Genomic DNA, 255,541 nt, shown 5'->3' with positions numbered 1-255,541 from the left:
ACTATCTGGATACGCATTGCCAATCTCTTTAACTATTTTTCATGTGACACCGCCTGCAAGACTCTCACCAGTCTGGCTGCTCTATTCCTAGGACTATTTCCTGAAGCAGGAAATATTAGGCAGGATGGTTTAAACTAGTGGGAAAACTTGAGCACTGCTGGCACTTCACTCCTTTGAAACTGTGCCCTTGGTCAGGACCATTCCAAATACGTTCAGTAATGCTTGGGGTATCATGCATGCCAAATAAAGTGGAAGAAAGAGAGAGAGCTTCCTAGTTTGACTTCTCAGTACTTAGCTTTACATGTGAATGGATATCTTCCAACAAATCCTTTCCTAAATTCCTATCAATTATAAATTAAACCATTTCTCTCATAACAGAATGAAGAGAGGCAATTGCCTCTGGCCCAGCAAGTGTAACAATGTCCCTTTCTTACCCTAAAAAATGACTCATCTTTCTTTCTTTTTTTCAACAGTTGAGGCAGAGTCCAAGGAAGCTTTGGACACAGGAGGAAGCCCAATCATGAACAACCCCATGCTCCTCCAAGGCACACAGAGCAGTAATATGATCTACCCTCCAACCATTCAGTGTGCCAGAGCTGAGGCTTAAAGGACAGTAGGTCAACTCTTTCCATCTCAGCAAATGAAAAAGGCAGTGATCTCAACATTATTCAAACTCTGCAAAAGGGTTTTTGGCTCACTCAGGAAGGCACTGACATTATTATTGTGGGATGACGGATCGCCCTGGCCCGTCATGTCACCATCAAAAAGCTTAAGTCACTGAAAGGCCAAATGTCTTGTAATGCCCTAAACAGACTGTCAAGGGAGACTTATTGTGGCTAACAGAGGGAGCAATGAGATGGAAGCCTGTGCAGAGCCAGTATAATACATGTCAATAAAGGGAGAGGCACAGGGAACCACCAATGGCATGGATCAACTAAAAGGCTCCAGAAATCTTTCAATTTGTTTTAGAAATAGGTCCATTCTATTATGTTTGCTCATGAAAATAATAAATAAAATACAGTTTCCAGGATGGGTAGGGTTGTAACTAACAATCTTATGAATTTGGCCATGTAGAAAAAAGTATGGATAAAGCATACTGAATTAGGAACTTAAAGATGTTTTTGAATATTTGAGAAGAAATCTCAATAGCCAGAGAGAAATTCCACAAGAAAAATAAAGCATTGTACAAGAAAGCAAACAATCAAATGATAATACTTATATAAGTACTGAATTTAACCAAACATTGTGCCTTAATTACATTGAGTGTATGTGAGGAGAGTATGTAAAAGAAAAGGTAGTATAAAAAATCTAATCTGTCCTAATAGGAAATCAAAGAGAATATCCAAAAATTGATAAAGCCAAACAATAGTTAAATAAGCACAATAGTTAAATAAGTTCAAGATACTTGCCCCTGAAGGATATGACTAGAGACTGCTTTTTTTTATTGTAAATGTTACAGTAGTTTGACATATTTTACTATATTACTTTAATAAAAGTAAAAAAAATTAATAATAAATATAAAATATGGAATCTTCAAGGGACTGGAAGGAAACACAGAGCTAATTTATATAATAATGAGGTTAATGGCTTACTAAGCAGGATATCAGAGCATAAGTCAAACAGGACAAAACTAATAAATTTGATTATGTAACATTTAATGCTCGAGTATCAAATCAAAAAAGAACTCTAAATTAAATTAAAAGGTACATGAGAAAATGGAGAAAATATATGCAATACAGATAATATACAAAAGGTTAATACATTTACACATTTAAAGAGCTCTTACCAATCAACAAGGGAAAATTCCAGTAGAAAACTGGCTAGGGGCATAGACAAGGAAGAAAAGAAGGAGGAAGGAAGTCAACACCTTGTTTAAAAAAACAAGTCCAATTTCTCTAATTAAAGAAATATACAGAGAGGGACCTGAAAGATGATCACAAGTCAAAGAAGTAACAGTGGTAGATTCTGGGTTGGTAGGTTCATGGATGTTCTTGTGTCTTTTTTCACTTTCTGCTTATCTGTATTTTCTGGTTTTCTATTAATCTTAAATTCATAATTAAAGAATTTATTTACTGAAGAAAATTTTCTGGAATACATTAAAGTATACTCGAAAATAAATAAAAATCACCCAATATTCACCACCCTGAGCTAAACACTGCTGGCACATTTCCTTTCCATTTTTGCTTTTTATGTCTTTTCAACAAAATTGGATTCATATATTTCTCACTTAACATTACATGATAAACATTTTCTTATTACATTACAGATACTTCAAAAATAGAATATTATTTACTTCTTGATATTCCATTAAATACATGGATATATGACCAGATTCTAAATTGTAACAAATCACTACTAAGACATACCAGCTTTTCATAACATTCATTTCAAGCAAGATTAATTTAAACTTTTTCAGAGAAATGCAACCACCATGAATGGTTTAAAACCAAAATGGGGACACGTGGCTGCTGTAATCTGATGTTTTCAGATAAATGGAAGAATCAAAAGAAAATGAATCCTCCTCTGTTTAGTAATAACAAATAGCCAGCCTTTTTAAAAAAGTAGCATTACACTTATTTTCATGATTTTAATATCTAAAAATTACTTATGGTAGTTTTTTTTTTACTTTCTGTACTTGTTTATTATGTAAGAAATACTTGCCCTTGAGAGGGGAAAAAAATCAAATAATACAGAAGAATGTAAAAGTTTTTCAAGTCAAAATTACCCTCACCCGAAGAAAGATTTTTGTAGGTCTCACTTTTTTAGGGATATGCAAACTTTCTATCCTTTACCTCCCCAACACAAACACACACAAATGGCATGGTGCTTCGCAACTTGCTTTTTCACACTTAATGTATTTCAAAGATTTTTCTATACCACCACATACAGATACACTTCATGCTTTCAAATGATGGCATAATATTTCATTACATAGATGTAGCATTTTTTTAATCAGCTCACTTAGGTTGTATATGGAAGATTTGTTATTAAAAAACAATACACAAATTTAGTCAAAATTGATCATAGGCCTAAAATAGAAAATTAAAACTATAAAATTTCTATAAAATATGTGTGATTGTGGGCTAGCAAAGCTGTCTTAGATACAACATCAAAAGTATGATTCATAAAAGAAAACACTGATAAATTGGAATGCATCAAAATTTAAAACTTCCACTCTTCAAAAGACACAGTTGAAAAGGAGAACACAGGCCAAATATTGGGAGAAAATATTTGCAAAACACACAGCTGACAAAGAACTTATATCCAGAATATATAAAGAAGTATCAAGACTCAATAATAAAGATTTGAGCAGACTCATCACCAAAGATGTATGGATGGCAAACTAGCACCAGAAGATGTTCAACATCATTAGTCATTGGAGAAATTTAAAACCACAATGAGACACTGCTACACATTCAAATGTGAAAATTATTTTTTTAAAAAAACTAACAATACCAAGTGCTGACAAAGTTGGAGCAACTGGAACTTTCATATATTGCCGATGAGAATGCAAAATGGGACAGCCGTGTTGCAAAACTGCCTGGCACTTTCTTACAATGTAAACATACACTTACCATACGAGTCCACAATCTCACTCCTGGATATTCACCCAAGAAATGAACATTTATATTCACACAAAAACCTGTACATATAGCAGCTACATTAATAACTGCCAAAAACTGGGCACAATCCAAATGTCTCTCAATTAGACAATGGATAAGCAACTGTGGTACTTCTATACAATGGAATGTTACTCAGCAATATAAGGGAACAAATTACTGATACAAAACATAGACAAATCTCAACTGCATAATGCTAAGTTGAAAGAAGCCAGATTCAAAAGGCTCCATAGTATTTGTTTCCAATTATATGACTTCTAGAAGACAAAACTATAGAGACAGAAAACTGATGACTGTTACCAGGGCTGGGGGTAGGGCGGGGTTAACTACAAAAACAGTACTAGGGGATTTCAGGGGGAATGATGCAACTGTTCTGTATCCTGATTGTGATGGTAATTACATAACTGTATGCATGTGTCAAAGCTCATAGAACTGTAATATTAAAAGGGTAAATTTTACTGTATGTAAAGAATAACTCAATTTTAAGTTAACCTCTTTGTATAAGTCTTTGCTTAGTTATGTTTATATGCCCAGAAGATAAATTAGAATTTCTAAGTGAAAAAAAGAGAGTTGCCATATGATCCAGCAATCCCACTCCTGGGCACATACCCAGACAAAACTATAATTCAAAAAGATACATGCACCTCTATGTTCATAGCAGCACTATTTACAATAGCCAAGACATGGAAACAACCTAGATGAATGGATAAAGATGTGGTACATATATACAATGGAATACTACTCAGCCATTAAAAAGAATGAAATAATGCCATTTGCAGCAACATGGATGGACCCAGAAATTATCTTACTAAGCGAAGTCAGACAGAGAAAGACCATGTATCACCTACATGTGGAATCTAAAATACAACACAAAAGAACATATCTATGAAACAGAAAGAGACTCACAGACATAAAGAACAGACTTGTGGTTGCCAAATGGGAAGGGGAGATAGGGGAGGGAAGGAATGGGAGTTTGGCATTAACAGAGGCAAACTATTATACATAGGATGGATAAACAACAATGTCCTACTGTATAGCACAGAGAACTATATTCGATATCCTGTGACAAACCATAATGGAAAAGAATACAGAAAAGAATATATATACGTATAACTGAGTCACTTTGCCGTGCAGAAGAAATTAACACAACACTGTAAATCAACTATACTTCAATAAAAAAATTTTTTTAATTGCTGAGTCAAAGAACACTGTCTTTCCAATTTTGGTAGTCTACCAACTGTCCTCCAAAAAGGTTGTACCAAACTACATTACTAACAACAGGGTACGCTGACATGAAAGTGCCTGTTTCCCCATCTGGGCCAATCTGCTTATGTCAAAGCTTTTCATCTTTGTCAATCTGAGCAGTGTCAAAAGGTATCTGTGAGTGTGATCTACATTTCTTTAATTATGAGAGAAGTTGAGTCTCTAGTCAAATGTTTACTGCCCACCTTTCATTTTTTCTGTGAAATGCCTATTTGCATCCTTTGACACTTAAATGGCGGGCGATTAATTTGTAATACAAGTTCTAGATCTTAGGGGCTAGAAGGACAGTGAGAGTCCTTGGTACTTGGTCTTACGGTCAGGAACGTTTACCGCCGTGTCCAGGAAGTCCTGGCGACACACAGCCTGCAAGGAGACGGAAGCCTCTCCGGCGTCAGACCTGCGTCTCTCTCCCAGGCCTGGCCAGCCTCTGCTGAGCCCGCCGCCCTGCTTGGGCCCGCCGCCCTCTTATTGGCCCTGCCCACTCTCCGGGCCCAGCACCCTGACACGACTCCGCCCCGCCCTCTCATTGGCTTGTCGCGCGGCGATAGAGTTCGCTCCTTACCTGTGCGGTTCCTCACCTTCCGGGCGGAAACTGGGGGCTAGTGTCCAGTCGTCAGAGCATTGACACTCTCAGCGTCACCCACTGTCCCCCAAAGGGGAGGGGTCTTTCCCGACACCGCAGCTTCGCTGGAGGTGGAAGAAGCCGCGTGTCAGAAGCTCTCCGGCCTCCCGGAACGCCGTTCCCTTGACAACCAGAAGCACGATGCTGCGAGTCTCGCGATAGGGGAAAAGGGTTATACCATCCAGAAACGAGACGTGGGGGCCCAGGAGCGGCAGAGAACCCAGCCCTGTCGGAACCCAGAGACCTCGGGCATCCCTGCTGTCTCCTCCGTCTTACCGGCGGACGGTGGAGAGTGTGGAATGGTTTGTTCGTATTTAGGTTGAACTTGGAAAGAGGATGTCTGGATGCTTGTATGGCTCTGTCCTTCACTATTAATACGATGCCCTGCAAGTCCGCTAATCCTCTCTGAACTCAGTTTCCTCCTCCGTAAAATGGGGTGATAGCAATTGCTTCCTCACAACACTGTTGTGCAGGTCAAAAACATGTGAAGTTCTTAGTAAATGTTGAATGCCATGTAAATAAAAAATAGTAGTTTTGCCCAGATTGGCCTACAGTCCAAAAAAGGTAATAATTGCTATTTGCGCTTTCTTTCTTTTGTGGTTTTTGTAATTCTCAGCATGTGAAGACTATTTCCCTGGGTCCCTGAATTGATTTTCTTCATCCCAGTACCATCAAATGTCTGCTTCTTCCAGTTTGAACAGAACCTTACAGTTAAGGCATTTTCACGTACATGGACCCTGTAGCCTCATTGTTTTAGGTGCTAAGATGTGTATTCTTTAAGTGTTTTTCAGCAGAGCAAATAGACAAAGGTTAAGTGAGTTGCTCAAAGAACCACAGCTACAATCTCGGTCAGTGGTGGGTGTAAAAACCTAACTGTAAATGCCATCCATATACTGCTAAATCCTGCCTTTCTATCTCCAGCTCTGAGCTCCACGCTCTTTTATCGAACTGACTACGTGACATCTTCACTTAGACATCTCCACTTCAATGTAAGAAGCATCTTAAACGTAAGATGTAAAAAACCAAACTTCTCCACAGTCCCCCGCCTCCACCCCTCCTTCTTATCCATCTCAGTAAATGGTAACTGCATCCTGCCTGCTAGTCTCAGGCCAAAAACCTTGAAGTCATCCTCAATTCCTCTTCCTCTCACACTTTACAATCGGTTTATTATAAATCCTATCAGCTTTACATTCAAAATATATCCAGAATCCAACCACTTCTCACCACTATCCGTGCTTCCATTAAGGTCTGCACTGACATCATCTCTTGTCCAGGTTTTTGCAATAATCTCCTAACTGTTGACTTCCTTGGCCCTACTACTTTCGATCAGTAACCTGAATGATGCTTTCAAAACCTAAGTCAAACAATGCCACTCCTCTGCTCAGGACTCCCCATGACTTCCCATTTCATGAAGAATCCTTACAATGCCCACAGGTCCTCAATAAGCATACCCTCTGTTTTCTTCCAGACCTCCAGTCCTACCACCCTCTCCCTGGCAAACTTTGCCGCAGCCTCACTGTCCTCCTTGTAAGTGTTTCTACGCGGGAACTCTTCCCAGCATTTCTCAGGAAATGTACATGTTTTTCCAAATTTAGGAAAAAAAATCAGTTAAGAAATCAGGAAAATTGGAGAAAGTATTCTGATTCTCCTGTGAAAGTTAAACCATGGCAATCAACACAGAGATGTAACTGAAGAAGTCCACTGATGTCAAGATAAGTCGAGAGCAAGAGCAGGAAATGCTGACACTCTGAGTCAGAAGTTGAGATCAACATTCCAGAAACCAGGACAGGAGCACCTGGGAGAGAGGCAATCACAGTCTGATAGGTCAATCTTGCTTGGAGCTGGTGCCATGTTATAAGTGTGCATCCCCGCCACAGTCTGCTGCTAACAGTGTGTCATCCTTGCAAGTAAAATAAATATTAGTAAGTTGATACTCATTGTATACTTTACACAAATTCTATGAGTGATATTCCAAGGAACAAAAAGTTTTTATTCAGAATAAGCCCTTAAGTTGGCAATTTCCAACCCATGATTCTGTGAAGGGCTGTTAGCCTTGCTTGGAGATTTGTATGTTACATTATTCAACTGGTACCCAGTAATGTTCTCTGTGTTCTCCAGTATTTGAATATTTGCTATAGGCTACATGTCTGATAAATACTTCTAAATTTATTAGTCCTTATTTTTTAAACAAATGCTTCCGATAGCATGGTAATGAATAAAGAATATGAAGGAGGTTGGAAGTATTTTTAAAATAACAAGATTTGGAGAACTCCTGGCAGTTCTGATTTCTTGTTTCTGCATGCCAAAGATTAGTATCTGTTGGGAATTTGGAAACACTACTCCTTGTTCTTCTTCCAGTGTGAGTAAACACACATACACACACACACCCATACACACACACACACTGCCTGGAACACAGTTCCTCAGCAATCTACATGGCTTGTTTCCTCTCCTCCCTCAGGTGTCTGCTTCCTCAGGTGGGTCTTTCCTGACCACCCGATATTAAATAATAATTCCCATCTCTGCACTCCCTACCCTGTTCCCTTGACTCTATTTTTTTATAAGGAGGAGAGATGCCACTGTTTGGATTCTGATACGAAATAGCTGGGTGACCTTGGGCAAATCCATAAACTTTTGTGGGCCATAATATCCTCATTTGAAAAATGAAGGTTGACTAGTTTTGCAGTTCTTAAACTCTACTGTATTAGGATAACCTGAGGAGATTTCAAAAAATACTGATCCCAGACCTATATCTAAGTTTAAATAAACCTGAAACTCTTCTCAATTTTTAATGTGCAGATAATGTGCAGATAAATCACCAGAGGATCTTGTTAAAACGCTGATTCTGTGTCAGGTGGGACCCAAGACTCTAACAGGCTCCCAGGTGATGTCAAAGCTTCTGGTCCACAGACTACTCTTTGAGTAGCTAGAGACTAGATAATCTCCAAATGACTGCAATTCTAATATTCCATGAATAAAGGCCATTCTTTCCATTTTAATTTTTGGCAAAAACTGGTGCTCATTAAGAAAACACATTTCAGATTTCTTGGGGATGTGAGGGGAAAAAAATAACTAAGAAATCAGGGCTGTGACAGGTGCCCATGATTAACTGGTTCTCATTTTTTTTGAAACTTGCTTATACAACATAAGATACATATAAAGCAAGTGAAAAGAAAGTTCAGGTTCAATAGAAACTTAGTGTCTCTTTACTGTTTGTAACCTTTCCAGACTAAGTCCCTATTGATTACATTTCTCATGAAACTCACCTCATCTTGAATTATTTTCTGTCATTCTCATTTCATTTATTTACCTTCTGCTGCTTCCGTTTTGCAGACTGCTGAGAGGCTGTATGTGCCTTGAGGGCAAACTTTAATAAACTGTATTTGTTGTATGTTAGTACACAATAAATTGTGCCTTTGTTTTTAGTTCCCTAAATACTTCTACATCAGCTGTTTCAATTACACCCTCAAAGCAATTCATATTCAGATATGTTGGAGAGCACCATATTTTTCTCTGCTGTTTTCTGAACTGCTGTGTTCAAACCCCCCCAAAATATTCTAGAAAGTATTATGCCTTTCAAAATAATTCATAAAGATTTCATCTAGAGTCAAGATTTTTTTTTTTTTTTTTTTTTCGGTACGCGGGCCTCTCACTGTTGTGGCTCCGGACGCGCAGGCTCAGCGGCCACGGCTCAGGGGCCCAGCCGCTCCGCGGCATATGGGATCCTCCCAAACCAGGGCACGAACCCACGCCCCCAGCATCGGCAGGCGGACCCTCAACCACTGCGCCACCAGGGAAGCCCCTAGAGTCAAGATTTTTTTTTTTTTTTTTTTTTTTTTAAATTATGGTACGCGGGCGTCCCACTGTTGTGGCCCCTCCCGTTGCGGAGCACAGGCTCCGGACGCGCAGGCTCAGCGGCCATGGCTCACAGGCCCAGCCGCTCCGCGGTATGTGGGATCCTCCCAGACCGGGGCATGAACCCGTATCCCCTGCATCGGCAGGCGGACTCTCAACCACTGCGCCACTAGGGAAGCCCCGAGTCAAGATATTTTAAGCTAAAATTTCCCTGGTCTCATTCCAGGTTGGTGACATATGGCAGCATTGGTTTCAAAGTTGGTTTTTGTTTTTGTTTTCAATCTCTCTCTGCTCTTGACGTTCTCCTTCTGAGTGGAGTCAGATTTGAATGAATGAGAGAGCCCACGCTGTATGCCATCTGGGCTCCAACTATCACTCCAGCCTTGTTGCCCCAATTTCCCTTTTCTCACCATAAGCTTCAGCCAAATACAACAACGTACTAGGAGAGGAAGCTCACTAAGCCTTGCATCATAGATTCTACAAACTAGATTAAATAGCCATATCTTGGGCTTCCCTGGTGGCGCAGTGGTTGAGAGTCCGCCTGCCAATGCAGGGGACACGGGTTCGTGCCCTGGCCCGGGAAGATCCCACATGCCGCGGAGCGGCTGGGCCCGTGAGCCGTGGCCGCTGAGCCTGCGTGTCCGGAGCCTGTGCTCCACAACGGGAGAGGCCACAACAGTGAGAGGCCCGCGTACCAAAAATAATAAAAATAATAATAATAAATAGCCACTTCTGTTGAAGGGCAGTCAAAAGTGTGTGCTACTGGACAGTTCCCAGCTCATGTGAGTCTGTGGCTTAGAGTTATTAAAAAGTAACATTTACTGGGATTCCCTGGTGGCGCAGTGGTTGAGAGTCTGCCTGCCGATGCAGGGCACACGGGTTCGTGCCCCTGTCCGGGAAGATCCCACATGCAGCGGAGCGGCTGGGCCCGTGAGCCATGGCCGCTGAGCCTGCGCGTCCGGAGCCTGTGCTCCGCAGCGGGAGGGGCCACAACGGTGAGAGGCCCGCGTACCGCAAAAAAAAAAAGTAACATTTACTGAGTGTTTAGGACATGCCTTAGGCGGGTCATTCCACGTCACTTCCTAATATCCTATGAAGTGGCACTGTTATTATCCATTTGTAGTTGAGAAGCAGAGCATGGCAGGTTGAGTGATTTTTCCGAGTTCATTCAGAAACTAAATGGTACTGGGATTCCAACCCAGTTCCACAGCCTGTTTGTTCTCTTCACCTCCTCGCTGGACTAAATTCAGGAAAAGAGGTTATTTGTATCCACTAGATGGTGCTGATTGTCTTCTCTTCAAAACAAAACTATAAACCTGCTTTCAGAACCTCTCACTTTCCTTGGATTTTAGGTATAATCCGGGAAACCACTGAACAGAAATATCCTGTTTGTTTGAACTGTGCTTGGGTACATCTTTTTTTTTTTTTTTTTTGCGGTACGCGGGCCTCTCACTGTTGTGGCCTCTCCCGTTGCGGAGCACAGGCTCCGGACGCGCAGGCTCAGTGGCCATGGCTCACGGGCCCAGCCGCTCCGCGGCATGTGGGATCTTCCCGGACCGGGGCACGAACCCACGTCCCCTGCATCGGCAGGCGGACTCCCAACCACAATCCTACTTTTATTCACAGTAAAATGCACTTTAAGTTTAGTATGAGTTTAGTTCTTTTTTAGTACATTTTTTAGTACTTAAAAGCTATTAACTAAATCTGCTAAAAATGGGTTCTCAGATTTTGTCCTTCATAAGGATCATTTCAGATATTATTTATTTTAAATATTTTTAAATTTATTTATTTTATTTAGTTTTAGCTGCGTTGGGTCTTCATTGCAGCACATGGGCTTTCCCTAGTTGTGGCGAGTGGGGGCCACTCCTCGTTGCGGTGTGCGGGTCTCTCATTGCGGGGGCTTCTCCCGTGGCAAAGCACGGGCTCCAGGGGCACGGGCCCAGTAGTTCTGGCACACGGGCTCTAGAGCACAGGCTCCACAGTAGGTGGGATCTTCCTGGACCAAGGCTCGAACACCTGTCCCCTGCATTGGCAGGCGGATTCTCAACCACTGTACCACCAGGGAAGCCCCCCCTCAGGTGTTATTTTAAACGTTGATTTTAGTCCCTATTCCCTGATTTAGTAAGTCTGGGGTCCAGCCCAGGAATCTGCATTTTAACAAACACCCTGGTGATTTTGGTGCAGTATGACCATGAATGAGCATGCTTTGAAAAACACTGACTTCAAGTTTGCATTTGAAAGGGTAAATAGCACTGAATTCAATGCTCGGAGAGGCACCATGGAGACGCCTGGAGCTGTGCAACCCAGGAGCTCTGAACAGAGAAGTCCAGTACTTCCTTTGTAAATAGTAAGCTAGAAAACTGAAAAATGTTCTCCCTTCACACTTCCTTGATTCTGAACCCTTTCCTTCCTCTGCCTGTCTATTAGGGAGTGCTATAGATAATCAAGTGCTAGTCAGAGGATATCCCCATTTTAAAAATGGGTGGGGGGTGACGGGAAGCTTGCTATGTCACAATATCTGGTAGCCCAAACACATGATACCCTTTGAATTTTTAAGTGAAAGGAGGTAGCCCAGGCATTGTCATGTGACCGTGTTTAGCTTGTCCAAGTGATATGAGTGATAGCATGGGGGAAAAAACTGTGCCAGGATATTGTGGAGATTCCTAAAAATCAACGCACACACACTGTGCAGCTGTGCATTTATGGCCCAGAAAGCTAACAGAGACTTGTTTTTTAAAAGGTAGTAAAATAAATCAAAGAGGATAAAGATGCCTTCTGAAATACAGAATATTTTGGGGGGGGGAGGGGTGCATCTCAGTTCTGCCCTCAAGAAATCAGCTCTGCTAAGTGAGTCATTCTCACCAGAAAGGGAGAAATCGGTTTCTCTTCTTTTCTTGGAGAATTCCCTCACAGTAACAGACCGTTTTACTCTCCGGTTATACTGCTGGCTCCACACATTTGTCACCTGCGGCAATTCTTTTACCTGTAAAGAATTGTAGAGTCGCCAGAAGTTTCCAGAGGCTATCTGCATTCTCCTTTGCTGGATGCCAGCTGAGATTACACGGTTTTGCTCTTCGCATTTGGCCCCGGCCAGGAAAATGAACGAGACACTGCTTGTGGATTATGGCTAAAGAGAAGTTTAGGAATTTCATGGCAAGCAATTAATCCTGGGCAGAAACTCACGGTTTCAGAACACTGTCCATGCATTGAGTGTCATGCTTCACGCTTGTCTGATTCCAAACCATAACTTTTGAGTTGAGCTAGGTCTCTGATCCCATAGGGTATTTTGTTTGTTTCTTCATTTTTTGTTTTAAGTTGGGTCTCCTGATCTATATACTAAAATGCATTTTTAGAATAAAAATTATATAAATCTTTATTGTTATGGAAACCTTGCAATTTATTTTAACATAAAGGAAGTTGAAAGAAATTCGCATAGCATATTTGAAATGTATTCAGATCAAACTTTCAGGGTCTTAAGTAACAATGTAGAAGAATTATTTTTCTCTGAGTTAACATCTAAGAGATAAAGAAGAAATACATAAACAACCAAAGGGGGTATTTATTAGTCAGCTGTCAGGCTGCCATCCTGGCATTCTTAGCACTCCTTACATACATTTTTTCTTAGTTCAAATTCAAAATAATGTTTCTATCTGAACATACAATATGTTTATTAGACTAGAAGCTAGTCATCATTTTGATGACTGTAGGCTTTCTTGTGTAAATCTTTTTCTTATTTGATCATTCAATTCCTTATTTAACCAAGATTGGTTTATTTTCTCTTCATTTTATCATCACAGACAAATTGGAATTAATATACTAACTTGGCTCAAAATTTGTTATGTAACCCATACACTGACACACAAAACCATTTTAAATTACACATCCCTGGTTTCTCAACCAGCATCTGCAAAGAGCTGACCTGGGCCTGGTCTCTTAACTTCTCTCAATCTGTTTCTTCATCTAGTAAAATAAGGGGCAGGATAAAGATTTCTAAGCTTACTTTCAACTCTGAGACTCTGTGAATATCTGACTTAAGCAGACTTGGCCCTCTTTGGAAACCACTGCTCATGTGTTCCAGCCTGAACTGCGACAGTATTCACACCAGCATAAAAAACACGTGTTCAATAAGCAGGGCAGTAAGAATTGCCTATTTAGAAACACCTGGGCAGTGGTAACAGCCATCGGTCTTATCCTCTGCAATCCATAAAGAATTAAACAAAGCAAAACCACAATCAGTGCACCCTATTTTTACAGCACAGCGCAGTAGAGTGAATTGAAAAATGGTTTAGGTTTTGTGAGATTTGGGTTTACATCTCCCTCTGTTGTTGATTCTAGAAGGACAAGCCTCTTCATTTTTCCAGGCTTCAGTTTACCAGCCCATCTATTAAATAATGGAAAGTTAACTCCTGAATACTTTTCCTTACTTTGTAGAAATAGAGAAGTTAAAATGTTCTTGAGATTCTGTATTGAATGTTTCACTGCAACCGTAAATAAAATGAGTACTTTTACTTCACATAAAAGCAGCCTTCTAATCTATGCTGAAGAATGAAAAAAGGTGAATTATCCGGTTCAATTCACACCTGTCATCCATTAAATGCTCATTTATCTTGTATGTTTTGCTACAGATGACTTGGTATTTTTGTGAAAACTGCCAACTATTTTTTGTTATGAATCTAAAGATCATTACCTTGGTCCAAATTTATGGAAATTTTGTATTCAGGTGGCACACTTGCATTCATGCATCCGTTTGTCTACCTTTTGTTGGTCACTTTCGCTGAGTCAAATCCTCTAGTAAGCTATTGCTGAGCAAGTAAGCTTTTCAGCCTTTCTCTAATCATACCTAGTTGCTCAAAGATCCTGACAGAGGCAGGAGCTAGATGGTCATATTAATCCCCTCCAATTCCTCACCACCACTGAGTTTAGATAGCAAGTGTCAGGAGTAAGGGAGATTTCTGAGTGCCAATATGTAGTAGTTACCTAACTATTCGCGATAAGAGCAGGAAGAAAATGGAAGGCATTAGTCAGAGAAATATTTCCCCTTCTCAATGTCATGAAAAAGACATTTTAAAGTACTGGTTTCCCCTCCACACATTTTGCTTATGGATTAGGCATTTTTAAAAATCATGACTTCTGGGCTTCCCTAGTGGCCCAGTGGTTGAGAGTCCACCTGCCGATGTAGGGGACATGGGTTTGTGCCCCGGTCTGGGAAGATCCCACATGCCGCGGAGAGGCTGGGCCCGTGAGCCATGGCCGCTGAGCCTGCACGTCCGGAGCCTGTGCTCCGCAGCGGGAGAGGCCACAACAGTGAGAGGCCCAGGTACCGAAAAAAAAAAAAAATCATGACTTCTGGTCCGAGGTCTTGAAAAAAATCACTTAACCTCCTGGGCCTCCATTTCTTCTTATTAAATTATACAGGTGGTATATAACTAGGCTAAAATCTTCCAAATTCTAAGTGCTATGACTATATGAAGTAAATGGTAATTTTATGGAGGAAGAAACTTCTTGGATTTAAATAAAAATTTGCCATCCAACGAACAAAATCATTGAGGAAGATGCACACTCTCAATAAAGGATAATTTTCACTTTCCCTCAGCATTTCTTGTCAGCACGTGATCATTTATTGTTCTCTTTTCTCTTGTGGGGTTTTTTTCTTTTTTTCCTCCCTTAAGCTGTCCAGAGGGCAGGGACCATATCTCGAACACTTTATACTCCATTATAATAGTGTGTATTAAGTGCAATAATGCTTACTGTTATGAATGAATGAATCTTGTTAATATTTCGTATACCTGCATGGAAGAGTACTCGCTCCTTGGGGGAGTGTGGGCAATGGATGAGAGTGATGTGAGGGCAATGACTCTTAAATTAAACTAAGGGTCAACTCGATGCTGAATTAACAGGGAAGACCTGAGGCCGAAGATGACGCCTGTGAGTACTCTCAGCTGAGCAATCTCAATCTTGGCCTTCTGCTAAGAGTTTAACATTTACTCTGAACTGAATGCCTCTACCATGAAACAGGAAATCATGAAGCAGAAGGAACTTTAGGAAATAACATTGAGGAAAACAGCTGTCGGGCATGAAGGCTTTTAATACAGTCCCCAGTATAGTTTAATAACGTGTGGCAAGTGGGTATTCAAAAAATAGTCATAATGAGAGATGATAATGATCATCAGTACTCTGGAGGGTGCAGTGGAAGAATTGGTCCTTAATGCCTTCTGTACTGTTTTTAGCTCTGTCTCTAACTTGTTTCATCTCTTAGGGCCATCTGTGCCTCTAGTTTCCCCATCTGCAAAAGAGAGATCGTGTCATTTCCTGCAGAAGTCTGTGGACTGTGCTTTAATATCCTCCAGTAAATCGTACATAAATACAAAGCAGGCAAAGAGAAGCCAAGTGCTACCAAGAGAATAAACTTTAAGGCAGAGAGCATTATAAATTAAAATTAATTAAGACCTTCTAAGTATTCTAACGATTTGAAGTAGTTAATGCAAAGGTAGTTGTTAACATTCACTTTAGATTTTTTTTAAGTAAATGGGAACATTGATTATAAATAAATTCCAGGATAGTTTAATCTATTAAACTCTCTATTTTGTACATATTTATCTATAATATGATGAGGGTTTTAAATTAATTTTGGAAGCAAACTAGCATTATTTAAATTAAACTTACTCTTAAAAAGGAGCAATAGGGACTTCCCTGGTGGTGCAGTGGTTAAGACTCCGCGCTCCCCATGCAGGGGGCCCAGGTTCAATCCCTGGTCAGGTAACTAGATCCCACATGCATGCTGCAACTAAGAGTTCACATGCCACAACTAAGGAGCCAGCCTGCCACAACTAAGACCAGGCACAACCAATAAGTAAATAAAAATATTTTTTAAAAAGGAGCAGTAATTCTTAAAAGTGCTCTAATAAATACACCCCCACAAAAAAGAAATATTTCTTCTTGTTTATTGAGAATATATAGGGAAAAAATAAAATTCAGAACATCCTACAATTGCCTAGTTCATAAAGCCAAACTGAAGGAATTATCTGAGTAAATTGACACCCTTTGAGCATATCAGCAAAGAGCCGTTGGTCACTCTCACCCTGAAAGCCTAAATTGCCTTATTTTCTCAATTCCCTTTAATGATCCATGTGGTATCTTGTTTTTTTTTCTTTTGTTCAGTCAGGTGGTGCATTGCAAAATTCAGAAGCTTAATAGACCTTTGTAGGTCTCATTTTTTAAAGTCAATATGTATCTTTATCTATACACATGGATTATTCTTAAATATAGCAAAAAAGGCTCCTCTAATCATGATCTCCCCTGGAGCCGGGATGGGCTCGACACTATGAGGAAGAAGGAAGGAAGGTGGATGTTTAGGAGGTGAGTAACGGCATCTGCTCCAGCTTATGAGGTGTACATGTAAATCACTCTTGTATGTTCAGAATTGTCTTCACAGGGACAGAATGTATTAGCTTTTCTTTCTCAAAATCAACTTCCAGTAAACCACTGAAAAACTCAAACAAAATTTTAGGTACATTTTCCTTTTCAATGTGATTTCTATTTTCTTAGTTTCTCTAGATCTGCAGTCATTATTTCATCTATATTTAAAACTGGCCAGAGTTCTAGTATTATCTTTCAAGAGTTGGGTTTGGAAAGAGAAGTATCCCTTGTATCATTTGCCTTTTAAATAATAATGGATTTAATTAAATGTTTCTCTCAGAGAAACAAGCCAGAGACAGAAGGCCAGCATTTAATTCTGTGTGGACCTTTGAGTAGTAGTATATAAAATCTGTTTACACCAAATTTCCTCCATGAAAATTACAAAGAAGGAAATGCAAAAGGGAATGAGAATTTTGGCAGAGGGAAGCCAAAATAAACTAGAAAAGATTTTTATAAGCATGTATTCGTATGTAGAATAATAGACTATAGAAACATAAAATTTCAGAGTTGAAAAGAAACTTAAAGTCTCATTTTCCCTTCAAGGTTGAAATACAAATTAATTGCTTCAGTCTCAAAAAAGTGTGGAACAATACATAATTTTCTTTATTGTTTTGCTATAGCTTAATTTTCGTCGTGAGATCCTGGGATAATAGATATAATCTCACATTCAAGGCTTCCTTCCCTCTCACATGACACCATGGAGTGTGAAATGACATCTGTCCCCTCTGTCATTGCCTACATGGTCATCCCTTGCCCCATTTGATCTTGTGATCCATCCTTCCCAGCCACCTGCTCCTTTGGGCTTGAACCTCTCTCTTTCTTTCAAGACACTTATGTAAATATCTGAGTGAGGCCCTGGCTCCTGGACTCACTACAAAAACTCCAAAGGGATCCACGCCCTGGGGAGCAGGGCACACACTGGTTCCCTTTGCAATTGCCCAAATCTTTCTTTGTTTTGCTGTTTTGCTGTTTCTTTGTTTGCTTTCTTGGGGCTTTGCCTAGGAGGCAGCATTAGGCCCCTTATCCAGAAGGTACAGATGTCTGCATTATCACTTACCCCTGACTTCTCTTCTCTACTATCCACAAGTCCAGGGAAGCTTTTTCCACTGAGGGGGGATGGTTCCCCTTCCTCAAACCATCTCAAACCTTTGGCTAACCCAGTGTTTCTCAGTGCTTGGCTAACCCAAGATTTCTCAACATTGGCATTATTGATATTTTGGACCAGATATGTCTTTGTTATATGGGCTGTCCTGTGCATTATAGGGCGTTTAGCAGCATCCCTGGCCTTGACTCACTAGGTGCCAGTTGCATCCCCCAATTCTTGAAAATCATTACCAAATATCCAGTGGGCTCATCCCAAGAGTCCCCTCTGTTCTCCTAAAACCTAGGCTTTGATACACAAAAACTGGAAAGAGACTCACAGTCTATTTGCTTTCCTTTGAGGCAATGAACACCTTCCCCGCACCTTCCCAGAGGCAATACATGTGAATGTATCAAGCAAGGAAAAGGAGGGAAGAGAAAGTAGATGCATCAGGTAATATGGTTAATATTTCAAAAGCGTTATCCCATCTGTGCTGTACTTTTTCACCTGTTGCCTTAAAAGGTACACCACATGGGGCTTCCCTGGTGGCGCAGTGGTTGAGAGTCCGCCTGCCAATGTAGGGGACGTGGGTTTGTGCCCCGGTCCGGGAGGATCCCACGTGCCGCGGAGTGGCTAGGCCCGTGAGCCATGGCCACTGAGCCTGCATCCGGAGCCTGTGCTCCACAACGGGAGAGGCCACAACAGTGAAAGACCCGCATACAGAAAAAAAAAAAAAAAAAAAAGTACAGCACATGTCATTCTAGCACCTCCTTTGTGTGTGTATTACCTTTTGTATATGGACTGCAGTGAATATGCATATAGAAAGAAATTTAAGAGGGGGCAGAAACGATTTAACCGCTAAATTCTGATCAATACAGCTGACAAAAGGATTATTGTTCACGCCCAACACAAACGCCTAGAGCTGTGCTTCTCCGTATTGAACTTCCCTTCCAGATTTAGAACTTACACTCCCTCTAGTGAATTACAGAGAGGCTTAGGTGTTGAAGAGAGAAGTAGATCAAAGACCTTGCATTTGATGCCTTTAACCCTTGTATGAGTCATTCCAAGGAGATTGATGAGAACCAGCAATAACTCTCCTGACAGCAAATCTTACCCCAGCTCATGGCCAATAGAGATTTAGCCGTGCCTCCAGATGCCATATCTCTTATTTAGTCATTCATTTATCATTCACTCATTTAAGTTTGGAAATAAGTGGCTCCTAAGTCCCCAGGACATAAATAGCCATCAGAGGTTCACATAAAACAATGCTGGAGATTACAGTCTGAGTTCTAGGAAGGTCTCCAGGCCTTTATTCTGCCTATTAACTAACTTATCTCCTTGGCACAAATGGGGATAAACACTGGTTGAACCTGAGGCTAACAGGCAAGATATTTTAGCTTCTAAAACCTCATATATGGAGAATCTTAGATCATTTCAATTTATTTTAAAAGCCTTGCACTCACACAAAAAGGCTTTTGATGCTACCCTGGGCATTAGTATTGATTTCAATTCCTGTTTTATTCACATACTCTCAGGTCATTAACGATGATTCATTTTTCTTTTGACTACAGAACTCTAATATAGCAGCAATTGGTTGTGATATAAACCTGCTAAATGTTTACAACTATTTGGGGAAGTTAACCACTTTGCTATAAACTCATTTACATCATATATTGCTACATTGGTAGACTACAATATGAAAGCACTAATCCTTCCCCTCCACAGAAATTCAGCCTAAAATAAGCTCTTTTTCCCTGAGCATCTCAGATCTGGTATGCGGCAGCCGCTGTGAGCCACCCAACCCGGTCAGGGCTGCCAAGAGCACAGCAACGCCCAGAGCTGGCCTGGAGCTGAAGCTTTTCTCTCCAGCCCAATCAGACTTGTGCTTGAACTCCAATATTAGCTTAACACACCACGTGACTGCCTTATAGTTCCTTTTCGATGGCTGAGGCCACTTTGGGTTTGTCTATCTGCCCTTAGTTACCTACATATTCTGCTCTACTCTGCATCAGTAGAGTATATTATGCTCATTCTTTTTTTTTTTAACATCTTTATTGGAGTATAATTGCTTTACAACGGTGCATTAGTTTCTGCTGTATAACAAAGTGAATCAGCTCTACGTATACATATATCCCCATATCCCCTCCCTCTTGCGTCTCCCTCCCACCCTCCCTATCCCACCCCTCTAGGTGGTCACAAAGCACCGAGCTGATCTCCCTGTGCTATGCGGCTGCTTCCCACGATATGCTCATTCTTATTCAGGATCTGGCTTATAGATTTACAGCAAAGTCAAACATTCTTTCGACATCCCTTTTTTTTTTTTTTTTGAACCTGAGAATTGTTTGGTGAAGAACGATTCCAGCTTACACAGTTATCTTTGTCTTCAGGGATTCAAACAGTACTTTGGCACTGTGTACTGCCTCCAAGTATCATCATTGTGAATACTAATAATTGTTGGGGTAACTGGTGAAAACATCAATGTAATACTGTTTTCTGAATAACATTGCAAACATGCCTCAACCACTTTTTTTAATGTAGCATGTAAGCACTGATATTGATATAGTTTTACTGTGTGCCACACTTTGTGTTAAACAGACCATATGCCACTGAATCCTCACAACTGCCCCATGAGGAATACTATGGTCTCACTTGGATTCCCCTGAAAACAGAGCTTGAGACAAGGGCTTTGTGCAGTTGGTTTTGGGGAGGTGATCCTTGAGGCCATGAATGAGGGTAGAGAAAGCCAGACAGGGAAGGAGGAAGAAGAGTCAATAAAAGGATGCATTATTTGGACACCGTGGTGGGCAACAGGGACTCAGTTTGCTGGACTTCCTGAGAAGTGGAAAGATGCCTCCCACAATTGTCCAGCAGAAGGACAGGGGCATTTTTATCCACTGGTTCCCATGTCCCACTGATCAAGGGTTACCCCCCCAGAGCTAGGGAGCTCTCCCAGGGCAGACAGCAGAGAAACTAGGCCTTGATGGCTCTCAGGGAAGTGAGTAGATGCAGCCAACAATGGCCCACTGCAGACATGGCTAAAATCAGAGGTGAAATATGGGAGTCAGGGCAACAGAAGCCTCTGACACAGTTATTACCTCATTTTATAGAGAGGAAACCAAGATACATGGAGATTACCTCACATGCTCAAGGTCACAAGGTGGGTCAGTGGTAGAGTCAGGACTCAAACATGGGCCATCTGACCTCAAGGCCATGGCCCCAACCATAAGGGGTAATGACGGCTGCACTGCACTCTTCCCCGTGTAGCTCCACCTATACGTTTGAGCAAACCATCCACCAATTCCATTTGGAACCCAGGTTTGGGACATTTATTCAAACATTGCAGTTTCTTCTTTGGGAATTCATTTTTCAAGTTGCAACAACATAAGAAAATGCTACTAGAATGCTGCATCTGCATGTTGGGAGGAAAATAAACACCTTTCTTTTGAGATCACACAGGAAGAGAGAGGTTCAGATAGTATACACTTGAGAGGGGGAAAAAAAGAAAACAAACAAAAAATCACTCAGACAACCTTTTTTGAGTTCAGAAACTGCTTTTCAATTTTTTATTAAAACATAATTCTTCAAGGAGTATAGAAATACACCTAGCCATGACGTGTTAGAAGTCAACCAACTGCTTCAAACATACATAAGTAACATCTATCAAATTCCGGCTCACCAGAATTTATTAAGTTGTACATATATGTTACCAGAATGACACCAACGTGGCTACATTTGACAGATTCTTCTAAAGTGGACACAAGTTTCTGACAGGTTATGTTTCCCCTTGATGAACGCTGTAACAACTGTGACGGTTTGAAAGATAAGCTTGAAGGGCCACAACGGGAAGCATCAGGGCAAGGAGCTCCAGAGCGCACACAGGGGCCCCGGGAGAGGGGGTGGCGGGCCCCCGTTTCTGCTGTGAGCACACAATGCTTCAAAGAGACGAACACAAAGAGGAAGGCACTCCCTCCTCTGGACAAGGGTCTTTGGGTTCACATTCGGGAATCACAAGACAGCACACCCAGGAAAGGACAGGAAAAGGAAACTCCCTACACATAGTCTGACCTTCCTACGAGGGACAAGGGCCTGTGTGGTTCAAGGAGAAGATCCGTGAGGACCCCTGCCATTGGGATGTGTTCTTTGCCGCTGAGGATGCCCCCTCCCTTGAAGCTTGCTCAAGGCACTGGATTGGCTCCCTTCCATACTATGAACAGGAACAAAACGCCCTCCAGAGAAGAGCAGACCTGGTGCTTGATTTGCTCTCCTTAAGAGTGAAGTTTCCTTTGTGGTTTGAATTCAACCTGGTGAAGCCCACACCAAAGTAGACTCGAATTGCTGTGAGAGCCCTCAGGCGACTGATCAATGGAGGACACTGTCCTCCCTCTTCCATCCTGTCTGGCTCCTGCTACAACTTCACTGGGAAGGAGTAAGTGGAGAGCTCACCTGGGCTAGGTATTGCCTTGGCATTGTACAACGATGAATTCCTTCTCCATGTTCTGTTCCTCCTTTGCGCCCAAAATGAAGGGAGAACCACAGTCGTACAAACAGACTGAAAATGACACCGGCGACGCATGGGGTCTGCAGTCCTCCTTGGAAGGGAACCAACTTTTCCCACTCTTGGGCAGACTCACTTTTCCTAATCAAGTATTTTTAGCTTGACGCTTCCAGAGGACCCCGTTTATCCTAACTTTGCCTTTTTAAAGGACCTTTAATTCCAGAAGTTGGCACAAATCTTTTTCGATACAGTTTACCCCTGCTGATTGCTGCATAAAATCTTTCACATGAGACCATGTGGGAAGAGAAAACTCTACAGAGTGTGGATATTTCTCAGTCTTTCTTCTCCACTTCTAAGCTTCTCTTTTGTTGAAAAAAATACAACTTAAGGGGGAAAGACATGATAAAAGCTTGCAGTGTTTTCCAACCAACACTGCAAACTTCTCTTTCTGAGGCCTTAGTGATGCCAGGAGATGGTCAGGATAATCAAGGACAGAATATCTTCCTAATCCCTGGGCACATCTATTGCCATGTCTGTCAAATGGGGGTGCAATATTCATTCATCCCTCACCTACATCCCAGCGAAGGAGATGAAGGGCATCGGGAGAAACTGAGTCATGTGATCAGGCCGTCCAGGAAAAAGGTATCAAATGCCAAGGTTCTATCTTCCCTAAAGATACAGATCAATATAAACCATTTTGAATATTTGTCATTTTAAAGTCGATCAAATAGGCATTTTCTTGCGGCCACACGGCTCCATAATTATCTTGGGCTTCTCTTAGAGTGCCCCTGCTTCCTTTGAACACATAGACATTCTTCTCTCCGCGTATTCTCTGCAGGGCCCGGAACTGAGATATCCCCAGAAAATGCACACAGAGAACCCACCCAAGACCCATTTCCCACTACCCAGCTTTCGTCTCCACAGAGAGGAATGTGGACTTTACTGTGGATCACTGAGATAAATATATATATATGTGTATAAATATATATATACGCCCTCAATAAAGAGGACATTCGATTTTATATAGATTTCCCTCTCATTCAAAAGCATCTGGCCCATAGAGGAGGAATCAACCCATACTGGGTTGCAAGGAGATCAGACAAATCATAGGCCCAGTGAAGGGAGGGCAGGAATGTGGAAGGTCTGTTGCTTCCAGGGATTTACAAGACTTGCTAGGAATCCACCTTTGGGAAGATGCTCACTTTATTGTTTCTGCTCATCTTCCGCTCCACCCTGCCTACCTTGGGCATCTTTGTCTGGATCAGCTCTTCTGGGGTGTTGCCCAAGGGGGGAAGCAGCCTCTTCTTGCTATTTCGGGTCTCCGAGAGCCACTGTGGAGGCAACTCAAATGGCCCAAAGCCGAATTGCAGGGAATACCTGTCAGGGAATGTCTCAGGTTCCACAGGGACTGCTGGTGCCACCTGGGATATAGAGTCCACTGTGCCTGGGGGTGGTGCAGGGGTAGCAAACCGCAGCCCCTGCTCTACCTCCAGGCAGGTGGGAAGTAGCTCCCTGGCCTGGAGTTCAGCTGAGCCGGCATACTTGGCTTCACTCCCTTCCTCGTCATCTGTGGGCTTAAAGATCTGCTGCTGCCCAATGTGGAACATCTCCAGGAGCTGGCTGCCCGAGCGCATGCTGGGCTCCAGGCTGGCATCGGCCACCCCGCTCCCTGTGCCCACCACATTCCGGCGACTGTAGCGGTGGTGCAGTTGTACCAAGGTCCCTACCAAGCACTTGCGGATAGATTTGTTCACAGTAAGGAAGAGTACAGGGTTCGCCAGCAGAGAGACTTTGGGCAGCCAAATGGCGGTGAGCAACAAGAAGACAGAAGTGTTGGGGACATTGAGCACAGTCTGGTAGACGACCAGTGTGGCATAGGGCACGCTGCATAAGATGAAGACCATCACCATGGACAGCAGGGTGGCGTGCAGCTCGGCCTCCCGCTGGGAGGCGTAGGGGATAGAGATGGTGTTCTGCGGGGTCCGCAGCGCTGCTATGATGACCTTCTTCTTCTGGCTGGCACTCAGGGCCCGGCGGATCAGTATCAAGAAGAGGAATACCACAGCCACAGGCACGATGACCGTGGTGATGTTGTAGACCAGAACGTACACCAGGTGGCCCAACGAGTTGCTCCAGACTTCCGTGCAGGTGGACATGGCATAGATGTCAGCCACGTTGGTCACCGCAAACACAGGGACGCTGGCCACCACGGCATGGGCCCAGATGTATATCACTAGTTCTCGGGACTTTGCATCAGATATTTTTCTCTCCAGCGGATAGAGGACTGAGTAGTACCTGCCAAACGCACAAGCAAAATTCATTTCACAGAAGATACACTTTAATTAGGGGAATCTATATTACTAAAAGTAGGAAGGAGGAAAGAAAGGGTCAATTTCCTCTACTCTGCCTAAGACAGAGGAAACCACTGGGGGAATTAGGAAGCTAGACCTTAAGTTTTGAGGATTTTGCTGTACAATTCACAGTTAGCTTTATAATTATTGCCACCAGGACTAAATCCAAAACAGTGCCCTCGATATAAAGGATATCTCCCTCTGCTGGAAAGACACCTCTTTTTCAATTTAAGGGTAAAGGGTAATTTGTAAAAAAATTTTTTACCTGGGCTAGAGGAGCTTGAGGGCAATTTTCAAAGCCACTAAGAGAAAGAAAATGTATCTGCACACAAATCCAAAGGAGACTCGTGCCACAGTGGATATGCACAGTGGATATGCATCACTAGCATTTACAGCCACCTGGGGCAGAAGAAGCCAGTGTGAGGGAGGGACTCTGACAAAATCCTTCCACAAGATCAATTTGACTGAAAAAAATCATGCCTGCTCAATCGCCCTTGTTCCCATGATAATCACTCAGTACCCCTAAGAGCAATTAATAGACTTAAAATGCCTGCATGATTAGCTTTTTGTTAAAATCAGGGAAGACTTTTTTCCTTCAAGCTTTACTTGATTATTCTATAACCACCTAATCAGAATTCCAAAAGCACCTTGTTTCAATATCACCTATGACTGGGGGAAACCAAGTAATTTGTTAGACCCTAGAACCACATCTGTCATGAAAGGGCAGCCAGCAGCCCTCAGAGATATGGCGAGTTTCTTCACCTTAGCTCAGCCCACATCTGTGCAGTCAGCTAATGCTGGAGTCGACCTTCCAACCCTATTAACATGCATTCTCTCATGGGGCCAGCTGAGCAGGCATGCCTTCTGTCACAAGGATTTCTGAGCACCACCTATGTTCTAGGTATTGCCAGGCACTGGACTGCAAAGATGGAAGGACGCACGGGAATGTTTCTTAACTAAATGGGGAAAGGGGGCATGTAAACAAACAATTGTAACCGAGCAGATGATGGCTCTACTGGAGCGACGCACAAAGGAGGTGGGGAAAGGGAGCACCTGGGAAAATGTCAAGAGCAAGCGGCCCTGTGGTGGAGTCTGGCAGGGGACAAGCTGGGGGAGAGATGATGCAAACACAACACGATCACGGATGACCAGAGATGGATGGAGTGCAGTAAAATGTGTTCTAGATCACTTTCTGGGAAGGGAAAAAAAGAGAAAGAAATGTATAAGTTATACATGCTCTCAACCGTTTTTCTCTGAATACGGAGAAGCTTTTCTAACCACCGCTCAGTAAATCCAGTGTGATGGCCCCACGCCCACGCATGAATACACGCCCACTGTCTCTGATTCCCATTTGCTAAGTGACAGGTAACGAACCCAGGCTTCCCATCATTTTTTATTCCATTCTAGGTTGGGAAATAGACTGCAGCACAAGCACACAGGCTCACTATACATCATTCTGTTAGCGTGTGCGTCTCTAGAGGATGATGCAGGAGGTGTAGGTGGCCTCCCAATTCACTTGCTGACTTGGTGCCACGAAACAAATATCTGGGAAAGAAGTGAGAGAAAGAACTGTTTTCCCTTTGTCTTCGTGCACAACAAACCTATACTTTCCAGTAATCTGCATCTCTGAATAATGAAATAGGAATTTACCAAACTTGCTTTTCTACTAAAAGAACTTGCTTATCTTTTTAAAAAACTAGGAATTTTGGATTAATAGATATACACTACAATATATAAAATAGATAAACAACAAGGACCTACGGTGTAGCACAGGGAACTATATTCAATATCTTGTAATTATCTATAATGGAAAAGAATCTAAAATAGAATATATATATATACACACACACATATATATAATTGAATCACTTTGCTGTATACCTGAAACATTGTAAATCAACTATACTTCAATTAAAAAAAATAAAAATAAAAGACACACTGAAAAAAATGATGGCAAAAATACAGTAGATTTTCTGCTGGAAAGAAAATAAGGATTTCTTATTATTTGCATATTTTCTTGCCTAAAACCAAAGACTCAAAATAACCCACAGGGATTATTGCATTGCTTCCAGGTAGAATAGCAACCTGTCCAGAATAAAGTGTTCCCACTCTTGTTGAATCCTATTCTTAAAAAACCTTCAGGATTCATAGCAGCATTAGTTATAATAGCCAAAAAGTGGAAACAACCCAAATGTCCATCAACTAGTAAATGGATAAACAAAATGTGGTATATGCATACAATGGGAATATTATTCGGCAATAAAAAGGAATGAAGTAAGTTAAGAGAGTAGATCATGAGTTCTCATTACAAGGAAAATAAACATTTTTTGCTACCTATATGAGATGATGGATGTTAACTAAATTTATAGTGAATCATTTCACAATATGTGTAAGAGAAGTCATTATGCCATAGACCTTAAACTTGTACAGTGCTGTATGTCAACTATAACTCAATAAAGCTGGAAAGAGAAAAAAAGAAGTACTGATACCTGCTATAACATGGATGAACCTTGAAAACATTATGCTGAGTAAAAGAAGCCAGGCACAAAAGAACACATATTGTATGATTCCACTTATATGAAATGTCCCCCCATACAGAGGCAGAAAGTAGATTAGTGGTGGCCTAGGTCTGGGGGTGGGAATGGGGAATAACTGTAAATGAACACAAGGTTTCTTTTTAGGGTGATGGAAATATTCTAAAGTTCAATTGTGGTCATGGCTGCACAACTGTACATATATTAAAATTCATTGACTTGTACATTTTAAATGAATTTTATGATACGTAAATTATATCTCAAAAAAACTATTAAAAAAAAACCTTCAGGAAAGAAAAGCCCACCATGTGGACTGCAGACATAAGACCTCACCAAGCAGGTAGTAAGGGGCCGCCAGAAAGACACCTGCCATGAACACAGAATGGATCAACACAAAAAGCATTAGGGTGCCCACCGGGAAGTAAACAGACTTTTCACTCTAACTTTTCATGGTTTTATTCCAGTTCTATGCAATGGCACTTCCCAGGTGTTCACAGACCTCTGGTTGAGCATGGAAGAGACATGCAAGGTAACCAAAAAGTGGGTGTGGCAAATTGGCATCACCTGGTGCACATTCAGCTTGCTGAAGGGATTCCAGGGGCCCACATACTAAGTTTCTGAATGCAAATTAATTGCCAACATTTAAAAATGATAGAATTCTAGATTTCTGATTTCTCTTCTAAGAAATAGGAAGTCTGGCCCACTGAGTCGTGATACTCACAAAGCAACTATTAGCTGCATCTGCTGAGCGATGGCCCCTATGAACAGGAATGCAGACACACAACCCCAACCTGGCCTGTGTCACTTGGTTTTGTCACCTGCCTCGTCTGTCTCTGTGGATGGTGAGTTTCTAGGGAGAAACTGTCAAGGAGCTGGAGTGGTTCCCTGCAAGATCTGATGGTAAAATGATTGCAGACAATATATCTAAGGAAGAATGTGCCGACCAGAATGGAAGGCTAGAGAAAGAGAGATAAATATTGTGGCCAAACACAGGCCACAAATAATTCATTTAGTTCGTTTTACCCCTGAGGGAACTGAGACTTAGAGAGGTTAAGCCTTTGCCCAAAGCCACCAGCAAGAAAGCAGCATAGGTAGGACTTAAAGACAGACTTCTGGTTCCAGAGTCCTGTTTCTTAAGCACAAAGTCAATGACTTCTCCTAGTATGTAGGGGGCTTTGTGTGGCTCTGTGTCCTCTGCGCAGACAACACTGGGCAGCTAATGAAATCAGGGTTCCAAGCCAGAGAGGCTGAAGTGACTCCGTAGATGGATTCTGCAATCCATACCCTTATAGGTCATTAAGGTATTGAGTATGTTTTAAATGGACAAAGAGTTTTAAAATTCTAAATTCATCTAAAACGTAGTTAAATTTATCACAGGGTATAAAGTCAGAAGAGCCAGCACTTTCCCTTCAGCAACTTTTCCTCTCTGTAAATCTTGAAATCAAAAGTTCTTGTGGGGCTTCCCTGGTGGCGCAGTGGTTGAGAGTCCGCCTGCCGATGCAGGGGACATGGGTTCGTGCCCCGGTCAGGGAAGATCCCACATGCCATGGAGTGGCTGGGCCCGTGAGCTATGGCCGCTGAGCCTGAGCGTCCGGAGCCTGTGCTCCGCAACGGGAGAGGCCACAACAGTGAGAGACCCATGTACCGTTAAAAAAAAAAAAAAAAAAGGTTCTTGTGGACACAAAATATTTTTCAATTCTTCTTTGCTTATTTAATTCTATTCTCTAAAATGTATTATTATCTCAATTGTATTCATGAAGTGCTAGCAACAAAGAGAAAAGACAGGCAGCTGTTGATTACTGAGAACTTCACACTTCACTTTGATAAATTTGATCAAATTATGTATGACAACAGTAGCTAGGATGTAAGATTTATTTCCAAATGAACATCCTTTAAAAAAGGATGGGAAGAGAAAACAAACACCATCACAATATAAAACCTTGGAAGTAAATCCTCCAAAGGAATTCTGGTGCTATCTGGCCAGGTCCAACAGGACTGTCTAATCATTTGTTAAATAGCCACTGAATTGTTCTCTTGTTCTTCCAGAAATGTTTTCATCCTGCATCAAAAGGCCCTAATTGCACAGTTAGCAATCTGATGAGCAATCTACTGTAAATTGCAATGCAAATACCGCTAATTCCAACCAAGCTGAAACTATATCATGATCCAGCTCTGCCCCAGCATAGTCATGATGTAACCTCCCCAATGCCACATCTTTTCTCAATGGTCCCATTTTCTGGAGCTGCTGTCTTCTGTGAGGCATCTGTTTCAGCAATCGACTCTCTTTCTGTTGACAACAAGCAGACTAAAAAGCAGTATTTGGAACACTGACTATTCACTATTTGCTTCATGATGCTAATTTTTCAATACACTTAAAAAAAAAAAAGTTGCACCCCTGGCTACCTGATCTTACCTGTCCAAGGCAATGGCGGGGAAGCTGAGGATAGTCACAGAGCAGAAGACTTTGTGCAAAAACTTAACGACCTTGCAGAAGAGCATGGTGTAGATCCACCAGCAACAGTGAGGACTGGTGCTGAGGATGATGTCGAAGGGCACGCAGACCAGGCTGGCACAAATCCCCGAGCAGGCCAGGTTTTTAATGAACCTGTTGGTGACAGATTTGAACACGGTTGTGCGGCAAGTCGACCATAACACCATGAAGTTTCCTGGCCAGATAGGCAAAAATAAAAACAAAAAAAAAATGTTTAAATAAAAAGAAAGAAGACAAAAAAGAAAGAAAGAAAATACAGGTTAAAAAAAAGATTGAAAAACCATGTTTGAGAGTTCATTTCAAAGAATTTAAAGGCATATGATAGTCAATTTATGTGAAATTATTAAATCACTTTCATAAGTATCAAAAAGTCTAGCAGAATTTTTTAGTGGTGAGTTTTGCTATTTAATTTTAGGCATAATAGTATTATGATGATGATTCTGTCTCACCTGAGTATAAACAGTCGGCTAGGGATTACCTAACCTCAGCCAGTCTACTCTGACCAAGTTTGCAAATGACCTCGCCTTACCAAACTCTGTAACAGAAACAGGACGAAAGCCACACATGTGGCTTAAAATTTCCTAGTAGTGATATTTTTAAAAAGTAAAAAGAAGCAGGTGAAATTTTAATAGTGTATATTATTGAACCCAATCTATGCCAAACATTATCATTTCAACGTCATCATTACTTTAAAAAGTATTAAAGTAATATATTCATTCTTATTTTTGTGCTACATCTTTGAAATGTGGCATGCGTTTTTTCGTTTGTTTTGTTTTTTATTTATTTATTTATTTTTGGCTGCGTTGGGTCTTCATTGCTGCGCTCAGGCTTTCTCCAGTTGCAGCGAGTGGGGGCTACTCTTCGTTGTGGTGCACAGGCTTCTCATTGCAGTGGCTTCTCTTGTTGCGGACCACAGGCTCTAGAGCGCAGACTCAGTAGTTGTGGCACGCGGGCTTAGTTGCTCCGCAGCATGTGGGATCTTCCCGGACCAGGGATTGAACCCGTGTGCCCTGCATTGGCAGGCAGATTCTCAACCACTGCACCACCAGGGAAGCCCCTGGCGTGCATTTTTTAAATTGAAATATAATTAATATATAACACTGTATTCTTTTTAGGTGTGCATGCTGTATGTTTTATTTTACACTTACAACACATTTTCAGTTCACACTTGTCACATTTCAAGGGCTCCATAGCCACATGCAGCTGGCGGCCGCTGGACAGGCCTGCACTGTTCTAGACCTTTAGTGTCAATAACACACTTGCCTGTCCCTCTCTGAGCATCTTCCTCCTGTGGCTTCCACAGGCCTACAGCCTCCTGGTGTTCCTCCCACCTCTCCCAGGCCCTGGCTGCCCCCAGTCTTCTTCACCAGGCCCTTCCCCATCCTCTCTCTCCAGCTTCTCCCTAGTTTAAATCACCCATTCAGGTGGTTCTCCACTGAAATGCTTGTGACTCCCACATTCAAGGCCCAGACTAGGCCTCTCCTCTCAACTCCCGACTCCTGTCCCACTAAACATCTGATTCTCCACCCCTTCTCGGTCTGTTCTGCCCACCCATTGTCCTCCAGAGCCTACACGATCCAGGGCCAACCTGCCTAATCTCACGCCACGCTGCCCCTGGCTTGCTGGGCACCGGCTACGCTGCCCGTTTTTTCTGTTCTTGAAACACAACGAGGCTGATCCGGTCTCCACGCCTGTGCACAAGTTTTTTATACTGCCTAGCATGGTCCTCGTGTGTCTGATTCCTTTTAATCCAGGTCTCAGTATAATTGCTGCCTCCTCAAAGAGGCCTCTGCTAACCATATTTTTATTTTAAATACTCACTGCTCCTCCCTCCAGCATACTCTCTTATAATATCCTGTTGTGGCCTTCTCAGCTCTTATCATAATTATTAATTTGTTTACTCATTTTCCCTTCATTTCACGAGGATAAAAAAACATGTCAATCTTGTTCACTATCATAACTCCACTGCCTAGTTCAGTATCTGGCACGGAACAGGCATTCAGTAACTATTTAGATGAATGAATTTGAAAGAGAACAAACAGTAATCAAAAGTCCCTGCAGTAAGATAATCCGTTTCGTAGTAGGAATGTCATGAGAGGCTATTCTGAGTCAGTAGTTCCCAAATCTCACTATGCATCAGAAGTACTATACCAGACATCCTGAATCATAGTTATAGGTATAGAACTGGGAACCTGCCTTTGTAACAAGCACTTCAGATAGAGTTGGCCGCCAGACTGAAGTTTCAGAAATGCCACATCTAGACAGAGACTGTAGCCTTCATCCCCAGCGTCTCACAGGGCCCTAGTCGTCAGGTATGCGGGGCAGCCTACGTTACCAGGGGAGATTTTACCTGGTGAAAGATCCAGGTCCACATGGCTAGTCAGTCATGACCCAAGGACATTGCTCTCTCCTGGGCACAGGCACAGAGAATGCCCTCTAATGACTGAGGCAACAGCTCAGCCTCACGCGGAAGGACAGCATGGTGCCAGGGGAGGGGAGCACAGGGCTCAGGGCTGCAGCCGAAGTCGCCACCAGGAGCTGCCTCGCTGCCTCAGATGCTGACATAACTTACTGTCAAGAGTCTCTTTTCAGACACAGTAGTCTACAGCTACTTCTTATCTGCCAGAAAAAAAAAAGGGCACTGCATTTAGGTAAGTAGGCCAGCTGCTTCCAGGAAATTCTCTACCAAACTTTCCTTACATAAATATGCTGACTCAGTGAGATGAAATTCACAGTGTGAATATATACACACGTTTGTTCAATAGAAAAGCTGTTTATACTAATGTTACCACCTCAGGCACCCTCACGCTTTCCTGTCACCAAGGTTACAGACTGAGCAATAATGATGTATTTGAAGCTCCATCAATATGGGGATTTTTTTTTTTCCTGGCCTTTCCCACTGAAATGCAGATTAGGATCTGGCTGAAGCATCTTTCCTCACTTAAGTTTTACAGATAGGACTTAAAATCTGGTAACCATCTAATAATGAAATTGCCCACTTAAAGAAATCTGCTGTAGGACTTCCCTGGTGGTGCAGTAGTTAAGAATCCGCCTGCCAATGCAAGGGACACGGGTTCAAGCCCTGGCCCGGGAAGATCCCACAGGCCGTGGAGCAGCTAAGCCCATGCACCACAACTACTGAGCCTGCACTCTAGAGCCCACAAGCCACAACTACTGAGCCCACGTGCCACAACTACTGAAGCCTGAGCGCCTAGAGCCCGTGCTCCGCAACAAGAGAAGCCCCAACAATGAGAAGCCCGCGCACCGCAACAAAGAGTAGCCCCCGCTCACCACAACTAGAGAAAGCCCGCGCACAGCAACGAAGACCCAACACAGCCATAAATAAATAAATAAATTAATTAATTAATTTTTTTAAAAAAAGAAATCTGCCATGAGGAGACTGTCATGGTATCTTCAGTTGTTAATATCGGGGCTGCCTCCAGTCCACTAGGGGACTTCCTATAAAGACCATCCTTCTGCTTTATAAAACAAGACCCATAGGATTTTCTATTTCTCTATCACTGTTAATCTTTGTCGCTTGGTAGGTTACACTGAATAAAACATTTTGTATAACAAACAGGAAAATTTATTGCAAAGGAGAGAAAAGGCTGTGGGCAAAGGTCTCTCGTGCATACAGTAGATTTCTTTGAAACTAATCTCCATCATTACCCTCATACTCTAACTCTCTTATCTTTCTCTCTCCCTCCCAATTATGTCAGGCACACTTTTTTATTGTTTTTTTCTTAAATCACACATTTTATTAGTATGTCCATGCTTGCAAATGAGGAAACTTGTTTTCAATGAGTTATTATTGAAAAACCCGAGATGGCTATAATCACATTGTATCTCCACTTACTTATAAAACTCTACGAGGCATCTGAAGCCTAATCCCTTTTCCTAAAACCTGAAGCTAAACAAGCCTCTATGTTCTTTCCCTTCTTTAAACCACCTCTCTCTGTCTTCACTTAAAAACTGACTCATTTGGCTCTAAGAACCCAAATTAGAAAAAAGTATCAGGAGAGGAGAACCTACACTCAAAATCTGATTGGCCACACATTAAAAAGTGTGTGTGTGTACACATGAGAACACACATACACGTGCAAGCACACAAATATACACACAACAAAACAAAATAATTACATATTTTATCATTTAATCTCATGAGCACTTTAGATTCTTCTTAGCTTTACAAGGTACATCAAGGATAACTCAGCATATATTTTAAATAACACAGTGTTCAACCTTGAGATACTTTTTAGTTTAGACATCATGGTCTAAATCACCCAACCCCCTTTAGAAATGATTCAAGTTCTGTACCCATTCTTCCTCCCTACATATTCCCATTATATCTTCTAATGCTGGATTCCATGACAACATTCAGTGCCAGGGCTGTGGGCACAGCAACACAATTAGTACACACTCACAGCACACACAACCAAAAGGGGAATAAGAGGTAGAGCACGATGGCGCTGGTAATACAAACCTACTCTCCCTGGGACCGCTATTACTCTATCATTACTCCTCATCTAAAATACAAATCAAGATTTCTCTTTACACAGTATAATTTGATATCAGACAATGCATAAAAGGACAAAAAAGAAAGTAAAAATTATCCACCCAGTGATAACTAACTGTAAACTTTAAGTATTTATCCTTCCAAACTTCTTTTTATATATACGGACTTTTTGATTATGCCAGTGGGGTCAACTACTCACGCTGCTTTTCTAGACCTTTTTCCATAACAACCACCTTTCTATACAATAAATAAAAATAGATTTATATCATCATTTTAACAGCTTCCTAAAAGCAATAGTGCTTCTCTGGTTATACCCTAATGTATTTTGTCTATTGCACATTGATGGGTTTTTTTAAAGCTGTTTTCAATACATCTCTATTATACAATGTTGAGATCAACATCCTTATATATTTAAGTTTGGAGGAAGTGAACTGATTATTTACTGAAGGTAAATTTCTAGAAGCAGAATTTCCAGGTCAAAGAGCTTACACATTTTTTATGTATATTGCAGAATGACCCTCCACACAAGTCATAGGAGAGAGGCGGTTTCTCCATATGCTGTCTCACTAAAATATCTGGAATTTTGCATACTTCCTCAGTCCTACGATTCATATTTTCCTTATTTCCAGAAAATTTTCATCCATTGCCTCTGAATCTTGCCCTATCCTTTCTCCTTATTATCTTCTTCTGGAATTCTTATTAGATTTACATTAGACCTCATTCTAGTCTCTTAACCTCTCATTCATATTTTCCATTTTCCATCAATTTATTGTCTTCTGCAAACTGAATGCTATTTCTCATGTCTTCCTTCCATTTTATCAAGTCTCAATTCATCTGGAAGTAATCAAACCATCTTTCTTTCTTTCTTTCTTTCTTTTAGCTTCTTGGGTATTAAACTTTTTGAAATTTGTATTTGGGTCTACTTCAAACTGCTTACTCTTTATTCCTAGTGTCTAGTTATTTTACTATGGCTCTTTTCCTTCTTTAATCTGTAATCACGTTGTTTTTTTTTTGGCTGTGTTGGGTCTTTGTTGCTGCACGCGGCCTTCTCTAGTTGGTGGTGAGCGGGGGCTACTCTTTGTTGCGGTGCACGGGCTTCTTACTGCGGTGGCTTCTCTTGTTGCGGAGCATGGGCTCTAGGGTGCCCGGGCTTCAGTAGCTGTGGCTCATGGGCCCTAGAGCGCAGGCTCAGTAGTTGTGGCGCACGGGCTTAGCTGCTCCACGGCATGTGGGATCTTCCTGGACCAGGGCTAGAACTGGTGTCTCCTGCATTGGCAGGCGGATTCTTAACCACTGTGCCATCAGGGAAGCCCCTGTAATCATGTTTTTTAAATGCTTATACTTTCTTTTAGATTATTCTGTTTCTAGTTCTAGACATGTTAATTTTGCCATTTGTTGGTTCTCCTGGCCCTCCTTTTATGCTTTTCCTCATATGGTTTTTAATGTTCAGTTATGAGCTCATAGTATATGGGGGCTGTTTTTCTGTGGCAGGCTACAGACCCTGGTTGTGGAAATGTTTCAAGTGGCTAGCCAAGCACATATTAGTACTTTGTTGCACTTTCATGTGAAAATCAAAGACAATGCAGTTGAAAGACCATTCTGAGAAAGGTTTAGTGTGTGGGGAAATTTTTACCCTAGGGAGATGCAGGATATTTTAATGACTAAGAGCACAGACCCTGAAGCCTTACTCCCAGATTCAAGTCCCAGCTCTACCATTTACTAGCTGTGTGATCATGGGTGAATTAACTTCTCTGTGCCTCAGTTTCACCATCTGAAAAGTGGACATAATAACAATGCCTATGTCCCAGGGCCATTGTGAGGATTTAGTAAGCCCATACAAGTAATATAAGCACAGCACTTAGAACAGCTTCTTGTGCCTAATAAATGCTATGTAAGTAGATATGTCACTGTTATTATTAGTTGCAAAAGTTTCCAAAGGGCACCAAGGAAAGGTCTGACAGCGAGAGAAACAGTGAGAGGCTGGGCCAGAGGAAAAGAAACCTGGAGCTGTATATAGAGAAGATAGAAGAGGATAGGTCCCTAGAAGGACTTGGAAGCAATCAGGAAGAAGAGACAAGGTAGGACTGACTGGCCTGCAGGTTCCACATGGAACACTGGGGTCTGACAAGGAAGAAACTCCTAGGTTTACCCTGTGGAGGTCCCTTGGGTGGTGCTGGCAAACTCACAGAAGACTGTCCCGTGGGGTCATGATGGGTGCCTGGGACTATCATGTTTGAGTAGTTGTGACAACTTCAGAGCTCCACCCTCAGGCCTGTGGCACACACACAACTTGTCTCTCTCCCCCTCACTGTTGTCTGGATTCAGTGACTTCACTAAAGCCTTGTCTCCCTGGCAGGGGGGGCAGGGGCCGCTGCAAGATCTGCTCCCTCCTAGAATGTCCAGCCTCCATTTGAATCGCACATGACAGGTCTCAGACCAAAGACATCTCTTCTCTAGATGGAGTCCTGCTCCTAGAATCCATCAAGCCTATCATAAGACATTCCAAACACCTTACAGAAATCTTGCAGCAGCACACAAACATGATACATCTTAATAAAGCCCCAGAGTGAATGAAAAACCCAAAGGGTCAAAAAAAATCAAAAAAGGAATCAATGACCTTGACATGGTTTCATTAAGGAAAATGAAAAATCTCAAAGTGATGATGACTTCCTAATGTTTTCAATTCAATAATCTAAACAGCTTGAAACCATCAAGAGATTATTTGGGGCTTCCCTGGTGGCGCAGTGGTTGGGAGTCCGCTTGCCAATGCGGGGGACACGGGTTCGTGCCCCGGTCCGGGAGGATCCCACGTGCCGCGGAGCGGCTGGGCCCGTGGGCCATGGCCGCTGAGCCTGCGCGTCCGGAGCCTGTGCTCCGCAACGGGAGAGGCCACAACGGTGAGAGGCCCGCATACCGCAAAAGGAAAAAAAAAAAAAAAAAAAAAAAAAAAAAAAAAAAAAAAAAAAAAAAGAGATTATTTGTATCATTATGGGGAAAGTTTTAAAAATGATATCTGGCCAACGATAATGGTACAAGTAATAAAACAATGATTGTAACTATACTTCATTATTTGTTTAAAAAACTTTTTAAAACATTAATAATTACCCACCATCTTCCCAGTAGGTAGCCACTAAGCACTCTTGTGCATTTAGACACACAGGTTGAGCAATTAAGAATTTTAATCAGAATTCAAATTTTGAAAAAGTCTATTCAAAATTATTTGAAAAAAAATTCAATTGGCCCTTGAACAAAGCATGGGTTGATCTGCATATAACTTATAGTCAGCCCTCCACAGTTCCTCCACATCCATGGATTCAACCAACCATGGAATGTGTAGTACTATAGTAAATATTTACTATTGAAAAATATCTGCATATAAGTGGACCCACGCAGTTCAAACCCATGTTGTTCAAGGGTCAGCTGTATTCAGTTTCTTACCACCTTTCTAGAAAGTAAAGGTGTCCCTGAATATCTGAGGGCATTTCTCCATTTTATTTAGGTATGGTTCAGAGGTAGTTTCATTATGACACTGATTTTTGCAAAGAGTTAGTTTTGAAAGAATGCCAGGGCTTCTCTGGTGGCGCAGTGGTTAAGAATCCGCCTGCCAATGCAGGGGACATGGGTTTGAGCCCTGGTCCTGGAAGATCCCACATGCTGTGGAGCACCTAAACCTGTGCACCACAACTACTGAGCTCTAGAGCCCGCAAGCCACAACTACTGAGCCCGCATGCCACAACTACTGAAGCCCACATGCTGCAACTACTGAAGCCTGCGTGCCTAGAGCCTGTGCTCTGCAACAAGAGAAGTCACCGCAATGAGAAGCCCGCGCACCACAATGAAGAGTAGCCCCCACTCGCTGCAACTAGAGGAAGCCCGCGTGCAGCAACAAAGACCCAGGGCAGCCAAAAATAAATAAATTAAATAAATAAATTTATATTAAAAAAAAGAATGCCAGAGGGGGAAAAATGCGAGATTGACTAATTAAACCCATTTTGAAGAAGAGCAAAGGTACAACAGTAACTTGATTAATTTTACCAAAGCATTCAGTAGTTCCCTACTGCCACTAGGAAAAAAACAAATGCAAACTTCTCAACATCATATAATACCCTTTAAGACACGACCCCTGGCTGCTCCCAAGCTTACTACCCAAAGTTGCAGCATCATGATAGAATGAAATAACCTTGGAAATCTAAAGGGCAAATCCACATCTTTCTCTGAACCCTTAAACCTGCTGCCTAAGCAAAACCCTCAAAGGAAACTCCCTTTCATTAGCAAGAGAGAGAGAGAGAGAGAGAGAGAGAGAGAGAGCAAGCAAGGGAAAGAGAAAGCGAAGGTAAGACAAGATAGGAATAAAGAACTCCTCAGTGTAGAGAAGGCAAATGGTACCTGACAAGTTAAAAAAAAAAAAGACACTGTTAAGCTCTGTGAACCTGGGGACACAAATATTCAAACGGAGTTACAAAGTTCACACTTCCAAAGGAAAGCTTAAATAGTTCTAAAAATGATTCTATCTTATTCTGATTTAAAAAAAATCTTTCTCCCGTTAATCTATGTGGGTAAATTTCCCAGCTACCCAGAGAGTCAGCACTGGCAAGGTGATAAGTAGCTTTTTGCCACTGGTATTATTATGAATTATGGCCACAGCAAGAATATGGAGGAAAACAAGCTTGTAGCCAGAGCACTGTGCCTGGTGGTTTTCAATACAATTTGCTCTTCCTCTGAGTCTAAAAGTTTGAGCCTCACCCTCACTAATGAAGTGTCAATTTGCTGTAACTTGCGATTAAACTATCTACTATCTGTCCAACTCTTTTTAAACTGATCATTATTAGCGTGAGAAAACTGTTACTTTAGTTACAATTAATCTGATTCCAGAGGTTGTTCTGAAATGATACAGAAGGTTCCAATTAAGCAGGAATTGGATTAGCAGGAAGAAGCTATGTAGTAAGTTTATTAAAATTCATGGTGAATTTCAAATAATTGCTTTGAATGAAAAGCATCTTATGAAATACACATCCCCAATCTAACCTTGGATGGTTTCCCCTTAGAATACACGTTCCCAATGAATAATTCAGATAAAATATTAACAGGATTCAGTTTTGTAATACATAATATAGAAAGAGACTCCAACAATAGCCTCTTCCAATCAGCTCCTGTGAGGTTGCACAAAGAATTTTAGGTGAGTCTGCAACAAATGTGTATATGTTTTAGCAACAATGGTATCCCCAAAGGTAAGGCAGACTATATAACTCAATCAAGACAAAGAGATCCCAGTGACCATAGCCACTGGGGTTCTCTCATGGAAGTCGCAATGCCCCTGAAACTAGCTCAGTCCCTCACATCTCTCAACACACAGCAAGATACACACAGATCTAAAAGGTAAGAAGAAAGACTCACAAAATCTGAAGTTGATAACTGTCCCTTTCTTTTTTTTTTTTTTTTTTTTTTTTTTTTGCGGTACGTGGGCCTCTCACTGCTGTGGCCTCTCCCGTTGCGGAGCACAGGCTCCGGACGCACAGGCTCAGCGGCCATGGCTCACGGGCCCAGCCGCTCCGCGGCATGTGGGATCTTCCCGGACCACGGGCACGAACCCATGTCCCCTGCATCGGCAGGCGGACTCTCAACCACTGCGCCACCAGGGAAGCCCTGTCCCTTTCTTTGACTACTCAAATTTTTTCCATATAAACTAACCCGAAAATTTTCATAACTTCACAGGATTCCTTGCTCTCCGATCTCTCACATTAAATAGATTAACCTCCCTGAAAGGTATATTATTCCCTGAAAAAAAATATGGCAAGAGTCTCAGTATCATTGGCCCCATCTAACTGTGACAGCTTCGAGCCTTTAATAACCGCAAGCTCCATTTCCCCCTCAGTAGGTGTATAGAGAAAGCTTCCAGGGAAAAGGAGGAAACCAGTTATCAAACTCTCTCTCATTACACAAGCTCCCCTTGGATCTGCATGCTAACAAGATATTCCTGATTAAGTGGAGGTGAAGTAGTTCACTGCCTTAAATGTCTACTCCACAGGCCATCCTACTAAGAGGTTCTTGTCTATATTAAATTGCTTATGTAGTCTTTGAAGGCAGGGTCTGTATCTTCTGCACCATTCATATAGCATTAGCCTAGAGGGGTTATTTCTCCCATAAAATATTGTGAGATTACAAAGCCTGAGAAGAACCTTATCTGGAAATTCTGTTGACCCTCATGAGCACGAACCAAGGTTTTATATCTAGGAGTTGCTTCATAAATACCAAGATAAATGAATGAATAAAAGCTTGAAGTTCTGGGATTCCCTGGTGGCGCAGTGGTTGAGAGTCCGCCTGCCGATGCAGGGGACATGGGTTCGTGCCCCGGTCCAGGAAGATCCCACATGCCGCGGGGAGGCTGGGCCCATGAGCCATGGCTGCTGAGCCTGCGCGTCCGGAGCCTGTGCTCTGCAACGGGAGAGGCCACAACAGTGAGAGGCCCGCGTACCGCAAAAAAAAAAAAAAAAAAAAAAAAAGCTTGAAGTTCAATATGACTCTATCAGAATTATCAGAATTTTTTTTCTGTGTACTCAGTTTTGCAGGTACATCTATTGATGCCAACTGCCTTTGATCAACAAGATGAATGTTTACTATCTCCCCATTGCCAGCACGCAGTGTCAGAGCAGCTTAAGAGTGACGTATTCGACAATACATCACACTATACTATAATTAGTCTAGTGAACGTGCACAGAATACACGTGCATTCTATTTTCCTATGCCCTCAGTTCCAGTAACTACAATTATGCAGTCTGAAAGGGAAAATTATGTTGGAAATATTTCCAAAGAACACAAGGGTAAGATAATTAGAGGGCTAAGAAAGGAAAGTGAGCCCAATCCTGCTTCAGTCCACAGGGACCCAGCGTGGCTGATGTGAGGTGGAGGGATAAGATTTTGGAAATGAGCATCTCTTATTCCTTATGATCTGGCACAATCTGACAATGACATTAATTCAGAGTTGAAAACTCCATTGCTTCTTTTTTTTTTTTTTTTTTTTTTTTTAGCTGAGTTTGGAAGGAGAAGGGGAGAGGCTGGAGGGTGAGGGGCAAGAAATGGCAATTCTAAACCTTCTCCTAACAGATTTCGGGCCACTCCCTCACTAGTTGGGAGGTTCCGTCTTCTCTAGATTTTCCCATGTCTCCTTCACCACTTTCTCCAATTCCTGGAAGGAAAGAGGAGGCCAGCAGCAGAGGGGTGTTTGTAGAGTGAGGAGCCGGGACCAGGAGAGCCAGAGCAGCAGAGAGTATAAGAGCTGGAGGAAGCCAGATCCAGGCCAGGGCCAGAGACACATGGTCAAGGCAGGGAAGGCTCTGGAAGGAAGTGATGGATCTGAAAGTCAGAGCTTGGTGGGGAATAGAACACAAGAGACATTGAAAAGATAAGTTACAGCACACAGCCTATCAAGGCCCAACAACAACATAAGAAAATGAAATAAATGCTCAGATAAAATACTAGGAGCCTAGAGCTCTGTAAGAAGGGGGATTGGCACATGGGTAACAAGGAAGGAGCCTGATAATTGAGACAGCCTCAGTCTAGACTCTGAACTTGGATATGACTCTTTGTGAGGCAAGAACTGAACCAATAAGATGTATTTAGGCGCCTTGCAGGTGTAACACGATTTTGGAAATACCTGTAATGAAGGGCATGTGGATGGGCAGGAATAACACCTTTCAGAAAGCAGATTCTTAACATTTCTCTTTCTCTCTTTTCCCCTTTTTCTCCTTCAAGTAGTAGCAGAGGATGCAGAGAGAAGAGAAGATGACAAAAATTGAGAGCAAAATAATAGGGAGAATAATTTCAATTCCATTTATCTCCAAGCCAAGACCTATTTTGTACGTGCATTTCCCAATGACTATTTAAGGCAACCAAGGCCTTCTGTGCCTGAATATTCATTAGTCACATTGCTGAAAACTGGACAAAAGGTTTCTTTTCTTTGTATCACGTTCCAAGAATCCAGGATTCATGATTATGGTAACCACAGTGATACAGATAAACAGAGAAGGAGAATTCTCCTAATATTTTAGCATTTCATGAATAAGCAGCTTCCAATTCCTGTATTTTTCCTCTAATATTTGTTGATTTGAATAACACTGAGTCATTTACCATGCAATTTTCCTGCTGGTTCAAAATAAAATCAGCATGAAATACTATTAGCTTGTGTAAAGCACTAAGATCAATGAAGAGATGTGACCTCTTATTTCCCCATTATAAAACAAAAGGCCAGGGGAAGCTTTTTTTTTTTTTTTTTTTTGCGGTACACGGGCCTCTCACTGTTATGGCCTCTCCGTTGCGGAGCACAGGCTCCGGACGCGCAGGCTCAGCGGCCATGGCTCACGGGCCTAGTTGCTCCGCGGCATGTGGGATCCTCCTGGACCGGGGCATGAACCCGTGTCCCCTGCATCGGCAGGCAGACTCCCAACCACTGTGCCACCAGGGAAGCCCCAGGGGAAGCATTTTTTATCTTGTGAGATATGGATTCTCCTCTTTGTGTATTTATAAATTACTGGCTTTCAGAGTGTAGTCAATGTCACTGATTCAATGTGAATGAAGTAAATAAGATAAAATATAAAATCTGTTCACTTTCATTACGCTCCAGTTTCCATCAGTCTTGCCTCTGACATTATTCTTTTTTTTTAAAATAAATTTATTTATTTATTATTTTTGGCTGTGTTGGGTCTTCGTTGCTGCACGTGAGCTTTCTCTAGTTGCGGAAAGCGGGGGCTACTATTCGTTGCAGTGTGCAGGCTTCTCATTGCAGTGGCTTCTCTTGCAGAGCACAGGCTCTAGGCGTGCGGGCTTCAGTAGTTGTGGCTCGCAGGCTCTAGAGTGCAGGCTCAGTAGTTGTGGCGCACGGGCCTAGTTGCTCCGTGGCATGTGGGATCCTCCCGGACCAGGGCTCGAACCCGTGTCGCTTGCATTGGCAGGCAGATTCTTAACCACTGAGCCACCAGGGAAGCCCTGACATTATTCTTATAAAGGTTTAAGCATGCAAACACCATAGCCGAAGGCAGAACATTGGCTAACAAATATTAGCCAACAAATTTTAATATTACCCCAAGTAAGGAAATAAAAGTGAGCATATATACAATGGTCAAGGAAACAGTGACATGCTACAACATTTTAAATTGTCATTTTTCCAATTAGAAACTCTATAATGCTTTAATAGGAATAAGAAGGTAATCTACAACATTTCATTGACTTTATATACTCACATGAATGGAAGGAACCTGGAAGAGTCATCTATACCTCCTTGTTTCCACATAAGACTATGTAAATCTTGTGCAGAGAAAAGATATTTTTGCTAACTGTTAAGACTTCTGGGAAAAACAATACCTTCAGGCCCCCTATGGTAATCAGCTTCCAAGATGGCCAGTGATCCCTGCCTCCTGGTATTCATGTCCCCATGTAGACTTCTCCCACAACTGAATAGGTAAACAATGGGATGTAGCAAAACGACAGTGAGACTTCCAAGGTCATAAAAGTCATTGCCATAAAAGACATTGCCTTAATCTCTTGAATCACGTGCCTTGGGAAAAGCCAGAAGATTCTGGCTACTCATTACAACCTCTGCGTTTCCTTCCTCTACCTCTCAGCTTTTTCACAATGAAAATAGCTTTAGTTTCTTTTTTTTAAAGATTTATTTATTTTTTTAAATTTTACTTTATTTATCTTTGGCTGCAACCAGTCTTAGTTGCAGCACACAGGATCTTTGTTGAGGCATGCAGGATATTTTGTTGCAGCATGCAGGCTCTTCGTTGTGGTGCGTGGGCTTCTCGCTAGTTGTGGCGTGTGGGTTTTCTCTTCACTAGTTGTGGCATGCAAGCTCCAGAGTGCGTGGGCTCTGTAGTTTGCAGCACACAGGCTCTCCAGTTGAGGCGCATGAGCTCAGTAGATGTGGCACGCGGGCTTAGTTGCCCTGTGGCATGTGGGATCTTAGTTCCCTGACCAGGGATTGAACCCGCATCCCCTGCACTGCAAGGTGGATTCTTTACCGCTGGACCACCGGGGAAATCCCAGCTTTAGTTTATTTCTGAGTGTTTTTTTTTTAAACTAACACGTGTTCACTATTATAAATTCAAATGGTTCAGAAAAGTATAGGAAGAAAGAAAAATCACCTGGAATCCCACCACCTTAAGATAAACATGATTAATATTCTGGTCATCATCTTTTAATACATCTCTATATGTGTATAAATACAATTTTATGTAAACGGTATACCATTTGTACATACTGTTCTTCTTTGTGGACACTAGTGTGATTTTCTCACTATTTATTTGTAAATTTATACACTGTATTTAGACATATATGAATATATCACAGTTTATTATTCACCCTTTGTCCTCTAGATGGGCATTCACTTTGTTTATGAGTTTTTGCAATAAATTGCAATAAATAATATTGCAATAAATACTGTACATATATGCTTATTTTCTGGTGTTTATACTTCTGTGACATTGATTTCTCCTTTCCACCAGCAATGTGTACAGAACCTTTTCCTCCAAAATTTTTGCCTGTAGCAGGCACAATCACTTCTCATGGATTTTTGCTAATCAGTGGGTGAGCAGTTATATGAAGATCCAGAAGGGGGTAGTCCCTGTGCCCAGTGCCCTAGGCTTCATGGATGAGGCATCACTGGTAGGGCATATACTTTTCAGAACGGATTACTGTTAACATTTCTGGAAAGCACTTCAGCCCGTTTGGGGTTGAACACTGCTCTAGTCCACCGTAAGCTCAGTAACAGATCTACTTGGGTCAGGCAGACCTTCGTACGTCATGCTCTGTCTCCCAGGTCACATACACTGCCTCTGTGGGGGGCAAGCACCCACAAGAGTGTTAGCATGAATTGCGCTGGGGTGCCTTCACCAGCCAGATCAGGAGGACAGAGTGGCAGAAGAGGGAAAAAGAGAAAAACCTTAGGCCTCAGAGGAGAGCTGCAATCCACAACAAAGAAGTCCCCAGAATTGTGGTACAAACCTGATCCAAGAAACATCCAGTCTGAGCAAGCCAGAGCATAACAAGGAATGAGGAATTGAGGGTACCGGCTGAAAGTAGAAGTGGGAAGTCACTTCTAGAAAAACTTACTATTCAGCAAAGGACATTGAGAGGGAGTATACTTCTGGAAAAAGTGTCCATAGCTGGAGTAAAGACAGGACCCAGGGATGCTTGAAAACTAGAAAAACCTCAGGAAAGGGGGACCACACAGGAAGATGGACTTAGTTTAAGCAAGGAAGGTACAAGAAAGGCTCAGAAGCTGCTGGGCCCTAGGAGTCCTTAACTCTCCAGGAGCTCCTCTCTCTAAGCCCGACATGCTGGCCACTGGAAGGTCCTCCCCTTCTGCAGGGGGCTTCTACAGGTTCTGCAGAGAGCAGGGTAGAGCAAGGCAGCAGGCCCACAGCGTGACCACCGCAGAGCTGGGGCAAAGCCAGAACACCCACAGCATCTGTGCACACACATTGTTTCCTTCTTGTTCCTGTAACCTTTCCAAATGGCATTTACACGAAATCCATCTTTTCGATGGTTTTTAATTCATACGGTGCGGTGAGCTTCTATGATTAAAATCCATCATGCTCATTAAAGCTGCTTCTTCAGCTCTTGCCTGGAGAAAACTGAAGCCTGTGGAGGCCTGAAAGCAGCTGCAAATGTGCCAGCAGGGTCAGCCTCCAAGAAAGAACTCTGACCACTGACACAGGGTATCCTCAGAGAATGGCAAAAATACAAATTAAAATAAAAAGGAGAAAACATTTCCCACCACTAGTTAGTGAAAATAAAATTTATAAGATCAAGTATTAAAGGGTATGGGGATAGAAACATTTTATATGTTTTTGGTGGGTAAGTAGATCGCTATAGTGAATGAAAAGTAACCTGGCAGTATCTACTAAATGCATGTACCTTGACCAGTCCTACTTTTGTGAAACTATCCTACAAATAAAAGGATCAATATATAAGGCTGTACACTGAGCTATGTTTGCTGAAGGATTGCTGACCATGACCTCAAAATTGAAAACAACCTGAATGCCCATCATTAGGATAAACTGTGGCATGTCCCTATAGGAAGATAGAGAAATATATAGAAAGATACACCCCAGGCTGTCAACATTGATTACTTGAAGCAAAGTGGAATGGGCGGATGGCATAATACATGTGTGTAACTTAATTTGTTTCTAAACTAAATAAGTGAAAGGGAAAATATGTTTGCTCACACACACCTCTCTATGTCTATCCAGCCTGGTATGATGCTGAAAACGTCAGCATTAGGGGTTAATTTTTCTATTTCCCAAAGTCTATTGTTAAAATACAGATATTTCTGGGTTTTTTGGCCCTTACCACCTGGGGAAATGATGTTTTGCTTGCTTTGCGGCAGCGACTGCAGGCTGAGGGGAACTTCCTTTCCTAGGACAGGTAGGCACCTATGTGGGAAAGAGAGGGGCAAAGGCACTCCCTGGCTCCTAGCCTGACAGACATGCACGTTGCTGACACTGAGGGAGAGACAATGAGAGGAGAGGTGGATGGGGCCGGCATCTCCCACCTTTGCCTGAGGCCACTGTGACGTTGGATGCTGCTCAGGCTTCCTTCCTGGTTCACTGGGGGTGGAGTTGGCCCTCTGCCAGCTGAAAGGGCAGCGGATGGACTGGGACCTCGAGGGGGTCCAGGGAGGCACAGACTAAGCATCGACTGAGACAGTAACAGGGATCAAAGGTGCCAGACATGGTTTCTTGCAATCAATTCGGGGAACAGGACAAGTAATCATAAAAGTGTGATTTTCCTCAGCTCCAATAAAATGAAAATGCCTGCCTTTGTTGTGAAGAGCCAGGAGGCTCAAAAAGGAGTTAGAGGAGACATCGGCATGCCCCACGGGCAAACAAACCACTGCTTCCACCCTGATGCGAAACTGAGGGCAGAGACCTTTAGCCTGGACGAGAATATAGCAAAACTGCCCTCCCACCACATCGCCTGTGGGCCTGTTCGTCCAGGCTGGAGTAACTGGAGTGGAAGCAGAGGGTGCTGATGTTGGGAAGAATGACAGCTCACCAGCATTCAGCGAGCACTTCCTCCCTAAGGCTTTACATGCACCATGCGCACTTTATAAGAACCCCATGAGATAGGTTCTGTTTAATCCCACTTTACAGATAAAGAAACTAAGGCACTGAGCGGTTATGTCATTTGCCCAAGTTTATAGAAATAAGAAGTGGTGGAGCTGGAATTTAGTCCCAAGCAGTCAGACTCCAAAGTCTAGGATGAAACCACCACACCAAACTGCCTCCGTAGGAAGAGACAGCACCTGATACTGCTACCCTGGATGCTAAGAACAAGGACCGAAGATTCATTCCTGGAAATTATCTCACCTCTGGTGGAATGGATTTACGAAAAACCTTGGCTTAAAGAAGGGAGCTATGAGATGAGAAAAAAATGCCAAAATTCCAGGTGAGATGTGCGTGCAGGAAACAAGGAGTTCACAAGCATAACCAATGCTCTGGGATGGAATCTAGGAAGGTCCTATAGAGTGAGGTTGCAGCTGTCTGCAGGGAAAAGTAACTCACCCTGGGATGGCAGGGTGAGCTTAGGACACACCCAGAAGGGACTTGAAAGTATAAGTTGATTGAGAATAGCTGCTAGTAAGCCAAACCTATATGGTGGAATTTGTTTAGACTACTTTCCCTGTTATACTGCGTATTCACGTATTGCTTTGACTTTATTGGCACTGCCCTCACCTCACCTGAAAACTTGGCAACCTGGTTTTACAGCTCCAACACACAGACTTTAAACACCTCCCTCAAGGACAAAGTTGGCCCCTTTCTGAGTCCCCATCTCTTCTCTCTGAGCAGGAACCACTCTGCTGCCTACCACATCCAGCAACTCTACTCCTAAGCATATACCCAAGAGAAATGAAATCACAAGTCCACAGAAAAATTTGTACACCACTGTTCATAGCAGCACTATTCATAACAGCCCCGAAGTGGAAACAACCCAAATGTTCATCAACTGACGGACAAAGATAATGTGGTATATCCATACAAAGGAGTATTATTCAGCCATAAAAAGGAATAAAGTTCTGATACATGCTACAACATACATGAACTCAAAAACATATGCTAAGTGAAAAAGCCAGTCACAAAAGACCACATATTATATGAGTCCATCTGTATGATATGTCCGCAATAGGCAAGTTCATAGAGACAGAAAGTAGATTAGTGGTTGCCTAGGGCTAGGGGTTAAGGGGCAATGGGGAGCGACTGCTAATGAGTATGGGGTTTTTCGGGCTGAAGAAAATGTTCCAAAACTGACTGTGGTGATGGTTGCCCAACTCCGTGAATATGCTAAAAACCATTGACTTGTACATTCTAAAAAGGTGAATTGTCTGGTAAGTGAATTATGTCTCAATAAAGCTGTTATTGAAAAAAAAAAAAGACTCAGTCAGTGTGTGCCTGAAGGTGTGGGGCACAGAAATGAGGGAAGAATTTTTTTTTTGCGGTACGCGGGCCCCTCACTGTTGTGGCCTCTCCCGTTGCGGAGCACAGGCTCCGGACACGCAGGCTTAGCGGCCATGGCTCACGGGCCCAGCCACTCCGTGGCATGTGGGATCTTCCCGGACCGGGGCACGAACCCGCGTCCCCTGCATCGGCAGGTGGACTCTCAACCACTGCGCAAACAGGGAAGCCCGGAAGTCTTAATATATATTTAATTACATGTCCCTTAAAGGTTGCGTTTAGTGGCTGTTTTGCAGGGAATGTGGTCTCCTGAATCAGAATATAAAGACAGCTGGCACAGAAATGTGTCTGGCATCTCAGACATAGGCTCCAATTTCATGCACCCGAGGAATGTGACATTGCTCCCTCACTGGGTGAGCCTCCTGCTCCCCGGGAAGCCACAAAACAGGGCAGCAATTAAACATACGAAGTGTTTTGCTTTGAAGATATTCTCTCTCTCTCTCTCTCTCTCACTAACCTGCTCACACGCACACACAGGGAAAGCCCATTTTCTACTACTTCTCCCCAGATGTTATAGTAGAAGTACCCTCTCTCTGTCTCCTCCTTTCACAGTTCAGCAAACAACTTATTCATTTCATAAGAGCAAACTTGTTGCAACCCACTAATAACAAATCACAGGCATAATTAGAACCCCAAGCCTAGCATAGCTAATTCTCTTACTAAAAAAAGAGTCTGGTTATGAATATTTTTCATAAAATTAAAGGATAATTACTTAGAGTTCTAAATCCACTGATGGGCAAAAAGCTATAAAATTAAGGTGAAAACAAAAACCTTACATTCCACAAAGATTTATTATGAGGAAGAAGTCAACCAACTGTTCTCCATTTTCAGAGGCTTGAACAAGAGAAAACAGGAATCGATTGCATCAAAGATATTTTTTTAAAAATAAAAAGTAATATTTTGTCCTTAAGGATGCTTAAGCCCTTGAATAAACTTCATGGAAAGGCTACGAAATCTCCCTTCCTTTAGGGTTGTATCATTGTTATCACTTAAGGTTAGATTTGGCTAAACAAGAAATAGTAGCATAAGCAAGGCAAAAAAGTGTTTCTGTCTCATATAAAAATCCAGAGACTGTCCAGGGCTGCTTACAGAGGCTCTGCCCAACAAAATCTTCAACATCTTTCCAGTTCACCATTCCACCATCCCAAATAGGGGGGCCCCATTTCTCATAGTCCAAGGCAGCAACTAAAACTCTGTGAAACACATCAGTATTTCAGGCAGCAGAGTGGAAGAAGGGATGAAGCTGGGAAAGTGACAGCATGTGTCAACTGTCTTTAAGGAAAATTTCAGGAAGCTATCATGTGATGCTTTGCACTGGTTACAGGACCACACTGGTTGCCATGGAGCCTGTCTTTACTCTGAGCAGCCTGTGCCTATCTAAAAATCAGGGTTTCCATTGTTATGGAAAGAGCGGGAAAGGCTGCTAGAGAACAACGCACAGTCTCTGCCACTGTCTTCAACACTCATCTCTTTTACTTTGGGCAGTTACTTCAAAAGGCTTTTCTTTTTATAAAAAGTCTACAGAGACAGAGAGAGAAAGAAAGGAATTTTTCACACTTTGTATACTCAGAGACATTTAAGTACCTCCCTATTATCTACACTTTGGGATTAATTTTTACCTTTGTTCTTCTGCTTTAGGTTTGAGAAGGGATGCAATTATCCTAGCCCCAAAATAGCCAGAATATTATCAAGTAAGTACAGGATAAATAACCAATAAATAAAACTATAAAAATTAAATAAATAAGCAAAAAAATGAACAAACCAAAAACTCCTTATTGTCAAGACCTTACACTTAATGCACACCTGAGGCAGTCCACGTGTGACATCAAACAACCACTTAAATGGGCTACACTGCTGAATCTGGTAGGTTCCAGCTGAACTCCTTGGGCAGAACCAGCTCTTAGAGAGGATGTTTCTATTTGCAGTAACTCATGTAGGTCCAGACTATCAATCTCCAGGCCAGTGGAGAAAGTGGACTGTTCATGACCTCTGTCAGTTTTAGATGAGTAAACTTTGGTTTAAATTACGCTGTTTTGGGGCCTCCCTGGTGGCGCAGTGGTTGGGGGTCCGCCTGCCGATGCAGGGGATACGGGTTCGTGCCCCGGTCTGGGAGGATCCCATATGCCGTGGAGCGGCTGGGCCCGTGAGCCATGGCCGCTGGGCCTGCGCGTCCGGAGCCTGTGCTCCGCAGCGGGAGAGGCCACGACAGTGAGAGGCCCGCATACCGCAAAAAGAAAAAAAAAAAAAAAAAAAAAAATTACGCTGTTTTAAATAATGTATAAAGTGCTTTATATATACATATGTATATATATATAATTATAAATACAGATATATAATTATTGTCTCAACAAATAGATTTTATTTATTAATAATTAATAACAATAATAAGGATGTAATAAATACTTGGCCCTAGAGACATATACAGATTTTCTTTTTATAAAGTACACACTACTTTAAACAATGATATATCGTGATACCTAGGCAGTCATTGTGGAATTATTTTTATCTGAGATTATCATTTAGTTTATTACTAAAGTCAATTAAAGCAAATATCTGTGAAGTCATCCTAATTGCACAGGCTAATTATGACAATGCACACTCATCTGCCGTCCTGTGCTGGAAGGGCGATAATCAGAGCTGCCACATCCCCACCAGATCATAATACTTCCACAACACATTTTTACCTCTCCGTGTTATCTCTTCCTTTGCTATGTGTAAGTTCACACTCTTATCATCTGATTGAAATATGGTGTTCCTGACTCACCATATAATATAGGACCTTGGACCACTCTGTATCAGGAGGACTCTGGTCCCATAGCCCCTCCCTGACCCCCTTTGTTCAAGAAAGAAGAATTCGGAGACTTTATGAGAAACTTCAGCCAGTGCCTTGAACCCAAGGAGATGAAAAGAGACAAATTTCTGGGAATTTGGGGGAAGAAGGAGATAATCTCAAGACACTGTCAGATGTGGAATCAGAGTCTGATGGTTGAAATGGAAAAGGAAATAAGTGTGGCTCTCACATGGGCATCCAGACTTTGGAAAGCAAATGTGAAATGTCCCATTTGAATTTGAAGAGGGCTGGTGCCCTGCAAGTAGGGGACGAAAACCAGCACAAAATAGCCTCACTGGTATGTATTTAAAAGGTAATTTATAAACAAGAAAAATAAGAAAAAATATACTTCTAAATCATTACTTTTATTACCCTTAGTTTGGGCCATTGCTAGACTAACTAGGCATTCAATTTAATCCTGAATATTAAGAGGCCCTACTGTCCAGCCACTCCCACCACCATAACCACCACCACCACCATGAAAACTGCTGCCAACTGAAGCAGAGCTCCAGATCAGCCCCAGTGACAGTGAATCAAACCAGCACTCCCAGAATCACATTTTGCATGTTAGCCCACATCTGGAGTTTGAACTTACCAGCCGACTGACAGAGCACTAGCACTCTCTGCTTGTGCAAAAGATTATTATATAAGCGTAGCTCTGCCTGAGGTGGGAAAAAAGCCTAATTCCCAGCTAAGATGTCATCTGGATTTAAAATGCAATAAATCTCTTTCTAGAGTAGATATGATTTTTAAAATACCAGACATCCGATGGCAGCAGGTGCAGTTAACAGGAAAGAAAATGCTGACTTCAACAACAAAAAAATGGCTTAAAGATCTGGAAATTTAGCCCTGTTTCAGAATATAGGGTAGCAAGTACTCTCTTCTATGTGATTTTGACTCACTTCACTCATTTAATTTTCCCTTCAATCCTAGGGGAGGCCTGTAAAGCTGAGAGCAAAAGCTGTTAAGCTGCTATGAAGATATTATTCTGTCATTTTCCACTCAAGTTCTCTTTCCACTGCTGAAAGTAGAAAGAATAGCATCAGTAAAGTGTCAGGGGGATTGCTACTATTGCTCTTCTAAATTTTACCCAAACCTTAATGTCACACAATTAACAGAATGATAGTATATGATAAAGCCCTTCAAAGTCCCAAATATTTTTTTCACGGCCCTTCCAACTAGAAGTAAAATCAGATACAGATTTCCCCCGATATCCTCTGGACATCACCTAAATAGTATAGAACAAGTGAAAAGTGGTCCTCTAATGTCAGGATTCATGAATATGACACGGGGTGCTTGTAAAAATGTACTTTCCTGGTCCTCTCCCTGAATCTGCTGATTCATAGTCTATGGCGTTGGGCCTAGGAATCTGTATTTAATAAGCCCCCAAGTGATCTTGGGAAGGTAATTTCAGACCACACTTTGGGAAACCCTGCTATATAATGTGTATTTCACCTCAACCCACATTATATAGCTGTCAGTTTAGCTTTTCACCTACCCTAGTATCCAAATCACAACTAGACAGTGTTCATGGTTCTACCACTGACACAGGGTCAGACAAGGCGGGTGGGGGCAGGGAGCAATGAACAGAGATCAAGCAATCTTCTTTCAAACTGGTCCTAGTAACCCACTGGGAGCTCCTCCACCTCACCCACCCCTGACTGAAAAAAAAATAGATTGGGTGAGAATTTGGAGCAAGAACCAATAGGACACATAGATCCTGACCCAGGGAGTACCCATCCTTTTCCTTGGTTTGCTGCCTTAAGGACAACATACATTAGCAAGCCCTCAACTGTACAAGGCGTTGAAGAATTGAACTTGGACAGCCCAGCAATGATCTCAAACCACTCCGATGCCCTCTCAACCTCTTCCTCCCCCAGATCCAACCAGAAAACGTGCTGGGATAACTCTCAGACTCTTCTAGGGTGACCAACCATCCTCGTTTTCTCAGGACAGAGGGAATTTGCAGGATGCAGGACTTCCCCTGCAGAAACTAGGAAAATCCAGGGCAAACTGAGATGAGATATCTGACTTCAGTTGTAAACAGGGGTCACAACTTGTCACCAGTCATGCTGACCCGCCCCTACTTGACACAGATAATTTCTCCATCCTCACCTGGTTTGGAACTACTTTAAACATAACTCATTCTCTGGCCGGAAGCCAATTATTGGAAACAGAACTGGATCTCTATACCATTTCAGGGTGGTCCTCATGTAACAAATTCAATAAAGACATTAAAAATGGCCCACATCAAAAAATAATAAAATAATAAATCACAGCAAGATCCTTTTGGACCCACCTCCTAGAGAAATGGAAATAAAAACAAAGATAAACAAATGGGACCTAATGAAACTTCAAAGCTTTTGCACAGCAAAGGAAACCATAAACAAGACCAAAAGACAACCCTCAGAATGGGAGAAAATATTTGCAAATGAAGCAACTGACAAAGGATTAATCTCCAAAATTTATAAACAGCTCATGCAGCTCAATAGCAAAAAAACAAACAACCCAATCCAAAAATGGGCAGAAGACCTAAATAGGCATTTCTCCAAAGAAGATATACAGACTGCCAACAAACACATGAAAGAATGCTCAACATCATTAATCATCAGAGAAATGCAAATCAAAACTACAATGAGATATCATCTCACACCAGTCAGAATGGCCATCATCAAGAAATCTAGAAACAATAAATGCTGGAGAGGGTGTGGAGAAAAGGGAACACTCTTGCACTGCTGGTGGGAATGTGAATTGGTACAGCCACTATGGAGAACAGTATGGAGGTTCCTTAAAAAACTAAAAATAGAACTACCATATGACCCAGCAATCCCATTACTAGGCATATACCCTGAGAAAACCATAATTCAAAAAGAGACATGTACCAAAATGTTCATTGCAGCTCTATTCACAATAGCCCGGAGCTGGAAACAACCTAAGTGTCCATCATCGGATGAATGGATAAAGAAGATGTGGCACATATATACAATGGAATATTACTCAGCCATAAAAAGAAACGAAACTGAGCTATTTGTAATGAGGTGGATAGACCTAGAGTCTGTTATACAGAGTGAAGTAAGTCAGAAAGAGAAAGACAAATACCGTATGCTAACACACATATACGGAATTTAAAAAAAAAAAAAAATGTCATGAAGAACCTAGGGGTAAAACGGGAATAAAGACACAGACCTACTTGAGAATGGACTTGAGGATATGGGGAGGGGGAAGGGTAAGCTGTGACAAAGCGAAAGAGAGGCATGGACATATATACACTACCAAACGTGGGGTAGATAGATGGTGGGAAGCGGCCGCATGGCACAGGGAGATCAGCTCGGTGCTTTGTGACCGCCTGGAGGGGTGGGATGGGGAGGGTGGGAGGGAGGGAGATGCATGAGGGAAGGGATGTGGGAACAGATGTATGTGTATGACTGATTCACTTTGTTATAAAGCAGAAACTAATAAAAATAATAATAATAATAATAAAATAAAATAACATAAAATAGAAAATACCCAATCTGAAATAGGAGAGAAAGTAGATTGAAAAAAGTGATCCAAGGCTCAGGGATCTGTGTAACTATAATAAAAGATCTAACATTCATGTCATTGGAATTCTGGAAGCAGAGGCAAAAGATAGCGAGGCTGAAAAAGTACTTGAAGAAATAATGGCTAAAAATTTTCCATATTTTGCAAAAGACATAAATATACAGATTCCAGTAGAGTAAACCCAAAAGAAGATAATCTCAAGGAAGTCCACACCAACACACATCATTGTCAAATTTCTGAAAACTAAAGACAGGGACAAAAATCTTGGAAACAGTAAACAAGAGAAAAATGAAACCTTATTACCTATAGTGAAAAAACAATTAGAATAAAAGCGGATTTTTTCACGACAAATCATGGAGGCCAGAAACAAGTGGCACATCACTTTCCAGTGCTGAAAGAAAAGAACTGTCAAACCAGAATCATATATCTAGTGAAAATATCCTTTAAGAATAAACGGCAGGCAGACCTACTCTAAAAGGATGACTAAAGAAATTTCTCTTAAATAGAAAGGAAATGATAAAGGGTGGAATCTTGGATTTTCAAGAAGAAAGAAAAAAATGTAAACAGTATAATATAGGAAAATACATTTTTCTTCTCAAGATTTCAAAATTGTGTTTGATGGTTGAAATAAAAAATTGTAACACCAATCTGGTTCTAAATGTATACAGAGGAAATATTCACAAGGATTATACTATAAATGCAGAAGGGCAAAGGAGATAAAATTTCTATACCATGAACTGGTAAAATGATGGCACCAATAGACTGTGAGAAGTTGTATGTATGTAATATAATGCCTACAGCAACCACTAAAAAATCTATACAAAGGGATACATTCAAAAACACTATAGATAAATATAAATGGAATTCTAAAAAATGACCAAGAAATCAACAGGAAAGCAGGAAAATGAGAGAAACAAAAAACTGAGAGAACAAAAAGAAAACAAAAAAATAAAATGTCAGACTTAAGCCTTAACATATCAATAATTACATTAAATGCAAATGATCCAAATAAACCAATTAAAAGACAGAGACTGGCAAACAGAATAAAAAAATATGACCCAACTACACACTATCTTCAAGAAACTCATTTCAGGGCTTCCCTGGTGGGGCAGTGGTTGAGAGTCCACCTGCCGATGCAGGGGACGTGGGTTCGTGCCCCGGTCCAGGAGGATCCCACATGCTGCGGAGCGGCTGGGCCCGTGAGCCATGGCCGCTGAGCCTGCGCATCCGGAGCCTGTGCTCCGCAACAGGAGAGGCCACAACAGTGAGAGGCCCATGTACCGCAAAACAAACAAACAAACAAACAAAAAGAAACTCATTTCAAATATAATGATATACATGGGTTGAAAGTAAAAGGAAGGGAAAATACATATCATGCAAACATCAAAGAAAACAGGAGTGGCTATATTAATATCATATAAAGTAGACTTCAGAACTACAATAACAAAAATTACCAGAGACAGAGAGGAACACCATATAATGATGAAAGAGTAAATCCAGCAAGAAGACATAGTGATCTTAAATGAATATGCATCAAAGAACAAAATATGTGAATCAAAAACTTCCAGAGCTGAAAAGAGAAATAGACAAATCCACAGTTATAGTTGGAGACTTCAACACCTCTCTTTCAAGCAACTGATAGAACAACTAGACAGAAAAATCTGTGAGAATATAGAAGAATTCAATATACTATTGATCAACAGGATCTAATCAACATTTATAGAACACTCTGTCCAACAATAGCAGAATACACATTCTTTTCAAGTGCTAATGGAACATATATCAAGATAGACCATAGCCATAGCCATAAAAAAAAACCTTCAATAATTCTTTAAAAATTGAAATTATAGGGACTTCCCTGGTGGTCCAGTGGTTAAGAATCCACCTTCCAATGCAGGGGACACAGGTTCGATCCCTGGTTGGGGAGCCAGGATCCCACATGCTGCAGGGCAACTAAGCCCACGCACCACAACTATTGAGCCCACGTGCTCTGGAGCCCATGCACCACAACTAGAGAGAAGCCCACAGGCTGCAACGAAGAGCCCATGCACCACCATGAAAGATCCCGCATGCCACGACAAAGATCCCTGCGTGCTGCAACTAAGACCCAACACAACCAAATCAATTTAAAAACTAAATTAAAATTTTATTTTTAGGGCTTCCCTGGTGGCACAGTGGTTGAGAGTCTGCCTGCTGATGCAGGGGACATGGGTTCGTGCCCCGGTCCGGGAAGATCCCACATGCCGCGGAGCGGCTGGGCCCGTGAGCTATGGCCGCTGAGCCTGCGCGTCCGGAGCCTGTGCTCCGCAATGGGAGAGGCCACAACAGTGAGAGGCCTGTGTACTGCAAAAAAAAAAAAAAAAAAAAAAAATTATTTTTAAATTGTAGAGTGTATTCTCTGACCACAATGGAATCAAACTAGAAATTGATAAGAGAAATAAAACAAAAATCTCCAAACACTTGCAAACTAAATAATACATTTCTGAATAACCTCTGGGTCAAAGAGGGAGTCCCAAGGTAAATCAAAGGATATGCTGAACTAAATGAAAATGAAAACACAACATATTAAAAAAAATACAACATATCAAAAGTTGTAGGACACACCAAAACAGTGCTGAGACAGAAATTTATAGCACTAAGAGCTTACATTAGAAAAGACGAAAAGTCTCAGATTGGTAATCTTAGCTCCCAACTAAAGAACCTACAAAAAGAGGAGCAAAATAAACACAAAACAAGAAGAAGAAAGGAAATAAAGATGAGTAGCAATCAGTGACATTTAAAACAGAAAAACAACACAGAAAATCAATGAAATGAAGAGCTGGTTCTTTGAAAAGATCAATAAAATTGACAAACCTCTAACAAGAATAACAAAGGAGGGACTTCCCTGGTGGCGCAGTGGTTAAGAATCCGCCTGCCACCCAGCAATCCCACTACTGGGCATATACCCTGAGAAAACCATAATTCAAAAAGAGTAATGTACCACAATGTTCATTGCAGCTCTATTTACAATAGCCAGGACATGGAAGCAACCTAAGTGTCCATCAACAGATGAATGGATAAAGAAGATGTGGCACATATATACAATGGAATATTACTCAGCCATAAAAAGAAGTGAAATTGAGTTATTTGTAGTTAGGTGGATGGACCTAGAGACTGTCATACAGAGTAAAGTAAGTCAGAAGGAGAAAAACAAATACCATATGCTAACACATATATATGGAATCTAAAAAAAACCCACAAAAAACTGGTTCTAATGAACCTAGGGGGCAGGACAGGAATAAAGATGCAGACATAGAGAATGGACTTGAGGACATGGGGAGGGGGAAGGGTAAGCTGGCACAAAATGAGAGAGTGGCATGGACATATATACACAACCAAATGTAAAATAGATAGCTAGTGGGAAGCAGCTGCATAGCACAGGGAGATCAGCTCGGTGCTTTGTGTTTACCTAGAGGGGTGGGATAGAGAGGGTGGTAGGGAGATGCAAGAGGAAGGAGATATGGGGATGTATGTATACATATAGCTGAATCACTTTGTTTTACAGCAGAAACTAACACACCATTGTAAAGCAATTATACTCCAATAAAGATGTTAAAAAAAAAAAGACCCAAGGCAGCTAAAAATAAATTAAAAAAAAATTAAAAGAAAAAAAGAATAACAAAGGAAAAAGAGAAGACACACATTACCAATATCAGGAATGAAACAGGGGATATCAATAGACTGTGCAGACATCAAAAGCAGAGTAAGGAAATTTCTCCATACACATAAAACTGACAACTTAGATGGAACGGGCCAACTCCTCAAGAAACAAAAATTACGGGCTTCCCTGGTGGCGCAGTGGTTGGGAGTCTGCCTGCCGATGCAGGGGACACGGGTTCGAGCCCTCGTCTGGGAGGATCCCGCGTGCCGCGGAGCGACTGGGCCCGTGAGCCACAATTGCTGAGCCTGCGCGTCTGGAGCCTGTGCTCCGCAACGGGAGGGGCCGCGATAGTGAGAGGCCCGCGCACCGCGATGAAGAGTGGCCCCCGCTTGCCACAACTAGAGAAAGCCCTCGCACAGAAACGAAGACCCAACACAGCCATAAATTAATTAATTAATTAATTAATTTAAAAATAATAATAATAAAAAAAATAAAATAAAATAGCTGCCGATCTAGAGAGTAAGACTGGGGAGTAGAGCAGGTTTGGTTTAAAAAAAAAAAAAAAGAAAGAAACAAAAATTACAACAGTTTATACAATATGGAACAGATCATCTGAACAGTCTTATAACTAATAAGGAAATTTAACTTGTACTTTAAAAACTTCCCCAAAAAGACATCTCCAGGCCCAGTCAGTGTCACTGGAGAATTTTACCAAATGCTTAAAAGTTAACATCAATTCTACACAATCTCTTGTAGAATCTTCAATAGAAGAGGAAGGAACACTTCCCAATTCATTTTACGAAGCTAGTATTATCCTGATATCAAAAACCAAAGAATGTACAAAAAGAAAGAAAGGAAGGAAGGGTGAGAGGGAGGAAGGGAGGGGAAGAGAGACAGAGAGAGAATTACAGAGCAACATCCCTCATGAATATATACACAAAAATCCTTAACAAATATTAGCAAACAGAATTCAGCAATATATAAAAATAATTATGCGTCATTCCCAAGACTACTTCAACATTTGAAAATCAATGTAATCTCCTATATTAACACACTAAAGAAGAAAGATCATGATTATATCAGTCAGTGAAGAAAAGGCATGTAACAACTTTCAACACCCATTAAAGATAATAAGTCTCACAAAAATAGGAATAGAGAGGAACTTTCTCAACTTGATAAAGAACACTTACCAAAAATCTACAGCTTACATTACAGTTAATGGTGAAAGACTGAACGCTTTCCCCCTAAGATCAGAAGCAATTAAAGCATGTCCACTATTACCACTCTTCAAAATAATGCTAAAAGTTCTAGACATACATACTATATATCAATAGTATGATTCCATCTATACAACATCTTTGAAAAGACAAAAATTATGGAAATGAAGACTAGATTAGTTGTTGCTAGGGGCTAAGGTGAGGCCTGTGGTGGAAGGGAAGTAGTTCTCATTATAAAAGGCCTTGTAGGGGCTTCCCTGGTGGCGCAGTGGTTGGGAGTCCACCTACCAATGCAGGGGATGCGGGTTCGTGCCCCGGTCCGGGAGGATCCCACATGCCGCAGAGCGGCTGGGCCCGTGAGCCATGGCCGCTGAGCCTGCGCGTCCGGAGCCTGTGCTCCGCAACGGGAGAGGCCACAGCAGTGAGAGGCCCGTGTACGGCAAAAAAAAAAGTCCTTTTGGTGATGAAAATGTCCTGTATCTTGGTGTAGAGATGTCAATATCCTAGTTGTGATATTATACTAAAATCACGAAAGATCTGACTGACCATTTGGGAAAACTGGGTACGTGGGATCTCTGTATTATTTCTTAGAACTACATGTCAATCAACAGTTATCTCAAAATAAAATGTTTAATTTCAAATATGTATCTCATCCTGTCAGCTGCGAGGAGAATGAATGGTAAAAAGCAGGAGTAGCGAGAGTGAGCCCACTTAGGAGAACATGAAGTCATCCAGGCAGGAGATGACTGTCCTAAAACTACCATGGTGGGAGTTGAAACAGAAATGGGTAGATTTGGGATGTATTGTGGAGGTATAATCAATAGTATTTGCTGATGGGTTACCTGTGGAGCGTGAAAGAAAGAGAAAAGTGAAAAATGACTCCTGGATTTCCTACTTGAACAACTGACTAGATAATGGTGTCACAAACTGAGATGAGGAAGAGTCTGTTCACAGACATTTGGGATTTGAGACTATTGTTCACTTAGTTTATCCTCCTCTTGAACAACATTCACATTTTGGATGTAAATATTTGCCCCTATAAGAGCTTCCAAGGTTCAACACAGGTTATGTTGCTTTGAATGAAACCAATGAAGAAAATATAAGCCTGAAAAGACCAGAAACAAGAAAGCACTGCTGAGTCAGAAACCCTTGTTTCCACCATTTCTTCAAGAATTGGGATACCAGAGCAAGAGAGAGTAAGACAGTTTTCCTCACCCTGAAGTTGTAAATCAACTATTTCAGGTGAACTGTCTACTTAAAATTTTATTTTTTTCCACTCAAACTGATGTTCTAGTTGAGGTGTTTTCTTCCCGATGCTTCACCTAGTTAAAAATAATTGGAGGGCCTAACACAAAAGGCAGATGATCATGGAGCATCAGAGAACTTATTTCCTCCAAGGCACAAGATGAAGACCTGGCACTTAAACACATGCTGGGCTCACTCTTTCTCTAAGGCAGTGCTGGATTCTCATCCATAAACATCAACTCTTGTTTTCCTTAGGAACAGGGGTCAGTGGGCTGCAGCCCCTGGTTGTCATAGCAACTGCAATTTCACACACGGAAATGTTTTGCTCAGAACACAGACTCGGAGTAGCACTTTTTTTTTTTTTTTGAGCATGTATTTTAGCACAGGAAGGATTTGATGCCATTTCCAGTCATCTCTTCCATCTCGAACATGTTTCTCTTCTAAAATGTCACAGTGACTGAAGACCAAGACCAAAAAAGGATTTCCAGATTTCTCCCTTAATTAGACTTTTCATCATAATTGCTCCCTTGGCTGTATCTGCCCTTGAACAGTTTCCTTTTGGTATTGTGGTCCAAGGGTATCATAAGGCCACATAATCAGATTCAGCCTGCCAGGCAACCATAAACTACTGATATATTCTCAAGGAAAGGACCTACTTACTCCTTTATTTCATGCTGTTCTTATTCTTCTGGTCTAATATTTCCTGCCAGCCCAGAAAAGAAAAAAGAACGATGTGGTTGCTCAACTTTAATATTATGATAAATAGGGAAAAGAATCCTAAAGGCAATGGTTTCTTGTTCGAGAACAGTTTCCAATGGCCCTAGAGTACATATAAAGCACATATACTACCACTCCCCCACTCTCACCATAGTAAACATTGAAAATCTACCACAGCCCTCTTTGCCTCTGAGCCCAGTACAAGACCTCAGAATCCTTCTCAACACTGCATTCCAGGCAGCTGCTACCAATCAACTGGAAATGGTAAGAGCACTGACACCTACTTGCTATCTGGGGCTAGAATCTTAGCCAATGTTTCAAAAATGAAGTCCAGCACGCTGACTGTAGCAGTCAAAAAATAATCCTAAGATTTTGCAAAACAAGCTGAAAACTAGTCTGTTACTTGCTTGCAAAGTCACTCACTTGCAAAGTCAACCAGTCAGTTAAAAATCAAACATATTTTTTGATTTACCTTGAGACTCTATCTTTGCCCTATGGATTTTTTAGAAATGTGTTTGCTAATGCAAACAAGGTCATAGGGGAATACCAGAGAGCATGTTAGCTTTCTCCTCTTGCCCAAACAGGGATTATGTCCTTAACTCTAAATAGCTATGCTACAAGTATATACACAGGAGAGTTAGATGGCCTGTCTGAAACACACACAGGGTCAAATATTCCCAATGCGGTGTGTTTTCCTACAGATTTCACCCCTTTTGGGATCTGTAATTTTGGAATGTTCATTAGAAAATGACTTAATTTACCATCTTTTTCCAGGCATTGGCTACACCTCCTGTAGTTGGCTAAAGCTGGGCAATAAAGAAGAAAGGGATCTAAGAGATCAGAGGGCTCAGAACACAGGCAGGCCCCAGCATGGACAAGAGAAGCCAACTTCCACCGGCTTGCTGACAGGGATTTCAGGATGATGCCCCTCTGTGTCAGGAGAAGCCTGGCTGACTCTACTCTCCTGTATGTATTTACATTTCCCAATGCTAAAGCCCACCTGAAAATGAAACATAAATTCTGTTCTTAATTATTACAATGCTGAGCACTTTGGAATATCCAGAAACTGGTTCCATTTAGAAAGCAGGAACCAGGTGGACCAACTAAGGGAATTAGCACCAATTCATTACTCTGAAGAAGAGAAAGTCTCCTAAGGAGGTTCTGAGATAGTCCTGATTGTGAGCATTCTGTTCAACATGGCCCCAATAAATCCCTGACATGTCCCAGGATTTCAATGTTTTGGCAAACTGTGACAGAATGAAGTTAATAACCTCTAGATGGCAAGCCTCCAAACACCCTCCTTATCTAAGAAAAAAAAAATTTCACACAATCGTGATAGCTTGCAAAGCTTATCAACCATGATAAAATGTAGCCATGGCAGTAAATATTTTCAGGAATTATATAGTATAAGTTACTTTACCTGTAGTATGAAAAGTGTTTGAATAATTTAATTATAAAACTCTATTTTAGTATCAACATGACTAAGAAACTGTACCTTTACCAAGGCTTTGAAAAAGAAATCTTTTTTTAAAAAGACTGTGACAGGGACTTCCCTGGTGGCACAGTGGTTAAGAATCTGCCTGCCAATGCAGGGGACACGGGTTCGAGCCCTGGTCCGGGAAGATCCCACATGCTGCAGAGCAACTAAGCCCGTGTGCCACAACTACTGAGTCTGCGTGCCACAGCTACTGAAGCCTGCATGCCTAGAGCCCGTGCTCTGCAACAAAGAGAAGCCACCGTAATGAAAAGCCTGCGCACTGCAATGAAGAGTAGCCCCCACTCACAGCAACTAGAGAAAGCCTGCACCCAGCAACGAAGACCCAATGTAGCCAAAAATAAATAAATAAATAAATAAATAAATAAATTTATTTTAAAAAGATTGTGACAATCCCCATTTAACACTCTACACCCTTTATGAGTGAGATAAACAGTGCACCCAGCAGGAAACCTGACATCAGTTCACATCAGAGAGACATCAGTTAGCTGTCAACTGGAGAGCTTTTAGGATTTCAATTCAAAATTTTTTCATAAAAAATGTTAAAGTCATGCTTCACAAAAGAAGTGGTAACTTCATGTCACACCTTAACTAGACGACTGTTTCAGACCTTTAGATTGAATGTTGAACTATCAGCCCAAACCCTGTGCCTTTTAACATGTTTATTCTCCCTCTGTTCCATGCAATTATTTAGGACCCTTTTCTTCCTTGGGGGCCCTTTAGGAACTTCCATTCCAGTGGCAGTTCTACAGAATGAATGTTTGTGTCCCCCACTGAAATTCACATATTGAAACCTAATCCCTACTGTGATAGTAATTGGAGGTGGAGCCTTTGGGGTGATTAGGTTATGAGGATGGAGCCCTCATGAATGGGATTAGGGCCCTTATAGAAGAGACTCTGAGAGCTACCTGGGCCCTTCCATAGTGTGAGGATGCAGCAAGAAGATGCCTGTCTGTGAACAAGGAAGTGGGCTCTCACCAGACACCAAATCTGCCAGTATTTTGATCTTGGACTTCCCAGCCTCCAGACTGTAAGAAATAAATTTTTGTTGTTTAGAAGTCACGCAGTCTATGGTACTCTGTTATAGTGGCCTAAATAGACTAAAACAGGCTATCTGATTGACTGCTGACCCTCTTGGTTTAGTCCCCATTTCTGACCCTGCCTCCTCCCTTGGGGTGAGAATTTACTTCTCCTGGTTTGACTTTCAGTGTTTGCATTGTCCTTTTCCCCTGGCTTCAGCATGCATTGCCCCTAGTTCTTTGGGAAACACACCGCTGTTCTTAGAAATAGAGAAGTTAACCTACTCCAAACACACACACACACACACACAAAATCTGAAACTAAACTTACTTCCAAATTTCCATATTGTTTTTTGTGCTTGGTTGGGGGGTTTTGTTCCATATTGTTTGAACATAAATTTTGACTAGCACAATCTAAAACCAGAGCTCAAAAAACTAAAAATAAAAAACCCAGAATTGGTCAAAACATCATGTTTTACCAGTCATTTCAGTAAAATGTACAAAGCTTTCCTATGGAAATAAAAGGTAAGAAATTTTAAACATGATATCCTACCTGATGAAATAAGTGACAAGATTCTCCCTGTTAGGAAAAGCAGGCTCACTGATGGGTTGCTGGCCTGTGAGCTGGCTCATATAAATAAAAAACCACAGCATTGAAAATCATACAGATTCTAAGAATCCTTTCCAAAAGTCAATGGACCACTACAATTAGTTGCAAGTCACATATTTGCAACAATTCTATAAATAACCTATCTAATCCTCAAGTATATGTAGCAGCTCTTGTGGGAAAATCATTCACATTTGTTTACATTTATTCAGTGCAAATTAAGGCTCTGAAATCATTTAGTGATGATCAAATGAGAAATGATAAGTTTTGCCATATTTTAATAAGATTTCTGATATCTACATCTGCTCTTGAAATAATATCAACAGTCTCAACTGCCAAAATGTATTTTTAACCATTGGAAATGCTGCCACTCTGTTTAAACTTCCAAAGATCCCCCAAAATTTGAAACCAAAACTTTAGCAAATGAAGAGACACTGCTTGATTTTACCTAAGACTATTCAACATTATAAAGATATCAACTTTCTCAAGTTAACGTATAACTTTAATATGAATTCAATAATAAAACCAGCAAGTTTATTTTACTCTGGAATTTGATACATTGATTTTAAATTTCATATAAAAAATGATCAATCTAAAACAATTAGGAAAACCCTGAAAAAGAAGAGCAATGTGGAGGAAATAGCTCTATTGCTCTTAAAACAACCCACGATGCTTCTTTGATTAAAGCAGTGGTACTAAGCATGAACAGATGAAAAAAAATGGAACAGAATAGAAAAAATACACCAAGTACATCTTGAAATTTAGAATATGATAAAGATGGCATCACAACTCACTGGGCAAAAAAAAAGAGAGAGTTTATAATAATAAGGCTGGATCAACTAGATAACATTTAGAAAAGATCATTTTAGTTCCAAACTTCATAACATACACTAGAATAATTCTAACCATTTAGAATTATTCAGATTTAAATGTAAAAAATAAAAGCATACATGTACTAGAAGAAAAGATAGTGAGTTCTTTCATAATCTAGAAGTAGGAAACAGTTTTCTAACTATGACTTAAAATCCAGAAGCAATTAAAGATAAGACTGATAAATTTGACGACTTAAAATAATTTTTTTAAAGAAACATCTTTATGACAAAAAGAAAAACTGTAAGTAAAGTCAAAAGACTAATCACAAATTGGGAGAAAATATCTGCAATTTATACAAAAGACTAATCTCCCTAATGTATAAAGAGCTCTAAAACACTGAGAAGGAGAAAAACCAAAACCCAATAGAAAAAAATGCACTCTCCCTCTTCCCCCAGAAAGGGGCAGGCAGTTTATGGAATAAGAAAGGCAAATAGCCCTTAAAAATATGGGGAAAATGCTTACTCTCACAATAAGAAATTAAAACTACATTTGGGGACTTCCCTGGTGGCACAGTGGTTAAGAATCTGCCTGCCAATGCAGGGGACATGGGTTCGAGCCCTGGTCCAGGAAGATCCCACATGCCACAGAGCAACTAACCCTGCACGCCACAACTACTGAGCCTGTGCTCTAGAGCCCGCAAGCCACTACTACTGAGCCCGTGTGCCACAACTACTGAAGCCCACATGCCTAGAGGCCGTGCTCCGCAACAAGAGAAGCCACCGCAACAAGAAGCCTGTGCACCGCAACAAAGAGTAGCCCCCGCTCACCACAACTAGAGAAAAGCCCACATGCAGAAATGAAGACCCAATGCAGCAAAAAATAAATAAATAAATTTATAAAAACAAAAACAAAAACAAAAAACAACTACATTTGGATGCCATTTCTCAGCTATCATATTGACAACACATTGTGTTGGCAAGGCTTTGGAGAAATAGGTAATTTTGTACATTGCTGGTGGGAATGTAAAATGCTTTAAACGCTATGGAAGGAATATGTAACAAATTTCCATATGCATTGGCAACATCTAACAAAATTACATATGCTTTACCTTTTGACCCAGCAATTCCACTTCTATGAATCCATTTAGAAGATTCCCTTCCACTAATACAAAACAACATATAAAACAGTTATTCATTGCAGCATTATTTGTAAAAGACTGGAAACAAAACAAATGTCCACCAATAAGGGACCAACTGAATAAACTATGTCCATACCATGGAGTACTTGTAAATCATAAAAAGGACGAGAAAGATTTATATGATATGGAAGGACGTTTTCCAAGATATTTTGTTAAATGAAAATGCAAAGTGTAGAACAATATATAGGGTATGCTACCTTTTGTATAAGAAAGGGTGGGAAATAAGATATTTGCTTCTTTTTGCAAAAGCAATGCCATAAGGATAAACCTAAAGCTTATGAAAATGCATACTTATAAAGTGGAAGGGGATGATTGTAAAGGACAGGGCTGGGATTTTCTAGTTACCCCTTTCTATATGGTTCTCAATTTTGAACACGGTAAATGTTTTACATATTTAACAGATAATCTTAAAAGGGGAAAAGCAAATGCTATAATTGAACAAAACATAAATGACTGAACATAATTTTATCTCAAATTAATACCATAAACCACACAGAGCAAAGAATAATTTCAAGCAATGTTTGAACACACTACTCTGTACATCCTGGGCAGTATATAGTCTGAGGACAAAAAGAACCGCCAGAAAATCTTAAACTTCACTGGCATATTTATTGTCTGTGCCAAGTTTGAAGCTAATTTAAGTATATTCTAGAATGAAGAAAATAAGTAAACATATTAATGTCATAAGAGAAAGAGATAAAAATATAAAATAAAAATACAAAATTAGAACTTTGATTCTTATTCTGAAAAATGTGTTTTCTTTTTCTAAAATGTACTTTTTCAAGGATACCGTAAATGTGTCAAGAAACAAAACATGGAAACATTTGAGGAAGGTGGTTAGTCTGGAAATCAGACTGAAAGCAGCATGAGATGGGGGTGGGGTAGGGTGAGAGTAGAAAGAGTAGGATTACCCATATTCTAAAACTGAGGAAACAGAAGGAACAGCAGTATCAGGCAAAGGAGACAGGATGTGTTTTAGGACTGAAGGGAAGGAAAGAATGGAAACCTGAGAAAGACAGAAACAGAGAGGAGAGAGAGAACAAATATGAATATAAACAACCTATAGAACAGGGTCACAAAGAACCCAGAATCCAGGTACGTGATTAATTTTAGAAAGATGGCTCTCACTCTGAGAACGGAGAGCAAGGTGGCAGGTGATATCCTAAGGTAAAGATGGAAAGTACAGAACTTATCTGAAGGTGCTCGTGCCCGCTGACCCCAGTTAGTCCCATAATATAAGGGCTAGAAGCCTAGTGGGGCCAAAGCCACAGGAACCTGCCACCAGCATGCTGAGTGCGGCTCAGGGCTCTGCTGGAAGGTGCGATGGCACCACAGAACAGGGGCAGCAGACTCAAGCTGGGGGTCAGGCTCCAGATTTTGCGGATGAGAATGAGGCAGAGAAGGATGGGGAGAATTGACACCATGTGCCCAGACATGGAGGTCTGGAAATGCATGACTTGTTGGGAAACAGCTGTTCAGAGGGGCGGCAAGGGGTGGACCAGATGTGAAAGCAGCTTAGGAGTTTGAACTGCACCCTGAGGTTATGGAAGGCCACTGAAGGATTTCACACAGGTGAGTGAAATGAGCAGATACGGATTTTAGAACAATTGGAGGACAGTGAGACAGACCCATAGACAGCACAGAAACAGTTCTCAGTGGAGAGAGATAAAATTCTAAAGGAATAAGCATGAGGTCAGACTGACAGAGGGCTAAGATTCAGAGTGAGGATTGGAAGCAGGGCTAAGGCGGAGGGAGGAGCGTGGCGTTTCCTGACCACCCTTTACAATGAGTGATTAGAACTGCGGCATCCTTGCTCAAGTAGTTCTGGAATAAGAGACAATTTGGGTACCTGGGGGGCAAGATTTTATAGAAGCTTTGAGGTCTCTTCCAATCTGAATGTTAACTGGATTCTAGCTATTTGCTCAGGCTGACCCAACCAAACGTAGGTCATGATGCTCCCCTCAGAGTCAATAAATGACATATCGCTAGAGAAGTGGGTTGGGCTGTGAGGACCTTCCACCACCGCCTATAACTGCTAAGTAAGAAGGGAAGCAGAAGTGAATGAATTGAAGTTTATGCTGGTCCAAGGAGAAAGCAGGAGAGGGAAGATACAAACAGAAAGTAAGTCTAGGATCATGAACAACCACCCACCAATGGATTTCTTCAGACTCTTGGAGTCTTTATCATTTTTTTGACATATCTGGCTGTTGGTTAGGAGTAAGTGATCGATGAGGCGACCAGAACACAGGCTGTAGGAAAATACGGGTTTTTCTCAGCAAAACCAATCTGTACACCAGGCTAAGAACAAAGAGGCCCCAGTGCCAACTGTGGGTGTAGGGGAGCTTCTAAATGAAAGCAGTGGGGCAGGTAGGGTCAGAGGATTTTAGTAGAACATATGAGACACGAAATAGGAATTAACAACTTGGGCACTTCTTCACCAGGATGGGCACATTGCTAAGTACTGTTGACCGAATGTTTGTGTCCCCCCAAATTCATATGTTGAAGCCCTAACCCCAATGTGATGCTATTAAGAGGTGGGGCCTTTGGGAGGTAATTAGCTTTAGATCAGATCATGAGGGTGGAACCCTTGTGATGGAATTAGTGCCCTTATAAGAAGAGGAAGAGGGCTTCCCTGGTGGCGCAGTGGTTGAGAGTCCGCCTGCCGATGCAGGGGACACGGGTTCGTGCCCCGGTCCAGGAAGATCCCACATGCCACGGAGCAGCTGGGCCCGTGAGCCATGGCCGCCGAGCCTGCGCGTCCAGAGACTGCTCCGCAACGGGAGAGGCCACAGCAGTGAGAGGCCCGCGTACCGCAAAAAAAAAAAAAAAAAAAAGAAGAGGAAGAGAGAGAAGTCTCTTCCCATGTACACGCCCTGAGGAAAGGCCATGTGAGCACCCAGCAAGAAAGTGACTGTCTGCAAGCCAGGAAGAGGATTCTCACAAGGAATCGAATCTGCTGGCACCCTGATCTTGGATTTCTCAGCCTCCATAACTGTGAGAAATAAATATTTGTTGTTTTAGACACCCAGTACGTGGTCTTTTTGCTATAACCAAATAAGAGCTGACTAAATAGGCATCTTACATGGGGCAGTCAAGGAAGTCACCCCAAGACAGAATAATGCTTTATGCTTACAGCCAATTTTAAAAACTACTTTTCCAAAGGCTTGCTGTGCTTTTGTGGGCTCTCAAGACAGAGGCTTTATCTAGGACATATATCCTTAATTAGTGCTAATATAAGCACATTAACCCAGTGGTTACAATTAAATGTGGGACTACACCAAAACTTCAGTAACCAATCAGCTTGACAGTCTTCTGTGCAGCCCGTTAAATGCAGGGGCTGCCTGGACGGTGTTTGTGCCCACAGGAAGAAGCAAGAGAGGCCAGCCCAGGGTCTCTCCCTCTTCGGACACTTGACCTTCACCTGACTGACCTGTCTTCAGAAAGGTAGCAGGTTCAGCTTCATAAGAGGGCCTGACTACACTGGGAAAAGGAATAGGCTTGAGGAAATAAGTGTTCCTCAAGTCAGCACCTTAGCCCTACAGAAATTCCCTGAGACATCTAAGGTTCCAAAAACACTGTACATACACTCCCCTCTTCATTTCATTCAAGTGGCAGCACTGCCCTTCACTTCACACATCTGTTTGTTTTTGCAAGTTAAAAAAAAAAAAAATGTAGAGAACCCTTTGGTGAGCTTTCTGTTTTGCAATTTTACAGCCCATAATTTTACAGTAGAGTTCCTGTGTAGGGCTCTATTGTAGGTATTTTGAAAACTAATTAGGTTTGGTGAAATTAAAAGTTCTCAATACTTTTTCCTCCATAAAACTGATTAAAGGGAAAGTAGGGATCCTTAGATCTGGGGTTCCAGACGCCCAGCAGGTGAAGCCATGGGAAGCTGTGGCAAGCTGCTCCTGTGACATCCCCACTGAGCCCTGGAGAAGGAAGGGCTCTCCATGATGCTGACCTCGGGCAGGTCTCTTGGCTCCCAGAGGTCCAGTCTTGAGCCACCAGTCCTCCAGGTGGAGGCCACATGTCACAGCTATTTACAAAGCGAGTCTCTGCGGCCAAATTGTACTTCTCAGTCACTTCTTTCCTCTTTTCCCCTCATCTTCATCTCCTCTTTTTAATCTTTTTTTCTTTTTTCAATCCCTTCCTGCTTTCGTTTTCCTCTCGATCATCACGACCAATTCTTGTTCAAAGGCCTACTGCCCCCCTGCAATAGCACAATATTAATCCCTCACCCCAGTCACATTTGATTCTTAGAGCTATCCCCCATCTCTTCCAGCTGTGTCTCCAAATAGTCTCAGTGCATTGTGAAAAAAAAAAAAAAAAAGTAGACATCATAGCTGTCTCATTAACAAACGTGGGGTGATGCCGTATCTAGAATTTTGTGGAGTTATTATGGGGCATATTAGCCTCGTAGGACTGCTGTAACAAATGACCACAAATTTAGTGGCTTAAAACAATACAAATTTATTTTCTTACGGTTCTGGAGGTCAGAGGTCCAAAATCAGTTTCCCTGGGCTAAAGTTAAGGTGTTAGTAGGGATGGTTCCTTTAGAAACTTGAGGGGAGAATCTGTCTCCCTGCCTCTCTAGCTTCTGGAGGTTACCTACAGTCTACAGCTCATGACCCCTTCCCCTTCCGCTGATCACTCCAACCTCCTGCTTGTCACACCTCCTTCTGCAGTTAAATCTCCCTCTGGCTTCCTACATTGTTGATTACACTTAAATCCCACCCAGCTAATCCCAGAAAATCTCATCGTAAAATCCTAACTTAATCACATCTGCAAAATCCCTTTTGTCATATAAGGTAATAGTCATAGGCTCCAAGGATTAGGATGTGGATATCCTGAGAGGCCATTATTCAGCCTACCACAGGGGACTTAAGTAACTCCATCCATTTCTGTCTCTTTCAGGAGAGCCAGCGAAAGGGAGTGACATCATTAGGGATAACCATAATCTGCTCCTTTTAGGAGAAAATGGTAAATTCCAGTACTTTATTAATAACATATTATTTGTGACATCTCACAACTTAACAGTATGTCCTAATACCATAATTAGGAAAACTAATAAAGTGGAGAGTTGGTGTGGTAGGCAGAATTCTAAAATGACCCCAACATTCCCTACCCTGGTGTATGCGCACTGTATAATCTTCTGCCCTTGAGTGTGGGTGGGACCTGTGATTACGATGAAATGTCACTCTCTGGATTGCACTACATGATACGTGAGACTCCATCTTAGCTGACTAGACTGAGATTCTCCTGATGATCTTGAAGAAGCAAGCTGCTGTGTTATGAGAGGGCCATGTCACTACGACCTGAGGGTGGCCTCTAGGAGCTGAGAGTGCCTCCTAGTGATACCAGCAAGAAAATGGCTCTAAGCTCTGTCCTAGAACTGCAAGAAAATTAATTTTGCCAACAACCTGAATGAGTTTGGATGAGGACCCCCCCCAGCCTCAGATGAGATCACAGCTGCAGCTGACCTCTTGATTTCAGCCTGATGTGCCCAGACCCCTGACTCGCAAAAAACTGTGAGATAAAAAAAAAAAATTGTGCTGTTTTAAGCAACTAGGTTTGTGGTGATCTGTTATGCAGTCATAGAAAACTAATACAGTTGGCAAATATGGAATTTGAACAGGGACTTACATGGATAGACTTTGGGCGGGTCAATGAACTATCTGAAATTACATGAAAATCTTAGAGGGCCCATTCACAGGTGTACTTAGCTAAGGAATGGACCCATAACTTGCATCAGATTCTTAACAAGCTAGTGGCCCATACAAATGGAGAACACTAAATTAGGGGTCTAATGGAGCAGTCAAAAAATAATTTATTGAGATGTTTCATTTGAGGTCTCCATCTGGCACAATATCAGAGAGTAGAGAGATTATATAAAGAAAAAGTAGGGACTAATAAACCATTCTTTGTTAATATCCTTCCATCTCTTACCACACAGGGGAAGGTGGAGAGTGGAGATGTAGAAGTATATTTCATTGCAAAGTATTTCTGTAGAGAGAAATGCAGTACAACAACCTCCCTCCCCGAATGCAGGTCTCACAGCCTTTAACAGTACCAGTAAACAATAGGCAGTGCCCACCACATGCTGAAGTTACCTTCCTCAATTGTCACCCTGATCTCATGCCCCCTTCCCTAACATTCTACCGTGATTCTTCATGGCTATATGGATAAATGCTTCAAAACCCTTCCCCAAGCTTCCCTGAATGAACTCAAAGTCCTCTCCCTTCATCTCAAGAGTATCTCCACACTCTTTTCTACCCATTTAGATGTCCAGTGCCTGGTGGAGTGACACTTTTTTATTACATCATTTCCTAGCAACCAAAAATGTCAACCTACTGGGAATCTAACCTATAGTGCTTTGAATTCAAAGCACCTACATGTCAACACCATGCTAGGTACTGATCCTTACTAAGTGACCCAAAAGCTAAAATGGAAAGACACTCAAAAATAAACCCTGGAATAGTACTGTAAATGAGAGTACTGTTAAATAGACAAGGGCTAATGAAGCTATAATTATTTTATCCAATTCAGCATTTATTTCCTGAGCACTTGCAAATATGCAGTCCACTGAGTTAGGCTCTATGGAGAATTCAAAGATTCTTTTCTTTTTTTTTTTTATAAATTTATTTGTTTATTTATTTTTGGCTGCATTGGGTCTTCGTTGCTGCATGCAGGCTTCCTCTAGTTGTGGCGAGTGGGGGCTACTCTTTGTTGCAGTGCACGGGCTTCTCATTGCGGTGGCTTCTCTTGTTGTGGAGCACGGGCTCTAGGTGCATGGGCTTCAGTAGTTGTGGCACATGGGCTCAGTAGTTGTGGCTCACAGGCTCTAGAGCACAGGCTCAGTAGTTGTGGCGCACAGGCTTAGCTGCTCTGTGGCATGTGGGATCTCCCCAGACCAGGGCTCGAACCCATGTCCCCTGCATCAGCAGGCAGATTCTTAACCACTGTGCCACCAGGGAAGTCCCTCAAAGATTCTTAAAACAAGTTCCTTACATTCCCAAGGTTAGAATGTGATGGTGGCAGAGGCATGAAAACAACTCAGTAAACTCTTTTTAAGGCAGGAAGAAACGAGTTGTATAACAGAGGTACAAACAACATTGTGGGGAAAAGGAGAAAGTACAAAGTCTGACTTAGTGGGCCTTGAAGAATGAGTAGGTAAGGACAGATGGAAAGTGCCTTCCAGACTGAAAGAGGATGCAATAAAAGACAGAGAGAACGCTAAAAGTGCATGCTGTACACAGAGAGAGGGAGGGGTATGAGGAGGAGCATAGGCTGACAACTAGGCACAACAGGACATAAAGTTGGCAAGGCAGGAGGGAACTTGACTCTAAGAGGTCACAATAGACAAACTTCATAGAGGTAATGAAGTGCCAGGAAAGGACTCTTATTGTGTTGTTGTTGCTGCTCTTGTGAGTGTTAATGCTTTTGTGTGTGTGTGTGTTTAGCCATGAGGGTAATAGAATCCAAACAGTATTTTAAGAAAAGAACTCTGACAATAATAAAAATGGTTTGTAGGAGAAAAAGATCAGAGAAATGAAAACCCGTTAGGAATCCATTTGAATGATGCAGGTTCGGAGAGCTAACTCTGATCCAACACTAAGTACTATACTCGTGTTATCTCATTTAATCTTCGAGACAACCTCACAAACTTGATACTACTACTAATGCCATTTTCTGGGTGAGAAAGATGAGGCTTAGAGAAGTTAAGTAACTGCTCAAGTTCATAAAGCTGGTGGGTGCTGGTACCAGGTTCCCAAATCAGGTCTGACTCCTGAGCCCAAGTTTTTCCTCCCTTATATCTCAGATGACAAGATTTGGAATGGGGCAGTAGAAGGTGATATAGGAAATATTTCGGGTGTAGAATCAATTGGACTTGATGCCAGATTAGATTTTGGAATGGAGAAGAGAGAGAGAAATCAAATATGACTGAAAGATTTCCGGTCCGAGTATCTGCAGGAGAGGGTGTCACCACCATGGAGATGACAAAATAGGACTGAAAACTCCAACACTGGCTGAGAAAATGCAGAGCTACTGAATCTGTGAATGTTATGGGTAACCTTGGCTTTCACATTACAACCTCACTCTATGAGAAACTAACTAGTCATGCACTAAAGTTCTTCTCATTAATGGATATTTAATGGAAGGTCTACCTCTAAGTAGACCAACCAAGTGGAATGGAACATCTATTGGCACTTTGCACCTGCCCCACTACTACCAGCCAGCCAACCACCACAATTGCTATTCAGGTCATCAGATCACTTACTTTTCATCTTATTCTCTTCTTGGTCCTCCTTTTGGCCAATCTATTCATTAACCATGTCTTTATCACCATGTCTTTATTTGCAGAAATGTGCAAAGCCAGATGATGAAATTCAGACTAATACAGTTTAGCCCCATTAATTGTTCTGATTAAAGATTTTCCAGGCTAGATGTTAAAATTACTGGGTAAAATGAAATCTGTGAAATCAACTTGCCATGTTTTACCTAAAACCTAACAATATGAAGAACTCACGATGTATTATATAAAAGTTAGGTACCAAGAGGCTGGTTATAAGTCCAAGTGACTTGTTTAAGGTTGCAGTCTCTCTCTGTGTTTCCACCAAATGGGATAGGTAGGTGATACTTCAAAGTTTTGGTACCAGTCATCTTCCTCTTCTTTTCACTGATATTTCTTAGAATTGGGCATCTTTTTCTAAGACACACAGCTGTAGTGGTAGGTAAAAGGCCCTTCTTAATGACTCCCCAAGAGTTGACAATCCATCAGACACTCACCAATGACTCCTCATGTGGATGATTTGCTGACGAGAACAGTCCTAAAGTCTGTGAAACCATCAATTTTCACCAGACCAAGCCTTCTCCTCACTTTCTCCTAAATTAATATTAGGCTAATTGGTATCCATTTTTAATACTGATCCCTTCTTAAAGAATAAACCCCAAAGTTTTTCCACATCTTCAATCACTCTTCTTTCATTCTTGTTGTGTATTGTTAACTGCATAGGGATGGTGGTTTGCATGCATTACATGATTTGCAGTTCATCCTTCAGAAACTTCCTGGTGTTAAATGAGTCATCTTGCAAATTTGAAGAATTCAACACTATCTCTTCACCTTTGATCATCTTTACTTTCTTCAGAGCCAATAAGAATTAGAGTAATAAACGGAGCTGGAGGAATCAGCCTCCCAGACTTCGGACTATACAACAAAGCTACAGTAATCAAGACAGTATGGTACTGGCACAAAAACAGAAATATAGATCAATGGAACAGGGTAGAAAGCCCAGAGATAAACCCACGCACATATGGTCACCTTATTTTTGATAAAGGAGGCAAGAATATACAATGGAGAAAAGACAGCCTCTTCAATAAGTGGTGCTGGGAAAACTGGACAGCTACATGTAAAAGAATGAAATTAGAACACTCCCTAACACCATACACAAAAATAAACTCAAAATGCATTAATGACCTAGATGTAAGGCCAAACACAATAAAACTCTTAGAGGAAAACATAGGCAGAGTACTCTATGACATAAATCACAGCAAGATCCTTTTTGACCCACCTCCTAGAGAAATGGAAATAAAAACAAAAAATAAACAAATGGGACCTAATGAAACTTAAAAGCTTTTGCACAGCAAATGAAACCATAAACAAGATGAAAAGGCAGCTCTCAGAATAGGAGAAAATATTTGCAAATGAAGCAACTGACAAAGGATTAATCTCCAAAACATATAAGCAACTCATGCAGCTCAATATCAAAAAAACAAACAACCCAATCCATAAATGGGCAGAAGACCTAAACAGACATTTCTCCAAAGAAGATATACAAATTGCCAACAAACACATGAAAGGATGCTCAACATCACTAATCATTAGAGAAATGCAAATCAAAACTACAATAAGGTATCACCTCACACCAGTCAGAATGGGCATCATCAAAAAATCTACAAACAATAAATGCTGGAAGGGGTGTGGAGAAAAGAGAATCCTCTTGCACTGTTGGTGGGAATGTAAATTGATACAGCCACTATGGAGAACAGTATGGAGGTTCCTTAAAAAACTAAAAATAGAACTACCATACAACCCAGCAATCCCACTACTGGGCATATACCCTGAGAAAACCATAATTCAAAAAGAGATATGCACCCCAATGTTCATTGCAGCTCTATTTACAATAGCCAGGACATGGAAGCAACCTAAGTGTCCATTGACAGATGAATGGATAAAGAAGATGTGGCACATATATACAATGGAATATTACTCAGCCATAAAAAGAAACAAAATTGAGTTATTTGTAGTGAGGTGGATGGACCTAGAGTCTGTCATACAGAGTGAAGTAAGTCAGAAAGAGAAAAACAAATACCGTGTGCTAACACATATATATGGAATCTGAAAAAAAAAACAAAACATTGGTTCTGAAGAGCCTAGGGGCAGGACAGGAATAAAGATGCAGATGTAGAGAATGGACTTGAGCACACGGGGAGGGGGAAGGGTAAGCTGGGACAAAGTGAGAGAGTGGCATGGACATATATACATTACCAAATGTAAAACAGCTAGTGGGAAGCAGCCACATAGCACGGGGAGATCAGTCCGTTCTTTGTGACCACCTAGAGGGGTGGGATAGGGAGGGTGGGAGGCAAATGCAAGAGGGAGGAGATACGGGGATATATGTATATGTATAGCTGGTTCACTTTGTTATATGGCAGAAACTAACACACCATTGTAAATCAATTATACTCCAATAAAGATGTTTAAAAAAAAAAGAATTAGTGCAATAGAATGCTCCTTCTCATCACTTTCACAGACATTATATGAGGTTAATGATGTTCATGAAACCCCTCAAAATTAGGAGAAGGCCAGCAAACATGAGTCCAGCATAGACAAAGAGAAAAGGGAAGCCATTCCACAACCAATACCGCATCTGTTGCTGGCAGGCAGAGTTGATTCCCCTTTGTTAGGGAAGGTTGCTTTGTTTCTAACTATCCAAGTTGGGTTGTTTTTTTTTGTTTTTTTTTTGTTTTTTTTTGAATTCCTAAATATAGGAGGTGCTATCTTGTTTTCTGAGCATGGTAAAAGTACAAGCAACCATTTCTGAAAACATCTTAGATTATTATGACAATACGAACGTCAATGTCTATTGTTTATTTAACTACAAAGTTATCATAATTTGTTTGGTAAGATTTGTTTTCAGAGAAATATTTGTCTTTGCAGAATCTGCACTAGATGGACAAATATTTACATATCACTCTTAGAGCTGACATTTTAAAGGCATTCCTGGATAAACGCATATGTTCGTACACAAGCAAAGTTGACTCATTCATAAATATTGAGTTTTTCAATGCTATGTTTGTAGACAGTTTAAAGTATTAGGAAGACCACTAGATTGAGAGTCAACAGCCAGATTCTCATCCAATCTGCCACTCTAAGAGCTTGGTCAAATCTATGAGCTTGATTCTAGGAGGTTGATCAAATCCTCTCCATTTCTTCACATATAAAATGGGATTATAATGCCAATCCTCTTTATCTGTCAAAAAATGAAAAAATATATATGAAAATATTTTGAAAAGTACAAAGTATAATAAACATTTAAAACAGTCTCATTATCATTTTGCTTAACTCAGAGAAGTTTCTCACACATACACATATGCTCATCATCAACTTCAACTGATTTATCTGGTGTGTATTTTTTGCAGATATTTGAATCTATTCTATATTCCTCCCAAAGTTTACTATTTTTAAGAGAATATTTTTTAAAAAAGAAGAGTATTGGGCAGTAGAATTTTAAAAATTGCTTCAGCATTCATACACCCGTAACCCCTTTCAAGGTCCTAGTAACGTGCATTTAAAATTGATATTAAACAAATAAAACAAATAACAGATGCCACACTCCATTAAGTGGGAATTGCAGGAATCTCTTTTCCCTTTGCACTTAGGAAATCTCATTGCTAGCATCCTCTTGTACACAGGGAATTCAGGCCCAATAAGACTGGATTTCCCATACCTTCTCTCTCATCTTCTAGAATCCTAGATCAGTGTGGGCTGCCGTTCTCAAACTGGTGTCCTACCAGTTTTCATGTTCTAATGCAAGAGGTATGTTAAGAATGTTTATGCTTATATTAATGATTTTTATACGTTAATTTCTATTGCTGTTATTAGGGGATGGCCTATTCAATATCTCATGAAAACTAGCATTTTTCTTAGCTTATATTCTGGTGGGAAATTTTTGCAGTGGCCAGGTAGATGCTCTAAGAATATGTGGTCTACAATATCTTTTGTTCCTTCGAGGTGGTCTTAGAATCAGGGGGAAAAATGGTTACTTATTCAACTTACAAATAGAGTCATCTCTCCATTTCCAGAGCCTGGCTGCCTTATCTGTTTAATTTTATTTTATCCTATTTTTCTTAATAAATCAATTAAAAGCCTCACACAAAAACATCCAATTACTGAGTCTAGCAGCTCTGAAAACACCTAACAGAAATCCATGTTGATCCCCAGTGCTATTTATATTCTCTCCTCTTTCATTCTTTAGTTTCTTGCCTCTTTAGGCTTGGGGAGATCTCTTTTAACAAAGTTACTGTTGCCAGGAAACATAATAACAGATGGAGAACAAAAGCTAGGAGCACAATAGGTTTACCTTCTCCCCTCCCTATCCACACAAATATGTTCAAGTAGACATCCCTGAACAAACACTCATCTACAATCACGTTCACCCAGAGCCATCCACATCCAAATGTAAGCTGTGAACACAACAGATGCCCCCATCAAATTCGAGCAAATACTCTTCTAAATATCATTACCCTTTATACAATTAGCATCCACCTCTGAACTAGGTCACAAGTACATTAAACCCAGGCCTCCCGGTTCCCAACTCCATGCTCTTTCTACTACACATGCAATATTTCCTGATAGGAGTGTTCAAAAAAATGAGGCACGTGCATTTTCCTTCACTACAAATATTTCTTGCTTTTAGTTATGAAACTACTTTAAAGCCCTTTGGATAATAAAGCTCATCATTACACAAAAGAAGAAAATGAGACAAAAAGAAATGGCCAGAATGACAGTCAGGGAGGGCTGGCTGGCTGGCTGAAGGGCCATCCTTTGAAGTCAGGTGGGCAGAACACTCAAAAATCCCATGTGTTTAGGCTCTGAGGACACAGTCCTTCCTGAATGTCATAGGCGATAGGCCATACCTGATGCACGTGTGGGTGGCTTTACCTGAAAGGTGGTACATCCTGGTGGAGATTACAGTGAAAGGTTATTGAGTGCTGTAATGGTACCACAATGGTACCAAAAGCACCATATCTAGTGGAAGAAAACCAGAGAACAAATGGGATCAACCTACCATTTCAGAAACTATCTCTTTATCCTTCAATAAAATGAAGACAGTTAAGGTTTTAAAAGGGTAGGTGATTTGCCCAAGACCACAAAGGAAGTCAAAGGCAGAGCTAGGACTAAAACCCAATCTTTAACTCTCTGTCCAATGCTAAAATTTTGAACTATTATGGTGTTGCTTCATGGAAAAGCCCACCTAACCTCATTCTGTGATGCTGGAAGAATATGGTCACAGGAGCCACACATCCCTGACTGGAACCAGCCAGTGGTTATCAGTTGATTTTTTAGGTGCCTGTGGAACACCTAAAGCAACTTTATCCCAAAGATCTACTGAAATAGTGAGGCCAATGAATTTCACCACACTTCACATCCTTGTCATATACCCAAAATTGTACTCTCTTTTACATTCTAATTCCCACATTGCCCAGGGCTTCCTCTCCCTGCCCTTGCTTTCCTCTACTATCTTTCTTCTCTTACCACTCACGGTACCCTCTGGAACTTCTATTCCATGATTAAGACCAACACTTGACAATATCCTGCCTACTTCGCAGAGTATTCCCTGTAGCCTTGGGCCTTAACTAATCCAAGTATCCTGCTTCCCCACTGGGTACTACTATCACTCTCCTGCACACTCCACCTCGGGGCTGGGCATTGGGTCATCAGATTCCTCACTCCCTATTCCTACGTCGAGAACACTGTTTTTCCATATTCATGTAAACCATGAATGAGCTCCTGTAAAGCTCATGCCATCTGGCCATCCTTCTACTTCCTCTTTGTTTCTGTAACCTGCAAGCTTCCAGGTTACTCCTTATTTGATGAAGATTTTAGCCCCTGATTCACAGCCTTTGTCCTCCCCAGGCCTCACCTTTATCTAGGATAATTTCAAAGTCCCATGTAGGTGACCAGACCCACAATTCCTGTACCTGTCAACTCCAATGAACTTGACCTCTCTTCGCTTCACTCGGTCACACAGTGAATACCCTCAAACTTGTTATCTCTCAACTTCTGTGGCTAGGAAATCTAATAGTGACCACAGTGGCTTAAGGGAGAAACTCTCTCTCTACTTTTTCCCCTGCACTTACTTGTAGAACCACAGTAATCTGCCCCCACCACTGTTCTGAAACTATTCTGACACAAGGTCATCATGCATTCATGTTTGTCAATCCAAAGGACATTGTCTAGCTTTTCTCTGCTGGGTTTGATGCCATCGATCACTCTCTCCTGGAAACTCTCTGCTCCCTTTGTTTATGGAGCACTTCACTACCACAGTCCTCACCCCACCTCTGGGACCATCCCTTCACTGTCTCCTTCACAGGACTCCTCTTCTTTAACTTGTTTTTAAAATGCCCTTTCAACATCCTCTCATTAGGTGAACTCATCCACACTCTCATGGTTTAGTCATCTACTCTGCTGTCTTCTACATTTATACCCTCAAGCTTTGATTCTTATATCTAACTAGGTATTCCACAGGCACTCAAATTCAACTTGTACCAAACTTAAAACCTTTTGTCCTCACACCCTACTCTGTCCCCGTGAACTCAATCCCTCTCTTTATTGATGGTACCACCACAGATAGCCACTCTAGAAAACTAATCAACACACTCAACTCTGCCTTAACCCAACCTTCACCCCCATATCTGCTCAGTCACCAAGCCCTGATAATCTTAACTCCTTTATTTCTTGAATTTGTCACCAGCTCGTCACACTAATTGCCAAGCCCTGGTCTAAGCATTCATTATACCTTACCTCCTAATTGGTCTCCCTGCTTCTAAGCTTGTCTCCATCAAGTCCATCCTTCACACAACCAACAGAATGATCTTCCTAAAATATAAACCTGACCTTGTCCTGCCCTGTTTAAAACCACTCTGTGGATCCCTGAGGCTCAAAGGACAGATTCCAAGCTTCCTCACCAGCCATGTTCAGCCTTGTGGGATCTGGTTTCTGTCCACTCCTCCAGCCTCACCTTTCATCACTCTCTGCCTTATAATTTATGCTCCAGCCACTCTGAAGTGCTTATGATTTCCATGGACCATAGTGTGCTCTCACTGGGTATCTCCAGCACTGCACTTAGCACAATGAATTATAACTATTTGTTTATATTTCTGTCTTCTCCAGTAGACTGTGAGCTGATTCCCTAAGGGGAGGGATTGTATCTTGTTCATCTTTATATCTCCAGCATCTAACAAAGTGGTTGGCATGTGGTTAGTACTCAATGTTAAAGAATGAATCTTTAAAATCTTCCATTTAAAAAGCACAACATAACCTACGATGTCATTAAAGGACCTAATAGTATTGGGTTTTTGGGCAATCAATCAGTCAAGTGGTCCAGTGGTGCTTTGGCAGTTTGGGAGAAATAGTTTTATACCCATATACCTTACAAACTTGAAATGCAAAACCAATTTGGATTTTTTTACAACCATCCTATTATATTCTATTTTGTTGTTATTATTACTATTTTTATTATCATCATGATCATCATATGTTAAAAACAATTCACTGTTAGATTCAAACTGTTATGAACATTCAAAGGGACTTAATTAAATTTTCTAATTCAACTATATATCATTAACAACGGCAACTGGTCTAGTACAGACTATCATCTTAACTGTTTCCTATCCTGCACTATCGGTTTGGCTGTTAGGTTCTTAATAACTTAATAGTGCTATGTTCCACACTATTAAAGGCAGTACTTGGTGCAGCTGGTCCCTGCTAATGTATGTTAACACCTTTGTGTGTTGCTGTTTGTTAACAAAATTTACATTTTTCACTATTACTAATGTGTTGTTTTATCCCCAGTTCATACAAATGAATAGATGGTTCAAAAGTGCTCATTAAGAAGATGTGGAGAAAAGGGAACCCTCCTACACTGTTGGTGGGAATTTAAATTGGTGCAACCACTATTGAAAACACTATGGAGGTTCCTTAAAAAACTAAAAATAGAGTTACCACATGGTCCAGCAAGCCCACTCCTGGACATATATACAGAAAAGCCAAAAACTCTAATTAGAAAAGATACATGCACCCCAATGTACACAGCAGCACTATTCACAACTGCCAAAACATGCAAACAACCTAAATGTCCATCGACAGATGAATGGATAAAGAAGATGTGGTACATATATACAATTAAATACTACTCGGGCATTAAAAAGAATGAAATAATGCCATTTACAGCAACATGGATGGACCTAGAGATTATCATACTAAGTGAAGTAAGTCAGAAAGAGAAAGACAAATACCATATGATATCACTTATATGTGGAATTTAAAATGTGACACAAATGAACTTATCTACGAAACAGAAACAGACTCACAGACATAGAGAACAGGCTTCTGGCTGCCAAAGTGGGGGAGAGGGATGGATTGGGAGTTTGGGGATTAGCAGATGCAAACTATTATATATAGAATGGGTAAACAACAAGGTCCTACTGTACAGCACAGGGAACTATATTCAATATCCTGTAATAAACCATAATGGAAAAGGATATAAAAAAGATTGTGGGGCTTCCCTGGTGGTGCAGTGGTTGAGAATCTGCCTGCTAATGCAGGGGACACGGGTTTGAGCCCTGGTCTGGGAGGATCCCACATGCCACGGAGAAACTAGGTCCGTGAGCCACAACTACTGAGCCTGCGCGTCTGGAGCTTGTGCTCCGCAACAAGAGAGGCCGCAACAGTGAGAGGCCCGCGCGCTGCGATGAAGAGTGGCCCCCACTTGCCACAACTAGAGAACACCCTCGCACAGAAACGAAGACCCAACACAGCAAAAATAAATTAATTAATTAATAAACTCCTACCCCCAACATCTAAAAAAAAAAAAAAAAGAAAGATTGTATATATGTATAACTGAATCACTTTGCTGTACAGCAGAAATTAACACAACATTGTTAATTAACTATGCTTCATTAAAATGAATTTTTTTTAAATTTACTGTGTAACACAGGGAACATTTGTGTCCACCTAGAGGGGTGGGATCGGGAGGGTGGGAGGGGGATGCAAGAGGGAGGAGATACGGGGATATATGTATATGTATAGCTGATTCACTTTGTTATACAGCAGAAACTAACATACCATTGTAAAGCAATTATACTCCAATAAAGATGTTAAAAAAAAACACAGGGAACAATACTCAAGATCTTGTAATAACCTATAATGGAAAATAATCTGAACAAAAATTATCACTGTGCTGTACACCTGAAACTAACACAATACTGTAAATCAACTGTACTTCAACTGTTTAAAAAGTGCTCATTAAGTCATAAATGTGTAATGAAAACAGCAACAAAAATACTAGAATTCACAATAATATTTTAAATATAAACAGTGAACCTCATTCTACTATAGAAATACGAATATACAATGAGGATGATTTCACACAAGTGAAGGAGGTCCAGTCAACTGCCAAGGAATATCTAAGAATTAGATTATATTGGACAATTATTCCATTTCTAAGTGTGTTCCTGTCATAAACCCTTATCAAAGAGTGGCTTGAAGTAGTCAAAACTTTCACATCATTTCAAATTGAATTTCAAAAATTGCACAGCAACCTCCCTACCAAACATCCTAAATTTTTCCAAAACAAGTACAAAATAATGCTTTCCAGTATGAAATTGGCTCATTCTGTCACTAAGGACAGAAAATAGCCCAAAACTACAGAAGCATTACTCCAAGTTGCATTCCTCATACAAAACAAATGAAAATTACTCTATTTTCAAAAAACCCATAAACCAGCCACCAGCTTAATGACAAATAAAATTCTCAGAGGAAAATTGGACTATGCAAGTATTGGCAAATTTATTAATGCCTCTGTTGGGCATCACACATCAATGGCATGCAACATGGAAGAATAATTTTAATCACATGCACACTAGTATGTATTTTGTTTCACTGGTGAAATCAATGATGCACAGACTAGGCATATCAATTAGCACATGAGTAGAACATATTTGAGAAAGAAGTACTTAAAAACTCTTGGTTCTGTCTCTTACCAAAAACCCCATCAATAAAAGAGTTTTTCATTGAATTAACATTTATTTTTGCAAGCTGTTATGAACATTGGAAAAGGTGCCTTAGGATCAGTACTGATAGAATAAACAGCTATGTTTCCACTGAGGGACATAAATAAAAGTGCTACACAAATAAAAGAAGTTTTACCTTTATGCCAAAACACCCACAGCTTTATTCACTACAAAGGATGACACAAAACAATATGCCTCCTCATCTTAACCCAGGGTTGTAGGAAATATCAACAGTTTAAAATGTGAGTATAATCAAATGACAGTCACTGTGCATTTGTCTTCTCAGCATGTTCTGCAAAGAAATGGGCAGAGAACCCTAGACCAGTTGTTCCCCCCCAGAAGTACTCTGGCTGTCAAGGGCACTCACACCACCTTGTGAACTGAGGAACGAAACTAAAGCATTCCTGTTCCATGCAGATAACGTAAGCAAGGAGCAGCTCCATGGTTTCAAGCGGCAGCAGTGTAGTTAGTTACTTGATTTTCCTGATCCTCTCATTCAGTAACAAAACATGTTTATTTTGAATACTGAGAATAAACTTTAGAGATTCTTTGAGAAGACTGAAGGGCAAATTTGAGGAAAATGTCCTCGTAGACTTGTAGACTTAGCATCTGATGAAACACTGGCTCTATTCTTCAGGTGAAAAATCACACCATCAATTCTGGACATAGGTTCAATTTGAATCATCCAACTTTCTGAACTGACAGTTATCACACGCTTGCTGCCACTCCTGACAAACTCTAATTATGAAATATTTTCTATTTTAGTAAAATAAGGAGAAAGAACAAAAATCACTGGATATGAAACCAATCATCTTGCTAAATATTAGATATTAAATTGCAAATAATATCTTTCACTGATATAAGGAAAACATTTACTATTAATTTTTCAAGCTTTTTCGGTCAGCTTAACATACATTTATTACTTATCTGCTAAGAAGCATGGGATTTTTTTGTTGTTGTTCTTTAGGGATTTTTTTTTTTTTTTTTTTTTTTTTTTTCCGTATGCGGGCCTCTCACTGTTGTGGCCTCTCCTGTTGCGGAGCACAGGCTCCGGACGTGCAGGCTCAGCGGCCATGGCTCACAGGCCTAGCCGCTCCGCGGCATGTGGGATCTTCCCGGACCGGGGCACGAACCCGTGTCCCCTGCATCAGCAGGCGGACTCTCAACCACTGCGCCACCAGGGAAGCCCTTTGGGGATTAAGTGAAAAAAATTTTTTTTAATTGAAGTATAGTTGATGTACAATATTATATGAGTTACAGGTGTACAACATAGTGATTCACAATTTTAAAGATTATACTCCATTTATAGTTATTATAAAATATTGCCTATATTCCCTGTGTTGTACAATATATCCTCATAGCTTATTTATTTTATACATAATAGTCTGTACCTCATAATCCTCTACCCCTGCCTTGCCTCTCCTCCCTTCCCTCTCCCCACTGGTAACCACTAGCTTGTTCTCTGTACCTGTGAGTCTGTTTCTTTTTTGTTATATTCACTAGTTTGTTTTATTTTTTTAGAGTCCACATATAAGTGATATCATACAGTAATTATCTTTCTCTGACTTATTTCACTTAGCATAATAACTTGCAACTCCATCCACGTTGTTCCAAATGGCAATATTTCATTCTTTTCTATGGCAGAGTAATATTCCATATATATATATGTATATGGCCATCTTCTTTGTCCATTCATCTGTTGATGGACACTTAGGTTGCTTCCCTATCTTGGCAATCATAAATGATGCTGTTATGAACATTGGGGTGCATGTATCTTTTCAAATTAGTGTTTTCATTTTTTTCGGATATATACCCAGGAGTGGAATTGTTGGATCATATGGTAGCTCTATTTTTAGTTTTGTGAGGAACCTCCATACTGTTTCCCAAGTGGCTGCACCAGTTTATATTACCACCAACAGTGTAGGAGGGTTCCCTTTTCTCCACATCCTTGCCAACATTTGTTATTTGTGTTCTTTTTCATGAGAGCCTTTCTGACAGGTGTGAGGCAATATCTCATTGTGGTTTTAATTTACATTTCTCTGATGATTAATGATGTTGAGGCATATTTTCACGTGCCTTTTGGTCATCTGAATGTTCTCTTTGGGAAAATGTCTATTCAGGTCTTCTACCCTTTTTTTTTTTTTTTTTGGCTGTTCCCCGTGGCTTGTGGGATCTTAGTTCCCCGACCAGGGATCGAACCCAAGCCCTCAGCCGTGAAAGCATGGAGTCCTAACCACTGGACTGCCAGGGAATTCCCTTCTGCCCATTTTTTAATTGGGTTGTAATTTTTTTTTGACGTTGAGTTGTATATTTTGGATATTAACCCCTTATCTTTTGGTCATATAATTTGCAAATATTTTCTCCGATTCAGTAGGTTGTCTTTTTGTTTTGTTGATGGTTTCCCTTGCATGTCAAAAGCTTCTAAGTTTAATTAGGTCCCATTTGTTTGTTTTTGCTTTTATTTACTTTAGGAGACAGATCCAAAAAAATATTGCTATGATTTATGTCCAAGAGTGTTCTGCCAATGTTTTCCTCTAGGAATTTTATGGTTTCTGGTCTTGCATTTAGGCCTTTAATCCATTTTTAGTTTATTTTTGTATATGGTGTTAGAGAGTGTTCTAATTTCATTTATTTACATGTAGCTGTCCAGTTCTCCCAGCACTGCTTTGAAGAGACTGTCTTTTCTCCAATGTATATTCTTGCCTCCTTTGTTGTAGATTCATCGGTCACAAGTGCATGCGTTTATTTCTGGGGTCTCTAGCCTCTTCTATGGATCTATGTGTCTATTTTTGTGAAACAGTTTTTATTAAATTTTTTTGAACTTTTCAGTTTACCTCAAATTATGGTGCACTCATTCTCAAAGCACCCTCTACATGGTCTGTAGTTGCTAAAAGTTTGAGAAACATCACATTGGCATATAAATAAATACCATGGACAACATTTTTGTGATTCTTGGGAAATTTTCCTCTTCATAAGCCTAAAGGTCTTGAAACATTCACCATGTAATTATTTTTGAAATTAATTTATTAATTAATTTATTTATTTTTGGCTGCATTGGGTCTTTGTTGCTGCTCACAGGCTTTCTCTAGTTGTGGTGGGCAGGGACTACTCTTTGTTGTGGTGCATAGGCTTCTCATTGCGGTGGCTTGTCTTGTTGCAGAGCACAGGCTCTAGGTGTGTGGGCTTCAGTAGTTGTGGCACGTGGGCTCAGCAGTTGTGGCTCACGGGCTCTAGAGTGTAGGCTCAGTAGTTGTGGCGCACGGGCTTAGTTGCTCCATGGCATGTGGGATCTTCCCGGACCAGGGCTCGAACCCATGTCCCCTAGGTTGATAGGTGGATTCTTAACCACTGCGCCACCAGGGAAGTCCCTCACAATGTAATTATTTTCCTTTCTTGTCCTAAACAAATGGAATTAGCGATCTATAATTCTCATTTATTTTTCTTATGTAAATAAAAGTAAGATCCAGAAGATATATTATACAAATAATGACAAGAAAAGAGAATGTGTCATGGCTGCAAAGTTCCTATGATAAATCTTTGTTCACAAATATGGTTATTTGCTATTTAATGGGTCCATTAGAGACAACCTGCTCTTTGGAACTGCCTCAAATAAGGTATCAGATCTGTGCTCAAATACCCTCCTGGACCACCTTCTGAGCCCCAGAGTATGAAGTAAAAGAGGTCCAAATACCTCCCACTCTTGGAAGCAGTCACCAGGTCATGTGCACAGAGCTTACTCGAGGGTCATATGCAAACCCCTCATGGCCCACCCCCTTAAGACAAGGAAGTCACACTAAGTGTTGGTTCCTGACTGCTCTGACTTTGATGTAATCCTCCTTCAGCAAAGAGCTATAAACAGTGTGGATAACACCTGACTGTTGCTAGGCACTGCCTTAGGTAGAGCAACGTTTTGGTAAGTTTTTGTATCTTGGTGCCCTGCAACTTCCACCAAAGTAACCCTAGCAGAGATTGCAGTCTCTCCACATCTAAAATTTCCAACCCTACGTAATAAGGTGAACTGTCCATTAGCTTAGACCATAATTACAAATACCGTGTATAGTGGGAATTCCCCGGCGGTCCAGTGGTTAGGACTCCACGCTTCCATTGCAGGGGTCACAGGTTCGATCCCTGGTTGGGGGACTAAGATCCTGCAAGCCACATGGCATGGCCTAAATAAATAAATAAACACTGATTTCCTTGGCCCATCTGTAATTTTAAAATATATATATATATAAATACCGTGTATAAGGACCACCTAACCAGCAGTTTCCCAAAGTTTTACAGGACTTTATATAACAGAAATCCAACCACAACAGCTTAAACTAAGAAAGGGTTGTTCCTCCCATGTAACCCAAAGTCCAGAAGAGGATGGGGTGGCTGCTCAGAGAAGTCATCAAGGCAAGGGCCCAGCTTCTAACTTCCTACTCTGCCATTCTTAGCATGTGGCTTATGTCACCAGAGCTGTAAGATGATTATTCCCTTCCCAGGTGTGGGACTCATACTCTAGATAGAAAGGGAGAAAGGCCTAGGCCAAGGGCAAAGGCATGTCCCAGCTTAACCTGTCCCTTTTCACCAGAAAAAATAAAAATAAAAAATTCCCAGAGCTCCATCCAGTAAACATCCACTCGCTGGTCAGACCTGGGTTACCTGGGCACCCCTACCTGCAAGGGAATCTGGAAGGTATTTTTATCTGGGCACTCTGTTGCCCTAAACAAAATCGGGGTCTTTTAAGAAAGGAATAAATAATAAAAGCATAGATACTGAATAGGGAACAGGCAGTGGCTGCCACCTGATCAAGAACACTTTATGTTTTGCTCGTTTCACAGGTCAAAAGCCATTGACTCAAACCTCAAACTGACTATTAACTACAGACATTTTTCTCCTCCAAGAAACAGCTCTAAGTTCCTGATCCTTTACTATCAAATTTACTCTTCATGACTGATTTATGTTACCATGCTCCCCCAAAGAGATTGACCACACTCTAGAATACATCACATTAGTAACAATCACAAAGATTCACTGGCTTGGGGGCTTCCCTGGTGGCGCAGTGGTTGAGAGTCCGCCTGCCGATGCAGGGGACACGGGTTCGTGCCTCGGTCCGGGAGGATCCCACATGCCGCGGAGCAGCTGGGCCCGTGAGCCATGGCCGCTGAGCCTGCGCGTCCAGGGCCTGTGCTCTGCAATGGGAGAGGCCACAACAGTGAGAGGCCTGCGTACCACAAAAAAAAAAAAAAAAAAAAGATTCACTGGCTCATCAGCACCCTCTGAAGGAACTGAGCAAACCCTCTAGCTTTGCTCTGTTTGTTGTATGTTCTTTCTTGCTGATTCCACAGTAAGAATGGGTCTGTGCCCTTTTTTAAAGCCAGGATGTCTCCAAAGCAAATCAGGTAAAGAGGAGTAAGGAGGAGGAATGGGAATGCAAAAAGAAAAAAAATGGTCATGAAGAACCTAGGGGCAAGACGGGAATAAAGATGCAGACCTACTAGAGAATGGACTTGAGGATACGGGGAGGGGGAAGGGTAAGCTGTGACAAAGTGAGAGAGTGGCATGGACATATATACGCTACCAAACATAAAACAGATAGCTAGTGGGAAGCAGCCGCATAGCACAGGGAGATCAGCTTGGTGCTTTGTGACCACCTAGAGGTGTGGGATAGGGAGGGTGGAAGGGAGGGAGATGCAAGAGGGGAGAGATATGGGGACATATGTATATGTATAACTGATTCACTTTGTTATAAAGCAGAAACACACCATTGTAAAGCAATTATACTCCAATAAAGATGTTAAAAAAAAAAAAAGCAAAGCTGCCCCCACCTCCTTGCTCCAAGGCAGCTGCTCCTGCCCATTAATTGAATCACCTGTCGGCATACAAAGTAAATTAGAGACAAGGCTTCCAATTCATTAACTATGGCACAACTACCACAGGACTTCGTAATTACAACACACCTGCCCTCCCAGGCACTGAGGGCGGTCCCCTGGCCTACATTATCAGCCAAGCACTGTCCCTGCCTTCTAGGAAACGAGTGCTCAGTGATATAGAACAAGACGCTGAGAGGAAGACACAATTTCTCCAAGTCTCAGACTGAGTACATAATTCAACACAACGCCCCTGCTTTCACGGGGGAATGCTAAATAACGTGTCTTTAGAAATGGGAATCTTGTCTGCCAAGAACTGTGAGACAGCACAGAACTTGACAGGAACACTTCCCTCCTGCTGGGAAGCAGCCCAGTGAAGGAAAGAACACTCACCTAGAAGTGGCAAGACCTGGGGGCTTGCTGCAGCCCGACACGCCTGGATAAGTCACCTCATCTCCCCACATCTTGATTTTCACATCTATAAAATGATGGCATTGGACACAATTAAAGATATCTGTGTTGTTTTCCCTCAGCAGCGGGCCAAGGGTCAGAAACATCGAAGCATGGGGATGAATGATTTTTTAAATTTTTTAAAACTTAGTAAAGTTGAGAGAAGCCATACTCGGCACACAAACATTAGAATGACAGAGCATGGGTCAAGGGCACAAAATGTCTTTACTCACACTGATCTCCTTTTTGTCAACCATCATGCAAATGTCCATAACATAATGTTAGCAGAATTAAACTTTAGCAGCTGAAAACAAGATAATTATGTTCACCTTCAGCTGTAATGGCTAATTGACCTGGGCCTGCTAGTAGCAGCGTGTCACATAATGGTGATCCTTGGGAAGGGGCTTTGTCCCTATTGGCCTACCAAATGGTGTGGGTATCCTAATTTAAACAGAAAAATAAGGCACCAAACCTTTCCCAGGCTAACCTGCAGCTTTTGTTCCAATGGGATACAGGTTGGACCCCAGGGAAACTCCAAGGTTATTTCCTAACAGTCTCTGAGTCTAAACCAGTGGTTCTCAAACTTTAGTGTACCTATGAGTCACCTGAGAAACTTATTAAATATGAAAATTCCTAAGTCCCACTCCAGAGACTCTGGTTCAGTAGATTTGGGGCACATCATCACAGGAATGGGTATTTTAGAGAAGCACCAGAAGGCAACTGTGATATAGGTAATCCAAAATCCATAGTTGAAGACACGCTGGTCATTCCAAAATAGCTGGGAGGGGTCCTTGTACTAGAAAAGGGCCTGAGTTTCTTTTGTTTGGCTAAAAATCACACAGTCAAGAATTAAATTCCAAACCAGCATGAAGAATATGTAGGTCCTTGCTTCTAAGGAAGATGGACATGGCCTGGCCATGAACGGAACAATGCATATTCCAGACAAACACAGAGAGGTGACTGGTCCACAACCTACCTTTGCTGGAATGATGACGCTAAGACAGTAGCATCATTAGACACTGTGTGTGAGTGAATCATTCATTCAACAGGTGAAAAACAGCATGGGCAGAAGTCCTGGAGAGCCCTGCAGCCCAAGCAGGACTTACACAGCATCATACAGTTAATTTCCTAAAAAGTTTGTCTCTTTTCTTTCTGCTTTTGCTTATCTCAAGTTTTTGAGTTTCCCGAGGAGGTCCTACCTTCCTAGATAAAAATCTCACTCCCTCAAATCTCAGCGCCTATCAGTAAGCCTGGCTCAATGATTCTCAATAGGAAAGATTTGAGGTTCTTCACCAAGTATCCTAACTCCTTTTCCAAAGGAGCATGTATGTCATGCTTCTCTCTGAGCTCTGCCATCAGCAGCTTCTCCAATGCCTTTCTTACCCCTCTTGAGGATGTAGAGCTTTGCAATTCTTTGACAAGATTTCGGTTGTCAGAATCTTGTCCACTGTATAAGCTTCCAGCTCATTAACTTTTTTTTTTCCTTTGGCCACGCCATGCGGCATGTGGGATCTTAGTTCCCTGACCAGGGATCAAACCCATGCTCCCTGCACTGGAAGCGCAGAGTCCTAACCACTGGACCACCAGGGAAGTCCCCCGAGCTCATTAATTTTTAATGAGGGAGGTAATGGCTTGTAATTAAGTCACCTCCTCTGGATTAGTTAGGGAACTGGAACTCTAAGCAAGACCCTTATCTTCTCTGCCCTTTAATTCCCACCCCTTGTGGCACACTGCTAACGCTCCTGGCGTTGTGATGTTTAGGGTCTCCCACTCCAAGGAAGAGACGATTCAGAGAGCAATTCTATCTCCTTCACAATCCATGCCTTGCACCCAGGAAAAATAAAATGAGCCCATTCTATTTTCCTCATTTAATAAATAAGTGTTATGGGACCTTGACTCAAATTGTCCCCAAATATGAAAATGCTAGGGTCTCAAAAAGTTGAAATTGGAAACTTCTGAAAACATTTCACTGGGATATAAGTTCCATAAAGGCAGGGACTTCATTTGGTTCATTCTTACATTCCCAGTACCTAGAGCACCGCATGCCATACAGCAGGTGGACAAATAACACTCAAAAGAGCTGCCCTCAATATCTCCATAGACCTTCCATGGGCTGGGCCTAAGGCACATCCCCTCAGTCCTGCATTTACAGTGGCAAGCAGGAGCCTGCTCCCAGCTCAGGAGAGCTGAAAGTACACATTTCTTCCCAGTTCCACTTCAGTGAGGTTACATTGGTAGCTTGAAATTCACCGTGGTGGAAATATCTACATCATGAAAATTGGCAAATACAACAAATCAAGGCTTTTTTCCTAGAGAGAGCTGGTTGTTAAACATTTACCAGCATACCACTGCCCTTAAGACCTATAACATCTCTTGTCGGTGAATATAAAGGCCAGAAAAAATGAAGCTCAGTTTTTGGCAGCTCCAGTCTAGAAAATAAAGCAATATTTGTCAACTTATTTTGTAAAAGAATCAATTCACACCAGTCCCTGATTCGGGTTCCTTGCGGGTCTCTACAGAAGAGACTGCACTGAAAACTGAAGGGGCTCCTCTGTGAGGCCGTTTCCCATCTGCAGAAGGTTACAGTTAACGAGGGTTAATTGAGCAAAGAAAAATTCTGACAACAGGGGTGAAGGGAAGACAGGAGATGAGCCTCGGGCCCAGCCCACTGAGAACCTATGGAGACGCCGAACATAAAGCTCTTCTGAGCTGAGCAGTATGGAATCATACACACTGATTTTGACTCTAAATTATGCTTTCTATTATATTTTCAAACATGTTTATAGCATTTACTATGTGCCAGGCACTAGTCAGTTTGCTTAGCAAATGTTTACGCATGATTTTAGCTGCAAGTACCACACATAAGTGTTCACTAGACAAAAGAAACTCTTCTGATTCCCCCACCTTTAGCTCATGAAAAAGCAGAAACACACATCTACTCACCACCCACTTAATGGCTCTGGGCTTGCTCATGGTAAGAAACCTGGAGCTGAGGTCCACCTGACCATGGATGATTTGTGTTTGAATGGATTTCCTCAGGGGTCACAGATTAAATTTGGCACCGTGGTATATGTCCCTTCAATTTTACAACTGTGGAGTTTAGTGGAAAAAGGCAGAAGCCAAGGAGGAGGAAGCAGTCAGTGTTGCCGTAGGCCTTCTTTTTTTTTTTTTTTTTTTTGCGGTATGTGGGCCTCTCACTGTTGTGGCCTCTCCCGTTGCGGAGGACAGGCTCCAGATGCGCAGGCTCAGCGGCCATGGCTCACGGGCCCAGCCGCTCCACGGCATATGGGATCCTCCCGGACTGGGGCACAAACCCGCATCCCCTGCATTGGCAGGCGGACTCTCAACCACTGTGCCACCAGGGAGGCCCTAGGCCTTCTTTTTTGAACAGCTAGAAGACTATATTAGGAAGCCTCTTAAATCTTTTCCAGCTATGTAACAATGATGATAATAAAGATAAAACAAACTACAAGGACTTCCCTGGTGGCACAGTGGTTAAGAATCTGCCTGCCAATGCAGGGGACACGGGTTGGATCCCTGTTCCAGGAAGATCCCACATGCCGTGGAGCAACTAAGCCCGTGCGCCACAACTACTGAGCCTGTGCTCTAGAGCCCGTGAGCCACAACTACTGAAGCCCGTGTGCCACAACTGCTTAAGCCCGCACACCTAGAGCCTGTGCTCCTCAACAAGAGAAGCCACCGCAGTGAGAAGCCTGCGCACTGAAATGAAGAGTAGCCCCCACTCGCCACAACTAGAGAAAGCCCGTGCGCAGCAGTGAAGACCCGATGCAGCCAAAAATAAATAAAATAAATTTTTTAAAAAATTAAGAAAAAGAAAACATCTCAGGGACACTGGTGGACTGAGAAGTCCAGACTGGTGACAGGTGGGTGGAATTTCAAGGCCTTAATTATTGAGGTATCAAATAAGAAGTCCCAGAAAAAGGTGGAGCCCAGCATGAATGAAAGGGCTGAAAGCAAAAGAAGCCCAAAACACTAGGGATGGCATATGACACATCCCCATAAGATGGTACATACTGTCTAAATTTTTTATTTCATTTCAATCTCAAAGTTTTGTGATTTTTTTTTTAATTCTGCATAGTACAAATAGAAGGATGATTTAGTGTTTTCCAGTTTAGGTAACTTCAGACAGTTCTATCATATTTCTGACTGCCAACTATTCCAGCTGAACCTCCATATGGACATATTAGGTTAAGAGACAGAGAAGGAGCACCTAAAGATAAGGGGAAGTACTCACATAACCCCACCACTACTTTTTTTTTTTAATGGAATGGAAACAGACGGGGTTATTTATTTATTTATTTATTTATTTTTGCGGTACGCGGGCCTTTCACTGTTGTGGCCTCTCCCGTTGCGGAGCACAGGCTCCGGACGCGCAGGCTCAGTGGCCATGGCTCATGGGCCCAGCCGCTCCACGGCATGTGGGATCCTCCCGGACCGGGGCACGAACCCATGTCCCCTGCATCAGCAGGCAGACTCTCAACCACTGCGCCACCAGGGAAGCCCCCTCTTGGCTTTTTGAATAAAAAACTTAGTTATTACTTATAGGATATGGATTGAGATAGAGACGCAGGGGCAGAATTAGGAAACCAGACTATCTCATTCATAAAATTTTCAGGTAAGTTTATCTATGTCAGATTTGAGAAGAGGCCCTGCCTATTCATATCTAGAGTATCTATTTTTTCCACATTACCCTCAGACCTTAAACAACACTAGCTATTAAACGATGAATAGAACTGGTACCAATAACTCCAAAGTTAAATTCCTAATTCCTCCCCATCCCAACCACTCTCTTTGCAAGAATAAGTTGGCTGAAGGCAATGTTACTACTCCCCTAGGAGGAGAAAAACAAGTCTTCTAATGACCCGAGCACTGACTTTAAATAACCAGTCTTCCCCCTTCATCCTCCTAACATCTACTCTCATTGGTCAGCTCCCAGGGCTATAACCTGGGAGTTAACCTGCATGATGCCCTACTGTCATCCCCACAGACACTAAGAAGTTGGCTGGGCATCCCTTAGATGAATGTTAAAGTGTGAAGCACCTGCATCAAAATCATATAGAGCACTTTTTAAAAAGACAGACTCTAAGACCCCAGGCCAAACCCACTGAAACAGAATTTCTGATGGTGAAACTCAGGAACCTGCATTTTTAACAAGTGATTTTTATGCCTACTAGGTTTAAGAATCTCTGCCTCACAATGACAATCACAAAGAGAGGCAAAGTGATTTACCAAGTCAACCCATTGCTCAACAGCAGGGCCAGGCTAGAACCCACCCTTCCTGAGCACCTGGTGTGAGCCTCACCAACTAGAGCCCATTGACCAGTTACTAACAAGAAAAACGATTTGGCGCTCTACAGAGAAAGTCCCATGCAATCTTAACAATAACAGCATCCCACAGAGAAATAGCCCTCTAGTCCTTAATTCTGCCTTTCACGTGGCAGAGCCAGAAAGCTTCATTTTAGGGCTTCTAATAATTTGTAGAATCATCTCTGCTAAAGATTTGCAGCCTTGGGAGAAGGTCACAGAAACAACAGGACAAATACAAAAGGTGCTATTTTCATCAATCAGTGAGAGGGTCTGGAAACTGAAATTTGATTATTTTGTCTCTGCTTGAGTCTCTCTTGAACTCTGTGTTCCTGGAAATTACATTCACACTCAGGTTGACTTCAGAGAGTTATTCTTTCCTTTTCATTTATCAGGTTTCGGAAGTGTTTTTTGTCCTCAGACACTGCACAGGAAGCCCCCACAAAAAATAGCTGTAATTAAAGGTGTAAATGAGCACACACAGGGATGCTCAGGGAGCCAGGGAGTAAATATCAAAAACCCTCTAATACGGGGCAGAGGTGTCCTCAAGCATTCTCACTCAGAAAATACGAAGTCACTCGTAATACAAGGCACTTTCTCAATTACTTTATTTGGAACAAGTAAAACATTATTTTACTTGGACTTTCATAATGACCTGAAATTACCCCAGTCAATGTTACTTTAGGCTTCTTGTAAAGGTCATCTGATGAAATAATTTTTAAAGGAGACAACGGTATCATTCAACATTCCTGGGAGTGTGAACACACAACTGCAAGTTTCATAAGCTCTCATTAAAAAGCCACATATGTCGGGCTTCCCTGGTGGCGCAGTGGTTGAGAGTCCACCTGCCGATGCAGGGGACACGGGTTCGTGCCCCGGTCCGGGAGGATCCCACATGCCATGGAGCGGCTGGGCCCATGAGCCATGGCCGCTGAGCCTGCACGTCCGGAGCCTGTGCTCTGCAACGGGAGAGGCCACAACAGTGAGAGGCCCATGTACCGCAAAAAAAAAAAAAAGAAAAAAAGAAGCCACATATGTCTATGTCATGGAGTTTGTGAATGGCAACCAGACAAATAGGGAGAAAAAAATGCCCAAAAGAAATCAGAATGGGGCTTCCCTGGTGGCACAATGGTTAAGAATCCGCCTGCCAATGCAGGGGACATGGGTTCGAGTCCTGGTCCGGGAAGATCCCACATGCTGCAGAGCAACTAAGCCCGTGTGGCACAACTACTGAGCCTGTGTTCTAGAGCCCACAAGCCGCAACTACTGAGCCCGAGTGCCACAACTACTGAAGCCCACACACCTAGAGCCCGTGCTCCACAACAAGAGAAGCCACCACAATGAGAAGCCCGTGCACTGCGGTGAAGAGTGGCCCCCGCTCACTGCAACTAGAGAAAGCCTGCATGCAGCATTGAAGCCCCAACGCAGCCATAAATAAATAAATAAATAAATAAATAAGAATGGTTACTTGTGGCTTATGTTGAAATTTCAGTGCAAGCCAAAAAACAAAAACAAAAAAAAAACCAATGAGGCTGTGTCTCTCTTACACAGCTTGGAAGTGATGATGGGCCCTGAAAAACTGTATGAGGTGGCTCTAAAATGCTTCCCGCAAAAGCAGTTGCTGATATCAAAGAGGTATGTGGAGAATTTGAACAAAGTTGCTTCATGAATTTTAATTAGGAAAAACAGCATTTCTAAATTAACATACTATTTTCTCATTGGAATTGGAAAATTCTATCAAGACATCAAGATACAATAGATAGAGAATACCAAAGTAAGGTGTCAGATCAAGATGCAAATTTTTCAAAGTTATGGTCAAGTGGTTATAATACTTGAATCCTCACCCACCTGGAAGATATAAAAGAATAGACGGAGAGCTGTGGGTGGGCACTGAGTCCTATCCACCCAGGCGAGAAGGGGAGGGGTGACCATCTCTCCCCTCAACCCTAGTAAGGGGCTTCAACAAGCCCATGAAGACAGCTTGATGTGTGTCCCCTGCAACTGAGGTTCACAGAGAATTGTGACTGGCTCCTGTCTGAGAAACCTACAGGGCAAGAGATGGGCTGATGAGTTGCTCAAAGAAGAGGCTAGAGCAGGCAGCCGGCACTTCCAGAATTTGTTGGGGCCAAGAATCCATATGTGTTCCATTGGATCAGATGTGGGCCACAGTGTACGAGCAATGGCAAAGGGTCAGGTCATGGCTTGTCCAAGAGGGTCACCTGCAGGGGCAAACAGCCCTCAGCAAAAAGAAGCTGGAGGTCCAGCAGCATTCACAGGGGCTGAGGACAGAGTAACCTGCTAACCAAGAATATGGAAGGGCATCACAACCATCAAGGGACAGGTGACAGTCCAGAGAGCATGAAGCCACTTACAACAGGATTAGGCTTTCTGGCCTTTTCTGTCCCTGCTACATCTCCCCCCTCCACCTTTATACCACCAAGCCCCACCTCAGCTTCAGTCCTGGAAGGTCAAGAAACCTTGGCCCAGAAGCTCAAGATGGGGAAGGAAGCCAACCAGACTCCTTTACCCAACTTCAAGTTTCTCCCAGGCAACAGGCCTGGACTGGGGATCGTGGAGGGGGGGAGTTTTTCATTTTCAATCAAGTTTTGTGTTTTACCTCTTTCATCAGACTTTTGCACATTATGTGCTAAATTGAGAGTGTTTGGGGACTTAAGAATAACCAGAAACGTTGCAGAGTTGCCCATACTTTCATTTAAGAAGTCATATAAATGGAATTGAAATTAAAAGGAACAAACCATTGACACACACAATTTAGATGAGTCTTCAGGGGATTATATGGAGTGAAGAAACCAATCCCAAAGGGTTATACATTATATTATTGCATTTATATAATGCTCTTGAAATGACAAAATTATAGAAATTGAGATCAAATTAGTGGTTGCCGAGTAAGAAGGGGTGGGAGTGAGAGGAAAGTGGATGTAGTTACAAAAGGGCAACAAGAGGAATCCTTGCTGTGATGGAAATGTTCTGTATCTTGACTGTATTGACATCAACATCCCGGTTATGATATTGTACCCACCATACACACAGGCCACACAGGTACTATTGGGGGAAACTGGGTAACAGGTACCTAGCTTCTCTCTGTATTATTTCTTAAACTGCATGTGAATCTACAATTACCTCAAAATAAAAGGTTTAATTTTTAAAAAGGTGCTGAAAGCTGTGTGTACACCAGTTGAGGTGATGACCAGCCTTTATTACACTGATTCAATTCTGACAGCTGAAGATACTTGGTCTGACTCATTTATAAAACCCGCTGCTTTTAGTTGTGCAAAAATCAGGGTTTTCAACTTAATATTCGCTGGTTGCCTTAGTGTACTAGTTTACTATGGCTGCCAAAATAAAGTACCACAGACCAGGTGGTTTAAAACAACAGAAATTTATTGTCTCACAGTTATGGAAGCTAGAAGTCTGAAATCAAGGTGTTAGCTGGGCCATGCTCCCTCTGAAACCTGTAGGGGAATCCTTCCTTGCTTCTTCCTAGCTTCCGATGGCTTGCCAGCAACCTTTGGTGTTCCCTGGCTTACAGATGCATAACTCAATCTCTGCCTTCACCTCTTTCTCTGTTCCCCGTGTGTCTGTCTTCACTTAGCCTTCTTTTAAGGACACCAGTCATGTTGGATTAAAGGCCCACCCTACTCCAGTATGACCCCATTGAAAGTACTTACATCTGCAATGACCCTACTGCTACATAAGGTCATACCCTGAGGTACTGTGGGTCAGGACTCCTACATATCTTTTTGGGGGGATAGGGGTGCACAACCCATAACACTTGGCTAGAGTCAAAATATTCTGTTTGTTGTTTTCAGACCTTATTCACATCCCCATTCCCACCACGGAGCTTCCCAGATGGACAGGTGGAAGGATGGATGGTGGTTCCCTAACAGTTGATAGAAACTCCAGCGCACCACTCTGATCTCACACACCTAGGAGCCACCTGTCTCAGTACAGGCAGCCAAATGCCACCTGTAGCTCCCTGATGGCAACACTGCCTCTCAGCCACTCTCCCACAGGGAGCGTCATGTTCCCAGGCTGCTTCAGCAATCACTCTTTGTCTAGGATCCAAAAGCCTCTGAAAGCTATAGTGACATCCTCATACACATTATGCTGCCAGGTTCAAAAGGCTGCCTGTCCTATTTCACAGGCTCGCTCTAAATTAAATCAGGCTATAACTTATGTCCTTGTGGATTTCCTATCAAGAGACCTGCTGTCCCTCCAGATATCTGGCTTTTATGAGCACCGCTCCCAGCCACTGGATATAACTGTGTGTATCTGAGTCCTGGCTGCGGGCAAAATTCAAGGTCAGAAAGCTCCTAGGCATGTAAATCAAGATAGGAGCTATTTAATTAATTGTTCTGTTTAATTGTCCCCAAGCATCTCATTCAATAAACATTTACTGAGCACCAACTATATGCCAGGCACTCTTCTTGATGCTGGGGACATAGCAGTGCATTAAACAAACTCTCTATCCTCATGGCTCTGCATTCTAATGGAGAGAGATAGAACACTGAACAAACAAGACAATCTCTGGGGTTGTAACTGCTGTAAAGGAAATAAACAGGATGGTGTGACAGAAGTGGAGAGGGGACATCTGAGCTGCAATTTGAAGGATGAACACAAGCCAGCCACAAGATGTGTCTACGGAAGAACATTCCAGGGCAGAGAGAATAGCAAGGACAATGGCCTTTACAAGTATTGAACTTGACATGTTCAACTGAAAGGTGATTCAGAAACTATGTGGGACCTCTCTGCTTTGCTCCTTTCCACCTTCTGCCACTTGCTGCGTGCCTTCTGCCTTTGTATTGTCTTTTTTTTTTAATTTTTATTTTATATTGGATCATAGTTGATTAACAACATTGTGTTAGTTTCAGATGTACAGCAAAGTGATTCAGTTATACATATACATGTACCTATTCTTTTCCAAATTCTTTTCCCATTTAGGTTATTACAGAATATTGAGCAGAGTTCCCTGTGGTATACAGTAGGTCCTTGCTGGTTATCTATTTAAAATATAGTAGTGTTGGGGCTTCCCTGGTGGCGCAGTGGTTGAGAGTCTGCCTGCTGATGCAGGGGACATGGGTTTGTGTCCCAGTCCGGGAGGATCCTATATGCCGTGGAGCGGCTGGGCCCGTGAGCCATGGCTGCTGAGCCTGCGTATCTGGAGCCTGTGCTCCACACTGGAGAGGCCACAACAGTGAGAGGCCCGTATACCACCAAAAAAAAAAAAAATATATATATATATATATATATAGTAGTGTTTATATGTCAATCCCAAACTCCCAGCCTATCCCTCCCCCCCACCCTGTAACCATGAAAAGATGCTCAACATCACTAATTATTAGAGAAATGAAAATCAAAACTACAATGAGATATCACCTCACATCTGTCAAAATATCTACAAACAATAAATGCTGAAGAGGGTGTAGAGAAAAGGAAACCTTCCTTCACTGTTGGTGGGAATATAAATTTGTACAGCCACTATGGAGAACAGTATGGAGGTTCCTTTAAAAACTAAAAATAGAGCTACCATATGATCCAGCAATCCCACTCCTGGGCATATTTCTGGGGAAAAAACATGATTTGAAAGGATACATGCACCCCAATGTTCATTGCAGCGCTGTTTACAATAGCCAAGACATGGAAGCAACCTAAATGTCCATCAACAGATGAATGGATAAAGAAGATGTGGTACATACATACAATGGAATATTACTCAGCCATTAAAAAGAATGAAATAGGGCTTCCCTGGTGGTGCAGTGGTTGAGAATCTGCCTGCCAATGCAGGGGACACGGGTTCAAACCCTGGTCCAGGAGGGCCCTACATGCTGCAGAGCAGCTGAGCCCATGTGCCACAGCTGTTGAGACTGCACTGTGGATCCCACAAGCCACGGCTGCTGGGGCCCGCACGCCTGGAGCCCGTGCTACGCAGCGGGAGAGGTCGCCGCAGTGAGAGGCCCGCGCTCCACAACAAAGAGTAGTTCCCACTCACCACAACTAGAGAAAGCCCATGTGCAGCAACAAAGATGCAACACAGCCATAAATAAATAAATAAATAAATAAATTATTTATTTATTTATTTTTAAAAAAAGAATGAAATAATGCCATTTGCAATGACATGGATGGACCTGGAGATTATCATACCAAGTGAAGTAAGGCAGACAAAGACAAATATCATATGATATAACTTACATAGTCTAAAAAAATGATACTAATGAGCTTATTTACAAAACAGAAACAGACTCACAGACTTCGAGAAGGAACTTATGAATTGTTTGTTTAACTTGACAATGCCCACATGAGTCTGGCCCAGGTTCTTCCCTGCACTTGAATGCCTGGACTTTGTGCTGACAAATCTCCTGCTGTCCCACCCATGCCCTGGGCTTGGATCAACTGAGGATATGCATTTCACCCCTCACAGAAGTGATCTGCTTCCACCATCCTGAGAGCTGGACACTGGCCATGGTGAAATTCAAAGCAGAAAACGGGGAGCAGCTCATTTCCCCAACCATATACCTGCCAGGCGTCTGTGGACGTCATCCACACCCCACAACTGACTGTGATAAGGGTTGTGTTTCCCAGGACTCAGCCACAGCCTTGCCCGCTGACCTCCCCAGAAGCTCTATAAACACTCTGGACGCAGAAGCCAGCTTATGACCCAGAGCCTGGTGAGCTCATCATCTCCTGGGACGCTGCATCTAACAATGGCAGTTTTTCCCTTTTCTAACACAGCTAGATTTTTTTTTTCTGGTCCCTAAATTTTTATATTAATAAACTATTAACTATTTATGTGTAAGTAACTTGATTTTTTTAAAACAATGTTTAACTGAGAGAGAAAAAGCATCAGAAGCTCTGTGCTGATTCAGGACCGATGTCACTGATTTCCTGGTCCAGTAGAGTCTCCTCTGGGCTTCTGCCCCTGCACGTGCACATGCAGCTTCCAGCCTCCTCTACGTTCCTGGACGACTTTCCACTCCTGACCTCTTGCACTGCCAGACTTACAGTCACCCTCAGTGGCCATGAGCATCTCTCCAGCTGCCAGCCCATCCCTGGTTCCTGGTCAACTCAGGGCTCTGGGTTTCAGCCGCTCTTCTTTCCTGGGCATCAGACATTCACGGCATCAGGCCCTGCCTGGCTGTGGGAGTGTGCTCACGAGCAAGTCACTCTCCTTCTGAACCTGTTTACACAAATGCAGGATATGAATGGTGACAACAATAATATAGAAATCAGTCAGGATATTTCTGTTGTGCATGACAGGAAGCCAACTCACGAAAGTTTAAGCAAAAAGGGAGATGTTGGGTTTTTTTGCTTCATGTAATTGGAGAACACAGGTTCAGGACCTCGAGGGACTCACACAGTATCATCAGAATACTTTCTCTGTCTCCCTCCACCCTTCACCCTCCTCTCACCCTCACCTCTGCCCTCATTCTCTACTGATCAGATGGTTCTGGGCTTCCTTTATCCCTGCTTAGCAGCCCCTTTGGAAAAGAGGGCTTCTCTACCAGCATTTCTATGTCAAGGGCTTTGACCAAGCTTAGATTCCCACGACCCATCCCTGGACTAATCACTGAAGACAGGTACATAGGATCCTGGGACCAGCAAGGCCTGGGTCATGTGCCCACCGCTACCTCCCAGGGTAGGTGTGGGGATAAGCAGAGTATTGTGAGGGGCACTCATATAAGGAACCACACAAAGTAGAAAGCAGTAAATACTACAGTTTGGTTCACTAAATATTCATTCCATAATCTTCCAACCATCTGCTACCCTCTGCTACAAAGGCTAGAAAGCTAAAAATACTACTTCGCAGACTGTCTTGCAGTTAGAGCGCAGGCTTATATCCACATTCTGCCCAGCACATGTTCCCAAGAAAAGCAGACATGATTAATGTGAGGTGGTGGCTGGTGCAGTCATCAGGTTTTCTCGTAAGTACAGGAGGATTACAGATACCTTTTGTTCTTCGGGGCCAGAGATGTCATAGGGTTCTAGAGTCTAATCCCTACATCACTGGTGGTACATGACAACAGCTTCATTTCTGCTAGAACTAGTGTATGGCTGTGCATATTTCCTAACTGTGCCCCTAGCTCTGTAGCATCCAGGCTTGGTTCCCTGAATCCCATAAATTCTGTAAGCAACCTAATACCCTGAAAGAAATTTCTTTCTTCATCAACTGGCTAGTTTGGTGTAGAAGTAAAACTAACACCTTGCCCTGCTACATTATGCAAAAATGTGCACATTATGTTCCCTGGTCAGGAGAAAACAAACATACGCCTGCTCCCTGAGCCCCACCCCTCCCCCAAAATAAAAACAGTAAAAAGACCCAGGATCACACTATCTAGCTCTGGTCCCCAAAATAACTGAAATAGTGAACCTTTCCTGTAGCTTACTGACTCCTGATAGAAACAACTTTATTGTTTTGCAACTTTATTGACTTTTACAGTGCTGCCATCCAAAGACATGACACAATCTTTGAGGTTACAACACTCACATGAGGTAACTGCTTTTTTCCCCCACACTGAACATAAGAAATGTAAACGTGGTAATCTTGTGGTTGCTTTCTTTTAAAATAGCTGTTTGTTGTATATTTCATTTGTCAAGCCAGTCCTTCAAAACCCTGAACTCCCTTGCAATCCATCTTTGTAAATAAAATGTTTTCCTTTCCTGAATGCTTTTATAGCTGTGTCTTCTTTTGACAATAGGCTCTGTTGTTTGCAATTAAGAGCCCTGATAAATATTGGAAGGGAGGCTCCCCAGTGTATGAACATGAGTTGTTGAGGGAGGGCAGTGCTGTTAGAGGGAAAGGATGCGTTGAGAAAATAAAAACGCAAAAAAAATTGTGCCTACATTATTTCATAATTCATATTATGATCGACTGGAATAATGTGGTATTGTTATAAACTACAAAACCCAGTGTAAAGGTAAGGCTAAAGCAGTATTCTGATTGGTAGTTACCATTTGGCAGGTGAGTCAAGGGTACCTGCATTGCACAGGAAGCATCCATCTCCCATTAGCAAAAGTCTCCTTGTCTTTCCCTATTAAAGACCCTCTATGAAGGTCCTAAACTGCCCACATATAGTCTTCCTAGATAAGGTGACCATTACTTGGATATCAACAATGCACATGGAGTCATCTATCCCTGCCACAGGTGCCGACTAAGCATCAACTGGCAAAAACGTGATCACAGGCCAGCATCAGGCAGCACCACCAGGACACAGACAGGGAGGAAGTTTACACTGGATACCCACCCAATTCAGTGTAGCCATCAGCGCTGGAAGAGAAGGAGGCAACTGGACTAGGGAGAGGCACGAGTGGAGATTCAAATGTACCTATAAATTTTAATTTTATAAAATAAAAAATGTAAGAAACAAATATGACAAAATGTTGCCATTTGATATTTCTGAAGGTGCGCTGGTAATTTGTTAATATTTTTTCTGCATTTTTAAAACCTCTCAAAAAAACAAAAAAAAAGGAGAAAGAGAAGCCCAAAAGAGAAACCTTATAGGTTTCATGCTTTGCCTCTACCTCTATAATTTTGCCCCTCAGGAGAAACCTTTCATCAGAAATAATAGTAATTTTTTTTAAAAAAACTGAGTTCTAAAACTGATGTTAAACCATTACTAGAAATTTATTTTAAGTGCTAAGGTGCCTAGACATTAGTGTTTCAGATTAAACTGAAAGTTTTTCAGGTGTCTCAGATTTGGTGAAGCAAGTTTTCAACGTAGGCCCAAAAGAAGTTTCCCAGGATTCCTCAGAATCAAGTGTGGCCACCAATGAAAATATTGCTTGAGTCCATTTGAAGGCATTTCCCTGGAAGTTGCTTGTAAATGCAAAAGCAAAAGAAAACAACAAAATTCCTGAGCAGGAACATTCAAGAGTGTTTGGTTCTAGAGGTCTCCTGAAAGAAATCGTGTGTGTGTGTGTGTGTGTGTGTGTGTGTGTGTGTGTGTGTGTGTACATATTGGAGGGAGGGGGATGTTAATTAAGAGGGTTCAGGGCTACACCCTTGGCTTATTCAATCTTGTCCATGCCTTACAGTGTGTTAAAGGAAGCTTTATTTTGCTTATTTTCCCGTTGTCAGTAAACCTTTATAATGCCCTAGCCTCGTGGTAGAATTTTAGTAGAATTAAACTAACACAAATCAAAACTGCATAATTGGGCTTCCCTGGTGGCGCAGCGGTTGAGAGTCCGCCTGCCGATGCAGGGGACACGGGTTTTGTGCCCTGGTCCAGGAAGATGCCACATGCCGTGGAGCGGCTGGGCCCGTGAGCCATGGCCACTGAGCCTGCGCGTCCGGAGCCTGTGCTCCACAACGGGAGAGGCTGCAACAGTGAGAGGCCCGCGTACCGCAAAAAAAAAAACAAAAAAAAAACCCCTGCATAATTAATTAAGTCCTGCAATTACTAATTGGCCTAAGTCTAGGAAAAGGAGTCATCCAGGAGATAGTCAGTTACACAACAGGTATAGCACTAGTTCAAGTATAATGGTTAAAACTAGGTTTAAGACTATTTTGGTTAAAAATCCCAAGTGTGCCCCCAACCTCTATCCTATTAACCCTCAAAGTTGTGGGTTCTGCATTTGACCTAGGAGCTACATTCTCAGACACCCAGGAACTATGGGATTAAAAGGAAAGAGAAACAGTTTTAATGTTTTATGAGTGTAAAGTAACAAAAACACAAATTTTACTCACTCATCCATTCAATAAAAATTTACGGAAGTCCCACACTGTTTATCAGAAACAGGTATTTTAATATACATGGGTTTCAACACTCTTCTTTTGAAAACTCCCACTTAACTTTAGACTGCTCTACACTCCCCAGGTAACCCGCCCCCCACAAAACAGGGGTTCCATTCTTCATATCCAACTTGAATCTGTATATCATAAATATTCTATTCTAATATTTTGTAATCAGGTAGTTCTTCCATAAATAAATTTTTAAAAATATGCTACTATTAACCCTAATTTATGTTGACCCAAATGTTTGTTTTAAAAAAAACACCTCAGTTTGAACCATATGAAGTTGTAGTAAAAAAAAAAAAAGGTCAAATGTTTGAAATGGTCAAATATCAGCAATATATAAACAAATATACATATTCTTAATGTTCTTATTTTTTACATATATTATTTTATTTTTTATTATGAATATGAATATAGTACATGTTCAGTTACCCATAAAGCCCATCCACATTATTAATATTTTGTAATATTTTTCTCTAGTCTTTATCTTACTTGTATTTTTTTTGAATTTTTGAATTTTTTTTTTATACAGCAGGTTCTTATTAGTTATCTATTTTATACATATTAGTGTATATATGTCAATCCCAATCTCCCAATTCATCCCACCACTACCCTCCCCCCGCCACTTTCCCCCCTTGGTAGCCATAAGTTTGTTCTCTACATCTGTGTCTCTATTTCTGCCCTGCAAACTGGTTCATCTGTACTATTTTTCTAGGTTCCACATATATGCGTTAACATACGATATTTGTTTTTCTCTTTCTGACTTACTTCACTCTGTATGACAGTCTCTAGATCCATCCACATCTCTACAAATGACCCAATTTCGTTCCTTTTTATGGCTGACATACTCTTATGTTCTTTAGACTAGATTCCTAAACTTACTTGAGCTCTCTTCCCTCATCCACTTTCTAACTTATTTTCCTTAATCTTTCAAGGTATTCTTATTCTGACCTGATGCCACCACCCCATTTGATGGTGGCATATCTCCTAGAATCAAATCTAGCAATCATCCCACCTTCTGTTTTAATATGTTTTGCTTATTCGCCAACTTCCGATTCTGGCAACGTGGCAGAACTTAGAACACTGCTACAAACAACTAGAAGTGCTGGATAAAACAAAAGACATCTTTAAATTCACAGCTGAGTTTATAAGAAATAAAAGGAAATCCCCAGTTGCCTAAAAGAGAGACCAGAGAGCTTGCACTGAGGGGTGATTTTCAGACCAGGAACTAGGCCCTCACAGCTAACTTTGGGTTTCACCAGCCACACACAGACTGAATGAGCCTGGACCCCCCTGAAGCAGGTAGTTGGAATGGAAAGCCCTGCATAAATCCAGAATCCTCAAAGAGTGGCCATCTCAGTGAAAGAGAGAGTGAAAACTGTATCCTCTACCTCAGAGAGATGGCAAGGAAATATGCGTTTTCCTGTGGTTGAGATCTTGGGCTACTGACAACCCTATAACACCTGGCAGGAGCAAATATGAGACTGTTCTGGAGGCCACTTCTGCAGCCAAGACCTTACAGTACCTTGCAGAAAAAGGAAATGGACTCACAATCAAAAACTTACAAACATTCAAGGAAATGATCCACCATAAGAAAGAATCAGCACACACAATAAGCATCCCAAGATAACAATCTGAAATAATACATTTGAAATTATAAAAGAGGGAATTAAAACTATAAAAAAAAGAATAAGACACTAGTATCAACTGATACCCTCCTGCTCCTTTACATGCCAGGTGTATGCTTATACCCTCAACTTTTCTAAACGCCCTACATGCAATAACAGGCTTGCCTATATGATGATGTCACTAGAGGCTCCAAAAAGATCCACTCCACCCATTTCTCCTCAACATCTGTCAAATATATGAAATGCTCAACTTAGTCACCCTTTTTGCTTAAGATAGTAAACTTTTTTTTAAGTACCCTTAATGGTCAATGTATTAATGCAATAACATCTGTTAACATGTACATCTAAAGTGGTTTATTTATTTAGCATGCCACCATGAGGGAATGGAATTCAATTTCTGTTAAGTTGGGAAGAGAGAGGACAAGTAAGCAATTCAGGACAAGGTCACTGGGCACCCACAAGGACAAGAAGAAACCAAGAGGTATCTGAAAAGAGATGGAGTGAATACAAGAACATAAAAACTCTGAAAATGGGTGTTGATTCTCTGAAGATAGTTTTCTTACTTTTTAGTTTTGCCTAGGGTAAATCCTTACTTCTAAATTTCACCTAGAGTCACTCATGCTTTTCAGCCTGGCCAAAAATTCCTCTAAGTTTTTACACTTTATTACTGATAAAGATTTTCCGCCCAGCCAATCTGGAAGTTCCTCAACAACGGTTTTCACAAAAGCTTCCAGTCACAACCAATCTAAATGGTGTGTTCAGAAAAATGACATGTAGTGAAACTCTTTGGTAAACTCTGCAGAAGAGATAATTTCAGAGACTTGGACACCCCAGAGAAAAACAAAGCCACATCTGCTTGTTCCCATTTTGAGACAAATTTCCTCCCTTTCTAAAAAATTCCACCCAATAAAGTAAAAGGATATTTCTTGCAGAACCGTGAACATTTGGAGTTGAGACTTTAGGACCAAAAAGAAAAAAATTAATTAAAGATGAAAATTCCAGACAATAAATTAGTTGCTTTGTCTACCAGCATCAAAAATGTTCTACTATACCTTAACTGTCAACATATGCAGACATACCCCAGAGATACCATGGGTTCAGTTCTGGACCAATGCAATCAAGGGAATACTGCAGTAAAGCGAGTCACATGGATTTTTTGGTTTCCCAGTACATATAAAAGTTATGTCTATACTATACTGTAGACTATTAAGTGTGCAATAGCATGTCTAGAAAAACAATGTACATACCTTAATTTAAAAAATACTTTATTGCCATATTTCAAATTTTTTCAACGGGTACATTTTATTCCAAACTCTTTTTAAAAATATCTACAAACTTTATTGTTCATACTACTTTACTAATTATACCTAATGGTGTTTGTAAAATAGAGTGTCTAAAAGAGAAAATCTATTTAATAGGTGTTCAGATATATTTTAAAAAATACTTCATTGCTAAAAAATTCTAACCATCACCTGAGCCTTCAGCAAGCCATAATCTTTTTGCTGGTGAGGGTCTTGCCTCCATGTCGATGGCTGCTGACTGATCACGGTGGTGGTTGCTGAAGGCCGGGGGGCTGCAGCAATTTCTTACAACAAGACACAGTGAAGTTGGCCGCATAGATTGACTCTTCCTTTCATGAATGAGTTCTCTGTAGCATGTAATAATACCGTGTGATAGGATTTTACCCACAGAACTTCCTTCAAAACTGGAATCAATCCTCTCAAACCCTGCCACTGCTTTATCAACTAAGTTTGTGTGATATCCTAAATCCTTTGTTGTCATTTCAACAGTCTTCCTAGAATCTTCACCAGGAGTAACTTCCATCTCAGGTAACCACTTCCTTTGCTCATACATAAGAAGCAACTCTTCATTCATTAAAGTTTTATGATGAGATTGCAGCAATTCAATCACATCTTCAGGCTCCATTTCTAATTCTAGTTCTCTTGCTATTTCCACCACAAATGCAATCAGTTCCTCCACTGAAGTCTTGAACCCCTCAAAGCCATCCATGAGGCTTGGAATCAACTCCTTCAAAACTTCTGTTAATTGTTGTTATTTTGACTTCTCATTAATCACAAATGTTCTTAATGGCATCTAGAATGGTGAATCCTTTGCAGAAGGTTTCAATTTACTTTGCCCAGAACCATCAGAGGAATCACAATCCATGGCAGCTCTAACACTACAAAATGTATTTCTTAAATAAGACTTGAAAGTCTAAAGTACTTTTTTTTTTTTTTTTTTTGTGGTACGAGGGCCTCTCACTGTTGTGGCCTCTCCCGTTGCGGAGCACAGGCTCCGGACGCACAGGCTCAGCGGCCATGGCTCACGGGCCCAGCCGCTCTGCAGCATGTGGGATCTTCCCGGACCGGGGCACGAACCTGTGTCCCCTGCATCGGCAGGCTGACTCTCAACCACTGCGCCACCAGGGAAGCCCTAAAGTACTTCTTGATCCATGGGCTGCAGAATGGATGTTGTGTTTGCAGGCATGAAAACAACATGAATCTCATTGGGCGACTAGGAGCCCAAGAGCTCATTGTCAATGAGCAGTAATATTTTAAAAGAAATCTTTTCTTCTGAGCAGTAGACCTCAACAGTGGGCTTAAAATATTCAGTACACAACATTGTAAAGCAATTATACTCCAATAAAAATTTAAGAAATAAAATAAAAAATAAAAAGATAGCTCCCCCCCAAAAAAATATTCAGTAAACCATGTTGTAAATAGATGTGCTGTCATTCAGGATTTGTTGTTCCATTTACAGAGCACAGGTAGAATAGATTTGGCATAATTCCTAAGGGCTCTAGGATTTTCAGAATGGTAAATGAGTATTGGCTTCAACTTCAAGTCATCAGCTGTATTAACCCCTAACAAGACAGTCAGCCTGTTCTTTGAAGCCTGAAGCTAGGCATTGACTTCTCTCTAGCTGTGAAAGTCATAGATGGCATCTTCTTCCAACCGAAGGCTGTTTTTTCTACATTGAAAATCTGTAGTTTAGAGTAGCCACTTTCATTCATTATCTTAGCTAGATCTTCTGCATAACTTACTGCAGCTTCTACATCAGCACTTGCTGCTTCGCCTTGCACTTTTATGTTATAGAGATGGCTTCTTTCCTTAAATCTCATGAACCAACCTCTGCTAGCTTCAAACTTTTCTTTTGCAGCTACCTCACCTCTCTCAGCCTTCACAGAATTGAATAAAGGTAGGGTCTTGCTCTGGATTAGGCTTTGGCTTAAGAGAATGCTGTGGCTGGTAAGATCGTCTATCCAAACAAAACTTTCTCCATATCAGCAATAAGGCTGCTTCTCTTTCTTACCATTTGTGTGTTCACTGGAGTAGCACTTCTAATTTCCTTCAAAAACTTTTCCTTTGCATTTACAACTTGGCTAATTGTTTGGCACAAGAGCCTTTTTTTTTTTTTTTTTTTGGCCTATTTCAGCATTCGGCATGCCTTCCTCACTGAGCTTAATCATCTAGCTTTTGATTTAAAGTGAGAGACATGCAACTCTTCCTTTCACTGGAGCACTTAGAGGCCAATGCAGGATTATTAACTGGCTTAATTTCAGTATTGCTGTGTTTCAGGGAATAGGGAGGCCCGAGGAGATGGGGAGAGACAGGAATGGCCAGGCAGTATAGTGGTCAGGACACACACAACATTATGGATTAAGTTTGCAGACTTACATGGGCACATTCGTGGCATCCCCAAACAATTAAAACAGTAACATCAAAGATCACTGATCACCATAACAAATATTATAATAATAATGAAAAAGTCTGAAATGTTGCAAGAATTACCAAAATGTAACACACAGACATGAAGTGAACAAATGCTGTTGGAAAAATGGCACCAGAAGACTTGCTCAACACAGGGTTGCCACAACCTTCAGTTTGTAAAAAAAAAAAAAACTCTATTATCTTTGAAGCATAATAAAGTGAAGCACAATAAAACAAGGTATACATGTAAAAGAATATTATAACATGATATAAACACTGCTCTGATTGGGGAGGGTTACATTTCTAATCCTAAACAAAGGAGTTCTGTATTTCCTTAGCACATGACCACAGACTAAGGTCCAGAACAAAACAGGATCAGATAAAAGAAAAATAAAACAGTGGACCAAACTTTAAATACGGCTTTCTGCTCCAATGAGCTCACTGCTGTAGAAATCTTTGTAAAGGTGAAATTGTTGCAATTATTCCTGGAGTTAGCTGCTTTAGATGACAGCAGTTCCTGTTAGAAACAATGTTAATGCAGAAGAGTTATGATGTAGCCAGATCATTTATTAACATCCTAGCAGTTACAAATGACAGAGCCCTAACAGAGACAAGGCACATTAGCACACATGAAAAGGGGCCTAATTGCTAGACTAGGTAGAAGAATCCAGGTAACACAGAAAAAGCAATTAACTGATTATATTTAAGTATGTCTCTATTAATACACTGGATAGGTCATTCATATCCGTGCCTCTGGGAAAGTCTGTTTCTAGATTTTGGTTTTGTTTTGTTTTGTTTGGCCACGCTGCATGGCATGTGGGATCTCAGTTCCCTGAACAGGGATGGCACCCGTGCCCCCTGCATTGGAAGCACGGAGTCTTAACCACTGGACCGCCAGAGAAGTCTCTAGATCATGTTTTTTTTTTTTTTTTTTTTTTTTTTTGCGGTTCATGGGCCTCTCACTGTTGTGGCCTCTCCTGTTGTGGAGCACAGGCTCCGGACGCGCAGGCTCAGCGGCCATGGCTCACGGGCCCAGCCGCTCTGCGGCATGTGGGATCTTCCCGGACCGGGGCACGAACCCGTGTCCCCTGCATCGGCAGGCGGACTCTCAACCACTGCGCCACCAGGGAAGCCCTAGATCATGTTTTTAAAGCACATAAAGTAAATTGCCAGTGGGGGAAAAGATTTATTTTCCTCTTACTTATTCCTGTCAAAGGTTTATGAAAATCCTTCAGTGGGACAATGGTAACAAGTTTTCACAGGATCAACAAGAGTGCCAAGACAATTCGATGGGAAAAGAAGTGTCTTTTCAACAAATGGTGCTGGGACACCTAGTTCACAGTATGTACAAAAATTAATGTACATGGACCAAAGACCTAAATGTAAGAGCTAAAACTGTAAATCACTTAGAAGAAAGCGTAAGAGTAAATATTCATGACTTTTGATTAGGCAATGGTGTCTTAGAAATGACACCAAAAGCACAAGCAACAGCAAAAAATGTTAGATAAATTGGACTTCATCAGAATTTAAAACTTTTGTGCTTCAAAGGACACCAGTAAGAAAATGAAAAGACAACCCACAAAATGGGAGAAAATATTTGCAAATCATGTATCATTAAGGGTCTAGTACCCAGAATACACAGTTGACTCTTGAACAACACAGGTGTGAACTACGTGGGTCCACTTATATGCAGATTTTTTTTTACACTAAATACGTACTACAGTACTACATGATCCATGGTTGGTTAATTCCACGGATGCTGGAACCATGAGTATAGAGGGCTGACTAAAGTTATACTTGGATTTTTGACTGCCCAGAGGTCGACGGCCCTATCCCCCGCATTGCTGAAGGGTCAGCTGTAGAAGGAACTCTTACAACTCACTGACAGGAAGACAACCCAAGTTAAAAATGGGCAAAAGATCTAAACAAACATTTTTCCAAAGAAGATGTGCAAATGGCCAATAAGAGCATGAAAAGATGCTCAACATCATTAGTCACTAGGAAAATGCAAATCAAAACCACAATGAGACACTACTTAACACCCACTAAGATGGCTATAACCAAAAAGACAAATAATAACAAACATTGGCGAGGATGTGGAGAAATGAGAACCCTAATACAGTGTTGGGAGCAATAGAAAATGACAGTCACTTTGGAAAGCAGTCTGGCAGTTCCTAAAAAAAGATAAACTTAGAGTTACCATATGACCCAGAAGTTTCACTCTTGCTAAATACCCAAGATAATTGAAAGTATTATGTCCACACGAAAACTACACAAATGTTCAGAGCAGCATTACTAATAATAGCCAAAAAGTGGAAACAACCCAAATGTCCATCAATTGGTGAATGGATAAAGAAAAGGTGGTATATCCATACAATGGAATATTATTCAGCCACATAAAAGGAATGAAGTATCTGCTACAACATGAATGAACCTTGAAAACATTATGCTAAGTGAAAGAAGCCAATTACAAAGAACCACTGATTTTATGACTCCATACATAAGAAATGTCCAGTACAGGCAAATCCACTGAAACAGAAAGTAGATTAGTGGCTGGCTGGGGCTCAGGGTACTTAGGGAAAATGGGAAGCAACTACTAATGCGAATGTGATTTCTTTGGAGGGGGTGATAAAAATTTCCTGGGATTCCATAGTGGTGATTGTTATATAACTCTGTGAATATACTAAAAACCATTGACTTGTATACTATAATTGCCTGAAATGTGTAATATATGAATTTTAATCTCGATAAAGTTTTTTAAGTTTTCACAGAATTTAATTTCCAGAAGAATTGGAAAGTAGAAGCTGTCCATTGAAGGCCTAGAAAGGAGAAGCAAAGGGTTACCAAAAGTATTTCATTCAGATGGAGGCCAGACTGCTTTCCTGTGCTTAATGTATTACATTATAAAACAGTGGGGTGGCAGAATGCATACAGCATATGGAAGTCAATGGCAACATGAGGCAGTATATTAGGAGTTCATCTACCCAGGCTGATAACTACTGACCTCACCATTTCAAACTCCTTAGGTCAATTCAGGACACCTTATTCTTGATGTAGTCTACTACCTTTCTAGGCACACAGAAACAGAAAAAGCAGGTATAATAAGGCTGTTGATAGTTAATTATTGGCTATAATTATGGCTAACATATTATTTATATAATTATGAAAAATCATCCTCGTAATTATGAATTATGAATTATGAGCACAAACTGGTGGTAACATTGTTTCTATCAAACATTTAACTAAGGAACTCCAAGAATTATCCAGCTGTTATCTGGTTAATTTCAACTAGTATCAAAAGTACAAGTATATTTCTCTGTCAAACCAGTACCATGAACACTGTTGGTGCCCAATATAATTTAGTTGAAATATTATAGACCACCATGAGCAAAAATGGTGTTTCTGCATATCACCTGTGAAATCAATTCAGCAAGTAACCACCCCCCCCCCTTCTTTTGAAATGATTACTTCAATAACCACCTCAAGGAACCAGACAACAGACAACTTGGACCTTTACTTGGGGTCATCAACTTCCCAAAGGTTCACTACAGACTATTGCTAAGGAAAGGGGACACAGGTTAAACACAGGGACCATACATACAGTGGTTTGGCAAGAGGAAGGCAGGCTGATTTCTCTATTTTAAAATAAATTTCAGGGTAGGAGACATACTTCTTGGCTGTTGTCTACAGTGCTGATTTTCTTTAAATAAGAGCAAATGCATTTATAAAAATCTCCTAAATGCCTCCAATGATGATAACAACAGATAACAGGCAATTTGTCCAGAAGGAGCTTAGAGGTAACGGACTAGGTCACAACCACTGACCTTTTTCAAGTCAAAGCACCAGAGAGGGGTCCAGCTTTCCAGGCACTTGGATTGTGAATCCAAAGGCAGTGGGGAAAAAGAAAGAGAAAGATCAACTCTGAGGAGTTAAATGCAAAACATTTATTGGAAATGATGGTTCCAATTCTTTTTGAGTCCTTGATTTCACATCGTTCACTACTAAAAGTGGTGTGCGCCATATATTTATCAAAGGGCAATCGAAATTATCTGACTCTCTTTCAAAAGCCACGGTATATCTGAAGACATCCCAAGATTTTGCATAAAGAAGGAAGGCTGAGACGCTAACTCACACAAACCTTCAAAAGGCATTATTTGAACGATATTATACACAATTCTCGAGTTCCTTTTCAACACAGCAAATAACGTTCCCTACGGTTGGATATATTATGTTATTAAAAGTTGTTGGGGGGCTTCCCTGGTGGCGCAGTGGTTGAGAGTCCACCTGCCGATGCAGGGAAAACGGGTTTGTGCCCCGGTCTGGGAGGATCCCACATGCCGCGGAGCGGCTGGGCCCGTGAGCCGTGGCCACTGAGCCTGTGCGTCCGGAGCCAAGTTGTTGGGGATTTTCCCTCATACAGGGCACTAAAACACTTTTCAAAAAGAGCTGTAAGATGTCAACAGTACAAAGAAATTATTTTCACATAATAGTAGGCCTCTGGAAATCCCAATGAAAAATTCTATGTAGAGAATATGGGAAGTATGTTTGAATTTATGTAAAGGGAAAAAACTCATTTGTCCATGTTTGGGCACAGAGGAAACAAGTAGATTAAACCAGTGTCATATGCTATTCTAGACACTATTCCATCCTCCATTTACTTTTCAGCCTTCTAGATTCTTCCGGGATAATTTTTCTCTATTTTGGGGCTTCATGAAACTAGGCTTCCCAAGTTTATTTGCCTTGCAACTGACTTTGGAGCATGGCTTTGGAACTTAAGCTCTGAGCCTCAATTGGCATTACCAGGATTTGATGACATAGATATGTCTGTGTGGGTCAAATCCTCAGAAAACAATGAATCAAGAATACCAGAAACAAGTGCACAGTGCAATGTTACGTAGTTAAGCTTTTAAGAAAACCAGAAATGCCTTTCAATTTTGCACAAGTTCTCTGACTTTTGATTTCTAGAAATTTAACCATATTTATACTTTTTCTGAAAATAAAAAGGAGCAAATGGAAGTCTCTTAGGAGGGCCTAAGTCGTGGGTAAGGGGGAATCCTGGCTAGGCCAAGTCAAGCATAACCAAAGATCAAGGGCAAAAATCAGTCTCCTCTTTGAAGACATCCACAGAAGCAGTTTTTGCATGTCAATTAAAGTGCCGTGTGGAAAAAGAGTTGAATTAAGGGCAGATTTACCTTGAAGTTCCTGAATCCAATGCAAGTTACCAGAATTGAAAGTACATGAGAAGCAGAACATTTGTTAAATGTGCACTATTTACTCTGCCCTGTATACACATGCTGTTCTACTTCAATAGTACTCAAATTTTTAGAGTCAAACTGTGAGAAAATTTCTCCTGGCACCATCATTCTTCAGGGTTAAAGTTACCAATGGGAAAAACAAAACAAAACAACCAAACTCTCTCTCTCTCTCTCCCTCTCCCTCCCTCCCTCCCTCTCTCTCTCTCTCTCTCTCTCTCTCTCTCTCTCTCTCTCTCTCTCTCTATATATATATATATATATATATGCAGAATAAATGCAGCCACTTCTACTGCCTCCCCAATAATCTACTCTTTAAGTAAATGTGACAATACTAGAATTTAACTCTCAAAAATCTACGGTGCACTGTGCCTGGTACCCAATAGGTGTTCAGTGTTTGTTTGTTAAATGAATACTGAAAATATTTGGGACACAGGCTTTCGCTTTGTTAATGTGCATTTACATTCCACTCATAAAAACACATCATAACATACACACACAAATCTACACATAGCCCCACTGATGTCAACTCCTGGAAATGCCCTCATGACAAAAAATGGAAGATAAATATTATGCTAGAGTGGGACAGGATGATGACAATTAGAGAAGCTGCGAAAGGAAAACTCCAAACACAATTCTTCCATAGTCTTTTCTGTATTACATCGTGTTATTTATTCTTTTTCTCTTTCTTAAAATTGAAGTATAGTTGATGTTTCATAGTCTTTTTGATGTCAGTTATCTTCGTTTCCATGATAATTCACAGGTGTCTACAAAAAAGTAATCTATTCCTTCTATGAAACTTTAGGACTGCTCTTGGCCATAATATCACACATAATTACAAACAATCTTTTTACATCCTTATAAATGGCACATCAGAGAATTCATATATTAAAGAAAGCCACATATTTACAAGTAATATGCAACATGTTCAACAAATCTCAACAAAAATGAATATTCATTGTATCATTTATCATTTAAATAGTAGCTACCAGAAGTACAAGTAATTCTCACACTAGTGGACATTTTTACTAACCACTCATTTCAGTCCGTTGATCTTTTCTTTCCCTAACAAGTATTCCTAAATTTGCTGTGTGTGGCGTTTTGTGTTTTTTATCCTGTCTTTATGCTGTACTTCAGAAAAAAAAAAATAGGGAAAGAAGTAGATTGGGATTTGTTTTGTTTAGGGGTTTAAAAATATCTAAGGCAATATAGAGTTTAACTCCACAGGTTTGTTTACCAGGAGGTTGCTGTTCCGAAGAAGCCAGCCATTTAAAAAACGCGCAAAATAAGGCTCTCGCAAAAAAAAAAAAAAAATTATATACAGGGAATAGATGGGAGCGCAAAACACATCAGTCACCAGCAACAAAACAGAAGATTCGTTGCTCGCTATTTGTAAACAAGAGGTCGGGCCAGAGCTCCGCCCTGGCACCCGGGAGGTAAGGCATGTGATAGGAACAACCCCATGCCCATCCCGAAGCGTTCCGCAAGGGCCGCCTGGGGCCCAGGACCAGGCAACCCACCCTCCAGCCGGGACCAAGCCCTACCGGAATTCTGCTTCCAGCTTGGGGGCTGGAGTCGACCCTCCCTGCTTAACTTCCCTGCTGATACCCTGACATTCTTAAACCTCCTTCAACTATCTGCACTTTTGCCACGCACCCCGAAACCCACGGCGGCTCTGGCGACCCCCGATCCTGGCTCTCCGAGCCTGCGCCCTCGGGGAAGCCCACCCGGGAGGGGCCCCCGCGGGCGACTTACCGAGCAGCGAGCCTATGAAGATGACGACCTGCACGGTGGTGGTGAACTGACGGTACAGCTGCGCCTCGCCGAACTCCCCGAGCGCGCTGCGGTTGGCGCCCTCCGCCCCGGCGCCCGACGCGTTGCGCGGCTCGCTGGCGTTTCGGGAGATCCAGCTGCCGTTATGCCCCATGGCGAGGCTGGAGCTCCAGCTCCGTCTTAGCCCGCCCGTGCGCCCGCCTCGGACCTCCGCGCCACTCTCTCCTGCCTCGGGCGCAGAGGAACACGCGGGTGCCTGGTGGAGACCTGGTGAACCCGGAGCAGCCGCGGGTCCCCTCACGTCTTCACATCGCCAGCCCCGGCGCCCGGGAGGCGGGGAGCGGAGAGGGCGAGGCTTCGCCCCATGCCCGTTCCCTCCGGGGTCCCCGTCAGCAGCCACATGAAGGCGGCACGGTCAGAGCCCGCCGAGCGTCGTCCGTCCCTCCTCCCGCGTGGTCAGCGCGTCCAAGCCCACTCAGCAGAGAAACACAAGAGGCTTTTGATGGTCAAGGAGGGCGCTCTCCGCTCCCGCCGCCCTCTTCAACCTCTGCTTCTGGCCACCCCCGGGGCAGCCCTCTCGAGTCCCCTCCGGCGGACGGGCTCAGCCCCTCTCCTCAGAGGTTAGAGAATATTGGACTGCAGCCTTTTTTCAGTCCTGCTGGCTTCGAGGCTACGTGGTGATGGGAAACCCGGAAAATGCCCAAGTCAAATGCTCGGAGCCCCGAGGGTACCTGCTGGTCCCCACGCCGCCCATGGCCAGGGTGGAATGCCCCGAACCTCCCCAATAGCCTCGCCGTCAGCGCCCGACAGTCCCCCAAGACGCCCGCGAGGGCTTCTCCGGCCCAGCCCCTCGCTGAGGGTTCCGAACTCCTGCCTCGGCAGGGATGCAGGGACCTCGTTCCGCAGACTCTTTGCCTCTGCACGGCCCAGTGCCCCCTTTCCTGGCCCCGCTCCGGCCCTCGGCTGCAGGGAGAGAGCCTCCAGACTTTGCGGGGACACGAGAAGACACCCCTAGAAAGGAAGAGGCACTATCTGCGAGATCGCCAAACTGCCTGCGCGCGCTTGAAGTGGCTGGGGGCGCGCGGCCCGAGGGGCGATCACGTGACACGCGTGGCCCCGCCCCCACGCCCAGGCTGCCGTGGGCGGGGAGGGACGGCGCCATCTTGCCCCCCCCCCACGATCGTGATAGCCAAGGCGGGGAGCGTGGGAGGGGCGGAGGATTCACGTCTGGCTGGCGTGGAGAAGCTCGCGGCTCCTCCGGGGCTTCGCCTAGTTTACTGCTGTCATTACTGCTCCTTATCTCGTCAGCTGGGGCTGCCTGAGGCTGATAATTCCACGTCGTTGGCACCTGGGCAAGGAGCCCAGTCTCCTCCATCGGGCCTTGGGTGTAGCTGAAGCATTTAAGAAAGATGGGATTTAGAAATACAGTGCCCGGTTTCCTGGGCCTTTTCATTGATTCTCATTTCTAAAATGTACACAATACAACCCGGTCGGGTGGATTCTGGGAATGAAGAGCTGAGGGAGCAACTTCCTGCGGGCTGATGCGAACGGTTGGGAAGCTGGGATGAGCGAGTAAACAAGAAAAAATGGTAAAGAGAAGCCGAATGGGAAAAGGAACGGGTATGGATGGCATCCAGAGAGAGGATCAGGGGAAAAGAGAAAAGGAGAAATGAGAAGAAAAGACAACTAAAATTTTGCCTGGTTTGACCTTATGAGAACTGTCTCTTTTTAATGAGTGAAGGACACGGTAGAGGGCTTTGACAAATGGACTGGTAGGACTAGGTCCCACCACAATAACTCTTACGAATTGATTAAAATTACAGTTATTTCTTGGTTATCTCATGGCTGATCGTGCTACCATAGGGGTACTTCACTTTCCCTATTAACCCTTATTACTTATTCTTCTTGAAAGGGCGAAGGTCCATGTCTTGTACATCTTTGGATTCTCAAAATACCTGCACATAATTCTCTATGTAAGCAGGTATTTTGAACATTTCGGAGACAAAAAGGAAAAATAAAGAGAGAAATGGAAGGAAAATTAATGATAAACTGTATTTTCAAAAAAACAAGTAATTTCCAGCAGTTAAAATTTGTTCTGGGAGTCCAAACATACTTTTCAAGATGAAACCCCTTACACTGTAGTCATTACAAAACATAATTTATAATAATAATTCAGCAATATCCAGCACACTCCTTAGGAAAGTTTAGGGAAGATGTGTAAATGAGTTGTGTAGTGACAGTTGTAAAAATACCCCTTTACCCACCGTCACCTGCCATCCCTATTCAAAACTAAAAAGGATTGGGATAAATGTGTAGAAAATTTTTTCAGTTTTTCAGATGTAAAGAGTGTTTAATAAAGCAAGAAACCTCTCATTTTGTATTCCAAGAAGATACCAGTAAATTCTCTCCAGCCCCTAAACTGGTGTTAGGGAATGGGGTTAGTTGAGTCAAGAAATAACCTGATAGGGGCTTCTCTGGTGGCGCAGTGGTTAAGAATCTGCCTGCCAATGCAGGGGACACGGGTTCGAACCCTGGTCCTGGAAGATACCACATGCCACAGAGCAGCTAAGCCTGTGCGCCTGAACTACTGAGCCTGCGCTCTGCAGCCCGCGAGCCACAACTAGTGAGCCTGAGAGCCACAACTATTGAGCCTGCGCACCTGGAGCCCGTGCACCACAGCAAGGAGCAGCCCCAGCTCCCTGCAGCTGGAGAGGGCCCGCACGCAGCAGTGAAGACCCAATCGCAGCCAAAAAAAACAAAGAAATAACCTGATAAACTGAGGGGGCACCGTGATTCTCAGACTTGAGGAAGGATTGCCTTGTGACAACATAGGACCAAGGATGAGATCAGAGTGGTATACTTCTTATGGCCATGGGCTATATGAAATTTTCACCGATTATGAGATAATTTAATATTGATGTAAGAAGGGGGAAAGGGGGTGTGGGATGAATTGGGAGACATAAATACACTATTGATACTATGTATAAAGTAGATAACTAATGAGAACCTACTGTATAGCGCACGGAACTCTACTCAGTGCTCTGTGGTAACCAAAATGAGAAGGAAATCCAAAAAAGAGGGGATATATATATACATATAGCTGATTCACTTGGCTGTACAGTATAAACTAACACAATATTGTAAAGCAACTATATTCTAATAAAAAAATAAGATTGATGTAAGCGATTGGACATGATTTAAATATATGTCAAATGTCTATAGTAGTGTTATTTATACCTGTGTGCTCATCACAAACTTAGTGGCCTAAATTACAACAGCAATCACTTACTTTGTTCATAAATATGCAATTCTGGCAAGACCCGTTGGGACTGCTTATCTCTGCTCCACATGATATCAACTGGGGCAGCTCAAAGTCAAAGCCAGGGTATGGAATCTGAAGGCTTGTTAACTAACATGTCTGGCAGTTGATGCTGGCTGTTGTTGGGACCTCAGCTGGGCCTGTCAGCTGGGATGCTTATATGTGGCCTCTTCCTGTGGCTGCTTGGCTTTCTTACAGCGTGGCAGATATGTTCCAAAAGTGAGCATTTCAAGATAAGAGTCCCAAGAGGACAAGGCAGGAAGGTGGCCGACTTTTATGACTCATCTCAGAAGTCACAGAACATCACTTCCACTGTACTCTATTTGTTGAAGTAGTCAACAGCCGCCACATATAAGGGGAAAGGACAGAGACTACACCTCTCAGTGGAGGGAGTGTCCATTCAATTGTAAGAACAGCAGGTGGAATGAGAGAGATTGTTGCAGTCATTTAAGGAAGATAAAATCTGCCGTAACATCTGTTTTCCTTTTATCAAAAAAATCCTTCCAAAGGTCTCGTTTTTAGATATTTTTTTCTGGAATGAAACCGGAAGAGGTCAAAAACCACATAAATTAATTACAGTCCTCTTCAGTTACTGATCGTGTACAGGTATTACAGGGATATGAGCTAGCCAATATTAACACCTGGCAGCAAACTGGTACACAGCCATAGCTGAAGGCAGGTGATTAAGACCACCAGCCTACATATTTATGTGCTAGCTAATTTTTATCCAAAACTTCCTGGAGCTACACTAAAAGCAGATAATAGAAAATGGAATAAAAAAATAGGAAACCTCTGGCTCTTAGATAGTGCTTAGTAATTTTTCCTTACATTTTTCTCCCATAATGAACAGTATAAGAAGGCATTCTTCCAGCTTAAAAACACTTTGTGTTCCCAAAGTTTTAAAGTTAGTTGTGTAGTGCTCAGGATCCATTTCCCTATAGAAATAATAAACAGGATGATAGGGTTCCCAGGCAGAGTGGGGCAAAAAGAAGGAGAGGCTCTGGGGATTAAGGACTCCCAGGGAGGTCCTACTCAGTCTGTAGGTCTACCTAGCTCTCCAAAGGTCTACTTTCTTCACAGTGTTTAAAAGAATTACTCTTCTCCTTGTACTAGTAGTCCACTCATTTAACTAATGTTAATGCCCTGTGCTGGGAAGCCAGGAATACAGAAATGTGGAATAGAACAGATTCTCGAAGCTTTCTCCAATCACCCGTTCCTTAATCATATACCTCCCGGGATTTGCTTAGGGATTTTACCTCTTATAACCATGGGAAAATAGGTATGATGGTTAATTTAATGTGTCAACTTGACAGGTCGCCCAGATATCTAGCCAAACATTATTCTGGGTGTGTCTATGAGGATATTTCTGGATGAGATTAACATTTGAATCTGTAGACTGAGTAAAGGGATTGCCTTCCTTATTGTGGGTGAGCTTCATCTAATCAGTTGAAGATCTGGCTAGAACATAAAAGCTGAGTAAGAGGATTTCCTCTGCCTGACAACCTTCGAGCTGGTATATAAGCTTTTCCCTGCCTTCAGATTTGAAACATTGGCTCTTCTGAGTGTTAAGCCTGGTGGCCTTCAGACTGGAAGGACACCATCAGCTCTCTTGGTTCTCAGGCCTTTAGACGGGACTAGAACAACACCATCTACAATCCTGGGTCTCCAGCTTGCCAACTGCCGATCTTGGGACTTAGCCTCCAAAACTGCATGATGATAAATCTCTGTGGTAATTTTTAAAAGCCTATTTCCTTCTCTGTTTTTTCTCTTACACTCCTGTGGTGTGGTGATAGGCAAAATTTACGTGCAGGTGCTAATAACATCTTTCCATACCTGTAGAATGAAATAAGATCCATTTCTGTTCCAAAGAATTCCTGGATTCCAACTTTCTTGGGCATTTATTGAAGAGCAGGAAGGGAGCTGGGTAGGGGACAGAAGAGATGGAATAGGACTTGGGATAATTGCAAAGCCCAAGGGGAAGGTGGGGAAAAGTAAGGAGGAGCCTATGGGTTTATTTCCCCTTCCTTCTTCCTTTTCATCATTGAAGGTCTCTTCCTCCTGCCTCCTGTCCCCAACACTACACTCTCACATGTCCCTGCATGGCCTCTCACTAAAGATGGAGAGAAGAGAAAAGCTGGAAGTGTTTTGAGTCAGTAAGGCCAAGCAGCAGTGTGCTGAGGAAAGAGGGATCCTTATGGCCCCGGGCTACCCATCTGGAATAAGTAGTTCTATTTCCAAATGGCTAATCCTATACCTATACAAAAGACACAGACAATGCAGGTTATTATGTAAACATTACTAGTGTTCAATGGAATCTCATTCACCTCTTTTTCCAGGCACACAGAAGACTATTTTTCTTGGCTGTCCTTGCAAAGGGGCAGGGCCATGTGACTATAATGACTAATGATATGTGAGCAGAAGTGACGAGTCATTTCTGAGCTGTGGAAGTGAAAAGCTTGTTGTGATTTTCAAGTCTCTCTGCTGCCCTGCCATTGTGATTGTGGAAGGGGACTTGTGTTGAACAGCTGAAATACTGAAGCAGCCTGTGTTTCTGAGCCACCATATTGTGTGTGGGGGGGTGGGGAAGGGGGGTTGCAGATGCCTTAGAGACCACCCAGACATAACAACAAATTTTATATAAGCAAGGAATAAACCTTTATTATACTAAACAACCAAGATTTTTGGAGCTGCTCATTATCACAGTATAACCCAGCCTATCCTGGCAGATAGAGTCATGAAAACTGGGGCCTGCATATTTAAGAGAGCATAGACTTTATTTCCTGGGAATGGAAGATATTGAGTTAGGGCTTTAAAAAAAATCTCTGTGTATATTGGTGGCAATAAGGATATCCTAGGTCCTTGTAAAATGAAAGTGGTAGCTGATAATAAAGTCTCTGGGCATCTTTGAACTGAACTACTGGAATATTTCATGTCCAAAAACATACTGGTCTCCAATAAATTTATGTCATTTAAATAGCTTTTTTGGGGGAGTACTTAAGCTTAGTATACTCAGATTGTCTCTTTACACAGGCAAACCTACCAACTCCCTCAAGATAAAGAGTCTAGTATCCGAGGCAGAGGGAAGGGGGGCAGTGTGATGTTGGTGTCAGTTTGACCTGGGTTTGAATGCCTGCTCCCCTATTTCCACTTGTGACACTGGGCAGTTACATGACCTCTCTAAGCTCAGTTTCCTCCTCTACCAAATAACGATAAAAATGCCTATACTGCAAGGCTGTTTAGAGGACAATAAAATACCAAATTAATGAAAATCCCTAACAGTACCTGGCACATCATAGGAAATCAATGAAACGTAACTATATAAGATTGATTCCTGTTTATTGATGCTTAAAGACAACAAATAGGGAAAAAAAGGGAAAAAAAGCATCATCTTTCAACATTTTAAAGAATTCTCTCTTTGTAGATATAAATAAAGCACTGCCTAACAAGTCCTGTATTTCAAAAAATGGAAGAACCACTTACTTTGCAATTAACAAAGGACAAAATGGCTTTTGGTTAAAGATTTAGAAGTCTACAACTTAGCCTTTACACTATTGGGCTAAATACGTTTATTTTATGGCTCTTAGTTTGGGGTATGTTAAATTACCATCAAAGAAATTATCTGTTTAAAAAAGCTAATGCTAATAATTTACTAATTATAGTAAGTAATGTAATTAGTATAATAATTTACTAATTATATTTACTAATAATTTGCATATTCCAAATTATCTCAATATGTGGACTGGGAAATGGTTTTCTACTGATATGAATCTATAACTCCTAATGCAGTTTCCCTATTTGTAATAGTCCTTGCACCTATAGATTGCTATTAAATTCATCAAAAATATCTGGAAGGTGAGAGATTGAATACCCCTTCCCCCAGAAAGCCTCAGTAATTTCATATACACAGACACATAGACACATGCACACACACATATACACGTAGTGATTATAAAGCAACCTGACTAATTTTTTAATAGCAAGTATGCCAAAACTAAAATATCCATGAATATTATCACCTTTAAAGGAGTCACCTTGGGAAGCTGTTTAACTGTTGAAGAATATCATGATTTCTTAACACTTATTTGGGTCTCTCTTTTATAACTAACTTCAGAAGGTGGAATATTCTTTCCTGTATCATAAAAGGAAACATTCTTTTGCTGATGGTAACAAATATGTCCTTTAAGAATAAATTTGAATTTTTTGATAGAGCCAAAAGTTATCTAGGACCAATTCTGGTGAATTAAGTGATCAGACAGTATCTTCTTTGCTAAAAGATGAGATATGACTATAAAATACTACGACTCACAGTCTGACTTGTAAGTAATGGCACAGCTTTGGAATAAAAATATATACTTAACTTATTCCAGAATTTAAAGGACAAGATTCATTTGGGTATATAAGTATTTAAATGCATACAAATACCCACAAATTGATGCAAAAAAAAAAGCAATTTTTATTTCATAATTTCTTGAGCACCAGGAGCCACCTTGCCTCTCCTACTCCCGCCAGGCCACAGAGAGCTTTTAGAACAATTAAGTGCTTTTACCTCCTACAAGGAGACAGGAAAGAGGACAGGGCCAAAAAAGTATTCAAAGAAGTAATGGCTGAAAATTTCCCATATTTGGCAAAAATCATAAGCCTACAGATTCAAGAAGCTGAGTGAGCGCTAAACATGATAAACCCAAAGAAATCTATACCAAGACACATGATAATCAAACTTCTGGACACTGACAAAGTAAAAAAGTCTTTAAAAGTAGCCATAGAGAAATGCCACTTTACCTATAGGGGAAAAACAATGTGAATGATAGCAGAGCTCTAACTGAAACCACAAAGGCCAGAAAGAAGTGGCACAACATTTTCAAGGGCTGAAAGAAAAGAACCACTGACCCCAAATTCTATATCCAGTGAAAATATCCTTCAGCAATGAAAGGGAATGTAGTTTTAAAATTTGGGTACAATGACCAACAGTCTGGAAGTTTTTCTTTGGGAAGTTGAGGGTAAACAGCAAGATCAGGAGATGTACTTTTGGGGAGCGGGGAGGTCATGAGGAAGTAGAGTCTCTTCCTTGGAGAACTGATCTAAGGGTTTAGGGAGGGCCTGGAGAATAAGGAAGTCTTGGGGTGTCCTGACAAATTGTTTGTGAACCCCAGTTACACAAAAACAATCTTACCAGTCTGGATGCTCCAAGAGTTTGGAAGTTATCTGCCGGAAGCCAGTCAAGTACCAGTCTTTACTTTCACATGATCCAAGACTGCTGAGTTATTTCACGTAAGGCAACCAAATGCAATGTGTGGACCTTGTTTGGATCCTAGTACAAACAAAGCACTGTAAAACAAAACAAAACAACAACAACAACCTTTTCCTTTTAACAGATTATTAGAGTATAATTGACATACAATAAATTGCATATATTTTACAGTTTGATCAGTTTTGATATATGCAAACACCTGTGAAACTATCATCACAATCAAGATAATGAATATATCCATCACTCCCAGGAGTTTCGTCTTGTCCCTCTGGAATCCCTCCCTTTGGCTCATCTCTGTCATCCTGACACCAGGCAATGGCTTATCTTCTATTACTAAGTTTGTATTTTTAGAATTTTATATAAATGGAATCATACAATATGTACTCTTTTGTCTGGCTTCTCTCACTCAGCATAATTATTCTGAGATTCATCCATGTTATTATTATATAGATAGCATATTTCTTTTCTTTGCTGAATAGTGTTCCATTGATTGTATTGATACATCTCAATTTGTTTTTACCAAGAAACAAGTTTGTCCATCACTTTTTTTTTTTTTTTTTTTTTTTTTTTTTTTGCTGTACGCGGGCCTCTCACTGCTGTGGCCTCTCCCGTTGCGGAGCACAGGCTCCGGACACACAGGCTCCGCGGCCATGGCTCGCGGGCCCAGCCGCTCCGCGGCATGTGGGATCTTCCGGGATCGGGGCACGAACCCGTGTCCCCTGCATCAGCAGGCGGACTCTCAACCACTGCGCCACCAGGGAAGCCCTGTCCATCACTTTTGATGAGCATTTGGGTTGTTTTCAGTTTGGCGATTAAGGGCTTATGAACATTCATTTACAAGTCCGTTTATGGACATATGCTTTCATTTCTCTTGGGTAAATAAATACCTAGCAGTGAATAGTTGTGTCATATGGTAGGTATGTGTTTAACTTTTTAACTAAAACTCATGATAGGCCTAAATATAAAACTGAAAACTATAAAACTTCTAGATGAAAACATGGAGGAAAATCTTTGTGACTTTGAGATAGGCAAAAATTTCTTGGATAGGATGACAAAACATGATTCATAAACGATAAAAACTGATAAATTGAACTCCCTCAAAAGTAAGAACTATGCTCTTTGTAAAACACTGTTAAGAGAATGAAAAGGCAAGCCACAGACTGGGAGAAAATTTTTGCAAATTACATATCTGATAAAGGACTTACTTCAGAATATATAAAGAATTCTCAAAACTCAATAAAAATAAAAAAATACAATTTTTAAAATGAGCAAAAGATATGAACAGACAGAAGATATATGAATGACAAATAAGCACATGAAAAGCTGATTAACATTATTAATCATTAGGGAAATGTAAATTAAGGCACAATGAGATACTACTACACACCAATTACAATGTTTAAAATTTAAAAGATTGACAATAACAATTACTGACAAAGATGCAGAGTAACTAGAACTCTCCTAAACTGGTGGGAATATAACATAGTACAACACTTTGGAGAACAGTTTGCCAGGGTTTTTGTTGTGAAATTTTGACTTTGAAATATTTCAAACTTACATAAAAGTTGTAAGAATTATCCAAAGAACTCGCAAATATCCTTCACCTAAATTCCCCCCAATGGTCGACATCTATGTTTGACTTATCATCTCTCTCTTTATTTTCTGAATCACTTGGGAGCTAATTGTATATGTAATACCCTATTACCCCTTACGGTTTGAGTGGAAATTTCCTAATAGCAAGGACACTTTCTATTTGACCACAGTACAATCATTAAACTCAGGAAGTTAACACTGATATAATAATGCTGTCTAATCCACAAGACCCCCTTCAAATTTTGCGGATTGTTTTGATTATATCCTTTATAGGTCCAGCATCCACTACAGATTCTAATTTTAGACAGATGGAGAATTTTGAACATAAATTGGGTATTAAATAATGTTAAGAGTGAAGGAGTTCCAGCAGGCACTTCTGTTAAAGAAACTTATTTCGTGAAAACCATACCCCTTGGCATTATCATTCCATTCTGATGGATTTGATCTCCCACGTCCCTGCAGGTTCCCCCTCTCAGTTCCCCCAGCAGAATGTGGGCTAAACCTTCCCCCAGCCTCGCTCGCATGCCTAAGCTGCTCACCCGCTAATAGCGTTCGTGACGCCGCTTCTCACCCAAGAGCCGGCCAGGGTCGCGGAGTTCCGGCAGGGATCCTGCAGGGCGCCGAGCCCCACCCCAACCCTGACCCCGCCCCCGGCGCGACGCCCCGCCCACATGCCCCCTCCCGGCGTGGAGCTCCGGCTGCGATCCTTCCCCCAAACGCGGAGCTCCCCCCATCCCTGACCCCGCCTCCGGCTTGGAGCCCCGCCCCCGGTCCCGCCCCCGGAGCGGAGCCCGCCTAGGGCCCACCCACCTCCGCAAGGCCGCCTTGCCTTGCCTTGCCCACCGCACTACCATGGCTGGGGGCCGCGGGGCCCACGGGCGTGGCCGGGACGAGCCGCCGGAGAGCTACCCACAGCGACAGGACCACGAGCTGCAGGCCCTGGAGGCCATCTACGGCTCCGACTTCCAGGACCTGCGGCCGGACGCGTGCGGACGGGTAGGAACGTGGCTTGTCTGGTCGGGGCTGGCGTGATGCGGCCCAGCTCCCCTGGCTCGATCTACCCCGGCCAGGCCCGCCCGGCCCTTCCGGAGCAGAACCGCCTACCCCCGCTTAGGATTCTGGAGTCCTTTCATCCTTCGCGATTCCACCCACGCTCACTTTCTGTCCTTGCGCCCGCTGCCGCTTGGCGGGTCTCCAGAACCCCCAACTGGGACGAATTCTCTTACAGCCTTTTCCCCACGTCGGCTCCAGTCTTACCTGGCCCTGTTTCTTATACCCACTGACGTTCCATAACTTCCCTGCCTCCTTACTGTCCTGCCTTTTTTCCTCCCTGACAGCCATTGAGTTTGACACAGCAGCGCGTTCATAGGGACCCACTGCAACTTTGGGAACGCTTTTGGGGCTCTTGCACAGATCTTACTGATGCCTTCAGTCAGAAGTCTCATCTTCCCATATGTGTTCAGAACTATTAACCACGTAATCCCATTGTACTCCTCAGGCATCCTCCCTGTATTGTGCTGTGTGGAGGAACTTTCCTCTGTACCTTTCTCCAAGGCGCTTAGAGAGTATGGAATACAGTCTTCTTAGCTGTAATGGAGAGGGAGTGTGCTGAGTCCACCCTTTTAACATGGCATTTGACTTAAAATATTATTTTCCTTTTTGTCTGGAAGTAAGTTAAGGCACATTATAAGCTGCTGATACTGACAGTCTTTCCCTCATCATCCTTGAAGAATTATCTACCAAACTCTTATCTGTATACTATTATTTAAAAAGTAGTACCTTCTTTCATCTACCTTTAAATTTATTTATTTTATTTATTTTTATCTGTGTTGGGTCTTCGCTGCTGCACGTGGTCTTTCCCTAGTTGTGGCGAGGGGGGGCTACTCATTGTGGTGGCTTCTCTTGTTGTGGAACACGGGCTCTAGGCACACCGGCTTCAGTAGTTGCAGCACGTGGGCTCTGTAGTTGTGGCACGTGGGCTCTAGAGCACAGGCTCAGTAGTTGTGGCACAGGGGCTTAGTTGCTCCGCAGCATGTGAGATCTTCCTGGACCAGGGCTTGAACCCATGTCCCCTGCATTGGCAGGTGGATTCTTAACCACTGCGCCACCAGGGAAGCCCCCTTCATCTACCTTTAATTCTGGCATTTTACAACATGTGCCTTATCAGCACATCCAGGATTTTCTCAAGAAATAGGGTCTTCGGGAGCTGTCAGGGCAAAACATTTTCCTTCTCACCCAATGTTTTCCTTCCTTCATTAACTATTGTTCTAGGTATTGGGAATACAGTCCAGCACAAACCAAACCAAACCCCCTTCCCTCAGGGAGCTTACTTTTCTAGTGCTTAATTTCAAGAGTTATTTTTAAGCTGAAATAGTAAAAATGTAAATATTCCCCTTATACAAGCTTGTAATAAAATAAAAATGTAACTTTCTGGTTATCTGGTAACTTCTCTGTTCCCAAACATTGAGAACCAGGAAGTCGGCTCATGAAGCCAAAATACGTGTTGCAAAGTGTACATGGGGACTCAATACAAAGTTCCTAAGACTTCTTCAGAGACAGTTTATTTACTTTACACAGCTTAATTATCTGGTCCTAAGACTGCAAGAAAACAGAAAAGAAAAAGGTACTGCTGTAGGTAGGGATACTGATAATCTCAGAATTTATAGCTGGTGGTCTTTATAACAAGATAGTAGAGCAAACAAAATCAAAAACTGTAATAGGCAGGTAGAAGGATTCAGATAGCTGTACCCTGAGGTACACGGGCAAATAGCCTTAACACTTTGCTAGGCAAATAATTGGTGGTCATAAGGATGAATCACAATGTAGTCATTCAACATAGAGAACAGACTTGTGGTTGCCAAGGGGGGGGTGGGTGGGGGAGGGATGAACTTGGAGTTTGGGATTAGTAGATGCAAACTATTACATGTAGAATGGATAAGCAACAAGGTCCTACTGTATAGCACAAGGAACTATATTCAATATCCTGGGATAAACCATATTGGAAAAGAATATAAAAGATTGTATATATGTGTATAACTGAGTCACTTTGCTGTGCAGCAGAAATTAACACTAAATCAACTATACTTCAATAAAAAAAAAAGTTAAAAAAATGTAGTCATTCAGGGCTTCCCTGGTGGCTCAGTGGTTGAGAGTCCGCCTGCCGATGCAGGGGACACGGGTTCGTGCCCCGGTCCTGGAAGATCCCACATGCCCAGAGCGTCTGGGCCCATGAGCCATGGCCGCTGAGCCTGCGCGTCTGGAGCCTGTGCTCCGTAACGGGAGAGACCACAACAGTGAGAGGCCCGAGTACCGCAAAAAAAAAAAAAAAAAATGTAGTCATTCAACAAATACTTATTACTTGCCAGTCTTTAGGGAAAGGTTATGCAAGCCCACAATCCTTTATGCAAAACGCTGAGGCCTGATATGTTTCAGAAATCAGAAGTGTTTGTGTTCATGGCCACATGTGCACATTCCATACTTACCTAATACCTCACTCAGTGTCTGGAGCAGCACGCAGAATCAAACACAACAAACCATGTGAATATTCAAATATTCACACTCAGTGGGATGGATAAAGACTATTAATAGCCTCATGTCAGTTCAGGCCAAATTTGTTGCCAGTAAGTTCAGCTCAGAATTATTGACCTGAGTAAAATTTAGGTTTTTTAAACATCTGAAGTGTTTTAAACTTCTTTTGGGGGGATGTGTTATAATGTAGATTTTGGTTTAGTAGCATATGTATGTTATTTATAAATAACATTTTGGGAGTACATGCTAAAAATTCTTTTACATACTAAAGTTTGGATACCACTAGTTGAAAATATAATTTCCTCTAGAGTTATAAATTTATTGTTAACTTAATTATCTTGGCTAATTTTCTGTCAGCCAAAGTTCTGCTCATTTATAATTTGATAGCTATTGCAAACCTCCCTCCTAAAGCCTTGCTTTTGTCTCTGGGCCCACCGGTAGTGTATGAGTGCTTCTTTTCCTACATCTTCACCAACACTGTAGTGTGAGACTTTTTCATCTTTGCCAGTAGATAGATGAAACATTTTTACTTCTTTAGTTGTAAATTATGAGGACCACCTTTGTAAGCCATGGATTTTTTTCTGTGAACTGTTCAATGTTGTTTGGTTTATTTTTACACTCTATTGTCTACTTTCTTATTCATTTGTCAGAGCTATTTATATGTTAATTTATATGTTAAGAAAATTAGCATTTGGGGTCATATATTGCAAATATTTCCCCCTAATCATTATTCATTTTGATATTTAGGTAATTTATGCAATTTTTTAAAACTTTAATATAATCAAAATGACCTTTTTTTTTTCATTTTATTGTTGTTACATGGTCCCTGTGGTTTGTTATTTTCCCTGCTCCAGTGTTACCAAAAAAATGAATTCTTCAAGACTTTCTTTTAATTCTTTCATGACTTTGTTTTTAAACTTCCATCAAATAAATATAGAAATAGCTTTTTATTTTTTTAAGTTCTTACCTCTGTCTGAGTATGCATCTAGGCTGCCCACTTTCACCCCCAACTAGCCAGTTAGACTAACACAAATGATTTTTTTCAGTCTTTTCCACTAATTTGAAATGCCACCTTTACATTGTATGAGAGTAGGCTGGCTTCATAAGGACAGACTCTCTGTATCTGTTCACACGTACATGCCTAGTGCCTGGTAAAAAGCTCTCAAAATTTTTTTATTAACTGAAATAATTCCCAAATGTATTTGGGTCTATTTAGAAAAAGAGATATGGGGGGTAGTCAGTGATTAAGGCATTTGACATAAAATCTAACTTCTTAGATTTTACTATCATCATTTTTTTTTGCGGGGAGGGACATCTTCACAGACTTAAAACCAAAGATTTGCCCAGATTATCTAGCTTGCACATGTTACTTTATTTCTAGATTTGTTGTTTTTTCACACAGACTAGTTTCTTCCCCACATTACAGCATATGAGAACAGAGGCAGGTAAGAAACAAGAGGCCATGCTGAGCCAAGTCTTGCCATCAAAATGTAAGGGGGATGTGATGAGCAGAATCTAGGTAACAATTCTAGACCAAACACCTGAAAGTGGTTTGAATTGTCTAACTTTTTCTTTTATGTGCTGTGGTTAAAAACACATGGCATAAAATATACTAGCTTAGGGCTTCCCTGGTGGCGCAGTGGTTGAGAGTCCACCTGCCGATGCAGGGGACGTGGGTTCGTGCCCCGGTCCGGGAAGATCCCACATGCCGCGGAGCGGCTGGGCCCGTGAGCCATGGCCGCTGAGCCTGCGCGTCCGGAGCCTGTGCTCCGCAACAGTGAGAGGCCCGCGTACCGCAAAAAAAAAAAAAAAAAAAAAAAAAACAGGGTCCCCTGGGTCAGTGTTCCTCATCCTGTGGGGTGTATTAAGATCCTTGGGTTTTGTTTCTTGAAGAGCTAATGTTTTTAATTTTTTTTTATTCTGGGGTGGATTAGTCCAAATGAGCATTACCTCTCTTATGTTTTAGGACTGAGTTTGTGTTACTCTTTGACTTTTTATACCTTGAAGATTTGTTTGGTTATTTGGTAGTACTTCAGGAGAGTCTCCAACTTCATGATCTCATTGAGAAGCAAATTTAATTCATCTCTCATTGTAGCGTGCCCTTCTCTCCATGACCACTTATTATGCTGCCTTTATGTCACTTGCATTTTCAGTCTTCAAAACAAATCTTTTTTCTCATGTAGAATTTTGTATACTTTATAGCAGCTATACATTCTGCATTGTGTTTTCCTCTCATTAAGTGCTCTCAGGAAATTTTGGTTACCCCTTACTTTGAGTTTTTTTACCTACAAATATTCCAGGAATTCATTATTTCCTTGTTCAGGTTAAATCAAAGATTTTATCAACATTGAATTCTAATGACCATTTATCTTTTAAAGGCATGAAGAAGGTCTTACCCAATCCTAATCTTTAGAACATCTTGATTGTTGAACTTTTTAATCAAGTCCTGTTCAGCTCCAGGAGTCCTTGAATACCCTAATATGAGCTAACACTTGGTATTGTAAACATGTTTTGCATAAAAGTATCTTCACATGTTGGGAAGCCTCTCAGTTCGCTTGAGAGAAGCCTGGCAAATATTCTATTCTTACCTCTGAAAGCACTGTTCCCTGACTGTCTTTTTTTTTTTTTTTTTTTTCCAGTGAGCCTGTACTGGTTAGGATTAAGTTTAGCTACATATGACAGAAAGTTTATTTTGTTACATGTAAAAGTCTGGAGTCTACGGCTTTTTCTGAATTGCTGTTCTACCATCGTTAATGTGCCCTTCATGGTCTAAAATGGCTGTCTGACCTCCAGTCATCACATCTGCATTCCAGCCAACTGGAATGAGAAAGGGTTAAAGAAGTTTCATCCCTTTCCTTTGATAAAGTTCACTTCCTGGAAATTGCATATTATAGTTCTTTCATCTTACTGGCCAGAAATTAAATCCAGTAGCCACACTGAGCTGCAAAGGCGTCTGGGAAATGTATCCAGCTAAAAAATCAGGGATTCTATTAAAAAATAAAAACCAATCTTACGTATTTTATATACATAGTTGATTGTGTAGTTCATGGTGCCACATGTAAGGTTCATGTTATAAATTTCTATTAGAATTTAATGTTGCTAAGTACTTTATTACCCTTAGAAGAATTTTTATCTTTTCTCTTTTCTGATAATGCTGCATTTCTCTTTTTGCCCTGGCTGCCTGGACATTACAAAGGAAAGTCAAGGCTCAGTCACAGCAACTCAGGGTTGGCATTAACAAGGGAGGGCTGATGGAAAAGACAGGTTTGGGAGTCAGAATTGGATCTGAAGTCCAGACTTGTTGCTGTGTGTTGGTGGGCAAGAAGCTGAAAGTCTGAGCCTGAGCCGCCTTGTCTGTAAAATGTCTGTACAAAGGAGACTGCACCTACCTCGCAAAGTTGGTCAAGTGTCTGGACCCCATGAGTATATGTTCCCTCAGCCTCCCCTTTCTCATGATATATAGATAATATAAACTGCCTCAAATCTTTTTTGGAAAAAGCATACATAAATAAAGAAGAATGGAATATTTGGTGAAAAGCAGTTGGTTGAAAGCATACACAATTTTAGAAGAGCTATCAGATTTCTTCATGTCAAGATTTTCACTTGTTGTCTCAATATTCAAAGTATCCCCTGCTCAAGAGGCCTCCCCTGACCTGCCTGTCTGCGGACCTTCTCCTCCTCCACCACTATGTTCCATGACTTGGCTTTGTCTTCCTTACAGCACTCATCACTTTTTGAAAGCATTCATTTGTCTTCTAGTCTGTGCCAGCTAGTTGGGTTCGTGTCTGTGTAGATTTGCCTCTGAACTCTCAGTCTCTAGGGCAGCACTCAGAAGGTCATCAACACTCAGTGACATTTGAATGAAAGGAGGCTACTTGGGACATTTCAGGTCACTCCTTACAGAACTTTTGAAAGGAATATGTACTCTGTCTTGCAGGTTTTCAGGGTTTTTTGGAATTTTATTTATTTTTTTATACAGCAGGTTCTTATTAGTCATCCATTTTATACAGGTCAGTGTATACATGTCAATCCCAATCTCCCAATTCATCCCACCACCACCACCACCCCCCACCACATTCCCCCCTTGGTGTCCATACATTTGTTCTCTACATCTGTGTCTCTATTTCTGCCCTGCAAACTGGTTTATCTGTACCATTTTGCTAGGTTCCACATATATGCATTAATATACGATATTTGTTTTTCTCTTTCTGACTGACTTCACTCTGTGTAACAGTCTCTAGATCCATCCACATCTCTACAAATGACCCAGTTTCGTTCCTTTTTATGGCTGAGTAATATTCCATTGTATATATACCACATCTTCTTTATCCATTCATCTGTCGATGGGCATTTAGGTTGCTTCCATGACCTGGCTATTGTAAATAGAGCTGCAATGAACATTGTGGTGCATGTGTCTTTTTGAATTATGGTTTTCTCTGGGTATATGCCCAGTAGTGGGATTGCTGGGTCATATGGTAGTTCTATTTTTAGTTTTTTAAGGAACCTCCATACTGTTCTCCATAGTGGCTGTATCAATTTATATTCCCACCAACAGTGCAAGAGGGTTCCCTTTTCTCCACACCCTCTCCAGCATTTGTTGTTTGTAGATTTTCTGATGATGCCCATTCTAACTGGTGGGAGGTGATACCTCATTGTAGTTTTGATTTGCATTTCTCTAATAATTAGTGATGTTGAGCAGCTTTTCATGTGCTTCCTGGCCATCTGTTTGTCCTCTTTGGAGAAATGTCTATTTAGGTCTTCTGCCCATTTTTGGATTGGGTTGTTTGCTTTTTTAATATTGAGCTGCATGAGCTGTTTATATATTTTGGGGATTAATCCTTTGTCCGTTGATTCATTTGCAAATATTTTCTCCCATTCTGAGGATTGTATTTTCATCTTGCTTATGGTTTCTTTTGCTGTGCAAAAGCTTTTAAGTTTCATTAGGTCCCATTTGTTTATTTTTGTTTTTATTTCCATTACTCTAGGAGGCGAATCAAAAAAGATCTTGCTGTGATTTATGTCAAAAAAGATCTTGCTGTGATTTATGTGATTTATGTCAAATTTATGTTCTTCCTATGTTTTCCTCTAAGAGTTTTATAGTGTCTGGTCTTACATTTAGGTCTCTAATCCATTTTGAGTTTATTTTTGTGTATGTTGTTAGGGAGTGTTCTAATTTCATTCTTTTCCCATGTAGCTGTCCAGTTTTCCCAGCTGTTTGAAGCTATTGAAGAGGCTGTCTTTTCTCCATTGTATATTCTTGTCTCCTTTATCAAAAATAAGGTGACCATATGTGCATGGGTTTATCTCTGGGCTTTCTATCCTGTTTCATTGATCTATATTTCTATTTTTGTGCCAGTACCATACTGTCTTGATTACTGTAGCTTTTTAGTAGAGTCTGAAGTCCAGAAGCCTGATTCCTCCAGCTCTGTTTTTCTTTCTCAAGATTGCTTTGGCTATTCAGGGTCTTTTGTGTTTCCATACAAATTGTGAAATTTTTTGTTCTAGTTCTGTGAAAAATGCCATTGGTAGTTTGATAGGGATTGCACTGAATCTGTAGATTGCTTTGGGTAGTAGAGTCATTTTCACGTTGTTTATTCTTCCAATCCACGAACATGGTATATCTCTCCATCTATTTGTTTCATCTTTAATTTCTTTCATCAGTGTCTTATAGTTTTCTGCATACAGGTCTTTTGTCTCCTTAGGTAGGTTTATTCCTAGGTATTTTATTCTTTTTGTTGCAATGGTAAATGGGAGTGTTTCCTTAATTTCTCTTTCAGATTTTTCATCATTAGTGTATAGGAATGCAAGAGATTTCTGTGCATTATTTTTGTATCCTGCAACTTTACCAAATTCATTGATTAGCTCTAGTCGTTTTCTGGTAGCATCTTTAGGGTTCTCTATGTATAGTATCATGTCATCTGCAAACAGTGACAGTTTTACTTCTTTTCTGATTTGTATTCCTTTTTTTTCTTTTTCTTCTCTGATTGCCGTGGCTAGGACTTCCAAAACTATGTTGAATAATAGTGGTGAGAGTGGACATCCTTGTCTCGTTCCGGATCTTAGAGGAAATGCTTTCAGTTTTTCACCGTTGAGAATGATGTTTGCTGTGGGTTTGTCATATATGGCCTTTATTATGTTGAGGTAGTTTCCCTCTATGCCCACTTTCTGGAGAGTTTTTATCATAAATGGGTGTTGAATTTTGTCAGAAGCTTTTTCTGCATCTATTGAGATGATCATATAGTTTTTATTCTTCAGTTTGTTAATATGGTGTATCACATTGATTGATTTGCATATATTGAAGAATTCTTGCATCCCTGGGATAAATCCCACTCGATCATGGTGTATGATCTTTTTAATGTGTTGTTGGATTCTGTTTGCTAGTATTTTGTTAAGGATTTTTGCATCTATATTCATCAGTGATATTGGTATGTAATTTTCTTTTTTTGTAGTATCTTTGTCTGGTTTTGGTATCAGGGTGATGGTGGCCTCATAGAATGAGTTTGGGAGTGTTCCTTCCTCTGCAATTGTTGGAAGAGTTTGAGAAGGGTAGGTGTTAGCTCTTCTCTAAATGTTCGATAGAATTCACCTGTGAAGCCATCTGGTCCCAGACTTTTGTTTGTTGGAAGATTTTTAGTCACAGTTTCAGTTTCATTACTTCAATTTCATTACATAGAGTTGCTTGTAGTAGTGTCTTAGGATGCTTTGTATTTCTGCGGTGTCTGTTATAACTTCTCCTTTTTCATTTCTAATTTTATTTTTATTTTATTTTATTTTTTTTGCGGTACACAGGCCTCTCACTATTGTGGCCTCTCCCATTGTGGAGCACAGGCTCCGGACGTGCAGGCTCAGCGGCCATGGCTCACGGGCCTAGCCGCTCCACGGCATGTGGGATCTTCCCGGACCGGGGCACGAACCCGTGTCCCCTGCATCGGCAGGCGGACTCTCAACCACTGTGCCACCAGGGAAGCCCTCTAATTTTATTGATTTGAGTCCTCTTCCTCTTTTTCTTGATGAGTCTGGCTAATGGTTTATCAATTTTGTTTATCTTCTCAAAGAACCAGCTTTTAGTTTTATTGATCTTTGCTATTGTTTTCTTTGTTGCTATTTCATTTATTTCTGCTCTGATCTTTATGATTTCTTTCCTTTGGCTAACTTTGGGTTTTGTTTGTTCTTCTTTCTCTAGTTTATTTAGGTGTAAGTTTAGATTGTTTATTTGAGATTTTTCTTGTTTCTTGAGGTAGGCTTGTATAGCTATAAACTCCCCTCTTAGAACTGCTTTTGCTGCATCCCATAGGTTTTGGATCATTGTGTTTTCATTATCATTTCTCTAGGTATTTTTTGATTTCTCCTTTGATTTCTTCAATGATCTCTTGGTTATTTAGTAACATATTGTTTAGCTTCCTTTGTGTTTGTGTTTTTTACATTTTTTTCCCTGTAATTCATTTCTAGTCTCATAGCATTGTGGTCAGAAAAGATTCTTGATATGATTTCAATTTTCTTAAATTTACTGAGGCTTGATTTGTGACCCAAGATGTGATCTATCCTGGAGAATGTTCTGTGTGCACTTGAGAAGGAAGTGTAATCTGCTGTTTTTGGATGCAATGTCCTATAAATATCAATTAAATCTATCTGGTCTATTGTGTCATATAAAGCTTGTGTTTCCTTGTTAATTTTCTGTTTGGAAGATCTGTCCATTGGTGTAAGTGACGTGTTAAAGTCCCCCACTATTATGGTGTTACTGTCGATTTCCTCTTTTATAGCTGTTAGCAGTTGCCTTATGTATTGAGGTACTCCTATGTTGAGTGCATATATATTTATAATTGTTATATCTTCTTCTTGGATTGATCCCTTGATCATTCTGTAATGTCCTTTCTTGTCTCCTGTAACATTCTTTATTTTAAAGTCTATTTTATCTGTTATGAGTATAGCTACTTCAGGGGATGGAATATCTTTTTCCATCCTCTCACTTTCAGTCTGTATGTGTTCTGAGGTCTGAAGTGGGTCTCCTGTAGACAGCATATATACGGGTCTTGCTTTTGTATCCATTCAGGCAGTCTATGTCTTTTGGTTGGAGCATTTAATCCATTTACGTTTAAGGTACTTACTGATATGTATGTTCCTATTACCATTTTCTTAATTGTTTTTGGTTTGCTTTTGTAGGTCTTTTTCCTGAATTCTCTTAGCTTTTGCTTGTCTGTAAAGCTTTTGATTTCTCCATCGAATCTGAATGTGATCCTTGCCAGGTAGATTAATCTTGGTTGTAGGTTCTTCACTTTCATCACTTTAAATATATCATGCCACTCCCTTCTGGCTTGTAGAGTTTCTGCTGAGAAATCAGCTGTTAACCTTATGGGAGTTCCCTTGTATGTTAGTTGTCGTTTTTCCCTTGCTGCTTTCAATAATTTTTCTTTGTCTTTAATTTTTGCCAATTTGATTACTGTGCGTCTCGGCATGTTTCTCCTTGGTTTATCCCGTATGGGACTAGCTGTGCTTCCTGGACTTGGGTGGCTATTTCCTTTCCCATGTTCGGGAAATTTTCGACTATAATCTCTTCAGATATTTTCTCGGGTCCTTTCTCTCTCTCTTCTCCTTCTGGGACCCCTATAATGCGGATGTTGTTGCTTTTAATGTTGTCCCAGAGGGCTCTTAGGCTGTCTTCATTTCTTTGCATTCTTTTTTCTTTATTCTGTTCTGCAGCAGTGAATTCCACCATTCTGTCTTCCAGGTCACTTATCCATTCTTCTGCCTCTGTTATTGTGCTGTTGATTCCTTCTAGTGTAGTTTTCATTTCAGTTATTGTATTCATCTCTGTTTGTTTGTTCTTTAATTCATCTAGGTCTTTGTTAAACATTCCTTGCATCTTCACAATCTTTGCCTCCATTCTTTTTCCGAGATCCTGGATCATCTTCACTATCATTATTCTGAATTCTTTTTCTGGAAGGTTGCCTATCTCCACTTCATTTAGTTGTTTTTCTGGGGTTTTATCTTGTTCCTTCATCTGGTGTATAGCCCTCTGCCTTTTCATCTTGTCTATCTTTCTGTGAATGTGGTTTTTTTCCACAGGCTGCAGGATTGTCATTCTTCTTGCTTCTGCTGTCTGCTCTCCAGGTTTTGTTTTTAAGCCATGCTTTAGGAAAATGTGGCCGACGCCTATATAAAATAAAATTATGTGTAATATTTAAAAAGTAGAACTTTGGGCTAAAATATTAATAATTCTTATCTTAATCTTTAATGATTGGCTCTCTAGAGAAAAAAAGATTTTCTTTTTCTCTTTTAGGTCAAGGATCCTCCCGAAATCAATTTAGTTCTATACCCTCAGGGCCTGACTGGCGAAGAAGTATATGTGAAAGTGGATTTGAGAGTGAAATGCCCACCCACCTATCCAGATGTGTGAGTACATTTAGAAATAGCTTTGATGTGATTTCAGTTCTCTGTTTTGAAAACATAGGAACAGGTTGAAGTTAATGGTGTTTTCTCCTTCTGGCCCCTGTTCCATTTAAAATTTTATTTCCTATCACTTGCATTTCATCAAAACTACATTAGCAATAGACATTTTCATGAAACCTGTCTCCTGTTAAGTCAGCTTATAGTTAGTAGTATCTATGGATGGTAATATTTGCTCCATGACTAATGTTTGCTTCCTCTGATATGTTAACTTTTGTTTGTTTAACTCTTCATAAACAAGTAAGAGGAACAATCTAGAAGAAAAAGATAAAGGTGCAGTGACTATAAAAGCCTTGTGGACTTAGTTTTAAAGTATGATAGGCATTAGGACTTAGAGTAGCCTTCCAGGCCAATGGGAGCTTTACTTCCTAGAGTAAAGGAGGATTTAGAGTTGCCCTGTTTCTGTGGGGGGACTTCTAACGAGTCTTCACTGGGCAATCCCACACCCTGCAGGGCGTGTAACATCACTGGCCTCTACCCACTGATGCCAAGAGAGTTCCCCAGTCAGTGAGACGGCTGAAAACCTCACATATTTCTAAACTCCCACTGAAGGTGATACTCCCTCTGGCTGAGATTCACTTGTAAAACAAAAGCATTAGCTATCAGGACTTGAGTATTCTTTTTTTAAAGTACCATGCATATTCCATGTAATCTTTCCCCAGACATTCCATGTGGAAAAGCAGATTGGCCTGGATGATGTTTTGTGGTTTGAGCTTGTTGTGTAGGAAGCCAGTGAAGGAAAGTGACAAATAAAAGGAAGTCCTGCCTTACACAGTGGGTGGTAAATGTATGGGACTTGTCATCTTAAGAGGTAATAGAGAATATGAAAATACAGATAGGTCAAGTTGAGTTCCTCAAAGTTAGTAACCCACTTTTTGCCCAACCTCTATTCCTAGAGTAGATATAGTAGGTATTCAGAAAGTTAACTTATGCATTAATTGAAGGGTGATTAATTTTATGAAAGAAAAATAAGACAGTGCCTCTCTAAGTTTTAGTTTTCCTGACACTGTATAGGTGGTGTCTTTTCTGACACCAACAGGGTGTCCAGACAATTCAATTCAATTCTGACACTAAAATTGATAGCTGGGTTAGGGGCTCAGTCCCACAACAAGACTTCAGATGCCAGTTGCAAGTCCCAGTACTTCTGATCAGCTGGCTCTAAATTTGCAGGTTTCCATAATGCCCATGTTCGATAATTTGCTAGAACAGCTCACAGAACTCAGGAAGGCACTTCACTTACTATTACTATTACAACTCAGGACCAGCCAGATGGAAGAGATGCTTAGGCAAGGAATGTGGGGAGGGGTGCAGAGCTTCTTTGCCCTCTTGACATTGACTGATGTCCTCTGGGGGGGGGGACAAAATCACCCCTGGTTGAGAACCACTACTTTAGAGAATTCGTCAGGTAAATCTTGATGTGTCCACTTGGTAAAAATATTATTTAAGAAACAGCATGCAGGGCTTCCCTGGTGGCGCAGTGGTTGAGAGTCTGCCTGTGGATGCAGGGGACATGGTTTCATGCCCCGGTCCGGGAAGATCCCACATGCCACAGAGCAGCTGGGCCCGTGAGCCATGGCCGCTGACCCTGCACGTCCGGAGCCTGTGCTCTGCAACGGGAGAGGCCACAACAGTGAGAGGCCCGCGTACTGCAAAAAAAAAAAGAAAAAAGAAACAGCATGCAAATGCTTAACAAAAACTTAAAAAATAAATGTTACAATATCAGCTACATAAAATTATGAATTATGTAGCAAAGGCATAAAGAGAACACTGGAAATTTTAAAGCACGTTTAATTAGTGTTGCAGTTGAATTTTTCACCATTCTGTTAATATTGCTAAATAATGACTGCTTGATTTTTTTAAGAAAATTATGTAAGTCTTGACTTGGGGAAACATTCCTATCTTTTGAGATGATATGGGGCAGGAAAACCTTCCTTTTCTGCAAAATAGTCCTTGATACCACTGTGAGAGAGAGAATCCTGGATTGGCTGGACCACACATAGACTCAGTAGTCTCTCTCAGATTTCCATCTATCCAACTAGATTGATGATTGTAGCAATCTATCATACTGAAGCATTGAGAGAATCCATAGGTAAGTGAATAGTAAAGGCTTCGCCAAGTTAAAACGCCATGAATTACTCAGAAATGCTTGGTGGGAAGTGATGAATCATCTTCTCTTCAAATGAAGCCTACTTAATCTCAGAGTTGTTATTATATGTGTATTGGTTGGAAATAAAAGAACCCCAAGGGCTGGTTGTACTTTCCTTGGGTAGAAAGTGTTAACTTTTAGTTGCGCTCTATAGGAATGAAGAGGAGAGTGTGGTAGGCATCCTTGGAAGAGCAGAGTTTGCAGAGTGTGCATGACTAGATTTATGTATGAGTAAGTGAGCTCATTTACAGCAGAATGAGTGCCTGGGACACAGCATGTTGTAGGAATACTAGATAGATCACTGTGGCTCCATCTCGCCTAGTATTCTTGTCCTGCTTTATGCCAGAGTGCACTAATGAGCACAGAGCGTCTGGACTCTGGCAGGTGAGCTATCTGAGTAAACTGACGTTGAGGGGCAAGCCAGGATGGAGCGTTACCATACAAGGGAGCTCATAGTGAAGTTACTAGGCTAGAATCACACACAGAGCTGGAGTGATTTTTTAAAAGGCAGTAGACAGTAATTGATGTTAAAAATTTAAATCAGGTTGTAAAGCTGAAATCACACAGAGGAGTTGGGGAGACCCCTGATCGAGCCCCAATCATGTATGTCTGGTCCTCTGGGGGATCAGGGCACCCAACTGCCCACACTGATGACTAGCCAGCCCACTGCTGCCCCCACAGGCTGCAGGTGCCTCCATGATGAGTATGGTGTCAACAGAGTTGCTGGGGTAAAGTTAAAATGCTTTTGAGATGAAAAGAAATGTTGCTGGGGTACAGAGAGATTCACAAATGAGGCCCTTATGAAATCCCCAGGCCCCGAGCTTGGAACTTAGCAAATATTAATGCAAATAATCTGTACTTTCTAGAGTAACTCCTTTTTGTTTTTTTCTTTTCCAGAGTCCCTGAAATAGCATTAATGAATGCCAAAGGTCTGTCAAATGAAACTGTTAATTTGTTAAAGTCCCGCCTGGAAGAAGTGGCCAGAAAACATTGTGGCGAGGTATGATTTGTTAAACTGGAATTATGAGAGGATGGTAAAAATCTCGTCATGTTCAACAGTGTTTGCCTTCTGGCCTTTTCTTTGGGTTAAACGCTTTCCCGTTGCACCTCAAATCTACATTTCACTAGGATGTTTTGGGTTTTATTGGTATCTACAAAGGGGAACATTGCTGTTTGTATTTTTTTAATTAATGGTATTTATGAATTACAAATTGTAGAGTATATTAGGTAGTACTGTTGCTTACGAATTTTTCTGGAAGCACTTTATATGAACCTGGGCATTCTTTTTGCACACTTTGGACCTGACATCATGACCTCATCTTGACTTCAACCTTTATGTTGGAAAATGTTTGCAGACAAGTGATTTCTCACCAAACTTTGCCACCTCTCCAATTTTCATATCAGAAGGACTGTTTTCCTTCTCAGCAATTAACGATACACTCTCCTCCATCAATGTCCCTTTTATACCTGAGCATTTACACCTAGTTCAGTACTGATTCTTTTTTAATTCTGTGACATCAGAGTCTACATGAGCTCCCCCTTGGGTGGCAGAACTCTCTCTGGAGGGCTACACTAGGTGACTTCTTAGGGCAGAGTATTACTGTGTGTATTAACTCTGTGTATAATGTGTGTGTAGTTACTGAGAGTATTATTATCTCTTAAATATAATCTATTTCCTCACTTTTGTATAAGATCACTCAGTGTTTTTGCCTAGGTAGCTCATGCTTAACTATCCCATCCTATAAAAAGTGAGAAGAGCTAAGTAAGGGCTAACCCTAGGCCTCAATGTGTATGCTGGACCTCTAGGAAAGTGCCTGGACAGTTTTTTACTTGCATTCTATAACACATTGAGTCACAGCCATCTAAGTTGCGTTTCCAAGAACTTCAGTGATTGTTGTAGTATAGAAAGTGATTGTATGATAGCCAGGTCATGGAAGCAACCTAAATGCCCATCGACAGACGAATGGATAAAGAAGATGTGGTACATATATACAGTGGAATATTACTCAGCCATAAAAAGGAACAAAATTGGGTCATTTGTAGAGACGTGCATGGATCTAGAGACTGTCATACAGGGTGAAGTAAGTCAGAAAGAGAAAAACAAACACCGTATGCTAACACATATATATGGAATCTAAAAACAAAAAAAAGGTTCTGAACAGCCTAGGGGCAGGACAGGAATAAAGACACAGACGTAGAGAATGGACTTGAGGACACGGGGAGGGGGAAGGGTAAGCTGGGACGAAGTGAGAGAGTGGCATGTACATATATACACTACCAAACGTAAAATAGATAGCTAGTGGGAAGCAGCCGCATAGCACAGGGAGATCAGCTTGGTGCTTTGTGACCACCTAGAGGGGTGGGATAGGGAGGGTGGGAGGGAGACGCAAGAGGGAGGAGATATGGGGATATATGTATATGTATAGCTGATTCACTTTGTTATACAGCAGAAACTAACACACCATTGTAAAGCAATTATACTCCAATAAAGGTGTTAAAAAAAAAAAGAAAGAAAGTGATTGTAGCACAGTCTGGACAAAAAAATAGGCCTTGGGAATTATTCCAAAGTTCTTTGTGTTTAAGTCATTTCTAGTGTAGTCTAATGTCTAGCTGAAAAATAATATGGAGTTATATTGAAAATTCAGCTACAGAATCCTCTGATTTCTTGGATTCATGATTTGTGATTTTTTTGAAAAATTTTTTGCTGTATTTTGTTTTATTTTTACAATGCAGTATTATTAACTATAATCTCTATGCTGTACATTAGATCCCCAGAACTTATTTATCTTATAACTGGAAGTTTGTACTCTTTGACCAACATATCTCCCCTTTTCTCCCACCCCCTCACCCCCAGCCCCTGGGAACCACCATTCTAGTCTCTGTTTCTTTTTTTTTTAAGTTATTATATTTTATTCTATTTATATTAGTTTAATACTTCTTAAATTTAACAAATGAATTAATGTATGTCAATGCTGTCTTACAGGTAGAAAAACCAAAATATCAAACTACTGAATTATATCTCAAGAGTACATGTTTTCTTGGAACTTGAGCCAAAATTGAAAGTTAGGGGTCCCTAACACTCTATTTACTACCTCTGGCTCCTAGGCCGTGCAGACAACAAATACCACAAAGCTGTTCTACTTTGAAAAACTAATAATTATGTATAAATACTTTAGTATTATTTATAAGTTCAAGTAAGGAAGTGTTCAGTATTCGGTTCTGTCCAAATTCAGTTATCTATTACTGTCTAACAAATTTTCCTAAAATGTAGCAGCTTAAAACAACAGCACTTTTAGTCTTTGTTTCTGTGAGTTCAGCTTTTTTATAATCCACCTGTAAGTGATATCATGCAGTATTTGTCTTTGTCTGACTTGTTTCACTTAATATAATGCCTCAAGGTCCATCTGTGTCTTGCAAACAAGAGGATGCCCTTTTTCATGGCTCAACAATATTCTGGTGTGTGTGTGTATCACATCTTCTTTATTCACTTATTGGTTGACACTAGCTTGGCTATCGTGAATTATGCTGCAGTAACATGGGAGTACAGATATCTCTTCAAGATCCTTTGTTTTCATTTCCTTTGAATATATAATCAGAAGTGGGATTGCTGGATCATATGGTAGTTCTATTTTTAAGTTTTTGAGGAACCTACATACTGTTTTCCATAGTGGCTGCACCATTTTACATTCTCACGAAGAGTATACCTGGGTTCCCTTTTCTCTACATCCTCACCAGCACTTGTTATTTGCTGTCTTTTTGATGATAGCCATTTTAACAGGTGTGAGGTGATAACACATTGTGGTTTTGATTTGCATTTCCCTGATGATTAGTGATGTCGAGTATCTTTTCATGTGCCTATTGGCCATTTGTATGTCTTCTTTGGAAAAATGTCTGTTGTGTTCCTCTGCCCGTTTTTTAATTGGATTGTTTGCGAGTTTTTGGGGGGTTTATTGTTTTGGTTTTTTTGTTTCTTTTTGGCTGTGCTGGGCCTTTGTTGCTGCACGCGGGCTTTCTCTAGTCGCGGCAAGTGGGGGCTACTCTTTGCGGTGCTCGGGCTTCTCACTGTGGTGGCTTCTCTTGTTGCGGGGTGTGGGTTCTAGGCACGCGGGCTTCAGTAGTTGTGTCTCATGGGCTCTAGAGTGCAGGCTCAGTAGTTGTGGCACATGGGCTTAGTTGCTCCATGGCATGTGGGATCTTCCCGGACCAGGGATCGAACCCATGTCCCCTGCACTGGCAGGCGGACTCTTAACCACTGCACCACCAGGGAAGTCCCAGATTGTTTGGTTTCCTTTTTTTGCTACTGAGTTGTATGAGTTCTTTATGTATTTAAATATTGACTCCTTATCAGATATATGATTTGCAAATATATTCTCCTATATTCTGTAGGTTACCTTTTCATTTGTTGATGGTTTCCTTTGCTTGTGCAGAAACTTTTTAATTTGATGTAGTCCCACTTGTTTATTTCTGCTGTGTTTTCCCCCCACCCCAGCCTTTTTTGGCTTTATTGTAAATTATACTTTTTATTTTGAGATAATTATAGATTCACATGCAATTGTAAGAAATAATGCCAGGAGAGCCCAAGTACCCTTTACTCAGTTTGCCCCAATGGTAACATTTTTGCAAAACTACCGTGTAATATCATAACCAGGACATTGACATTGATACAGTCAAGATACAGAATAGTTTCATCACCACAAGATCCCTAATGTTGCCACCTCCTTACACCCCCATGCCCTCCTTGATACCTGACAACCACTAATCTGTTCTCCATTTCTGTAATTGTCTCATTTCAAGGATGTTATATAAGTAGAGTCACAGTATGTGACCTTTGGGATTTACTCCCCCTCCCCCCACCACTTCAGCATGATTCTGTGGAGACTCATCAGGCTGTCACATGTATCAATAGTTGTTACTTTTTATTGCTGAGTAGTATTCCATCTTATAGGTGCACCACTGTTTGTTTAGCCATCCACCAGGTGAAAGACAGCTGAATTATTTCCAGTTTGGGGCTATTAAAAATAAAGCTGCTGTAAACATTTATGTACAGCTTTTGGTGTGAACATAAGTTCATTTCTCTGAAATAAATGCTCAGGAGTGCAGTTGTGGGTGTATGGTACTGTGTGTTCAGTTTTTTAAGAAACTGCCCAAATTTTCCACCTTAGCTGACCACTTTACATTACCATCAGCAATATGTGAGTGATCCAGTTTCTCCACATCCGTGTCAGCATTTGATGTTGTCAGTTTTCTATTTTATCCATTCTAATAGAAGTTGTGATGGTTAATTTTATATGTCTGTTGGATAGGCCATGGTACCTGGATATTTGGCCAAACATTATTCTATATGTTTCTGTGAAGGTATTTTTTAGATGAAATTAACATTTAAATCAGTATACTTTGAGTTAAGCAGCTTACTCTCCATAAGGTGGGGGGGCCTCACCCAGTCAGTTGAGGGCTTTAAAAGAAGAAGACTGGCCTCCCTGGAAGAAGGAATTGCCAGGAGATACCCTTGGGACTTGAACTGCAACATCAACTCTGCCCTGGGTCACCAGCCTGCTGGCCTACCCTGCAGAATTTGGACTTAACCAGCATCTATAATCACATGAACCAATTCCTTAAAATCAATCTTAGTCAATTTTTCCCTCTCCCTCCTTCCTTCTCTCTCTCTTTCTCTCTCTCTCTCTTGCTCTCTCTCTCTCTCTCTCTCTCTTTCGACATACACAGTCGACTCTCCATATCTATGGGTACTGCATTCGTGTATTCAGGCAACCATAGATGGAAAGTATTCAGAAAAACAATCCAGGAAGTTCCAAAAAGCAGAACTTGAATTTGCTGCATGCCAACAACTGTTTACATAGCATTTACATAGTATTTACAACTATTTACATAGTGTTTTCGTTCTATTAGGTATTGTAAGTAATCTAGAGATGATTTAAAGTATACTGTGGGAGGATGCGCATAGGTTATGTGCAGATACTATACCATATATATATGTGGACACATACCCCTTCTATGGTTCTGTCTCTCGGGAGAACCCTGACTGATACAGATGCGTACCGCGAGGTGAGCCAGAGCGGCTGTTGTAAATAAGGAGGTCAGGAGAGGCCCCACCAGGTGACATGTGAGCAGAGGCTGAGAGAAGCAAGATGATGGACTGTGTAGATTTGGGGGAAAGGGGGACAAGAGCCAGTTTGGAGACTAGCTCTTATTTACATCCAGTCTTGTATGTTTTATCAGATTTATACAGAAAATGCTAGTAAATTAAATAGATTAGCAAAAGAAAAACCCTCCACTGCTTGGCTTCTGGCTCCTTCCTGGTGTAGAAATGGTTTCTCTTTGATGTGATGGAAACTGCCTTCTTTAACCAGCTTTCCTTAAAAGAGCTTTTCACAGAATAGGTTGCCTCTTAGACTCTAGACTAGTGTTTCTCAACTGTAAATAGAAGTATATCCAGTGAAAGCCACAGCTTCTAGTACAATAAAAAATACAGCTTCCCCCAACAATAGCTGTTGTTTCTCCCCGAGAGAAAGGTGAACACCAGGCAAACTATATATTCTTGTGTACAGTGAATTCTGTTACTTTTTACCACCCTAAGTCCTTTTAGAAACAATAAATTTTAATCTGCTTCATTGTAATTGAGGAAAAAGAAATTTCAGAGTGGTGGTCCTCATCTGCAGAAGGAGCTTGGCACTCTTGACCTCTTTGGGGTTGGAATAGTTGGTCAGTGTGGGGTCCCAGAAACCCTTGCTCTGTTGATTTACCAACCGAGCTATGGTTTATGATTTAGGGGTTGGGGAAAGTGGCTTCCTACATTCACATAGGATGTCTGAGAGGGGGGCCTTTTTCCTTCTGATACTGTGAATGCTTCCCTAAGTGGAAATGAAATGCTTTCTAAGTATTAATTAGCCTCCTACTGGCCCATTACTAGCAGGGAGAGAGTGAGGCCTTTAAGCGTTTGCCTCTGTACCCCAGTAGGATGTTTTCAGTATGCTGTATGGACAGATGAAAGCTCTCATGTTAGCAATGATTATTCTCTGCTCAACTGTCATTATGTAGGCAGGTTTTCTAGCTGGGAAGGTAGTCTTTACTTTTATGCAGTCTTAAATATTTTACCAGATTTATTTATACAGAAAAATATTTTATCGGATTTATTATACAGAAAATGCTAATAAATTGAATAGGATTGCAAAAGAAAAGTGAAGCTTTTTATTTATCTAGATAGTGATTTTTCTTGATGGCGACACAATGAGGTGAGTGCTCTAAAAGCTTTTTCCTCCTGTGGTTGCATCCTAGACCTAATTTAGAACGTGTCACATCAAAATGAATATCACCATTGTGAGTGGGTCTCGGATGGCCTGCATGTTTTTCTGTAGTCTTACCTTGGGGCCCTGCTTTGCGTCACTTGACCATTTGTGGTTGATTTCCATCCATGTGTTTAGGTGATGATATTTGAACTGGCTTACCATGTGCAGTCATTCCTCTGCGAGCACAACAAGCCCCCTCCCAAGTCTTTTCATGAAGAAATGCTGGAAAGGCGGGCTCAGGAGGAGCAACGGAGGCAGTTAGAGGCCAAGCGGAAAGAGGAAGAGGAGGTGAGACCCTTGTCGCCACGGTGTCCGGCCCAGAGGACTGCGAGCTCCTATAGGTTTTCCTCCGTCTCTACCTACTCACTTATTGGTATTTCTTTAAGTTTTGCTCAGCATTTGATCCAAGAACCATGGATTCATGTGAAAGGAGGCCCAAAGAGTAACCAAGAAATAAATACTATGAGTGATTCCCTCCCAACAAATATCAATGCTACCCTTAGAACCCTTAGTCCAGGTTTTTAAATAAAAGAAAAAGGAAGTCGGCTTAACCAAACTTCTGGTGCTCTTTCTGTGCTTGTAAAGCTGTGCAGGAGTTCAGAGGCTATTATCTTCTTCCCTCTGTGGGACAAGTATCTCATGCCCAAATGAGTAGCCAAAGCCAGAGACTGAACGTTTTTTTTGTTCACTAACCATTTGTACTTTTTCTTTATTTGCATACGGATGTATACTGCTGTATTATTTTTAAAATCCTTTAATCAAAGTTAATACATGTATCTAAATTTCCTTCCTGATTTTTGAGGTTTTTTTTCCTTCTATTTAGTCTTTTAATAAATTTATCTAGAACTTATTTTGGTGTGGGTTGTAAAAATGAGGGTCTGAGTTTTTCTTTTTTTTTTCCCAGTCATTTTCCTAACACATTTATTAAGTAATCATTCATTCTTAAGTGATTTGTAATAATTCCTTTAAAGTGTATTTTACCTACTCATTTATACTAAGTTCTACTTGTGAATTATCTCTTTTGTTCAATTCATGTTGTTTTCTTGAGTCTCTGCCACACTCTTTGAGTGATTGTATCTTTATAACATTTGACTGTCTAAGTCAGGACCCCTGTCCCTTCATCCTTCATTCTTTTTTTTTTTCCGTTGGCTATTCTCACAGATAAGTTATAGGATTGCTTTCTCAAAATCAAAACAAAACAAAGCCTGTGGGATTTTGAGTAAAATTGCACTAAACTTATGTATTCATTTAGGAAGAATTAACATTATGACAGTATTCAGACTTCCTATCCAGGAATGTTTTTCCATTTATTTTTATCTCTCGGTGAGGCTTTTTAGTTTTCTTCCCTTAGGTGTTGCAATTACTTGTAGGGTTTTGTTTTTCCTGCTTTTCTTAGGTTCTTATTCCTGGTTCTTTTTTCCTGCTTCGTTTTGTTCATCCTTTACTTATGTTAACACTGTCTTTGTGAGTTCCGTTCATTTTTTTCTCAATATTTATTTATTTGGCTGGGCTAGGTCTTAGCTGCAGCATGAGGGATTTTGTTTTTGTTTTTGTTTTTTTTTGGTTGCAGCATGCGGGATCTAGTTCCCTGACTAGGGATTGAACCTGGGCCCCCTGCACTGGGAGCACAGAGTCTTAACCACTGGACCACCAGGGAAATCCCGGTTCCATTCATTTTGTTACTGCTTATCTCCTATTTAATTGCGTAGCCTAGTTACCATTTAGGGTTTAAAGTTCCTTATTGTTGTCATTGTTCTTAGGCAGACACATTTTTACTAGAAGATAAAGATATTTAACAGACTTGTTTTGGTGTCCTACTATAACTACCTGTAAGTTTTGGGTATGCTTTATATTATTACTGTAATAGTTTTTGGTGAGTTTCTCAATGGTTTTGATATTTATAACCTGGAATTTTAGGCAGCTCATAAAAAACACTATTTTTCTCTACCTAAATTCAGAATCATTTGAGTAATAGCTACATGAGTCAAATGGATAGAGATCAAAATGCCACTTTTAATACTAAGAAAACTGATTGGGGAATGCACCTGAAGGTCTGTGGCTTGTGGGTGTGCACCCAGCTCAGCCCACCTCCACCCAGCAGCCTGGCCGACAGTAGGCGCAAGTGCATGTTCCCTGCAGACAGGCAGGTATCAAAGAGGAGGGGCTCAGTCAAGTGTGGGGAGAAGTGAGCGGCCCATGGTGTTGCTGCAGTTAAAGTCCCTCCACATAGAAATGGGGAGTACGTGTCCCTCCCCACACAGTCTTCACACCCATTTAAGTGGGAAGCCTATTGCCTAAGAACTCTGATAAAACTGACGTAACTACAGTTTGTACTAAGGTTCTAGATATTCAGATCTCTTAGGAGATGAGAGCTTGAATTACTAAAATTCAAAAGATTTTTTGTGATTTCAGAATTCATATGTTGTATGGGTTTCAGAGATCAGCATTTGATGGCAATATGATTTATTTCAGCAACGTGAAATCCTTCATGAGATTCAGAGAAGGAAAGAAGAGATAAAAGAAGAGAAAAAAAGGAAAGAAATGGCTAAGCAGGTACTCTAGCAATTCTGCCATACTCAAATAGTTTACGTTTTGCTAAACATAAACATAAAATCTTTTTATTTCCATTGATGATATTTGAATTATTGTATCTTTATAATGTTTGAATATCTGAGAAGTCAGGACCCGTGTCCTTCATTCTTCATTATTCTTTTTCCTGCATTATTCTTTTTCCCCTCCTTTGTTAGTATCAGTAGTAAAGCTTAAAATGAAGCACTAAAAAGTCCCCCAAATATCATTCATTATATATTTTAGATTCTCCAAATAAGTAGCAAAATTTAGAGTTGTATGTTATCTGTAGATGACTTAGGCTTACGTAACTACAGTAGTTTATCAAAAGAGTTGAAGGAGAGAGGAGATTGAAGTTTTGATAATCAACCCAGACTGGAATTATTAATACTTGGAAAACAAAACTATTTGTTCATACAGAAGAGTGAATGGAAACCACATGGATCTCCTTGAGATTTCATTCAGTGATGGAAAAGAAGGATTCAACAGAGCTGGTTTAAAAAGCAGGGGTGGAAAAGGATAAAGTCCTTTTTCCTATATTTTTCCTGAGTCCAACTCAATCAAAAACCAGTTACACATGTTTGGAGAAATCCAGAGACAATTTTGCTCATTCTCTTTTAGAGAAATATGGCATTAAACTTAAGGGAAGCAATGAGGTGCAGTGGGTGGAGGCACTGATGTGCAGGTCAGCAGCACCTGCTGAAAGCTTTGGCTTTTTTACTGCCTGGCTCTGTGACCTTGACAGATGACACTCTCCGAGGCTCATTTTCCTCACCCCTTAAGACGGCACAGATAATGCCTTCCTTTCTGTCTTATGTAATTATTCCCACAGATAAATGTACTGCCCTTTGTGAATGTACAAAGCTGTATACAAATTTAAGGTGATATTACTGTTCCCACCAACTCTCCTATCTTACATCTGATCTGCCTTCTTGTCACTCACTCTCCTCTCTCCTTGTTTGTTTGTTTGTTTGTTTGTTTTTTACAGTGTTCAAAATAGTTTAATATTGGAGTCAAGATAGATAACAGAACAATACTAATTCTGTCAGTAGACAGAAGACATAATCCAAACATAGACCCCCTCCATCCCATGTATATATAACTGATTTTTTTACTAAGGTACAAAGATAATTCTGGAGAAAGGATAGCCTTTTCAGCAAACAGTACTAGAACATTTTTTTCTTTTCCATTATGGTTTATTACAGGATATTGAATCTGCTCTCTCTTTGAATGCCTCCCTCTGTTCATCTCTTGCTCTTCTCCCTAACTTTTCATGTATATTCCACGATTCTAAGCATTTTCGTTTATAAAACTCACATTCTCTTGAAAAGGTAACCTGGCCTTCAGTTCTTGAACCAGTACATATTTGGACATTAAACTTTTAAAAGTTGAGTTCAACTTTATTACACTTGAAAACATTCAGCTTAAATAAGATTTGCATTCTCTTCATATTTATAATTATGTACCATGATTGTCTTCCACTATGACTTATATCTAAAGTAGGTTTTACTTTTCTCTTTTTAAGGAACGTTTAGAAATAGCTAGTTTGTCAAACCAAGATCATACCTCTAGGAAAGACCCAGGAGGACACAGAACAGCTGCCATTCTACATGGAGGCTCTCCTGACTTTATAGGAAATGGTAAACATCGGACCAACTCCTCTGGAAGGTCTAGGTAAGTCCCTGAGGTTTCTGATCTGGAAGGATGAAAAATGTAGGATTAAAACAACTTGTAGTGAAATTTGGTGGAATTGTCACATGATAGTTTTAATAACTTTTGCAGCACCTGTATATCTTAATATATTAGTTAGCAATATGAAATGAAATTTTCATTTAACACTTTCCAAATATCTTTCATGAAACCAGTTTTAGGGTTCATTCCCTTTTATAACAGTTACAACACTTCACAGTCTTGCCACCAGTGCAGTTTGATCTGACTTTTAATGATCTAATTATTCAGTAAGTGATTTAAAAACTTTTCTCTGTCAGAATCATCATCCAGCCAGATTTCACACTGTGTGTGTTTTCAGTCTGTAACTCCCTAGGTCCCACCACAGATGTGGGGAATACTCCAAAACGGGCACGGATGTGGGAGATCCTTTACATGAGGACGGGAGCCCCAGTTTGCTATCAGGGCTCCTCTCCCTGTTGCTACTGAGGACACTGGGCTTCCCTGTTACTGCAGGTGGGCTCCTGGGTTCCCTGTCACCAGAGATGATATGAAAGATACTATCTCTTCCTCCACATCCTTTTCCACTAAAGAATTGAGACTTCCCTGTCTGTTTGCTGTGACCCCCTGTGGACCAGAAAGGAATTTTAGTACAGAATCCATTTGTGAGTAGGTGGGTGATTAAGTAGTATAGGTATTATAATTCAGCTTCTTTATGTGTTTAAACTATCTCTTGTGAGAATCTAAGCAGCATTTAAAACCAACATTTTCTTCTATAAAAAGAAACATTTTAGGTACCAAACTAAAAGCTTATATAATCTTTTGGGTTACAGTTTGTTTATATGAAGGAATCATTTCAGTTCTTTCCCTAATTATCTACTTTAAAAAAATCAGCTCAGAAATCATTTTGATATTAACATTTAACCACCTACTGTTAAGGTGAACTAAGTCTTTTCTTGAATGCAGTTTCTGGTAACAATTCCTTGTTAAGGTTATAACTCCTTGCACCAATTTAGATTGTTTTTGCAACTGGGCTTCCATTAGGCAACATAGTTTGAAGTTGTCAGAGTATTTCAGTAGGAAATCATTGACAGATTCCTACTGCGTTAGAAACAGTGGAAATAAATCAATGCCATGAGTAAGGATGTATAAAAAACAATTTTTTTTAGTTTAGACATTTCCATTTTTGCGGCTAACTGTAAACAGTGGGTCCAAGATTAGACTTGGCTTTTGAGATTAGAGATTATTAGCAAGTTTATTCAAGGAAGGATGGGAACTTCTCTCCCTCCTTGACGTAGGTAGAACTTTTCATGTAGTGCTTTTAGAGGGCCATTTGTATGTCTTGGATAGAATGTGACATTCCATGAGCAGCCAAGAAGAAATCATTTTTATGTATTGTTTGCCAACGTTGTTGTACAAACCTGCATGAACTCTGGCACTATGTTGGCTACCGACTAGAAAAGAATGAATCTTTCTTAAAACATAGTTTACATGCTTCTTCAGTTAAGACATAAAAAGTCTTTGATATACTGAAGTACCTCATGGCATACTCATAATTCTTTTTCTTCCTTGCTATTCACTAGTCTTTGAGTTGGAAAGCCAAAGGAAATAACCAGAGTGTTGCATTTTATTCTTTCAGTTAGTAGATACATTTGATAGAGTTAGTAGAGATGGCCTTGTCATCACTGTTGTCAGCAGGCATTATTCTAATTGGCTGTGACTAAAAACAATACAATCTAGAACCAGATACTTAATGAGCACTTACTAAAGGTCAGACACTGTTCTGAGTCCTGGGGATTCAATAAACAAGATCAAGAAGGATGCTGGTTTCATGGAGCTTATATTCTAGTTGGAGGAGACTGTCCACAAGCAAGCAAGAAAATGTCAGATAGTGACTAGCGCTCTGCAGAGAACTTAAATAGGCTGTCTTGAAGAAAGACTGGATGGCTACTTTAGATTGGGTGTTTGGAGGAAGGAGTCCAAGGATTGGATCCTGAGTGACAGAAGGACGGTGGCTTTCGACTGGGGGGGCACAGATACCGGATCTGGATGATGGAACGGAGCCAGCTGTTCGGGTAAAGAACAGCCGGTGCAGAAGACCCAAAGCCAGCTTGGCCTTGTGCTGCCCAGAGCTCATCAAACAGGGCAGCGTGGCTAGAATGAGTGGGCATGGAGACAGTGGTTCAAGGGGGCGGCAGGGGTGTGTCACGGAGGGCTCTGTTGGTCGGGTCAGGAGTTTAGGTGTAATGAGCAGCCATTCAGGGTTTTAACGAGGAATAAGATACCATCTAATCCACGCTGAGTGAAGTTCTTCCTGGCTGCCAGTGGAGAATGGAGAACAGGAGAGCAACAGTAGAGGAACAGTTTGCGCATCACGCTTCATACTACTCTCGCCCTCCCTTAGCCTCTGCACGGCAGCCACGCTCATCTTCCAGTCCTTCGCGCACACCAAGCTCCTTCCCATCTCAGGGCCTCTGCCAGTCACTCTGCCTGCTACGCTCTCCCTGGGGCACTTTGCATGGCCGACTCCTTATCTTTCAGTTCCCGCTCACAAGTGACCTCAGACGCCTTCCCTGAGCACCACCCCCACCCCGCTCCCCTGCTTAGTCACTTGTTCTCCAGTTCCCTGTTTTAAGTTTCTCCATAGCAGTTACTGCTAACTGAACTTCATATACATTTGTTTGCTTTTTTATTGTCTTTCTCCTTTCATGACAATGTCAAGTTCATGTGAGCAAGGACCTCATCTGTGTTCCCCTCAGGGCCTGGAACAGTGCCTAGGAGAGACAGAGTAGGTGCTCAGTAAACGTCTGATGGAGGGAGGGAGGGAGTCAGGAAGGATGATAGAAAGGGACAGACTGTCCTTTTGGCACTTGTAGGGTCTGCAGCCTCTTCAACCAGGGTGACTCAGCTTTTCTTTTTATGTGGGCATATCAAAAATCAGTAAGGCTTTATTTAATGAAAGGTTTCCACTGTGTAAAACAAGAGAAAGAGAACAGAAAACCACTCACTGTTCTAGTGGAAAGAGCTTAAAGGCCTGATACTCAAGGGCCTGGCCCCTTGGCCCAGCTTTTCACGGATGTGTTTTTGTCTTTGTTGAACAGCTTTATTTTCTGTGTCCTTAAGGTTGTCTTTTTTCCCCCTTGAAGGATTTACCTTTTACTTTTTTTCAAATTGAGGTAAAATTCAGATAATATAAAACTAACCATTTTAAAGTGTCAGTTTAAACTAACCATTCAGTGTCAAGCTGTCTTTTGTAAAGTGCAGACATAGTTCTCTCCTGCCTTCTTCCCAGGGATGTTGTATCTCATAAATGGGCACTTTGAACTTTTTAGGAGAAGCAGAAAAAGAAAAAAAAATTCTATAAAGTAGTTCATGGTAGAGAATTATTTTCACAGTTTCAGACTTGCCTTCTGTGCAGGTTACTAAAGTGTAGCCCAGAATCTAGGATACATCACCCATTTTCACCAGGAAACAGCATCAGGTTGTCTCGTAGTTTGTTTTCCTGATTTTGACACCATGTGTGGTAACTGCTGGCTATTCCTCAGGAGAAGAGATAATTAAGGGTATAAGTGTTACCCAGCTGGGTTCTTGGACTCTTTAATCAATAGAAATTGATAAGAGGCCAGATGAGAAATTCAGACAAGACTTTACTGGGACTCGTGCTGAGCCTCCATTGTTCACAGTCTCTCCAGTTGGCTCCATGGAGGCATAGACTGGTTCACTTCAAATTAAGCAATGTCAGCAGTTCTTACTAACTTTATGTCCACAGAGCTGCCTGGAGTTTCAAATTGGGGGACCAAGAGCTAGAGTTTTCTGTGGCATCTTGGTGAGTTAGGCAGGCAAGTGAGACTACCCTAGCCCCCTGTGTCTCATATGAGATCTCCCTTTTTCCATCCCATCCCAACCATCTACACCATTGACCATATTGGCAGAGCAGTCTTTTGGGTGGGAGTCTGATTCTCAAGTCCCTAGTGGACAAATTGCCGCCTCTTTTCTTGCTACTTGGCTTTTTAAAAAATCATGTTTTCTTCTTATTTGAGGTATCAAGGTCCTAGATGCCTAATTTATTCTTCTAAAATTGAACTGTGTCTAATTATCTGTTCTTTATAAAACCCAGTTAATGTTATTTGGCAATTTTGTTTAAAACACCCTTTATCCTGTGTACTGCCACAGCTACTGGGAAAAACTGATAACATGGGTGATATTTCTAATGATATTGCAAACCCCCATGAACATTCCATAATCTAGAATTAATCATTGGCAATGACAGGACTTCCCTGGTAGTCCAGTGGTAAAGAATCCACCTTCCAATGCAGGGGATGCGGGTTCCATCCCTGGTTAGGGAACTAAGATCCCACATGCTGTGGGATAACTAAGCCCGCACACCACAGCTACTGAGCCCGCACACCTCAACTAGAGAGCCCATGTGCCACAACGAAAAACCCCGTGTGCCGCAACTAAGACCCGACGCAGCCAAAAATAAATAATAAATAAATCTTAAAAAAAAAAAAAATCAGGGCTTCCCTGGTGGCACAGTGGTTGAGAGTCTGCCTGCTGATGCAGGGGACACGGGTTCGTGCCCCAGTCCGGGAATATCCCACATGCCACGGAGTGGCTGGGCCCGTGAGCCATGGCCGCTGAGCCTGCGCGTCTGGAGCCTGTGCTCCGCAACGGGAGAGGCCACAATAGTACAGCAAAAAAAAAAAAAAAAAAATCATTGGCAATGGCACCAGTGTTACTTGCTTCTAAATACCATTTGCTTGCATTGGGATGGCTATTTCTGCTGGAGTTTAGGAGCTGTTTTACTCATTAATGGGTTAGGTTCCAGAAGGTTGTTCTGAACCCAATTCTGATGAGTCCAAAGTAGACAGTATGAGCCTCCAATATGTACACATTTTTGGGTGAAAATAGGAGACGTCAGTGACATTGGACTTCTTTGTTCCTTCTCTTCAAACTCTCTGTGATTTACTTTTTATCCTTCAGAATTGTTCCTGCTGTCAATCTATCCCATGTGGCATGTACCACATTTGTCCTTTTCTTGACACTTTCACTTTTAAAATGATCTCTGGGTTTTTTTTCAATCCTAATGATACATCTTTTCTTACTAGAACTCTTAACATTCTCATTGGGTTTGTACTTAACAGTCATGATGGGGTGATGAATAGTCTAAAACACCTTAAAATCAAGCATTTACACACTGTAAACTAAAGAACATAGAGGAGTTAGACTAAAATGACTATTAGCACCATCTGTTGGAGGGGGCAAAGCTCATGTAGAGGTGCTTCTGGATCCTTTATTATATGTTAATAAGTCTAGCACATCATTTTAAACCCTCACTCTTATCCTTTTCTCTATAAATTTCAGTATGCCCAGGGTTGCACAAATAACTTGAGAAGTCAAAATTTAAACAGAGCTACAGTGTATTAGTCAAACCCTGGTATTTGGAATTTGTGGACACACATGTGGTATGAGAGACTCAAGTCATAACAGGTCTTGTCAGCAGTGTGGGTGGGTGTTGTGGGGGAAGATGTATAGGATTGAAGGTGATGAGACCAGTTAATAATGGGGTATTTCTTGTATCCAGGAGAAATTTGGTGATGTCCTGAACAGGGCAGGGGAATTGGAGAAGAGAGGCTGATACTTGGGGATCAGTTAGATGCAGGAGATCTAGGAGCTCAGGGAGACGTGCACATTTTTGACTAGTGAGACAGAATGGATGACTATGCCACCAACCCCCCAAAAAAAAGAACCAAGGGGAAAAATCAGATCGAAAGTGGGTAGGAGGGAGGTGGCAGCTTTATTGACTTCGCAGTGCCATGAAGAGTAAATAGAAGGGGCAGACATAGAGACAGCAAGGGTAGAAGTTTGAAAATGAAAAACAAGGTGGGACATGGGATTGAGGGAGAGTAGAATGGACATGGGAAAGATATATAGGCTGAGGGAAGGAGCCGATATAGAGGAACAGACTGAACATACAGGAGAGAGGGACTAACTGATGGAGCAGGATCCCAGAGGAGACGGTAGGGATGGAACTGAGGACAGGGCAGCTGTCCTTCCTCACAGTCTGGGAAAAAGAAAAAATGGGGCAGACGCCAAGTAACTTTCTAGGTGGACCCACAGAAAGTGTGGGCTTCACTGCTCATTTCTTCATGTTCTCAGTGAAAGTGGAGGTCAATATCACGCTCAGAGTGAGAGGGCTGCTTCCTAGAGATCAAAGCATTTCTTCCAAGTGTCCAGTCCTGACCATCAGGAGCTCTCTCCCTTGCCTCATCCCTGCAGAGCTCTCCCGATTTACTCGTTATATTTGCATTATAATCTAGCTTCCCAGCTATTGCTTCCCACTCAGAAAAAAAAGTAGAAAAAGGGAAAGAGAAGGAGAGGGGTTGGGCTTTGAGTGTTTTGAAGAAGTCGTGAAGGGGAATAGCAGAGACCAGAAAGAGAATGAATGAGCATTTAATAGTGGGAAACCCAGTTGGTGATCAGGAATTTGTAGTGCTCCAAGCCTGCCATTTTGCAGCTTTCTCCAGATGTGTGTGTGTGCACGAGATGTGGGATCAATATGGAATAGAGCTAAATCACTGCTGTAGAACTTCTGTGATGATGGAAATGTTCTCGATCAATGCTGCCCAATATGGTAGCCACTAGCCACTTGGGGCTGAGTACAAACATACCTCAGAGATGTTGTGGGAACAGACCACCACAATAAAGCGAGTCACATGAATTTTTGGTTTCCCAGTGCATATAAAAGTCATGTTTACACTATGCTGTCGTCTATTAAGTGTGCAGTTGCATTATATTTTTTAAAAACAATGTACATACCTTAATTTAAAAATACTTTATTGCTGAAAAATGCTAAACAGCATCTGAGCCTTCAGTGAGTCATAGTAGTAACTGATCACAGATCACCAAAGCAAATATAATAATAATGAAAAAGTTTGAAATATCGCAAGAATTACCACAGCGTGACACAGAGACATGAAGTAAGCAAATGCTGTTGGAAAAATGGAGCTGATAGACTTGCTTAATGCAAGGTTGCCGCAAACCTTCGATCTAAAAAAAAAAAAAGCCACAGAATCTTTGAAGTTCAATAAAGCCAAGTACAATAAAATGAGGTATCCCTGTACTTAAGCGTGCCTATTACAGTTGAAGAACTGAATTTTTCATTTAATTGAGTTTGAATTGAGTTTAAGTAGCCACATGTGGCTAGTGGCTACCATACTGGGCAGCACACGTGTAGAGCAGGGGTTTGTAGAGTTCCTGTGGGGAAGACTCAGTGGTGAGTGGGGGGTTGGACAGCTTTCCCATTAGCACCTTCAGCTCAGTTCCCAGCAGAGACAGATGTTGGACAGTGAGTGGGCTAGTAAGCAGGAAAAAATGGAGGGGCAAGAATTTCCTGTGTTAATCTTAAAGAAAAAAATTCATTGTCCAAATTTATTTTTAAGGCGAGAACGTCAGTATTCTGTGTGTAGTAGTGAAGATTCTCCTGGCTCTTGTGAAATCCTATATTTCTCTATGGGTAGTCCTGATCAGCTCATGGTGCACAAAGGGAAATGTATTGGTGAGTAAACTAGCTAAACTCATTTAAATTATTCTAATGATGAAAGTTAATTATGAAGGAATGGGGTAGAATAGATGCTGCGTCGTCTAGACCAGCGCAGTCCAAGGAAGACTCTTTAAGCTGATAGTCATCCTAGCTCCTGTTCCTGATGACTAGAAGAAGTCACTCAGGTTTCCCCTTCTGTAAAATGGAAATAAAAACCCAGGCTCTTGGCAATATTGTTAGCAGAAAGGTAATTTAAAATTTGCCGTCGTTAGAATTAGCCAAGCTTTTCAAAACCAAAATGGTTGAAATATTATGAATCAGTAGAATTTTGCATCTTGTGCATCTGTTGCTGATAAAATATGTGTAACAAAATGAGTTCTAATGCCTATGGTCTTTAATGGTCGTCTCATTTTCTTAATTTGCTGTCCACCTGCTTAGCGTTTTCCTGCTTGGCATACTGTACCAGACCAGGAAAACCACTTTATTTTCTATGTGTTTTATTTAGCAGTTTAGCCATCTTATTTAGCAGGTGGCTATTTGGAGTGAATCTCATTCAGCAATTTGCTATTTGAATTGTTTATATTAAAATCAAGTTTTCAGTATCTACTTCCTTTGCCCTAAATGTACATGATCTTTTATCAGTCATACAGATACAGCCACTAATTGGTGTAGGGATCACTTGCATATGGTGAATTTGACAATTAAGTTCAATTTTCAATCCCATGAGTATTCTTACCAGAGCTAACAGGCAGCTAAATTACCTGTATCAAGTTTGCTTTCTTTTTTTATCTTTTCCCTTCCTCTTTGAGGAGGTATAAATAAAAAGGGGAATTGCCGGGGTGAGGGCAGCAGGTGGAGGGAGAAGAAATCAAGCATCTGAAGAGTCTGTGATCTGGACACTCAACCTTGGCTGACTGAGGCAGCCTGGACTATGCAGGATTCTGCACATACGCAGAGCCTGCCCTGTTCAGACACAGCAACTGTTTGGGCAGGTTTAAGACCTTGATAGAGATGCTTGGCTTTGGTCCTAAGACTGTCCTTGACTCTGAGGCATTTCCGACTCACGAATTGGCAACATAAAACTCACTACTTTTAATAATCTGGGGAAATCAGGAAGGCAAATTAATCCAACTGCTTATTACCTTACCTTTGTCTCCTAGTCTCACTGGTACTCATTAGACAGATTCACCTTACTTAATACCCTCATGAGGAGACACATTTGCAGCCTGAACTTTTTTTTTTTATAAAACCACCAAGTAAATTATTTATTTTGTTTTCTCATGACGGGTCTAGTTTTTAAAATATGTCCTAATTTTCTAAGAAATGTTTTTGTAAAAGATCAATAAATTAACATTTGCTTTAAAGCTGTTGGAACTAGAGGGAATCAAGAACTTCCCTAGATATTATTCCTTATATATTAAAGCATTATAGAGGCTTCTGTATAAATGATCGTTGGTAGCACATAGTAGAGTATCAGTCTGAGCTCTTTTGGTAACATTTTCCTTCAGCCTCACTGCAGTGTGTTCTTTTGTCCTTTTTATTATCCCCATCACACAAAAGTGACAAAAGGAGGGTGGCAATAATAGAACTATAATACAAAATAAAAACCCAACCAGCAATTATGAAATACCCACTTAGTCCCAGTTGGGGAGATAAATATTGCAAGACATTGTGCCATATAACTCACGAATTTAATTAGGCTTTATGTAAATCACATCACATTCCGTCCCATAAACGTTTACTATCGTGTGTCTCCAGCGTGTGCTGCATAGATCCAACATTCCACAGGTTGCTTCCTTTGATTGACACATTTTCAAACATTAGGGTTTTTTTTTTCCCCCTTAGCTGAGAATGTCAGGAATTATGACTAGCATAACAGATTATTTTAAATAAAATCTCTTAAATGGTCAGCATTTCTGTGAAGTAAAACTGCTTCTCTAGGTGAGTTAGTTCAGCCACATTTCTCTGAAGTATTTTTGCCAAGACCACTTTGTCTTATATATACAGGTTACTTCACTTTTCATTATGAAGATAATGTAGCATCATGGAGAACTATCAATATTATTTATATAGTAAGAGAAAAAGAATACAAGAAAAAGAAAAGAATATCAGTGGTTCTCAATTGGGGTGATTTTGTTCCCTAGGGGACATTAGGTGACATCTAGAGATATTTTTGATGATTAAGACTAGGGTAAGGGGTGCTACTGGCATCTTGTGGATAGAGGCCAGGGATACTGCTGAACATCTTACAGTATACAAGTCAGCCCCCTTCAACAAAGGATTATCTGGTCCCAAATGTCAATAGTGTCAAGGGTGAGAAACCCTGCTATATATGCTACGATTTGGTAAATTAGGAAAAAAAACGGGTAGAGGGAGCTAGAAGAGAAATAAAACAAAATGGTGATATTGTGGGTGATATTTTTCTCCACTTCCAATTTTTTGGTGATTTTCTATTATAGTCTTTAATAAAAATTTAGATTTTTGTAAGAAAATTTTTGGTGTTACAAAAATTGAGCTCTCCCAGGTATAGGTCAAAACCATATGCCTATCACTAAATGAATGTATCTGTCTCACACGCTTCAAATTTAAACTGTCACGACTGGTTCCTTCCCTTGAAGCCATTTGGCCAGTTTATATTTACTGAGCATATTCACATTTTGTGTTTAGACAATCATTGATGTATTCAAATATCCAAGTTACTAAAACCTGTTCTCACTGTGTACACTCATCTGCATTGATGGAGTATCCTAGTTCCAAATGCCTTCTATTACATTAGTTGGTATTTAATAGCTGTGTGAGGGTTACTCTACCACACCAGCAGGCACGGTCATCAGAGGTGGACTGGTTATGAAAGTAACATTGTGAATAACGGCTAGTAGAAGAAAACATTAGTCCGATACTAAGATCTCACTGTCGAATCTTGTCCCTTTGTAAAATTTAATATTTTAGAGTTCAGAGTATATTGTTAAATACCAAAAATTGGTTACAAAAGAGCATGTATTACATGAAATCACATTTTTCACAGTTAGTACATGGTATCCCTTGTTGAATGAATGATTGTCTATTCCCTCTTTTTTTTTTTTTTATGCCCACAGAAAATGTACCAGTGAGATTTAATTATATTTTCTTTCAATGTGCAGGCAGTGATGAGCAGCTTGGAAAATTAGTTTACAATGCTTTGGAAACAGCCACTGGCAGCTTTGTCTTGTTGTATGAGTGGGTTCTTCAATGGCAGAAAAAAATGGGTCCATTCCTTACCAGTCAAGAAAAAGAGAAGATTGATAAGTGCAAAAAGCAGGTAGGCATCCAAGATGGCTCACTGAGCAAAAGGACTAATCTCGAGCTTAAGGCGGTGACAAAACAAAATAGCTCTGCATTTGATTGGCCACCAAAGATGACCCAAAATGCTATGAGATCTGTTTAACCAGAGGGGATGGTGGAAGACCATAAGTTTCCTTAGCCCCTGCTGCCTCTTTCAGAACTTTCACAACACGGTCAAAACTTTTGCAGCTGCTTCTCAACTTCCTTTCTCAGCCCTTATTATTCCATTAATAGCTGTCTCTCCAACTAGGATTAAAGAGTACTTCATAACTGCTATTTACAATCATTTGCATTTTCTCAGTTTTTTTTTTTTGTTTTTTTTTTTTTTTTTGCTGTACGCGGGCCTCTCACTGTTGTGGCCTCTCCCGTTGCGGAGCACAGGCTCCGGACGCACAGGCTCAGCGGCCATGGCTCACGGGCCCAGCCGCTCCGCGGCATATGGGATCCTCCCAGCCCGGGGCACGAACCCGTATCCCCTGCATCGGCAGGCGGACTCTCAACCACTGCGCCACCAGGGAGGCCCTCAGTTTTTTGAAATACTGCTTCACAACTGAATTTTCGGGGACTGGAGAATTTTATAGTTCTTTATAATACTGAGCTTAAGGAGAACATTTAATATTGCATATTGCAGTGTTACATAATAAACAAAGGTTATAAAACAGTAGGTAAAGCATTGTATTTGGAAATGTATGTGTATTTATGACAAAAAAAAAATGGAAGTAAAGACACTGCAATCCTAACAGTTGTCTTTGGGTAGTGGCCATAAAGATAAATTGTGGGGCTTTTCTTTTGTATTAGTACTTTTTAAAAGTTTGACAGTGAATATTTATAATCAGGAAAACTTATTTTTAAATTTATGTTTCTTTTTTCTGGTGGCCATATCGCAAAAGAAGTTGCTTTTGAAACTTGTCCATCTTTATGAACTTGTAGGTTGACCATGTGGTTTAGCAGAGGACTCAGTTCAGGGCATATGCCTTCTCCTCTCCTTTGAAAGTACATTTTCTATTAAATATTTCACTTTTAAAGTGAAACACTAGTTAATGCCTACCAACCCAGTTATCACCTTACTGGTTTTTTCCATACCAGATTCAAGGGGCAGAAACGGAATTCAACTCACTGGTGAAATTGAGCCATCCAAACATAGTACGCTACTTTGCAATGAATCTCAAAGAGCAAGACGATTCCATTGTGGTGGACATTTTAGTGGAGCACACTAATGGGGTCTCCCTCTTGGCCCACCTAAGCCACTCGGGCCCTATCCCCGGCCATCAGCTTCGCAGGTACGCGACTCAGCTCTTGTCAGGCCTTGATTATTTGCACAGCAATTCTGTGGTGCACAAGGTTCTGAGTGCATCGAATGTCTTAGTGGATGCGGAGGGCACCATCAAGATTACAGACTACAGCATTTCTAAGCGCCTAGCGGACATTTGCAAGGAGGACGTGTTTGAGCAAACCCGGGTTCGTTTTAGTGACAGTGCCCTACCGTATAAAACGGGGAAGAAAGGGGATGTTTGGCGTCTTGGCCTTCTGCTGCTCTCCCTCAGCCAAGGACAAGAGTGTGAAGAGTACCCTGTGACCATCCCTAGTGACTTACCAGCTGACTTTCAAGATTTTCTAAAGAAGTGAGTATCACTGAGATTTCTAATTGCACTTTACTCCTATACTTTTGGTTGTGCTTGAATGTGCTAAACATCTAAGTCATGTGTATAAGCTGAAAAGTGAACAGTATTAGAGTTAATTCTTTGTTCTCCCAATCCTTTCCCACCCACATATGTTCTGTTTTCTCACTTATATTTATCATTCCCATAACTCCTACATTCTTCTGAATTCACCTGGGCTCTTAATAATAGATTTTCAAACTACTTTTTGGGGCCTGCCTGTTATACCCTAGGAAGTCAATAGGGATTGCTAGGAGGAGAAATGCCCCAGGTATTCCAAATGGAATACCTCTGTGTCCACCTTTGCTGCTGGTTCCTAAGGGGTCAAAGACAAGGCCTCCCATTTAGAAAACAGCTTAAGGGGCATTAATGTGAGCAGTAGGGAGCGGCTGTAAATGAAGATGAAGCTTCGCTCACTCGCCCTCTGTTCACCTCCTGCTGTGCGGCCCACTTCCTAACAGGCCACGGACGGGTACTAGGGGTTGGGGACCCCTGGCTTGTGGGATCTTAGTTCCCCAACCAGGGATTGAACCCGGGCCCTCAGCAGTAGAAGTGCAGAGTCCTAACCAATGGACTGCCAGGGAATTCCCTGATTTCATTCTTCAAAATGTCACCTTTAGCTTTCTGCCCTTCCTCATTGGTCAAGAATAACTTAGTAGAGGTTAGCAATAGCATTATGTATTTTCACAAACAACACTGCAAACTTTAAGTAGAACCTATCTTTTCACATTTAACAGTAAAAGGAAGGACTCAGTAGGTAAAACTTTCCTAGTTTTCCTCTTAGAGAATAGCTCTGTGCTGTCAGGTTTTTTTTTAATTTATTTATTTTATTATTTTATTTTATTTATTTTTGGCTGCGTTGGGTCTTCGTTGCTGCGCACTGTCTTTTCTCTGGTTGCAGCGAGCGGGGGCTACTCTTCATTGCGGTGCGTGGGCTTCTCATTGCGGTGGCTTCTCTTGTTGCAGAGCACGGGCTCTAGGTACACGGGCTTCAGTAGTTGTGGCAGGTGGGCTCAGTAGTTGTGGCGCACAGGCTTTAGAGAGCAGGCTCAGTAGTTGTGCCACATGGGCTTAGTTGCTCCGTGGCATGTGGGATCTTTCCGGACCAGGGATTGAACCTGTGTCCCCTGCATTGGCAGGTGGATTCTTAACCACTGCACCACCAGGGAAGCCCGCTCTGTCAGTTTTGAACTTGATATCAGCACTATTTCTTATTCTGTTAATAATATGGTTGCCTTTGGATTGATTCGTATATTTCTCTTCATAGAGTGGTTTGATAGACTGCTTGGTTTAGAAGCAGCTGTACAGTATTGTTTTACTACCTTTGCTGTCCAGCCCCAGTAAACAAAGGAAAAAAAAATCATTCCCAGACAAGTATAGCAGCATTTCATTTGTAGTTATATTTTTACTTATTGGTGAACATCCTTTGGAGAAAGGTTTGTTTCACATCAGTCTCTGTAATGAAAAACAGCCCAGTCTCAGAGCCAGACAGCTGGGTTCATATCCCACGTTTACCCCTTCTGGCGAGTGACTTAAACTCCCTACCCTGAGTTTCCTCCTCTGAAAAACGGGGAGAACGGCAAAGTTGTCTCTTGTTATATTAATGAGGTGGCTTTTGGAAAGTACCTAAGGATGGGGCTGGTTGCCAGGAGAACCAACCACGTGATTAAGGGGTTTGGAACTGTCAGTCCCACCCCCATCCTCTGTGGAAAGGGGAGGGGCTGGAGGTTGAATGATCACCAGTGGCCAGTGAGTTAATCAATCATGCCTTTGTAGTGAAGCCTCCATTAAAAGCCAAAAAGGACAGGGTTCAGAGAGCTTCCAGGTTGGTGAACACATGGAGGTGCTGGGTAGGTGGCGGCCCGGAGAGGGCAAGAAAGCTCCAAGGCTCTTCCCACATACCCCTATGCATCTCTTCCGTCTGGCTGTTTCTGAGTTATAGCCCTTTACATTAAGCTGGTAACCTAGTGAGTAAAATGTTTCTGAGTTCTATGAACTGCTCTAGCAAATTAATTGAACCCAGGGAGAAGGTCGTCGGAATCTCCAGTGACAGCCTGGACTTGCTATTGGTGTCCCAAGTGGGGATGGGGAGGACAGTCTCATAAGACTGAGCCCTTAACCTGTGTGATCTGATGCTCTCTCCAGGTAGATAGTGTCAGAATTGAGTTGAACATATGACACCCAACTGGTGTTGGGGAATTGCCTGTTGGTGTGGAGAAACAGCCCCTCCTCTCAGTAGAATTGGGTGGAGAACCTTGTATGTGGTCAAATGAAAAAAGCAAGTTGAAGAATAATATGTACAGGATGATGTCATTTTTAAAAAATCAGTATCCACAAATTAAAACTTTATCTTTTGCTTGGACGTTTGTCCAAGACTTTATCCTTACCAGTAGTGTTTTAATATTTGGAATGAGAAAGTATTCATGTGTTACTGATATAATTAAAAATTAATTTTAAAAAATGGTTATGAAGAACCTAGGGGCAGGACAGGAATAAAGACGCAGATGTAGAGAATGGACTTGAGGACACGGGGAGGGGGAAGGGTAAGCTGGGGCGAAGTGAGAGAGTGCCATGAACATATATACACTACCAAATGTAAAATAGATAGCTAGTGGGAAGCAGCCGCATAGCCCAGGGAGAGCAGCTCATGCTTTGTGACCACGTAATGGGGTGGGATAGGGAGGAAGGGAGGGAGACGCAAGAGGGAGGAGATATAGGGATATATGTATAGGTATAGCTTATTCACTTTGCTTGCTCTTTAGTTCTTCTAGGTCCTTGTTAAACGTTTCTTCTATTTTGTCTATTCTATTTCCAAGCTTTTGGATCATCTTTACTATCATTATTCTGAATTCTTTTTCAGGTAGACTGCCTATTTCCTCTTCATTTATTAGGTCTGGTGGGTTTTTACCTTGCTCCTTCATCTGCTGTGTGTTTTTCTGTCTTCTCATTTTGCTTAACTTACTGTGTTTGGGGTCTCCTTTTCGCAGGCTGCAGGTTCGTAGTTCCCGTTGTTTTTGGTGTCTGTCCCCAGTGGCTAAGGTTGGTTCAGTGGGTTGTGTAGGCTTCCTGGTGAAGAGGACTAGTGCTTGTGTTCTGGTGGATGAGGCTGGATCTTGTCTTTCTGGTGGGCAGGTCCACGTCTGGTGGTGTGTTTGGGGGTGTCTGTGGCTTTATTATGATTTTAGGCAGCCTCTCTGCTAATGGATGGGGCTGTATTCCTGTCTTGCTAGTTGTTTGGCATAGGGTGTCCAGCACTGTAGCTTGCTGGTCGTTGAGTGAAGCTGGGTGTTGGTGTTGAGACGGAGATCTCTGGGAAATTTTCGCAGTTTGATATTACGTGGAGCTGGGAGGTCTCTTGTGGACCAGTGCCCTGAAGTTGGCTCTCCCACCTCAGTGGCACAGCACTGACTCCTGGCTGGAGCACCAAGAGCCTTTCATCCACACACCTCAGAATAAAAGAGAGAAAAAATAGAAAGAAAGAAAGAAAGGATAAAATAAAATAAAGTTATTAAAATAAAAAATAAGAAAAAAATTAAAAAGTAAAAAAAAAAAAAGAGAAAACGGATGGACAGACCCCTAGGACAAATGGTGAAAGCAAAGCTATACAGACAAAAATCAGACACAGAAGCATACACATACACACTCACAAAGAGAGAAAAAGGGGAAAAAATAATATATCTTTGCTCCCAAAGTCCACCTCCTCAATTTGGGATGATTCATTGTCTATTTAGGTATTCCACAGTTGCAGGTACATCAGGTTGACTGTGGAGATTTAATCCGCTGCTCCCGAGGCTGCTGGGAGAGATTTCCCTTTCTCTTCTTTGTTCGAACAGCTCCTGGGGTTCAGGTTTGGATTTGGACCCTCCTCTGCATGTAGGTCGCCTGAGGGCGTCTGTTCTTCGCTCAGACAGGATGGGGTTAAAGGAGCCGCTGATTCGGGGGCTCTGGCTCACTCAGGCCCGGGGGAGGGAGGGGTACGGATGCGGGGCGAGCCTGCGGCGGCAGAGGCCGGCGTGACGTTGCACCAGCCGGAGGCGCGCCGTGCGGTTCTCCCGGGAACGTTGTCCCTGGATCCCGGGACCCTGGCCGTGGCGGGCCGCACAGGGTCTCGGGAGGGGAGGTGTGGATAGTGACCTGTGCTCGCACACAGGCTTCTTGGTGGCGGCAGCAGCAGCCCTAGCGTCTCATGCCCGGCTCTGGGGTCCGCGCTGTTAGCCGCGGCCCGCGCCTGTCTCTGGAGCTCCTTTAAGCAGCGCTCTTTATCCCCTCTCCTCACGCAGCACAAAACAAAGAGGGAAGAAAAAGTCTCTTGCCTCTCCAGCAGTTCCAGACCTTTTCCCAGACTCCCTCCTGGCTAGCTGTGGCACACCAGCCCCTTCAGGCTGTGTTCACGCATCCAACCCCAGTCCTCTCCCTGGGATCCGACCGAAGCCCGAGCCTCAGCTCCCAGCCCCGCCCGCCCCGGTGGCCGAGCAGACAAGCCTTTTGGGCTGGTGAGTGCCGGTCGGCACCGATTCTCTGTGCGGGAATCTCTCCGGTTTGCCTTCCGCACCCCTGTTGCTGCGCTCTCCTCCGTGACTCCGAAGCTTTCCCCCGCCACCACCCGCAGTCTCCGCCCGCGAAGGGGCTTCTAGTGTGTGGAAACCTTTCCTCCTTCACGGCTCCCTCCCACTGGTGCAGGTCCCGTCCCTATTCTTTGTCTCTGTTTATTCTTTTTTCTTTTGCCCTACCCAGGTACGTGGGGAGTTTCTTGCCTTTTGGGAGGTCTGAGGTCTTCTGCCAGCGTTCAGTAGGCGTTCTGTAGGAGTTGTTCCACGTGTAGATGTATTTCTGATGTATCTGTGGGGAGGAAGGTGATCTCCGCGTCTTACTCTTCCTCCATCTTGAAGCTCCTCCCTCACTTTGTTATAAAGCAGAAACTAACACACCATTGTAAAGCAATTATACTCCAATAAAGATGTTAAAATAAATAAATAAAAATTAATTTTAAATTTAGGGGAAAATACAGTATCTTATACAAATGCTTTTATTGCAGTCTTTTCTTGCCCTCTCAAAGTATGAAATTAGGAGTGCTTTACTTTTTAGTGCTGTGACATGAAAAAATTAAATGTTACCCTTTATGATAGTTGCTGTCACCAATTTATAGGTGTACATTTAAGTTCATAGTTCACAGTGATGGTTGATTGTTTTAAATACCTTTTTATAATTAGGGTCAGGTGCTACTTCGGTCATTGTTATGAAAGCCAACCAACTTATTAGATTAGTTAGAACAGTGATTCTCAGACTTTCTTGTGTATTGAAACCACCTGGAGAGCTTGTTAAAGCACAGATTACTGCAAAAAACCCCAGAGTTGCTGATGTACTAGGACTGGGGTGGAGAATTTGTATTTCTAACAAATTCCCAGGTGATACTGATGCTGCTGGTCGGGGACCCCACTTTGAAAAACACTGGGTTAAAGGTATGGCTTGTTTTCATTCATTAAACAAATTGTTTGTTAGAACATTAAACAGAAAGTTAGTAGGCTCAAGGAATGATAATTAAAAGAAACTAGGTGATAAAATGTAGGGCTTTTAAGAAGTTGTTCTTAATTGTTACCAACATACTTCCAACTGTGATGAGCAGGCTTCATCTAAAGTTTATCATATTGGGCCCAGGCCCTGCATCAGCTATCTGATTTGCTTTTCCTTTGGGAACTTTTATTTATGACTGTTCCCTGAAAACGCTTAGCTTAGCATGGCAATTCATTAAGCTGTTAGTGGGAGTGAAAATTCATGACCTACTTGTGCTATCTTATCCTAGACTTTTAAAAATATTGTTCCATGAGCATCAGTCTTCTTGCCTCTAGAGACTGTACTTTTTTTTTTAATTCCCCCACTTATATGCAGCCTGGTGCTCAGCATGTAAATCCTGCAAGAATGTTTATTAAATTCACTTATGAGCACATTTTGGCCCATAGTAACATGAATTCTCTAATGTGTATCTTTTAAAAATAAACCCATAGTTAAAAGCCTTGGATTAATTAGTTTAGCATTTATTTTGTGCATCACTGAGATTCTTTTTTCCTCTCACTGAGGTGTGTCTGCTTAGATGACAAGGAAAGATGGAGTCCTCAGCAGCTGTTAAAACACAGCTTTATAAATCCTCAGCCAAAAATACCTTTACTGGAACAAAGTCCCGAAGGTGAGTCTGTTACCGTTCTTTTCTGATAGTGTATTTAACATAAATTATTTTGAAGGTGTACGTAAACCTAAGACGGGAAAGGACTGCATGGATCATTTATTTTATCTGTTTTATGCTGAGCTATACATAAATCCATTCATTCAGTGTGTCCTGTATACATGGAAGTGTTTTGCCATCCTGGTTTTTCCCGCCTCTTCTGATGGAGTGTCTGGTGGTGGAGCCTCTTAGTGTGGGGTAAACCTTCTCATCATGTCACCCTTATTACCGCCTTAGAACTAGATTTCCCTGCTGTTACTCAAGTAGCAGATGCAGGAGCCTCAACAGAGACTGGAATGATCAAGAAACCTGGGTTTGGCTTCTGGCTCTGTCATTCGGTCATTTCTTTACTCTCAGTTACCCCTACCTGTAAACTTGGGCTAACTGTATATTTCTACCTACTTTAAGGAGGACAAGGTGAGGAAAGTATTAAAGAGTCTGCCAGGTAAGAGGTACTTTTTAAAACTCCTTGGTTGGGGCCCTTTCCTCCTGTGTTTGCATTGTCATTGGATGTTGCAGCTCTTCCTCTGTTTTTAAAGCCTCAGTTGCCTCTTACCTTTTGTTTTATCTCAGATTCTGGAGGACAAGATTACGTGGAGACTGTTATTCCTAGCAACCAACTACACAGTGCTGCGTTCTTCAGTGAGACACAGAGACAGTTTTCCCGCTACTTCATTGAGTTTGAAGAATTACAGCTTCTTGGCAAAGGAGCTTTTGGAGCTGTCATCAAGGTGCGATACAGAGTTGTCGCCAGTCCCTTTTAAAGCTCTTCCTGTTCCATTTCTGCATACTTAAGGACTTCTATTTTGAGAGTAGGGAGGGAAGTGAATATGACCATTTGAAACAATAATCATCTTCCCCTTCGTGGAGTTAAAGGCTTTATTTAAAGTTACACTAGAACACATCATTCCTCTTCCCTTGCTTGATGTAGTGTGTTAACGTGAAAACCACATGATTATAACTGCGCTTCAAGTTGAGTCACGACCTCTGCATGAAGAACGTTTTTGTATGCTTTGGTTTAGAAAGAAAATTGTTCTCTTTTTCTCCCATTTGCTTTTACAGTTGCTGTAGCTAAGAGGGTTACAGGGTTAGAACTGAGATGGAATTCAAACTGAGAAATGGCCCCAGATGGTCTTGATGGCTTTTATTTTCGAGCTATTACTGAGATGGAAAACTAGTGATGTGTTATTTTGTTGTTGTTTGTTTCTTTGTAAGGATTTAAAAAAAATTTTTTAACATCTTTATTGGAGTATAACTGCTTTACAATTGTGTGTTAGTTTCTGCTTTATAACAGAGTGAATCAGTTATACATATACATAAACCCCATATCTCTTCCCTCTTGCATCTCCCTCCCTCCCACCCTCTCTATCCCACCCCTCTAGGTGGTCACAAAGCACCAAGCTGATCTCCCTGTGCTATGCAGCTGCTTCCCACTAGCTATCGGTTTTACATTTGGTAGTATATACGTGTCCGTGCCACTCTCTCACTTTGTCGCATCTTACCCTTCCCCCTCCCTGTATCCCAAGTCCATTCTCTAGTAGGTCTGCATCTTTATTCCCGTCTTGCCCTAGGTTCTTCATGACCATTTTTTTGTTTGTTTTTTAGATTCCATATATATGTGTTAGCACACGGTATTTGTTTTTCTCTTTCTGACTTACTTCACTCTGTATGACAGTCTCTAAGTCCATCCACCTCACTACAAATAACTCAATATCATTTCTTTTTCTGGCTGAGTAATATTCCATTGTATATATGTGCCACATCTTTCTTATCCATTCATCTGTTGATGGACACTTAGGTTGCTTCCATGTCCTGGCTATTGTAAATAGGGCTGCAATGAACATTGTGGTACATGACTCTTTTTGAATTATAGTTTTCTCAGGGTATATGCCCAGCAGTGGGATTGCTGAGTCGTATGGTAGTTCTATTTTTAGTTTTTTAAGGAACCTCCATACTGTTCTCCATAGTGGCTGTATCAGTTTACATTCCCACCAACAGTGCAAGAGGGTTCTTCCCTTTTCCCCACACCCTCTCCAGCATTTATTATTGTTTGTACATTTTTTGATGATGGCCATTCTGACCAGTGTGAGATGATATCTCATTGTAGTTTTGATTTGCATTTCTCTAATGATTAATGATGTTGAGCATTCTTTCATGTGTTTGTTGGCAATCTGTATATCTTCTTTGGAGAAATGTCTATTTAGGTCTTCTGCCCATTTCTTTTTATTAGTTTCTGCTTTATAACAAAGTGAATCAGTCATACATATACATCTGTTCCCACATCCCTTCCCTCTTGCGTCTCCCTCCCTCCCACCCTCCCTATCGCACCCCTCCAGGCAGTCACAAAGCACCGGGCTGATCTCCCTGTGCTATGCGGCTGCTTCCCACTATCTATCTACCTTACGTTTGGTACTGTATATATGTCCATGCCTCACTTTCGCTTTGTCACAGCTTACCCTTCCCCTCCCCATATCCTCAAGTCCATTCTCTAGTAGGTCTGTGTCTTTATTCCTGTCTTACCCCTATGTTCTTCATGACATTTTTTTTTCTTAAGTTCCATATATATGTGTCAGCATACAGTATTTGTCTTTCTCTTTCTGACTTACTTCACTCTGTATGACAGGCTCTAGGTCCATCTCTGGTAGCATCTTTAGAATTCTCTATGTATAGTATCATGTCATCTGCAAACAATGACAGCTTTACTTCTTCTTTTCTGATTTGGATTCCTTTTATTTCTTTTTCTTCTCTGATCACCGTGGCTAAAACTTCCAAAACTATGTTGAATAATAGTGGTGACAGTGGGCAACCTTGTCTTGTTCCTGATCCTAGTGGAAATGGTTTCAGTTTTTCACCATTGAGAACAATGTTGGCTATGGGTTTGTTATATATGGCCTTTATTATGTTGAGGTAAGTTCCCTCTATGCCTACTTTCTGGAGGTTTTTATCATAAATGGGTGTTGAATTTTGTCGAAAGCTTTCTCTGCATCTATTGAGATGATCATATGGTTTTTCTCCTTCAATTTGTTAATACGGTGTATCACATTGATTGATTTGCTTATATTGAAGAATCCTTACATTCCTGGGATAAACCCCACTTGACCATGGTGTATGATCCTTTAATGTGCTGTTGGATTCTGTTTGCTAGTATTTTGTTGAGGATTTTTGCATCTGTGTTCATAAGTGATATTGGCCTGTAGTTTTCTCTCTTTGTGACATCTTTGTCTGGTTTTGGTATCAGGGTGGTGGTGGCCTCGTAGAATGAGTTTGGGAGTGTTCCTCCCTCTGCTATATTTTGGAAGAGTTTGAGAAGGATAGGTGTTAGCTCTTCTCTAAATGTTTGATAGAATTCGCCTTTAAAGCCATCTGTTTCTAGGCTTTTGTTTGTTGGAAGATTTTTAATCACAGTTTCAATTTCAGTGCTTGTGATTGGTCTCTTCATATTTTCTATTTCTTCCTGGTTCAGTCTTGAAAGGTTGTGCATTTCTAAGAATTTGTCCATTTCTTCCAGGTTGTCCATTTTATTGGCATATAGCTGCCTGTAGTAATCTCTCATGACCCTGTGTATTTCTGCAGTGTCAGTTGTTACTTCTCCTTTTTCATTGCTAATTCTATTGATTTGAGTCTTCTCCCTTTTTTTCTTGATGAGTCTGGCTAAAAGCTTATCAATTTTGTTTATCTTCTCAAAGAACCAGCTTTTAGTTTTATTGATCTTTCCTATCGTTTCCTTCATTTCTTTTTCATTTATTTCTGATCTGATCTTTATGATTTCTTTCCTTCTGCTAACTTTGGGGTTTTTTTGTTCTTCTTTCTCTGATTGCTTTAGGTGTAAGATTAGGTTGTTTATTTGAAGTGTTTCTTGTTTCTTAAGGTAGGATTGTATTGCTGTAAACTTCCCTCTTAGAACTGCTTTTCTGCATCCCATAGGTTTTGGGTCATCGTGTTTCATTGTCATTTGTTTCTAGGTATTTTTTGATTTCCTCTTTGATTTCTTCAGTGATCTCTTGGTTATTACGTAGTGTATTTAGTCTCCATGTGTTTCTGTTTGTTACAGATTTTTTTCCTGTAATTGATATCTAGTCTCATAACATTGTGGTCAGAAAAGATACTTGATACGATTTCATTTTTCTTCAATTTACCAAGGCTTGACTTGTGACCCAAGATATGATCTATCCTGGAGAATGTTCCATGAGCACTTGAGAAGAAAGTGTATTCTGTTGTTTTTGGATGGAATGTCCTATAAATATCAATTAAGTCCACCTTGTTTAATGTATCATTTACAGCTTGTTTTTCTTTATTTATTTTCATTTTCGATGATCTGTCCATTGGTGAAAGTGGGGTGTTTAAGTCCCCTACTATGATTGTGTTACTGTCAATTTCCCCCTTTTTTTTTTTTTTTTTTGCGGTACGCGGGCCTCTCACTGTTGTGGCCTCTCCCGTTGCAGAGCACAGGCTCCGGACGCGCAGGCTCAGCGGCCATGGCTCACAGGAGCAGCCGCTCCGCGGCATGTGGGATCTTCCCGGACCTGGGCACGAACCCGTGTCCCCTGCATCGGCAGGCGGACTCTCAACCACTGCGCCACCAGGGAAGCCCCCGATTTCCCCTTTTATGGCTGTTAGTATTTGCCTTATGTATTGAGGTACTCCTATGTTGGGTGCATAAATATTTACAATTGTTATATCTTCTTAGATTGATCCCTTGATCATTATGTAGTGTCCTTCTTTGTCTCTTGTAATAGTCTTTGTTTCAAAGTCATTTTTTCTGATATGAGAATTGCTACTCCAGCTTTCTTTTGATTTCCATTTGCATGGAATATCTTTTTCCATCCCCTCACTTTCAGTCTGTATGTGTCCCTAGGTCTGAAGTGGGTCTCTTGTAGACAGCATATATATGGATCTTGTTTTTGTATCCATTCAGCCAGTCTATGTCTTTTGGTTGGAGCATTTAATCCATTTACATTTAAGGTAATTATCGATATGTATGTTCCTATTACCATTTTCTTAACTGTTTTGGGTTTGTTATTGTAGGTCTTTCCCTTCTCTTGTGTTTCCTACCTAGAGAAGTTCCTTTAGCATTTGTTGTAAAGCTGTCTTGGTGGTGCTGAATTCTCTTAGCTTTTGCTTGTCTGTAAAGGTTTTAATTTCTCCATCAAATCTGAATGAGATTCTTGCTGGGTAATCTTGGTTGTAGGTTTTTCCCCTTCATCACTTTAAATATGTCCTGCCATTCCCTTCTGGCTTGCAGAGTTTTTGCTGAAAGATCAGCTGTTAACCTTATGGGGATTCCCTTGTATGTTATTTGTTGTTTCTCCCTTGCTGCTTTTAATATTTTTTCTTTTTATTTAATTTTTGATAGTTTGATTAATATGTGTCTTGGTGTGTTTCTCCTTGGATTTATCCTGTATGGGACTCTCTGTGCTTCCTGGACTTAACTATTTCCTTTCCCATATTAGGGAAGTTTTCAACTATAATCTCTTCAAATATTTTCTCAGTATCTTTCTTTTTCTCTTCTTCTTCTGGGACCCCTATAATTCGAATGTTGGTGCGTTTAATGTTGTCCCAGAGGTCTCTGAGACTGTCCTCAATTCTTTTCATTCTTTTTTCTTTATTCTGCCCTGCAGTAGTTATTTCCACTATTTTCTCTTCCAGGTCACTTATCCGTTCTTTTGCCTCAGTTATTCTGCTATTGATCCCATCTAGAGAATTTTTAATTTCATTTATTGTGTTGTTCATCACTGTTTATTTGCTCTTTAGTTCTTCTAGGTCCTTGTTAAACGTTTCTTTTATTTTCTCCATTCTATTTCCAAGATTTTGGATCATCTTTACTATCATTATTCTGAATTCTTTTTCAGGTAGACTGCCTATTTCCTCTTCATTTGTTAGGTCTCGTGGGTTTTTACCTTCCTCCTTCATCTGCTGTGTGTTTCGCTGTCTTCTCATTTTGCTTAACTTACTGTGTTTGGGGTCTCCTTTTCACAGGCTGCACCTTCATAGTTCCTGTTGTTTTTGGTGTCTGCCCCCAGTGGCTAAGGCTGGTTCAGTGGGTTGTGTATGCTTGCTGGGGGAGGGCACTAGTGCCTGTGTTCTGGTGGATGAGGCTGGATCTTGTCTTTCCGGTGGGCAGGTCGACATCTGGTGTTGTGTTTTGGGGTGTCTGAGGCTTTATTATGAATTTAGGCAGCCTCTCTGCTAATGGATGGGGCTGTGTTCCTGTGTTGCTAGTTGTTTGGCATAGGGTGTCCAGCACTATAGCTTGCTGGTCGTTGAGTGGAGCTGGGTCTTGGCGTTGAGATGGAGATCTCTGGGAGATTTTGACTGTTTGGAGCTGGGTGGTCTCTTGTGGACAAATATCCTGAAGTTGGCTCTCCCACCTCAGAGGCACAGCCCTGACACCTGGCTGGAGCACCAAGAGCTTGTCATCCACACAGCTCAGAATAAAAGGGAGGAAAAAAAAAAGAAAGAAAGAAAGAAGATAAAATTAAATTTAAAAGTTATTAAAATAAAAATTAATTATTTAAAAAAATGTTTTTTAAGTAATAAAAGAAAGAAAAAGAAGAGAGCAACCAAAGCACAAAACAAATCCACCAATGATAGCAAGCACTAAAAAGTATACTAAAAAAAAAACCCAGACAGACCGAACCCTAGGAGAAATGGTAAAAGCAAAGCTATACAGACAAAATCACACACAGAAGCATACACATACACACTCACAAAAAGAGAAAAAGGGAAAAATATGTATATATCGTTGCTCCCAAAGTCCACCTCCTCAATTTGGGATGATTCATTGTCTATTCACGTGTTCCAGAGGTGCAGGGTACATCAAGTTGATTGTGGAGATTTAATCCACTGCTCCTGAGGCTGCTGGGAGAGATTTCCCTTTCTCTTCTTTGTTCGCACAGCTCCTGGGGTTCAGCTTTGGATTTGGACCTGCCTCTGCATGTAGGTCACCTGAGGGCGTCTGTTCTTCTCTCAGACGGGACGGGGTTAAAGGAGCAGCTGATTCGGGGGCTCTGGCTGACTCAGGCCGGGGGGTAGGGAGGGTTACAGAGTGCGGGGCGAGAGGCCAGTATGACATTGCAGCAGCCTAAGGCATGCCGTGTGTTCTCCCGGGGAAGTTGTCCCTGGGTCACGGGACCCTGGCCGTGGCGGGCTGCACAGGCTCCCAGGAGGGGAGGTGTGGATAGTGACCTGTGCTTGCACACAGGGTTCTTCGTGGCTGCAGCAGCAGCCTTAGCGTCTCGTGCCCGTCTCTGCGGTCCGGGCTGTTAGCCGCGGCTAGCGCCCGTCTCTGGAGCTCCTTTAAGCGGTGCTCCTAATCCCCTCTCCTTGCGCACTAGGAAACAAAGAGGCAAGAAAAAGTCTCTTGTCTCTTCAGCAGCTCCAGACTTTTTCCCGGACTCCCTCCGGGCTAGCTGTGGCGCACTAGCCCCCTTCAGGCTGTGTGCGTGCAGCCAACCCCAGTCCTCTCTCTGGGATCCGACCAAGCCCGAGCCTCAGCTCCCAGCCCCGCCCGCCCCTTTGGGCGAGCAGACAAGCCTCTCGGGCTGGTGAGTGCTGGTCGGCACCGATCCTCTGTGTGGGGATGTCTCGGCTTTGCCCTCCGCAGCACTGTTGCTGTGATATCCTCCGTGGCTCCAAAGCTTCCCCCTGCCGCCACCCGCAGTCTCCGCCCGGGAAAGGCCTTCCTAGTGTGTGGAAACCTTTGCTCCTTCACAGCTCCCTCCCACTGGTGCAGGTTCCGTCCCCATTCTTTTGTCTGTTTTTTCTTTTGTCCTACCCAGGTACTTGGGGAGTTTCTTGCCTTTTGGGAGGTCTGAGGTCTTCTGCCCGCGTTCAGTAGGTGTTCTGTAGGAGTTGTTCCACATGTAGATGTATTTCTGATGTATTTGTGGGGAGGATGGTGATCTCCACATCTTACTCTTCCGCCATCTTGAAGCTGCTCCATGATGCATTATTAAGGTGTGCTGCTGTTAGGTCTTCCCTTCCTTATTCCAGGCTATTTCGGCAACTTTTATTATCATCTGCCCCTTAAGAGAGAGTTTTCAACTCTTTTTGTGTAATTTAAGTATTTTGTTTGAATTTAAGGGTCCCAGATTACTGTTATCAAATCCAAATGAGATATGTCATCCTACCCATAGGAAAGTAGCACACCATCTATAGGGCATGAGTCTGTTTAGGATTCTGAGAGTATTATTAGGAAGCATTACCTATATCACTGTGGAAGACCTTTTACATTGAAAAAAGAATTACATTAGTTTTTCTACAGAAAGACAAACTTAAGCAAGTTTTCCAAAAGAAAGCCGTAATATCATGGGAAATTTTCAACTTTCTTCTTGAAAGTATAGATATTACGTTTAAGTGATTAAATAGATCTATTTTGGGCAGACAGATATCCTGATCAGGTAACCATACTTATCTTTAAGAGGCGTGGATGATTGAAGTTTATATTATCCCTTTAACTCACACTGTAATTTTGATCAACTCATTTAACTTCTTTATATTTTAGATTCTTGAATTCCAAACATGATCAAGCTTCATTTCCTTTCAAGTACTTAAAACTGATTAGTAAGCTCATATAACAAAAACATCTTAGTAACTTAATCCCCCATGTTTTTCCTGTGGTTTCTCCCTGTGAGAACCCAACAGTCCTCACACCCCATCTCTATTTTCAGGTTAAGGTAGGGCCATCTCCTCAGAGATCTGGAATTTCATTAGCAATTGGACCCATTACTGTTAATGCACCTTTGCATTTTAATAAATGAATTCCTAGGAGTTCTAGTGTAGCAAGCCCCACACCCCACTCAGTGACACATAGTGTTACCAAACAAAAATTGGGTCAGCTCACCCACTCACAGTAAAGCCAACTTACTGACACTAGGATTTGGTAGAGGAAAGTGCAGCATTTATTGCAGGCACCAAGCAAGGAGTAAGGGCAGCTAATAACCAAGAGACCCAAACTCCCCAGTGGATTCCAGGGAAGCATTTTTAAAGGCAAGGCGAGGGAGAAAGTTGCAGGGTGCGTGATCAGCTCGTGTACCATTCTCTGATTGGGTGATGGTGAGGTAAGAGGGTGGTGTCACGCGGGGCTTAACATCATCACTTAAGATGTTAACTGGAACCAGACCGGTTCCAGCCGGTCTGGGGGCTACATGCTCATGCTCATCATGCAGTTAGATTCTTCTATCTGGTGGAGGTTTTAGTTTTAGTATCTGTAAAGCAACTCAGGAACGTGCATCAGGCATGTTATCTATGTCCTTCAGGCAAGAACTAAAGATTCTGTGACTGTTATATGGCTGATTCACTTTTTAAATTGTTACCAATTCTCCTGGCCCAACTGCTATTTTTTTATCACTGCATGTTCACATTCTTTCAGTCATTATTGAGCAGCCTTTTGTGACTCGGGAGGCCTGGGAGACTAAAGCTTTTCTACAAACAAGACACAGGCAGAGGACATGGTGGGCGATTTGTCCCGGGAAGGCCCCATAGGGTCCTGCTTGGTTACAATATTATATGTGATATGTACTGAGACATGAGGTTGAAAGACAATGCCAAAACTTCCCACAGTCCTCCACTCTATTAACGTGGCAGTAAAAGAACACAGGGCTGTCATTTTTTTGGAGCACATTTCCTATTTGAGACTGTTTGCCAGGTGGCTCATGAACCTTGTCTTTTAACCTCATGACATTCTTAGAAATAGGTATTATCCCATTTTGCAGATGAGGGAACCGATGCTCAGAGAAGTTATGTCATTTGCCTGAGGTCACATACATCACTAAGACATTTCAGCCAGCATTCAGACTGACACCTGTTTTACTCAGAAATGTACTTTGTACCACTATTTCTGTACCCCAAAAAAGATAATCTGAAACTCATTTTTATAGTATTCCTTTCTCATTCCTAAAAGTAGTTTTTGGCATAGAAGCCTATGAGCCAAACAAGAGAATGATGCTCTCTTTTGTAACCAACTAGTTTCTCCCTCTGCGATGGGCAAGTTGTTAGTTTCCATCACTTCAGTTGCCCTGCATGGTTGGAACTGGAAGGTTCAGAAAACAAAATTTTATAAAAAATACTTCAGTCAACCCAATTGCATAGCAGAACTGCCCGGGATAAGGATGCCTCTATGTAAAATACAGAGATTTGGCCTTTGAACATTTTCTTGTATTTTACTTGTGTTTTTCTTTTATTCTTAATTGTATTGTTCTAGTTTCCTTACATAACATCAGTTGTAAATCTTCAATCTTAGTAACAAAATCGATGGGCAGTAATTGTGTTAATGCCAATTACTTTATTTACTGAACACCTTTCTGTGTGACACCTTGATACAGGTGCTTTACTCACGTCATTTCATTTAATCCTCACAGTCGCCTTTGAGGTAAGGGAAGTGGCATAAATGCCATTTTGTAGATTAAAAAATCGAGTTTCAAGGAAATTAAGTCATTTGCCCAAGTTCTTTATAAGTTGAGAATTAGAATTTGCATGCAGGTCTGTTAAAACTGTTGCTTAGTTTGTGTTTAGTGACTTTAAGTTTAAAAAAACAAGTGGAGAGAAACTAAAATCACCTTCTAAAAATTTACACTGAGTTTGGAAAATAAATTTTTAAAAACAAGGTTAAAAAAGCAACAAGGTTTACTTGGAAATTTAGATAGCAGATGTGATATTGGAAAAGCAGGAATATAATTGTCAATAAAATGAATGATTAAAATGGAGATTATGTTTTCCCCAGAGTCTCTTAGCAGGCTCTATACATTTAGCTCGGGGTGAAATGTTTTCTGTTTTTGGCAGTCACGACTTTCTTCAGCTTAAGAACTTCAGACACGTGGTCCTCGATTGTAGCTGTGGGTTCTGATTCAGAACTCGGGGTTCTCCTTGGGAGGGGATGGGCTGACACCGTAGGAATGCCAGTCGGTACAGGGTTTGGAGTGGCTGACCTGCCGGACCCCTCTCCTTTCTCCTTCGCGCGGCAGGTGCAGAACAAGCTGGACGGCTGCTGCTACGCGGTGAAGCGCATCCCCATCAACCCGGCCAGCAGGCACTTCCGCAGGATCAAGGGCGAGGTGACGCTGCTGTCGCGCCTGCACCACGAGAACATCGTGCGCTACTACAACGCCTGGATCGAGAGGCACGAGCGGCCGGCGGGCCCCGCGACGCCGCCCCCGGACGCGGGGCCCCAGGCCCTGGACGGGCGAGCCTTGCCCCGGCCACCCGTCGGCGACAGCGACACCGACGGCCCGGGCAGCGTGGAGGCGGCCGCGCCACCGCCCATCCTCAGCAGCTCTGTGGAGTGGAGCACATCTGCTGAGCGCTCGGCCAGCGCCCGCTTCCCCGCCGCCGGCCCGGACTCCAGCAGCGACGAGGATGACGACGAGGAGCACGACGGTGTCTTCTCACAGTCCTTCCTGTAAGAGTTCCCGGGTGCTGCTGGCTCATCCCCGCCAAGCCCAGGCCGGGGGAAGGGGAGGGACTTGGTTAGAAATCCAGTCCTGTGTACCATGATGAAATACACGTATATGCAACTCATTTTTAGAGAGTAGCCAAATTCAGTCCAAGGGTTTTTTCCCTCTAATATCTTCAAGAGATCCCCAAAATCCAAGCCCTGGAGGATGGAAAAATAGAAACTTCTTCCAGCCCCTCCTCTTAATACATTTAATAGGATTTTTAAAAGAGCGTTCTTTTTAGATAAGGGCTTCCGGCTCTGTGGAACATAAAGGAACTAATTTGGAGTCTTGACATAGGACCTACTGCAGTTCTAAAAAGGGTTACCAGGGCTTCCCTGGTGGCGCGGTGGTTGAGAGTCCGCCTGCCGATGCAGGGGACACGGGTTCGTGCCCCGGTCCGGGAAGATCCCACATGTCGCGGAGCGGCTAGGCCCGTGAGCAATGGCCGCTGAGCCTGCGCCCCACAACGGGAGAGACCACAACAGTGAGAGGCCCGTGTACCGCAAAAAAAAAAAATTAAAAAAAAAGGGTTACCAAACCAGTAATTATGATCCTAAAATAAAGTTTAAAGTTTAACGTATCTCAGGGCTTCCCTGGTGGCGCAGTGGTTGAGAATCTGCCTGCCAATGCAGGGGACACGGGTTCGAGCCCTGGACTGGGAAGATCCCACATGCCACGGAGCAACTAGACCCATGGGCCACAATTACTGAGCCTGGGCGTCTGGAGCCTGTGCTCCGCAACAAGAGAGGCCATGATAGTGAGAGGCCCGCGCACTGCGATGAAGAGTGGCCCCCGCTTGCCACAACTAGAGAAAGCCCTCGCACAGAAACGAACCCAACACAGCTATTAATTAATTAATTAATTAATTAATATTAATAAAGTTTAACGCATCTCAGAATCCACCCTGGCCATTTACATTCATGGTTTTATTTCATTGTATCCATTTGGATACAGTTTATAGTAACTCTGAGCTATTGAATTGTAACAGGGGATTTGGTTTCTTTAGTCTTTCTCTCTTTCTCTTTTTAAGACCTGCTTCAGATTCTGACAGTGATATCATCTTTGACAATGAAGATGAGAACAGTAAAAGTCAGAATCAGGTAAATATATAAATAGAAGTTACACCTTTTTATTCATCATAGGATGGCTACATAAGCAAATGTTTGATGTTATAAACCTCAGGTAAAATAGTAAAGCCTTAATCTGATATGCAGATATAGAAACTGTCGATTTTAAAACATGATTTTTTAAAATATGCTACTCATAGGGTTACTTATAGGTCTTAATTTATCCACATAATAAAAAGAGAAGAATAAATTGACATACTGGGTTTTTTTGTTTTATTTTGCTTTTAGTGAAAACCACTTCCTAGAGGATTTTAGGAAACGTGGTTGGGGATGAGAGTTGAATGCAAATTAATTGAGTAACTAAACAGCCTAATTGTGGAGTTATGTAGGCCTCTCTCACATCAATTAATCTTGATGACTTACTCTCATAAACCATCCTCTGGAACGGTGTTTTAACACTGTGGGTTATGATCCTGTAATGGGTTATGAAATCAGTTTCAAGGGTTACAACCAGCTTCATTTTATTTTTAATGCTGTAGAGAAGAGTAAAGAATACCAAAATGTATCACACTAGTAAAGGTAAACTCTGTTTGTAGAACTTGTCTCTTATGAGTATATGTATTAGGTGTAATATAAAATACAACATGGTCTAAAAGATTTGAGAAACACTACTCTAAGCCTTGGACCCCACTCAATTCTGTATATTCCTGCATCCAGGCCAGCAGAGCCCCTCAGTGCTGATGGCTTGGAGTTGGTGTGAAGCTTTGTAATTTCCAGGGCTGTCAGTTATTGCTAGAGAAACCTTCTACAGCTGGGGATTGGATGCAGTGACTTTATTACCAGGAATAAAAATATAATTACAAGCAGGGTGCATTCATAGCAGATTTAAAAAGTCTACACATAGACTGTCTTAGATAAGCAGTTAAATTGGTTTGAATGAGGTTTGAATGCTTTAGCCAGCACTTTTTTTTTTGGCTGCACTGCGCAGTATGCAGGATCTTAGTTCCCCAGCCAGGGATCGAATCTGTGCCCCCTGCAGTGGAAATACGGAGTCTTAACCATTGGATTGCCAGGGAAGTCCCAGCATTTTTTAAAAGTACTTCCCTTTTCTATTAAAATCCCCTTAACCCCTGAGGAAGTTTAAGGAATAATAGCATAAGTAGTCTAAACTAACTGCTTTGGTTTTAGCATTAGTTATGCATATAATTATTATGGGGGCACCAAATTTACAATTCTGGTTTTTCTCAATTAAGGGAGATATCCCATGGGCATTCTAATTGATGGGTAGAAACCTCTAAGAGATTAACAATCTTGTACAGATAATCCCCAGAATAAATAAATGATTCAAGAGTAGAATTGAGGGAATTCCCTGGCTGTCCAGTGGTTAGGACTCCGAGGTTTCACTACAGAGGGCCCTGGTTCAATCCCTGATTGAACTAAGATCCCACAAGCCGCGCAGTGTGGCCAAAAAAAAAAAAAAGTAGAATTTGATTGTTTCCAGAGCAGTCTTTTTCCTTCAATAAAGATAAAATGTTGAAAAAATGTTTCCACACAAAAAATGCAAATCAGAAACAGTCAAATGCTACCTAATGCTTTCCCATACTTGGGGGTAGGAGGGAGTATTTAAATATGTCTATTAGAAGAAGAAAGAATTTTTTTTTAAGGGACATGAGTTAGAAAAACAGCTGTAGAGGACTGGCAGACTAACCGTGTGGAAAAGTAGTGTAGAGGATCGGTCACCCTAAGTGGCAGCTGGGTGGTGGTTCTTCAGTGCTGTAGCCGAGGGCAGTGTGCCGTCCGGTAATGTGATCACATTTAAATTGTTTTAGCTAAAGATGGATTTCTCATCTTCTGTTTCCAAAGTAAGCCTACCATCAAAGGTAGGCATTCCAATAAAACTGAAGCCTTAAAATATTAGCCTGTATACATTCTACCCTTCTTATCCGTAGAAAGATAGCAAGTGGTGAGAAGGAATTGACTTCGAGCCTTTCTGTGGATTACCTTTAATACCCACCTGTTTCCTGTTGTCCCCATCATTGTTCTGTACAGTAACAGACCTGTAAACTGTGCATTAGATTCTGGTATTGGCAAAATTGCCTTTTAAATGCTGTAAGCATCTAAAGGACAGTGGTGGTTGTTCTGCTCACTCACCTTCCCTCTAAGGCAGCAGGATAGCTATGTATGCTGTAGGGGCAGGAACAAAAGACTTGGTGGTGGTGATGATCTTGTTTCATTTCAGCCTCATTTTGAGCTCTCGTGTGTTCCTCTTGGGTTAGGATGAAGATTGCAATGGAAAGAACAGTTGCCATGAAAGTGAGCCACCGGCAACCACTGAGGCTGTGCACTACCTCTACATCCAGGTGAGGCCCTGGCATGCAGCTCAGTGACACGGCAACTCCCAGTAGTATGCTAGCAAGTAGGTTTTGGGAGATGAGAGCAAGAGAGTGAGCAAAGAGGGCTCACCGCACTGCCAAAGATTAATTGGCCAGAGAGGATTATAGCACGGAGGCCCTTTGCCCCTGCCTTGAACCCATGCTCTCCTGTACCGTAGCAGGAGATGGCACAGGGCAGTGGTTCCAGCTCTGGACTTACTTAGGCTGTGTAAGTTCACATCCTGGATCCACCGGTCACAGCTTTGTGAGCTCAGGCATGGTTCTTCAGCATTCTATGTCCCAGGTTCCCCACCTATAAATTAAACAGTAGCAGTTACCTCAATGGCTTGTGAAGAATAAACGAAATAACATGCGTGAAGTAATTAGAACCCACCTGAGTTCCATAAACGCTAGACTGTGCATGTACAGAAACTCTACTTTGTCTAACAAGTTAAATCTGGACAAGCAAGGTACGAGGCACATACATCCTCGTGTGTACAGAAGAAACACCCACCTGGTTTTAGGAAAGTGGCTTGTCCTGGAACCCCTGAGGGACAGGAGAACCAGTTCCAGTGAGGCATTGCTAAAGGGAAGCTTATAGGCTTTGTCCTGCTCACACTCCCGAGGGGCGCATTCTGGACAGTGGTGAGCTCAGCCAGCAGAGGAGCAGCCACAAACCAAAGCGGGAAACTTGCCTCTGGCCCAAGTGAACAGGACCGTGAGTCATTATTAGTGTTTTCAGTCACATCTGCAAGGAGGCAGATCTTTAAACGTGAGATATAGTACTATGCCCAAGAAGGAGCCCTCAGACAAGTGTAACGTTTCAAAAGAGTCTAGGTGGTTGCTTTCCTGGGGTTGCAGCGGGTTTTAGGTTTTCCCTAAACATAAACCACTTACACACATGATAAAGCATTTGTCCCCCAAACCGCTAACTGTTGAGTATCTACTATATGCCATTACGCTGTAAACAGTTACAGTGAGACAGAAATACCTAGCAGAGGTACGTGAGGTGTGGTAGGATCTTGGTGTGGGAGGCCTGGAGGATGAGTCAGAGTTTGTAGATGTTATTCTGAGCATGAGAGGATATTCCTCTCATTTAAAATGACATGTTCCTCTCTTTGAAAACAAGAAAGTCCTTCTTCATGAGAAATCTCAACTGTGGCACTGGTTTGAAACATAGGCTAGTTTCATAAATCAAATGCTGCATGTTGCTCTAAGGTTTAAATGATATTGCATTGTTTTCTGATAGATTAATACACTTAAGAAGGATGAGATGAGCCCTTTCTTAAATGTTTTGATATTTACAATGTTTTACTCTAGACTTGAAGGTCATTGTCATTAATTTAACATGCAAATGAGAAAGGCTAATGACATCATTGGATTATTAATTAGCCCTTCTTGGAAATTTGGGTTTGGAAACAATCTTGTAAAACAAAAAATAAAATTTTACTTAATTCTAAGTGTTTTCATATTATATGTGACAAGGATTTTAAAGTCTTATTTTTTTAATGAACAATAATATAAAAAATGTAAATGATTTTGTTGGGGTGCTAAGATTATGCATCTTTCTTCCCATTTTTTTTAATACTGTTGGTTTCTTTTTTTAATTAAAAAAATAAGTCTTTTCCATAAGTATTTAAAATCCATGGTACACGTTTCAAAATGGGGGATTACGTTAATTGCCATTGTCCTCCTTAATTGAAACTCTATATCATCAAATCCTGCCTGGTTTGTTCTTGTCCATAGATGGAGTACTGTGAAAAGAGCACTTTACGTGACACAATTGACCAGGGACTATATCGAGACACCGTCAGGCTCTGGAGGCTTTTCCGAGAGATTCTGGATGGATTGGCTTATATCCATGAAAAAGTAAGCTTTGCAACATTTTATATCTGAAAAACTTATGTTTACCTAAAATTTATGACAAAATTAAATATTGTGAGATTTGAGAAAACCTAAAATAGAGGGAAAATTATGGGTATGTTGAAATAATCTATTTTTATAGGAAATAGAACATATCAAAAGACGAGTGTAAAGCATCAAAGTTCAAAGAAAGCATTGAAGGATAGAAGAGGGGTCAGCAAACTATAGCCCATGGGTCAAATCTAAATCCCTACCTGCTTCTGTTCAGCCTGTGAGCTAAGACTGGCCTTTACATTTTTAAATGGTTGTAAAAAATTGAAAGAAGGGTAATATTTCATGATACCTGAAAATTCTATGAAATTCAAATGTGTCCATAAATAACATTGTATTGGAACAGGGCCATACCAGTTTATGTGTTGCCTGTGGCTGTTCTTGTGCTGCCACTGTGGAGTTGAGTAGTTGTGGCAGAGACTGTGTGGCCCATAAAGCCTAAAAGATTTACTATCTGGCCCTTTACAGAAAAAGTTTGCCAGCCTCCAGGTTAGGTGGAAATAATCGAACATGTATGGAACATGACGATGATTCCTTGAGTGGTTTAGATAAAGTGAGAGTGTGATGAATACCTGCCAAGATATGTGATTCTGACTCAGTGCTACCTTTCCTAGGAACATGGGAAAATTAGAAAGTCATCTAGCAAGGGTAGAGATGAGACTAACATAGTTTGCCGCATGTATAAAATGTCACTGTAAAGCTAGAAATTGTCATTACCATGTAAATGCTAATGGACCTAGCTTCAAGATGAAACACTGCTTACATTTTAAAAATGGGATTGTCTAATGTGTTAGTGTAAATACGTTTTTTCCTTTGCCACAATTTTCTTTAACCTTAAAATATTTATACTGTACCATATTTATACTAAAAAGCCAGGACTATAATTTACAGATGTCTAGTTTATAAATGATTTGGTGGAAGTGGAATTTGCGAGGTTGAACATGAAAATGAGCTCTAATGAAGGTCATTAGAACTCTATTACTGTGCTAGCGTCCTGGCGTCCTAGAACCATGCTCCGTGCACTGTCTTCCTTGCCATCTAATCTGCTCAGTACCTGCCAACCATTTGTTGGGTGTCTAACACTGTGCCAAACCTAGAAATAGAGAAAGGCACAAGTGTATGACAAACCCCATACTTGAGAGGGACTTACTGTTTTTTTGAGGGAGCCGAAATTTACCTTCATGTAACAGTAAGAGAGATCACACCATAAAGTGTTTTTATTACATTTATTTCCTGTATTATAGTACCGGAAACAGTAAGCATGATGAGGATGCTATTAGGAAGGGGAGAAAGTAGTGTTCACATAACAAGTAATCATTGAGCACTTACCTGGTATGCTGGGAATGCAAAGTTGAATTATTAGAATTACTGTGGAAGTCTTCATGAATGAGTTGGCACTTGTAAATATTGGTACAATTCCAATGAGTGGAGAAAAGCCCGGGCAGGGCGGGTAGCCTGAAGAAAGGAGTAGAAGATGCAATGAAAATGGTGTCTATCTCCCTGACCAGAGCAAGGGTTTTGTGATGCAGTAGAGAGAAAGATCATTGTGAACCTGATAGACAGGGGTCTTGGATGCCAAAGGGAACCATTTGGATTGGACCAGACATTGCGGAGGTCAGACAGCCTGGACTAGCATGGTCTGCAGGAGAAGACCTCATCGAATTTTCATCACTAGGTTGGCCTTTCAAATGAGGAAACAGGTATGATATAAGTTATGTTTGGGAAAAAAATTGTTGGTTTCTTTGTTCTTTTCCATCAGGGAATGATTCACCGAGATTTGAAGCCTGTCAACATTTTTTTGGATTCTGATGACCATGTAAAAATAGGTGATTTTGGTTTAGCGACAGACCATCTAGCCTTTGCTGTGAGTAGTTTTTTAATTCAAGTGTGCCTGAAAATGGACCCATGTGCCTTAATTATCCTGTCTTCTAACATTCTCATGACTATGAGTTCCCTGAACTCTGCTGTGTAATCCCCAGGAAAGTATACAAGTCTGCAGGGGCAGCTGCAAACGATCCTGCAGGCTTTGAAATTGTGAATACGTTTTAGTGAGTGCGTTCCACTTGAGAGACATAAAATTATTAGTTTGTGGGGGATATTTAGGTCAAAGGCATGAAATACTTTATGAAACAATTTGGTGTTTTGGTCTACCATGCCAGGCACTGGGCTAGATGCTTTACACCTGATGGGCTTTTAGTTAGCTTAAGGAAATAAGGCTCAAAAACTGTAAAACATCAGAAGAATGAGTTCTAGACAACATAAATCAGAAAGTATTAATGCTCTTCTTCACAACACTGTAGAGTAGTTGTTAAACATACAAAGCTAAAATAATGTGAAGTGAGAGAAATAGTCATATAAGACTTAAAAACAGGAGAAAATTTGCATATGGTTATGAGGATCAAGGAGGGCTGTATAAAGAAAACAGCATTTCAGATGAGCCTTAAAGGAAGGGTGGGAGTCCAGTAGGCTGAGATTGAGGGCAGGGCATGGTGACACCAGGGTAGGGGGTTCCCGAGAGAAAGAACAGCATAAGCAAAGGCCCTGGGGTAAGCAGACATGATTGTTGAAGGCCAGCATGTTGTCTGGTTCATTGAAACTGTGAGGTGTAGGGGAGCAGTGAGAGAAGATGCTTGAAGGTTGGGGATTCTTGGAGGTGTCAGGCCTTGAGTGCTGGGGGAGGAGTTTTACTTAACATCATAAGCCAGAGATTAGGCACCAAAATCTGTGGTAAATGCAGTTAATTATAAGGGTGGTCAAAAAAAGAAACTAGGATTTGGATTAATGGTGAGAAAAACCTCAGGGGTTAAAATAGAAGGTGAGGTTAGAAGGAGCAGAGAGGGAGGAAATGGAAGGGGGACAGTAAGGACATGGTCCTGACGAGAACACTGGGGAATTTGAAGAGTGCTAAGACCAAGGAGGTGCTCTATGGGGATCTGATCCCCAAACTAACAAATGTAACGATATCTGTATGCTGTAATAGTAGGGAGGTAGATAAGAGCACAGGCTCTGGAGGCCTACTTCCCTGGGCTAGAATCCTTGGGCAACTTACTTAACCTCTTAGTATTCTTTCCATAAAATGTGCCTAATACAAGTACCAGCTTCAAAGTTGTCACCAGGATAAAATAAGAATATAGTTAAAGCGCTGGAACATTGCCTGGGTCTACGAGTATTAGAGCTCTTGTTATTGACGGCAGTGCTTGTGATAGGAATCTGTGGAGAGATGTCAGAAAAATAATGATTTAAGGGAATGCGGGAAACAGGACTGTCACAGATGTAGTGGAAGAAGTGAGGCTACCTAAGAGGTATTAGCAGTGACAGTGGAACAGATTTGGTGACCAGCCTCTAGGAAAGAAGAGTAAAAATTGACCCAGTGGGAAAATTAGAAAAGTTAGAAAGTGAGTTTGTTGTTATTAATATACCTTTACTCTTCCCAGTAAATAGATTCTGTTTTGGCATTTGAAATATGAAAATAAATTAGTTTAGGTAAGTTTTCAGGGGGTTCTGCCACGAAGGAGTTCTACGGTGAATTGCCCTTCTCCTTGATCTCATTGAGGTTTCCAGTGAGCCCTGCATTAGTAGGCTAACTAAACTAAAAAAAAATTAAAGCTCAAAAAAGCATTATTATAGTTATTATGGTTTCTGTGTAATATTTTTCAGTCAGTCTTCATTTAGAAATGATAATCCATTCCTGTGGAATAATATAACATTTTAATTTGTTATTTGGCTTACTTGAATTTTTAGGCTGACGGCAAACAAGATGATACATCAGGAGATCACTTGATTAAATCAGACCCTTCAGGTAAATCCAGAAGACTGTATATTTAATTAGTGTGTTAACAAGCAATCCACAAAATTTCTTTTTTTCTCTTTTATCTTTTTTTAACATACAAAAACTTTACATATGTAATGTATATAACCTGAGGAGTTTAGAGGTACATACACACCTAAGAAAGCATCACCACAATCTATGCCATAAACATATCTATCACCTCCAAGTTTCTTCCTGCCCTCTTATTTATTATTACTATTATTATTAATTTTGTGATAAGAACACTTAGCATAAGATCTACCCTCTTAGGAAAATTTCATTTTATTATTATTTTTTGGAGGGGGAGTGCACCGTGCAGCATGTGGGGATCTTAGTTCCCCGACCAGGGTTGAAACCCGTGCCCCCTGCAGTGGAAGCGCAGAGTCTTAACCACTGGACCGCCAGGGAAGTCCAGGAAATTTTTAAATATGCAGTACAGAATAAGATTTCTCAAAGTGAAACCTTTTTTTCATTTGTAAAGATTTTATTCTAAAGCAAATTATAATTATTCATTAAATTAACAAAATTATGAAAATGCTTTAATTTTTTTCCCTTTTCACTATATAGATTGTTCTTCAGAAGTCTAAGAAATTAGACCTTCAATTAGAATAATTTACTCCTCTGGGTAGGCAGTTATACTTTGACCCCAGGTGGTAATAGGAGGTTACCTCATGACCTGGGCCATCTGGGGTCTTCCTGCCTGGCACTGCCCCTTTACCACAGCAAAGCCATCCTGTGTGGAACAAAGTGTGTGGCCATCCACGATTTAGGGTTAATAGCTTGGTGAAATGCATGCGGCTTCTTCCTGTGAATAGTGTAAACAATTAACAGACCATGTTTCTTAAGAAACTTGTTTTGTTTTGTTAAAAATTGCCTTTATCTCTAAGTCCTGTTATTGGAAATCCTTCCCACTGCCTTCTTCCATGCAGGTCATTTGACTGGGATGGTTGGCACTGCTTTATATGTAAGCCCAGAGGTCCAAGGCAGCACCAAATCTTCATACAACCAGGTAAAGAGGAAGGTTTTCGGGGAAAAGGAAAGATCTCAAGAGAGAGATAATAGTAAGAATATCAAGATTACAAAAAAAAAAAAAAAAAAAGATTACAGCATTTGGGGTTTAGTTACCAGCTGAAATAGGCAGGAACATTCATTCACTCAATATATATCCACATGTCTATTGAGCGACTGCTCCAAATAGGACATGTGATGCCCAAGGACAGTGACTGAAGCTGGCACTGTTGTTGCCAAGGAGCTTACAGTCCCTCCATCCATCTAAAGAAGATTTGAACTAACTGGTCCTGGGCCAGGCCCCGGGAACACAGGGAACAAGGCAATCAAGTAATAAGACATCTTATTCCAGCCCTCCGGGAGCTTGTCCATTGGTGGATGATGGTGGATGAAACAGACAGTAAACAAATAAAAAATTTTTAAATCACAAACTCTGTAGGAACTAAGAAGAAAGGAAATGGAGTCCAGTGACCAGAGAATAGTAAAAGACATCATCTTTAGGTCGACTGACTAGAGAAAGCCTCCCCAAGAGGATGGGTTTCAGGATAAAGGAAGAAAGCGGGGAGAGAAGCCATGCAAAGTTGGGGGCTGGAACTTGGCTGGGAGAGAAGAGGGGTAAGCAGAGGAAATAGCGTGCACAGAGAGAAGACTGTGGGTGAGAGGTGGCGTGGCTCACTTAGGACAGTCAGAGAGAAGGTCAGTGTGGCTGCAGCGTGGTGAGAGCTATGAGGGCGAGAGGCACGAAGCGAAGCTGAAGGGAAGGCCAGGGCCAGATGATGCAGGGCCAGCTTAGCCATGGTAAGGGATGTGCACAGGCAGCGCCTGAAGGATCTTGAGCCAGAGAGTTCACTCTAGCTGCTGCCGGAGGCTTGGCAGGAGTCCAGGTGGGACGGCTGAGCTGGGACCAGAGTGGTGGCAGTAGAGACGGGGAGAAGTGTGCAGATATGAAATACATGTTGGAGGGGAATTGGCAGGTTTTCCTAACGGAGTGGGTGTTGGTTGAGGAAAAGAAAGGAAAACAGGACAGTGCTCAGGTTTCTGCCTGGAGTGGCTGGGGGAAGGGTAGTCGACTGAGCCGAGGAACCAAGAGGAAAGACCTGGGAGATGGAGGAGAAGACGGCAGGAATACTCCGCCTAGGGCATGTTTAATTTGCAATGCCTGATGAGAAATCTGATTAGAGAGCTCCAGTCGGCTGTTCGGGACTCAGGACTTGAGTTCAGAGGAAAGATCAGAGTCAGAGGTATAAACTTGAGAGCCACTTAGCACACAGATGGGATTTCAAGCCCTGAGACGGGATGAGATCACTTCGGGCAAGACCGTAGAGCTCAAGTTTTAAAGTACGTGAGGCAGGCAGTTCACATTAAAGCATATTTTCAAGCTAGCGGTGGCAACTGAAGCCTGGGTTTTGGTTCTGACAGGGAGCACTGGGTAGTGACAGAGTTGAAGCAGACCTCCAAATACCCGGTGAGGGTGTGTGGAGATGGACACGCCCACCCTGAGGGAGGGGGAGGCACCTTTAGTGTCATCTTTCTGCAGTGTGCTTTGTAAGAGTATAATGAAATCCTTAAAAGGACCTTACCCTTTGGCCCAGCACGTCCACCTTTTGAAACGTATCCTAAGGAAACAACCAGGGACATTCAAACAGATTGGTGTAAAAGGGGTTTGTTACAGCGTTGTTTATAACAATGAAAAATAACAAGCATTTAGAAAATAGGGAACTGGTTAAATAAATTATGGGACATCCATGTAATTGAATATGTCATTAAAATATTAGAGGCCGGTTTTAGAAAAATGACATGATAGTATAAAAATATTCTTGCTAAAGTAAGGGAATAAAAGTTACAAATGACAGTGTGGTTCTAGTTTTATAGTGTGTGTGTGTGTGTGTGTGTGTGTGTGTGTGTGTGTGTGTAGACATTTAAAAAAACCCACCAAAAGGGCATATCTTAGCCATCAGTTGTAAATATCCTTAAGCAGTGGGATTATGGGTGGTTGCTATTGTATTCTTTGTGCTTTTCGGTGTGTTCTGTTCAGTATGTACATTTTTCTACAGCTAACGCATAGGAAATGACATAATGAATGTTTGTTTTTAAGACTTTGGAGGTCACTGGTTGCAGAGGTTCTCCTACTAATCCTTGAGTCCAAATTCATTGAAGTTTTCCTTGAAAGTGGCTCCTGTGCCTGTGTGCAATTCACCACGCGCAGTCTCCTGCTCAGCCGGCTTGTCCTTAGCTGCCGCAGGCACAGGGCCTTCTGACCTCCTTCTTCCCCTCGACAGCTCCCTACCTGAGACTCTGCACTGACTTGCCCTTTTACCTTCTTTACTTACACTTCCATATTTTGTTAGGAGTCGTCACGATACTTCTGTTGTGCTGTGCTTCTGACCTCGTTGGTATGGCTTTGCAATCAGTAGCTGACCTTTGCTATCAGCTTCAGAGTGCGGTCTGTGTTTCCCTTTTGCAATGATTAGTAAAGATGCAAAGCAAATTCTTTCAACAGATCTCGGTTGTCCTTGCTCTGTAGTGATTGCCCTCAGTGTGTGACCAGTGGTTATCTATGTCTATGTGTATAGCTAAACCAGTTACAATTAATTTTTAAGAAAAACATTGAAGTCATGCCAAATATTTTATCATCTAAATATAAATATGTCTCTCATCTATATTTTACACGTATAATTTTTTTTAAGAACAAAGCGAATTTTTTCTAATGTGGCCTATTTTCACTTATGCAAACATCCCAACTAACAGTGCTCATCCTATAATTCCCTAGTGGAATATGCTTTCATACCTAGGCTCTAAATAAAATTCTTTTCCCTCCTCAGAAAGTGGATCTCTTCAGCCTGGGAATTATCTTCTTTGAGATGTGCTATCATCCCATGGTCACAGCCTCAGAAAGGATCTTTGTTCTCAACCAACTCAGAGATGTATGTATCAGATGTTTTAATGCCTCAGTTTCCAGTAACCTGAGTCTTAGCATGGACATTAGAATTTGATGCAGGGTATTTTTCTGGTATTTATAATATAGAAAGAAGTGGTCCTACTATAATTTTCTATATTTCTAGTAAATGGAAATCCACCTCTGCTTATGTGCTTACATGATAAGAAACTTATCCCAGTTTTATTTATTTCTGTAATCATACTTGAAGATATTGCTAGGTTATCCTTTTGAAAAATATTTTGAGATTACTCTTGATTTTTTTTTAATATTTGAATTTTATTTTATTTTTTTATATAGCATGTTCTTATTAGTCATCAATTTTATACACATCAGTGTATACATGTCAATCCCAATCACCCAATTCAGCACACCACCATCCCCAACCCCCTCTTTTTTTCCCCCTTGGTGTCCATATGTTTGTTCTCTACATCTCTGTATCAATTTCTGCCCTGCAGACCAGTTCATCTGTACCATTTTTCTAGGTTCCACATACATGCGATAATATACTGTATTTGTTTATCTCTTTCTGAATTACCTCACTCTGTATGACAGTCTCTAGATCCATCCACGTCTCAACAAATGACTCAATTTCGTTCCTTTTTATGGCTGAGTAATATTCCATTGTATATATGTACCACATCTTCTTTATCCATTCGTCTGTTGATGGACACTTAGGTTGCTTCCACGTCCTGGCTATTGTAAATAGTGCTGCAATGAATATTGGGGTGCATGAGTCTTTTTGAATTATGGTTTTCTCTGGGTATATGCCCAGTAGTGGGATTGCTGGGTCTTATGGTAGTTCTATTTTTAGTTTTTTAAGGAGCCTCCATACTGTTCTCCATAGTGGCTGTATCAATTTACATTCCCACCAACAGTGCAAGAGGGTTCCCTTTTCTCCACACCCTCTCCAGCATTTGTTGTTTGTAGATTTTCTAATGATGCCCATTCTAACTGGTGTGAGATGATACCTCATTGTAGTTTTGATTTGCATTTCTCTAATAATTAGCGATGTTGAGCAGCTTTTCATGTGCTTCTTGGCCATCTGTATGTCCTCTTTGGAGAAATGTCTATTTAGGTCTTTGCCCATTTGTGGATTGGATTGTTTGTTTCTTTAACATTGAGCTGCATGAGCTGTTTATATATTTTGGGGATTAATCCTTTGTCCGTTGATTTGTTTGCAAATATTTTCTCCCATTCGGAGGGTTGTCTTTTCGTCTTGTTTATGGTTTCCTTTGCTGTGCAAAAGCTTTGAAGTTTCATTAGGTCCCATTTGTTTACTTTTGTTTTATTTCCAGTACTCTAGGAGGTGGATCAAAAAAGATCTTGCTGTGATTTATGTCAAAGAGTGTTCTTCCTATGTTTTCCTCTAAGAGCTTTATAGTGTCCAGTCTTACATTTAGGTCTCTAATCCATTTTGAGTTTATTTTTGTGTATGGGGTTAGGGAGTGTTCTAATTTCATTCTTTTACATGTAGCTGTCCAGTTTTCCCAGCACCACTTATTGAAGAGACTGTCTTTTCTCCATTGTATATCCTTGCCTCCTTTGTCATAGATTAGTTGACCATAGGTGCGTGGGTTTATCTCTGGGCTTTCTATCTTGTTCTATTGATCTGTGTTTCTGTTTTTGTGCCAGTACCATAATGTCTTGATTACTGTAGCTTTGTAGTATAGTCTGAAGTCAGGGAGCCTGATTCCTCCAGCTCCATTTTTTCCCCTCAAGACTGCTTTGGCTATTCGGAGTCTTTAGTGTCTCCATGCAAATTTTAAGATTTTTTGTTCTAGTTCTGTAGAAAATGCCATTGGTAATTTGATAGGGATTGCATTGAATCTGTAGATTGCTTTGGGTAGTATACTCATTTTCACAATGTTGATTCTTCCAATCCAAGAACATGGTATATCTCTCCATCTGTTTGTATCATCTTTAATTTCTTTCAACAGTGTCTTATAGTTTTCTGCATACAGGTCTTTTGTCTCCCTAGGTAGGTTTATTCCTAGGTATTTTATTCTTTTTGTTGCAATGGTAAATGGGAGTGTTTCCTTAATTTCACTTTCAGATTTTTCATCATTAGTGTATAGGAATGCAAGAGATTTCTGTGAATTAATTTTGTATCCTGCAACTTTACCAAATTCATTGATGAGCTCTAGTAGTTTTCTGGTGACATTTTTAGGATTCCCTATGTATAGTATCATGTCATCTGCAAACAGTGACAGTTTTACTTCTTCTTTTCCAATTTGTATTCCTTTTATTTATTTTTCTTCTCTGATTGCCATGTCTAGGACTTCCAAAACTATGTTGAATAAGAGTGGTGAGAGTGGACATACTTGTCTTGTTCCTGATCTTAGAGGAAATGCTTTCAGTTTTTCACCATTGAGAATGATGTTTGCTGTGGGTTTGTCGTATATGGCCTTTATTATGTTGAGGTAGTTTCCCTCTATGCCCACTTTCTGGAGAGTTTTTATCATAAATAGGTGTTAATTTTGTCAAAAGCTTTTTCTGCATCTATTGAGATGATCATATGGTTTTTATTCTTCAATTTGTTAATATGGTTTATCACATTGATTGATTTGTGTATATTGAAGAATCCCTGCATCCCTGGGATAAATCCCACTTGATCATGGTGTATGATCCTTTTAATGTGTTGTTGGATTCTGTTTGCTAGTATTTTGTTGAGGATTTTTGCATTTGTGTTCATCAGTGATATTGGTCTGTAATTTTCTTTTTTTTGTAGTATCTTTGTCTGGTTTTGGTATGAGGGTGATGGTGGCCTCATAGAATGAGTTTGGGAGTGTTCCTTCCTCTGCAGTTGTTGGAAGAGTTTGAGAAGGATAGGTGTTAGCTCTCTCTAAATGTTTGATAGTATTCACCTGTGAAGCCATCTGGTCCTGGTCTTTTGTTTAAGATTTTTTTTTTTTTTTTTTGCGGTACTCGGGCCTCTCACTGTTGTGGCCTCTCCCGTTGTGGAGCACAGGCTCTGGACACACAGGCTCAGCGGCCGTGGCTCACGGGCCCAGCCACTCTGCAGCATGTGGGATCTTCCTGGACCGGGGCACTAACCCGTGTCCCCTGCATCGGCAGGCGGACTCTCAACCACTGCGCCACCAGGGAAGCCCGCTAGTGTAGTTTTCATTTCAGTTATTGTATTCATCTCTGTTTGTTTGTTCTTTAATTCGTCTAGGTCTTTATTAAACATTTCTTGCATCTTCTCGATCTTTGCCTCCATTCTTTTTCTGAGGTCCTGGATCATCTTCCATATCATTTTTCTGAATTCTTTTTCTGGAAGGTTGCCTATCTCCACTTCATTTAGTTGTTTTTCTGGGGTTTTATCTTGTTCCTTCATCTGATACATAGCCCTCTGCCTTTTCATGTTGTCTATCTTTCTGTGAATGTGGTTTTTCTTCCACAGGCTGCAGGATTGTAGTTCTTGCTTCTGCTGTCTGCCCTCTGGTGGATGAGGCTATCTCTACTTTTGATTTTAAAGCAAAGGAGGAATCCAAAAATTTTGCGTAATATCACTATAGTTACAGCAATTGGAATGGGTTATAAGAATAATGGATATTTAGCTCTAGAAATTAAAGGTTCCAGCTGAATGGACCTGGTGTAGTAATACATAAAGAATACCACCGTGACCAGAAGGTAAACGGAGTCTGGGGAAAATGTCAGCCACTTGAATTTTTTTCCCAGTGAGATCTCCATTTGTGTTCTTGGGATTGATCCTTGCCCAAAGGATCAGTTGGCCCAAACTAAACTTTCATTGCCCAAACTAAAAGGGACTTATGTTAGTGTGCGTGGTCCAGGATGCCTATTGGAAATGGCATTAAGATGAGAGTGGAGGACTTCCGGGTAAGATGGCGGAAGAGTAAGACGCGGAGATCACCTTCCTCCCCACGGATACACCAGAAATACAGCTACACGTGGAACAACTCCTACAGAACACCTACTGAACGCTGGCAGAAGACCCCAGACCTCCCAAAAGGCAAGAAACTCCCCACATACCTGGGTAGGGCAAAGCGGAGAGATCCTCACACAGAGGATCGGTGCCGAGCGGCACTCACCAGCCCGAGAGGTTTGTCTGCTCGCCCACCGGGGCGCGCAGCGCTGGAAGCTGAGGCTCGGGCTTCGGTCAGAGTGCAGAGAGAGGACTGGGGCTGGCGGCGAGAACTCAGCGTGAAGGGGGCTAATGTGCCACAGCTAGCCGGGAGGGAGTCCGGGAAAACTCTGGAGCTGCCGAAGAGGCAAGAGACTTTTTCTTCCCTCTTGGTTTCCTGGTGCGCGAGGAGAGGGGATTAAGAGCGCTGCTTAAAGGGGCTCCACAGACGGGCGCGAGTCGCGACTGAAAGCGCGGAGCCCAGTGACGGGCGTGGGACGCTGGGGCTGCTGCTGCTGCCGCCAAGAAGCCTGTGTGCGAGCGCAGGTCACTGCCCACACCGCACTTCCGGGAGCCTGTGCAGCCCGCCACTGCCGGGGTCCCGGGATCCAGGGGCGGCTTCCCTGGGAGAACGCACGGCGCGCCTCAGGCTGGTGCAACGTCACGCCGACCTCTGCCGCTGCAGGCTCGCCCCGCACTCCGTGCCCCTCCCTCCCGCCCGGCCTGAGTGAGCAAGAGTCCCCGAAGCGGCTGCTCCTTTAACCCTGTCCTGTCTGAGCGAAGAACAGACGCCCTCCGGCGACCTGACCTCAGAGGCGGGGCCAAATCCAAAGCTGAGACCCAGGAGCTGTGAGAACAAAGAAGAGAAAGGGAAACCTCTCCCAGCAGCCTCAGAAGCAGCGGATTAAAGCTCCACAATCAACTTGATGTACCCTGCATCTGTGGAATACATGAATAGACAATACATCATCCCAAATTGAGGAGCCGAGAGTCAGTGCTGTGCCTCTGAGGTGGGAGAGCCAACTTCAGGACACTGGTCCACAAGAGACCTCCCAGCTCCACATAATATCAAACGGCAAAAATCTTCCAGAGATCTCCATCTCAACACCAGCACCCAGCTTCACTCAACGACCAGCAAGCTACAGTGCTGGACACTCTAAGCCAAACAACTAGCAAGACAGGAACACAACGCCACCCATTAGCAGAGAGGTGGCCTAAAATCATAAAAAGTCCGCAGACACCCCAAAACACACCACCAGACGTGGACCTGCCCACCAGAAAGACAAGATCCAGCCTCATCCACCAGAACACAGGCACTAGTCCCCTCCACCAGGAAGCCTACACAACCCACTAAACCAACCTTAGCCACTGGGGACAGACACCAAAAACAACGGGAACTACGAACCTGCAGCCTGCAAAAAGGAGACCCCAAACACAGTAACATAAGCAAAATGAGAAGACAGAAAAACACACAGCAGGAGAAGGAGCAAGATAAAAACCCACCAGATCTAACAAATGAAGAGGTAATAGGCAGTCTACCTGAAAAAGAATTCAGAATAATGATGGTAAAGATGATCCAAGATTCTATTTCCCAGATCCAAAATCTTGGAAATAGAATAGACAAAATGCAAGAAACAGTTAACAAGGACCTAGAAGAACTAAAGATGAATCAAGCATCGATTAAAAACACAATACATGAAATAAAAAATACTCTAGATGGGATCAATAGCAGAATAACTGAGGCAGAAGAACGGATAAGTGAGGTGGAAGATAAAATAGTGGAAATAACTGCTGCAGAGCAAAATAAAGAGAAAAGAATGAAAAGAACAGAGGACAGTCTCAGAGACCTCTGGGACAACATTAAACGCACCAACATTCGAATTATAGGGGTTCCAGAAGAAGAAGAGAAAAAGAAAGGGACTGAGAAAATATTTGAAGAGATTATAGTTGAAAACTTCCCTAATATGGGAAAGGAAATAGTTAATCAAGTCCAGGAGGCACAGAGAGTCCCATACAGAATAAATCCAAGGAGAAATACGCCAAGACACATATTAATCAAACTGTCAAAAATTAAACACAAAGAAATCATATTAAAAGCAGCAAGGCAAAAACAACAAATAACACACAAGGGAATCCCCATCAGGATAACAGCTGATCTCTCAGCAGAAACTCTACAAGCCAGAAGGGAGTGGCAGGACATAATTAAAGTGATGAAGGAGAAAAACCTGCAACCAAGATTACTCTACCCAGCAAGGATCTCATTCAGATTTGATGGAGAAATTAAAACGTTTACAGACAAGCAAAAGCTGAGAGAGTTCAGCACCACCAAACCAGCTTTACAACAAATGCTAAAGGAAGTTCTTTAGGCAAGAAACACAACAGAAGTAAAAGACCTACAATAACGAACCCAAAACAATTAAGAAAATGGGAATAGGAACATACATATCGATAATTACCTTAAATGTAAATGGACTAAATGCTCCCACCAAAAGATACAGATTGGCTGAATGGATACAAAAACAAGACCCATCTATATGCTGTCTACAAGAGACCCACTTCAGACCTAGAGACACATACAGACTGAAAGTAAGGGGATGGAAAAAGATATTCCATGCAAATGGAAATCAAAAGAAAGCTGGAGTAGCAATTCTCATATCAGACAAAATAGACTTTAAAATAAAGACTACTAGAAGAGACAAAGAAGGACACTACCTAATGATCAAGGGATCGATCCAAGAAGAAGATATAACAATTGTAAATATTTATGCACCCAACATAGGAGCACCTCAATACATAAGGCAAATACTAACAGCCATAAAAGGAGAAATCGACAGTAACACAATCATAGTAGGGGACTTTAACACCCCACTTTCACCAATGGACAGATCATCCAAAATGAAAATCAATAAGGAAACACAAGCTTTAAATGATACATTAAACAAGATGGACTTAATTGATATTTATAGGACATTCCATCCAAAAACAACAGAATACACATTTTTCTCAAGTGCTCATGGAACATTCTCCAGGATAGATCATATCTTGGGTCACAAATCAAGCCTTGGTAAATTTAAGAAAATTGAAATTGTATCAAGTATCTTTTCCGACCACAATGCTATGAGACTAGATATCAATTACAGGAAAAGAGCTGTAAAAAATACAAACACATGGAGGCTAAACAATACACTACTTAATAACGAAGTGATCACTGAAGAAATCAAAGAGGAAATTAAAAAATACCTAGAAACAAATGACAATGGAGACACGACGACCCAAAACCTATGGGATGCAGCAAAAGCAGTTCTAAGAGGGAAGTTTATAGCAATACAATCCCACCTTAAGAAACAGGAAACATCTCGAATAAACAACCTAACCTTGCACCTAAAGCAATTAGAGAAAGAAGAACAAAAACATCCCAAAGTTAGCAGAAGGAAAGAAATCATAAAAATCAGATCAGAAATAAATGAAAAAGAAATGAAGGAAACGATAGCAAAGATCAATAAAACTAAAAGCTGGTTCTTTGAGAAGATAAACAAAATTGATAAACCATTAGCCAGACTCATCAAGAAAAGAAGGGAGAAGACTCAAATCAATAGAATTAGAAATGAAAAAGGAGAAGTAACAACTGACACTGCAGAAATACAAAAGATCATGAGAGATTACTATAAGCAACTCTATGCCCATAAAATGGACAACCTGGAAGAAATGGACAAATTCTTAGAAATGCATAACCTGCCAAGACTGACTCAGGAAGAAATAGAAAATATGAATAACCAATCACAAGCACTGAAATTGAAACTGTGATTAAAAATCTTCCATCAAACAAAAGCCCAGGACCAGATGGCTTCACAGGCGAATTCTATCAAGCATTTAGAGAAGAGCTAACACCTATCCTTCTGAAACTCTTCCAAAATATAGCAGAGGGAGGAACACTCCCAAACTCATTCTACGAGGCCACCATCACCTTGATACCAAAACCAGGCAAGGATGTCACAAAGAAAGAAAACTACAGGCCAATATCACTGATGAACATAGATGCAAAAATCCTCAACAAAATACTAGCAAACAGAATCCAACAGCACATTAAAAGGATCATACACCATGATCAAGTGGGGTTTATTCCAGGAATGCAAGGATTCTTCAATATACGCAAATCAATCAACGTGATACACCATATTAACAAATTGAAGGAGAAAAACCATATGATCATCTCAAAAGATGCAGAGAAAGCATTCAACAAAATTCAACACCCATTTATGATAAAAACCCTGCAGAAAGTAGGCATAGAGGGAACTTTCCTCAACATAATAAAGGCCATATATGACAAACCCACAGCCAGCATCGTCCTCAATGGTGAAAAACTGAAACCATTTCCACTAAGATCAGGAACAAGACAAGGCTGCCCACTCTCACCACTCTTATTCAACCTAGTTTTGGAAGTTTTAGCCACAGCAATCAGAGAAGAAAAGGAAATAAAAGGAATCCAAATTGGAAAAGAAGAAGTAAAGCTGTCACTGTTTGCAGATGACATGATACTGTACATAGAGAATCCTAAAGATGCTACCAGAAAACTACTAGAGCTAATCAATGAATTTGGTAAAGTTGCAGGATACAAAATTAATGCACAGAAATCTCTGGCATTCCTATATACTAATGATGAAAAATCTGAAAGTGAAATCAAGGAAACACTCCCATTTACCATTGCAACAAAAAGAATAAAATATCTAGGAATAAACCTACCTAAGGAGACAAAAGACCTGTATGCAGAAAATTATAAGACACTGATGAAAGAAATTAAAGATGATACAAATAGATGGAGAGATGTACCGTGTTCTTGGATTGGAAGAATCAACATTGTGAAAATGACTCTACTACCCAAAGCAATCTACAGATTCAATGCAATCCCTATCAAACTACCACTGGCATTCTTCACAGAACTAGAACAAAAAATTTCACAATTTGTATGGAAACACAAAAGACCCCGAATAGCCAAAGCAATCTTGAGAACAAAAAATGGAGCTGGAGGAATCAGGCTCCCTGACTTCAGACTATACTACAAAGCTACAGTAATCAAGACAGTATGATACTGGCACAAAAACAGAAAGATAGATCAATGGAACAGGATAGAAAGCCCAGAGTTAAACGCACGGACATATGGTCACCTTATCTTTGATAAAGGAGGCAGGAATGTACAGTGGAGAAAGGACAGTCTCTTCAATAAGTGGTGCTGGGAAAACTGGATAGGGACATGTAAAAGTATGAGACTAGATCACTCCCTAACACCATACACAAAAATAAGCTCAAAATGGATTAAAGACCTAAATGTAAGGCCAGACACTATCAAACTCTTAGAGGAAAACATAGGCAGAACACTCTATGACATAAATCACAGCAAGATCCTTTTTGACCCACCTCCTAGAGAAATGGAAATAAAGACAAAAATAAACACATGGGACCTAATGAAACTTCAAAGCTTTTGCACAGCAAAGGAAACCATAAACAAGACCAAAAGACAACCCTCAGAATGGGAGAAAATATTTGCAAATGAAGCAACTGACAAAGGATTAATCTCCAAAATTTATAAGCAGCTCATGCAGCTCAATAACAAAAAAACAAACAACCCAATCCAAAAATGGGCAGAAGACCTAAATAGACATTTCTCCACAGAAGATATACAGACTGCCAACAAATACATGAAAGGATGCTCAACATCTTTACTCATTAGAGAAATGCAAATCAAAACTACAATGAGATATCATCTCACACCAGTCAGAATGGCCTTCATCAAAAAATCTAGAAACAATAAATGCTGGAGAGGGTGTGGAAAAAAGGGAACACTCTTGCACTGCTGGTGGGAATGTGAATTGGTACAGCCGCTATGGAGAACGGTATGGAGGTTCCTTAAAAAACTACAAATAGAACTACCATATGACCCAGCAATCCCACTACTGGGCATATACCCTGAGAAAACCATAATTCAAAAAGAGACATGTACCAAAATGTTCATAGCAGCCCTATTTACAATAGCCCGGAGATGGAAACAACCTAAGTGTCCATCATCGGATGAATGGATAAAGAAGATGTGGCACATATATACAATGGAATATTACTCAGCCATAAAAAGAAATGAAATTGAGCTATTTGTAATGAGGTGGATAGACCTAGAGTCTGTCATACAGAGTGAAGTAAGTCAGAAAGAGAAAGACAAATACTGTATGCTAACACATATATATGGAATTTAAGAAAAAAAAATGTCATGAAGAACATAGGGGTAAGACAGGAATAAAGACACAGACCTACTAGAGAATGGACTTGAGGATATGGGGAGGGGGAAGGGTAAGCTGTGACAAAGTGAGAGAGCGTCATGGACATATATACACTACCAAACGTAAGGTAGATAGCTAGTGGGAAGCAGCCGCATAGCACAGGGAGATCAGCTCGGTGCTTTGTGACCGCCTGGAGGGGTGGGATAGGGAGGGTGGGAGGGAGACGCAAAAGGGAGGGGATATGGAAACATATGTATATGTATAACTGATTAAATTTGTTATAAAGCAAAAAAAATAAAAAATAAAAAAATAAAAAAAATAATAATAAATAAAAATATTCCAACAACAACAACAACAAAAAGATGAGAGTGGAGAATAAGGTCTGAGTGAGGGTGATTTAGATTCACATATTCATGAGCAAGAGTTACGGAGAGTCTTCCTCTTCCTTTCTGAGCAGAGCCAAGCAGGCATGTCTGTTAGGGTAAATCACATACAGCATAACTAAGAATACTCTGGGTAAATCACATATAGCGTAACTAAGAATACTCCACTAGATATCTTGGAAAAGAGTGTAATGGTTTAACCGCCAGAACAGTGTGGGCAGCTGTGTTCATAATGTATCAGAGGGCAGCTGTGTTCATAATGTATCATAATGTATCAGAGGAAATGAAGTGATTACTGTGTCCTTGCCTTGACTTGGAATGCTCTTCGAGGACGATGTCCTTGGTGAAGTGCCTTTCCTTAGTCTAAAATTCATGTTTGTTCCCTCATTTCAAGAATATCTCACTGCCAAGTTAATGTTATGACTGAGGTCTTATTTACCAGAAAGGTGAGAAATTTGGGGCTAGAGGTTTTTGTGTTGTTTTTCTCTTACTCGGTATTGATGGTTTGGTATTTCTACCCTTTTTTAATCTGTTTGTTTAATAAAGCTACTTTGTCTTTCCCTGAAGCCATTAGATTTTAAAGTTTGTCCTCAAATGACGTGTTTTCTATCACCTAGGCTGTCATTTGGGTGAAGTAAGTATTAAGATAATACGAATGTCCTTGGAAGGATGTGCATTGGGTTTCACGATGAGTTTCACATCCGTCTTCCCTTGTTAGCAAATTTTCATTTCTGTATTTGATTTTCTTACCTCTGGTGAATAAAATGCTTTCACTGTGGCAGTCTGCCAAGGACGTGCTGATTTGAATATAATATTTTTTTTAGCCTACTTCGCCTAAGTTTCCAGAAGACTTCGATGATGGAGAGCACACAAAGCAGGTAATTTTCTGATGCTTTAATTACTGTGTTCTCACTCTTGGGTTTTAATTACTATTCTTCTTCTTCAGTTAGTAATCTTCTGCCACTCATTCTCTTGTGTCATGGGAACAACGTGGGGAAAAAATATCAAAAGATGGAGTACTTAAAATGTATTTAGACTTGAAATACACCATAAAAATGCCAAGGGCTGACATAGAAAATTAACAAACTACAGGGTTCTTTTTTGTGATTCATCATGCTTTTGAAGTACTGTTTGGACCCTTGACTTAGCTATTGAAAAAAAGAGAATGCTCTTACAGCTCATTGTTTTAGATAAAGCTTGGAACTTTAAGAAAAGAAGAATATATCTTAAAACTACAGTTTTGTTCTGTCCTATGGTAAAGTAGCTCAAATTGTAAAGGGGAAGACTAGACAGCCAGATGTTACGGTAATTTAAAACAAAATAATTTCTCTTCCATACTACAGATGTGTGTGTGTGTGTGTGTGTGTGTGAGTAACTCATGTCATAGTAAATATTGGCTTCTGACTATTTGAAAGAATCTTTAGTGAATTTACTATAGTGCTTCTGGTGTACCTTTCTTCTTAATGCTGGCTTTTTGTCTTAGTGAAGCCTTCCATGGTTAATACTCTTGTCATGTAGAAGTTTATTCCTTAAACTGACTTCTTAACAATTACAATCAAGGCAAAATCCCTTATTTAAATTATTAATGTTGAGAACAGAAACCTAGCTAGAACATTGCATTAATTTGCTGTTTCTTGATTATTGGTTATGTATCTGGATGGACAAGTCACTTAACTTTTCTAGACTTTAATTTTCCTCCCCTGTAAAATAAAGGTATTAAGTACCCTTTATTTATATTAGTACTAACACTCTATAATTCAGTAGCGTTTAATGTGACATTTGTTTATGGCTCGAGGGACCCATTCTGCCTCGACTATTGAATTAGTAAAGAACCATTAGAAAATACATTGAGTTGTGTTTCTACTTCTTTTGTTAGCTGTTACCACTGATTCGAACTGAGTTGTTCCCCATGTTTTGGGGTGTTATAAGTAAATATTCATATCCCAGCCTTCCCCTGTAACAAGGTCAGTCTTATTCATTATTTCCTCATGTTGGCAGCTATGGTGGTGTAGGAACTTAAACCACAGACACAAGTGCAACTATACACACCATTTGTCATGACAGTGATTGCCCTCCTGTCACAGGGACTTACCGGGCACCCTTAAGCATTTACATCTGGGCTGTATAAACTTAGCACCACAGCCAGTGCCACAGCCACCTCCCATGTCACGTTGTTGCTTTTTATCTGAAAGGAGGCAGCATAGAAAATGCTTGTAGACTGAGCATAACACAGTTGTTGCCACATACAGAAATTAAACAGTATTACATACAGTCTGTTTTGCTGAATAGGATATTATTTTTACCAGTTTAATTTAACATAACTTTTCATAAAGTTATACAAGTCAGTTCCCTTCTTTATGTGAAAAATAATCACCTGTGGGTTTTTTTTGGCCTAAAACCAGGGGTAGGGATTTGGGGGAGGGTATTTTAAAGATACGTGATTAGAAAATGCTTAATGAGGTTCATCTAAAAATTGAGATTTTCTGATCTCAGGTATTCCTCTAACTCCTTTATAAATCTTCATTATAAACAAAAGAATTACAGAATCATTATGGAGCCTTTCAAAGGTTTATATTGCCTTCAAATAGTTCCCTGTTTAATCAGGTAATAGCTGTGAAGGTATAATAAACCAGTAACATAAGAGAATTCAAGGGAATGGTATCAATACAGATAACATAAATGGAGAATGAAAAATGAAAAGCTGTTTTATACTGCTTTAAGGGTTCTAGAAGCTCCTACGCATTATAGCTTATACTAAAGTTAAGCACCTAAAAATACTTGCTTTATGTTCTTGTATCTTTTTTGATACAGTAGTTTAGATACAGTGTTTAGAAGGTCTAACTTCTGCTTCTATGTAGTTGTTGACTTGAGGGTTTTTTGGTCCTTTATGGCAGGGAAGTATAAGAAGGGCCTCTTTTAAGAAAGACTCATATTACATTGTTGCACAATTCTGTGACCATAATGAACTACGGGGGGAGAATGACAAATTCAGAGATTTCAGAAATACCAGTTAACATGCACCAACTAGGTGGAAGAAGTGTGTCTCTTTTGGACCTGAACCAACCACCGCTTGTCAGGAGAATCCCTGAGCACCCTCCACTGCACCCGTCCCCGGGGTGCCTGGGTTTCGTTGTAGAAATCTGTCATCTCCTGGCTGTTGAACCACGATCCGGCCGAGCGGCCCACGGCCACAGAGCTGCTCAGGAGCGAGCTGCTGCCTCCGCCCCAGATGGAGGAGTCGGAGCTACACGAGGTGCTGCACCGCACCCTGGCCAACGTGGGCGGGAAGGCCTATCGCACCGTGATGGCCCAGACCTTCTCCCAGCGCATCTCCCCCGCCGTCGATTACACCTACGACAGCGACATACTGAAGGTGGGCCTGAGCCGCGCCTCGAAAGAGCTTCACCTGGTCCACAAAAGGGTGGAGTCACTTCCTCGATTTTCATGCAGTCCTTTAGTGCCTCCAACATAAGTTCTTTCTTTTCTAACTGAACGGCAGTTGATGTACAAGGTTGTGTTAGTTTCAGGTGTACTGCAAAGTGATTCATATGGATATTTATGATTCTTTTTTTCAGATTCTTTTCCATTATAGGTTATTACAAGATATTGAATATAGTTCCCTGTGCTCTACAGTAGGTCCTTCTCCAACATAAGCTCTTAATCTGAGGTCTGTATATGCAAAATGTGTGCATATGCATTATTCCAGGAAGAGCCACACTTTTTTTAATCACTTAACTTGAAGGAGTTCCTGACCCACCGCCTACTAAAGAGATTAAGAAGCAGTGCTTTTAGAGACTGAGCCCTGGCCCAGCTGCCCAGTGCCAAAAATACCCAGCCAGCTCAGATCCAGATTCGGTAGCCAATAGCTCCCAATGATGGCTGCACGTCAAAGTCACCTGTGAGGCCCTTTGATGATACAGAGGCTCAGGCCCTACATCCGATCTAGTGACTTGGAATCTAAGTGGGAGGCGCTTCAAGAATCTCAGAGCTCCCAGGTGGTTTCTGAAGCACAGGCATGTTTAACATTCAACACCTATGTTCAACATAACATTCAAATGCCTTCAACATTTTCTTGTTTAAAAACAAAAATGGTCTGAAACAGTATAGCAAAATGTTAAAATTTGATAAAGTTGGGTGAGTGAATAACATATTTGTTATATTCTCTCTATGTCTCTGTATGCTTAAAATAGAATTTAAAAGAGTAGTAGAGAAAGCAGTGGTAAGGTTTGTGGAAAATCAGTATAGATTTCAGGGGTCAGTTTTTCTTTGCTGGCAATATTAGACATTTGCAGGATTATGGCTGACTTTTTAATTTTGGGGTTTTTTGCTTATCTATTATTTCTAAATTTTCTGTAGTGAAATAGTACTACTTGTATAATACGAAACAAATGAAAAAGACAGTTATTTACAAAATACACAAAGGCCTTGAAGCTTTCAAGAGGCCCACTGTGAATTACCTTAGAATATGGGAGAGGGTTTGACCCTGTTAGGTGTTGACTGCTACAGTATCCCTGAAAGTCCTCGGGGAGAATTGTGTAGTACTATATGACTGGCTCTCTCTGAAAGGCATACATCAACGTAAGAGCTTGGACTTTAAACCTAGGCAGCCTTCCTAAAGTAGGACATGTTGCAAGACATGTGGTTTCTTCTCTCCTGAATATGTTCAAAAGGGGAATGACTTGTTGAGACCTCTTTTTGATCTTGGGAATAAGCAATGTAACACCTACTGCAAGCCACAGAAAAGTATGGTAGGGGATCCCTTTGATTAGGCTTTGATGACATTTTAATCGGTCATATCTTAGGGCAGCTTCTCCATCCGAACAGCCAAGATACAGCAACACGTGGGTGAAACCATTATCCGCATCTTCAAAAGACATGGTATGTCCTTTTTAAAAAATTATGTGCCTTCTCAAAAGATGTTTTGTTTCCTCATCAGAAAGTACTATGAATGGATTTGGGTGCAACCATATTTTACTTTTAAATTCAGTTCTAAGTTGTTGACACCTGTGAAATTTAAGCTTATTTTTATAATTCAGCTTGCTGAGGAGAAACAAATTTGAATATTACAACCTTGCCGCTAAAATACAGTTGGTTTGTGGAGTCAGAAATAGGACTGAATTAACAAATTTAACCTTAGGTGAGCTTTGCATTTAGAGAATTGAAGATAAACTGCTTTCAGCAGTCCCAGTAGCAGATGACTCAACTGTCAGGTCTGTGTTCATTTTAAGTTGCGTGTGGAAAGAATGAGAACCTGATGATTAGTTATTTTTTCTCATTTGGTGTAGGAGCTGTCCAATTGTGTACCCCACTGCTGCTTCCCCGAAATAGGCAAATATACGAGCACAACGAAGCTGCCTTATTCATGGACCACAGCGGGATGCTGGTGATGCTTCCTTTCGACCTGCGGGTGAGGCTGGGAACACTCTGTTGACAGTGCGTGTGCCATGCCTGGTCCCAGGTGTGGCACCTGTATTAAAGGATGACCCCCACCATCCCCCTCTAGGCTTATATTCTTAACGTCACCTTTAGGAAACATAATCTTAAAGGAGTTATCAGGGTGAGAGCATGATGGGAATTTGGTAAACATTTGACCCTGTGTACATCCACCTTAGTGCTTATGACCCTAGAAACCTGAGCCCTGTATTTCAGGTGCCACGTCTGCATGTCAGTGTTGAGCTTCGCCAGGTGACCACAGCAGGCTAACCTGGCCAACTTAGACACATAAATGCAGTTTTTTTCTTTATTTCTTGGCTAGGTCTTCAGTAACTTTCTAACATGGTAAAGTCTAGAACAATTAAATTCTTGTAACAGCAAGCATCTCTGTTAATTATGTGTGCTGAATTTTGCTCATGCTTGCTTTCTTATCCCCAGGGTTCCCTTTTGACAGCCATACTCTTACCAGTTGATCACTCACATGGTGTTGGCTGCTAACAAGCCCATCTGTACTGTACATGCATGTAACAGACAAGAGGTTAATATCCCTAATGTACAGAAAGCACTTACAGGTAGAGAGATGAGCAAAGGCTATAACCAGGCAGTTCTCCGAAGAGAAAATGCACAGGACTGATAAACTTCTGAAGGATGGTCAGCCCCACTAATAAGGAAATGCAAAGCAAAGGTATCTGAACTTCACCCATCAGACTGTTAAAAATATTTAATTGTCCACAGATGACAAGGGTTTAGGAAAATGGGTACTTTCATATGTTGCTGATGGGAATGTAAGTTGCTAAACCTTTAGAAAAATAATCTGAAAGTATTTAATAAAATAAATGCACATAATATACCCTTTAAGCTAGCAATCCCACTTTGAGATTTCACTTAAAGAAAGATTTACTTTTGAGAGATTTACTTAAAAAAATAACACATTGGTATACAAACATTAAAAGGATGTCCATTGACAATTTATCATAGTGGTCAAAAACTGAAAACTGCATGTTCATCAATAGGAAAATGGTTGAATAATTTCTTATGGAATATTAAGGAGGTAAAAGGTCAAAATACATATATATTTAGTTAGATCCATATCTATATTTGATCTGTAGAAATGTCCATGGTATATTGTTAGCTGAAAAGAAGTATGTTTCAAAAGAACTCTAATACAATTCCATTTTTATTATATAGAGAAAGAAAAACGTTTAAAAAAGCACAACTGAGCGTGTGCATAAGGTGCACTGTGTGTTTGCGTGTACCCAGTATGTGTGAGGTGAATACATGTTCCCACATGCGTGTGAACAACGTCACATACCAGCTTGTTTGTATCACCAGAGTGAAGTGTCAAAGACTCGAACTTTTGACTGTATTTCTCTGGAGGGAGGTCTGGAATCAGGGCATTGTCTTTTTTGCATATCTATGTTTTGTTTTATGGTTTAAGAAGAAATTCCTTCCATACCCTCAGATTTAGTTTTTCTTTTATAGTAAGTCAAGTGATTTGGGATTATTTTGAGTGAGGGGTAAGTAGGTAGCATATCAGACACTTGGGCTCTGTTGAAGAAAGGATAGAACGGCAAACCTTTACTTAGCTATACTTAAAACTGGCTTCTTCTTCTCTAGACATTAGGACACTAAAATGCAGATTTTTAAACATCAGCTCTCTTTCTGTGAGCTGATATATTCAGTCCCCCCCCAAAAAAGTAATTGCCCTTTGAGAATTTGACCCATTGATTAATGATACCACGTCAGATCTCTTGAGGCAATCTGATAATGGTTTTATAAGTTGTGGTGATTATTAGTGAGTGGTTATTAAGAATTTCTTCTGTAAGATCTATAGGAAAGTCAGGAAATTCACCATAAGAGGTAATACCTGGGCTTCCCTGGTGGCGCAGTGGTTAAGAATCTGCCTGCCAATGCAGGGGACACGGGTTCAAGCCCTAGTCCAGGAAGATCCCACATGCCTCGGAGCAACTAAGCCCATGCGCCACAACTACTGAGCCTGCGCTCTAGAGCCCGCGTGCCACAACTACTGAAGCCTGCATGCCTAGAGCCTGTGCTCCGCAACGAGAGAAGCCACCGCAATGAGAAGCCTGCGCACTGCAATGAAGAGTAGCCCCCGCTCACTGCAACTAGAGAAAGCCCATGCACAGCAACAAAAACTCAACTCAGCCAAAAATAAATAAATTTATTAAAAAAATAAAAAAGAGGTAATACCCATGTTGATTGCATTATTATAAGTGACACTTTAAAAAATTCACAGATAATCAAATAACTTGCACTGATTTTAATTTGGCATAATAAAAAATTTAGCAGAGTGTGTTTAATAGTGATTTTTTCTCAAATTCAAAAACCTAAGAAATGCACAGTGAATAAGGTTGGCGGTACATCCAGCAGTGCAGTCGGCTGCTGACTGACCAACTCAGGAACATCCCAAGGGGTGTGAATGGCAAGCAGTGCACAACTTTGTGAATATTCTACACACCAGTGAATTGTAAACTTTAGAAGGGAGAACTCTGTGGTGAGTTACAACTCAAAGCTGTTAGTAAAAAAACAAAAGGTAGGGGCTTTCCTGGTGGCACAGTGGTTGAGAGTCCGCCTGCCGATACAGGGGACACGGGTTCGTGCCCCGGTTCGGGAAGATCCCACATGCCGCAGAGCGGCTGGGCCTGTGAGCCATGGCCGCTGAGCCTGTGCGTCCGGAGCCTGTGCTCCACAACAGGAGAGGCCACAACAGTGAGAGGCCCGCATACCGCAAAAAAAAAAAAAAAACAAAAGGTGGTTGGCACATCTTGACATTGACCTTTGAAACTTTATTTTTCAGGTTCCTTTTGCAAGATACGTGGCAAGAAATAATATCTTGAATTTAAAACGGTAAGAAACAACGGGGGTTCATTTGGTGGATGTGGGAAAGAAACCAAGGAAGAATGTTTCATCTTCTGTGATCCTTACACAGTAAAGAATTTGGAGTTTAAAGTACTGAGCTTGGAAAATGGTCAAAAAGCCCAGTCCCAGTACCCCTTTCTATGATCAGGACTGGCAGCCTCCCCTTTGAAGGAATGTAGCAGTTGGGTAGGTACCTGAAGCTCCCACAGTCTATTCTGTGCCTTCTAAATGTCCCCAAGTCACATGACTAATTATTTTCACAACCAGTTGCTTGGAAAAACATCTGGCTGTTTTTGATCACAGATGGCCCCTTTTAAAATTTAATTGAAGGGACAAGTGGCCAATGGTCTCTGTGTGAAAACTGCCTACAAAGGTAACTGCATAAAAGCTGCTTCTGGAGAAGTGGAGTAAACCCAGCAGGAATGCTGAATGCCAAGGACCTCCAGGCACTTACTGCTGGGGAAAGGTTTGGTGTACATTCAAATACCACAGGAGTCAAACACCAAGAGCTTCATAAATTGGAGCAATATTCCTGTCAACGAGGCAGCCGACTTTGCAGCTCCTTTCCTAAACAAAATCAGAGCTCTTTACATGCTTTTATTCTCAGTTCCAAGTGAACAGTTCATATTTCTAGTCCTAAGGTGTGGGGATCACTGTGTAGAAAGCAAACACTTAAGATAAAATTATTTTTGTTTGTAATTTCATCTCTGTTTCAGACATTAAAAAAAAAAAAAAAAAAAAGCCCTGTAGTTTAATAGCGGCAACACTGGGAATTGGAACCTAGATCACAAGGCAAGACTATTCTTGACACATCTATCTTTATGTTTTCTTAACCATACTACTGATTAATTTTTTCACATTTGTTTATTTTATCTTATTCAACAAGCTCTTACACATATTTAGTTCCAGTAAGCCAGCAGTCCCCAACCTTTTTGGCACCAGGAACCGGTCTCATAGAAGACAGTTTTTCCACGGATGGCGGGTGGTTGATGGGGGGGATGGTTTAGACGGTAATGTGAGCGACCGGGAGCGGCACAGCAGATGAAGCTTCGCTCACTCACCCGCCGCTCACCTCCTGCTGTGCCGCCCGGCTGGGGACCCCTGCAGTAAGCAGTGACCTTAGAAACGCGGGTTTCTCTCTCCAGATACTGCATAGAACGTGTGTTCAGACCTCGCAAATTAGACCGATTTCATCCCAAAGAACTTCTGGAATGTGCGTTTGATATCGTCACCTCTACCACCAACAGCTCTCTGCCCACCGCTGAAATCATCTACACTATCTATGAAATCATCCAGGAGTTTCCAGCACTTCAGGTTCCTTCCCATATCCTAACATCCCAAGGTTATCCCGCTAGATAGAGTCCTCTGCCGAGTGCCGTGGGAAAGCCACGACTGCAGAACTGCTCCTCAGATGCTGCTGGCGGTGAATCACATTGTTACTCAAGTCCCCGGGAAAGTCTGATGTAGCTTTTGAGACTTGTCTCAGGCTCTTACCTCTGCCTTAACCAGAACGGGTTTTATTTTTGTCTCTTTGGTTGGGGGGAGGGTGTTGTTTCTCCATCCATTCTTCCAAAATTTGAGGAATTAGCCTAAGATTCCTAGGATGCTTTGAGCATGTTGAGAACCCTCAGCTCCCTCCTACACCCAGGCTCTTAACAACCAGCCTCACTTTGCATAGTCTCTGTGGACTACCCAGCCAGTGGAGGCTGCTGTGAGCACAGTGGTGGCTCTCCTCTGCCTTTCCTCTCCATCCCACACACACGCCCTGTTCACCCCACCACAGTGAACACCCGTCAGTCACGGCGTGTCCCTGTCCAGAAGGACCTCTCTATCCAGCTGCGGTTGGGACCCTTTCTCCCACTGCACCTGGCTCAGCACACGTCTCGCCACCCTGCAGATGCTCATTGATTGACTTGTGTGCTTATATTCCACCAGCCAGGCTTATAGGTCAGTCACTATTGAACCCGGTCCTCTCCCTCCTTGAAATCTGTGTCGGCTCGCTCAGGCTTTTGAACATAGTTGAAAACCAGAGTATTTCTGATGCGTATAATAAAGTATTAAATTATATTATACTCTGACCACAATAGTGCAAGAAGAATGTATATGAAAAAGTAAACTAGAAGGCAATATGCTAAAATTCAGTCCTTCCATTGTGTCAGGTTGGTAAATTGGTGATAAGATACTAGATTTGGTCATGTGCATATATTGCTTTTATAATGAAAATAATAATAGTTTCTCTATCCTAGGAAAGAAACTACAGTATTTACTTGAACCATACCATGTTACTGAAAGCAATACTCTTACACTGTGGGATCCCAGAAGATAAACTCAGTCAAGTCTATGTTATTCTGTATGATGCTGTGGTAAGCATTTAATAACTTTGAGTTGATATTGAAGGATAATAATAATAGTTCATGGGTATTTTCTTAGTGATGTAACCATGAAACTGAATTGGAACTTTTATCTCCTTCCCTTATTGCTCTAAGGTAAAAGAACCGATTGGCTTTGATTCTGTCAACAGTTAACAAGTGTTGGTTGAGCTTTTATTCTGTACTAAGCCTTGTGCTACTTGTGACCTCCAGGGTGTTTTTTTAAGGGTAACTTCTGAAGATTGAATTATCTTATTTAATTTAAAATATAGTAGGGCTTCCCTGGTGGCGCAGTGGTTGAGAGTCCGCCTGCCAATGCAGGGGACACGGGTTCATGCCCCGGTCCAGGAAGATCCCACATGCCACGGAGTGGCTGGGCCCGTGAGCCATGGCCGCTGAGCCTGCGCGTCCGGAGCCTGTGCTCCGCAACGGGAGAGGCCACAACAGTGAGAGGCCCGCGTACCGCAAAAAAAATAAATCAATAAAAAATAAAATAAAATAAAATATAATAGAGTTCTTCACTAACCTACTTCTTGAGGCAAAAAATCACTGAGTAGTTGGTCCTGATACTTGCCAGTAATAATTTTTAAAAAGTGTTAACCTTTATTGAACATATGCCATGCTCAATATTCATGTGCCAAGCATTGCTCTAAGCCCTTTACATGGATTAACTCTCTCTAATCTCACAAGCACTGTTGCTGTCCTTTAGAGAGACCAAGAAAGGGAAGTGTTAGTTTTGAGAGTAAAAGACTTATGCCCTGCCCTTATTTCTTCCAACCTGTCTGAGCTTATCAGTAAAGTCATTTATAGACTTGGATTGGTTGAACTGGGGGAGACTGGTTTAGATCTCTCTTGGGGCCTCATGTATCACCTCCTTCCTGTGCGACTAGGGCAGCGTCACCTCCTGCTACTCTTCCTCATTTAGCCACATCACAGTGTTCGTTACTCTCTAGTATGTGTGCAAAGCCTGGAGGGGAAACAGTGAAAAGCTTAAATAGTATTATATATTACGGCGCCGGGATGGAATTGAATCCTTCTTTTCTAATTTCTTTTCATGTGAAATATTATTTATTATTATCCTATTTATTCTAAAATAAGAACATCCAGGAGATTCGATAGCTAACAGTGCCAGACAGCCTATGCTTAAGGAAGGACGAGCAGGGGAAGTCCATAACGGCTCACTGTTTTTTGTACATTAAAAAGCTCAACTCGCTTTTCTTTCGTCTGCCAGGGACACATCAAGGGCCCTAACTTTACTGTTTGCTCCTTTGTGGTTCTTTTCTCCTCCCAAAGTGCTGCTGCTGTTTGGCAGGGACAGATACAACATAGTGTCAGAGAGACGCTGGCGGAAACCCCCGGGGATGCAGAGGGCTTCCCATCACTCTTGTTCATATCCTGCAGCCTGCCTGCCAGCGTGGGATGGCGCTCAGAGCCTGTCCGCACATGGCTTTCATTAGGGGACGTGGATCAATTGACTCCCTCCCAGCCCAACATAAGCACCCTGGTTAAGCCTGTCCACCTCTGGGTCACCTCACCATTCAGCAAGTGCAGCTCTCCCCTTATTAATTCTTTTACGTCAGGGGTATTCACATTTTAAAACAATGTTATAGTTTATGTGAATTGTGGAGGGAAAAAATGTTTTTTAATCAGAGTTAATCCATCTTTCATGATGAGGAGCTGTTTGTCCAAAATGAAGGTTACACCTGTCAGAATTAGCCTGGAAATTGTATCTTGTTCAGGGCCAAATTTGGTGACTCTCATTGTTACCTTTTTCTGCCCCATTAGACCGAAAAGCTGACAAGGAGAGAAGTGGAAGCTAAATTTTGTAATCTGTCTTTGTCATCGAATAGTGTAAGTACATTTTAACAATGTGATTACAGCTCTCTCTGTAATTTTGTGGTACCAGAAAATGCCACCAAATTCTCACTGCAGTAAGGCAGCAGTGCCCCCAGCTGCCTCAGACAGTTTTCCCCTTGAGTGTTGATAGGTGCCATGGCAACGTCTGGGATTAGGGGAAGAGAAGCCAGTGTCGTGATCAAAGAATGCCTCTCCATGCTGCCCCTTAGTGTGCTGTAATCACCCTGTTTCTCCCTGATCACCAGATCCTTCTTTCTCACACCCCTCGTAAAGGCTGTGCTTGGTGGAGCCTCCTGCTGAGGAGACCTCATACTGCTTGGCCTCTTCTGAAACGGATGCTTCAGGACTAGTTTGAGGCACAGAGCTCTGCAAAGTCATTTGGTTGTCCACCTCCCATGCTTCCCCCCCGCCCCCTGGTCTTCTAACACCTCAGAGCTGCATTAAAGCTCTTGCTTTTCTGGGCATTTCCTACTCCTAAAATCGTTCATTTGCTCACATTGGCAATGAGGAAAAATCTCATGGGGTAAACAGGTTTGTCATTTCTCTCTGTAGGCATCAGGTTGGGCCCAGATCTTTGACACAGTCACCCACACTTAACTCAGTCCCTGAAAAGCAAAAGACAACAGGGATTTCTTACATTTTCCTGAATATTTATATAAGAGAAGATTTTTCTTTCTTTTTTTTTTTTTTTGCTTTCCCAGAACCCTTCTAGACCTTGGTCTGACACTCAATTACATAATCCTGTGGTGATGAGCAAAATTCACTTATGGGATAGATTAAAATATGATCGTACGGGGACTTCCCTGTTGGTCCAGTGGTTAGGACTTGGCCTTCCAATGCAAGGGCGGGGGGTGGGGGGGTGGATGCCGGTTCAATCCCTGGTCAGGGAGTTAGGGTCCCACATGGCTTGTGGCCAAAAAACCAAAAACATAAAACAGAAGTAATATTGTAACAAATTCAATAAAGACTTAAAAAATATATATACATGATCGTACGCAGGCCAGGCAGAGTCATTCAGATTTTGGGACACCTACAGTGTGTCAGGCACAGTGCTAGGGATATAAAGAGGAGTCAGTTGAAGAGTCCACAGACTGCTTTCAACTTCTTCATTCATATTGGCCTTTAAAAGCCATGAGGGGACCCATACAGCATGTGTCTACCCTCAGCTCTTTAAAACAACTTTCACAGGCACCGTGGTTTAAAGAAATCACTCAGATAGTTTGCAGGTTGGGAAAGTAAACCAGATACATACCACTAGGAGCTCTAGAAATTAAACCAGATGACATTTTAAATGTTAAATATTAGAGGAGATCTTAACAATTACAAAGTGACCCAATGGCATAATATTCTAATATGAAGAACCGTATTTACATAATACCCTAGATGTGTACACAGCACATAGCCTGTGCAGAGATAGTCCTGTGTATAAATGACACAAAGGATCTGCCCAAGAAACTGCCCAGTTCGGTGACTCCTTGCCCAACCAAAGGTTCAAGCCCAAAAGGTTCTTTGAACTAATGTCACATTTCAAAATATTTCACACTTGCTCATGATAGCTGCATTGGTTGCTAAAATGTCAGCTTCTTTGCTTTTTGCTAAATCTCTACCCACTAGTCATTTGATATTAAGCATTAATTTGAAGTTGTGTGTTTGATTAGTTCAAAATGGAAAAATTAGTATCTAATATAGGCATTTGGTACTCTCATTATTTTAAAAGGGAACTCTAAGGATACTAGAAAAGGGAGGAGAAATATTGCAGGAGAGTTTCAAATATCTGGCCCGGTCTTCGTATTTTACAGATGAGGCACCTAAGGTCCAAAGAGATGTGTGACCTATCCCAAGTCACATGGAGTTAGTTGATGATAGGGTGAGAACCAGAATCTGGGGGTGTTAACTCTAGTGCTTCTGGTAGTTTATTAATGGGGTGATATAATGTTAAAATGTATTGAGAAGAAACAATTTTTTATTAAGAAGAAAAAAATTTAAAATCAAAGATGTAATTTTAAAATTAAAAATTTTTATCTTTAATATAGTAAAGAAATTATAGATTTTAACACTTTCGGATTTTTTTAAAATACAAGTGATTTATGATTATTAAACAAAGTCTTCATTCAGCTCTTTGGTTCCACGTGCCAACTTATAGATGAACTAGGTTCTGCCTGCCTGTAGTCTCAAAGTAGCTATAATTTTGTTTCTTAGTTTCCACTTTAGCCCCTGGGATTCTTTTTTTCTGGTTTTATGATCATAGTAACTTCCTCTTTCACCTGCTGTGTGCCAGGGTCATTATTAGCCACTGCCCCCTCCTGGGGAAGATGAGGAGTACAGCTGGTGAGAGCTGGGATCTGGGGTGAGCTCTGAGCCAGAGAGAAGGAAGAATCAGGGGCTGCCTCTAGGAGACAGTATCCAAACTGCATCTCAAGGCTACAAATAGGAGCTATTCAAAGCGAGGACAGGGAATTCCTGGCTAATTCAGTGTAGTATTAGAACGAGTCAGACTTTGCCTTCCTGTCCCCCATTGACGTGCCTGTAGTAATGGAAATTCATGAGCATGAGGAAGGCAAATAGGAGCAATACTGGCCTAAAAATATATAATGGAGGATCTGCTAGTACCAGGGTCTGCTCTGCTGGGGTCAGCATTTGCTGTAAGATTGTGTGACTAAAAATTAACTGTGAGTAGGTACCTAAAGCACTTCTGCGAGGTGCTTTAGAGGTTTGGAAAAGGATAGTCCTTAGTCGGGATTGTGGGAAAGATTAAAATTACCCTTGACCACAAAATCCACCCTTTCAGAGGTACAAAAGCTCTGCCATGCTCCCCTGTGTGTAGGAAACACACTGCAAAGTGAGTCTTTCTTGCCGTGGATTTTGGAAGCTAACTGTGCCTCTTTGCTTTCCAGCTGTGTCGACTCTACAAATTTATTGAGCAGAAGGGAGAGCTGCAAGATCTGACACCAACAATAAATTCATTAATAAAACAGAAAACGGGTGTTGCCCAGTTGGTGCAGTATGGCTTAAAAGATCTAGAGGAGGTTGTGGGACTGTTGAAGAAACTTGGCATAAAGTTACAGGTTTGGCAACTGTTTGATTCTGGCAGCACAGGTTTGTAGCATTAATATTAGCACAAGGAGGAAATGGGTTTTATTTTGTAATTGCTGGTAAGTTTTATTTTCCCAGAAGAACGCTGCTTTCTACATTTTGGAACATTTGATATCTAGGAATAATTTTGGCTTAAATCAGAATTTCTTTGTAAGCATCACAGTTCCTATTGTGCAGCAATCCTTATTATGTCAGCCTCAGAGAAGTGGTTATTCTTGAAGAGAACAGAGCTTCTCTTACTTGGCAGGCTATAGTTTAAACAGACCACGTGCCAGATCTTACTGAATATTTTGTTTACACTAAATAGATTGTTCTGATGCTGATGATGGAAAATGGTGTCTTCAGCATCGCACATTCTAAATCTCGAGCCCTTGACTCGTTTGTATGGCATTTCCCTTGGCAGGTCTTGATCAATCTGGGCTTGGTTTACAAAGTGCAACAGCACAGCGGAATCATCTTCCAGTTTGTGGCGTTCATCAGACGGAGGCAAAGGGCTATATCTGAAATCCTTGCAGCTGGTGGCAGATATGACCTGCTGGTGAGGGCTTGCCCTGTGTTTGTTGATTTGTTCTGACTTGATTTCATTTCTTCCTCGACTCGTTATTTTGAAATTTTTCAAAACTACAGAAAAATTGAACCACTGGTATAATTGAACACCTATATATATTTCACCTAGGAGTAGAAATGTCTTGTGAACTACATTTGTAATGTTTTCAACTTTCATTTAAATAACTATAGGTTTACAGGATGTTGCAAAGATAGTACGGAGAGGTCTTGTATACATTTTACCCAGTTGCTTCCAAAAAGCTGGCATAACTATAATAAAATACCAAACCCAGGAAGTGGACATCCATACACTGTATGTGTCTAATCCTGTGCCGTTTTTATCACATGTGTAGATTCCCATAACGACCACCACAACTGAGATACAGTACAAATGGAATATAGAACCTTACCTCCCTCTGTGTCCCTAACCCCATCCCCCATTTATAATTGTCTTAAATATTTCCTCAGCATACACTGAGGTCCACATCAGACAGTGTTGCGCTTTTTGCTTCCAGTGTCAAACTCTGAGGAACTCAAGAAAGTCTGCTGTATTTACGCAAAATTTTTGGGTTCTGATGAGAAATCTGCTGTTTTTTTTTTTTTTTTTTTTTCTTTTTGCGGTATGCGGGCCTCTCACTATTGTGGCCTCTCCCGTTGCGGAGCACAGGCTCCGGATGCGCAGGCCCAGCGGCCATGGCTCACGGGCCCAGCCACTCCGCGGCATATGGGATCCTCCCAGACCGGGGCACGAACCCGTATCCCCTGCATCGGCAGGCGGACTCTCAACCACTGCGCCACCAGGGAGGCCCAAATCTGCTGTTTTTGAATTAGTTTTCCCGTATAGGAAAGATGATTCTCACTCAATGCTTTTAAGATTTTTTTTTGTCTGTCTTTAGTTTGAAGTTTAATTATGATGTATCTTGGCATGACTTTCTTTGGATTTGTCTTGTTTTGGACTTTCTCAGCTTCTTGAATCTATAGGTTTGTCTTTTGCTAATGTGGGTCCCCCACCAAGCCCCAGCAGGTATCAGAGAAGGCTAAACAGGGAGCCAGGATTTTCATACCTGCCTGGGGGCAGTGCCCCCCACGCCCCCACCAGCAGAGTCAGTGGAGGCCAGGATCCCCGACTTCTACCCACACCCAAGCAGTAACAAGGTCCCCCTCCCTGTTGGGGCGGTGCCAGAGGAGGCTGAGTGGGAAGCTGGAACCTTCACCACTATCCGGCATAGTATCAGAGGAGGAGTGTTTCAGGCATTATTTCTTCTACAGTGTTTTCAGCTTTACCTTCTTTTTTCTCTCCTTCTAGGACTCTGATGACACAAATGTTATGCTCCTGTGGTTCTGGGACATTCTGCTTTACAGTCTGTTTTCTCTGTTGTTTAGACTGATTTTTATCTTCAATTTCTCTGTTTCCACTGTTATCTCCGTTTATGCTATTGGGCCAATCCAGTGAATTTTTTGTCTTCTGCTTCTTTGCTGAGACTTTCCATTTTTTTAATTTGTTTCGAGCCTATTTATAATGCTTGTTGTAGCATTTTTATGCTGGTTGCTTTAAAATCCTTGCCAGATTTTTCCAACATCTATGTCATCTTGTTAGTGCCTGTTGATTTTCTCATTCACTTTGAGATCCTGGTTCCTGTTATGATACATGATTTTCAGTTGTATTCTGGACATTTTGAGTCTTACATTATGAGAGTGTGGAACTTTCCCTAGATCTTCTGATTTAGGAGGCTTCCTCTGATACTGTACGGGGTGGGGGGGCAGGGGAGGGGGTGGCACTTTGCTGCTGTCGGTTGGGGGTGAAGATCCATGTTTCTCACTCGGCCTCCTTCTACATCCGGAGCGTGGGACAAGTGCCTTGTTACCGCTTCCCACACACCTCCACTGAGAGTATAGTGGAGGGGTGGGGGCATGGGGGAGCTGGCAGGTGGCCTTGTTACCACTGGATAGTGGTGAATGTTACAGCTTCCCACTCAGCCTCCTCCGGCACCGCCCCAGAGGGGAGGAGGGCCTGGTTACTGCTTGGGTGTGGGTGGAAGTCGGGGATCCTAGGGGTCCTGGTCTCCACTGACACCGCTGGGGGAAGCATTACTCCCAGGCAGATACGAAAGCCCTGACTCCCCATTTAGTTTTCTCAGACGCCGCCCTGCTGGGACTTGGCGGGGACCTCCTTACATCTGGGAAAGGGTGAATGTGTTGGCCCGCACTCAGCCTTTGTGAGTGGGAGTGTCTGTGCTTTTTCTGTGATGTTTGACTGGAACAGGGCAGATCTTGTCTAAAAGTTTTCTGTCTTGCTAGGTTGCCCCTTTCTTGGTCTTTTGACCAGAGACAGCAGCTTTTCCTTGGGGCTCTCTTGTTTGTTCTCCTTGGCATTTCTGGGTTGACAGTTTCTCCAACACCCAGTCCAGAGTATATGAGGCAAAAACCAAACCCAGGGAACTCACCACATGTCGTTCCTCAGATCCCATGGTCCCCGGTCAGCCTGCCATCTTCTCTCCACTTTCAGAGCTGTCTTATGTTTGTTTTATATGTAATGTCCAGGGGCTTTAGCTTAGCAGGAGGAATAGGGAGAAATGTACCTACCCATCTTGGTCTAGAACCTATGTATGCAACTTTAAATTGTCTAGTAACATAAAGTAAGTAAAAAGAAAAGGTGGAATTAATTGTAATAATATATTTTATTTAACCCAGTATATCCAAAATAATATGTAAGCATGTAATCAAAATTTTTGTAATTATTAAGGAGTTACTTTACATTTTTTCCGACATCTTTATAATTAGCATTTATTTAACCCAGTATACCCCAAATACTATTTCAACGTATAATCAAACATTTAAAAATTATTAAGGAGCTAAGTTACATTCTTTTCCATTCTGAGTCTTTGCAACCAGTGTGTTTTACATATACAGCACATGTGAATTCGGATTAGACATTTGAAATGCTCAAGCCCCATGTGGTTAGTGGCTGCCAGATTGAACAGTGCAGAGCTAGATGCAACATTCATCAACATTCATGAAGTGACATGTGTGCTTGCTCTTCTCCCTTGCTCACACACACACACACACACACACACACACACACTTTATTTTGTTGAACCCTTTGATAAGTTGCTGTTAGAGTGCAAATCATTGCTTTTCCTATAATCACACCTTCATCTCCATTTCATAACCAGAGCTGTATGTCTCTCTCCACAGATTCCCCTGTTTAGAGGACCACAGGCTCTGGGGCCAGTTCCTACTGCCATTGGGGTCAGCATAGCCATAGACAAGATAACTGCTGCTGTCCTCAACATGGAAGAACCTGTAAGTTCCAGCTTTGCTTCCCAGTGTGCTTTGAGATGTCTTTCATTTTGTAGTCATACACATGGAGCCTCAGATGTGGTAGCTATAGACTGAGGTTTTGGGAGATCACCTTTGCCATGAGAGACAAGCCTAAATCTTGGTGTGAGTACTTAGCCTCTGCTTTTAGCTGGGGGACCTTAGTCCACTAGCCTTACTCTCCTCATCTGAAATATGCTATGTAAATGTGAGATATTACACTTGTTAGCAGACTCATATCAAAGCCCTTTGTTCATAAATACTGCTGTACTCTACAAAGCTAGAAATGGTTTTTTCCCTATGTTTCAGGCAAGATTAGTTTTCCCAGAGAAAAAGAATGTCTTTCTGATGATTTAGAAATAATTTCAACTACCCTATCTTAAAAGACTAATATAAAAGTTTTTTGACTGTGTCTTTTTTTTTAACCATGTCATTTGAAAAGCGAAGACTTTGGCATTTATGTCACTGTACACAATTTTAAGATGCCTGTTTTCACATGAGCGCTGCCTCCTTGGTGTCACATATATGCCCACAGTCTCCCTCCTCTAAATGTAATCACTCTGTTTCTGATACAGGTTACAGTAAGCTCTTGTGACCTCCTCGTTGTAAGTGTTGGCCAGATGTCCATGTCCAGGGCCATCAACCTAACCCAGAAACTCTGGTCAGCGGGAATCACAGCAGAAATCATGTATGACTGGTCACAGGTAATGAGACAAAAAGCATCTGTGAGTGGAGTGCACATAGTCATGGCTTCAATAGGAAATCATCCTCTACGGCTTTAGTTTCTGCCAAACTCTTTATCTCTGTGGTTTCAGTTGCTTCCTCTATGAGTTTCTGATTGTTGCCGTAACAAATTACCATAAACTTAGTGGTCTAAAACAACACTTATTTATTATCTTATATTTCTGGAGTTCAGAAGGCTGAAATCAGTTTCACTGGGTTAAAATCAAGGTGTCTGATAAGGCTGGTTCCTCCTGAAGGCTTTAGGAGGAGAATCCACTTCCTTGCCTTTTCCAGCTCCTAGAAGCCTCCTGCATTCCTGCTCATGGCCCCTTCCTCCATCTTCAAACTCAGCAGGGTAGCATCTTCTTTCCTCTCTACGCTATGCTTCTGTCCTTCCATCTCTAACTGATCCTCCTGTCTCCCTTTTACCAGGACCCTTGTGATTATACTGGGCCCATCCAGATAATCCAGGATAATCTCCCCATCTCAAGATCTTTAACTTTAATCAATCTGCAAAGTCCCTTTTACCATATAAGGTAACATAGTCACAGGTTCCCAGGGATTAGGATGTGGACATCTTTGTGGGGCCATTATCTAGCCTAGCACACTTCCCAAAGGCATTCTGTGTTTAGTGTGTTTGTAGCTTTATATCTTCAGACCTCCCACAGCAGGCCTAACACTTGCTCTGGGTTCCACACCCAGAGTGAGGAAAATGGCACCACTGAGCACCTGCCTACCCTCTAGAAAGGGGGGCCTTTAGATGACTAACTTCTGTACAAGCAGATCACAGAAGGGGCTGCACTTCCAGGTGGTCCTCCGAGTTGTACACACGTTCACCCACACTCGTGGTGCCCCAGAGAGTGAAGAGATGCCCAGGGAAACAGAACCCCACCCTCCCACCTGCTTCTTCCACATTAGCTGCCAAGAGCTGCTGCTGTCCATTTTTGTGTGTGTTACGTAAAAATTGATATCAGAAGTATGCTGAGCAATAAATTATAGTCATTTGACAGAACAGTATCCTATGCCATTTGTTTACTTGTTTCATAAATTGTTAGAGAAGTGTTCTGTCCTAAAGTAAAATTATAAGCTCAGTAACGGTGACTTCAGCCCTGCACAGAGGCATCCCCTGCAGTCTTCTCTGCTCTGATGCTTCTTTGCTTTATGCTTCAGTTCTACTTTTCACCTTCTACTATTTCTTTTGTTGCCTTTGCTTTCCCCAAAGGCCTTTTAACTCTGTGTGTGTGTGTGTGTGTGTGTGTGTGTGTGTGTGTGTGTGTGTGTGTAATTTTTGGCACCTTCTATCAAGATGTGAAGCTTCTGAAAACCTCTTACTGTGTCCTGACCACATTGAATGGCATGGCCCCTTAGAACAATAGTGAAAGCAAGGAAAGCAAAGGAAGTCTATTCCTCCTTTGAATTCTGTACTCTTCTTGCTTAATATTTAAATATTTAATATTTATATAAACGCTGAAATCAGCATGTTTAGTTTCTCACTTTGAGAATCCACTGAACACAGTGTTTTCATTCTTCAGTGTTTTCATTCTCCAGTGTTTTCATTCTCATTAATTACTTGAAGCTGTTCTAGCTGCTCTGTGTTTATTTGTTTCAGTCCCAAGAGGAATTACAGGAGTACTGCAGACATCATGAAATCACCTATGTGGCTCTTGTCTCAGATAAAGAAGGAAACCATGTCAAGGTAAAGACCAGAGGAAATCTTTCACAATTCAACAGTCAAATTTCCCAAACAGTATTAACCGTGGAGCACCCAACCTTCCCACTGAGGTCCTGCCCTTGGTTGTGGGGTGGAAATACATTATTTCATTCTCCTTTTGAATTGCTAGGCCTGTTTTTGGAGAAAGTGTATAAAATAAGGAAGAGAGAATCTGAATCTAAACACTTTTCTTTGAACTCAAAAAAAATAAAAATTAAAAAACTATGGCTAGTTTTTTTCCCTACTTTTTTCCCCTTGTTCCCTTTGACCATCTAAGAAAATAATAACTATAGCTGATACCTGCTGGTTGGCATATCCTCTGGCTACTTCCTAACCAATTCTACTATGTTGCATTTAACTAAAAATGCTCATCCCACTACTGGGCATATACCCTGAGAAAACCATAATTCAAAAAGAGTCATGTACCACAATGTTCAATGTAGCAGTATTTACAATAGCCAGGACATGGAAGCAACCTAGGTGTCCATCGACAGATGAATGGATAAAGAAGATGTGGCACATATATACAATGGAATATTACTCAGCCATAAAAAGAAACGAAACTGAGCTATTTGTAATGAGGTGGATGGACCTAGAGTCTGTCATACAGAGTGAAGTAAGTCAGAAAGAGAAAGACAAATACCGTATGCTAACACATATATATATGGAATGTAAGAAAAAAAAATGTCATGAAGAACTTAGGGGTAAAACAGGAATAGAGACACAGACCTACTGGGGGTGGGCTTGGGGATATGGTGGGGTGGGCTGTGACGGGGTCGGGGAGAGGCATGGACGTGTATACACTGCCGGGCGTGGGGTGGATGGATGGTGGGGGGTGGCCGCATGGCGCGGGGGGATCGGCTCGGTGCTTTGTGGCCGCCTGGGGGGGTGGGATGGGGAGGGTGGGAGGGAGGGAGACACAGGAGGGAGGGGATGTGGGAACAGATGTATATGTATGACTGATTCACTTTGTTGTAAAGCAGAAACTAATTTAAAAAAAACCGTAAAAAAAAAAAAGAAGATATGAGGATATTTCTCAAAAGAACAAAGAAAAATGATGAATTCAATAAAAGTTACTTTTGAAACCCAAAAAAAAATACCCAATCAAAAATAAATAAATAAATAAAAATGCTCATAAATATATCACCTCATAACCTTTATTTCTATTTTTAAAGGAAGAAAAAATCAACATATTTTCCCTTTGTTTTTCTCCAATAACGTCTTTGTCTGGTTTTTATAGCAGAGTGATGTTGGCTTCATAAATTAGTAGGATCTTCTGTTCTCTGGATAACTTTGTGTAGAATCGGTATTATTTCATCCTCAAATATTTGGTAGAATTTCTCAAATATTTGGTAAAACCACAGGGGCCTAGATAAAGAGCTATCAGATTGCCTCTTTCTCCTTAAATGAATTTTGGTAGTTTGTATCTTTCTCAGAATGTTTCCATTTCACCTAAGTTTTCAGATATTCCCTTTCACTATCTGTAGGATCTATAGTGATATCCCCTCTTTCATTCCTGATATTGGTAATTTATGTCTTCCCTTTTTCTCCCCTGATCACTCTGGCTAGAGATTTATCAATTTTGTCTTTTCAGAAAACTAGCTTTTGATGTCATTGATTTTTCTCTAATTTTTGTTCATTCGTTTTCTATTTTATTGATTTCCATTCTTTTTTTTCTTCAATCTGCTAAATTTGGATTTAGAGACAGTCATAACTGAAGTTTGCTTTGTATCCACTCTGACAATCCCTGCCTTTTAATTGAAGTGGTTAGACCATTAATACAAGGTGCAATTATTGAAATGGTTGGGTTTAAATCTACCATTTTACTATTTGTTTTCTGTTTGTTCCAAATGTTCTTTTTTTCCATTTTTTTCTTTTCATGCCTTCTTTTTAGATTGAATAGCTTTTATTCCATTTTATCTCTACTATTAGTTTATTAACTATAACTCTTATTTTTGGTGGGATTTTTTTTTAGAAACTTCTCTAGGGTTTATAGTATACGTTTTATTTATTTATTTATTTTTGGCTGTGTTGGGTCTTCATTTCTGTGCGAGGGCTTTCTCTAGTTGTGGCAAGCGGGGGCCACTCTTCATTGCGGTGCATGGGCCTCTCACTATTGCGGCCTCTCTTGTTGCGGAGCACATGCTCCAGACGCGCAGGCTCAGTAATTGTGGCTCGCGGGCCCAGTTGCTCCGCAGCATGTGGGATCTTCCCAGACCAGGGCTCGAACCCGTGTCCCCTGCATTAGCAGGCAGATTCTCAACCACTGCGCCACCAGGGAAGCCCCAGTATACGTTTTTAACATATCACATTCTACCTTCAAAAATATTATATGCCTTCATATATTGTTGTAAGAACCTTAAAACAGTATCTCCATTTCCCCTCTCTCATCCTTTGTGCTATTGTTGCCAATATTTTTCTACATATGTTATTAATTTCATAGTACATTGTAAGTATTTTGCTTTTAATTAGTTAATTATCTTTTAAAGAGGTTTTAAAATAAGGGAGGAATGTCCTTTATATTTACCATTTCTAGAACTGTTTATTCCTTTGTGTTCAGCCAGATATCATTCTGATTTCATTTTCTCTATGCCTGAAGAATTTCCTAATATTTCTGATTAGTGCTGGTAATGAATTCTCTCAACTGTTACTGGTCTGAGAAAGTCTTCATTTTACCTTCATTTTTGAGAGGTAATTTTTCTGTGTATAGAATTCACAATTCACATTTTTTTCTTTTTGCACTTTGAACACAGGTTTTATTGTTTTCTGACCTGATAGTTTCTGTCTAAAAGTCTGCTTTGATCCTCTGTATATAATGTTTCTTTTTATTTTCTGGCACCTTTTTAAGATTTTCTTTTGTCACTGGTTTACTGCAATTTGAATATGACGTGCCTCAGTGTGATCAACTCTTTATGTTCTAATACTTGGTATTAGAACTGTAGATTTGAACTGTAGATGTATAGTTTTCGTCAAATTTGGAAACTTTTCAGACATTATTTCTTCAAATATTGTTCTGTCCCTTTTCCTTCTGGGACTCTGATTACAGTATGTTAATCATTGGCTCTTGCCCCACACCTCATTGAGGCTCTGTTTTTGGTGGGTTTTGTTTGTTTTTTCTCGCTCTCCATGCTTTATTCTGGATCATTCACATGTTTTCTGCAGTATCTTATCTGCTATTAATCCCATACAGGGCATTTCTTGTTTCAGATATTGTAGTTTTTTCATCTGTACAAGTTACATTTGTGTCTCTTTTTTTTAATGTCTTCCATTTCTCTCCTCATCATGGTTCTTGTTTCCTTTATATTCTTTATAAGATTTATAATAGTCATTTTTAATTCCATCATCTTGACATTTCTGGTCTGTTTCTGTCTATTGATGTTTCTCCTGGTTATGAGTTGTATTTTCCTTCTACTTTGTATGCCCAGTAATTTTTGGTTGGTTGTTGGACATTATGAATTTTACATTTTTTGGTGCTGGGTTTTCTTATGTTCCTGTAAATACTGCTGGACTCTGTTCTGGGATGTAGTTAAGATCCTTGGATTCTGTTTGACCCTTTCTAGGCTTGACTTTAAGTTTTGTTAGGGCAGGGCCCGGGCAGCCTTTAGTCTAGGTCTAATTTAACCTCACTCCAAAGGCAGTGCCCTTTGGAGGATTCTGCCTGAGGCCCCATGTGTCATGGGGTCTCTCTACTCTGGTCAAAGAACAAGAACTATTCCTGGCCCTGTGGATTTCAGAAATTATTATGCCCACTCATGTCTGCTGGTTGTTTCCCCAGCCTTGGATAGTTCCCTCTCACCCATGCACACATCACTTCTGTTTCAAAGATGTGAGTGGACTTCTCTGCAGAGCTTCAGAAATCTTTCTTTCTCTGTGTGTAGCTCCCTCCTCTTCAGTCCTCTGCCCCACAGTTTCTAGCCATCATGGCCTCCCTAAACTGCAGTCTCCCCAGCTCGGCAAGACTCCTGGCCTCTGTTTAGCTTCCTCCTCCCTGCCCTGCCATCTGCAGACTTCCTAAACACGGTAATCTGGGGCACTTGTAGACTCACTTTGTTTGTTTCCCTCCTCTCAGGATAACAGTCCTCCACTGGTTGTTGTCCAATGTCTGAAAAACATTGTTTATATATTTTGTCTGGTTTTCTAGTTGTTTAAGGTAGAAAGGCAGTTGCTGTAGTAATTACTTCTTCATGGGAAGATTTGTAAGTCCCCACTACTGGTCTGCTTGTTAGTCACAAAATCATAAATGACCCTAAGTCCTACCGATCAAGCCCCTTCCAGAGCAGTGATCGTTCCTGTAATATTACCAAAAGATGATCGCCTAGCCTCTGCTGGATAATTCCAGCATCGTAACCCACTGCTATAATGATTAGCAAATTTTAAAAACTTGAATCAGAATCTGCTTCCCCAAATTTACATTCACTGGTCCTAGTTCTGCCCTCCAGAATGGTCAAAATAACAAGTCTAGGGCTTCCCTGGTGGCGCAGTGGTTGAGAGTCTGCCTGCCGATGCAGGGGACGCGGGTTCGTGCCCCGGTCCGGGAAGATCCCACATGCCATGGAGCAGCTAGGCCCGTGAGCCATGGCTGCTGAGCCTGCGCATCCAGGGCCTGTGCTCCGCAATGGGAGAGGCCACAACAGTGAGAGGCCCGCATACCCCACAAAAAAAAAAAAAAAAAAAACCTAATTCTTCCTCCTCTTACTACCATCACATAAATTTTAGGAGACCACTGCCATGCCACTTTAAGTGTCCTCTTTTCTGGTTTAAACATTCCAGTTACTTAAGCCATTCTTCATAATGTGATTTCCAAATCCTTGACCCTCCTAGTTAACCTCCTCTAGACACACTTAACTTTGTCAATGTCTGTCCTTAAATGTGATACTAGAATTCTACAGAGTGCTCTAAGCATGTTCTGACTAAATGAGGAGGGTCTGTGACCTCCCTCAATCTAGATAACATACTTCTAATACAGCCTACAAGTGAACTAACTTTAGCAACCATGCAGTTCTTTTGGCTCATCCTGAATTTATCATCAACTAAAACCCACTGGCCTTTTCACAGTCCTCACCATGTCTGACCAGCCTTCTACAATGAGGCTTGATGACAGGACTTCACATTTATCGCTGTTAAATGTGATGTTGTTCATTTCAGTACATTGTTCCAGCCCATCCAGCTCTTTTGACTCTTCTGCCTCTGTTAGTGGTGGGTCAATAGCATCATCTTCATATTTGAAGAGCAAGACATCACTTCATTCACCCACTTAGCAAGTGCATTATTAAGCATTCACAGTATAGGAGGGATTGAATTTAGGGCCACGGTGGATGCAGGGACATTTAAGCCACAGGTCAAGGCGCCTATAATCCAGCAGGGAACAGAAGACATTCATGCACAATTGTGAGCTCGAAAATGCTCAATGCCATGAGAGTCCAACAAGAAAGTTCTCTGAGGTTTCATCAGCCTGAGAGGTTACTACAGAGGTAGCAGGGAAGTCTTCAGAATGGAGGTGGGATTAATGCTGGACCCTCACGGATGGGCAGGATATGGGTACGTGCTAAAAAGGCCTTTTAAGCAAAGGAATAGCAATGGTAATGTAGTTCTTTCAGTAGAATTGTCCCAAAGATAGAGGCAGGCCAGCAGAGAACTCTTCTGGTATTACCCTGATTAGTCCATTTGGGGTGAAGCAGGATTGTGGAGAAGGGCACTTCAGCAGGAGAGAATGGTTCTAGCTAGATCAAGGAGAGCCAGAATGCCCAACCAAGGAATTTGGACTTGTTTTAGCAGTTAGGGGGGAGCTAGTGTATGTTTTTGGACAGAAGGGGACATCAGGGTGTATATGAGAAAAATTCACCTGCAGGAATATGTAGCATGGAATGGAGTGAGGGAAAATTGGAGATGGGGTAGCTGAGGGCAGAATATCAGGCTATCCCAAGCCAAGGCAGGTTGTTGGCCATGGGAGTAAAGATGTCAAGATAGGCACTGTAAAAGTGGGATGACTGGACTAGGGTTTGGAAAGGAGGGGGCAAGGAGTTGTAGAAACCTTGGTGACTGACCCGAGGATGTTTAAGAGGGAAAATATGTGAAAGAATCAAATGAAATAGGAGCTGGTTCGTCTTGGCCTTTTTTTTTTTTTTTTTTTTTTCAAATTCTGTCATCTATAATAAGCTATTCTGATCTAGACCAGGGTTTCTCAGCAGCCACACTTTGACATTTGGGGCTAGATACTTCTTTGTGGGGCTGCTGTCTTGTGCGTTGTAGGGTGTTTAGCAGCATCCCTAGCATCTACCCACTAGATGCCAGTAGCGCCCCCCTCAGCTGTCACAACCACAGGTGTCTCTAATCATTGCCAGATGTCCTGTGGGGAGCAAAATCACCCCTGGTTAAGAGCCATCAACCTAAACTGTTGACTTAGTAGACTTACTATAGTACTCTTCAGCCTGTTGGCTTCAGAAATGATGGATGTTTCATTCTTTTTAAGGTTAAGTCTTTTGAGAAGGAAAGGCAAACAGAGAAACGTGTGCTGGAGTCTGATCTCGTGGACCATGTTGTGCAGAAGCTGAGGACTAAAGTCAGTGATGAGAGGACTATCAGGTAACTTAGTAAACAAAAGCCCAGAAAACCAGCTGCAACTGCCTATCTAGAATTACCATACATTTATTTTAAAAGTCAGTTTGATCCTTTTGGGAAATAAAGATGGGTCAGGATAACTTTTATTGAACCATTCTATTGCTTCTGAATAACTCAGCAGTTTAAGTATATGACCCCCTACGTAAGACTAGTCATAACTGACTTTCAATGTTTGTCCTTCATAACATGTCAAAAAAATTTTTATCATTTTGAAAAGCCTAAGGAATCAAAATCTATCTGCCATTATCTTATTTGGTCTGTTAATCAGTGAATTTCAGTAGTGTTTTGTCAGTGGTTTTGAAAGATCTAATATTCTGGGAAATTATAATATTCTAGGAAAAGATCTCACATACTCATCATAGGAATGCAAATTGGTTCAACTCTCTGGATAGGAATTTTAAAAAGTTAAAAGCCTAAAAACTAAAACTTAAAAAAAAAATTTGACCCAGCAATTCCACTTTAGGAATTTATAGTAAAATTATTCCATAGGGCTATGTACAAAGATGTCTATCAAGGCACTGTTTATAATAGCAGTTCTCAAATTTTTTGGTTTCAGAACCCCTTTATACCCTTAAAAATTATTTGAGGACCCCAAAGAGCTTTGTTTATGTGGATTATATCTATCAATAATTTCTGTTATAAATTAAAATGTAAACATTTTAAAAATACTTATTTTAAATAACAAACTCATTACATACAAACCTACATAACATTTTTTAATGGAAAATAACTATTTTCCAAAACAAAATAAATGTAGTAAGAAAGAGTGGCATTGTTTCACATTTTTGCAGATATTGTTAATGCATTGTTTCACATTTTTGTAATCTCTAATGCTTTAGTAGAAGAAACTATATTGTCTTGTCTGTTTCTGCATTCAGTCTGTTGTGATATCACACATCCTGTAGTCTCTGGAAAAGTCCATCACACATTAATGAGAGGATAAGAATAAAAAGGATAGTTAACATTTTAGGATTATTGCGAAAATAGTTTTGACGTTGCAGATACTCTGTGAAAGGATCTCAGGGGCTTCCAGGGGTCTCTGGACCACACTTTGAGAATCTCACTTATAATATCACAATATTATAGAAGACTGTTCCAATTACAGTAAATACAGTGAAATACTGTGCAGCCTTTAAAAATGATTATTATGGTAAAGCTGAGTTTATTACAAGGAAGGGTGTCTACAAATAAGATGTATGATATGATCCCATTTTTGTTTCAACCAAAATATATAGCCCATACATAGAAGCATGTGTGGAATGATGGACCAAATTTTTAAATTATAGTTATTTCTGGTTAGTGGGATTACAAGGGATCTTAATTTCCCTTAAGCTTTTCTATATATTTGTAACTCCTATATTTATGCTCATAATCAGAAAATACAGTACTGTACTTCTTTTGGCTTATATCCGTGATTCTCAAACAGCAGGAGTTTTGCCCCTCAGGGGACATTTGCCCATGTTTGAAGACAGCATTTTTGGTTGTTAAACGGGAGGTGCTGCTGGAATCTAGCAGGGACCAGGGATGCTGTTAAACATCCTGTAGTGCAGAGGACTTGACCCCCACCCCCACCCCAACAAAGAGTTACCTGGTCCAAAATGTCAATAGTGCCAAGAAAGAGAAATCCTGGCTTATATAAAATAAATGTTCCTGCTTGCTTCTCCATCCCCAGCCCCTGACCTTGCCCATATGCACCTAGCTTGACTACATTCACCATCAGGCTTTTTCTAAGGGAATATAATGTTCTTGAAGTCACTAGGTATTAGGATTAAGAATCCAAATCAAAGGCAGAGGTTTAGAAGGAAAAACAAAAAATAGTCAACTAATTAAGAGTGACTATTAGTAATAGTACAGGCAAACATCATTAAGACGCTTAACAGGCCAGATGGGATTTAGTTTTAGCAGGGAAAGGTTTAAAATCTTTCCTCCATGTGAATGTTTAGTTCCCTGTTTTCCCAAGATAGAGTGCTATTATGTTTCTCAAAGGCTATAAATTAATTCAGTCTTTGAAAGAGCATCCATTCAACAGCTTTTGAAAGAATCTCATTTACTAAATGTTCTCCTGTGGGTGATCACCAAGGTTGCTGCCATAATGAAGGCGGGGCATTGCTAATGTTTCCTTGTATTGTGAGGGGAGCAGAAAGAACACCCATTATATTTCATTGAAATTAGCTTCTTATGTTGAGCCAGTACTTCACACCCAGCTGAATAAATCAGAATGTTGTCTCTAGAACGTTAATTTGAAGTGACAGCCTTGATCATTTTTATTTGCTCTTAACCAAAAGCATAATTAAGTGCAAATTTTTTTGTTTTTGTTTTTCCTCCACCAATAACCAATATTTATTAAATATTTTTATATTTAATAGAAAAAAGCCTCCCTCTAAGTATAGCTCACTGTAAATTATCTGTGTTGTTTTGTCTTGATGACTGTTTATTCTAATTGTTTTTGTTTGCTTGTTTTTAGAGAAGCTTCCGATAATCTTGCAGTACAAAATCTGAAGGGGTCATTTTCTAATGCTTCAGGTATAATTACTAATTGTAACCTAAACATAATGCTTGTGTGTGTGTGTGTGTGTGTGTGTGTGTGTATGTGTTTGCTCTAAATACTTATGACTGTGGCTAACTCACTGCATCAGAAATATACCCTTAAAGTAACATATACACAGTTATACCAAATGGAATTTATCACTTTGAAACCCACATTCTAGAAACTGATAAAACCACTGGGAGTTTGGTGACTCTTTTTTTTTTTTTTTTTTTTTTTTTTTTTGCAGTACACAGGCCTCTCACTGCTGTGACCTCTCCCGTTGCGGAGCACAGGCTCCGGACGCGCAGGCTCAGCAGCTATGGCTCATGGGCCCAGCCGCTCCGCGGCATGTGGGATCTTCCCAGACCGGGGCATGAACCCGTGTCCCCTGCATTGGCAGGCAGACTCTCAACCACTGCACCACCAGGGAAGCCTGGTGACTCTTTTGGTCCTGATATATCTCTGTCTTATTTTTACAAGTGGTTTAATCTTCCTTTGATTCAGTTTATTATATAGGTCAAATGTAGATACATTTTCCCCATATGGAAGATTGAAGAAAAGCATTTTGAAATGCCTTGGAGAAAGATACTATATACATTCGTTTTCATGAAAGCCAAGAGGGAACAGTGGTGATAGTTACGCCTTTAGTTTCACCACATCTGTCAACCTGACTGAAAAAGACATGTCCCAGTGAAGTCCACGAGAAGACATACTTGGCTTTTAACAGAATTGGGTCTTCTGGGTTCATTTCTGTTAGCAGACTTTGTGCCACCATCAGATTTCAAATGCTTTGAGGAATTTAAAGTATTCGAGTTTGGGAAATACTGTTTGATTTTTTTCTTAGGTTCATGAGGTTTGGCTCATACTGCCTCTCTGTGCCTTTGTCATCTCCCACCTGAGGAGAGAAGGCTGGTGATCTTGACAGAAGTGTCAGAACTACTGGGGGTTGGGTGGGTTCTGGACTCCTTCTGGTCCAGTGCAGGCAGTTGCAGAGACAGAACACAAAGCTCAGACACAATCCAGTCCATAGAATCACTCCCGAGTGGATTCTAATCATCTCCGCCATCTCTGTGGTGTGTTATAGAAAGTGGGACCAGATGAGGCCATAACGGCTAAAACTGTCTGTTTCAGGTTTGTTTGAAATCCATGGAGCAACGGTTTTTCCCATTGTGAGCGTGGTAGCCCCAGAGAAGCTGTCAGCCAGCGCTAGGAGGCGGTATGAAACTCAGGTATGTGGTCAGAGTTTCCTTGGCTTTCTACTGTGAGCTACAAAGGAGGAAGAGAACAGGAGAGGAAAAGAAACAGTTTCCTGGAAATGTTTTTCTTTCCACTTCCTGAACTTGGTGACTTCTGAAAATTCCATCAACACAGCATCTCTGGTGCCAGGATTCTGCCCCCTTTGTCCTCCAAAGAGGGGTCAGTGTACACTGTGGGCACCTAGATGCAGCTGTTGTCAGAATTACTGGATCCAAACAAAAACTTTCTGATCCGGCTCTAATAGCAGATGGGGTTTGTTTGTTTTTGTTGTAAATAAAGCAGAAGAGATCTACCACAAGACTTGAGGCAGGTTTCTCACTGCGTACATGTTTTTGATATCTGCTATTTGCCTGATTCTGTGCTAAGTGCCAGTTAAAATAGAAAAATGTGACAGGGCCCCAGTCCTTGAAGAGTTTATAACCTCCAAAGCATATGCATTATATAGTTGGAAAATAGAAGATCAGTAATAGGATGCTGAATTAATAAGTACACTGAATGAGTGTTAGAGTGTGCTACAGACATGGGGGAGAGACAAAGATCAGTGTTTGCACGGATAATCAAGAAAGGCTTCATGGAGGTGATCCCTGAAGGATTTAAATAGGCAGGGAGGGAAGATGAGGGTGTTCCAAATGGGAGGGACAGTGGGAAAGGAAGTGCAGGACAAGGCTAATGAGCACAGGTGGGACACTGGCCTCATTTGGGAAGAGGGTATGAAGAGAGCAGTCATTATTTAGGAATGTAATTAGATTGAAATACAAAAGATCGAGTTACCTCATTTTGTTAGCATTCCTGGCTGTTTCTCAGAATGATGGGTAGAAACTTGTTTTTCATATCTTTCTACCATATTTCAGTTCCATGTTCTCATTGCTGTCATTGTCCCCTTTTTCTAAATTTAGCTTAATACTAAAATCTCCCTGCTTCCACATGCACTATTTTACACTACTGAGCTTTTATTAGGTTCATTTCAAAATTATAAAGAAATAAGCAGCTAGGTGGATTAGTAAACAAATTATCAAGATAGGCTATAAAAATCTCATTTCCCCTGAGATTATAATAGGCTAGACACTCATGTTACTGAGGTGGATTAAGAGCAAGTCCTTATATAATATTTGGGATCCCTTCTAGGCTTTGGTTTGTCACCTGTGATTGTTTCCTAGAATAAGAAATGAAATGGCAAGAAAGATGGCTTGGTTTGACAGCTTCTGAATTCTAACATGCTTTGTTCTTCTTAGGTACAAACCCGACTTCAGACCTCCCTTGCTAACTTGCATCAGAAAAGCAGTGAAATTGAAATTTTGGCTGTAAGTCACTTTCTTTAACTTTTTGAGGATGGCTTTTGTCCATACTGTCAAAGTAGTTTCCTCAGAGGTCAGGGCTTTTTTTTTTTTGCTCAGTGTTAGCAGCATTGGGATGCAGGCCCGTTTCTCCTAGTTTCTTCCTCTGAAAGATTAGGGGGAAGGGGACTGAACACGAAAATCATTTTTCTAAATGTTTCAGGCCTTTGCAGATAGCAGTGTCAAACCTTTGGGGTGTGATGTGTGGGGCCTGGGAGTATTAGTTCACCAGTGCTGAGATCGCATCACTGTCCAGTTCAATAAGCACGGGAGCATCCCATTCACGTTGCTCCATCCAAAGTGACACCATAGGCACAAGTCGGTATGTGCTGCCTAGGTTCCCTGACATGATGTACATTTTTGTGTATCAACAGGTGGATCTACCCAAAGAAACAATCTTACAGTTTCTATCATTAGAGGTAAGCAAGATGAACTCTTCTGCATTATGGCCTTTAAAATCCCGAAGCTGTTGATTTGCCAAAAGAAAGTTGAAAATGGCATTATTTTCTTAGTGATATTAGGTATTCTTCTGGCAGTTCCAGGAATTTGGTAACATTGTTCCTTTTATGTGACATATGTATTACTAAATCAAATTTTGAGGGAATCACACTTTTCTAGTGACTTTCTTTTAAATTTCAGAGATGATTTTAACAAACACCTAGTGCTTTTACTGTGTGTCAGGCTGTGGCAGGCCTTGTTCTAAGCACTTTACAAATATTAACTCATTTAATCACAACAACCCCAAGGGATACATATGTTACCTTCTTACAGATCCCCATTTTACAGATAAATGGAATCATTTTACGTTTTATGGAGAATGGGAGGCAGACAGGTTAAATATCTTACTCAAATCACCTAACTAGGAAGTTGCAGAGCCAGGGTATGAACTTAGGCAGACTAGTGGAATCTATGTTCTTACCCACTATACTGTGCTGCTTCTACAAACCTTCATTCCAACTAGGGAAGCTCATTTGCAGAACTAGAACTACATGGAAGATCTTTTCATAAAAATTAAATTTAGGTCTTTTTTCATATGCTTTTTTTTTATAACAGGTACATACCCTTATTATCAAATAGCCTAATTGAACTTTAAAAAAATGTAAATACTTACCTTTGCTATAAGAATGTTCAACTGTAAGAATAACTACAGGTGATTTTTGCAACGTCATACCAAAGAATGCTTTTGTCTATCCACAGTGTTTAGTCACAGATTAAGTTAGATGAAAAATGAACTTTGCCCCAGAGCTAACATCTCGTAATACGTTTTGTTTTTTAAAGGTTATTCTCCATTTATATAAAATATTGGCTATATTCCCTGTGCTGTAGAATATATCCTTGTAGCTTCTTTTATAAGCTGACTTCCCCCTTCCCTGTTTCCCCTCCCCACTAGTATTCTGTTGTCTGGTAAATAAGCATATACTGGGAATTTACTGCTTTATGAGCCACTCAAATGGGTATATATCAGAGGTGGTATCTCCATTTCACAGAAAGTCAACAGTTGGCAGAAATAACTGGTATAAAGTCACATGAGCACACTGGGGCTGCAGCACTGTTAGTCTGGATCTAGTAAACTGGTCTTGTAAAGAAACTCGATGCTTCAAAGGAAGAACCCTAGCAGTCTGCCCATTAGTTCTCTCTCCCTGTAAATGATCTCTTCAGTATACTTAAAGGGGGGAATGGCATTGACATTTCACCAGTGACCCAGAAGAAAACAGTTTTAATAAACCCTAGTATCTGTTGTTAAGTCTCATCCATTTTTTTCCTAGTGGGATGCTGATGAGCAGGCATTTAACACAACTGTGAAGCAGCTGCTGTCACGCCTGCCAAAGCAAAGATACCTCAAATTAGTCTGTGATGAAATTTATAACATCAAAGTAGAAAAAAAGTAAGTTATCACGTGGGCATTGCAGGTTTCAGCATGGGTTAAAACTCAAAGAGGGTTTTTTTGGTTTGGGGGGTCTTTTTCCCAAGGAGGGGTTTTAAAGTGACAAATACCTTATTGTCATGTTGAGGTTAGATGGCTAATAAGTTGCTACATTAGAACTGCAACTGGTAATCAGGACTGTGAATCACAGTCATGATCCTGTCAATAACAAAACACAGTGGTCCCAGTAGCAGCTATCCCAGTTATAATTTTTTTTAATTACTCATTTTCTGAAGGGTGTTTTTTTGTTTTTACAATTATGAATGGGTATGAGTTTTTTTCAAATGCTTTTTCTGCACCAGTTATAATTTTAATCACCCAGGTAACTCCTAGAAACATTTAAATGAACGAAAACAAGTATGACTACTTTGTTTTATGTCCCCTTGCCAGTTGTTCATGTTATCATCCACTTAAAAGGAAACAACAAAGCCTGTGAGGTGAATGGTGGGCTCCTTGTATAGACTCTTATATTGTGGACCCTTGCCAGTCACAGCTTCTCTAAAACTTATGTAATGTTTTTAGTGACTGGCCTTCCATATTGTTGTTGATTACACAAAAAGTTAAGTGTTCTAAAAATAATTTATCAACTCTGTTCTCTACCATTATACTGATCCTGTCTTCTCCCTTCTTTTGCAGGGTGTCTGTGCTGTTCCTGTATAGCTACAGAGATGACTACTACAGAATCTTATTTTAATCCTAAAGAATGATCATTACATTGTTCAAACAGGAGCTTATACTATAAAATGTTGTACATTTATTGTTTTAAATTAGCTTTACGTTCTAAGAAGCTGTCCTACAGAGTTGAGCTTTGTAGGTTTTTTCATGTGTAATATATTATAAATTTATCTTTTGAATATAATAAATGTTTTCGTATATGTATTGTTTTTTAATTGCAAATCTATTAGCACTAAAGGTTTTGTGGAGCTAGAACACAAGTAAACAGCCTTGTTCTTCTCAGCCCTATATACTGAGCACATGAAAATGTCCAAAATAAAGGGCATAAAGAAATCAAATATCATCATTAACTCGGAATCTTTATTCTTGATGATTTTGTAATAGGCTTATCCTTAGTTTGGTTAAGCAAACTCTCATTTGGCTATGAGAACTCATTCAAATTTGCTAAAGGAGCTATGATGATAAAATTATACAGCCAAGTTGGGAAAAATACCCATGAAATAACACAACTTTTTATAAAATTGTCAGGTTTCAACTCCAGTAACTCATAAGACAGGGCCTAAAGCCTATTCATAATCAGTCATTCCAGAATGAAGTGCTATTGCCAGAAGCTTTTTATGGGATGGGAAAAGGAATAAAAGATGGTCAGTACTGATAAATACAGGTTTAATGATACAGTGCTCTTCACAGATGGCTACAGAGACTGTAAACTACTGTCCAGAAACATACAACCATACAACGCAGATCACTTAGCCAGATATAAAATAAACTGGCTTCTTGTAACTACCCTGTAAACACTACAGCCCTTCTTCCATCCAAAAATGACCCTAATCTCACATGAAAACAGTTATTGTAGGGGAATCAGAAACCCAGCTTTGTGGCCAAAAGTAAAAACCAAAGGAAAAATAGCAATTCAGTGGTTAACTGGTGAAAGCAGGAAATCTGGTGCCCTTCACTGCGCTGCTTTGCTCTTCTTACTCTTGCTCTTTTTGTCCCTCTTCTTCAGCCCATCCATGTTAGCTCTCAATAGGTTTGAATAAGCCTAAAAGACACAGAGCATGACCTTAGCAGGAAGAGTTGCAAATTGGTGGAGCATCTGCTGTGCTTCCATAATGGATTTAGGGTAGCCAAAATCAGAAAGCCTATCTGATAAAGCATATAATACCATGGGGATACTTGTATCCTAAGGAAAATGGTGTAAGGAAAACACCCTCACGTTATAGCAGCTTCTGCAACACCCACTAGTGAGTTGCATGTTTTTTACTTTTTTTTTAAGCAAACATGGAAAACTACAGGCAACTTCTTATTCAGCTATACTATACATAGAGCATATCTGAAGCCTAATACAACAAAATCTAGCTAAAAAAGACAATATCAGTGTTGAAAGTAGAATTCACAGCCTGGCAGCTTTTACTTGTAAACTACTGGTAAAACATCACAGCAGAGCAGTGAACCTAAATAGCAATCTTAAGCCAGTGTTAATTATTATGCTGACTCTTGCCCTGAGAAACAAGACACAGAGAACACCAGACACTCACCATCTGAAACTTATTCACTTCTTTGGAGCTTACCTGGAAAAGAATGGGGAAAACGTCACCCGTTATCCACATAGGAATCATCTGCCTCACCCAGTAACAACTCAAAAGCCTCGTGAAGACAACATTCTAATCTTTAAAAATATTTCTTCCCAATTGCAGGGGTCATAACACACTAAAAGCTATTTTTCTACTCCACTTTCCTCTGCCTGAGGAACAAGCAAAGTAGCTCTGCACTTTGAGAATTGTACCAAGAGGGGAAAGAGGCAGAAGTGGGCTCCTTAAGAAGCTATGCCTCTTGCCTCTGTTGAAATCTCTTACACACATGGCACTGACTTTTTCTCAGGGTTCTGAGAGACGTCAAAGGACTTAATCTTTTGTGCAAGATACTTTTTTTTTTTTTTGCGGTACGCGGGCCTCTCACTGTTGTGGCCTCTCCCGTTGCGGAGCACAGGCTCCAGACGCGCAGGCTCAGCGGCCATGGCTCACGGGCCCAGCCGCTCCGCAGCATGTGGGATCTTCCTGGACTGGGGTACGAACCTGTGTCCCCTGCATCGGCAGGCGGACTCTCAACCACTGTGCCACCAGGGAAGCCCTGTGCAAGATACTTTTAAATTACTCCCTCCCCATCTTATTTTAAACCTACCATTAATTCAGGCCCATTTAAGCAAAACGCAAACTACCACAACAAAAGAAATTCTACCTCTGAAGACTCCTTAGTCTTCCGTATTTCATGACACCCAACTTTATTTTTAAAAGCCACGTAAGCTTGCTTTACTGTAAAAGTCTTCTCAAGATAACTGGTAATGTGAGACATCAACTAATTATGGCATACATTCTCATGAATATCCTATGCTGATGTGATTAGAGGGCAGGTCTGGTTCCGCCCCAGCAGAATAAAGAAGTATTCATTTGGAATCCAAGCAGTCTCTTGCTTTGCCATATTCAACCTCCACTTTGAAAGGGAATAATACTAGGACTCTTGACTAAATCATATGCTCTCAAATACAAAGCCTAATATAATACATGTTTGGTACATGAACCACAAAGATAAATGAACAATCAGCTTAAAAGTAAAAGCATCTGGGGCTTCCCTGGTGGCGCAGTGGTTGAGGGTCTGCCTGCAGATGCGGGGGACGCGGGTTCGTGCCCCGGTCCGGGAGGGTCCCGCATGCCATGGAGCGGCTGGGCCCATGAGCCATGGCCGCTGAGCCTGCGTGTCCGGAGCCTGTGCTCCGCAACGGGAGAGGCCACAACAGTGAGAGGCCCGCGTACCGCAAAAAAAAAAAAAAAAAAGTAAAAGCATCTAATACCAAGAAACTGTTCACTGAAGGCCCAGCACAGTAAAGGCATAAGGAATCAAATATGCCAATTGCTCCTTAACAGTGCTACTCTGAGTAAGGACCAATATGCTAATTTTATTTCTAACAAGTGTTTGGCTTCTACCTTCTTCGTTTTAATTTTGCTTTTGAGTTTTCTATTACTAAGGTGATAAAAGAAGACCCTGATCCCACAACAGCTGGGGAGCTACACACTAGGCTTTATTTAATAACTTAAAAAAAAAAAAAAAAAAATGGTTCAGATATACCCCTCAAGTTAAATTCAAGTCTTTAAACTCCAAAATTAGGAGTATTAGGAATCGAACTCACCACAGTGCTGATCTTCTTTTTCCCATCAGTAGCTCTTAACAGACACTTGTTGTCTGAGGGCTCAAAGCCCTCCACAGAACCCTTCCTTGGAATGGGTTTAGTTCGACCATCATCTGCATGAAAAATACATCCTGGTGAACACAGCCACAGATGTGGTTAACAGGTAGACGAAGAGTTAAAAGGTAGGAGAAAGATTCCAAGAGGATACCTAATCCACCTCCACTGATCTAGTTCTGTTAACCACATTATCTGCTATTACAGTCGCCTTGCCCACACTTTGGGAACCTACTTGCCACTTCCACGATGGGAACACTGTAACATCAAAGCAGACTAAATCTCACTAATCATGGCGCGGTTTGGGATCCTTGATAAAAATACGAGCCCTGACATGCTTGGGACCCACTGGAACCGGAACTGACTTAGGTGGCTAAGTGCTGGGGGCCGCACCAGCCACAATCCCCGGTACTCTCCGGCCCCTCAGCCCTGAATGTGCCAGTACCAGGTGGAGAAAGGTACGGGAAGGCGGGGACGCGCGGCAGACAGACTCTGCCTGTGGCTCCCAGACATTGGGCACCCGGGCCGGGGCATCGCTCGGCCTCCCAGCTCCCTTCCGGCCTTGCTGCATCCACAGCTGCTTACACTTCTTCAGGGTGATGAACACGCTGCCCGACAACCGGCACTTCTGGAACAGCCTGGTCAGCTCCGTCAGGAACTGGAACACAAGAAGCCCGGCCCCGTTAGGCAACTCCAACCCCCACCCCCACCCCGCCCCCCGCCTCGTCAAGTCCCAGTCCCTCCCGCAGAAGGAGGCAGAGGTCCCGAGCTAAGCCCCAAACAGTATCGGTCCCTCAGCCGGCCAGCTCTGGCTATACCTGCTCACTCTCCAGCAGCACCATACTGGCGCTGCTGGTTCCACCCCGTCAGCATAAGCCCCAAGCCTTTGGAGCCGGAAGTTTCACCCGGGCTGGGCGGGACTTCCGCCATTAGGTTTCAGCTCTCTTCCACCCAATCCCTGCTTCCGCCCTCTGCCCGCCCGCCCCGCCCCGCGCCTGCGCTCTGGGGCGCCCCCTCCAGTCCCGGGAAGGCAATGACCCCGAGGCCCTTGGGCTGTTCGCGGTTGCACAGACAAGCAAATACTCTAACCCAAGCAGAGGGAGAGAGTGAGAGAGCGCAGGAGGGATCTGATGGAAACCTATAGTTGTGTATATTCAGCTGTACTGTTGTTCCGTGCTTCAATTTCCTCAACCTATAATAATAGTATCCACTTCACTGTGTGGTTGTGAAGAGCAAATGAACTTATATTAAACACCTACAACAGTGCCTGGCTCATAGAGGGTGCTCGATAACGTTAGCCGTTGTTTTCATTACCACTGTCATTGTAATAAGTTCCCATGGCGGGAACTCTCCATGAGTTCCCTCTGAACTCTCCCTCTTCTCTGACCAGGCTGGGTGGCCCAAGCTCTAGCAAGAGGGCCTGGAGCCATGTCTCAGTTTCAGCTCTGGGTTCAGTCTGGAGACCTGGGGTGTAGGCCCTGCTCTGCCAGTAGCAAACTTGAACCCTAGGTCTTGGAAGAGTCAAGCATGAAATCATGCAATGGGTTTTCACTGAGGGTCTCTTAGCCTATGCCAGGCACTGTTGTAGGAGAGGGGGCTGCAGCAGGATACAAGTTTCTAGTTTCCTAAAACTTGAGTTAAAGGAGTAGTGAGGAAATAAACAGTAAACTAGTAAGTATAGCTTCAGATAAAGAGTGCTGTGCGGACAACTAAACAAGATGATACAAATGAGAGTGACAGGGGGACTACTTTAGGTTGGGGTCAGGGAAATCCCTCTAAAGAGGAGAACTTTGAGCTGAAAGCTAAAGGGACTAGCCATTCAAAAATCTGGGGACAGAGTGTTCCAGACACAGGGAATGGCTAGAACAAGGGCCCCAATGGCGAAACAAGTTGCCCCACGTCCACAAGGCTTGGGGGGTGGGGTGGAGGCGGCATGTGGAAGGAGGGGTGAAGGAGTATGGAGAGCTTGGAGAGATATCCACTGACCAGCTCATATAGGGCCGATGGCCCTGGTAAATTTGGATTTTGTTCCAAATACAAAGAAAAGCTTCTGGGTAAGGAAGTTTTAAACAGAACGGTGACAATCCAATTTAGCTTTTTTAAAGATCCTCAGGCTGTGGTGTAGATAAGGCATTGTAGAGACAAGGCAGGAAATAGGGAGACCAATTAGAGGGTTGTATTAGCTTCCTATTGCTGCTGTAACAAATCTGCACAAACTTAGTGGCTTTAAACAACATGAATTTATTCTTTTACAGGTCTGGAGGTCAGAAGTCTAAAATCAATGTGTCTGCAGGGCTGCATTCCATCTGCAAGCTTCAGAGGAAAAATCTGTTTCCTTGCCCTTCTAGAAGCCATCTGCATTCCTTGGCTCATGGCCCCTTCCTCACATCATTACCACCTCTTGCTTCCATTGTCACATCTCCTACTACTGACTTTGATCCTCCTGCCTCCCTCTTATAAGAACCTTGTGGTTATATTGGACCTTCCTGGATAATCCAGAATAATCTCCCCATCTCAAGATCCTTAATTTAATCACAAAGTCCTTTAAACATGTAAGGTAACATAGTCACAGGTTCCAGGTATTGCGACATAGATATCTTGGTGAAGGGTTGGGGGCTACCGCAGAAGTTATTGCAAAAGTCCAGATGCTAGCAACATTTGTGATCAGGTTAGTGTATACTTTGAAGGTAGAGTCAACAGGCCTCGTACTCAACTGGCTGTGGACATTAAGAGGAAAAGAGAAATCAGGGATGACTCATAGGTTTTTTAATTTGAGCAGTTGGGTGGATGGTGGTGCCATTTACTAAGATAGGAAAGACATGAGAAGTAAATAGTTTTATAAGAAGATGAAAAGAGTTTGTTTGGTCTTATAATATCTGAGATGCCTATTACATAGCCAAGTGGAACTATTAACTAAGCAAGTGCATATATAAGTTTGGAGCTCAGCGGAGAGGTAAAAGTTATAACTACAAACTGGGGAGTCATCTTCATATGCCCATGGAACTAGTACAGACTGGAACGGTCTGGTGAAAACTCCTCCTATAGGGCTGCCAGCAGAAGACTACCCTGCAATGACTACCACTATGAATAGCTTCTAAAGAGCCCTGGGCCTTGGTCTCACTAGCTCAGAAGTCAGAGTCCTAGTTGCAAGCCCCAGATTGGCCAATCCTAGATCATATGCTTGAGCCCAAGTCCTGGGGTAGGTGAGGGAGTGACCCTCTGACCCTTTTATATTCCTTGCCTTTCACCAAGACCCACACAATGGAGGATTACAAACAGGTACAGATCCTGGAGAACCAAAAGCCACAAGATAATCAGGGTGCTGGACATTTGGAAGAAAGTGTGAAATCATCAGAGACTGAACATATTTAAGATGTGCTGTCAGACTGCCAGGGAATGTGAGGGCTCACTTGATATTTATGGTCATGAATTTAAGTGAAACCAGTTACAGAGTTGTGTGATCCAAAGGTTGGCCTAAATGATGACCATTGTGCTCTAAGCCTCTATCATTCATTGAACATTGACCAATGTCCTTTAGAGCCACGGGCTTGGTACTGGTGACACCAGGGTGAAGGAAATGGCCCTGTGCTCGAGGAGCACAGAGCCTGGAGGCCATGATTCATCTGGGGCCTTGTCAGGATTAGCCCTCAATGTGGACACATTTCACTGCTTCCCAGGGGCTCAGTCACACCTCAGTTCCACTCAAAAATCAACAGTCATGCCAGCCACCCTGTGTGATACCTCAAGAACATCCCATGACAGAACAAGCCACTCTAGTAAAAGAAATACACAAGTCTGCCAGTTTTAGCATCACACGTGACCCAGTACAATTCAACTACTGACAGAATGTTCTTTGGGCTTTTTCTATGGGAAGTGATTAAGAGCACCTGTTCTGTAGTTCAATGCATCTGGGTTCAGATGCCACCTCTGCTACTTATGTGACCTCAGGCAACCTCTCAAAGTCTAAGTCTCTTCATCAGCAAAATGGCAATAATAATAGTTCACAGATGTTATAAGGAGTTTATATTTAAGACCCTTATGCTTGTTCAAATATGGTAAACATAGATACTTAAAATTAAATGAATTAAAATTAGATAAAAGAAAACATTCAATTCTTTAGTCTCACTAGCCACATTTCAAGGACCCAGTAGCCCCCTGTGGCTTGGATAGTGCAGATATAGAGCATTTCCATCAGCACAGATTCTATTGGACAGCAATACGTGGATGGTATTGAGGCTGACACGTAATAAATGCTCAATAAAGAGTAATAAACAGTGCTATCATTTATAATAATATATAAATTCCATCATTTGGACACCACCATCTTGATTTCTGCCATTATCCAAATACCACCTGCACTATCAGTTAACACGTTTAAGTTGACTCGTTTTATACTTAAACAAGTTTATTAAATATCATTATCATAAATGGAAAACCAGTATTTCTGCCATAAATAAAAGAATGATAAAAAGAACTACTATGAAACAAAATAATGTGGCTACATTTTAAAATTTTAGATTTAAAAATTAAAAACAATGAATAAAAGCAGCAAAGAAGTGAATCAATTTATGAAAATATACATCTGAGGGCTTCCCTGGTGGCGCAGTGGTTGAGAGTCCGCCTGCCGACACAGGGGACGCGGGTTCGTGCCCCGGTCCGGGAAGATCCCACATGCTGTGGAGCGGCTGGGCCCGTGAGCCATGGCCGCTGAGCCTGCGCATACGGAGACTGTGCTCTGCAATGGGAGAGGCCACAACAGTGAGAGGCCCGCATACCGCAAAAAAAAAAAAAAAAAATATATATATATATATATATATATATACACACACACACACATATATATATATACATCTGAAAATAAATTCCCTGATAAGAAAAAATGGAATTGTTTATGATCAGTCAGGAGTAAAGGTAGCTCAGTGAACAAAGATATTGGAAGTCTCTCTAAATAAGATGTGGTTAAATTCTTTTTTTAAAATTTATTTATTTACTTAATTTTAGCTGTGTTGGGTCTTTGTTGCTACACACAGGCTTTCTCTAGCTGTAGTAAGCGGGGGCTACTCTTTGCTGTGGTGCGCGGGCTTCTCAATGTAGTGGCTTCTCTTGTTGCGGAGCACGGGCTCTACGCACGGACTTCAGTAGTTGTGGCTCATGGGCTCTAGAGCGCAGGCTCAGTAGTCGTGGCTCACGGGCTTAGTTGCTGCACGGCATGTGGCATCTTCCCAGACCAGGGCTCAAACCCGTGTCCCCTGTATTGGCAGG

The 255,541-nt window shown here is 41.4% G+C and overlaps 4 protein-coding genes across 7 annotated transcripts; 1 reads left to right on the top strand and 3 right to left on the bottom strand.

Moving 5' to 3' along the window:
* Positions 1 to 21,399: 21,399 nt before the first annotated feature.
* On the bottom strand, positions 21,400 to 120,570 carry GPR176 (G protein-coupled receptor 176). 2 transcript variants are annotated; one of them, XM_082617913.1, is made up of 3 exons: positions 120,152 to 120,570; positions 91,675 to 91,759; positions 21,400 to 24,647 (listed from the first exon to the last, which is right to left on the bottom strand). In XM_082617913.1, exons 1-3 carry the CDS (start codon positions 120,321 to 120,323, stop codon positions 23,525 to 23,527), a joined length of 1,380 nt encoding a protein of 459 aa, XP_082474039.1. In that variant the 5' UTR covers positions 120,324 to 120,570; the 3' UTR covers positions 21,400 to 23,524. The 2 variants fall into 2 exon arrangements, with proteins under 2 accessions (XP_082474039.1, XP_082474040.1); XM_082617914.1 differs by lacking the exon at positions 91,675 to 91,759 and adding an exon at positions 29,651 to 29,903.
* On the bottom strand, positions 120,473 to 130,925 carry LOC309802396 (uncharacterized protein). Of its 2 annotated transcripts, none has more exons than XM_082617916.1 (4): positions 130,869 to 130,925; positions 128,659 to 128,813; positions 125,322 to 125,408; positions 120,473 to 122,138 (listed from the first exon to the last, which is right to left on the bottom strand). In XM_082617916.1, exon 4 carries the CDS (start codon positions 121,620 to 121,622, stop codon positions 120,966 to 120,968), a length of 657 nt encoding a protein of 218 aa, XP_082474042.1. In that variant the 5' UTR covers positions 121,623 to 122,138; positions 125,322 to 125,408; positions 128,659 to 128,813; positions 130,869 to 130,925; the 3' UTR covers positions 120,473 to 120,965. The 2 variants fall into 2 exon arrangements, with proteins under 2 accessions (XP_082474042.1, XP_082474041.1); XM_082617915.1 differs by having other exon boundaries at positions 120,473 to 121,560.
* A 192-nt stretch (positions 130,926 to 131,117) lies between these two features.
* EIF2AK4 (eukaryotic translation initiation factor 2 alpha kinase 4) lies at positions 131,118 to 247,241 on the top strand. 2 transcript variants are annotated; one of them, XM_082617908.1, is made up of 39 exons: positions 131,118 to 131,325; positions 143,135 to 143,247; positions 146,345 to 146,447; positions 152,884 to 153,036; positions 155,221 to 155,301; positions 156,842 to 156,990; positions 164,427 to 164,542; positions 167,668 to 167,825; positions 168,935 to 169,470; positions 175,581 to 175,687; positions 176,297 to 176,454; positions 186,685 to 187,118; positions 188,186 to 188,255; positions 190,499 to 190,582; positions 192,341 to 192,463; positions 194,268 to 194,372; positions 196,250 to 196,307; positions 197,246 to 197,325; positions 200,147 to 200,248; positions 211,601 to 211,654; positions 213,913 to 214,149; positions 215,579 to 215,654; positions 216,062 to 216,183; positions 219,028 to 219,077; positions 220,235 to 220,403; positions 221,336 to 221,452; positions 223,244 to 223,309; positions 226,210 to 226,380; positions 226,812 to 226,946; positions 230,150 to 230,257; positions 230,848 to 230,976; positions 232,605 to 232,691; positions 239,176 to 239,288; positions 241,789 to 241,847; positions 242,983 to 243,080; positions 244,341 to 244,409; positions 244,817 to 244,861; positions 246,209 to 246,327; positions 247,003 to 247,241. In XM_082617908.1, exons 1-39 carry the CDS (start codon positions 131,182 to 131,184, stop codon positions 247,058 to 247,060), a joined length of 4,956 nt encoding a protein of 1,651 aa, XP_082474034.1. In that variant the 5' UTR covers positions 131,118 to 131,181; the 3' UTR covers positions 247,061 to 247,241. The 2 variants fall into 2 exon arrangements, with proteins under 2 accessions (XP_082474034.1, XP_082474035.1); XM_082617909.1 differs by lacking the exons at positions 131,118 to 131,325; positions 143,135 to 143,247; positions 146,345 to 146,447; positions 152,884 to 153,036; positions 164,427 to 164,542.
* A 138-nt stretch (positions 247,242 to 247,379) lies between these two features.
* Positions 247,380 to 251,181, bottom strand: SRP14 (signal recognition particle 14). The gene is made up of 5 exons (XM_082617917.1): positions 251,098 to 251,181; positions 250,865 to 250,937; positions 250,226 to 250,338; positions 248,580 to 248,612; positions 247,380 to 248,083 (listed from the first exon to the last, which is right to left on the bottom strand). The coding sequence occupies exons 1-5, from the start codon at positions 251,119 to 251,121 to the stop codon at positions 247,994 to 247,996; spliced, it is 333 nt and encodes a 110-aa protein (XP_082474043.1). The 5' UTR covers positions 251,122 to 251,181; the 3' UTR covers positions 247,380 to 247,993.
* Between the last annotated feature and the right edge of the window lie 4,360 nt (positions 251,182 to 255,541).

This window comes from Mesoplodon mirus (genome assembly GCF_964341445.2).
Source record: "Mesoplodon mirus genome assembly, chromosome: 4".
Lineage (NCBI taxonomy): Eukaryota > Metazoa > Chordata > Mammalia > Artiodactyla > Ziphiidae > Mesoplodon > Mesoplodon mirus.
Note: the sequence above shows the minus strand (reverse complement) of the source record. Positions and strands in the feature narration are given on the sequence as shown.

Excerpts from the sequence above, each read along its gene's own strand:
- GPR176 (XM_082617914.1), bottom strand. The coding sequence starts at position 120,323 with ATGGGGCATAACGGCAGCTGGATCTCCCGAAACGCCAGCGAGCCGCGC. Across the intron at positions 29,904-120,151 it reads CTTCATAGGCTCGCTGCTCG|GAAACTTCATGGTGTTATGG; the intron begins GTAAGTCGCCCG and ends CTATCTGGCCAG. Across the intron at positions 24,648-29,650 it reads CCCGCCATTGCCTTGGACAG|GTACTACTCAGTCCTCTATC; the intron begins GTAAGATCAGGT and ends TGCGTTTGGCAG.
- LOC309802396 (XM_082617915.1), bottom strand. The coding sequence starts at position 125,386 with ATGCCCAAGAAAGTTGGAATCCAGGAATTCTTTGGAACAGAAATGGAT. Across the intron at positions 121,561-125,321 it reads GATCTTATTTCATTCTACAG|CTACACCCAAGGCCCGATGG; the intron begins GTATGGAAAGAT and ends TAAATGCTTCAG.
- EIF2AK4 (XM_082617908.1), top strand. The coding sequence starts at position 131,182 with ATGGCTGGGGGCCGCGGGGCCCACGGGCGTGGCCGGGACGAGCCGCCG. Across the intron at positions 226,947-230,149 it reads GTGGCAGATATGACCTGCTG|ATTCCCCTGTTTAGAGGACC; the intron begins GTGAGGGCTTGC and ends CTCTCTCCACAG. Across the intron at positions 232,692-239,175 it reads AAGAAGGAAACCATGTCAAG|GTTAAGTCTTTTGAGAAGGA; the intron begins GTAAAGACCAGA and ends ATTCTTTTTAAG.
- SRP14 (XM_082617917.1), bottom strand. The coding sequence starts at position 251,121 with ATGGTGCTGCTGGAGAGTGAGCAG. Across the intron at positions 250,339-250,864 it reads GTTCATCACCCTGAAGAAGT|ATGATGGTCGAACTAAACCC; the intron begins GTAAGCAGCTGT and ends TTTTTCATGCAG. Across the intron at positions 248,084-248,579 it reads AAGTGAATAAGTTTCAGATG|GCTTATTCAAACCTATTGAG; the intron begins GTGAGTGTCTGG and ends TGTGTCTTTTAG.